The sequence below is a fragment of the Gymnoscopelus microlampas genome (assembly GCF_963454915.1).
Source record: "Gymnoscopelus microlampas genome assembly, chromosome: 10".
In the NCBI taxonomy this organism is placed as follows: domain Eukaryota; kingdom Metazoa; phylum Chordata; class Actinopteri; order Myctophiformes; family Myctophidae; genus Gymnoscopelus; species Gymnoscopelus microlampas.
Window position 1 is genome coordinate 2,986,091 of NC_139947.1, and position 286,094 is coordinate 3,272,184.

The window sequence follows — 286,094 nt, forward strand, 5'->3', positions numbered from 1 at the left end:
ACGGGATGAGCACGGGATTTTAAACAGCTATAACTCCAGTTTGCAGCATGCCACCAAGTCCACATTTGGTATGTGAACTTAGACCACCAATAGGCACGAGCATGAATTGTTGAAGTTATCAAAGAGGGGTCCAGGGACCCCCAGCGCCCGTATGAGCACGGGATTTTAAACAGCTATAACTCCAGTTTGCAGCATGCCACCAAGTCCACATTTGGTATGTGGACTTAGACCACCAATAGGGACCAGCATGAATTGCTGAAGCCCCGCCCCCTCTGTCTTCCCATTGGCTGGCCTTCAAACAGCCATAACTCAAGTTCGCAGCATGCTACACATTTTGTACATGGACTAAAGCCAGCAATAGGGACTAACTGTCATTACTTAAGCCCCGCCCCCTCTGTCTGCCCATTGGCTGGGCTTTAAACAGCCATCATTCCAGTTTGCAGCATGCTACCAAGTACAAATTTGGTAAGTGGACTCAGACCACCAATAGGGACGAACTGAAATGAGTTAAGGCCCGCCCCAAAGGCACCGCTTCCTTCACACAGGGTGTGATTTTTTCTTTGTTATTTAGTTAGCCTGTTTGGTTGTCTGTTTTGTCCATGCACTTTTACGTTTAGTCAGATGACTAAAATATGACCAAAACTAAATGGAATTTTATTCAAAAGGCTAACACTAAATCAAAATTGACTGTCAAAGTTAACACTGGATGAGAGAGACCCCCGCCCTCATACCTGTAACTGGGCTGTAGCCCTGGCCGTTGTTAGTGATGTTAGTGATCACTCCTTTGTAGATCAGCTGAGTTTCGGTGGCGAAGGGTCCGAGGCGACTGACACCTCTTTCTGGCTCATACAAACTTGCACAGAAAGCAACGTTTGGCTTCTCTGAAAGTACAGAATGAAAAGACAGTGACATTTAATTGTATACATTAATAACAATAGTAATTTTGAGATATCGTATATGCAAGTGAAAATGTGTAGCCTAAAGGGCTGTGTCCACAGAGAACGCCTTTTGAGCTGAGGAGTGCTTTGGATATCATGTCCATAGCGCTCACACACAGTGTGGATATCATGTCCATAGTGCTCACACACAGTGTGGATATCATGTCCATAGCGCTCACACACAGTGTGGATATCATGTCCATAGTGCTCACACACAGTGTGGATATCATTTTCTGGGCGGGGCTAAACCTGATGACATGCTAAGGTGAGTTTCAGTGATAATGAATTGCATGTTTCACTATACCAGTCTTCTGCCAAGGTACACCAGTCTTCTGATGCTATACCCTAGAGTGCATCACCATCTTTTGGATGAAATAATTATTTCACTGCCTTCAGTGGACACTCCCCACAGTCATTAGCAGAAAAAACTACAGCTTAATTTTCACGACTTTGAAACCATTTTTTTTTTACAAATACCTACTAATTTGCTGGGTGGTTTATATTATTCTGTGGTCTGACACAACATGAATACATAATACTGCTTATAGGCCTCCTCATACTGGGTCAGAGTCCTTCCTGTTTACATGGATATTAACCACTTAGACCCTCTACACTTAAGTCAACAGGACCTGAGTTGTCTCTGTACTTGGACAGCTTTTTTCTGTCTACGCCAAATCTCAAAAACATTTACAAGCTCACAATGCATCGCGTTGTGAGCTTGTAGATCGGCTATTTTTTGTCAAATGCCCCCTCCCTCCAGAATATGAATGCTGGGGTTTAAGTGGTTAAACATCAACAATCATCATGGTTTCATAGGCTCTATTCACAGCAGCCATATTATGAAGACATTCACAGGTGTTACCAATGATACTAATGAAGGCTCTGTTCCATTCTGGTCAAACAGAGTCAGGGTGCTGATGTTGTGCATGTTGGCTCACTGGAAACACTCTGCTACACCAGTGGGTCTAAAGTTGGGGTGCAGGGACCCTCATGGGCTTCCAAATGGCCCCTTATAGACCATATTCACACGGCGGCCATGTTTCTACGAAGTCAATGAAAGTAGCCACCCCGGGTGGCGGCACTTTCAATGTTAAATTCCAATATGGCCGCGTGTGAATACGGTCTATAGGTGTGTAACTCTCAGAGTTATGGGGGTTGTGAAAACCACTGTGCTACACTAAATGGAACAGAGCCTTCATTAGTATCATTGGTAACACCTGTGAAGGAAGTGATAATATGGCTGCTGTGCATAGAGCCTATTACAAGCTCTTCTATGAATTCACCTGCAATCATCTTCTCCATATCTGACAGTTTGGAAGCTAGTGGCATCATATCCTTCACCGTCCTCTGCATGGCTGCCAGTTTGGATGTTAGTGGCATCACATCGTCCACCGTCTTCTCCATGGCTGCCAGTTTGGCAGTTAGTGGCATCACAGTCCTCTCCACAGTCTTCTCCATGGCTGCCAGTTTGTGAGTTAGGACTGAAACCAGTAGGGATAAAGATCACTTTAATTTAGGACTGAAACCAGCAGGGATTGACAATGGTGAAAAATTAGGTCACTGAATAGGCTCTATGCACAGCAGCCATATTATCACTTCCTTCACAGGTGACAGGTGTTACCAATGATACTAATGAAGGCTCTGTTCCATTTAGTGTACAACAGTAGTTTCCACGACCCCCATAACTCTCAGAGTTACACACCCATAAGGGGCCATTTGGAAGCCCATGAGGGTCCCTGGACCCCAACTTTAGACCCACTGGTGTTGCAGAGTGTTTCCAGTGAGCCAACATGCACACAACATCAGCACCCTGACTCTGTTTGACCAGAATGGAACAGAGCCTTCATTAGTATCATTGATAACACCTGTGAATGTCTTCATAATATGGCTGCTGTGAATAGAGCCTATTCATTTGACTTTGGTTGAGGTAATCAGCATAGTATAGAAAATATACGTCATATAGCGTTAAGGAGAAGTCATAATGCTATGGACCAGAGCTAAGCATGATCCACATTTACTTTACCTGCATTATCTCTCTCCACTCCAGCCATTTTGTCACTGAGCTCCTTCAGTTCGGACCACATGATGTCCTTGGCTTGAGACAGAGCTGCAGACAGACAGAATATCAACACAGACTTCAGCCTTCATTCTGAGTTTCTGACCTTTTCAAATAAACTAAACAAAAGAGCCCAGCTGCTCCTTCTCACATTTTTTTGCCCCCCCCCCCCCCCCCCACAGAATATGAATGCTGGGGTTCAGGGGGTTAAACGTCTACAATACATCATCATGGTTTCATATCAAGCTCTTCTATGAATAGGCTCTATGCACAGCAGTCATATTGGGAATGAATTGGGCCCCTTCCTTACTTCCTTCACAGGTGTTACCAATGATACTAATTAAGGCTCTGTTCACAGGTGTTACCAATGATACTAGTTAAGGCTCTGTTCCGTTTAGTGTGGCATAGTGGTTGTCTTATTTTCAAGGACCCCCATAACTCTGAGAGTGTACAAATGGAAACAAATGGACCCTTACGGGTCCATTTGTTTCCATTTGTACACTCTCAGAGTTACACACCCACCATAAGGGGCCATTTGGGAACCAAAATGGAGTTTTTCTAGTGAGCCAACATGCACAATATCAGCACCCTGACCAGAATGGAACAGAGCCTTCATTAGTATCATTGGTAACACCTGTGAAGGAAGTAAGAAGAGGCCCAATTTCTTTCCAATATGGCTGCTGTGCATAGAGCCTATTCACCTGCAATCATCCTGCATGTCCTAACGCTATGGACCAGAGCTAAGCGTGATCTATATTCACTTTACCTGCATTATCTCTCTCCAAATCAGCCGTTTTGTCTTTCTGGAGCTGGAGTTCAGCGTTAGTGTTTCTCAACTCCACCCTCATCTCCACCACCATGTCTCTGAGCTCCATGATGTCCATGCCTTGAGACAGAGCAGCATACACACCAGAATATCAACACAGACTTCAGCCTTCATTCTGAGTTTCTGACCTTTTCAAAAAATCCCAGCTGCTTCTTCTCACAATGTACGTAAATACTAGCAACTTCTATATGTGTATCACATCCAGTTTTCTGTTAGCAGTAGAGTTAAACGGTGTCCCTCTCTCTCTGGTTGAATAGAGCTATCTTATCACTTGGAAAGTATACTGTGACCACACGAAAGGTTGTCTGCCAACTTCTGAGGCAACTCTGTAATGCAACGTTTTGAACAACTGTAGAAATGTTTGTTAGTAGACTAGTCAAGTGACTTATCACTCAGTCATCATGTTAACACACTCCTGAATGTCAACAAAGGCAGCAGTGAAACAAAGTCCAATGTTTTTAAATTAAATCTTAATGATTATCCACTCCCTTTCTTCTCCTTTAGTTTACTTTAGATCTTCCTCTTTTTGTGTCAGGGGCATGTACAAAATACATGATTCTTAAGCATGTCATCACCCACTACACAAATATGACACTGCATTTATGTAATTAGGGGCAGAAGAATAATGTTCATAAAACGGCAATATTCATTAGCTCATGGAGGCAAATATTGTACATTTACTCCACTATAATTATTTGAAATGTTTTAGTTACTAATTACATAATTATAATGTGCTTTAAGTGAAGTAATTCCTGAAGCTGCAGGCAGAAACCTTTGGTGCATAATATTATATTTTATGTTTCTTTACTTAACTTAAAACACCTAATGACCATTATAGTGACATATAATCACACTAAAAGGCATTATAACAATGAATGCATTGTGAAATTATTATAATGGATTACAGCTATGACAATTATAATACACTATCATCGTGTCCAAAAGAAACAAGTCTGTAAGTGACCAGTAATTATAAAGTATGATTAAGTCTACATGACATTTTTTTTATAATGTTTACTGCTAGAAAGCATTGAGTCCTCATGTAATGTTATAAGCAGATTATAATGTAGTGTGTGTGTGTGTGTGTGTGTGTGTGTGTGTGTGTGTGTGTGTGTGTGTGTGTGTGTGTGTGTGTGTGTGTGTGTGTGTGTGTGTGTGTGTGTGTCTGTGTGTGTGTGTGTGTGTGTGTGTGTGTGCGCGTGTGCGCGCGTGTGCGCACACACACACACACACACACACACACACAGACACACACACACACACACACACACACACACACACACACACACACACACACACACACACAGTAGATATAATTATTTTTTACTGTTTAAGGCATTATAGACATGGGCTTCATAGGAAGTGTCAAAGGTTAGGTCACACTTTCCCATCTACATGTCACTAAAAAACAAGAGGTCTCAGTATCTCACCTAGCCTGGTAAACCCTCCCTCCGGAAATCTCATTTTCATTCGATGTCAGGAAGGAGTCTGGCATGAACGCCCATTCTGCAATATTGGGGAGTTTCCAGCGAAATCAGGACCTAACCGCACCTATCAGCGTCGTCGCTCATCGTTCTGTGATTGACAGCTTACGTTGGCCAATCAGGTGGCGAGTTCGAGTGAGCCCGAATGAAGCCGAGTGCAGCCTGAGTGACGCCGAAAAAAGACGAACGGCAGCCATTGTTGTTCTGCGAGTGCCTTCACTTCTTACTTTTGTTTTTAAAACGGTCTCAAACTTCTTTTTTGAGGCACGGAATTTACTATTAAGATATCGTTTGGATAGAATTTAGTTGTTTAACTTCATATATGTGGTCAATTAATCATGACAGAGCCTATTTAAAAATATAAATTCAGAGAACCGGGAGGGGCGGGCTGTGACACGCATGTATCCGCATAAGGCAACCTATTTTGGGCTGGGCCGTCTCAAAAGTCCCGCTGCGTCATATTAGTGACGGAGGTCGTAAAAATCCACTGCAATTGGCTGAAGGGGAAAAACGATCATTGGCTGAAGGGGTTGTCAGTCAACGGTATTACTCCCGCCCAACTCCAGCCCGCAGCCAATATTGCAGAATGGGCGATCATGCCAGACTCCTTCCTGACATCGAATGAAAATGAGATTTCCGGAGGGAGGGTTTACCAGGCTATATCTCACCTGCTTCAATGTTGAAATCCTGATGGAGGTCTTGAGAGACAGAGGAAGTATAAAGACAGGCTATGAAGTTTCATCAACAAGGACCAGCTCACTGACACGACTCTGGTGTCTCCCTGTCATTTTATACATTTCAGCCTGAAATTCCTTCAATGGGGGGAGTCTGATCTATCTGTATTGTTTACATGAAGAGAGGCCATTCATTATAAGTGCTGTGAAGTGATCATGTGACCTGATAAAGCAAAGTTCAATCTGCACCACAGAGAGAAGGAAGATAACAGCAAAGGAGGAATAACACAATCAACGATTGACATAATCACGGTTCAGGATTTAACTACATTCTTCATATATTTTTTACATATCATTTTATGTTTCATGGTAAAATTCACTAGGAATAATACTAATATATAATATATCTTATTTTAATTGCACTTTTCATTCACAGGGAATCTCAGAGTGCTTCATAGATAAAACATACACTCAATCATAGAAGGTTAAAAGCAGGGTAAAAAAAATGGTGGTAGCTACACAACAATGTCACATGAAAAGGCCTGCCTAAATAAAAAGGTTTTAGGCCTGTTTTAAAAGAGTCCAGGGTCTGCGCTGCTCTTAGGTTAGGACTCTTACATGGGGCCAGTTTCGAATTGCAGGCACCTGTAGGTACTTTTTTTGGGGTCGTTTTTTGAAGGAGAGTAGGGTTTTACACTCCGTCATGACTTTTGGTAGGCCATTCCACATTTTTGTGGCAGGAGAACGAATTGAACCCTGTGTTTGTGCCAAATCTGGGTTGGATGTGTTCAGTGGAGCTATACCTCTGGTGTTGTGATTGTGGACTTCATTTAAGTTTTTGAAGTACTTTGACAGGTACATGGGTATCTTAACATTGTGGTGTATCTTGTAGACCAAGGCCCTATTTCACGAAAGGTGAATTAGAGCTAAAGCCTGGCTTTAACACCTATCCTGGCTTAATTTAGCCAGGATTAGGGATGAATCGGTTTCATGAATGCTGAATTATCTTGAAGATTAGCTTAGCCAGTTCACCCTGGCTAAATTTAGCCATTACTAGATTTCACGAAAGAGAATTGAAGCAAGCCTAACCTTGCCCACTAGTGGGGCGGCGTGGCACGATATATCAGCCTAATCGTTCAATTTTGTGATTAAAGCGCCAAATTTGGCAGAAGTGTTAATTGATATATTGGGAACAAAACTGGATATTGGGCCATCACAAATTCTCACCCTGGTGGGCGTGGCAGCCATTTTTCGAAATGGCCACCAGCACTTGATCAAATCTTCCTAGTTTTTGTCCTAGTAGGCCGAAATGTTGCTCAAGTATGTGAGTATGAAGGTGTGTGGGTGTGATCATGTTAATTACCTAAAAGGGGGCGTTGCAATGGGAGTGGCCTAGATAACAGCAACATTTGGGAGAATTGTTCAAATGGTGATACAAGCGGGACATTTGGTACAAATAATCTTTGGAGATCACGCTTCGATTTAGGAAACCGGGCCTTATACATCAAAGATGGCAGCCATTTTTTTTCAAGATGGCCACCAAAATACTGTATTTTCATTTCTGCATATCTTTACCTAAAAGTATTTGAGGTGAATTACCAAATCACCTAATAGCATGACCATAGTATGTTTTTGAACATTTTCAAACAGGAGTTACCATTTACAGTGACAGTGCCAGCGTATGAGTAGCACATGTAAATGACTGTAAAAATGTATGGACAAAATGACGCCATTGGTTTCTACAGACCAAATGAAGCCTATTGTTCAGGAATTTCAAATCCGCCATCTTTCTATATTGTGTCATATCGCACCATATCCTGCGCAACCGGAAAGAATGCTATTGGTTGGGTAGCTTGTCAATCAAATCACCCCGCCCCCCAGCATACCCTACTTTATCATCAATTTAAAAATAAATGGGACCATAATTTCCCAAAACGCATATCATGGTGGTTGAAAGAAGACACCAGGTAAGAAAATCAAGTCTAAAGTTTGTCAAAAACCCATCCACTTGAATGGAGAAAAAATCGTTCTGACATCAGCAGGGGTAAAACAGCGAACCTACTGGCCATTCATATGAACTTTTACTTCCTATATAGACTATTTCAAAGCAGGAATCTGGGCCCTTGGAGCCTGCAGGAGCTGGTGTTAGGTGTGAAGATGAAGATAGAACAATGCTGTGTGGAGCTCAGGGAGGAGATAAGAAAGGCAGCCAGAGAGAAAGTAGGGAGGAGTACAAAGAGATGAGGAGCAAGGCAGAGAGAAAGGTGGTGAGGGTTAAGAAAAAGAGTATGAGTAGTTGTATGGAAGGTTGGACACCAAGGAGGGAGAAAAGGACCTGCACCTTTTGGCACTGAGATGGGAAGGATGAGCAACAGGTTAAGGTGATAAAGGATGGATGGAAATGTTCTAGCAACCAAAGACAGTGTGTTGAGAAGATGGAAGGAGCACTTTGAGGAAACAGATGGAGGAAAGCGTCAGTAGTTATTTGTAACAGAAGTATACCAGTGAGAGGGAAGATGTATAAGACGGGAGGGGGACCAGCCATGATGCTGTTCGGCTTGGAAACGGTGGCACTGTCACACTGACGAAAAGACAGGAGGTGGAGGTGGCAGAATTGAGGATGAGGAAGGAAGGACATCATCAGAAATGATTAAATTAGAGGATCAGCCCAGGTTACAAGGTTTGGGGATAAAGCGAGAGAGGCAAGGTTGAGATGGTTTGGACATGTGAAAAGGAGGGATGAGGGGTACATTGGGAAAAGGATGCTGAAGATTTAGCTGCCAGATAAGAGGAGAAGAGGAAGGCCAAAGCGGAGGTTTAAGGATGCGGTGAGAGACGACATGTATGGCTGGATTCACTGAGGAAGACACAGAACCAGATGGGATTTTTTTTTTGTACAGGTTTATTCATGAGATTTTGTTTTGCTTCTGTGGTGTATTTCAAGGCTAATACAGTGGAATATGAAAATATGATCAATATATTATAACCCAGAAACCATCAAAATGTCTCATAACAGGCAGAGACCAAAACTAGCCAAGTTTGAGTCAGTCTGTGGCAAACAGCTGCAGTTGAGTTAATTACCTTCACCCATCCTGTCCTATTGTCTCAAAGTGTGATTTGATGACACCACGCCCGAGCCATTCTTTTGTTCCCACAGTGTAAGCATTCTAATTATATGCAGGAGAGCCTGCCAGTTGTCCCTCCTAAATCAGACTGACAAGAAGTAAATCCATCAGGATTTACTTATATCAATGTGTACTAGTTTGTTCTAATTATACAGATATATAGGACTTTAGTTTTAGTAAAATAAAGATCATTCTGGGTCTAAGCCAAGGTTAAAGACGACATCATTGTGTAAGGGATTTTGACTCTCTCTCCAGAGGAGCTGAGCTGGAGAAAAGCGTTTCTTTTAAGTCATTTTAATCATCTAAATAATTTATACAATGTCAGACATGTTACTGTTTAGACTTATTTCAAAGCTAATAAAATGTTGAATAATAATGTTATAATGTGAGCTTGTGTAAAGGTACAGTTTGATAGATAAATGTTATGTGCTACCTAATTTAGATCCAGTGTGTGTGACTTTTAGGCCCACCCCAAAAAGTCCATTGTCTTAGCAAACCTGTATTGTGAATGGTCAGGAAGAGGGCCGTTACTTGCATATAATGTGATGTGTTTGTGAGATTCGGGACTCTGTGTTTTTGGGTACACACAGACGTCACGTTCAATGGAGCCGATTTCTATGAACAAAGGGAGCTGTACGACGATTGACTTGTATGTATGGATTTGCCGAGAACTCTTGACAATAAAATGGAATTGTTGGAGAAAGAAAAACTCTGATGTCTGAACGCTGGTCTTATTCCCCGCCTCCCGGATATGAACTCGTATTTCCGCCGTTCCTTTATGGTCCAGAGACGACATTATTGGCGAGCCAGCTATCCTCTTTACCGTGGGGAGATCGGACGATTGCTGCGTTGGAGGTATGTGGTAATAGGCTTTTACCGTTGCTTAGTTTGGTTTCCTCTCGGCATGTGTAAAAGAACCGAGTTGTTTGGGCCACGTTGGGTTCCGGTGGTGATGCGTGTTTGTTTCCGGCGGGGTTATGGGGCTGCGTTCGGGGCCTCTTGTTTTTTACCGTCTTTGTTTTGAGACGCGCGCGGCGCCTTCTGCCGTGCTGGGTGGACGTCTGTGTAAACATTCCTTTGTGTTCTCTTTGGAGAGGCCTGATGTGAAATTCACATTTTGCATGGGATACTGATGTTCACTCATTAGGTTTAATTTCTTTATGGTGTAGTAACCATGAATTCATTAAATTGCAAGTCAGGTACTGTGTATGCATATTTGACTTGTTGTAACGTTTTGGTTATTTCATGGCTGTTTAAGATTTTTATCATCCCCGGGCGAACTAGCGTTCGTTCGGGAGACTGGATACGGCCCGGTCGACAGGATTTTATAGAATCTTTCTCAGGCCATAATCTAATTGGGACCTTTTAGTCATTCTGTGGGTGTTTAAGATGTTTTTCATCCCCGTTCGCTCGGGAGACTGAATACGGCTCAGTCGTCTGGATGTTGGAGTCTTGTTCACGCCATAAAACTGGTTAAATGTGTCTTAGATAGATTCTCGTTACTGGCACTTTGGCCTTGTCTAGTCGGGTGTACACGAGCGCCCCGGATATTCCCAGAGGTGGAAATCTGGTTCGGTAAAAATGTCTATTATGGTGAGTAAAGGTACCAGGCCGACGCTGGCTGGTGGCACTTGGGATCCCGCTGTTTGTTTGTTGTGTGTTGGACTGTGTTGTTACTTGTTCCAGGTGGAGCGGTAGTTTTTGTTGTTGTCTGTGACCAACTGTGTGTGTGTTGCTTTTTAATGCGTCTCGGATAATGGTGTTTGTTGTGTGTCTACAAGCTGTGTCATGTGATCTTATTTTCTCTCTTTATATGCGTGCCTGTGGGCACGGGGGGATTTGCGTTGGATAGTCTTGTATTGTTTGTATGTATGTATTGTTGCTGTTTTAGGCTGCTGAGGTACACGGTGGCCTAGGTTGTGCTTTTTACTTTTTACATGAGTTTGTTTATGGCTTAGATGTCTCGGTTGTTAAAACATTGTGGGCATAATGTTTTTAAGAGGGGAGTGGTATATATATAATCTTTGAGAACGTTTGTTTGGACTTTGTTTTAATTGCATTTTATCTTGGCCTATTGTGTCGAGCTGTTTATTTTAGAAGGGAAGGCATTTTCGCAAAGTCCCGTCTTTGTTTTATTGTCCGCGCGTATGTTGTAGTTTTTGGGCAGGAAATGTAGTTTTTTCTACACGTCTTGACTTCCGCGTTGCTACGTGATATCCGGCGAGACGCAGTTGTGGAGTTTTGGCTTTTATATCTATAAAGGCTACTTTTCTTATATACATTACACTTCGTAATATTCTCTTCTTTAAACGCCTTTTTGCTTGTATGAGATTCCTTTTGTCTGGATGGAATTAGATCCTTTTTAGGGAATAAAGTATTTATTCTTTATTTTTGCATTTAAAACGATTTCCCGTTTTACCCTGTAATTGTACAGAGGCACACGTTCTCTTGTGTGTGGGAAAGGCTTCTTTTGACTGTGTTTAAGCGCTGTTTTTGTTTTTGAGTGTTTTTGCTTGCTTTCTATTTTTTAGGAAGACTTGTCTTTATAAGAAACCATGGATCAGGTTTCTGTTGTTTTTGAAAGTTCTTTGGAACAGTGTTATTGTCTGTTTGGTACGGTAAGTGTAGAGCAGTGTTTTAATTTTGTTGATATGTTTTACCGTTGTTTTGCTCCTTTGTAGTCGTTAAGTGGTCATTGTGAGAAGATTTAAAACGTGGTTTGGGTTGTGCAGTAGCACAAGTAGTATGTTTATTTTCATGGTTTTAGGATATTTGTTGAATGGGCTGTTCCTTTGTTGAGATCCAGTAAGAAGAGCCGTGTTGAAGAGCCTTCTCCCTTTTGTCTTGTTGATGGCTATTGCTTGTCCTGTGTGGATGTTTGTTTCTTTGGTTTTGTTATTTTGTCTTGTTATTTTGAACAAACACAATGAGTTTTGACTATTGTAAAAGCTTTCGGTTGTAAAATGCAGGAATTATTTAATGTCCTGCTTTCAAGGGCTTTTTGCAGAGGGCCATGCTTATTTTGTGGGTTTCTGTGTGTGTGTGTGTGTGTGTGTGTGTGTGTGTGTGTGTGTGTGTGTGTGTGTGTGTGTGTGTGTGTGTGTGTGTGTGTGTGTGTGTGTGTGTGTGTGTGTGTGTGTGTGTGTGTGTGTGTGTGTGCGCGTGTGTGCGTGTGCCCTGTTGGTGAGGGAGGTTGGTTGTTTGTTTCAAGTGGATTGTATGGTATGAGTGCTTATAGAATGGATGTTTTTATGTATTTGAAAAAGGAGTGGGCTTTTATTGTGAGGGATAGGTTAAATTGGCTAGAATCACAGTTGATGCTCCAGTTAGGGTAGTTAAGGTATTGTGTCTAGGGAGGTTTGATGTTAGGTTACATAGAATTTGAATTTGGCCTGCTTGTGTGCTTTATACACGTCCGTATTTACAATGGATTGGTCGTTTACATGTGTGATATGGAGAACATTGTCTTTATGTTAAATTAGGGTCCTTTTCAGTGCACACGCAGAACCTTGGGGTACGCGGTCCCAAGGTCCCTCATTCTGGCTGGTTCCAGAGGAAAGGACTCTGCTGTGTGCCTCCAGAGGCATCCAGGGTTTGATCATGTTGGCTATGGTGCTCTGTAGTAACATGTTTAGGCTTATTCATGGTTGTTTTGTTAGGCTGGGCTAAGGTGTTTTTACATCTGTGTGGTTCAATTCACAGACGTATTGCATTTTGACTCACTGGCTGTGGGAAGAAGTGATATTATGCGTCAAATTTAAAACTAACTATTTTAGAATAGATGAGAATGATTGCCTGCTTAAGTACACAAATAAGATATTTCTCCCATAATGTCTGAATGGTGTACAAAAAGTGGTGCTAAAAGTGTTTAAGTATTTTAGAAGAAAAATTAGAAGTTCACTTCTGGCTGGACCCACGGAACACCACGTGATCAATACGTGGTGACGTGTTGCCGGCGGGAGTGATTTATTGGACGGCATGGTAGTATTTTACCTTTAGTGGGAGCGAAGTTTGATATTGTCAGACTGCCTCCCCCTGGCGGTCAAAATATGAAGTTCGTCCCATTACTAAATGACAGTTCATGATGATAGAGTGACTTTCTTTTAACAGTTTTAGTTTAATGAGGTTAGTATGTTAAGTATGTTTGACTAACATCGTTTGTCTGTTGTGTTAACAATTAATCTGTTTATTTAGCCTTCACAACCTGGAGACTAAAAGATTGTCAATATAGTAACCAGAGGGGCTTAGTGTAGTCCCAGACAAGTGTCTTAGTTCTAGAAAATTGATTCTCGATTTTAACTATTCATTGATTAGATTATATGTTTCTCAAATAGTGTGTTTTTAGGCTAAGGACTTAAGTGGAGCTTTAAAACCTCCTATCCTTGGCAATAGAGCTTAATACCGTTTGTTTACATTTGCTACAGCTTCTAACAGAGATCACAATTATACATTATTCGAGCATGTACATAGAGTGTACATGTGTTGACTAAATTTACACCCAGTTTTTAAAATTGACAATGCTTAAAAGTTTATATGAAATCCTGTTTGTAGAATATTGGGTGTTGTGTAAAATGACACATTTCTGATACAATATATTACACTAGTATCAGTTTCCTTTGAACGAACCGCTCTGACGTAACTGACACAATGGTATCCACAGTTTGTGTTTTATTTTTATGTGAAAAAGTACAGTGTAAAACATACTTTCAGTAGAAAGAATACTGAGAAATTCTACCATTTTAGTAAAGGCCTGGAGTAAAAGATGGAGTGACAATATTTGTGACTGGAACGATTTGAACAAAATACTAATTGATGTGGCCTAAGGGAAGCATATTTTATCCAAAAAGAATCGGGAAAAGCAGGAGAGGGTGTTTTGTCTTTCAAAGGAGGGAATGAAGTAATCAAAAAAGCTCACACAAAAATCCCACACTAAAACTGACGACCGCATGGTTGTCCAGTGAAAAAACAGTGGAGGAATCTCTTCATCTATGAATTCCCTATGTTTTGTGAGAAGTCCATGTGTCCCAGACAGTTTGATCCAGTTGCTACAGGAGACCGCAGTCACCACTGATGGCAGAGGGGCAAACAGGTGTTTGCCAGTGGACAAGCCTGTTGCCAGTGCATCGGCACCCGTTCTAACGTGCCTGCGTTGAATTCGAGAGGGGTCCGGGGGGTCATTGATCTCCAATTGAGGCCCATAAGTTCCAGCAGGTCGACAGGTTTTTGCCAACACACAGGTGCAGCTCGAAGGACGATGTCGAACTACAGTCTGACAGTTACATCATCTTGCATAATCCCGTCCGCGGCCTCTCAGAAAACCTTCGTCTCAACGTCCCATATCATGCTGTCCTTGAGGGGGCACAGCGGATACGCGAAGGTACCGGTGACCCAGTGAAAAAGGATCACCGGAGAGGGGAGGAGTCTAGGAGTCTAGTGGGCATGAGGTAAGCCTGAAGATATTTTGACTGCAAAGATTCAAAGCTATGGCAGAAAAAGACATTTGAAGGACACTTGAAGTGATGGGAAAACAAAAAGAGACATTCGAAATGTACAGAGACATTACATTAGGTGTTGGTGAATATTGGAGATACTGGAAATACCAGAGGAGTATCACGTACAAGGAAAAACAGTAGCCACCTTTTGAACTTGACACAAGGACATGATACATCACAGATTATAGTTTGGTGTGGGAGTAAAAAAAAAAAAAGAGCTAAAAACTTGCTTCTATGCCTATTTTGAAACTTGATAACAAACTCTTCCTTTAAAACTAATGTTAGATTTAGCAAATATGCTTTCAATAGTCTACTAAAGTATAACAAAATTGTAGAGTATGCAGATTGCAAATATTGTCAGTTTATTTTGGAAAATGTCTATTTTAAGAAAAATAGTTGTGTGGTTGTCTTTTAGACTTCACAGTTTTGGGATATTTTCATGATTATCAAATCATGGCAAAATACATTGGAACATGCTTAAACAAAAGAACAAGTTAATTAGAGCACTCTGAGGGAGTCACAGTAAATTAAGAGATGTGTCGTTAATAAATCACAAACGTTGGAAATTATGGTCAGATAAATCTGGAGCAAAGTAAGAGGTGATTGCAGTATGCAGTAAAGAACTTAAAATAGGAGATTTAGTACTAGGACAATATAGGAATGATATGGAAAAAGGTGAAAAGCTGTGGTAAGTGAGTAACAAAATGGAACGATTGATTGATGAAATACAAAAGGAATTAGAAGAGTAAAATATCAATAAAGTGGGAAAGATCACTTTAATATTAGATGGAGTTAGCACAAATTATGCAGGAACAACTGGACCAGAGTCCAGGAGAATGTACTGTCTGAAGAATCAGTGCATTCAACAATTTAATGATAGGTTCTCTAATCTTAACAGCATGAGTTAAACTGTGTGTTTATGAGTGATTAACCCTGTGTATGTATGAGTGTTAAGCAGTAAGGCATCTGGTTAGCTTCTGTAGAACAGGTGTAGGTAGGCTTTCGTTTCTGTACTAGGAGAAATTGGTGCTGAGATTGGAGAAGTCATCCCATTTGGACCAGGATGACGGCAGGCAGAGGGAAGCAGCGGACCCAAGGACAAGCAGAGGTCGTTCGGACTTCTACCCCCAGGGAACCACAGCGACACCCATCTTCACACCGTCACCTATCAGCGATCATCACAGACCATGGTCGAGAGGGGAGGCTTGAGGATACAGCCTGCATGAGATTCAACCCGCCACGCCGGAGCAGTTTCTGACAGCAGTTTCATCTCCGCATCACTACACCAGCAGGGAGTGGGGACCAGTAGCTACCGGTCAACTCAACAGTACCGGCTCTACAAAACATCTTTGCCAGGGCCAGGGTGTAACACCTCTGGCGACGGGAGGACGAGAGGTCTCAGATCTACATGGTTTTTGACAAGTAAGCGAGCGTTTGGAAGTCCCAGGTATCGGAGTTACCTGAGACACATCAAGTTGCATGCAAAATTGAAAGGCACGATACTTTCTTTTGCTCATATGAAGAAGAGGGGGCACCCCCCCTACGGATCAGGTATGGCGAAATGAAGCCTGATTGACCATGTCAGTCAAGTACTGAAATGGCTGTGATTCTGTTCAGAAGTAGCAAGCCTCAGGATGATAATTCCTGTGTGATCCACAAAATTCGGACAGAAAAAGCATCCCTTGGTAAATGTTGAAAGCTGAAGTTCAGAAACACTTTGGCCACATCCCTTGAAACATATCGTTGAGGTAATCACATTCTAAGCCCCCAGATGTGAACGAACAATACCTCGGAGAATATACATTCTAAGTGCCTGAAAGGAAGAAGCAGTGTTTTGTGTGTGGCGCATGGGCGGGTTCTGGCTATGGCGCGTGGGCAAAACTGCAGTTGTTCATTCGCCATGGACAGAATTTCAATCATGTACACATATTGAATGGTGCAAAATGGACAAACAAGAAGAAAGAATTGCGTTTGTTTGTTAGTATGAAAGAAAAAAAAAAAAGAAAGGAAAAAAAAAAGGAAACAGAACTGTGTCTGTGTTTGCGCGTTGTCTACACAATGTAACCAACAACTTGTAATATTGATGTTTTTATTAACTTGAGTTTTCCTTAGGTTGTGAAAGGAAGTCCAGCCTGGGAGTACAGTACAGTGTTTGTTTGATGTATAATGATTTGTTGATGATTCACTCCAAAATTCAATAGTCTAGAGGGAAACGTATTGACCATTTTAATAGAATGATTTGCCATTTTGGCTAAAACAGATTCTAGTTGACACCTACACTAGTGACATTAGTCCTTGAAATAATCCTTTTGTGGAGATTTATTAATATATCTCCAAGAGGGGATTATGTGGTGTATTTCAAGGCTAATACAGTGGAATATGAAAATATGATCAATATATTATAACCCAGAAACCATCAAAATGTCTCATAACAGGCAGAGACCAAAACTAGCCAAGTTTGAGTCAGTCTGTGGCAAACAGCTGCAGTTGAGTTAATTACCTTCACCCATCCTGTCCTATTGTCTCAAAGTGTGATTTGATGACACCACGCCCGAGCCATTCTTTTGTTCCCACAGTGTAAGCATTCTAATTATATGCAGGAGAGCCTGCCAGTTGTCCCTCCTAAATCAGACTGACAAGAAGTAAATCCATCAGGATTTACTTATATCAATGTGTACTAGTTTGTTCTAATTATACAGATATATAGGACTTTAGTTTTAGTAAAATAAAGATCATTCTGGGTCTAAGCCAAGGTTAAAGACGACATCATTGTGTAAGGGATTTTGACTCTCTCTCCAGAGGAGCTGAGCTGGAGAAAAGCGTTTCTTTTAAGTCATTTTAATCATCTAAATAATTTATACAATGTCAGACATGTTACTGTTTAGACTTATTTCAAAGCTAATAAAATGTTGAATAATAATGTTATAATGTGAGCTTGTGTAAAGGTACAGTTTGATAGATAAATGTTATGTGCTACCTAATTTAGATCCAGTGTGTGTGACTTTTAGGCCCACCCCAAAAAGTCCATTGTCTTAGCAAACCTGTATTGTGAATGGTCAGGAAGAGGGCCGTTACTTGCATATAATGTGATGTGTTTGTGAGATTCGGGACTCTGTGTTTTTGGGTACACACAGACGTCACGTTCAATGGAGCCGATTTCTATGAACAAAGGGAGCTGTACGACGATTGACTTGTATGTATGGATTTGCCGAGAACTCTTGACAATAAAATGGAATTGTTGGAGAAAGAAAAACTCTGATGTCTGAACGCTGGTCTTATTCCCCGCCTCCCGGATATGAACTCGTATTTCCGCCGTTCCTTTATGGTCCAGAGACGACACTTCAATCCTTAAGATTGACTGAGCACAGTTGTAGGGCGTGTTTCTGAAAAGTTTTAATTTAGATGGTTATAAATGGTAACTCCTGTTTGAAAATGCTCAAAAACATACTATGGGAGTGCTATTTGGTGATCTGGTGATTGACCTCAAATGATTATAGGCAAAGATATGCAAAAATGCAAAAACTAATTTTGGCGGCCATCTTGAAAAAAGGCTGCCATCTTTGATGTAAGAGTGGCTTGGTTTCTTAAATCGAAGCGTGATCTCCAAAGATGATTTGTACCAGATTTCCCGCTTGTATCACCATTTGAACAATTCTTCCATAATATTGCTGTTATCTAGGCCACTCCCATTGCAACGCCCCCTTTTAGGCAATTAGCATGAACACACCCACACACCTTCATACTCACATACTTGAGCAACATTTCGGCCTACTAGGACAAAAATTAGGAAGATTTGATCAACCGATGGTGGCCATTTTGAAAAATGGCCACCCACCACGCCCACTGGATATTGGGCCACGTGATGGCCCAATATCCAGTTTTGTTCCCAATATATCAATCAACACCTCTACCAAATTTGGCGCTTTAATCACAAAAGTGAACGATTGTCGTGCTACGCCACTACACATAACAAGCCTCTCCATCAGCCAGGGGCATGTCCCGCAAGATGTCAAACTACACTGCTCAAAAAAATAAAGGGAACACTTTGATGCCTTATTTCTTTTGAGTTTTTTCGTTAGCAGTATGTACACAGTTCATGAAAAAACAAACAACTCAAAAGAATTAAGGGATCAAAGTGTTCCCTTTATTTTTTTGAGATAACGAAAAAACATCACATGGATGCACCTGGGACGTATCATCAGTGTTGTAGCCTGGGGTCATAGGATGTTTCGGGTCTCGCAACATACACCCTCGCCCAGGTGACCCAGCCAGGGTTGATCAAGCCCTGACTTACGTCCCAGTAGCGTCCCAGTACCCTTTATTTTTTTGAGCAGTATATATACATGTAATTTAGATAGCATGTAATCAGTTATGTAGACATATGCCAGGTCATGTGTAGACCTAGCATGTGTGTATAGTTTCAATCTATAGATTTGATATTATACTGTTTAGACTGATGATGGGTTCCTAGTTTACCTATGATCCTAGTAGATAACTATTGCTATGCATTTCATGTATTACCTCGTGTTTTCCTTGCCTAGTACTGTAAGCCGCTCTGGATAGAGAGCATTTGCTATATGCCTAAATTGTAAAATCAAAGTGTGGTTCCTTAGTTAACGTTCCTGGACGTCCCTCAGTACTCCAACCGTCACAGGGTCAGGTTTAGCAGGTCTTCTCAATCTCATCCCACGTTGCCAGAGGAACTTTGAGTGAATCCCGGTTGCTCAAATCTTAGCATTAGCGTTAGTCCACCTTCATTCCGACATCTCACTACTCCGACTAGTGGCTTCCGCGTGCAGTTAGGGTTAGGTATAGGGTTAGTTAACGTCGGAAAGGCGACATGTCGGAAAGGCGACATGTAACCCCACAAAACAAACAGTCTTTGAACTTCGTGTGTAAATTCCTCCTTTTATCACAACTTTACACAGACTGTCGTACAAAGACAATCTCAGACACAAGTTACACAAAGGTTTGTTCACTGCAAACTTATAATATATATCACAAACTTTCTCTGCTGGTGGTGGATGTGTTTTCAACCCGGATGAGAGAGAGAGGTGGACACCGGAATCGTGTCCGTCCCCCTGTCTCATTCGTGTTGAAACACACACTACTCTTGAGTTCCCACAGATGGTTAACCCCACAAATGCTGGTTTACATAATAAACAGGACAATTGTTTTCAACAGAACCGTTTCCAGACAGTTCTGAGTTTGGTTATTGGGCATAGCAGTGACGGCCATTTTGTGGTGCCACATATCGAAAGCCCAACTACATTTTTCACATAGATATTTATGTTAATTATTTTAAGGCTCCTGGTGAATAATGACCATAAAATATTTGTTTCTGTGTCAACAAATATTTGAAAACCACAAAAAGGGGGTATTTATTAAATATAGTATATAATATAATTAAATATTCAAATATATTTTGACACAGAATCAAATATGTTATGGTCATGATTCACCAGGAGCCTGGATGGCTTGGAATGCAGGTAAAGGCATGACCTGTAATTGGTCTACACTGAAATACATACAGTGCATACTGTATGTACAGGTGAACCCTGTTCTATACGGCTTGACCTACAGCCTAATTTACACAAATCAGAGCTGTATGTGTGCGCGAGCACATACACACATTCGCTATAGTGCTTCACATAGGCTTTAATTTGCTATCACAACCTAATAATGTAATATGACTTAAATAATGATCATAGCCATTCCATTAAATGTAATAAACACTCGCAAAGTGAATTTAAAAAATGCATGCAAAGCAGTTTTCCCTCAGTTAGATATTTAATGCGTAAAATAATTCAAATAATACCCCATTAATTGGGCATGTAATAGAATATAGCAAAATTACATTAAATCAAATTATTAAAACTAAAATAACAGTTCTACCTAAAAAAACAGTTCTACCTTGTACAATTGATATAGTTAACATTGTCATTTATATAGCTTAAGGAACCATTGAATGGAGTTCAATGGACAGGTGGTGCCGTCTTGGGAGGTTTTAAAAAAAAAATCATCCTTGGTGTGAATGCACTCTTTTCAGAGCACTTAACTGACTGAAACTCACACTGTCACACTCACTGTTAACATTGTGAAAGGAGTGTAACTCTGTTCACAATGTTTTCAGTAATAATACTACTACTACTAATAATAATAATAATAATAACAATAACAATAACAATAATAATGATGATAATAATAATAATAATAATAATAATAAACTTTATTTGTATAACACCTTTCATGACGTCAAATGCAGCTCAAAGTGCTTTCCAGAGCAAGAATTTTGCATGGCTAAGCTGGTGCTTCTTCAGGTAATCTGACCGACTGAAACTCTTGTCACAACGTTTACAGTGGAAAGGTTTTTCTCCAGTGTGGATAAGCTGGTGCGTCTTCAGGTTACCTGACTTACTGAAACTCTTGCCACAATGTTTACAGTGGAAAGGTTTTTCTCCATCTGGTTGACGTCTGTAGTTTGGGAAGTCTATGTAAACCTTTAGTTCTTCTGGTTGAGTTAAAGCCTTGGTAAATTGTTGATGACTATAAGATCTTGGTTGATCAGCACCTCCTTGTTTCTGGCTGGTTGTAGAGCTGGTGATTGGAGTCTGCGAAGACGGGGACCTCACTTCTGAGAGAGAGAGAGAGAGAGAGAGAGAGAGAGAGAGCGAGAGAGAGAGAGAGAGAGGTTTGAAATGGTGAGTACAAATACATATAGCTTCCATCATCAAACAACTCAATTGTTTAGGAGCACTGCGGCATCCTAGTTAATATTTCTGATTTAATAGTTTTTTCATCTTTTATTCCCCAATTTAGTCGTCATACCAACTCCAAGTTTTCCCACACATGTAGTTCCTGTCCCTGTGTTTAACACTCACCTCCTGACTCACCTCCACTGGTCTCCTCCCAATCATCACTGTCTTCAGTGACTTCAGTGTCAGAATCAAGCTCAACATCAACTTCATAGCAGTGTGAAGAGATGTCTTCATCATCAACTTCACTTTTCACTGCTAGTAATGTCAGCATTGACCCATCAGGCTCCTCTGGTCTTTGAAGTAGCTCCTCCTGTTCCTCTTCAATGTGTGGAGGCTCTGGTTCCTCCTGGAGCAGACTGGGGCTCCTCTCCTGTTCAGGAGAAACCTTCTCTTTACACACAACCATGTGCAGGATGTCTAGGAGCAGAAAAATAACATGATAGTGAATACTGGATTCCTAAAATGTACATATATTTTTCTATCATCCATGTTCCCTCTACACATTGAGCTATCAGCTGATTTTATTGACCAAACATTTTCTAAATACAGGTTACTACAGGTGTTTCTGAAAACGGAAATTCAGAAAAATCATGTTTTAGGTTTTAGCAAAATGAATAATTTGAAATGTAATTTGAATTTAAATATTAGTTATTTTACCAAACAAGTGAATGTTGTTACAGCAAATCTGAATCATTAAATTATGAAACAATATTAAACCATAAAACGTCACACGTCAGCTCTGATTTGGGTAAAATAGGCTGTAGGTCAAGCCGTACTGTATGCATTTACCCTCAAAGGTGGACCAATCACAGCTCATGTCTTTACCTGCTTGACATCATGAAACAGAAACTTCTCCACCCATGAAGTTGGGTCATAGTTTAAAATCTAGAAATGGTTCTGTGAGTCTTTGAATGTGTTTGTCTGTGTGTTCGGGGCGAACTTGACAAACCGCTGTACCGATCAGCGCCAAATGTCTACACAATGCCAGTAGGCCAAAGAGGTATTTTTCACATCTGATAGAATTACTTAAACCCTCTATACTTAGTGAGCTAATCCACTATTGTTCCACCCAGAAAAGGGATGCTGGAGTTCAAGGTGTTGAACCTTAAATCAAGAAGCAGAGAAAGAGCCTGTCAAAGCTCTAAAAGCGATATGCTGCCTTTTTTTCTCTTTTTTTTTGGATGGAGGATGTGCTTCTGGATGTTAAAGTTAGACATTGTGGCAGCCCTACAACAGAACAAAAAAAAAGAAGAGAAAAAAACGAAAGAGAGAGAGCACATGAAACTTACTGAGGTGTGGGTGGTCTTCAGGTTCCTCCTGTTTAATAGAAATGTCCCTGGCTGAGTCTGGAGAGTTCATCTTCACCTGCAGTCTGGACTCCACACACTGGTCTGAAATGAAACAATAAGGACTTTAATAACTGGAGACCCAGTGGTGTCAAAAATAGCATTAATATTTGCAGAATGTAAAGGCAATATGGCCTAAGATCAACTCTCCAACATATGAATCTCTGGTGAAAAGACTATGAGGTTTATACAGTATATTAGTGATGAATAATAATAATAATATAAAGTAAAGATAATAAGTTGAAAGTAGCCCATCTGTTTTTAACATTTCTGCAGCCAAGCATCCTTATACGCCCACCTCATGTCACCAAGAATGATTACTATAGGACAGTAATATGGACCTTTGATGTGTCAGAGTAGTAGCAATGGTTTAAAGGAAAACTCTGAAAACAGGGTGCAAACAAAGTTGTAAGTTATAATTACTTCATCAGTACTGAGGACAATGTGTCCAACAATTATAAAAAAATCACACCCTGTGTGAAGGAAGCGGTGCCTTATATACTGTTTTCTGTTTGAGCTGTACATTCAATGTGTGTGTGTGTGTGTGTGTGTGTGTGTGTGTGTGTGTGTGTGTGTGGGGGGGGGGTCTGAGATCCTAACCCTAGATTAAGATAGGGAGAGGGAGAGGGGGAGTTGTTGACTTAAGCAAGTGGGGGGTGGGCGGGTGCAGGATTTTATTAGGCTCCCTGGCCTGTGTGTGTGTGTGTGTGTGTGTGTGTGTGTGTGTGTGTGTGTGTGTGTGTGTGTGTGTGTGTGTGTGTGTGTGTGTGTGTGTGTGTGTGTGTGTGTGTGTGTGTGTGTGTGTGTGTGTGTGTGCAGCTGGTGAGGTCATGAGGAGGTCGTGCTCACTTCTCGTGCTCGGATATAACACCCAGACACAGTCAAATGTAGAGCGGCTGGCACCGCTAAAAAATCACACCCTGTGTGAAGTGAGTGGTGCCTTTGATGAGCCCCGTATTGATTGATGTTGTCATCAATGTTTGTTTATTGGACAGACATACATACATACATACGGACACACGGACAAAGTCAGATATAGGAGTGGTTGGCACCACTCAAAAATCACACCCAGTGTGAAGTGAGCGGTGTTATTTAAGGTCATCACAATGATGGAAGCTCACAAGTGCGTGGTGATATTTATTGGTTATGAATTTCATCATGCGTCTTACTAGCCAATCACAAAGTGGTCTGAATACTTATCAGCCAATCACATTACAGCGAAAGACAAATTTTCACGACGGACGGGTCATGGGTCCCAACCCCACTTATAGGAGCGGATACACCGCTCAAAAATATTTAAACTAGAAAAAGTGCCTCCTCGGAGCACAGGTCTCTGCCAGGTCAGGTATGTTATTGTGGGCCAGCAATGTTCGTAATTTGCCAATCAGGATGGAATATGGTAGAGATGCACCGATTAATCGGCCACCGATTAAAAAAGCCGGTTTTAGGTCAAACCGGCTGGATCGGTGCTTGGCCGGTCACTGTCATAAATTTGTGTCGATTTTATGCCGGTCAAATTGATACTGCATGGGCACTGCGCAGCAACAGCATGATGATCAAATCGTGCGAGTGACAGCCTACAGATGGTGCTGATTAAAACAGTGACATATGGTAATATTTTGCCTTTGATATCATTGAAAGGCAAGATACTAGACTAGACTAGAGCAGGGGTCTTCAACATTTTCAGGCCAAGGACCCCCTAGCTGAGAGAGAGATTTGATTTGATTTTATTTTATTTGATAATTTCTGGTACAAATTACAGTACAGTATATATCAGGATATCACAAAAAGTCCAAGGACTTATTTCCGTTGAGGTCCCACATAAATGATTACATCATGGTTTCTAACTATCAACACATTTGTCATTTTACCTTAACTAAAATAAAATCATTGCAACAAGCACTCAACAACATAGACATTTTTTCAATAACCAATACAATAAATAAATAAAAAGAACATTACATTTATCACATCCAATACCAGTCATACAACAAACAACAAAAGACCAATGCTGACCAACAGGGGTGAAGATGAAGAAGGGACCCCCTCTATATTGTATAAAATTGTGCTGCAGATTAAACTTTTTTTTTTTTTAACTTGATCTGCTCTTTTTCCCCCTCTACACCTATATACCTCTTTGCCAAAAATCTACAGATCTACAAGCTCATGAGCTTGTAGATCTGCTATTTTTGGCTTAAGTCCTCCTCAAAAATGGGATGCTAGTGGTTAATGTAAAAACATATCATATCACACAAAGATTTGGCAGCCCCCCTGTAGTAACTCTGAGGACCCCCTAGGGGTCCCGGACCCCCTGTTGAAGACCCCACGACTAGTGACATAAGGTACATTTCTCACCTTGAGAACAATTAAATGCAGACATACATGCTATGTGTCTGAATGGGAAAACCTTATTTATTTATTTTTGCTTTTAGTCAAAATAAGAAAATCATTTTGCATTAAGATAAGATTTTTTGTTTTATTTCAATAACTGATCTCAATATGGACCCATAATTTGCAGGGCAGGGTGCAAAACCGGTCTCAAAAAAGAGTCTCGGCCATGTCTCCGGCCTGGCAGAGACAAAAATGAATAAATGAAAATATTGTGCTGCATTCCATTTCACAATGACATTTTAGTGTTGTCTTGTGTTTTGTTATAAGCACCCGCTAATTTATATATGTGTACTTTCACCACTCCCTGAAGCCCAAAGTCAAGTGCCAAAGTGTCAAGTCTGTTACAGCTGTAACAGCTCTACAACATAACAGAAAATGAAAGAAAGAGAGAGCACATGAAACTTACTGAGGTGTGGATGGTCTTCAGGTTCCTCCTGTTTAATAGAAATGTCCCTGGCTGAGTCTGGAGAGTCTGGACCTGCAGTCTGGACTCCACACACTGGTCTGAAATGAAGGAATTGAAAAGGACATTACTGAATACTGACTGGACACAGTAGTCTCCAGTTATTAAACTGGAGACTACTCAATTCAATTCAATTTCAATTCAAAGGGCTTTATTGGTATGAGAAAACATACGTTTACATTGCCAAAGCAGAAAGCACAATACAACAATACAGCAATACTACAACAATACAGGGAGACTACTCCCTCATCTAAAACAACTTTTGTGCCAGGGGCCCCCTTACCAGATTTGTGTTGTTGAAATGTTTCAAGATTCTTTTGAAAATAGCAGATCTACAAGCTCACAACGTGTTGTGTTGTGAGCTTGTAGATCGTCTATTTTCAAATATCTGATGCATAGGTTTAATGTGGCCTAAAGTCCCTTCTTTGACTTGTTGTCATAGACCTGGTTGCTTATTTCTCTTGCAAAATCTTGCAACACTGTACAGCATGACAAATGTTTAGACAAAATCTTTAACTTCACTTGACAATCACATTAACATTACTGTAAGAGCCATTTGAGCCATATATTCTATGATTGTTTGTTAATTGATGATATCACCGCAGGGCTTGGTCAGGCCAAGTTCCCTAGGTACTTAACAGGGCTGTAATCAGCCGCAGGTGTTGCCAGTGGCAGAGGCAAACAGTTTTCGACTGTGTTCAGAGGAGCAGGGGTCTATTTCACGAAACTTGGATTAGGTATAAACCGGGTTTAATCGGCTATCCTGGCTTAAATTATCCATGATCCGGTTTCACAAAAGAAAATTTAAGCAATCCTGCCTTAGTTACCATGGCAATTTAGCTGTGAAGTTAGCCTGGTCCGGACCAGGCTAACAGCCAAGCTTTATTCATCCAGTGCCTTGTTCTTCAAGTTTTGTGAAATAGCTGTTAGTCCAATGACTCTAATCGTAAACCAATGAGTTTTTCTACACTTATTCAGTTCTCATTCAATAATTCAATTCAAAAATCGAAGATCTACAAGCCCGATTTTTTTTTGTCTTAAGGCGGCCGGGGGTCCCCGGCCCCCCGTGGACCCCCGCCCCCGTGGACCCCCGGACCCCCGTGTACCCTGTTGACCCCCGGACCCCCGTGTACCCCGGACCTCTGTCGGGGGTCAACGAGGGTCCGGGAGTACACGGGGGGCGGGTACTCCCGGACCCCCGTTGACCCCCGGCCCCCCGGCCGCCAAAAGGCAAGCTTTTCACTTGTAGATCTTCGATTTTAGAAATTAGAAAATTATTCTAAGTGTTTATAATTATAATTCCAACATTCACTTAAACTCCTCATGTTTAAGCCTAACTGAATTATATATTTATGGACTTGTATATAAATTAATTGCATATTTTTGGACAACTTGTGCATTTAATTTGTCTGCAATACTTTGCGACGCTTTCTCCGGATAATTGAATTCCGCTTTTGTGAAATAGACCCCGTCTATTTCACGAAAGCGGAATTAAATTATCCTGGTTTAAAAGGCAAATCCAGGTTTGACAAGCCTGCGCTGTTCAGCCTGGTTTATTCAGTTCCACGAACGCCAAGCCGGGCTGAGAAGGAGCGGCTTTGTCGAGCCAGGATCGTTAAACCAGGCTGAATGTGAGTTCACATATTCCTATAAAAGACCATGAAAGTCGATAGCAGAATCCTTGAACTTGACCAATCATGGAGCCCAAAACCAGAGCGGCGTTCATCTCTGTGGCTGAAGAGCAGCACTGCAGCAGCTCATGGAATCATACAAGGAAGTAAAATATATAATAGGCTAAGCAAGAAAGGAAACACGGCCGCAATAAATAGATCCAGGGAGAAAGCGTGGCAAAGTATTGCCGACAAATTAAACGCACAAGTTGTCCAAAAATATGCAATTAATTTATATACAAGTCCATAAATATATAATTCAGTTAGGCTTAAACATGAGGAGTTTAAGTGAATGTTGGAATTATAATTATAAACACTTAGAATAATTTTCTAATTTCTTATTTCTAAAATCGAAGATCTACAAGTGAAAAGCTTGCCTTTTGGCGGCCGGGGGTCAACGGGGGACCGGGGGTCAACGGGGGTCCGGGAGTACCCGGCCCCCGTGTACTCCCGGACCCCCGTTGACCCCCGACAGAGGTCCGGGGTCCACGGGGGTCCGGAAATCCATGGGGGTCCGGGGGTCTACGGGGGTCCGGGGTACACGGGGGTCCGGGGGTCCACGGAGGCCGGCCGCCATAAGACAAAAAAAAATTGGGCTTGTAGATCTTCGATTTTCGAATTGAATAATTGAATGGGAAGTGTGGAAAAACTCATTGGTTTACGATTGGACTCATTGGACTAGCAGCTATTTCACAAAAATTGAAGAACAAGGCACTGGATTAATAAAGCTTGGCTGTCAGCCTGGTCCGGACCTGGCTAACTTCACAGCTAAATTGCCATGGTAACTAAGGAAGGATTGCTTCAATTTTCTTTGGTGAAACCGGATCATGGATAAACATATCCAAGGTTTACTGGCTAAATTAATCTGCCGAGCTAACTCAGCTTTTGTGAAACCGATTCCAGGATAATTAAAGCCAGGATAGCCGATTAAACCCGGTTTAAACCCGGTTTATGCCTAATCCAGGTTTCGTGAAATAGACCCCTGGTGGTCTGACTGTAATCCAGTGTTTGTTTATAATGTATTATTTATTGTATGCTAATTGAATTGCACTGAAAGCTACAGAGAATAAATCATTTGTTGATGAATTACACGTTTTGGACATCAATTATTTGAGCACAAGTATAGGACTTGGGCGCTACAATATATGGACACAGTAAAGATCCTACTCATGTACTAGCCTTGATACAAGACTGTCATATATTATCTGACAGTCTTGGAGTAGGTTCAAAATAGTGTTTGCACTTTCACACTTGGGGTCCGCAAATCTACATAAACGTTCAAAATTCAAATATAGAGTCCTTACCCCATGGCCACGGATGTCAAAATTATGTATGGGCCCTCAGAAGTACCCTTATCTACCGTATTGTTCAGTAAAAAGCATTTTAATCCTGATCGGTGGCCATTTTCCTCATAGAGTTATAATGTATCAGAGTGCAATACACCTCTCAACCGATAGGGTCACGCAGTTGAAAGCATACGGGGATCTGACACAGATCGGATTAAAATGATAAAAAACGTTAACAATACGGAATATAAGGGTACTTCTGAGGGCCCGAACATAACTGTAACATCCGTGGCCATGAGGTAAGCACTTTATATTTGAAACCTGAAAGTAGATGTACGGACCCAAAGTGCGAAAGTGCAAAGACTATTTAGAAATAACTCCAAGACATATCATTATGACCGTCTTGATCCAAGGCTACTCAAGCGACGTTTGCACCTCATTGCTTATATGGAGATTAACCATTACATTTAAAATAGTCACAATCACATGAATTATAATCTAGAAAGTAACAGCAACTACATTTATATTTGAGTCAATAATAATTACAAATGAAACCCAACATCAATGAGTTGATCTTTACCTGCTGTGTTTCAGTAGTTGAGCTGCTAACAAACGTTCTCCTGCTGCTTAACGACGACACTGTTTAGAAACGACACAAATCTATGGTATTTTAAAGTGTCTTTTATATAAATCTATGGTATTTTAAAGTCTCAACAACAGTCAGTCAACACACCATGTTGTTTTCACTACTGCATTGTGGGTATGTTCTTCTGACGATCACTTTGTCTAGACGCCAGTTGGTGTATTGATGCCCCCTACTGTTGGTCTCGGGTACTGTCCATAGTTTCTATACAGTAACAGTACTATGTGACCTTCCTGACCTGTAGACAAGAGAACATCCATCTAGGACAGGGCTCTTCAACGTTTTCAGCCCAAGGACCCCCTAGCTGAGAGAGAGATGACGCAGGGACCCCCTCTATATTGCATAAATTGTGTTTCGGATTAAACTTTTTTCCCTCTATACCTCTTTGCCAAAAATAGCAGATCTACAAGCTCACAACGCCTTGCAGCGCGAGGCGTTGTGAGCTTGTAGATCTGCTATTTTTGGCTAATGTTCCCCTCAGAATAGGGATGCTAGGGTTCAAGTGGTTAATGTAAAAACAAAAACAAAAAACCTATCACACAAAGATTTGGCGGACCCCCTATAGTAGCTCTGAGGACCCCCTGTTGAAGACCCCTGATCTAGGAGTAAAGCAGTTAATCCAACTAAATCAAATTAAATGATTATAAAATAATAATTGCTAATCATTAATTTAATAAATTAACCAATTAATAATCAATCCCTATTTTGGACATGTCATTCATTATAGGCAAAATCTTCCCACTAATGTAAAATCCCAAAATATGGAAAATAGCAGATCTACAAGCTCACAACACGTCAAGAGTTTTGAGCTTGTAGATCAGCTATTTTCACAAGTCTTACACGGCACTGTTGTGCAACATGACATACGGCTGATATGACATATAATATATGACATATTAAGAAACAAACTATTACAATTATTTGATTAATCAGAAAAGTAATCTATAGATGAATTGCTTTGAAAGTCATGGATAGTTGCAGCCCTACATCCATCACAGCTTTCATCAGTGCACATTGATGCTGCACAGGTCTGATCACGTCTCATATAGAAATGCAGGATACAACATTAACTAACATATAACATGTTACAGGATGCAACATACAGTATACCTCCTATTAAACATGTTATTACCCATATCATTTTCAAACTATGTAACTATATCAATATGTCTATGATAAATTCAGACTGTATGGTATAGTCAGACTGAGACACAGTAAGATTATCACAATTATTTCAAAGCAATGAGTTTGGCTATTGTACCATCATGTTCTGGGAAACAGGAAAAAGTTCAGTAAGATAGATTGATTGTAATGGATGAATTGCACTGGGTCAGGCTGACCTAAAATGGTGTAACGAATCATGAGATTTCATATTATTGTGTGCCAAGATCTAGGTCCACAAGAAGGTATAAAAACACACCCACAATCCTATTTCATCAGTCCTGTGTATGCAGGTATGGCTCTGTTGGTTTATTAACACATGTTATATAGGGTGGCAAAACATCTACTGAGGCACAAACTTGGACACATCATCAGTGTTGTTTCCTGGAGTCACTGGGTGTTTCGGGTCTTGCAACAGACACCCTCCTCCAGAAGTCCCAACCGAGGCTGATCAGACCCCAGCCTTGTCCAAGTGGCATGCCACTGCCCCCACTGTCTCTTGGGGGCTTAGGGTAGCAGGTGAGCTGTTGGCAGCGGGTGTTGGCGACACTAGGAGGCTCTGGGCACTGTGGGTTGCCTCCGGGCCTGGCTCCTCCTGCGTCTGACCAGAAGTGACTTCTGTGCGCTGTGTCGTCGTTACGCCTTTCAAACATCTCATTCTGCCTTGGTGGATCTTTAGATCCTCTTGATTCTTACAGGTTTTACTGCAGTATGTAAGCTTGCTTTGGGCTCTTCCCCTCAGAAGAAGTGGTTAGGGCTGCCTACCCTTTCCATCCTGGGTTGCCGTCTCTCCGGTCGTCCACTGTCTCTCCAGATGTCACCAGGCTCTTTGTGGTCGTCACCCACTGGTCACTGTTACTCCCAGAGTATTTCAGTTAACAAAACATCTACTGATGCACAAACTTGGACACATCATCAGTGTTGTTTCCTGGAGTCCCTGGTCAACAGTATACTTCTAGAGACGCATACAGTCGTTCCTTCCTGTTTAGTCTTTTATTTTTTTTACTTGTTTCTTTCTTCTATATTCTTTCTCTATTTTGACTCTTCCTGTAACTGTAGATGTTTTTACAACAGAGCTTTTACAAAAATAAATCTTTTACATCTGTAATCATGTGATGTGACACTTTAAGTTAATTCTGAATTGTGTCTAAATTCTTCTGAACTGTGTCTGCAAATTAAATTATTCCACACATCCAAAATGTAGTAATGTTAAGAGGTCATGTAATACGACTTAACAGTGATCATAGTCATTACATTAGGTGTAATTATTAGTCATAAATCATAAAAAAAAATACATCCCTCAGTTAACCAGCATATAATTAAAATAATTCAAATGGTTTGATTGATTGACATACTTGACAGACCTTAACGTCCACTCCATAGTATATCATGTACAGTAGGCCTATACATCTGCTGCTATGCTTTTCCTAGTTGTGTAACGCCCCCTAATCACTCCTATTCAAGACAGCTGAGACACCTGGCTGAATAAAAGGGAGCCACACCTGGCTGTGAGTAGTGTAGCTGGCTGGCTTATGTTTTCCTGGTGGTGTGTTGGGTTGTAGGTGTGGGAGATGGGAGAAGGTCATTGATGGTAGGCACTTAACCTGTTTCTTTTCTTTTAAATTATGGAGGAGATCTCTGATTGTTTATATCAAAGAATGGGACCCACACACCGTCTGGATCTTGCAAAAAATGTAGCTCTTTATTTAATCAACGTTTCAGTCATTAGACCTTCATCAAGACAGACTATACAGAACAACTCAACCACCAAACTTTTTAAAGGCTACACCTCCAAAGTGAAGGTCATTGGACATCCAGCCCATTGGCTGCACTTGCAATCTCAGACCTAAAGACACTCCCACCACCATCACATTAAAGCAACACCAATCCCATTCACAAAATACGTATTTTTCTGGGTCAAGGCAACACTAATTATGGCTCTAAATAGCAGGGGAAAAGGCCTGTACATGTCATCGGGCCAGGTCTTCAATATCTATAAAGAAAAAGATAATGTTAGTGGACCCAATAATAATAAAAAGACACAGTGAGAATCAAGGTAAAAATAAACGAATCAAGCACAAAACTCCAACAAATTAAGAGCACAGTCCTATTACATAGCTAGTCCATCCAAATAACGCATGAGTAATCACAGCATAACGTTAAGTGTAAATTCATCATTTAAGCCTTTTGGGGCCAATGTTTGGAGTGTGAATATCCAGTAGGCTTCTCTTCTCTTTAGAAGAAGGTCTATATCACCACCCCTAGGTGGCATCTTGATCTGTTCTATCCCCTGGAATCTAAAAGAGGATATGTCATGTTTAGCATCATTGAAATGAATAGCGACAGGATATTCGCGATCATTCCTGCGTATTGAGCTTTTGTGCTCACTGATGCGCTGTTTTAATTTACGGGTAGTTTTGCCCACATAAGCTAGGCCACAAGGGCACTGAATCATGTAGATTACATGGGTGCTATCACAGGTAATAATATTTCTAATAGGAAACTTTTTTCCGGTGTGTGGATGTCTAAAGTGCGTTAATTTGGTTGTGTTATTACACTGCGCACAATGATCACAACGATAATTTCCATTGGGTAAGGGGCAAAGGCATGTTTGGATGGACTGTGCTGGTTTATTTTGTGCAAAATAGGCATTGACTCGGAGATTGCGGTCACGTTTAAAAACAAATAGAGGAGGATCACGAAAGGCAGTGGTTAATTCAGGGACTGACTGTAAAATGTGCCAGTGTTTTTTAAAAACTGCTTTGATGGCTTGCGAGTGAGGGGAATAAGTTGTAATACAAGTGACTGAAAATTTCTTTTTGTTTTTGTTCGTGTTACTGGTAGTGAGCAGTTCAGAACGAGGTTTTTGGAGCGCTGTGTTGTAGGCTTGGTCCACCCAAGTGGTGGGGTAGCCTCGCTCCAAAAACCTATCTCGCATCTCTGAGGCTTTCTCGGTGAAATCTTCTGTAGAATGACACACTCGTCTTAGTCTATAAAATTGGCTCTTGGGAAGGCCCCTTTTTAGTGGTGTAGGGTGAAAACTCGTGGCCAAAAGGAGTGTATTTCTGTCAGTCTCCTTCCTGTATAGTGTAGTGAATAGATCTCCATTGCCTTTCATGACCCACATATCTAGAAAATGTACTTTCTCTGTGCTGTGGTCCATTGTAAATTGCAAATTACAGTCAAAACTATTCAACAGTCTCAAAAAAACATAGTTCATCCACATTACCCTGGTAAATACAAAAGACATCATCGATATACCGGTACCATTTTAAAATTCTATTAAAATGGCAAGTTTGTATACTAACATACCACATGATGGAGGCCTAGAGGCCTTAAAGTTTTTTCTATTGCATCGAGATGACTCGACAAACCCCCCAAATGATTTTATTATTGAATTGGCAAACCTCGTCATGAAACATAACTATTTCAAGTTTGACAATGAGTTTTATCTTCAAGTTTCAGGCACCAGCATGGGCTCCATTTGCGCCCCTAACTATGCTAATTTATACATGGGATATTTTGAGCATACTTTTGTTTGCAACCCGGACATCAACAGCCATTTTAATGGACATCTGCATGTCCAATGACCTTCACTTTGGAGGTGTAGCCTTTAAAAAGTTTGGTGGTTGAGTTGTTCTGTATAGTCTGTCTTGATGAAGGTCTAACGACCGAAACGTCGATTAAATAAAGAGCTACATTTTTTTGCAAGATCCAGACGGTGTGCGGGTCCCATTCTTTGATATAAACAATCAGAGATCTCCTCCATAAATTGCACATTTTTGACTTTTACGCACCTGTCGCTAACCCTTGGGGTGTGCATCGGCCTCCTTCACAAAAGTTTTCTTTTAAATTGAATTAAACAAAATCCTGAGCGTTCCTTGATCTTACAGGCATCTGACAGTGGGGTAGGTTGTCTCCCCCCCACCTGTTGTACAGCCTCGTATGCCAGTCTGCATGCGGAGCTGCTGATGACTGCATGGCGTCCTCCCCTATCTCTAACCTGTCGAATAGCCTCACATGCAAGTCTGCATGCGGAGCTACTGCTATGCTTTCCTGATGGTGGTTCAGTGGCGTGTTGCTTATGGACCTGCCGGGTAGCACTGATGACGACATGGCCTCTCAGTTCTTAGTGTGGCTTTCTTGATTCGAGGTAAAGGGCTGCCTATATTATATTTCTATCTGTCTTAAATCATGTTGATCAGTGTTTATTAATATTGTGTTTTGTCTTATTAGGAGGAGCTCTGTGCCCCTGCTATTTTTGTCTTATTATTTTGGTTATTTGATTTAGGTTTATTTTTGTTGTGCAAACCAACTGTTTCTCTGTTATCTGTTCCCTCTATTACTTAAGTAATATTGAAGGTAAACTGAGGTATATTTGGCTCCGGCCATACCAGTAATACGGGTGGTCATAGTTGTGGTCCTGACAGGCGGGCGGTCACTGGTGATAGGCTGTAGTATTGGAGTTTGGTTTTACCTTTAGTGCATGATATTCTGCTTGCATGCTCAGTATTTTGAATAACCTAGCGTTGCGTGTGTTTTAACATTTTTCTCTTGTGTCTTGCAGTGAGTGAAGTTTGTGTGCGCTTTTGGTGGCGGTGCTCTCTCCTCACTCCCTCACTCCCTGCCTCCCCCTGTGTGTTAAGGACACCTATACCTCCCTGCTACTGGTATCTTAGGCTCTGGCCACTTTTAACCTTATTTGATACTTTTGATATATTGTACTACATTTTAATTAGTTGTGAAATTGCTAAATACATATATTGCAGAAACTTCCTACCTTGACCTTCTAGTTTGAAGCCTTACTTCTAGTTTCTTATTCTGCTTTTAATTATAAATAAACAAATACTCTTTTCAACTGGAAACGCACGTCTCTGCTCCTCATTATTATAACAACCTGTGGTCTAGTATTCAAGGTGTATTGTGCTGTGCATTATTATAATATATTCTCTGGGTGAAACTCCCAGGGTGGCGTAGTCTGGTATCCTGTTTCCGGGCCTAAGTGCCTTGGTCACATTTATATCTTACCCCAGGTACTATGTGTAAATATGTAGATCATTTGTTTGTCTTTGATTGATCTCTCTCCCCCCTTCTTCTTCCCTTTAATCTTTTCTACGGAAATAAAAACGATAGAACTTGCACAATCAAACAATTTCACCCACTTTTTTTTTTCTACGTTTTTTTATCCCACGATTTTGTAACCCTTTTTTACACCCGTGTAAGGGACCAGAGTTGGTCGGCAAGAGAGACACCAGGACAAGTGTGTAGTTTCTTTAAAATATATATTTTTTAAAATCTTTTCCCCATAAATATAAGACAAGACATTCATTCTGGCCCAAAACAAATGAAAACAATACACAGAACTGAACTTGACATCAAGACTGAACTCACCAAATGAGACATGAGGGGAACATATATAGTGGGTGATCAGACCACTCTTGACACAAAGGGGAAGACAAAGAATAACATTTAAAACAGACTACAAATAGCGACAACATAATCCACTACAGCACTGATTAACTCATATTAACCCATTGATACCTGCTGCTACCTATAAGTTGTTATACCTTTCAAACCGGATGCCACCTCTGTGTCTCACTAGTAGTTGCTATAATATGGTAACATCATTTTTTATTTTTTATTTTTAGTAAGAATTTGAACGTTTTCAGAAAACTATGGTTAGGTTTTAGAAGGCGTTTTTAGAATCGGCCTCAGGTCTCAATGGGTTAAATAAAGAAATGACACACAACTGAAATGCCAATACATTTTCATACGTGTTAGTAATACATTCAAAGTTATAATAAATCCCTGCCCCTCCCCTTATGCACAGGGGACATGGTGCAGTCCAATTACTAAACAGCTCCTGTGAAGCAGCTAGGCCTTTCCGTGGCCAGCAATCTAAACTTCAACACTCCTCAGAACTGATAACTCAACAAAACAAAATAAACTTAAATACCAATTAAATAGGCTCTATGCACAGCAGCCATATTGGGAATGAATTGGGCCCCTTCCTTACTTCCTTCACAGGTGTTACCAATGATACTAATTAAGGTTCTGTTCCATTTAGTGTGGCATAGTGGTTGTCTTATTTTCAAGGACGCCCAATGTCGCCCATAACTCTCAGAGTTACACACCCACCAGAGTTAACTCAGAGTTACACACCCACCCACCCCAACCAAACCAAAATGGAGTGTTTCTAGTGAGCCAACATGCACGATCAGCAAATGGACAGCTGACGGGAGCGTTTTGACTGGAAACAAATCGACGGGGGGGGAAGAGATTTAACTGGCAATAAGCGGATCGGGTGGATTTTTATTGGCGACACGTGGACTCTGGGGAGCACCGCGATTGGCCCAAAAAGGACCGGACGAGGTAAACGGACAGATGCCTCTATGTGCCACCGTGCCACCGTCACTTTTTTTAAATTCTGTAGTGTAAACCTGTTGTGTGACAATAAAGCTGATTCTGGTTCAGATTCACATCACAATTTAATAATGTAATACAACTTAATAATGACCATAGCCATTTAATTAATTACTTAATAATCAATTAACAATTACGTAATTCCTAAAACATACATGCATAGAGGGGCACGGTGGCGCAGTCGGTAGCACTGTCGCCTCACAGCTAGAAGGTCCTGGGTTTGATTCCTGCAGGGGACGCTGTGGGTCAGTGCCCATACCCTAGGTGGGGTTGGCGAAAGGGCCTCTCTGTGTGGAGTTTGCATGTTCTCCCCGTGTCTCCTAGGGTAGATACCCTCACAAAAACATGCAGTAATCCTGGTCACTATACTGCCTCCCCCTGGTCAGCCGGGGCACCTGATGGAGGGGAAAGGAACTGGTTGGAATAACGTGTTCCTTCCACACGCTACGTCCAACCAGGGAAACTCTCCCCTGTCAGGTGATAAGAAGGTCAGTTGGCTCTCATGCATTGAAGGAGGCATGAGCTCGGCCCTGGCCTCCCTACGTTGGCAGAGGGAGTGTAGTGCCCAGGATTACATAGACAATTGGCACTGGGTGTAAAAAATGGGGTTACAAAATCGTGGGATAAAAATATGGGAATAAAAACAAAAACATACATGCATGCATGCAAAGTATTTTTAACTCAGTTAACTGATATGAAATAAGAAGGTAATTGAAATGGTGCCCCATTCATTGAGCATGTAATATCACACAGCACAATGACATCAAATCATGATATAAAAACTGGAAAAATTCTGGAGAAACAGTCCTACCTTATACAATCAATATGGTTTACATGGTAATTTAATAACATAAATAAATAACATCACAATCATTTGGAATACCTTTAAGTAAATAAATAAATAACAAACTAAACTGATTATAGTAATGTATTAAAATAAGAAAAACAAAAGAGATGGAGAACTCCACAAGATGAGTCCTAATGGAAACTTCTATTGACAGGGGCAACTCCCTGACAACAAGGCAAGCAACTGTTTAATGTGATCCTCCCAGTGAGCTGATTTATCACTGATATCTTTTCAGGGCACTTAACTGACTGAAACTCTTCTCACACTGTTACCACTGTGACAATAGTTTTCTCCAGCGTGGACACGCAGGTGTGTCTTCAGTTGGCGTGACTCACGGAAACTCTTGTCACAATGTTTACAGTGGAATTTTTTTCTCCAGAGTGGATGCGCTGATGTCTCTTCATGTCACTTAACGTTCTGAAACTCTTGTGACAATGTTTACAATGGAAAGGTTTTTCCCCAGTGTGGATACGCTGGTGTGTCTCAAGATAAGTTGACCGGCTGAATCTCTTGTTACAATGTTTACAGTGGAAAGGTTTTTCTCCAGTGTGAACATGCTGGTGTGTTTTCAAATTTGATGAATCAGTGAAACTCTTGTCACAATGTTTACACTGGAAAGTCTTTTCTCCAGTGTGGATACGCTGATGTCTCTTCATGTCACTTAACGTTCTGAAACCCTTGTGACAATGTTTACAATGGAAAGGTTTTTCCCCAGTGTGGATACGCTGGTGTGTCTCAAGATAAATTGACCGGCTGAATCTCTTGTTACAATGTTTACAGTGGAAAGGTTTTTCTCCAGTGTGAACATGCTGGTGTGTTTTCAAATTTGATGAATCAGTGAAACTCTTGTCACAATGTTTACAATCGAAAGGTTTTTCCCCAGTGTGGACATACTGGTGACTCCTCAAGCTACCTAACTGACTGAAACTCTTGTCACAATGTTTACAGTGGAAAGGTTTTTCTCCAGTGTGGATACGCTGGTGTGTCTTCAGATTACCTGAATCAGTGAAACTCTTGCCACAATGTTCACAGTGGAAGCGTTTTCCTCCAGTGTGGATACGCTCATGTCTTTTAAGGACATGTGACGCACTGAAACTCTTGTCACAATGTTTACAGTTAAAATCTTTTTCTCCAGTGTGGTTACGCTGGTGTGTCTCAAGATAAGTTGACCGGCTGAATCTCTTGTTACAATGTTTACAGTGGAAAGGTTTTTCTCCAGTGTGAACACGCTGGTGTGTTTTCAAATTCGATGAATCAGTGAAACTCTTGTCACAATGTTTACACTGGAAAGGCTTTTCTCCAGTATGGATACGCTCGTGTCTCTTCAGGTCAGATGACCAACTGCAACTCTTGTCACAATGTTTACAGTGGAAAGGTTTTTTTCCCCCTGTGCGAACACGCTGATGTCTCTTCAGGTAATACAACTTACTAAAACTCTTGTCGCAATGTTTACAGTGGAAAGGTTTACTAAAACTCTTGTTACACTGGGTACAGTGGAAAGGTTTCTCTCCATCTGGTTGATGTCTGTAGCTCAGGAAGTCTATGCAAGGCTTTAGTTCTTCTGGTTGAGTTAAAGACTTGGTAAATTGTTGATGACAATAAGATCTTGGTTGATCAGTGTCTTTCTGGCTGGTTGTAGAGCTGGTGATTGGAGTCTGCAAAGACTGCCCACATGGAAAGAACCTATATGCGTCATATATGTTTGTAATATAGGACCGCATACATAAAATTGGCACCTTTCCTATATGTATATGTACATATATGTGCATATATGTACATATATATGCGCATATATGTACATATATGCACATATACATATAGGAAAGGTGCCAATTTTATGTATGCAACATATAGGTACATATGACCTGTATGTAACATATAGGTACATATATGACCTGTATGTACCTATATCTACATATATGCAATGAAACATAATTATATGATACCTATATCACCTATAAAATAGGTGAAATAGGTGATAAGTTTGTTTTACATGTACACATTAATCAAATCCAATAGAAACCCAAATGTAGAACTTTAACACTTTATTTAAACAAGTTATAATATGCAAACATGAAACATTATGGCTTTTAAAGTGGCAAACAGCTGGATAAAAAAAAAGATATTAAATTAAATTAAATTAAGCTCCGGGACAGGTTAACTAACACTCCCTTTGCCCTGCCAGGCTTTTGGAAATGCCAAAACCCAGGAAGGACACAGACCCAAGAGAATAGACAGACAGAAGTTAGTTACTCATCATTGATGTTTTATTAATGAACAAACATAGCAGGCAGCTTTAACAGTATATAAAAAAACAAAAATGTATTGGCATCAAAATTTACATAAAAGTTGAAAGGACCACTTCACCACTTTTCATACAATTAGTACTCACTAATGTTCATGATAAAATACTACAATTTGTTTCTACTCTGTGTCTCATAGGAGGGCTGTGGGTAGTTCAGAAACCCATCCACCAGTGACATCATCGTTTGGACGTTTTTTTTTATTAAACAATATATTTTTAAAACACATTTAGATTTGTATTATCGTGAGAACGATGGCTTCCATTATCGCATTGGAACTTTTCACAAATATTATTATGAATAGTAAGATACAGTTTCTATTAGCTTGAATTCAACATTGATGATGTCACTGGTGGACAGGTTTCTGAACTGCCCACAGCCCTCCTATGAGACAGACCAAGTAGGAAAAAAAGGGTAGTATTTTATCATGAACATTAGTGAGGACCAATTTTATGAAAGCCGGTTGAAAAGTGGTCCTTTAAGTGCAAAGTGCATCATGTTTAACATTTTGCATGTGTAATAAACAAATGGCCACAACCAAAACAGTGCATTTTTTTTAATATAGTGTTGTTCGTCGACTAAAACTAAGACGAAAAATGTTCTACCTTTTTCCACTGACAAACTAAATAAAAGCTATGACGACTAAATGTACTGACAATTTCGTCAACAAATAACTAGACTAAAATGTTAGGAAGGGACTAGTGGACAAAAATCTGCTGCCAAAAACACTGTGGAGTACCTAGTCCTTTGCAGCACGGCTTCGGCACTTATTGGTCATGGCTTTCTTCAAGCCCTCTGCAGTGAAAACATTTGTCCATGATGCCAGAGAGGAACACCGCAAGACGTAGTCTGCAGACAGAGAAGATGACATGACACAAGTCAGTCAACATGGGTTTCCCCCGGTTAAATATATACATTTTAAAGACTATATGACTCTCTACAGACTGAGCACAGCATAGCCACAGATGAGGCCAACCTGGTTCAGAGTGTACTGTACGTCCCACCAGCGCAACATGTTGGAAGTGGAACCTGCATTTCTTTACTGCACAAAGGCAGCCAAATTGCCAAATGATAATGTATTGGTGAGATCATAAATTGAGAATATCATTTACAAAACCAAGATTTGTCAAGGATCAAGTATATTTATATGTCCCAAGCTGGGCCTTTTACAGCAGATAATAAAAGCCCTAAAAACACAATACAGTAAGACAGACATGTGTATACATTGTCACAAGATACCCCCCACAATCTTTCTAGCCCCCTTAAAGGAGAATTCCATGCTAGAATGCTTTCTTACCTTTCTTTGTAGTTGCTACGTCCCCACCAAAGAGGTCCAGGTTAGAGCCATATGAAATCCGTTTTATTTTTTTCCCAATTCCGTTTTATTTTTTCCCAAATTCTGTTTTTTCCATTTTAATATTTCTGAATTCTGTATTTTGCTTTTTATGCTCATTTTTACCATAAAAAAAAGTGTCTGGTAAGTGGAAATGAATAAATGTTCAAGATATAACAGTCCATACATGGCCCTTGTTGTGTTATACGCAAAAATGTTCCCAAAATAATTCGGTGACTTCGGTCTGAGCATGCGCAAAATGGCGTCGCGCATGTATTATTGTTTCTATCGTCTTTCTAAGACTATTTCTACGTGGATTTTACTGTTTATAAAGTAGGATGTGGCCATGCAAAATGGTGGTGTCCCGTGGATTTGTAAAAATTCGCGGTAAAAAAAAAATTTTTACCGCGATTTTTTTTTTTTTTCCAAATTCTGCAATATTCCGTGTTTTATTCCAATTCCATTTTTATTGGTCATTTCCGCGATTCCGTCCGCGATTCCGTTAACACGGATTTCATATGGCTCTAGTCCAGGTGTTTTTTTTGTGCAAAAACTCCTTATTGCCCATTTCCCCTACCATAGGCCCTCAATGAATTGCATTGAATTGAATGGGGCTATGGGGTGTTGTGCTAATTTGCTTATTTCCATCGAAATAAGTAGTAAAGTGTGCCGCTTGGGATATTATTTACATTATGAAAAGAGAATATATACAAAAATAATAATAATTTTGAGCAAAAGAAATAAGCGAATTAGCACAACACCCCATAGCCCCATTCAATGCAATTCATTTAGGGCTCATGGTAGGGGAAATAGCCAATAAGCTTTTGCACAAAATAACACCTGGACCTCTTTGGTGTGTACTTAACTACAAAGAAAGGTAAGAAAGCCTTTTAGTATGGAATTCTCCTTTAAGGGCATTTTTCTGTCTAATACCTAGATTACCATACCAGCAAATGGCAGCAAAGTAGATGACAGATTCAATGAAGGCTCTATATCATTGATTTGTTTACCTGAAACCTGGCTAACTTCCTTAAACAGAAAAGGCACTGCTGGCCTTTCTTGCAAACAATTTCAGTATTGGAATCGAATTTCAGACGATTGTCGATTATGGTCCCAAGATATCTATAAGTGGTTACCAACTCCACTGACTGGCCATCTATAACACTACTCTGAGGAACTAGTGGTGTGACAAATACTTACTGAACAGTGCATCCCTCTTCGCCTCATCCAGTTTGTTCTTCCCCTCTGGGATGACACCATGCTTTCCGTATACGACGGCATTGCGGCACTCCTCATGGGTGAAGAACACCTCGAACAACGCGTGGAATAGCCTCTTGCAGTCCTTCCTGGCACGCTGGTGTATGGCTGCCAGCTGCACAGAGGAAATCAACTGTCCACAGCCTGTGAATAGAGAGCGAGCAATTAACCAACTGCATTTTAAGACTTCAGTTTTGCACTTGTAAGGCTCAGCTACATTGACCCCTTTCTGCACTCAGTGCACCATGAAAACAGACAACTGTGACCTTCTGAAAACGTCACTATCTAGTTGCAGCTCACAACACGGATCACTCGCTACCAAGAACGTCAGGTTCAGTGTGAAATGTATGGCAAACGTATACATCCATACCTGGATATAGCTCCTGCTGCCCGAGACTGGACACTCCAGACTCTAGGTCACCGACCAGGGTGATAAAACCCTTCAGTGCGTCTAGTTGCTCAGAGCCTAGAACAAAGACAAAAAAATCTGAGTCTACTGAGTGTATTTGTAAAACAATAAGATTGAGTACTGTTCTATATAGCTCTACAGTATATTCTGATAGCAGTCATTGATGAGTATTTGTTCAGTAGCAGGGGTCGATTTCCCAGTAAATAGAAAACAGTTTTATTTTGGGATACCAAAGTTTTCCAGTCATGTCAGAGAACTCACAAAAGAGGTACAGGATAAAGTAAAGTTTCAAGTGAGACAAAGAAATTAGCAGACAACTGAAAACTGCAACATTACAGGCAATACAACTTACTGATACTGGAGAGCACAGTGGTTATCCTCCTCAACAGGAGCTGGAGCTTCTCCACCTCAGACCGACAAGAGTCGCAAGGCTGCCACCCTTGACCCTCTGGTATGCTCTGGTCAGATGGATTTGGTTGACCTAGAAACATTGAAAGCACGTCAAAAACTGTAAAGAAAAGTTTTAAAAAAAAAGTAGAAAAAAAACTCATCTATGAATCCTGAATTTGAAGGACAACAGTGCAAGTCTGACACTTAGCTGAGGAACCACACCTTCTACTGGAGCATCACTGGACGGAGATGGAGGTTGCAGTACACTGGGTGTTACTTTCTTGGTTCCACTGATCCAAGTCCATATATGTAGCTGCATACGGCTGTGCAGAAAAGAGAAAAGGCCCTTAATTGTACTTGGTCAAAAATCATCAAAACTATAGGCTACTATACAAGCTCATAGATAGCGCAGCACCGAGTGCTGTGCTACGAGCTTGTAGGTCTAAATGGGTTAAATCTAAAGAAAACATACCTCATCAACAGGTCAGCAGGCCTGTGTAGAAGAGGCTGGAGGGTATGGCTGTAGATCTGGGTAAAAGGTATCACAAGGTTGCAGAGACATAGAAAAGTAACCTTAGTTTGTAGTCTGTCAAAGATCTTTAAAAAATAGCTATGCCTTTATGCAATGCATTGTGGATTTTAGATAGAAAACCCCTTAAGAAAACCCCTTAAGACAGTGTTCTGACCACTTCTTTACTTCTGAACAACTCCTAAAATCAGAGCCTGAGATAGAGATCTAAAAAAAACGAAATAAGTAATAAAACTCTACTAAAATATGACCATGACAATGTCATTCATATATTGGGAAGAGAATGGTCCAAATGTTTTGCACATAACTTACACTCAAAGCCAATCGAAGTCCATCAATTGCTTCAGGAGGGAGGAGACAGGAGGACAAACCCACTTTTCTGGCTGAGCAGCTTTGTGGTTTGGTGCCACCGCCAATGGGTTGATCCCAACGAAACATCTGAAATCACAAAACACAAATGGAAAAAGCACTCACAGCCGTTCTACAAGAGAGCACATCATTCGAGTTACACATGATGGTTCTACTTAAAGCAGAAAGTTACCTTTGAATTAGCTGTAGTTTACAACCCTCGTAGACGTATTTACGATTCTGACGTCTTCAATCTACGAGAGTTGTAGAGTGCACCCCCCCATGGATTCGAGCACTTTCGGCACTTTACCCCGCTACACTCCAAACATGTACAAATTGAAAATAAAAGGTGCTTACCGCAAAGCCCCAAATGTTAACGACCTCGGCGGGGTAGTAGTGATCCCCGTCGAGGTATATCTTTCAATAAAGAAGTATTTTAATCCAGCTTGTGTCGGAATCTTCACTGTTCTTCTTTTGTTTTAAATGAGTTTGAACTGCGCATTAGCGATTTGGCGGTCGGGAGGTGTATTGCGCACTGCTTCTTCTTTTGTTTTAAATGAGTTTGAACTGTGCAACAGCGATTTGGCGGTCGGGAGGTGTATTGATACATTGTAAGTTCAATGCGCAATACACCTCCCGACCGCCAAATCGCTAATGCGCAGTTCAAACTCATTTAAAACAAAAGAAGAACAGTGAAGATTCCGACACAAGCTGGATTAAAAGACTTCTTTATTGAAAGATATACCTCGACGGGGATCACTACTACCCCGCCGAGGTCGTTAACATTTGGGGCTTTGCGGTAAGCACCTTTTATTTTCAATTTGTACATGTTTGGAGTGTAGCGGGGTAAAGTGCCGAAAGTGCTCGAATCCATGGGGGGGTGCACTCTACAACTCTCGTAGATTGAAGACGTCAGAATCGTAAATACGTCTACGAGGGTTGTAAACTACAGCTACCTTTGAATGAATTCCAGTGTGTAACAGGCGTGCTCCTCCTGGTACACCAAAGTTGTAATAACTGGAAAAGCTGCCATCCCAGCCAGGAAGTTGATCTGTGGAGCCACAACGACCGACCTCAATGCTCAGCATCCATTGTGTAGCTGTGAGAACTTCACCTAAAGATAATTTGACATATATGGTTTGCATGTTAACAGTGTTTGTCTGTTGCTTTCCACATAACAATAGACTGTTAAACTAAAACATGACCTCCATATAGTCTCCGTATTTGCAATGCTTTAAAACAGTAAAAAAAAACAGTAAAAAGTGTGCAGACTAAACTCTGTGTTAATTTAACTTAAGCAGGGGTCTTCAACAGGGGGTCCGGGACCCCTAGGGGGTCCTCAGAATTACTACAGGGGGTCCGCCAAATCTTTGTGTGATATGATTATTTATTTTACCTTAACCACTTGAACCTTAGCATCCCTTTTCTGAGGAGAACTTTAGCCAAAAATAGCAGATCTACAAGCTCACAACGCCTCACGCTGCAAGGCGTTGTGAGCTTGTAGATCAGCTATTTTTGGCAAAGAGGGAAAAAGAGCAGACCAAGTAAACAAAAAAAGTTGAATCTGAAACACAATTTTATACAATATAGAGGGGGTCCCTGCTTCATCTCTCTCTCAGCTAGGGGGTCCATGGCCTGAAAACGTTGGTCTTACCATTTGTACTCTCTTTCCCTAAATGAAATGATTTTACTTTGTACTGTAGGTTCAAAACAAAATTCATAGATATAATAATAATAATAATAATAATAATAATAATAATAATAATAATAATAATAATGAATTACAGTCAAAACAAATGAGGCCATTGTTAGCTCTCACTGATGTGGTCTGATTTATACCTGAAATAAACAATGACATCATGCACCACATGGAAATTAATATGCTAATGCGATGTCTAAGACTGTGTTGCACGCCCCAAAAACTGATCTAAAAGCTCACAATGCGTCGCTGTGAGCTTGTAGATCAGTGATGTTTGGCCATGCAACACAGCCTTACGAAGAAACATAGAGAAGCTTTAGAACCAGAGCGAGTCTGTATAACCCCCTGTATTATGACAGTCATGACAAAACTTCAACCTGGTGTTTGCACGTTCTCCATGTAAAGCCCTACATCTACATTAACGTTCAGATTTCAAATATAAAGTGCTTACCCCATGGCCACGGATGTTACAATTCACTTCGGGTTGGTGTAAGTACCCGTATATTCCGGATTGTTAAAAAAAAAGCATTTTAATCCGATCGGTGGCCATTTTGTCATAGAGTTATAATGTAACAGAGTGCAGTACTCCTCCCAACCGATAGGGTCAAGTAGTTGAAAGCGTACAGAAATACGGAGAAAATGGCCATCGATCGAATTAAAATGCTTTTTATTGAACAATACAGACGATACGGGTATTGCTGAGTGCCCGAGTAGACTTGTAACATCCGTGACCATAGAGTAAGCACTTTATATTTAAAATCTGAACGTTTATGCAGATGTACAGGTTGTAAATGGAGAAAGTGCAAAACACAGGTTGAAGTTCGGCCGTGACGCTCGTGACGGACGAGCGTCGTGTGATCCATAGCTAATACACGACAACTGCACACCGTTTACGATACTAACAAGTTGGATAACACTTTAATTCCATAAACTAATTAAACTTACCTGTTATCTGGTAGAGTAGCACGGAAGCAACTGGTTTGTAAATAAATGTTCGCTTAGCCGACGGTTAGCTAGTTTCGTTTCTCGCGCTCCCCGGTTCAAAACTGATAAGCTCCGCCTTGAGCAGCTGCGTGACGTAACTGTAGGTCTGGTCAGGTTCTCAACCTGTGGGTCGGGACCCCCAGGGGGATCCCCACATGATTGGGGGGATCTGTAGGTGGCAGTGGCAGTGAAGTGACAATTTAAGTAACCCTTTTAATACCTAAAAAAAAAAGAATTACTGCATCAAAAGTAATCAACAAACTATACTAAAAAAAATTGTCAAACATTGGCCAAATTGTCAAATAATATAAGAAAGAGGCAAAAATAGCCCATCGACTCAAGGCGTTGTGAGCTTGTAGATCGGCTATTTTCAAAATATTGATCTGTGGAACGGAGTCAAACTAAATGCCTCAACTCCTACATTACAAGTGCATATCAGGGTTGGGGGTCCCCAGTTCAAATATGATTATTTTGGGGGGTCGTGGCCTGAAAAGGTTGAGAACCAGTGAAGTAACAGTATAGGCGGGCACTCGGACATCTGCACACCTCAATGTAAAATTGGCAAATTTGTCCAAAATGTAAAAAGAAAATGAAATATTTGGAAAATGTTTTAAAACAAAGTATACATGATTAGAACATTCTTAAACATTTGACAATTAAGGTCTAATATTTCTATAATTGCTAGAAATTGCTAGAAAACCTGTATAGCAGTCATTTTGGGGCATAAACAATAAGTTGAAGGATAAAATTAATAACAATAAAAATAACTGATAATGATGATGATGTTCACATCATGTAAAACATTTGTTAAATTGTTGTGCCTTTTGTTTTTAAACCCTGTAGCACTTTGTTATTTCCAAAAATGTAAAGTGCATTATAAATAACATGTATTATTATTATTATTATCATTATTATGTATACTTTACATTACTGTAAAAGTAACTTCTATAGTTAGATTATAACCTGACTGTAATTTCTACACTATGTTACTGTGTAAAAATGCAGTAAGTTTCTGTAATGATTTGTTTTCCATGATGCATTGCAAAATACAGTTAAACATTGTAAAATGACAGAACAATAAGATACTGTACATTTTTACTGTAGAAATTACAGAAATTTGTTACAGTGTAGATAGATAGATAGATAGATAGATAGATAGATAGATAGATAGATAGATAGATAGATAGATAGTGTCTGTCTCTACAGGTTGGGGGCTTAGCCCCCCAGGCAACTGTGCTGACCTGCAACGGGACATGCACGAGATGAGAGCTCAAACTTGGATTATGCTTTCCTCTGGGTACATATTAAGAAGCTATATAGGAGACTTATATGTCCTGTATTATGAACATATAGAGCCTATATATGGATAAAGAAGCTATATAGGAGACCTATATGGCTTGTATTATCAACATATATGACCTATATGAGGGTATAAACAAGCTATATAGGAGACCTATATACCCTGTATATGCACATATATGCACCTGATTTTGACCTATATGTGAGATATATGCAGCCTATATGGAGCTTATACCAGGCATATATGTGGTATATATGCACATATATGCGCATATATGATCCTTATATGTAGCATATAGGTTACATATAGTTGCATATATGGAACATATAGATTCTTTCCATGTGGGTGGGTCCTCACTTCTGAGAGAGAGAGAGAGAGAGAGAGAGAGAGAGAGAGAGAGAGAGAGAGAGAGAGAGAGAGAGAGAGAGAGAGAGAGAGAGAGAAGCAGAAGAGAGAGGGGAAGAGGCAGGTTAGAAATGGTGAGTACAAATACAACTTGAAAGCATCAAACAAGTCAATTGTTTAGGAGCACTACGGCTCCTTTGTCAATATTTCTGATTTAAAAATGTTTTCATCTTCATCTTTTCTCACAGTTTTCTCACACATGCAGTTCGGGTCTCTGTGTTTAACACTGACTGACCTCCACTGGTCTCCTCCAAATCATCACTTTCTTCAGTGTCGGATTCAAGCTTGACTTCAACTTCATAGCAGTGTGAAGAGATGTCTTCATCATCAACTTCACTTTTCACTGCTAGTAATGTCAACATTGACCCATCAGGCTCCTCTGGTCTTTGAAGTATCTCCTCCTTTTCCTCTTTAATGTGTGGAGGCTCTGGTTCCTCCTGGAGACTGGGGCTCCTCTCCTGTTCAGGAGAAACCTTCTCTTTACACACAACCATGTGCAGGATGTCTAGGAGCAGAAAAATAACATGATAGTGAATACTGGATTCCTAAAATTCTGTTTTCTGTCCATGTTCCCTGTACAAATTGAGCCATCAGCTTTGATTGACCAAACATTTACTAACTACGGGTTACTAAAGGTGTTTCTGAAAACAGAACTTCCGAAAAATCATGTTTTAGCAAGAGTTTAGCAAAATAAATAATTTGAAATGTAATTTGAATATTAGTTACTTTACCAAACAAGTGAAGGCTGTTACTGCAATTTGAATCATTACATTATGAAAGAATATTAAACCATAAAACATCCCACGTCAGCTCTGATTTGGGTAAAATAGGCTGTAGGACAAGCCGTGTAAAACAGGGTTCACCTGTACGTTCAGTATGTACTGTATGCATTTCCCCTCAAAAGGTGGACCAATCGCAGCTCATGCCTTTACCTGCATGACATCATGAAACAGAAACTTCTCCACCCATTAAGTTGGGTCATAGTTTAAAATCTAGAAATGGTTCTGTGAGTCTTTGAATGTGTCTGTTTGTCTGTGTGTTCAGGGCAAACTTGACAAACCGCTGTACCGATCAGTGCCAAATGTCTGCACAATGCCAGTAGGCCAAAGAGGTATTTTTCACATCTGATAGAATTACTTAAACCCTCAATACTTAGTGAGCTAATCCACTATTGTTCCACCCAGAAAAGGGATGCTAGAGTTCAAGTGGTTGAACCGTAAATCAAGAAACTGAGAAAGAGCCTGTCAAAGCTCTAAAGTTATATGCTGCCTTTTTTCCCCTTGTATCTCGGGTCCTGTGCTTATAGAATATGGACTGAAACTACGATATTAATATATTTTAACCCAGGAACTGTTCAAATGTTTCATGTAATTAGGAGACCAAAAAGGTTGCTAGTTGGGGGATTTTAGCTGTGTTAACAGCTGCAATTGAGTTAATCAAGTTATACCCCGACAAGATCCTGTTTTTTGTTATAGTTCCCACGGAACACATTATAATATTATGCAAGAGTGCTTGTTGACACCAAGACAGTTGTCCCTTTCAGCCAAGCAAGCTGACAGGATTAGGCTAAAACAAGCAGAACTAATCTTAAAATGTCTCACTAGTCTTTTCTAAATTCACAGATAGATTTGAGCTTTAGTAAAATATAGCTGAAGGCCTTTAGTGGGATAATATGATCATTCTGTGTTTAAGTCCGTGTTTAATGGCAACATCATTGAGAAAAGGGATTCTGACGCTCCCTCCAGAGGAAGGGGCTGAGTTCTCCAAGAAGGGGGAACAGCTGGGGAACCCAGGCTGAGCGTGCGTTTCTTTTAAGTATTCTTAATTATCGAGATCATTCATATGACATCGGAAATGTTAATATTTAGACTTATTTCGAAGCTAATACAATGTTATTTAATAATGTCATAACCAGAATTTAGGCAGAGCTGTAGTTTAACAAATAAGGAGAATAATGTCATGTGCAGGGGTGAACATAACTTTTTAGGTCTAGTGCCTAAGCACCTGGAGATGTGACTTGGTGTGCACCAAATAAATGCAGCATACATCCCCTACCCCTGCGCCTAATGGCTGTACATGGGGCCGACGCGTGCTTTAGCGTGATTGTTTGAGTGTGGCTTCAGGAAGTCAATTCCTAGCCTCGATCTCCAGGCTTTTATTTTTTATTTTTGCTAAAAAATAAAAGCTTGGAAATTCCTGTCCCAGCTGTTGGTACGCAAAAGTGCCTCGCGTCGTCTGATGTGCCGCGCATTATTTATTTTGGGTGCGCATGTGTACCTGCGCACCAGTTGTGCACCCCTGGTCATGTGGTACAGTTCTTCAGTGAAGGAGACAGGTAGGCGTTTTCCAATGTATGTGAAAGGACTGGCCCACAATCCTTTGTTCTGAAAGAAGCTTGTTTGTGATTTGATTAACAGAGAAAGGAGGTAGTCCTGTTTGTACTAAATACATTGGTATATATTGTGGTATTATATTGTGTGATTTGGCTGCACGCAGATTGCCACGTTTACATGGAATGAAGTAGATTCTGTGAACAAAGAGTGCGCTATATATTGATTTGACCCAAATGTATGGATTGCTAAAGGACTCTGACAATAAAATCATTGTTTAAGAAAGACCCTCCCCGAAAATGGACCCTATTTTCTGCCGGTTGCTTATGGCTAGATACGACACCCTCTTTGCTTTTTTACATTGATTCACACATAAGAGGATGTGCTTTTGGATGTTGAAGATATTATACATTGTTTTAGAGGTATCATAATGATGGCTATACAAATTCAGATATTATCATTGTCAAGATGTTTTGTGTTATGATTATCATATGGTGAAATGAGAGTGTGAGATTGTGTTCAGATCTAGACAAGATGATGGAGAGAGAGCCTTTGGTCAACAAGAAAGGTAAAACCAATTAATTTGATTTGTTTTGAAAAACATATTTTTCAAGGAGTCTCAAGGAGAAACTACAACAAATACTGTTCAAGATTTATCACGTGATGTATGGACCACAAGACAATACGACCAATTTGTTTAATCATCTGAAATAATGAAGCAGGAAAAAAGAGAAATATATATTTTTATTTCATTGTATGTCTCCAAACAATGACTAATCATGTTAAATATTGATTATCTCTATATTGACCAAAATAATGTGGTTATTTTCGCCATAATCGAGCAGCACCAACCCTGTGTGAAAACTGAAAAGTCACTATTTTGCCAGATGGTGACACTAGAAGATCATTGGGTCAATCAAATGTTGGGGTTCATCTTTCAGGAAGCATAAAATGTTGGGGTTCATCTTTCAGGAAGCATAAAAGGTCGGGCGTGTGCGTAAGAGCACGGCTGCATGCACCCCACCCGCGATATAAAAAAAAACGCGGACTACCCTAGTCCCTAACAGACGTGTGAAAATACAATAATGCAGCAAGCAGCTTATAAAGCCTTCCTGATGTCAGATTCAAAACAGCAGTGCCAGCCCACTACCTCAGTTTGTTTATTGAAAGGTCAGAACGTAAACCCTTGACTTCCGGTCGTTGGACTTCAAAATAAGAACACAATGTCAAGTTAAGGGAACGTATGTGTCTTCTGGTCTGTGGAATGTAAAATAAGAGCACTGTCGGCCTATAATGTGCTGTTTTCACTATTTCTACACTTAATAAAACCTCACACCACACAGTGGGCAAAACCTGTGGACAAGTAGAACATGCTCTGAGACCTTAGTGTCAACGCCTGTGTGGGCTTTGAATTGGGGGTAAAGCTGTACAGCGTTTGTCCGTATGAAGGGTGTCCGCCAGACACATTTTGCCTTGGCGCATCACCAAAAGAGAATTTGCCAGCACCTAGACTAAACGTCAGAAACGTATAGGCTACCACAATGCATAATGTAGCTAGTTGTGCCACTGCTAGTAGGCCAATAAAGTATTTTTCATAACTGATATAATGTACCGTTTTTTCCAGATTATCAAAGTGCAGACTTTAAACTGTCAAATTCTGTTTCATGCAGTGAAATCTGAAAATAGTTGAAGATATACTTGTTGTCATGTTTAAACCCCTCTGTACATAGTACTATACTTAGTGAACTAATACTTAGTTGAATGGGGCACAGTTGGCTATGTACCCTCTACACCAAATCTCTTTACCTAAAATAGCTGATCCAAAAGCTAGAGATCTTGTCGATCAGTTCATTTCAGTGAATGTTTCCCCCAGAATAGGGATGCTAGGGTTCAAGTGGTTAAACCTCAAAGCTGAGGAAAAAGCCTATTGATGATCTGTGTTATTATTGTAACAGCTCTACAACAGAAGAAAGAGAGAGCACATGAAACTTACTGAGGTGTGGGTGGTATTCAGGTTCCTCCTGTTTAATAGAAATGTCCCTGGCTGAGTCTGGAGAGTTCATCTTCACCTGCAGTCTGGACTCCACACACTGGCCTGAAATGAAGCAATTGAAAAATGACATTAATGGCTGGAGTCAGGACACAGTCTCCAGTTGTTAAAGTCAAACAACATATGAACGTTGGGTGCAAGGAAAATGGTTTATATACAGTATTGTAGAAGGTGATGTCTTCTACAATACTGTATATAAACCATTATCCTTAATTTAAGATTACACAAGGGAAACATATCAAAAGAGTGATTCCAACGATGCAAATAATGGTGTAAAGTGAATAAGGTGAAAGTAGCCAATAAGTGCAGTTCAAACACTGGAACGTGACCCAAAATACATCCCCAAGCAACGACTTATGTTCACATGTAGGGATGGGGAATTATAAGCAGCCTTTATTTGACCTCGATTGAAGGCAGTGATCAAAGTTGGGCTGCTTAATGATTCACATTCTATTGTCAATTACAATTTTGGCTTCCAAACATTATGAAAACAAGATGAAACAATGATCGTGCCGCAATCCATTTCGCACAATGCTCGTTTTGTCTTGTTTTAGTCAAAAATCCGGTTCAACCCTTTCTTTACATCGGTGCACTTTCTCCCTACAAGCTCAAACTCAGTCCCAGTTAGACTGTGAGATGTGTGGTTAAGATCTAGTCAAGATGATGGAAAGATGATGATGGAGAGTCTTTTTCAAGGAATCTGATGAGGGGGTCAAATAATAGCCATAAAGCAGCCCATGAACAAGACAGGGAAACTATTTTCAATGCCATGCATTACCTGGATGGGTCATTCTAGGCCTGACACGCGACAGCATCAGTGTTGCCATGGCTGCTAATTATTATAAGCGACTTTGGCCTTGTTTTTCTGTAAAGTCGCTTGTAAATATTGGTAGTTGCAGGTTGTGGTTTTTGGCCCAAAAATGTTGGGGCCTGTTTCTAAAGTCCAGTTGCTTATTTGGGCTTGCTTCCCTGTTATTTAAACCAGTGGTTCTCAAACATTGTCATGTCAAAGCAAGGACCCCCACAATTCATATAAATGTATCCATGTCCCCCCCCCCTCTCACAAAGCAAGGACCCCCAAAATTAATATGATGTTATCCATGCCCCCCGCCCCCCCCCCCACCCCCCAAGCTGTGAGCTTGTAGATCGGCTATTTTCAAATATCCGATGCATAGGTTTAATGTGGCCAAGTCTCTTCCTCTAGGCTTGTTTTCATAGACCTGGTTCCTTATTTATCTCGCAAAATCTGGCAACACTGTACAGCATGACAGATGTTTAACTTCACTTGACAATCACATTAACATTACTGTGGACAGAGTAAAGATCCTACTCATGTACTAGCCTTGATACGAGACTGTCATATATTATCTGACAGTCTTGGAGTAGGTTCAAAATAGTGTTTGCACTTTCACACTTGGGGTCCGTACATCTACATAAACGTTCATATTCAAATATAAAGTGCTTACCCCATGGCCACGGATGTTTAAGTTATGTACGGGCCCCAGAAGTACCCGTATCTTCAGTATTGTTCAATAAAAAGCATTTTAATCCTGATCGGTGGCCATTTCACTCAGAGTTATAATGCATCAGAGTGCAATACACCTCTCAACCGATAGGGTCGCGCAGTTGAAAGCATAATGCAGAATATCTGACACAGATCGGGTTACAATGCTTTTTATTGAACAATACGGAAGATATGGGTACTTCTCATGGCCCGAACATAATTGTAACATCCGTGGCCATGGGATAAGCACTTTATATTTGAAACCTGAACGTTTAAGTAGATGTACGGACCCAAAGTGTGAAAGTGCAAACACTATTTAGAAATAACTCAAAGACATTCATTATGACCGTCTTGATCCGGTCACCAGACCTGTCGACCCAAGACAGGTCGACCCGGACCGGTCGACCCGCTGTCGACCCGCTTGGACCCGACAACTCGACCCAAATTCGACCCGGACCGAGAGAGAGAGAGAGAGAGACACAGACAGAGACAGACACACAGACAGACACAGACAGACAGACAGACAGACAGACAGACAGACAGACAGACAGACAGAGAGAGAGAGAGAGAGAGAGAGAGAGAGAGAGAGAGAGAGAGAGAGAGAGAGAGAGAGAGAGAGAGAGAGAGAGAGAGGAAAGAGACATAATAATAATAATATGTACATTGATTTACCAAAGAATTATTATTTGTCTGTCAAGGCTTTCAAGCAAGCACAGCCATTGAGATAGACACCTCCTTACCTCAAGCCCTATTGTCTTCTTGATGTGATAAGGCTTTCAAGCACAGCCATTAGACACCTCCTTACCTCAGCTCTAAATCCTTACAGTGTGTCTATTATCAATTGGTTCAGCCTGGCGATCCTCAATCTGTGTTGTCTGACAATTATCTGACAATTATTCTTGCACTCACTTTATTCTCCCCTTTTCAGGTAAAGTGCAAAGTTGCCATGTTATAATACGTTTCTATGAATGCTTTAGCTTCAAGACTGTATTGGTGTGGGACTGTTGGTGTTTTTGTTGCACTCGTTACAAAGCTAATGGAGGCTAATGGAAGCTAAAGGGAGCCACCCAGAGGCCGTTTACAGAACATCATAAAGTGACGTTCAGTCTACACATTAGCAGCAGCTCAGTCAGTGTTGTCGTATATGAGATGCAAATATTATAATTGGGATTTCATTTATATTGCATATTTCATCTTACTTACATTTTGTTTACAAGGTGAATATGTATGCTACACAGCATATGACCGTGTCCTTGTTTAAGGAAGGATAGGCTATCATAAATGTTTAGCTTCAGCCTATTTCCTTTTGATCACCTCAAACACTGATGGATGTAAGACTTGTATACATGTATGCTTGTACTGTCACAGCATAGCAGAGTAAGACCTGTCCTAGGGGTTTTGTGAATAATCACATGAAGTATAAAAGTCTGATATATAAGAAGTTATAGTTATAATGGTAATGCCTTTATTGATTGTATGCTGTGCTTTGAATACACTATATTATTTGTATGTGTTATGGAAATGATTATTTTGTCATTCAGTCATAAAGTGACGTTCAGTCTACACATTAGCAGCAGCTCTGTGTTGTCTGACAATTATTCTTGCACTCTATTTCCTTTTCATCACCTCAAACACTGATGGAAAGTAACTAGTAACTACAGTTACTATAGGCTTTTTTGGTTGGTTATATCATTTTAGTTGACCTTGTAACAGTAAACTCATGTACTGTACTGGTACCTTTTCCTGTGCAAACTTCAATCAATCTAAAGGATCTGGTATTTCTATTATTGGCATATCTTTCTTTAATGTTAATAATGAGAGCTATACATTTAAGGAAGGATTAAGTACAATATTGAGGAATTTGTTACTTTTAACTCTATTCTGTTTTAGGCTTGGTTAAAGTTTTAAATACTGTCTCTACAAAGCACCAATGTGATTAATCCACTGTTGGATAAATAGTAGTTATATACATAACTTTGGGACTGTGAAATGCATAGGAAAGTGTTGTTAATTGTAAACTGTAGACAATGAACATCTATTTTGATATAAAGTTATACCTAAATAATTAGATGTTATTTTACAAGGTGAGGCACATTTTATTTATTTTTTAAATAAAATGAGACATTTTGAAAGTAGCCGATCTACAAGCTCACTTTATAGGAAGATGAGCACTTACTCCTATTCAATGAAACATCCATTACAATGAGGTGTTGATTAATGGGTCATGTGCCTGCATTATGCAATGACCAGGTGATAGGCTATATATGCAGATAGGTGTTGATGTGAATGGGTCATTTGTATGAAGTCAATTAATTATTCCAAGAATAATGTAAATGGCATGAAATGGGGGAAAAACACACACACACACACACACACACACACACACACACACACACACACACACACACACACACACACACTATAATATTATAATTTATAGCTGCAAAGTAACTAGTAAAACAAATACATTTAGTGGAGTAAAAAAACAATATGTGGATCCAATATGTAGTGGAGTAGAGGTAAAACCATTGGAAGTTGGGAATACTCAAATAACGCACAAATACCCAACATTGTACATAAGTACAGTACTTAAGTTAATGTACTTAGTTACTTTACACCTCTGACACATTGAACCAATATTACACTGACTGGTGACATTGCATGGAGTGAGTTGGGTTTGGTCCTGGAGTGAGTTGGCTTTGGTCCTGGAGGGAGTTGGTCTTTGGTCCTGGAGGGAGTTGTCCCAGCCCTGGAGTGAGTTGGCCGAGCCCTGGAGTGAGTTGGGCGAATATTTCTTAAGTCTTCATGGAGTGAGTTGGATTTGGAGTGAGTTGGGTGGTATTCTCATCAGCACCATCATTCATCCCCATAGCTTGATGGATGTAAGACTTGTATACATGCTTAATGTCCCTTTAAAGTTAAAACTGTATATAGAATGCAGCTATATGCAGAGAAACACAGAGACACAGGCCATCAACAACATCAATCACATTCCTAAGGCTATCAGCCATCATCAGCACCATCATTCATCCCCATAGCTTGATGGATGTAAGACTTGTATACATGCTTAATGTCCCTTTAAAGTTCTTTTGACAAGATCATTTCAAGATTAGAATTGTTAACCACATTTTCACAACTGAGGGAAAAAGGTTTGATTGGCCCATACTCATTGTGCTTGAGAATGGAGGTTTCCCAGTGATGAACAATGGTCATCTGATGCTTTTTAGCCAGTGATTTTGTTATGTTTTTGAATTTTTTTAAATAATCTTTAAACATCTTGTGTTTAGCTTCAAACCTCATACACCACATATGTAGTAATGGGCCAATTTTCCTTATAGCAGATGGATAATGGATCATAAAGTGATGCTTCAGTATTACATTTCTGTGTGGATACAAATGCTTAAATAGTGTGTGGTGCTCCAAAATCAAATGCTTTAAATATGTTGTCATGCCTAGAGTGAGAGAAGGTGAAAACACTATGTTCATTATTTGAGGTAGCAACAGTAACAAATTCCAGTTTTTGTTCCCTGCAGGAGTAATGTCACCAAACAACAGTGGGATGTTTTTCACAAGACACAATGTCTGAATAGAATTCAAACCAATGCCATTGCCAGCACTCTCCAAAATAATCTTTGTGGGACGGTTCTTTCGTTCTAAAAATCCATAATCAAATGAATAAATCCTGCAAAGTAAATCCTGTTCTGAAATAGTGTTGTGTGAGATATCCAAAAAGCATCAAACATTTTTTTGTATATACTACTATTTTTGACCTTTTTTTTCAATCATTGAAATTGTTTCACACTGCCCTGTTTTGTCAAATAAAAGAACAGTTACTTTAATTCATTTCACCTCTTGTGTTGTGTTTAATGATGGCAACTAGTGTAGATCTGCTACTTTCAAATGATTTTAGAGGAGAGGAGGACAAAACAGGCTTACAATATTTACTCTTAAATATACTATAACACTTCTTAAAAAAAAGTATGCAACTGGGGGAGCATCATAGAGGTATAATATAACTAGAGGGAGGATTGCCCCGCCCCCAGCTATCATTTCAATGAATGTGCTCACTGGCGTTTTGAAGCACCCGGAAGCCTGCCGGAAGTAGAATTATTGAGACGGTTTTGGGTTGGCGTAAAGTTATGAGCATGCGCACTAGTGTCATTTTTGCGTTCTACGGCAGCCCGTGTGTCAAGGATTGAACGCGAGATATTTATGAAATTCACTGGAGATGCCTATGTATATGTAAATGCATATGTATTTATGTATAATATGTTTACATATTTATATCTCTATATATAAATATATATCAGTATGTTTTGCTCGCGCATGTATTTCTCCCCGCCTGCAGTTCCAGCTTTGGCCACTGGGGTGGCAGCTTCAAGATTTCTCAGCGGCTCTGGGGGCTTGGGGAGCATGCTTACAATATTTACTCTTAAATATACTATAAATATACTCAGGACCTCCCTCACCGTCACCTTGTACCTTGTACTCTACTACCCTCTAGGGGTTACACAGAGCTACTACTTCAGACAACCAGACCCGGTCGATCTGGGTCGAGCTGTCTCAAAATCGCGGCTGGTCGACCTGTCTTGGGTCGACAAGTCTGGTGACCCTTGATCCAAGGCTACTCAAGCGACGTTTGCACCTCATTGCTTATATGGAGATTAACCATTACATTGAAAATAGTCACAATCACATGAATTATAATCTAGCAAGTATAGCAGCAATTAGATTTATATTTGAGTCAATAAATACAAATGAAACCCAACATGAATGACTTGATCTTTACCTGCTGTGTTTCAGTGGTTGAGCTGCTAACAAACGTCCTTAAAGTGTCTTTTATATAAATCTATAGTATTTTAAAGTGTCAACAACAGTCAGTCAACACACCATGTTGTTTTCACTACTGCATTGTGGGTATGTTCTTCTTCTGACGACCGCATTGTCTAGGCACCAGTTGGTGTATTGATGCCCCCTACTGTTGGTCTCGGGTACTGTCCATAGTTTATATACAGTAACAGTACTATGTATGTGAGCTTCCTGACCTGTAGACAAGAGAACATCTAGGAGTAAAGCTAAAGTAAACTAAATTATGTATCAATTATTATTTTATTTTTTGTTGATGTAGTTAATTTAGTAAATGAATCGATTAATAATTGATCCCTGTTTTGGGAAGCACAAATCGTACAAATAATAGTGAAAAAGTACAAGCTCACAACAAATCAATATGTGATGCATTTTGAGCTTGTAGATCAGCCATTTTCACTAGTCTTGCACTACATATGATATATTGTTGTATATTATTGTACATGTTGATATATATATATATATATTATTGCATTCATCCCCTCCCCCCTCCCCCTTTGTTTTCTTCTCTTGTACATATTTTTCACTCTTCATACCAGTAACCTGTAAGCTGATTGTATGACGTTCTGTATACTGTAGTAGTGTGTATATCTGTCTGTCTCTTATATGTCATCATGATTTGTGTGCATGGGGATCTCATCTTAAACAAGCTCAGTGCTTAATGAGTCTTACAGTTTAGTAGACCTTGTATTGTGAATTTGTACTTCCATGTACTGTTGTTCTAATGTCTTACTAAATAAAGTACATCTATCAATCAATCAAAAGTAATAGATAGAATAATCACTTACAAAATCATGGATAGTTTCAGCACTGCATCTATCACAGCTTTGAGCATCCATCACTGCACATTGATGCTGCACAGGTCTGTTTTTATTGGTTCAATTAATTTAGTAAATTAATCGATTATTGATCCCGGTTTTGGACATGTAAGCAAAATAGGCAAACATCTTACAAATAATAGTTTACATATTAGCCTATACGTACATGCTCACAACGAATCAAGATTAAGATGCAATGTATTTTGAGCTTGTAGATCAGCTATTTTCACTAGTCTTGCACAATACAGTTAATCAATGTGTGGATATATATATATATATATATTATTTGATTAATCTGAAAAGGAATCTATAGAATTTTCACTCACAAAATCATGGATAGTTTCAGCACTGCATCTATCACAGCTTTGAGCTTCCATCATGCACATTGATGCTGCACAGGTCTGATCCTCGCGTCTCACAGAAATGCAGTAGACACATACCAATACCATGTTACAGGATACAACACATACCAATACCATGTGGATACAACACATACCAATACCATGTTACAGGATACAACACATACCAACATATACCATGTAAAATGTCTTTAGCTAGAGTTCACTGCATGGCTAAATTATACCCCGACACCAGTATGCCGATAAGAGCATTTGGACCAGACCAGGAATGAAGGTTGAAAGTGGTTTTATTGCCAGTTGGTACAACACGTGATGATGATGATGATATGGTGGTGATGATGATTTAACTAAATAGGAGTGAAAGACAGAAACAATCAGTAACTTAAACAAACAGAAAGCATAAACAGATCAGCGTAAGTGTCTATCAAACAAATTAAACCAAGGAACTAAGTCTAATAACAGAAAACAAACTTACTTATAATGCATCGGAAGTGCTCACATAGCTGTGATTTCTTGCAGTGAATCTCCAGACAGACAAAATGTTTGTCTGCTGGTTCAACCTGAGTTTATATAGGCCCACCCCAGCTGAACCAAACTAAGCTCAGATTGGGCCCCGCCCACCACTAAGTGACATGAACAGTTTGTGAACTCAAATCCACCCACTCTCAACTTGAGAGGGGGTGGATTTTGTACAGCCGCCCCATCAAATACAATTTATTTGATCATTACTAACTTCCGTAAAAGGAATGACAATAATAACAAATAAAAGAAACAAACAGTGTTCAAGAATGACTATTTTGCCTGCAAGGGGATTCAGGGTCGGCCATGGCCGGAAGGGCCACTAGTCTGGCCACAGGTCTAATGTAGGTCTTGCCCTTGATCTCCACTTCTGCTGTACGAACGCGCCCGTCGTCGCTTGGCATGAGGCGAGTCACCCTTCCAATTGGCCACAGTCCTCTGGGCAACTGTGGGTCCACCACCATAACGACTGTGAATGCCTCCAGGTTGGCTGTGTCTTTATGCCATTTCTGGCGGGTTTGAAGGTTTGGTAGGTAATCTCTGATAAAACGTGACCAGAAGTGGTCAGCTAAGATCTGGCTGTGCTTCCACTTGCGGCGGCCAATGAGCTCGGTGTCGTTGTACACTGCCTGAGGAAGGGAGGCGTCCCGCCGCCCCATGAGGAGAAGGTTTGGGGTCACGGGGTCAGGGTCAGCCAGATCCGATGAAGCGTAACCAAGGGGTTTTGAGTTGAGGATTCCTTCTATTTCTATTAAAACAGTGTTAAGCACCTCCTCTGTAACGGTTTGGGCTCCCAGTGTCGATCGCAGTGCTGTCTTGATTGACCTCACCTCTCTTTCCCACACACCTCCGAAGTGGGGGGCATTTGGGGGGTTGAACTTGAATAGAATTTTTCTCTTACCCAGTTGATCCTTCAATGCTGGGCTCATTGCAGCAAAGGCATTGCTAAGTTCCCTTGCTCCTCCTCTGAAGTTCGTTCCACAGTCGGACAGAATTTCGAAAGGTTGACCTCTGCGTGATGTGAAACGGCGCAGGGACATCAAGAAACTGTCAGTATCGAGGCTGGTTAGGATTTCGATGTGAAGGCAGTGAGTGGTAAGGCACTTGAATAGGATCCCCCATCTTTTATCAGTTTTGCGGCCAACCTTTATGACTAGTGGGCCAAAACAGTCCATCCCTGTGGACCAGAACGGGGGCTGTGTTAAACGGACCCTGGAAGAGGGTAGATCGGCCATCTTGGGTACAGTAGGTTTCGCCCTCCACTTCCTGCATTCCACACAGTTCCACTGATGCTGCTTAATGGCCTGACGTCCGCGGAGGATCCAGTATGAACGCCTAAGCTCAGCAAACACCCTCTCTGGGCCAGGATGTAAGAGGCGAGTGTCATAGTCCTTTATTATCAGCTGGGTGACTGCATGTTTAGGGTCAAGCACAATAGGATGCATTGCTCCTGGTTCTAGCTCTGCTGCCAACCGAAGTCTGCCTCCAACTCTGATAAGGTTAAGCTTGGGCTCAAACTGTGGAGAAAGGGAAATGAGGCGACTATGGGTTGGGGGGTCTTTACCCGACTTAAGTGCCTTGAGGTCATCTGGAAAGCTTACTGCTTGAGCTTGTGAAAGAATGAGAGCTTCAGCATCGACTCGATTGAATGCTAAGGAACCAGAGGGGGTATTTAGCGGCATCTTGCAAGTGTTGGTAGGTGGCCTCTACAAGCTCTGGCCAGGTGGTAAATTGACTAGGGTCAGGGAGGTCAGGTGGTATGTTACTCTGGGTGAGACCACAAAACAGAGGTTTGCGTAAATCAGGGATTGGATCGGGGGTGTGAGGTGGTAAGGCAGGCCATTGATCTGAAGATAAAGCTAGAAATGCTGGACCTCTGTTCCATCGGTTGGGTCCGGTCAGCTCATCGAGTCGTTTGCCCCGAGTAATATCGTCAGCAGGATTGTTACCTGAATCAACATAGTGCCACTGGTCGGGGGAGGTGAGCTCTAGGATCTCAGTGATGCGATTGGCAACAAAGACTTTGTATCTGCATGACACTGACTGTAGCCAGGTCAGGACTACAGTGGAATCTGACCAAAGCACTGTTTTGTCAATAGAGATTGTTAGCTCTCTCTGGAGGAGCTGAGCCATCTGAGCTCCAGTGAGGGCCGCGGACAGTTCAAGGCGAGGAATGGTGATCTGTTGTTTGGGAGCTACTCGAGATCTGGCCATAACGAATGAAACATGAACCCCCCCTTTCTCGTCCTCCATCCTCAGATAGGCTACAGAACCATACGCCCTTTCCGAGGCATCACAGAAGATATGCAGTTGTCTTGACTTCACAGGATAAGGGGCGTTAAATTCATACCATCTCGGGTAGTGTAGATTGGCCAGGTTATGGAGCTCGTTCTCCCACTCAACCCATGCTTGCTGAATTTCTCCAGGGGATATCGGGTCGTCCCATTCTCTCCTTTTCATCCAGAGCTGTTGGAGGAGGACTTTGGCTCGAGCGGTGAAAGGTGATATAAATCCAAGGGGATCGTACTGTGTGGCAAGTACTTTGTATACGTTCCTCATTGTCAAAGTGTCATACAGCACTGGTCTATGCTTGTAGCTTAAAGTGTCTGAGATAAAGTGCCAGCTTAAGCCGAGAGTGCCCTCTGTAGGGTCGGTTCGGTCCTGGCTCAGCCAACACTCGGTACTGTCGGCCCGAGCCTCTGGGGGTAGGTGGTCCACAACAGATTGAGTATTGCTGGCCCACTGCCTGAGGTCAAAGCCTCCAGTGCACAGCACCTCTCGCAGCTTCGTGATCAGTTCTTTGGCTTCTAGGGGGCAAGGGAGTGAATGTAGGCAATTGTCTACATAGAAAGATTCCAGGACGGTAGCTGCGATGTCATTGTTAGGCTCTTGGTGGGATTGAGCATGTCTCTGAACAGCGTGGATTGCGCAGCATGGGCTGCATGTTGTACCAAAAGGTAGGACTTGCCACTCGTATACGTCGGGGGGGCTCTCTCTTCTGAGGTCACGCCACAGGAATCTTAAAAGTGGTCTATCTTCAGGTAAAAGTCTAATCTGATGGAACATTGACTTAATATCACCGCTGATGGCCACTTTGTGCTGTCGGAAGCGGAGCAATACACCCAGCATTGAAGGACCCAACACTGGGCCGGGGAGGAGTTGTTCGTTCAGAACTTGGCCTTGATAGGGGAATGAGCAGTTAAAGACTATGCGGTGTTTACCGTTATGCTCCACAATGTGGTGGGGGATGTACCAGGATTCTAGGGATTTAGAGATTTGCTCAGTGGTCAGTTTCTTTACATAGCCCGCCTGTACCAGCTTATCTATTTCTTGACAGTAGATTTGGGCCAATTCTGGTTTTCGGGCAAGGCGACGTTCGGTCTGGCGCAGGAGGGGCATGACAGAGTCTGGGGGGGATTGCAGCTTCGGAGCATTGGGGATACGGATAAGGGGTGTTGCATAGCGTTTAAGCCCATCAACTTCCGCTCTGATGGTTTTGGTTTCCAGCAAATCCATGGCCTCTTTGTCCTGTTTTGATCTTGTAATTAGTTTCTCGTTCTTAAAGGGGAGAACATCCAACTGCCATAATTTTTCGACATGGCGACTGAGTTCTGCGTAGGGGGCCCCAGTTGAGGTAAAGAGGGCTTGGGCCGCATCTGAATGCTCCTGGAAGAAGGTTCGCCCTTGGAGGGTCCAGCCTAGCTGGGTATGGAGGGCTATGGGTGTCCCTGGTGGCCCTAGGCAGACTTTCTTGGTTGGGGTTATTAGGTGAGAATTGTCTGCTCCAATCAGGAGAAGGGGCTGCACATTGGAAAAGGGGTGGAGAGGAAGGCCCTGTAGATGGCGGTAGCGTGTTTTGAGTTTATCTACTGGGTAGCTCTGCTCCACCAGTGACAACTTGGCTGAGGTGAATGCGTTCGTAATTGGGAACGTCTTCTGGGGATTAAAGAAAGGTGAGATCTCAAAACTAACTGAAGCCCCATCCAATGCCTCAGTTTGTTGTCTGATGGTACGTACGAGCAGCCGTTCAAAGTCTCCTTGGAGCCTAAGTTGCTTACGTGCTGCTGGTAGGAGCATTGTGCGCTGGGAACCGTCGTCAAGGATAGCGTAAGTATCCAAGGTGTGATGTTGATTACGTAATGTCACCTTAACCACCTTTAGAAGGACTTGGGGGGAGCTGGGCTGAGGATTTACGTATAGGACCTTGGATTCTGTCCCCCTGTTATTAACATGGTGCAGGGTACCTAAATGTTTCCCGTTACACAGGGGGCATGGTGTTCTCAGGTTACAGCTCTTAGCCATGTGAGGTCCTGCACATCTCCAGCACCTCCTTTCCTGTTTTATCCATATGGTTGCGTCTTCCGTCTTCAGCTCCTTAAACTCTTTACAATTGATTATCGAATGGTCAGGGGAGTTGCAGTACTGGCATGCTCTAGGTTTTCTCTGTTTACTTGTAGAGGGTAATGGGGGGGTGTCAGGGCTGGTACCGTGCAATATGGTTGCTGTAAAAGGGGCAGGCCTCGGCGCTGATCTCCCGGGTGGCACAGGGGCATCAGTAGTCAGATTCTGGACTTGAACGGCTACTGACTGACATTCTGCCTCACATTGGAGCCACACGGCAAAGTCAACCAGTGTGTAATGGGCTCCTGGCCGAGTTGAACGGGTGTGGCGAATGAAGTTAGCTACAAAGTCGGCTGGGAGCTTACTCAGAAGGTGCTGCACGTGGGATGAACAGGCGAGCTCGGCGGCGCCCTCGCTCTGGCCCATGGCCTGCAGCATTCCTACCAAGGACTGGACCCTAACTGCAAAGGCGTGGAAGGCTTTGGAATCACCGGGTTGAACCTTTGGGAGACTAGTTATAGCTGTAATTTCTCTCAAGGCCAGGTGGTGAGGCTGGCCGTACTGTTGGTCGAGAGCGGCTAGGGCCTTGGTATAAGGCTGGGGGTCATGAGCATAGGCCAGCGCTATATGGAGTGCTGAGGGTAGTTTGAGGTGATCTAGCAGGATATGATACTTGTATGTTTCAGTTTCCCAGGGGGACAGTAGGTTTGACAGGGCCATCTTAAGCATTGTGTATTCGTGAGGGTCTTCTTTATTAAGGTTCGGGAATGTGGGTCCCTCGACCCTAGAGGACTTGTGCCCGAATTGTAGGCCTGCGTACATTTGTGGGTTAAGCATTGGAGTGGGGGTCCATTGCGTGGGGAGAGGTACTGAATAAGTCCACTGCTGTGGTGGAAAGGGAGTGGGGGGTACCTGGTAGGGAGTGCTCACTAGGGGCTGCTGGGGTGGTGCGGGGGGCCACGGCTGCGGCTGAGGAGGGGCGGGGTGGGCACAGGCAGGGGGCGCTGGAGGAGGTGCTGCAGGCCACGACTGTGGCTGAGGAGGGGCTGGGTGGGCCCAGGCAGGGTGCGCTGGAGTAGGTGCTGGAGGCCGCGGATGTGGTTGAAGAGGGGGTGGGTGGGTCCAGGGAGGGGGCGCTGGGTTAGATGCTGGGGGCCACGACTGTGGCTGAGGGTGGGCTGGGTGGGCCCAGGCGGGGGGCGCTGGAGTAGGTGCTGGGGGCCACGACTGTGGCTGAGGAGGGGCTGGGTGGGCCCAGGCGGGGGGCGCTGGAGTAGGTGCTGGGGGCCACGACTGTGGCTGAGGAGGGGCTGGGTGGGCCCAGGCGGGGGGCGCTGGAGTAGGTGCTGGGGGCCACGACTGTGGCTGAGGAGGGGCCGGGTGGGCCCAGGCGGGGGGCGCGGGGGTCGGTGCTGGGGGCCGCGGCTGTGACTGAGGAGGGGCTGGGTGGGCCCAGGCAGGGGGCGCTGGGTTAGGTGCTGGGGGCCACGGCTGTGGTGGGCCTGGGTAGGCCTGGACAGGGGGCTCTGGGGGAGGTGCTGTGGGCCACGGCTGTGGCTGAGGAGGGACTGGGTGGGCCCAGGCAGGGGGCGCTGGAGTAGGTGCTGGGGGCCACGGCTGTGGCGGGGCTGGGTGGGCCCAGGTAGGGGGCTCTGGGGGAGGTGCTGGGGGCCATGGCTGTGGCTGAGGGGCTGGGTGAGCACAGGCAGGGGGCGCTGGGGGGGGTGCTGGGGGCCACGGCTGTGGCTGAGGGGGAGCTGGGTGAGCACAGGCAGGGGGCGCTGGGGAGGGTGCTGGGGGCCACGGCTGTGGCTGAGGGGGAGCTGGGTGAGCACAGGCAGCGGGCGCTGGAGTAGGTGCTGGGGCCCATGGCTGCTGCTGAGGAGGGGGTGGGTGGGCCCGGGCATCCGACGCTTGGGGCAGCGCATAGTGCATCTGAGCGTGGGGCGTTGAGTCCGGTGCGAGGTGCATCTGAGCGTGGGGCGCTGGGGGTGGCGCAGGGTGTGCCTCAGTGTGCGGTGCAGGGTGCACTTGAGTGTACGGCACTGGGTGCATAGGGGGCTGCGGTGCTGGTGGTGGCGCCTGTTGGGGGGGGGGCCCAAGTGGTAGTATCGGCTGGAGAGGGGGTCCAGGTGGTGGCGCCGACTGAGGATGAGGCCCAGGTGGTGGTGTCGGCTGCGGGTGAGGGCCGGGTGATGGCGTCGGCTGCGGGTGAGGGCCGGGTGATGGCGTCGACTGGAGGGGAGGCCCGGGTGGTAGCGCCGGCTGGGAAGGAAGGCCAGGTGTTGACACCGACTGGGGAAGAGGGCCAGGTGATGGTGCCGGCTGGGGAGGAGGCCCAAGTGTTAACACCAACTGGGGAGGAGGGCCGGGTGGTAGCGCCTGCTGGCTCTGGGCAGGCGATGAGTGGGACGTGGGTTGGGACTGTAGAGGAGGCGCTGGGGACTGATGGATTGAGACTGACTCTAGTTCGAACACACCGCTCCCATATGCAGCGCTCGGGCTCATGGGTGAGATGGACTTGTCGTGTGTTGAGGTAGGAGGGCAGGCGGTGGCTTGGTAGTGTTCATAGTCCCCCAGGTATATTGGCGCTATCTTCTGCCTCCCTCCTTTGCGGGGAGCCTCATCGTTCTCCTTCTGGCAAGTCTGGTCCATATCTGGTGGCGGGGTGGCCGGTTCGTAGGACCATGTAAAATGTCTTTAGCTAGAGTTCACTGCATGGCTAAATTATACCCCGACACCAGTATGCCGATAAGAGCATTTGGACCAGACCAGGAATGAAGGTTGAAAGTGGTTTTATTGCCAGTTGGTACAACACGTGATGATGATGATGATATGGTGGTGATGATGATTTAACTAAATAGGAGTGAAAGACAGAAACAATCAGTAACTTAAACAAACAGAAAGCATAAACAGATCAGCGTAAGTGTCTATCAAACAAATTAAACCAAGGAACTAAGTCTAATAACAGAAAACAAACTTACTTATAATGCATCGGAAGTGCTCACATAGCTGTGATTTCTTGCAGTGAATCTCCAGACAGACAAAATGTTTGTCTGCTGGTTCAACCTGAGTTTATATAGGCCCACCCCAGCTGAACCAAACTAAGCTCAGATTGGGCCCCGCCCACCACTAAGTGACATGAACAGTTTGTGAACTCAAATCCACCCACTCTCAACTTGAGAGGGGGTGGATTTTGTACACCATGTGTTAACCATATCTTTTTCAATGTATGTGAATATATCAATATGTCTATGATAGGCTATATTCATAATGCTAAATGACTGTAATGTAATGTAATGTAAAGGTATCAGATAAATATAGGTCACTTTCGCTTGGGCGGCTGAAACGCTGATGTATAGGCCAACAGGTCAACGCATATTTTGTCGATTGCTGCTGTGGCATATTAACCACTTTGCTTTGTAACTTTGTTTGTGAGTGGGGAAGGGTTCCTTTGTTGTTCATGAAGTTTGCGGTATTATTAGTTGTATTATTAGCCCATTAAGACCTGAGGCGATTCTTAAAAATGTTTTCTAAATCCTACAGTTTTTTGAAAAAAAAACCAAAAAAGTTAAAAAAAAAAAAAAAAAAAAAAGATCTCATATCGCGGCACTCGGTGCCGCGCTATGAGCTTGTAGATCTGCTATTTTTTTAATAGCCAAAAAAATCTAAAGTGACAAAGTGTACTTTTTAACTTACTCAGTGATCAGGAGGCATCTTGCAAAAAATTAAGACTTTGCAATGCAACGTGGCAACTTTGTCATGCATCACTACATTAACAATAAAAGCTTTCTTCTCCTTATTTCAACTGTGTATGTTTTTTTAATGTAAATTAATGCTCTACTTCGTTGTACAAGGGTGTCACATAAGCGACACGCTTTTGTGAAAAGTGGTCAAGTTTGTCTGTGGGGTTTATAAATGAAAAAACAATTAAAAGTTGTATAACGTGACTAAATGTTACGTCCCCCAACCGGTGATAGCAGATCTTGCAAACATCCCATGTTCACTGTTTTTTTGTTTTGGCTTTTTGCCTTTATTACAGATTACAGTTAGGCTGATAGGAAATGGGGAGAGAGATGGGGTGACACACAAAGGTCGGTAGGGATTGGGAGTCGAACCCGCGACACGCTGTCAGGCTTGGCATTGCAGCCTAGGGTGCCTGGCCACACTGTGGCCCAGGCCCCATATGTTTAGCCTACTGTTAATGGATCTAGTGAGAGTATGTTGCTGGGACAGCGAAAGGTCAATAGGCTCTATGCACAGCACAGCAGCCATATTATCACTTCCTTCACAGGTGTTACCAATGATACTAATGAAGGCTCTGTTCCATTTAGTGTAGCACAGTGGTTTCCACGACCCCCATAACTCTGAGAGTGTACAAATGGCCTTACGGGTCCATTTGGTTCCATTTGTACCCTCTCAGAGTTACACACCCGTAAGGGGCCATTTCCAGTGAGCCAACATGCACAATATCAGCACCCTGACTCTGTTTGACCATGAATGGAACAGAGCCTTCATTAGTATCATTGGTAACACCTGTGAATGTCTTCATAATATGGCTCCTGTGAATAGAGCCTATTGTGTGGCTTGTTGCGACTGGGTCCAATATTTAGTTACAGTGACCATGGAGCTAAAGAATGGTTCAGAAGCCGTGTTCACGTTCACTCTCCCATTGGAATGAATAGACTCCAACCTGCTTCCGGTCTCCTAAAGAGGCGGCCACCTACGTCACACAGATACGGGAAGTAACCCGGAGACAGTGGGTCTTGGTTTCCTATTTGTCTTGGGCCTGGGATTGAGGAAAGAGGGAGAAAACAGTATAGGAAGGGAGGGAAAACAGACAACACAACACTAAATAATATGAAACTGGAACACAGGTTACAGTTTTGGTCTTACAAGGTTAACACCCAACAGCGATGATATCTTTACTATGAATGGGGATTTAAGGACTTTTTTTTCTTCCTTTCTGTAAAGTCTATAAACATTCTAAGGGCACGGTCACACCGCACTTTTATTTTACCTCTGGGGCGGAAATCGCGGAATCTGCCAATTCTTTGTCAAATCAAATGCGTGGATTCATGGTCAAAACATCGCAAGACCATGAATCCATGCATTTGCATTGACAAAGCGTGTGGTGTGACCGTGCCCTAAGGGCGCGGTCACACCGCACTTTTATTTTAGCTATGCGGGCAGAATCTGCCAAAGCTTTTCAATGGGAATGGAGCGGTTCCCATTAAAAAGCATTGGCAGAATCCGCCCGCATGTTTTGGGGCGCTGGAGTATTTCCTTAAACCAGGGGTCTTCAACAGGGGGTCCGGGACCCCTAAGGGGTCCTCAGAACAACTATAGGGGGGCCGCCAAATCTTTGTGTAATAGGATGTTTTTCCACTTGTTTTTTTCCACTTGAACCCATAATAGCATCCCTATTCTGAGGGGAACATTATCCAAAAATAGCAGATATACGAGCTCGCGCTGCGAGCAAATCCAGTACTAAGTATTGAAGGTTTAAGTGGTTAAATGTCTGGAATGAACAACATTTTCCGGAACACTGATGATAGTCAGTGAAGCTATCAATGAAATCTATGAAAAAGTGTAATCTGCAACACAATTGTAAACAATGCAGTGGGGGTCCCTGCTTCATCTCTCTCTCAGCAAAGGGGTCCTTGGCCTGAAAACGTTGAAGACCTCTACCTTAAGACATTATAGAGGGACCTTGGGGGCCAAAAGGTTGAGAAATCCTGCTTTGTGTATCATCAAGAAATACACTGTATTTCAATAACATTGTATCTGTATTTTCCCAACTAAACTAAACTACACTGAAGAACCATAACCTAACCAAACAGTGTCTTGTCAGGTTCGTTGCAGTGGTGAAACATAATAAAGTACTTAATACTACAATTTTGAGATACTTTTGCTTTACTTGAGTGTGTACATTTTTTCAGAACTTACTTCTACTCCACAACAAGTTACAACAAGTCTGCTTCCCGGGTGGCCATAGGAGTGAGCTGTGGCTGTGTATGGCAGTGGTTCTCAAACTTTTTCGTGCCAAGGACCCCCAAATTGACACTTATTAGCCCGCAGACCCCCATTTCAAAAGATATGCCAGGGACCCCCATAAGAGAAGATTTTTTACGGCTCTAGCAGTGATTCTCAACCATTTTAATTTCAAGGACCGCCAGTTTGACATGCATTAAGGCTACAGACCCCCATTTAATGGCATTTCTATCACTTGGACCGCAATTTAAATTGTAAAATCTATGTCAATTTAACTCTGAGAGTGTACAAATGGAACCAAATGGACCCTAACGGGTCAGACCCATAAGGGTTACAGACCCATAAGGGTCCATTTGGTGCCTAATCTATCATTTAGCTGGGGACCCCCTGGAACTCCCTCAAGTACCCCTGGGGGTCCTCGGACCCCACTTTGAGAACCAATGGTGTATGGAATACATTAAATGTAATATCACGGCCTCTCTAGGGCTAGTGTCTACCGAGATCACTGTTCAGCAATAATGTTTTACCTCCACTTACGCTGTGCCGACTGAAAAACGTCATGATATTTACAAACAGAAAAGTGGTCAATACATGAAAGATTTTGTCAGTTTTGAAAACAAATAAAAAAAATCTAATTTAAAAAGAAAAACCTGGTGAAATGGGACAGTTTGCATGCAAGACAGCTGAAATGTACTAATTTTACCCACTAGATGGCAGCATAGACCCATGCAGACTGCAGAGTACTGTCTAATAGGCACTTTCAAATAGAGACCTATGATAGAGACTCACTGGTCTCAAGTGTCGGTGGTGGAAGAAGAAGTAGGCTACTCAGTCAGATTCTTTACTTAAGGGCAAGACCACTTCGGTAGAGGTTTGGGTTGTGTAGAGTTACCATGGCATGATGTAACTCCAAAGGTAGACAAGAAAAAAAAAGCTCCATTTATTAGAAATTAATAATGGTACAGTTAGAGCTATAAATTAGAGCTTCCATTAGAGCTATAAATTATATTAGAGCTATTAATTTGATACAAAACAAACATGGGCTTTCCTACAAGGTGGAAAAGTCTGGTGACTGTGTCAACTTGGGGAGTAGTAAAAGTACTGAAAATTGGAAATACTCCAGTAGGCCTAAAGTAAAATACCTCAAAATTGTATAAAGTACAACACTTGAGTAAATGTACTTAGTTACACCACAGTAACGGACACTAAAAAGATCAGGGTTTTTTTTCTGTTTTTTTTAATCGTTTCCCCATGTGTTGCAACTTTCACTTTAGACCCCGGAAAAGGAGAAGCTACTACTTCTAAACGGCCATTAACTTGACTGCTATTTGTGTTTACTGGGCTGGCTGACTGTCCGTTATAATTATTATCCTATATTTATCTCTGACTGGACTATCGGCATGGCATCAGGTTCAGGTAGGTGACGACTTGAACAGGCTACATAAATGTTAGCCCTGAAACATGACTGACAGTCATGGCGCAACTTGTTCCTGGTTTTGGATTTGTCTCCATTTACAACCCGTACATCTACATAAACGTTCAGATTTCGAATATAAAGTGCTGACCCCACGGACATGGATGAAATAAGTTGAAACGCTTGGGTCTAAATACCAAAAAAATAATGGGCTCTGGTGGGCTGTGCTGGGCTCTGTTAGGTTGTACGGGGCAGTACTATACTATAGCCTGAACATTTTCATGTAAAACTATTGCCGGTGGACACAAACCCATGTAAAACTATTGCCCGTGGACACAGTGGTTAATCTCAAGTGCAAAGGGGCTACAGGGCTGACAAGAGCCTAGTACAGCCTAATAGAGCCTATTAGAGTCTAGTAAGGCCATTAAGTAAGTGGACATTAAAACATAGACTTAGATTCGAGAGCTAAACTTTTAGGACTAAAAGAGAAAAACAAATTGTAATGCCTTACCAAATTCTTGCATAATTTATGCTAATAAGGAAAGGTAGCATGATTGCACCATGGTAATAGATGGATTTCTGGACATCATAAACATGGACTTAAACTCTTAGATTACCTTTATAAGTTAATTAAAAGCTAAATTATAGCCTTTTCCCAGTTTTTGGTAATTAATTTGCTCATTATGCAAATTTCTCGATATTTATGCCTAAACCGAGACTTTTACAGCTTGGCATCCGGCAGAAATGGATTCAGCGCCTAAAAATCATATAGAAACAACTCACTTTTACTCAAAAATGCCTACCACATTGTTTTCCAGGGGGAATTTTCCATTTTCGGCCCTGTCTATAATGAGTCTTCCAGTTTAGTAGACCTTGTATTGTGAATTTGTAGCTACTTCCATGTACTGTTGTTCTCATGTCTTACGTGTGCGTGCGTGCGCGTGTGCGTTATTGTGTTTGCATTGGTTTGTCTGACAGGCTACTATGTCTTTGCACTCTGTGGTTAGTTAGCCTATATTTTGTCTGCTTTGGTTATTTGATGCTTTCATGCAGATATGAAGCTTTGAATGCAGTGTTTTCTGTTGTATAATGGAGACTGACTTTATGATCGGAGGAAAAGAAAGACAGACAGACAGACAGACAGACAGACAGACAGACACAGAGAGAGAGAGAGAGAGAGAGAGAGAGAGAGTCGGGCGCAAGAAAACAAATTGTGCCCGAGTCTGTGTTTTTGACAGCTTGATTGTAAAATGAATATGAAAAATAGAACATAGTTGCTCAATCTTTCTTTCGTTTAGGGTGTTTTTGTAACCCCAGGACACATATGGAAATTCGCCTATGATAAACGTCAGAAAATATCAGCATTCATTTTATGTTCTTTTTACTTTCTTCAGTATTTCAGTACTTTTACTTCTACTCCACTCCATCTCGGAGGCAAATATTGTAGTTTTATACCACTGCAATTATTTGACACCTTTAGTTAATAGTTACTTTGTACATTTTGATTATTATCACAAAAAATACATTAATCACTTCAGCCCAATATACATTTCGGCCATTTGAAAATAGCAGATCTACAAGCCGAAAATAGCTCACAATGCATTGCGATGCGACACATTGTGAGCTTGTAGATCTGCTATTTTCAAAAACATTCTGCATAATGAGTACTTCTACCTTTTGGTACTTTAAGTACATTTTGATGTCAATACGCTTGTACTTTTACTCAATACATTTTTTAATTGTACTTTAATTGTAACAGAGTATTTCAATTTATCAGTATTGATCCTTTTACTTAAGTAAAAAAAATGCGAGTACCTTTTCCACAACTGTCTAATATATAACTTCTACCGACGTTCATTGTTCAACATGACTGTATATTTTCTCCACACAGAAGATGTGAACTACATACATACCATACCTCTGGAAGGAGAACTCCAATTGGACCCAGCTGTTACTGAAGCCATAACTGGCGTCCTGTGGAAGTTTGGGCCGAATAAGGTGACAGAGTGGGATGAGGGCTTTGGTCCTGATGTTGACTACTACGGGCCATATAGAGAGCGCACAGAATTGAATAAAATAACCGGCATGTTGATCATCAAAAACATGACCAAAGAAGACAGTGGAACATATTCTGTGGAGGTGAACGGCCGACTCCAGAGCAGGACTCACAGGGTTGAAGTGACAAGTGGTAAGCATGCATAGTGTCCTGTGAAGGATAAATAGGCTCTATGCACAGCAGCCATATTGGAAAGAAATTGGGCCTCTTCTTACTTCCTTCACAGGTGTTACCAATGATACGGGTGATGGGATATGGGTGTGTAACTCTGTACACTCTCAGTCTTATGGGGCCCTTGAAAATAAGACAACCACTGTGCTACACTAAATGGAACGGAGCCTTAATTAGTATTATTGGTAACACCTGTGAAGGAAGTAAGGAAGGGGCCCAATTCATTCCCAATATGGCTGCTGTGCATAGAGCCTATTATGATGGGTGTGTGTGTGTGTGTGTGTGTGTGTGTGTGTGTGTGTGTGTGTGTGTGTGTGTGTGTGTGTGTGTGTGTGTGTGTGTGTGTGTGTGTGTGTGTGTGTGTTGTGTTTGTGTGTTGTTCTGCTATCATAATATCCACATTTTGTATAAGTCCTCAGAAGAGAAAAGGTTCATTTGAATGGCTAGTGTTATGTGCTAGCACATATTATGTGTTCACTAAATGCTTTTTTGTCCTGTGTTTAGTGTCTATCCCCCCCAGCTGGCTCTGCTGCCCCTGCTGCCCTGGTCTTTGCTAGACACCTGTCCCTGCACTGCAATGGAAATCTTCCAAGGCCCCATTCATCTCTACCTGGCTAAAGGATGTCATGTCTTTTCTCAAGCTGGAAAAAATATTTGTTTTTCTGTTAAGGGCACCCCCGCAAACTTTTTATGAACTATTTCAGGTCCTTACATTACCTTCTGACTGACCCCAAATGTACCTGTAACTATGTACTTTTCAAATCCTTTTGTACAATTGTTTATTGTAAATCGCTCTGGATTGAGAGCATCTGCTAAATGCTTAAATTATAAATTGTAGGTCTGTTTTGCATACAGTATGGTACCGCAGAAGCGGATAAAAAAAGCTTTTTTCACTTCATGGGAGAAAACTGAAGACCAAAGATAAAAAAGAGAAGTATGACTAAATTACAGAAGTGGTCAATTTTATCACCAACTATATGTCATCGGTGGACTGGAAACAAAAGTCAGCCTGGGAATATTAATTACAGCGGCCCTCATATTTGTAATTAAAGAAATAATAATAATGATAACAGTGAAAGCTCATCTGTCAATCAAATACATACAAATAAATACAATAAAATAAATACAAATTAAAGGGCCCCAACATAATAATCTATAGGGCAAGACCCCTACGGTCTTTTTTAAAAACCAGTATTGTACTGCACATGGCTTTTGAAACTATCTCATATTTTGACACTACTTGCCTTTGACGTTGTGGGAGGAAACGGATTACAAAAAGAGAAGTGAGCAGTTACAGAAGTGGTCAATTTCATCATCAACTTTATGTTGAAATGTGTGGACCAGTAGATCATATCTCACACTAGATATACTGTAAATGGTAGCAGTAAAAGTGGTTGTGTGTGTGTGTGTGTGTGTGTGTGTGTGTGTGTGTGTGCGTGTGCGTGTGCGTGCGTGCGTGCGTGCGTGCGTACGTGCGTGCGTGCGTGCGTGTGTGTGTGTACGTGTGTGTACGTGTGGTGTGTGTGTCCCGTAACATGGGGGTTACGGGACGTCAGAATAATGAGCTGTCTGAATAATGACATGGCACTGTCAGCACTCGCTATGCAACACTTTTAATAACACACAGCAGCAGAAGGAAATAGACACATGTATCAGACATGTGGGTGTGAACTGTGGTTTACAATATAGGACATTATTCGAGTCACGCTCAAAAGTGTGGACTTGGTACTGCAGTACGTTCTGCTGACAGGCTTTTTAATGGGTTAAACTGTAAAAATGCTTAGGGCTTCTCAATAAATTATCATTTATTTGTGTAACTTCTATAAGTATGTACTGGACCGGGTCTATATTGTTTAACTTCTCTGTTTTCAAAATGTTGTACTTTTTGTACATGACATTGCTACACCCTCTTTTAATCCTATCCTATTATATATTAAGGAAACCTCGGTCCGTCAATCAGTCAGTCTGTCTGTCTGTTCTGCATGTTTCTCCTCAGTGGGTTGAGCAATTGATCTGAACTTGCACACAGGCATTGACCATTAGCATATGCAGAGTAGACAGTGACCTGGCCCGTTTTTCCGTCAAACTTAAGCTGTTTATTAACGTTTTTGTGTAAACACCGGAGATTCAGAGTTTGGGATCTGTTGTCATGGTTACATGCTTTTACACCCATGACACCAGAAAACGCCAGGACAGACGCTGCCTGCAAACTTATAAAGGACTGTTTTATAAGCGGGACGGCGCTTTAGATATCATCTCCATAGCACTATCATGCAGACTGACACGTGCAATGTTCGAATGTTGTCACACACACACACACACACACACACACACACACACACACTACACTTCAACAGGATTAAATCACTGTCCAAAACTTAACTATACATACCGAGCGCATAACCCAAAAGTCTGCATATAGTTTGTCTGCACACATCGTGGTGTATGGACTAGTATGTGTGGATTTTTTGTGTAGAAATCTGTCTATAACTTTTTGAGTGAGAGTCTAAATCTTGCTAAGAGATATCTGATACCGACAGACATACAGACAGACAGACAGACAGGTTAATGAACAAACAAACAGGAGCAAAAACATCAGCTCATTTGTACTCATCTGAGGGAACATAGGGCTGTAGGGGACATAGGGTCTAATTTGGGATGGGGGGACAATCAAAGTACAAGTAAACGTAGAAGTACATTTCTTCATTTTTATATCAATGAATTTATAGGACCTTTTAACTCTTGTTTCAGAGAAGTAACTCTCTGAAACCACCTGCACTGCATGCACTGATGTGCTTTCTTGCAGAATCTTCGGGAAGGAGATACGGTGTTCCAACATACAATAAGGTATGTCCTTTGTCCATCAGACGACATTGAGGCTTAATCAGGAGTTTAGGCCAGGGGTAGGCTGAGTGGTGGACATTGCTCTTGTCTATGTCTTTATGTATGCATTTTTGTTTTTTGTGTCATGTCAAATGTGTACTGTTTATGTGTTGTATACTGTACATGGCTGCTGGGTCGCAAGACAAATTTCAAGTGTGAACTAATCGTATCGTATCGTTCATTACCACTCGCGGGTGTCTGTCCGGGAGCAGGCGCTAATTTCAGAGTGACTCCCGCAACTTCCAGGAGAGGTGGGATGTCTGTGGGTCCCTGAATGGTTTGGGTTGAGAGTAACATGAGCTGTCATTAGGCTTGGACAGAGCCCTCTGATTTAACTGTGAGTGAGTGTACGAAAGGGTGAAATGACATCAGTTGTCCTTGTCTCCTCGGTACAGATGAGCTGCTGCGGTCCAACAGGGTCTGAGAGAGACCTCAAAGCCATCTGCCCCTCCATAGGTTCTACCAAGGTGACACATATTACAGACATGTTGTTAGTCTGATGAAGTATGGATTGGAGAGAGTGAGAGTGTGTATGTGTGTGTGTGTGTGTGTGTGTGTGTGTGTGTGTGTGTGTGTGTGTGTGTGTGTGTGTGTGTGTGTGTGTGTGTGTGGGAGGGAGGGAGGGAGTGTTAACATACTGTATCTATGTCTTACAGAGCTGCACTGAAGCAGTTGAAGAATTCTCCAACAGCAAGCTGAATTGATTGATTAAATATTTTATTAGGCAAAATGTTTTATTTTATTGCAGTCTTGTTTCCAATGAGGGCCTTGGTATTCAATTCATAGACATATATATAGTGGCACCATTGAACATCATTGGAGGAGTGGGCATTGGTGTAGGCATCATGATGGTAGGTGGGCTCTGAAACTGGTTCTTCAGAGTGATGCCATAGAATACACATTTTTGGTTACAGTTCCAGAAAGAACCTTTCAGACCATTAATTTGGTTCTATAAAGAACCCATAACCACATAAACCCTATCGACTGGTGTCTGCCAGAGGTCTATACTTGGTCCACTCCCTTTTCCCCTCTACACCAAGTCTCTTCGTACGTCGGCTATTATCGCTAATTTGGCACGACACTCCTGTATGACAAAGTAGGGCCTTAATAAATAAATAACATAAAAAGTTGAAGTATGGAGATACAAGGCTTCTGCCCGACAGAATGACAAGGGTTTAGATATGTCAGCAAAACATATATGTTTTAGCAGCATTTATTTTCATTAATGCTACAATGCAACAATGCAATGCCTTCTATATTTCATATCAGGAAATATGGATGCAGCATACTGGGTGAAAAAGTGTTTGTTTCAGCGGTAAGACTTTTGTCCACCTTTCTTTGTTCTCTCTTTCCACAGATATTTGGAATGGTCTTCAGTATCTGCTTTGTGCTATCCAGGTCTCTATAAGCAGGGGCAGACTTAGGGATCTGGAGGCCCTAGGGCCTAGGCAAACCCTAGGATGAGGACCCTGACTGCGGCAAACACAGGGCATGAGGGGGAATGTTTTTTTGTTTTATTTTATCGCGATATTATAACCCCATTTTTTACACCCAGTGTCAATTTTCTATGTAATCCTGGGCACTACCTTCCCTCTGCCAACCTAGGGAGGCCAGGGCCGAGCTCATGCCTCCTTCAATGCATGAGAGCCAGCTGACCTTCTTGTCACCTGACAGGGGAGAGTTTCCCTGGTAGGACGTAGCGCGTGGAAGAAACACGTTATTCCAACCAGTTCCTTTCCCCTCCATCAGGCGCCCCGGCTGACCAGAGGGACGCAGTATAGTGACCAGGATTACTGCATGTTTTTGTGAGGGTACCTACCCTAGGAGACACGGGGAGAACATGCAAACTCCACACAGAGAGGCCCTTTCGCCAACCCCACCTAGGGTATGGGCAATGATGACGCGGAGGCGAGAACACGCCCCCAGCGCCCACAGCGTCCCCTGCGGGAATCGCGAACCAGTGGGAATGTTTTACAGTATGATATGGCTGTGACATTGCCAGAATGGATACAACGTTTTACCTGGGTTCCGTGCCAGAAATAGCTGATGTTGACTGTACTAAATTACTGTTTGCAAGTGGTCTAACAACAGTGTGCAACTGCAAGTGATATACTAAAAGGACAAAAGAAGGATACAGGTCAATAATGGAAGCAATGACAAAAAATATAATAAAACACTCCCTAGTCCCTACTGTATTGTACAGTATATTTTGTAACCTATTGTTTCTGTCTCCCTCACTCTGTTGAATGGTTGTCTGGACTGTCTTGTATTCTAAAAGGGAGAAAATAATAATGGTAGAGAAACACAACGTCATGAAAAAGTCAATCTATTTGTATTGCACAGTTTCGAACAATGAGACCTGAGACACGAGTACCCCCCGTGTTGTGCCACGGTGTAGGTGTGTCCATTTAGAGCTAGAGAGCAGTCACGTTTACTATGGGTTTTTGTTGTTTTGATCAAATGGATTTCCTAGTTAATGCTTTTGTTGATTGATAATTTGGTTGGGTTGGATTTGTCAAGAAATTATGTCAATGTCCTGATTATTAATAAGTCTAGTTCAGTGTTAGCCCTCCTAACAATGCTTCTAATGCTAGTCTGTTGAGCATCAGGACCAGTTAACTGAGGGGACCCTATTCTAACTTTTGAGGGAAGTCCCTCATTTTAGGGACTACTCTCCTTTTCACCCCCCCCCCCCCCCCCAACACACACACACACACACACACACACACACCCCACACACAGCATGTACGCACAATTCCTTACGATTTTTATCCTGATTATTATTGGCTGTCAGGTGAAATGAAATAGAGCACCGAAGTCAGACGTAATTTACACATCCTACTTGGGTCGCGCTTTTTTTCGCCCGTTCTGAATTCTCATAGACGTGTTTAATATCACGTCAAATAAGAACTGTGTTCCAAAAATTTGGTTTGACTCTTATGGATATGTAGGAAGCATCAACTGATGGTGAGAAAACGCTAATGTTACTTCCGCCGAATTAGTTAAATTTTCGCTAGAAACGGACTATCAAATATGATTGACTGACTATCAAACGATACAGAGCCACCTCCTTGACAATATCGCAGAGACAGTTTGTTTATTTTTGGACCACAATTCTTATATGAGATGATTCTAAGATGACTGAAATGTTATTCTCCATAGAGAAATTACTTCTACGACCAGGGGATGAACAAGTGACGTCAGGATTTCTGTACTTTATAAAACACTACTTAATTTGACCTCATTGACACTCATGCTTGATTTTCAGTGAGACTTACTCTACGCCTCTCGCGGAGAGTATGTTTTACCCTCCGTCCGTCCGTGTGTGTGTGTGTGTGTGTCCGTCCGTCTGTGAACACCTGTGATTGGCTAGCGAGACACATGATGAAATTAACTTCAAACTTCGCAGACGCGCTGTGATTGGCTAGCGAGACACATGATGAAATTAAAAAATCACACCCAGTGTGAAGTGAGCGGTGCTATTTAAAAACAACAGTGGTCATCACAGTGATGGAAGCTCACTTTTTAAAAAAAGTATTTTTTTTTAAGTGAGTGGTGCTATTCATGCGTCTCCCTAGCCAATCACAGTACTGAGCAAAGGGTCTGAATACCAATCAGCCAATCACAGTACAGCGAAAGACACATTTTCACGACGTAACTTTCGCTACGGATGGGTTCCAAACCCACTTCCTGACCTGGTGGAGACCTGTGCTCCGAGGAGCACATTTTCTAGTTTGTACTGTAGAAGCAACATTGTCTAGTGGTGTAACTGGATTGTGTCAATTGGTGTAAGCAGTATTTTATAATAATATACAGGAAAACTGTGGAATCATTTGTCTCAGCATTATGTCCTGTTCAATATAACAAAAAGACAAAGTGCATCTATTTGGTGGAAACATGTGTGGGCAACCAAGCTTAGTGAATCAGGATGTCTGCTGGAGTCACAAGCATTGATTAGTAATCAGCTGCAGGCACCGTGACTAGACAAGTGACCACAAAGAAAGAAAAAGTAAACCTGTTGTACGAGTATGTAGGAGAGCTGAGATGCAGGAAATGTGTGGGCACAATAGTCTTATATCCTGTAGCATTTGATGTGCAATTGTTTAATGTTGTTATTAAAGAGAAGATATTTTCATATGTGATGCAACCTGATGTGAAAATCTGTTGTGCTCACATCACACTTTCTGAAAATCTTAAAACTAATGGGTTCTCTAGACCAGTGATTCTCAAAGTGGGGTCAGGGACACTCAGGGGTCCTTGAAGGGGTTCCGATAGGAATCTAATGGATCGTAAAGATCTCTAACTCTAAGAGTGTACAAATGTAACCAAAAAGACCACATTTGGTGTCCTTGACACCATTACACCACTTATTACATCATTGGAGGGGTGACATTTACTGCATTTATTATATTGTTTTGTTTCATCATATTCTTATAGACATCTCTGAGCCTCTTGTTAGTTTCACACCTTGCTCCTCCCTGCCAGTAAGAACACTGTGTGAAGCTACAGGGAAAAACCATGTGTGAAAACATGCCAAAAGTACACATTTACCAGCGATGCATTCACCGAGGACACTTCTTACCTCAAACCAAGAACTAAACAGCATCTTTCTCCGTCTGCAGCGGCACGCACGCACGCGCACACACACACACACACACACACACACGCACACAGAAGTTTTATTGCGTTGGCGCGCAATAAAATATATATATAGTTGAAAAAAGTGTTTAAATAGCTTCTCTCCTCAGCCGGTTCCATAATATTATGTATTAGAAGATGCAATTCAACATTTGACCAGTAGGGGAATCAGTAATGTTATCTCTACGGGCGCAACTTCCGGGTATGTCTTAAAAACATTTAGGAGAGATGCTATTTAAATGCTTTTTTCAACTCGTAGCTTAGTGGAGGGAGAGGTTCTAAATGGGGCTAAAGATGCATATACTGTACCTGTTTAGTAAATGTAGTCATGTTAAAAGATCATAGCTTATGTTACACCTTCCTGATAACCTTCAAGTTAAATTCATTATTTCCGTGGACTTAAAAATCATATTTTTTTTTCCTTCCTGCCCTGGCATTTGGCATTTGTGCCCTCAACAAAATTACAACACCGAAGGCCAAGTGGCCTTGCCCCTAAAATGACGAAATTCCAGGCCTGCTATGAAAGCACTATAGTGCGCGCACACACAAGATGTTTAATTATCCTCCTATAATTCTAGTAACCTCACGGACGGTGGTGTCTTGGGTGGCTGGTGTCTTGATCAAACTGCGCATGCGTCGCGTCTGTGTGTGTCTGCAGCGAGAGAAACAAGCAGCAAGGTCTATGAAAACAAGGCCAAACGAAACGAAGCCTATAAGCAACAAGGTCTATGAAAAGAAGGCCAAACGAAGCGCCTTCACACATATACCTTGCCTCTTGGAAAACAGCCGATCTACAAGCTCACAACGCGTCCCCACACCCACCTGCACTTTCACAACCAACGCCAAAACACACTACCACCAATATTGCCCCTAAACCGCTTACAATAGGCCGACATGGCAACACCCACAATGCACCATAGACCCCGCCCACTCTTTGAGTGCATTCTTACGGCCGAATCTACACCAGACTTTTCAAAGCGAGCGTATGCGTTGTGCGTACAGCGCGTTTGTTTAGATCCAATTGATTATCAATGATAGCGGCTACACCAGGCGCGCGGATACGCAAGTCCCCCATACGCAGACTTATAAAATATGACTGGATCTAAAAGTGCGCGTGTGTGCGTCGTGTGTGCGAAAAAAGTCTGGTGTGTTTCCACAGTCACGGATCTCTGTGTGTGTGTGTGTGTGTGTGTGTGTGTGTTTGCGCCGGGACCCGGGGGGGGGGGGGGGAGGGGCGGGGGGACGAGTAGCATCGTGCCTCCGTGGTGTGTGTGTGTGTGGGTGGGGGGGAGATGATCGCCCCACAACTTGGGTCCGCGGCCGTGTATGCGTCGACACACACGTATGCATGCACGTTGGGGAGGCAGTGTCACAATGTACATTATTTGTGTTTGCGCGACACCCGTGTGTGTTCGCGACGGGCCACGGGCCGCATGGATGTACCGTGGTGTGTTTGTTTGTGCGCGCTCGCTACGGCTCGCGCGCGTGTGTGTGTTGGCGACGGGGGACGGCACCGCTGTATATGCGCGGGTGTTTGTGTGTTCTGTGCCTCCACGACGGGATGTGCGTGTGTGTACACACTACACCATTGGTTCTCAAAGTGGGGTCCGGGGACCCCCAGGGGTCCCTGAGGGAGTTCCAGGGGGTCCCCAGCTAAATGATATATTAGGCACCAAATGGACCCTTATGGGTCTGTAACTCTGAGAGTGTACAAATGGAACCAAATGGACTCTAACGGGTCCATTTGGTTCCATTTCTACACTCTCAGAGTTAAATTAACATAGATTTTACGATATAAACTGGGGTCCAAGACATAGAAATGCCATTAAATGGGGATCCGTAGCCCTAATGCATGTCGAACTGGGGGTCCTTCAAATTAAAATGGTTGAGATTCATTGCTAGAGCCGTAAAAAAAAGTCTTCTCTTATGGGGGTCCCTGGCATATCTTTTCAAATGGGGGTCCACGGGCTAACAAGTGTCAATTTGGGGGTCCTTGACATGAAAAAGTTTGAGAACCACTGCACTACACAGTACAAACTCACTTTCCATCCCTGATAAACTGTCTGTTCTCAGCGCATAAGCCAAACTGCACACTTTGGGTGCTCATATCCCCCTACGGGTATGGTCTAGTTATGCTATAATTGTAATTGATTATTAAGGATGATTTTATTTTAATATAGTACAATAATAGTATAACTCTCTGTGAAATATAATTATATACATATGATACATTTCACAAAATAATGTATTGGCAAATGACCAATATTTGTACAAAATTATATTGATCTCAATTATGTCACATTCAGCCCTGGACTTCACTGACTGAAGTAGGGGTCACATGAATCATATTAGATTCACAGATTAGAGATTTCATGTATTCTCCCCACAAGTTATTTTCATTCAAATGAAATGTGATTGAACTTACACTAATAATGACTTTAGTTGATGTTTCACCATTTAAAATATACTCTTTTTTAAACATTAATATAGCTTGTAGATTGGCAATTATCACCATTTTAAATTGTTTTTAAACCCTGCCGGGTTTCCACCCGGCAGGGACAATATATTAGCCTGGTAAACCCTCCCTCCGGAAATCTCATTTGTAATTTATTTCAGGAGTGAGTCTGGCATGATCGCCCATTCGGCAATTTGGCTGTGGGCTGGTGGGCGGGAGTAATACCGTTGACTGACAACCCCTTCAGCCATTCAGCAGTGTTCCCCTTCAGCCAGTGCATTTTTACCACCTCCAGACTAATGTGACGCAACGGGACTTTTGAGACGGCCATGCCCAAAATAGGTTGCCTTATTCGGATACATGCATGTTACTACCCGCCCCTGCCGGTTCTCTGAATTTAATTTTTTAAATAGGCTCTGTCATGATTAATTGACCACATATATGAAGTTAAACAACTAAATTCTATCCAAATGATATCTTAAAAGTAAATTACGTGCCTCAAAATAGTAAGTTTGAGAGCGTTTTGAAGTTTAAAAGAGAGTAGAAAACACTGCGGTCAAAAAAGATGGCTGCCGTTCGTTTTTGGTCGGCTGCACTCAGGCTGTACTCGGTTCCATTCGGGCTCACTCGAACTCGCCACCTGATTGGCCAACTTTCGCTGTCAATCACAGAACGATGAGCGACGACACTGATAGGCTCGTCCATTTGGTGAACGGGCTAGAAACGCCCAGACAAGCCTTCAGACCAGACTCCTTCCTGAAATCAAATGGAAATTAGATTTTCCAGAGGGAGGGGCTTTAACAGGCTATGACTGCCTATGAATTTCATGGGCCTGGGTAGGTCAACCTGACCTGGCGGAGATCTGCCCTATTGCGTGAAGCAGTACAACAATTGAAAGCAATTAACTTAAACGAGGACTGTGCTGCGCACCAAAAACGGGCTCAAACAAGGTCAAACTGTCACATTCTAGCTGCTGAAATAAACTTCCCATTTAGATCATTGTTGACAAACGAACAGAGCATGGATGTTGTTTGCAGAATGATTATTTATTTATTGTCCATCAGAGCGGTGAGGTTACAGCTTCTCTCTTCTTGTGTATGATATTCATAGCCTAAACTTTGAATTTGTTTGCAGTTATTCATTTATATTGCTTGATGGACATTAAGACTAGTGATTTGGGGATTTCGCTGTATTTTGTCATCCGGGGCATATCGGTCCGTACTATGGAATTATCTGTCTCTCTCTGTCAAAAGCATTGCTTGATCCACAGCATTTTAAACTGGAATATAGGCTATAAATCGAACTTACCATTGATTAGTTCAACAGGCTGCGTTAGATTTATCCCGTTTGGCCCGGTGATGCTTTTGTGTCGTATAACACTGTGTTGTGAATACAACGGTTCATACGAGGCTTGAAAAATTACACTGGTCATGTAAAGGATAATTCCTTTTAACAGGTTGTTCATGAAAGTCCTTGCGGTCTTGTTTCCAATGAGAACCTGTGAGCAATTAGGGGTTAAGAGTCTTGCTCAGGGACAAATTTCATTTCATCGACACATATGCTGGTCTGGCCTGGAATCGAACCTGGGGCAACCAGGGCCTCTGGCTCCCTAGGCGGGCTCACTAACCACTCAGCTATGGCCGCCCCCTATTGCGTGGCCGCCCCCTATGTGGTAGGAGCGCATGACCCAAACCCACTTATAGCACCGGCTTCGAATGCTATCAATGCATTGAATGGGAGATTATCACGTTTTATCAGACCATTGAATGGGGCGAGTAGGTGAGGAGTAGGCGATACACGGACCTACCTACTGACCTACTTTGGAGGCGGCGCAGTCCCCGCAACAATATTTACGATTCTGTGCCTATCGGTACATAACTCCAACGGCGCTGAGTAGGCTCAGGCGAGCGTCGCACCGCTCCGGACGGCAACTCGGTCGCTTTAGCTCCCTCGGTGGTCCTTCGCGGGGCTCCAGCTCGCCTGAGACTGCACGCCTCCGTCATGGTCCGAAACCAAAACAACCAAAACCAAAACCAAAATTGTCATCTCCGCTGGTAGGTCAGTATGTCTTGATAACACCCAATGAATGGTCTGATAAATCGCGGGTAGGTAAGTAGGTCGCCTACTTCGCCCATTCAATGGTCTGATAAAACGTGATAATCTCCCATTCAATGCATTGATAGCATCCGAATCAGGTGCTTATAGGAGCACCGGTCAAAAAACTATAACATTCTAGTGAAACAGGTCTACCTTATACAATTGATATGGTAATTTATAGTATAAATGAATGACAACAAAATAAGTTACATTGCCTCTAGGTAAAAAATAAAAAAGATAAAGAAAATTACCGTTAACAATTTAAAATGATTGCTATAAGGTTTGAAAAGAAGAAAACAAAATAGCGCATGGGAAATGTCTCCAAAAGACGAGTCCTGGACTGGTTGAAGCTTCTGTTAACAGAAGCAGTACAAATATCCATGATAATTTTGCTTGTATATCAACTCCCTAACAACATACAGCTGTTTAATTTGATCCTCCCAGTGAGGTAATTTATAGTGGAAAGTGTTTTACTTTTCCTTTGGTGTGAATGCGCTTATGTCTTTTCAGAGCACTTAACTGACTGAGACTCTTCTCACACTGTTAACATTGTGACAAGGTTTTTCTCCAGTGTGGACAAGCTGGTGTCTCTTCAGCTGACGTGAATCATTGAAACTCTTGTCAGAATTATTACAACGGTTGGTTATTCTCCAATGTGGGTAAGCTGATGTCTCTTCAGATCACCTGACCGAGTGAAACTCTTCTCGCAATGTTCATAGTGGAAAGGTTTTTCCCCAGTGTGGACACACTGGTGTGTCTTCAGCTGAACTGAACAACTGAAACTCTTGTTACAATGTTTACAATGGATAGGTTTTTCCCCAGTGTGGACATACCGGTGTCTCTTCAAGTGAGATGAAACACTGAAACTCTTGTCGCAATGTTCACAGTGTAAAGGTTTTTCTCCAGTGTGGACATACTGGTGAATCTTTAGCCAACGTGAATCATTGAAACTCTTGTCACAATGTTCACAGTGGAAAGGTTTGTCCTCAGTGTGGATACGCTGGTGGATACGCTGGTGTCTCTGCAGGTTAGACGACTGACTGAAACTCTTGTCACAATGTTTACAATGGAAAGGTTTTTCTCCAGTGTGGACATACTGGTGTCTCTTCAGGTCACCTGACAGAGTGAAACTCTTATCGCAATGTTCACAGTGGAAAGGTTTTTCTCCAGTGTGCATACGCTGGTGTAACTTGAGGTCACGCAACCTAACAAAACTATTATCACACTGTTTACAGTGGAAAGGTTTCTCCCCAGTGTGGACATACTGGTGACTCTTCAAGTGACATAACTGACTGAAACTCTTGTCACAATGTTCACAGTGGAAAGGTGTTACTCCAGTGTGGATACGCTGGTGTGTCTGCAGTTTAGACGACTGATTGAAACTCTTGCCACAATGTTTACAGTGGAAAGGTTTTTCTCCGGTGTGGATACGCTGGTGTTTCAGCAGGTTAGACAAGGAACTAAAACTCTTGTCACAATGTTTACAGTGGAAAGGTTTTTCTCCAGTGTGGATACGCTGGTATAACTTTAGGTGACACGACCCAACAAAACTATTATCACACTGTTTACAGTGGAAAGGTTTCTCCCCAGTGTGGACATACTGGTGACTCTTCAAGTGACATAACTGACTGAAACTCTTGTCACAATGTTCACAGTGGAAAGGTGTTACTCCAGTGTGGATACGCTGGTGTGTCTGCAGTTTAGACGACTGATTGAAACTCTTGCCACAATGTTTACAGTGGAAAGGTTTTTCTCCGGTGTGGATACGCTGGTGTTTCTGCAGGTTAGACAAGGAACTAAAACTCTTGTCACAATGTTTACAGTGGATAGGTTTTTCCCCAGTGTGGACATACCGGTGTCTCTTCAAGTGAGATGAAACACTGAAACTCTTGTCGCAATGTTCACAGTGTAAAGGTTTTTCTCCAGTGTGGACATACTGGTGAATCTTTAGCCAACGTGAATCATTGAAACTCTTGTCACAATGTTCACAGTGGAAAGGTTTGTCCTCAGTGTGGATACGCTGGTGGATACGCTGGTGTCTCTGCAGGTTAGACGACTGACTGAAACTCTTGTCACAATGTTTACAATGGAAAGGTTTTTCTCCAGTGTGGACATACTGGTGTCTCTTCAGGTCACCTGACAGAGTGAAACTCTTATCGCAATGTTCACAGTGGAAAGGTTTTTCTCCAGTGTGCATACGCTGGTGTAACTTGAGGTCACGCAACCTAACAAAACTATTATCACACTGTTTACAGTGGAAAGGTTTCTCCCCAGTGTGGACATACTGGTGACTCTTCAAGTGACATAACTGACTGAAACTCTTGTCACAATGTTCACAGTGGAAAGGTGTTACTCCAGTGTGGATACGCTGGTGTGTCTGCAGTTTAGACGACTGATTGAAACTCTTGCCACAATGTTTACAGTGGAAAGGTTTTTGGAAGGTGGAAGGTGGAAGGTTTTTTCTCCGGTGTGGATACGCTGGTGTTTCAGCAGGTTAGACAAGGAACTAAAACTCTTGTCACAATGTTTACAGTGGAAAGGTTTTTCTCCAGTGTGGATACGCTGGTATAACTTTAGGTGACACGACCCAACAAAACTATTATCACACTGTTTACAGTGGAAAGGTTTCTCCCCAGTGTGGACATACTGGTGACTCTTCAAGTGACATAACTGACTGAAACTCTTGTCACAATGTTCACAGTGGAAAGGTGTTACTCCAGTGTGGATACGCTGGTGTGTCTGCAGTTTAGACGACTGATTGAAACTCTTGCCACAATGTTTACAGTGGAAAGGTTTTTCTCCGGTGTGGATACGCTGGTGTTTCTGCAGGTTAGACAAGGAACTAAAACTCTTGTCACAATGTTTACAGTGGATAGGTTTTTCCCCAGTGTGGACATACCGGTGTCTCTTCAAGTGAGATGAAACACTGAAACTCTTGTCGCAATGTTCACAGTGTAAAGGTTTTTCTCCAGTGTGGACATACTGGTGAATCTTTAGCCAACGTGAATCATTGAAACTCTTGTCACAATGTTCACAGTGGAAAGGTTTGTCCTCAGTGTGGATACGCTGGTGGATACGCTGGTGTCTCTGCAGGTTAGACGACTGACTGAAACTCTTGTCACAATGTTTACAATGGAAAGGTTTTTCTCCAGTGTGGACATACTGGTGTCTCTTCAGGTCACCTGACAGAGTGAAACTCTTATCGCAATGTTCACAGTGGAAAGGTTTTTCTCCAGTGTGCATACGCTGGTGTAACTTGAGGTCACGCAACCTAACAAAACTATTATCACACTGTTTACAGTGGAAAGGTTTCTCCCCAGTGTGGACATACTGGTGACTCTTCAAGTGACATAACTGACTGAAACTCTTGTCACAATGTTCACAGTGGAAAGGTGTTACTCCAGTGTGGATACGCTGGTGTGTCTGCAGTTTAGACGACTGATTGAAACTCTTGCCACAATGTTTACAGTGGAAAGGTTTTTCTCCGGTGTGGATACGCTGGTGTTTCTGCAGGTTAGACAAGGAACTAAAACTCTTGTCACAATGTTTACAGTGGAAAGGTTTTTCTCCAGTGTGGATACGCTGGTATAACTTTAGGTGACACGACCCAACAAAACTCTTGTCACAATGTTTACAGTGGAAAGGTTTTTCTCCAGGGTGGACACGCTGGTGTCTGTTTGGGTTAGACGACTGATTGAAACTCTTGTTACAATGTTTACAGTGGAAAGGTTTTTCTCCATTATGGATCAACTGGTGTCTCTTGAAACGATATGAACGGCTGAAACTCTTACTACACAGTTTACACTGGAAAGGTTTTTCTCCAGTATGGACACCTCCACGTGTCTCCCCCCAATCATCACTGTCTTCATTGACTTCAGTATCAGATTCAAGTTCAACTTCAGAGCAGTGTGAAGAGATGTCTTCATTAACTTCACTTTTCACTGCTAGTAATGTCAACATTGACCCAACAGGGTCCTCTGGTCTTTGAAGTATCTCCTCCTGTTCCTTTTTAATGTGTGGAGGCTCTGGTTCCTCCTGGAGCAGACTGGGGCTCCTCTCCTGTTCATGAGAAACCTCTTCTTTACACACCACCATGTGCAAGATGTCTAGGAGCAGAAAGATAATATGATAGTGAATACTGGGTTCCTAAGATCTTAATCTATGTTTCCATCTTCCATGTACAGTACATACATAGCTATTACCTACTATAAGACTGACAAAACAGTTACTAAATAAGTACATGTTGTTACAGGTGGTTCTGGAAACTCTAAAGCAGGCTCGAAGGTTTTAGCAAGATTATAGCAAAATACATACTTTAAAAGTAACCTGAATCGATATCATTCGTTTTATTACCCAACAAATGAAATAGGGCGATAGAACAAACATTTTATTTGAATCATTAAAACATGTTTTTTGTGTTATCCTTTTAGCCTAAATGTTTTACTGTACCTCCATGCAGTTTACATTATTTGACTGATAAAGTATTCAATCAATCAATCAATATGTGAGCTCTGATTTGGGAGTAAGTTAGGCTGTAGGCCAAGCTATATACTTGTATACAGACAAATATATACAAATGTATATACAGACAAAGCCAGTTGTAACTGGATTTGTCTATATCTACAGTATGTATGTATGTCACCTCCAAAGTAGACCAATCATAGCTCATGCCACTAAGTGCATGGCATTATGACACAGAAGCACATCCAAACACAAAAGCTTGACATGTCTGGTTAAAGTTAATGGGCTTTTCTTCCACATCTAATAGGATGCATCATTATATCATTATTATTCAGTTTTGTACAGATTATTAAAGTGCAGACTGTAAGCTTTCAAGTGACGTGCCATTCACTGACATCTGGAAATAGTTGAAGATATACTTTGAATGTTGCTAACCACTTAAAGACCAGCTGAAATGGCTTTTTGCAACCATATCTTAACATAATTCCCAGTGAAACAGGGGCTGGGTGACTCTGAGCCAATCACAGCTGAGTTTTCAAGCTCAATGTTTACAACAGTCACACACCGTACATAATATGTGATTGAAAGTATGTGATCTAAACTCGTTGTGTTGCACACTGCAACAAGAAAGTGCTGAATCAAGTGTATGTTACCGCATTGTCTATTTCTCACTTCAAATGTTTTTGGAAACATTTAATGTACTCTTTATAGGGTATAGGTTATAGGAAGCAATGTCTTCCTGCTTGGCATTCAGAATCAAGGGTTGGGGTAAGTCCCTGTGCAGATCATGGCTGGGGGATATACTTGTACATCAGGCGCAGCCTTAGGGCGCAGCTCTTGCAGCGACCAGCAGCAGGTGGGCAGCAGGAGGAGGTAGCTATGAGTAGCTATTATTATCTGGATCTTGTGATTATGTCTATGTCTATGTGTGTCTTGTGTATGTATGTTTACTGTATGTTGGAGTTTCTGCTGTAACATACATTGTCCAGTTTGAGACATAATAAACTTGAACTTGATCAAGCCACCTCACACCACAGAAACAGGAGGTAAGCTCCTGTCCTATGGGCCATATGGCTCGAGAATAATTGGTTCTCAAGGCTACCTACTTACCCGCCGACGTAATCTCATGTTATGGTATTTATTTTGTTTGACAGGAAGTAATTAAGATTGGAAACATTTGAGTTCCGGTGATGACGTCACACTGAGAGGGTTGAAGTCACGAGCTCCCGAGACGAACCCCCCTTAAATGTTTTAATTTACTAACTTCTATCTGAACCAAAACAACCATGCTGTCTGTTAAATAGTCTCGGAGTATGCCGCTCAAGACGGGGACGGTAGACGCGGCTGATAAGCTTTCAAAGTCACAACGATCCACTCGACAAAAAAGTTTGGCTAGCGCTGCTAACTCGGCTAGTGGGGCTAGCATGGCGTCCACCACTACTAGCAGGGATGCTATGCTAGAAGAAGCTAACGCTGACTGGCCTAAAGATATGGCGTTACTGGCCACCGAAATCACCCAAAGAGTCGCAGAGATGATGAAAGAAAAGCTGGAGGTGCTCTCCAATAAGCTCGATGCTTTCGGGGCTAAATATGAGCAGGACGCCAAACGACTGGAGGAGGCTGAATCCCGCATTTCTTCGGCGGAAGATATCATCGCGGATTTAGAAACCAGGCTGTCTGATGCTGAATTCAACGTGTCTGTCCTTACTACCCGAATGGATTCACAAGACGCAAGGTCCCGCAGAGATAATTTGAGGATCTACAATGTCAAAGAAGGTGTTGAAGGTAAAGATGCTGTGTCTTTCTTCGAAACATGGCTGCCGAAAATACTCAACATCCAGGCTAAGAAGGATAGGATTCGCCTCGACAGATGTCATCGAGGACTCGGCCGTAAAAAGTCGAATTTCCCACGTGTGGTGGTTTTGAAGCTCCACAACTCAACCGACAAGATGAGGATCCTGGCGGCTTACAACGCGAAGCGAGGGCTCGACTACGAAGGATCCAAGATCGACATTCGTCAAGACCTACCACAAAACATACTGATTCAGCGGAGGAAATTCAACGCCGTGTGCGAGCATCTGATTGCAAAGAAAATTAGATTCAATATGCGGTTCCCTGCCACCTTGTGCTTCAAATATAACAACAAAGACTATGCTCTTGACGATGCTGAAGAGGCCAAGGAGGTGTTTGAATCAATTGATCTACCACATGAAGAGGAGGGCCCAGGGCCGGTTGAGGAAGACTAAAGCACCGCTGCTCGCGTTTGGCGAGCCGACGGAGACGCCTATGTAACAGGTTGGTTTAGATGGTTCGTTTTAGCCTCAGTGGCAGTGTATTTTAAGACACAAGCAGACATTATTTTTTGTTGTATTTTTTTTTTAGACACAGACTATGAAAGACTTTCTTTTTATTGCAGCAATTATTATTACTGTCTGTGTCTGTACCTGATAATATCAGAAGAATAGGAAATGTTGTGCTTGTGGCCTGGTTTTTTGTTTTTACTTTTTAGGACTACTGTACACTGATGGCTTACTTAAGGGGGGGGGGGGGGGGGGTTTGGGAGTGGGGGAGTTAGACTAGTTCAGCAGGAGTAGAGTAGCTGATAGTCTGCTCACCAGTATGGGTTCTGGCTCTCAGTTTCATGGGGCTCCTTTGGATTCTGCATCTTATTTTTTGCGAGATGTAGGCTTTTGTTTTGTGTCGCTGTTTTTGTTGTTCTGCAAGTTCAGACAGTCTGGTTGTCTTGCAACTTTTTGTGTTTTTCATGTTTTTTCTTTGATTTTAAATGTGGCTAAGGGCATTATTAGCATATTGTGGCAGAGACGCACAAATTCGGTTTTGCTGTTCTATTTTATAGGGATAATACTACACTCAATGAGCACGTTCTTGTTCTATCTATTGCTAATTATAGAACATGAGTACAACTAAGTATATTTCACTTAATGTGAAAGGGGCAAATCATGTGATAAAGCGTAAAAAACTTTTGACCTGGTTGAAGAGGGAGAGAGCTAACATAGCCCTGTTGCAGGAAACTCATCTGAATGATAAGGAGCATGAAAATCTTAAAAGAGAGTGGGTTGGCCAGGTATACTATTCCTCTTTTTCATCAAGCAAAAGAGGAGTGGCCATACTTATAAATAAGAATACCCCATTTACTTTAGATACTTGCATTAAAGACAAAAATGGTCGCTATGTTCTCATATCTGGTGTCTTATATGGAGAACACATTATGATTGGCTGCATTTATGCTCCGAATACATATGAAAGTGAATTCTACTCTGCCCTGCTGGCTGATGTTTCCTCTCTCTCTTCTTCATATACATTATTGGCTGGGGACTGGAATTCCATGGCCGATCCTGAGGCAGACCACAATCCACCGTCCAGAGCCAAACTTTCAAAAATGTCAAAAGCTATGAGAGAAGTATGCTCTGATTTAGATCTATTTGACACATGGAGAGTCCTACATCCTACAGAGAGGGACTTCACATTCTTTTCCAATCCCCATAAAAGTTTTAGCAGAATTGATTACATTTATACATCCAGGCAGCTGCTTGACAGGGTAGAAAAATGTACTATAGGTACTAGGCTACTGTCAGATCATGCTGATGTCTCTTTGTTGGTTACACCCCCATTTTGTCAGCCTCCTTCACGCCGCTGGCGGTTGAACCCTTCCATTTTGAACAGCCCTGGTTTTGTAGACTACATAGAAAAACAAATTGAACAATTTTTAGCAACCAATGATAATGATGACACCAACCCCTCAATTTTATGGGAATGTCTTAAGGCCTATGTCCGGGGGGCTGCCATATCGTACTGTTCAGCAAGGAAAAAAGAAGCCATGAAAAATCAGATTGATTTGGAAAAGGAACTATTGGAACTGGAAAAAAAATTGAAGGATAATCCTTCTAAGACTTTGCTTACTAGAACAGAAGCCACTCGGTCGGCCCTCAACCAGCTACTAACACAAAAAGCGGAGGCCAGTATTTTCTATGCGAGACATAGGCTGTTCGAAATGGGGGACAAACCTGGGCGGCTGCTTGCACGTTTAGCGGCAGGCAGACAGAACTATAATTCAATTGCATCACTCAAAGATGACGCGGGGAAGTCCCATCATGAGACTATAGCCCTTACTGAAATAATGTGGAACTTTTATAAGAAGCTTTACACTGCTGACACATCTTACAGTGAGGATATTATGCATAACTTTTTAGGCGAGCTACATCTCCCATCCCTATCCGACACAGACCAGAACGTTCTTGGGAGGTCTATTAAGTCAGGAGAGGTTTCGGAGGCGATATCACAGCTGCAGAGCGGAAAGGCTCCAGGGCCAGATGGATATGGCCCAGAATTCTATAAAAAGTTCCATAAAATACTGATAGGCCCCTTAACTAAAATGTATCTCCACTCTATAGAAATGGGACAGTTTCCCCCCACACTGTATGCTGCAAATATTTCTGTTATTCTCAAGAAAGGGAAGCCTCCGGATGAATGTGGTTCATATCGCCCTATTAGTTTAATTAATGTTGACAGCAAGATATTTTCTAAGCTTTTAGCAAAAAGACTGGAGAACTTTCTACCTCTCTTAATCAAAGAAGACCAAACTGGTTTTATTAAAAATAGGGTCTCTCAGTTGAATATGAGGAAATTGCTTAGTATTATTCAGCATACTAGGACTCACCAAATGGAGGGTCTCGTCATCTCCTGTGATGCACAGAAGGCTTTTGATTTGATTCAATTTCCTTATTTATTTAGTGCTCTGGAAAAGTTTGGCCTTGGCGGGGGTTTCATTAATATGTTAAAATTGATTTATCATTCACCAAGGGCGAATGTGCTGGTCAACGGCATGCTTTCCCCAGAGTTTAGTCTAGGAAGGTCGGTCAGACAGGGGGATCCGATTTCTCCTTTAATTTTCGATTTAGCCATCGAGCCCTTAGCCGAGGCTATTAGAAGCCATGTTAATATTTCAGGAATCCAATTAGGTGCAGTTATGCACAAGATAGTTTTGTATGCTGATGATGTATTATTATTTGTAACCAACCCTTCAGAGTCAATTCCAGCAATAATGTCAGTCATACAGACTTTTGGATCATTTTCTGGATACAGGGTCAATTTTGACAAATCTGTCGCTATGCCACTAGGGGGCAGTGTGGACTCACCATGCTTGCCCAATTTTCCATTTTCATGGTCTGTGTCTGGCTTTACCTATTTAGGCATCTCTATTACTCCAAATGTGAAGGACATACTACGGTTAAACTTCTCTAATGTGTTGCAGAATGTTAGGAGTGATCTCACAAGATGGTTTGACCTCCCGGTTTCCTGGATGGGTAGAATAAACCTAATTAAGATGAATGTGTTACCCCGGCTTCTTTACCCTATGCAAATGCTACCTCTATACATCACTAAGAAAGTAATTCGAGAAATAGAAAGGGACTTTTCTAAATTTATATGGCATGGTAAAAGATCTAGACTAAGTATGAGGATATTGCAACTGCCTAAGGACAGGGGGGGATTGGCATTCCCAAATATGTTATTTTACAACTGGGCCTGCCACTGTCGTACTATACATGAGTGGGTACATGAATATCTTATTGGCGGACCAGAACCCCTTGAGACATGGGAATGTTCTCCCTATGTGCTACTAGCAGAACTCACAAATATACAAAAAATACACTTTAAATCTTCTGATAGTCCAATACTCTCGAATTCGATAAAGATTTGGAAAAACATTATAACCTTTATGGGAAGGAAGAACATGTCCTCATACTTGACACCACTCATAGGCAATAGACAGTTTGCCCCTGGAGTTAGGAGTGCCGTTTTCCAGTCTTGGTATAATAGAGGTATTAGAGTTATAGGAGACCTGTTTGATACCAGTGGTGTTCTTATGTCATTCGATATGGTTAAGAACTCATTCGGGGTACCTCGGAATGACTTCTTTGCTTATTTACAGGTTCGCCACTTTATCAATAATGACACCAAGTTTCCTCGAGACAAGCCTCTTCTTGGGCCTTTAGAGGACTCTATTATGCATTTTACTAGGAAGAAAGGTTTGATTTCTTACTTCTATGATAATTTTCAGAGCTTCAACACACAAAATATAGATATTGTGGTGGGAAGATGGGAGAAGGACTTACAAACTGAGTATGACGAGAATTGTTGGGATGACTGCATTAAATCTTCTCAGACTACCTTTATCAGCAACCGATTCAAAGAGATGCAGTATAGAATTCTACATAGACAGCATAGGACACCTCAAATCCTAAACAAAATTGACCCTGGAAGGTCCCCTTTATGTATCAAATGCAAAACTGAGGTTGGTACTTATATACACTGTTTTTGGGAGTGTTCTAAGATTTCTAAATTTTGGTCGTGTGTAGCAAAAGAATTAAGTGCAATTTTTCAGTCTAAGATCTGTAAAGATCCTGGGCAATTTTTATTAGGGCTGCCATCTAAATTTGGGGTTCTAGATCCTAGAAGAGCTAAGCTTCTTGATAAGCTCCTCTGTGTGGCCCGAAAATGCATCTTATTCAATTGGATTCACGAAAAGCCTCCGTCAGTAACTCAGTGGTATAGAGAAGTATACAGAGTACTCCCTATGGAAAGACTAAGTGCCAAATTAAAAGAGAAGGAAGATAACTTCATAGACTTATGGCGGCCACTGATAGACTATTTGCCCAGGGATATTTCTGCCCTGATTTGTAAAGGAAGTGACTCAATAGATTGGAAAGCCCCAGCTGTACTTTTACAATTTAATTACTGATGTGCTCTTTTGTGTTTGTTTATCTGTATGTATGAATATGTAACTGTGTGTGTTATAATATTGCCACTGTAATATGCCGCTTGCCCTTCCTTATTTTGTTATTACTTTGTTTTTTGTTTTTTGTGTTTTTGTCTGTATTATTTGTCTTTTTATTTATTTTATTCCAGTTTGTTTGTTTACTTGCTTACATTCATGTTTCAATTTCCTATGTAAAAATGAAAAAGCAAATAAAAAGTTATTACGAAAAAAAAAAAGATTGGAAACATTCTCAACAATTATATATTTATTAGGGCTGGGACTCGATTAAAAAAAATAATCTAATTAATTAGAGGCTTTGTAATGAATTAATCGCAATTAATCGCATTTTAATCGCATATCAATATTTGACCTGAGAACAGTGAAAAGCATTTTTTTCAAATGGATTTTGACATACGTCTTTAAGTACATGTACTCAAGAACTGTACTTAAGTACAATTTTTAGGTATTTGCACTTGACTCTAGAGTATTTCCAATTTCTAATACTTTTACTTCTACTCCAGTAACTCCACTATATCCCAGAGGCAAATATTGTACTTTTACTCCACTACAATTATTTGAAAACTTGAAAAACTGTTACTAGTTACTTTGTGGATTATTCGTTCGATTATTATTATAAAACATTACAGCCATGTGAAAATAGCACATCTACAAGCGCAAGGCATTGTGAGCTTGTAGATCAGCAATTTTCCACCACTGGAGGCTGGTAGAGTGTTGTTACTGTTGTTTATAGTAGATTCATTAATTATTATGAATTAAAATCGCGCGCATGTGATCCGCACCGCATCGTGGAACCCCCCCCCCCCCCCCCCACAAACGCGTGTCGTAGGCGGGGGCTTCCATTACACATTCTGACTTGCCCACCCAACATTATCAAGCAGGCATCATGTTTTCATGCACTGTGCTGGCTGGCTGCAGTAGACTTTGTTGTTGTCTGTCATGCCTGAGAAGTGAGAATTACCGTCTGTTGGTGCGCTGCTATAAACGGTCCGTCTGAAACTCGTCCAGTGAGAAACGTTCCGCGGTGCAAAAATAGGTGCGATTAAAATGCGTTAATTTTTTAACGCGATAATTTTTCTGTAATTAATTGATCTAATTGAACGCGATAAAGTCCCGGCCCTAATATTTATTTATTTATTGGCACCTATTGTTAACTATGTCCCCATTACGACCACGGATATTCTCCATTACGACCACGGAAAGTGTGAAAAACATGCTTAGTTAACTCATTCTAATGTTGAGCAGGGTCAACTGTGTACTTGGTCCTTTCTCTTTTCCCTCTACACCAAATCTCTTAAGACGCGTTGGGTTTGTAGATCAGCATTTTTTTCAAATGAAGTGGTTACACCCTCAAATCAAGAAGCTTCGAAAAAGCTTGTCAAAGATCTGTGTTATCTCACACGGAGCAGACTAACAGACCCATTTCTAGACCTCTCACCCCCTACAGAGGCACGCCATAAAATCAGTTTTCATAGTTTTTACCTACTACCACACTTTTACCAGGCATTTCAGGCTTTCATGTCCTTCCGTTTCATGACTTCATGCACTTAGCAGCTTGAGCTGTGTGACAGAGAAACCCTGTTCTAGAAGCTTTGGTCTACGGCCACTCTGTAGAAAAATGTACAATTTCGGTGCAGTTTTTTCTTTTGTATTTCATTTGTGAAAAAGAGGACGTGCTTTTGGATATTCTAATGAAAATAAAACATGTTAAAAAGGAATATTGAGTGATATTTAATGATGGATATGAATATCCGGATATTATCATTATCATTATATTTTCTGCCAAGACTATCGTAGAGTGACAATACGTACTGAGGTGTGGGAGGTCTTCAGGTTCCTCCTGTTTAACAGAAATGTCCCTGGCTGAGTCTGGAGAGTTCATCTTCACCTGCAGTCTGGACTCCATACACTGGTCTGAAATGAAGCAAGTGAATAAGGTCTTTAATAACTGGAGACATAGGGGTGTCAAGAATAACGGCAAAATGGCCTAAGCCCAACTCTCCAAAATATGAATCTTGGGTGCAAAGATTATAGGATTCATATTAGCAGGGGTGCACATAACTGGTGCGCAGTGCGCATGCGTCGTCAAAATGCATGCTGCGCGGCACATCAGACGAAGGGAAACGCTTTTGCGCACCAACAGCTGGGACCGCTGGGACAGGAATTTACTTCCTGAAGCCACACTCACACAATCACACTTATAAAGCACTAGTCGGCCCCATACACAGCCATTAGGCGGAGGGGGAGGGGACGCATGCTGCACGCGATTGTGTGAGTGTGGCCTCGAATCCTGACACAGTCAGTCGCGCGACTCGCACGCAGCACGCTGCTGGCTGTGTTACAGGCACTCGTCACCGATGATGAACGCACCGTGATGGTGCAAAATATGCCGTGAACGTCCCAATCTGGCGGATAAAATCAGCGCAGCACAGGGCACCAACCTTTGGGGGGCACCAAACGGCGTGAAGAAAAAAAAAAAACAGCGACATTTTGAAGCAGGGTGGGGGGGGGGGCGGAACCAGGTCCGCGCTTTTTCAAAAGGTTTGAGCCTAAATCAAGCCTCAGATATACTCATTCCAACTAACTTCTCTCTGGCTTATAAAACACTTTTACCTGCAATACCACATTGTCCTGATTTGGCACGTGGCGCTATTGAGCCAGTTTGTATGCATGTTATCTCCCGGTTCTGTGTGGAAAAAGTAAAATAAAATGTATATATATATTTTTTTTATGTTGGAACTGAAAAAACGGGAGGGATTGTACCGCTAGTGACGTCACTTTGGGGGCAAATCAGTTTGGCCTGTTTTGAGACCAATTTACATAAAACCCCAGATATGCTGTGAATGCCTGAGTGCTCAAACTGGGGTATTTTTTGGGATAGAAGAGAGGTAGGGGAGACCAAAAACACACAAAAAAGAAGAAAAAGTTAAAATTCATGGTGTAGTCCCTTTAAGACTACACTTGGAAATGTGTCAAAAGATGGACTCCTGCAATGCAAATAATGGCCTTAAGTGAATAAGGTGAAAGTAGCCAATCTGTTATTCATGTTCCTTCAAACATGCACCATGCAGAGAGTAGTTATTATAGGGCCGTACAGACTTTGAGGTGTCAAGAGTTGTAGAAATGGTTTGGGTGCAAAGAAGTGTAGTTAAAACACTGCGTTGTGACCCAAAATGCAAGTTACAACTAATGTTCACAAGTAGGGATGGGAGAACATGTCACATACGCAGCCTTTATTTGACCTCTGTGGGGGGAGTGATCAAAGTAGGACAGCTCAATTAATCAATGTTCTTTTTTTCTACTTTGGCTTCTTACAATTCTGAAAAAAAGATTTTTAAAAAAGTATAATATTGTGCTACAGTCAATTTCAAATGATGCTCTCATTTTGTCAAACTCATTCTCAGTTACAGTTCGACTGAGATGTTTAGTTAGCCAAGATGATGGAAAGAGAGCCTTTGGGTCAACCAGAATGATAAAACCATTTAATCTGTAGGTTTTAACGAGTCGGATGAGGAACATTACAGACACTGTGCAAGATTTATTACGGTGGTGACTGTGTGCCACCGCAACACAACTAATTTGTTTAATCATCTTTAATCGTCGGGATATTATCATGATATATTTTGTGATGGTCAGGGGTGCAATGCTCAGTGGACGGGGTTGCACGCCGAGCAACCACTTATTTGGCCAGGGGGACGTGCAGGCACACGCATAGATTTAAAACTTTTAAAACTTTAAATTCACACTTCATCAAAGTTTACAAAGGCTCCCGACTCACGCCAGGTACATTAACATAGGAATTAGCCTATATGCATATCAATTGCCCATTGTGTGACCTGTACTGTAGGTGTTAAGCGACGTGCGCGTCACGTCATTAAAAAAGAGAGCAACCACTTCTCAAATGAGCATGAGCTGTAGGGGGTACGGGGGGGTACGGCGTACCCTTAGTTCTGACACTGTGGGAGCTGGGGGCGCGCGTGCACGCACCGTCAGCGGCGGTCTTTAACGCCTTAAAGTTTAAAAACAATAGCCTCTCAAGGTTCGCGCCGTCAGTGGCGAGCCGTTCTCAATAGCGTCTACCTGGCTGCTTTGCATAACATTAGGCTACTCGAGAAAAGACACGGACTTGAATTGAATGTGTTACATTCCTCTCACAATGACAGACAACATCTCTGCACTGCAAGGTGTGAAGGGGAGGATCGCTTAGCAGAGGACCCAGTTCTCTGAGACAAGACAAAGACAAGTTGTCTGATTATTTTAAGTAGGCCTACTTATGTGTGGGTGAGTCTATGTAAAGGGATTTTATATAAAATTAAAAGGAAAATACAATAATTAATTTGAAACAAAAATAAAAACAACAAATTAACAATGCAACAATACAACAAAATAATAAGACATATGATTACATTAATAATCACATGTTGAATACAGTATTTCAACTAGCACTGAGCTGAGTGGCTATGTGCGCGCACGTGCGCGCGCGTGACGCCATAAAATGCAGTACCCTTAGTTAAAAAATCCACAGCTCACCACTGCTGGTGATGGTTATTGCATAGTAAAAGTGTTATATATCGACAGCTCTACAATAGAACAGAACAAATGAAAGAAAGAGAGAGAGCATTAAACGTACTGCGGTGTGGGTGGTCTTCAGGTTCCTGTTTAATAGAAATGTCCCTGGGTGAGTCTGGAGAGTTCATCTTCACCTGCAGTCTGGACTCCACACACTGGTCTGAAATGAAGGAATTGAATGAGGACTTTAGGGTTCCATGGTTCTACTTCCCCTGTAACATGATAATTGGGTATTATTAATATATAAGGTGGAAGAATGTTTTTCCAAAAATTGTACAGTAAGTGTTAAAATGATATTTTTATGTGGACAAAACCCACCAGTTAATTATGTATACCTGGTTGCCACCTTAGCACCCCCCACCTGACCCAGTCCCTCCCCCTCCTCCTACATGACCACCGCGTGTATCGTTTTTTCAAACCTTTGTCACTTGTGCTGCGGTTCCCTAGTCCCTAACATACGTGTGAAAATACAAAAAAACAGCAAGCAGCTTATGTCAGATTCAAAACAGCAGTGCCAGCCCAGTCCCTCCGTTTGTTTATTGAAAGGTGCTTAGCATACGTGTCAAGTCAGACAAACGTAAACCCTTGACTTTCGGTCGTTGGACAAAATAAGAGCACATAGGCTCTATGCACAGCAGCCATATTGGAAAGAAATTGGGCCTCTACTTACTTCCTTCACAGGTGATACCAATGATACTAATGAAGGCTCTGTTCCATTCTGGTCAGGGTGCTGACATCGTGCATGTTGGCTCACTAGAAAAACTCCATTTGGTTCCCAAATGGTGGGTGTGTAACTCTGAGAGTGTACAAATGTAACCAAATGGACCCGTAAGGGTCCATTTGGTTCCATTTGTACACTCTAATGGGGGTCCTTGAAAATAAGACAACCACTATGTCAAACTAAATGGAACAGAGCCTTAATTAGTATCATTGGTAACACTTGTGAAGGAAGTAAGGAAGCGGCCCAATTCATTCCCAATATGGCTGCTGTGCATAGGGCCTATTGTCAAGTTATGGGAAAGTATGTGTCTTCTGGTCTATAGAATGTAAAATAAGAGCACTGTTGGCCTATAATGTGCTGTTTTCACTATTGCTACACTTAAGTATATAAAATATTAAGTATGACAAGTATAATAATACGCATAGTCAGATTCATAGCTATTTAGATATTTGGCATAAATATTGAGGTATGACATTTTTTATCGCACAGCCCCAGAACTCACAAGTAAGTAAAAAATAAGTGTTAAATTGAACTGTAATTCTCTAAGCACCTTAACCTTGTTTCGCTTTTTTGTTGTTCTCTTGTTTGATCTCCCTTCCCACTTACCCCCCCTCCTCCTCCCCCTCTTCTTTCTATGGAAATAACGTTGCCAAATTCCACCCACTTTTTTACCTTGTAAACCTTTGATGTGACAATAAACCTGATTCTGAACATGCTCTGAGACCTTAGCATCAACCCCTGTGTGGGCTTGGATTTGGCAGTAAAGCTGTCTACAGTAGGGTGTGTCTGTATGCAGGGACTCCGCCAGACACATTTTGCCTTGGCACATCACATCAAGACAGAATTTTCCAGCGCCTAGACTAAACGTCAGAAAAATATAGGCTAATGTAGCTAGTCGTGCCACTGCTAGTAGTAGGCCAATAAAGCATTTTTCATATCTGATGGAATGTACCGTTTTTTTCCAGATTATCAAAGTGCAGACTTTAATCTGTCAAATTCTGTTTCATGCACTGAAATCTGAAAATAGTTGAAGATATACTTACTTGTTGGCATGTTTAAATCAAGAAACCCTCTGTACATAGTAAACTAACCTTCTATACTTAGTGAACTAATACTTAGTTGAATGGGGTACAGTTTGTACCCTCTATACCAAATCTCTTTAACTGAAACAGCTGATCTACAAGCTAGAGATCTTGAAGATCAGTTAATTCCAGCGAATGTTTTCCCCAGAATAGGGATGCTAGGACAGCTCTACAACAGAACAGAAAAAATGAAAGAAAGAGAGAGCACGTGAAACGTACCGAGGTGTGGGTGGTCTTCAGGTTCCTGTTTAATAGAGAAAGCCCTGGCTGAGTCTGGAGAGTTCATCTTCACCTGCAGTCTGGACTCCACACACTGGTCTGAAATGAAGGAATTGAATAAGGACTTTAAAGATGGGGTTCCACGGTTATTTCCCCCCTAAAACAGAGTCATTGGGTATTATTATTATACTAGACATTTGGGCCACTTACACCTACGTCACACTGCCCATCCGACCAATATGTCTGAGTCATAGTGTTGGGGGTTTCTCAGAGCAACCGTTGTACCCGTCTGTCTGTGTCCCTTTTGTGCCCATATATGGAGATGTCTGTTTCTGTCGGTCTACCTGTGTCCCTTTTGTGCCGGGCACAAAAGAGGGCATGCCCATATATGGGTATATACTGCTGACATGCAGCCATCTTCACAGTATGGGCATACAAGGGACAAGAACTGACAGATACAGACACAGATCCGGCACTGTGCACATATATGGGCATTCCAAAATATGGGCATATACTGATGACATCAGGGATCTCCATATATGGGCATAAAATTGACACAGGTAGACAGACAGAAACAGACATCTCCATATGGGCACTGCATATATACGTAGGTAATCTGAAAACAGCAGATCTACAAGGTATTGAATAATGATGAATTGCGATAAGACACATTGTGAGCATGACAAATGTTAGTTGGTAAGGATGCAATGGCTGGTGCATGAAGACATGGATCTCTAACTTCACTTGACAATCACATTAACATTACTGTGGACAGAGTAAAGATCCTACTGGTTTACAAGATATGTTTACACTTCATTGCTTATTATGGAGATTAACCACTGTAACGTAATGCTATCAAACATTCATGTAACTATAGGGTTACAATGATAATAGTGACGTCAACAACAAATGCTACAAAACAATGTATATCAATGTCTTGCTGCTGCTGCTATGGAGCTATAGACTTAGATAAAGACTCTCGTAGATGTATTTTATAGATTTTGACATGTTTTATCTCTACGAGTCTTTGCTAGCCCCCCCCCCCCCCCAGATTGCCCTGGATGTTAACCTCCAAAGCCCGTACTTCTACAAACATGTACAAATGCAAAATATAGGTGCTTACCCGGTTGCCCCAAATGTTAACTCGGTGTTCTGCGTGTTTCTGCAATGTATTAGTCCATATTCTTTAACAAAGAAGTGTTTTAATCCCGTTTGTGGCCGAAAGCCATTTTCTCCCCCTTGTTTACTTTTTGTTTACATCAAGTGTAATTCCGTCCTTCACCAGATGCGCCCCCTCAATAAAGCCCATTGGTAATTTCCGACGGAACGGAATCGTCCACAAACGGGATTAAAACACTTCTTTGTAATCTTCCAGTAATCCTGGTCACTATACTGCCTCCCCCAGGCCAGCCGGGGCGCCTGATGGAGGGGAAGGGAACTGGTTGGAATAACGTGTTCCTTCCACGCGCTACATCCAACCAGGGAAACTCTCCCCTGTCAGGTGACAAGAAGGTCAGTTGGCTCTCATGCGTTGAAGGAGGCATGAGCTCAGCCCTGGCCTCCCTAGGTTGGCAGAGGGAAGGTAGTGCCCTGGATTACATAGACAATTGGCACTGGGTGTAAAAAATAGGGTTACAAAATCGTGGGATAAAAAAAGAAGAAAAAAAAAAACTTCTTTGTTAAAGAATATGGACTAATACATTGCACAAACATGGCGGACACCGAGTTAACATTTGGGGCAAGCGGGTAATCACGTTATATTTTGCATTTGTACATGAGAAATACGGCCTTTACTGGTGACATTTCAGGGCAATCTGGGGGGGTGGAGCTAAGACTCCCATAGAGATAAAAACATGTCAACATAGATAAAATACATGTATCTAAGGCTACTATAATGGAGCTTTTGTTTGTGTTTATGATCACTTTATAACAACCTAACAGCTAAGAGTAATTAGATTTATGTTCCAACTTAAATGATGTTAATAAAGACAAATAGATTAAAACAAGACACGATCCGTTCATCTTAAATGATAAATAGATTAAACATGAATGAGTTGATCTTTACCTGCTGTGTTTCAGTGGTTGAGCTGCTAACAAACGTCCTCCTGCTGCTTAACGACGACACTGTTTAGAAACGACACGTTTTAGTTGTCTTTGTATTTGACTTTAATATACATCTATGCTATTTTAAAGTGTCTTTAATATAAATCTATGGTATTTTAAAACAGTCAGTCAAAACACCATGTTGTTTTCACTGCTGCATTGTGGGTATGTTCTTCTGATGATGTTTGTCTAGACGCCAGTTGGTGTTGTGATGCCCCCTACTGTTGGTCTCGGGTAACTGTCCATAGTTTATGTACAGTAACAGTACTATGTGACCTTCCAGACCTGTAGACAAGAGAACATCCATCTAGGAGTAAACAGTTAATCCCACTAATACATTTAATGTATTTAAAACAAATTGATAATGAATAATTGAATACATTTATCCATCCCTATTTTGGGATGTCATTATTTGCAAACAAAAAACTTCCAGAGCTTAAAGAATAGTGAAAAGAGACTATCTACAAGCTCACGTGTCATGATGCGATGTATTCTTGATTTTTTTGATGATTCAGGAAAGTAATGTATAGAATGATCATGAATCATGAATTTGTACTTTCATGTACTGTTGTTCTCATGTCTTACTAAATAAAGTACATCAATCAATGAATGAAGAAAAGCATGGATAGTTGCAGCCCTACATCCATCACAGCTTTCGTAAGAGCACATTGATGCTGCACAGGTCTGATCACGTCTCATAGAAATGCAGGATAGAACATATACCAACATACTATGTTACATGATAAATATTTGTAAAGAAATATGTAAATATATCACTATTTATAGGATACATTCAAACTGCATGGTATATTCAGACTGTGACACAGTAAGAACATCACAAGTTATTTTGGAGCAGAAATAGTGTTTATATGAATCATTGCATGGAGAAAAGAAATATGGAATGCATGTTCCAGACAGTTCAGAGTTTTGTTATTGTACAATAATGTTCTGGGAAACAGGAAAACAGTTCTGTTGGATAGATTGATTGTAAAGGATGAATTGCACTGGGTCAGATTGACCTAGAATGGTTTAACTGATCATGTGATTTCATATTATGTGTCAAGAGGTAGGACCGCGAGAAAGTATAAAAATGGACATCCAGTTCTATTTTATCAGTCCCGGCTACAGACACTGCTGTTTATCTGTGGACTCCAGGATAGGGATCCTAAATAAACTCAAATTCAAATGTACAGCCTGTGCCTTCCTCTTTTGTTACTCGTTCTGCGTTACTTTCTTCTCTGTTCTGTAATTGTTCGAACTCTTCCTGTAACTGCAAACATTGAGAATCTCACCCACATTTGTAATCATGTGATGATGTGACTGACTACGGTGATTCTGATTCCTGCTTCCAGACAAATGGAGTAATGTTAAGACATCATAGCTCATGTTTAACCTAATAAATCATCAGACTTATAGCATAATTAATGCATTAAGTTAACGCATTAACATGTAATTTAATTCTCTAGCTAGAATAAATAACAGAGATATATATATATATATATGTGTGTGTGTGTGTGTGTGTGTGTGTGTGTGTGTGTGTGTGTGTGTGTGTGAACACTTAAAACTAATTGATTTAATTGTAGGGATTTACAAGAAGACAAAAGAGCTGGGAATATCTCTAAAGGACAAGTCCTCATAGAGGCCTCTGTTGACGTGAGCAGTACAAACATTCATACTATTTGTGCTTTCTATCCACCTAAAAGCCAACATACAGTTGTTAAATTTGATCCTCCCAGTAAGCTTATTTATAGTGGAACTTGTTTTCCCTTGGTCTGAATACGCTGGTGTCTTTTAAAGTAACCTGAGAGATTGAAACTCTTGTCACAATGTTTACAGTGGAAAGTTTTTTTTTCTGGTGTGGATATCAAGGTTCAAAGTTCAAGGTTGTACATTATTGTTACATCTTGTGTACAGGTCCAAAAGAGTAAAAAAAGTATTTTGGTTTGGCTTCCTACAGACAATACAGCAGCATAGGTAATAACAACAATAGAATAATGATAGAAAACGTAAAAAGATTTAAGGAGAAATAGTGCAAAAAGAGAATGAAAAGAGCATCTTCAAATAAAAATGTACATGTGCATAAAACAATAAAAACTTGGTTGTATACACTAACAGCATTTTTTCTTCAGTAGCTGCCACCTAACCTTTTGTAAACAACTTCACAGATTAGGTACAGCAGGCATAATAGTGAGGGTGGGGAGGCTTAGCATCTCCCTTTTCCCTGATTCGATTTGGTTCTTGACATATCGTTCATGTACCTAATTGTACGAGGAAAGAAGCTTTTTTTTTTGCAGTCTGTTGCTAGTACTGTAGCTTTGAGGCTGCATAGCCGTTTTCCATGCAGGAACATTTCAAACAGTCTGTGGTTGGGAATGGGATGGTTTCGATCTTTGATGATTCCTCATGCTTTGCTGAAACAGCGTTCGTCATACAGGGCTTGGATGGGGGGGGGGGGGGGGGGGGGGAGAGATCACATCCGCTGATGCGTTCGGCTGTCCGCACAACCCTCTGCATTGCCTTGCAGTTGAGCAAGGCAGTGAAGCAGCCAGTCAGGATGTTCTCTGTGGTGCCTCTGGATATGCTGATGTTCGTTTAACTGACTTGACTGGCTTAATCGCTTGTACGGTGTTAAGGTTTTTCTCCAGTGTGGAGACTAGGGCTGACCCAAATAATTAGAATATTCGAAGCTTCCTTCGATGGCACAAGATTCAAACATTTTTTTTTTTTAAATCGAGTGATCAGCCGTTTTTTGAATTTGATTAAAAACATGTACAAATGCAAAATATAAGGTGCTTACCCGCTTGCCCCAAATGTTAACTAGGTGTCCGGAGTATTTATGTATTAGTCCATATTTTTCAATAAAGAAGTGTTTTAATCCCGTGTGTGGACGAACACCATTTCCCCCCTCGTTTAATTCATTTACATTGAGTGTAATTCCGGCTTTCACCGGATGCACCCCGTCACTACTGCCCATTAGGATCTTCCAACAGAAACGGTCACAGACGGGATTTAAACACTTCTTAATTGAAAAATATGAACTAATATATTGCACAAATACTCCGGACACCTAGTTAACATTTGAGGCAAGCGGGTAAGCACCTTATATTTTGCATTTGTACATGATTGGAGAAATACAGGCTTTACTGGTGACATTCCAGGGCGAACTGGGGGGGTGGTCGCTAAGACTCTTGTAGATACGAAAATAAAAGTCACGACTCAATAAAATACATTTACTACGACTGGTCCTTCCATGTCAACAAATAATTAGAACCTACCTACAAGTAAGACGCGCGAACGCTGGAAGCGAACGCAGCTTGACTGTTGCTGCTATATTTCAGCCATACTGTAGTAGTGCACTCTGGCGCACTCTGGCCAGGTAGTGCAGCTGCTATATTTCAGTCACGGAGTTTCGAGTCACATGGGGGCGCGAGCCAATGAGAGCGTGAGTCACATGGGGGCGCGGCTGCACACATACTGCACACACACAGACAGAGTAACAAGCCGAGCCGAGTTACATAGTAGGCTCCACTTCCGCGTTCGCAATTACGTGGCGTAATCCACTTTCAATTTAAAACTCCAGTGTCTTCCATTATTCCTGGGATTTCATCTTTTGGAAAACTTCCACCTTCCATAACTTCACAGTGGTAAATCCGTGCCACTTTAAGTCATAAATTAATGAGAGGGGGAACGGAGCACAACATACTTAATTGCACACTGGTGTTGCATGCCGTAAATAGCAGATCTACAAGCTCACAAGGCGTCCTATTCGTGACGCGTTGTGAGCTTGTAGATCTGCTATTTACTGCGCATGACTCTGACACACACTTGGGTGTCGGGTTACATTCAGCGGGTCGTGGAGCAGCATTCTACAGCTGATCTTTATGATAGCTCACTATGGATGGATGCTTTGTAGTTTGGAGATCATTTTGACTAGAAAGAATATGTGGCTAATATTAAGCCACTTGTTTGGGTTTAATCCAACTAAGAACGCACGCATAGGGGGGGGGGGCCCATTACATATTCTGATTTGCCCAGCCAACATTATCAAACGGGCTATAGACCAATTATTTGTTTACCAACATTGAGACTGGATGCACAGTTGATTGTTTCACGCAATCAATTCTCAGCCTGTTGTTTCGGGGTGCACTAGTTTCAGCACGCCCCAACCCCCTCTTGTGTGTTGGCTAGTGCTGCGCGCCCTAGCGAGACCTGACAGAATAGGTTTGGCGCTTGCGTAGTATGACGCTTGCAACCAGCGTGAGGTCTTCTGTTAAGGGGTCTATGCGTGCCCATCTTCGTTCATGTTTTCATGCACCGTGCTGGCTGCAGTTTGTTGTTGTGTGAGAACCACTTATTTTTAACTCTATGGAGAACCACGCTGGGGTTGGTGCGCTGGTATGATCAATCTGTCTGAAACTCATCCAGTGAGAAACGTTCCCGCGGTGCAAAAATAGGTGCGATTAAAATGCATTTTTTTAACGAGATTTTTTTTCTCGAAATTAACGCGGTAAAGTCCCGGCCCTACAAAATTATAATCGAAGGTCAGCCCTAGTGGAGATGCGGATGTTTCTTCTGTGTATGTAAGTCACTGAAACTCTTGTCACAATGTTTGCACTGGACAGGTTATTCTCCAATGTGGGTAAGCTGGTGTCTCTTCAGGTCATCTGATCGAGTGTAACTCTTGTCACAATGTTCACAGTGGAAAGGTTTCTCCTTAGTGTGGACAAGCTGGTGCCTCTTCAGTTGTCCTGATTGTCTGAAACTCTTGTCACAATGTTTACAGTGAAAAGGTTTTTCTCCAGTGTGGATACGCTCGTGTTTTTTCAGGCCATTTGACTGACTAAAACTCTTGTCACAGTATTTACAATAGAAAGGTTTTTCTCCGGTGTGGACACGCAGATGTGTCTTCAGATTACCCGAATTATTGAACCTCTTGTCACAGTGTTTACAATAGAAAGGTTTTTCTCCGGTGTGGAGACGCTGGTGTCTCTTCAGGTCAGATGAGTTACTATAACTCTTGTCACAATGTGTACAAGGGAAAGGTTTTTCTCCATTGTGGATATGCTGGTGTGTCTTCAGGTGATCTTTCTGTCTGAATCTCTTGTCACAATGTTTACAGGGGAAAGGCCTTTCTCCAGTGTGAACACGCTGGTGGGTCTTCAGGTTATATGACTGACTGAAAGTCTTGTCACACTGTTTACAGTGGAATGGTGTCTCCTTAGTGTGGACAAGATAGTGCTTCTCCAACAGACATGACTTTCTGAAACTCTTGTCGCAATGTTCACAGTGGAAAGGTTTCTCCTTCGTGTGAACACGCTCGTGTTTTTTCAGGTCAGATGACTGAATGAAACTCTTGTTACACAGTTTACACTGGAAACGTTTTTCTCCAGTGTGGACACCTCCACTTGTCTCCTCCCAATCATCACTGTCTTCAGTGACTTCAGTGTCAGATTCAAGTTCAACTTCAGAGCAGTGTGAAGAGAGGTCTTCATCATCATCACTTTTCACTGCTAGTAATGTCAACATTGACCCAACAGGCTCCTCTGGTCTTTGAAGTGGCTCCTCCTGTTCCTCTTTAATGTGTGGAGGCTCTGGTTCCTCCTGGAGCAGACTGGGGCTCCTCTCCTGTTCAGCAGAAACCTCCTCTTTACACACAACCATGTGCAGGATGGCTGGGAGCAGGAAAAAAATAACATGATAGTCAACAATGGATTACGAAAATGTAAATATGTTTTTCTATCTTCCATGTACAAAGCTATTACCTACTAAGAATGACTAAACAGTTACTAAATAAGTACGGGTTGTTACAGGTGGTTCTGGAAACTCAAAACCAGACATTAAAGTTTTAGAAAGATTATAGCAAAAATACATATTTTAAAAAGTAACCTGAATCGATTTACCTGTATATATTTTGTAATTTTAACCAACAAATGAATTATGGTGTTAGAACAAATATTGAATTTGAATCATTAAAACATTCTTGGTGGCTAAATGTGTTACTGTACCTCCGTGCCGTTTAAGTCTTTTGATAACAAAGCATTTAATCAATCAATTCATATGTGAGCTCTGATTTGAGAGTAAGTTAGGCTGTAGTCCAAGCCATTTACAATTGGATGTGTCTTTAACTACAGTATATGTCACCTCCAAAGTAGACCAATCATAGCTCAACCTATATTCATATAATAGATCCTCACTAATGCTCCCGATAAAATGTAAAAAAAATGTGTGCAATTTTTTCCTACTCGGTCTGTGTCTCATAGGGGAGCTGTGGACACTCATCTACCAGTGACATCATCGTTTTTTTTCCAGGAATAGAAAGCCTGTAGCTTGGATTCCCCATTGATGATGAAACCGACTGGTTTCTGAACTGTCCACAGCCCTCCTCTGAGACACAGAGTAGACAAAAATGGTGCCATATTATCATGAACATTGGTGAGGACCAATTATATGAAGACAGGTTGAAAATGGGTGAAGTCGTCCTTTAATACTTAATTGGCATGTAACGTTGGTACAAAGATGCTCACATATCAGAGCACCCAGCACCACAAACGGCTGTGTGACCAAGTTTAACACCTTAATGAAGAGGCTAGAGTGCTTACTGTGAGATGAGATCTCTCTCTCTTTCTCTCTGCGCAGTGCACACGTTAAAGCATTTTAACCATCCGACCAGCGCATTCCCAGTGGGCGCTCGTCTCTCGTGGGTGCCCGAGCCCTGGGTAATCGGAGTCTGCTTATTTTGTTTGTTAAAGGCATCTTTTTAGTAGGACAGGACAGCATTATGGATAAAACGTAAATATCTCAATTAAAATATATATTTCATAGAATAACCTAATGTTATTTTGAAAATGGTTAATAGGGACAACCCTGTTTAACCGAATATCCCTATTTGAAAGACTGCTTGACAAGTTCTTAAAAAGTTCGAAAAGAGTGTTTTTCGACAATGATTACCCCCCGGAGATACAAAAGAAAAGAACGGCATATGCCCCGCTCCGTCTGATTCTAAATAAAAAATCACACCCAGTGTGAAGTGGGCGGTGTGTGGTCATCACAACATGACTCACTTAAAGAGAAGGATCAATGACTTTTTTTTAAGTCCATACTGCTATTCATAGGGCTGCACATGTGTCATGTGTTTCGCTAGCCAATCACAGTCCTGAATTTGCAAAGTCAGCCAATCACATTACAGTTAGTGGTGATGACACTAGCTGTAATGTGATTGGCTGACTTTGCAAAAGTATCGATTTGCATTAACAATGGAAGGGTTAGGGGTGTAGACTGCGTTGTAGACTATTGGCCAATCACGGTGCAGGATTGGTCAGTGTCCAAAACTCACTTATAAAAATCACACCCAGTGTGAAGTGGGCGGTGTGGTCACAGTGGTCATCACAGTGATGGAAGTGATTCACTTAAAAAAAAACATAAAAGTGTTTTTTTTAAGTCCATACTGCTATTCATAGGGCTGCACATGTGTCATGTGTTTCGCTAGCCAATCACAGTCCTGAATTTGCAAAGTCAGCCAATCACATTACAGCTAGTGGTGATGACACTAGCTGTAATGTGATTGGCTGACTTTGCAAAAGCATAGATTTGCATTGACTGTGGAAGGGTTAGGGTTGTAGACTGCGTTGTAGACTATTGGCCAATCACGGTGCAGGATTGGTCAGTGTCCAAACCTCACTTATAGGGGGCGGTTACACCACCCCAAAAATAAAGGAATCCACTTCCACACACCCCCACCGGCGAAACTACGAGTCTTCAACGATGGCACGGGGCTCCCCAGTGTAACATACAACAGCGCGGAGGCAGCGAGAGAGGATTTGAAGAAGGGGTTAATAAGTACAGAGGACGACAACGAGGAACAACAGCCGCAGCCACAACTACAACTACCACCGCAGACAGAGAAAACATCTTGGATAAAGGTGTGTCTAACGACGCCTCGTAAACAAGCAGCACAAAGGGAGAGAGTGGTAAGGAAGCTTCAGGAATTCTGCCGCGACACGACGACACCAACGGACAACGTCACAGAGTAAAATGTTGTTTTACTCTGCGAATAGATAATGCAAAAACTGAGAAATAATATTAGAGAAGGACAGTAGGAACTTGGAAAGTTTTTTTTTGTTTTATTACAGATTATTATTATTGTTTTATTTTTTTATATCTGATTAAATAACTGTCATTCTGAGATGTTCACTCTAACTCAGACAGTTGAGAAACATTACAGACCTTTTGTCTGGGAACCCAAGGGCTCCACCTAGTGTCATGTGGACTGAATTACTGCAGTACAGCAGCCAGTTAGCACAAGAAAGGCCCTCTGTAGTAGTATAGAAGCCAACCTTTCCACCTGAAGTATTGCTTATAGAAGAAACCTCATTTTTGGAAGTCATTTCTTTTGTGTGTTTTTTTGTATTTGCTTTACATTTAAGGGTAAAGTCTACTTGAGTTTACATTGAGAACATCTTTTACTACATTATATGGCACAACAAGGATATAGGATAATTACGCTCAATGTAAATGGGCCACAGAATCCAGTTAAAAGAAGCAAACTAATAACTAAGATGAGGGGGCACGGTGGCGTAGTCGGTAGCCTCACAGAAGGTCCTGGGTTCGATTCCCACCGGGGACGCTGTGGGCGCTTGGGGTGTGTCTTCTCCTCCGCGTCACCAGCACCCATACCCTAGGTGGGGTTGGCGAAAGGGCCTACTCTGTGTGGAGTTTGCATGTTCTCCCCGTGTCTCCTAGGGTAGTTAATACCCTCACAAAAACATTTAGTAATCCTGGTCACTATACTGCTGAAGGGAACTGGTTGGAATAACGTGTTCCTTCCACGCACTACGTCCAACCAGGGAAACTCCCCCCTGTCAGGTGACAAGGTGGTCAGTTGGCTCTCATGCATTGAAGGAGGCATGAGCTCGGCCCTGGGCTCCCTAGGCTGGTAGGGGGAGTGTAGTGCACAGGATCACTTAGAAAATTGGCACCGGGTGAAAAAAGGGTTACAAAATCGAGGGATAATAAGATGAAGAGAAACCAACAAATACTTTTTTGGCAAGAAACACATATGTTACGAAATGAACATGAAAAACTGAAAACAAATGGGATATAAAAATACATTCTATTCGTCTTATACTAAGGGAAATGCAAGAGGTGCTGCAATACTGATTTCAAATAAAGTGAAAAGAGGGACGCTATATTCTAGTGTAGGGGACCCTGGATTCTAAAGTAGTACAAACAGTCAAATACGTCAAACCGGATGTGACGTGTTCTCAAATTCTCCGATCGGCCAAAATTACGATGTGATACACGACGGCGATGACTGTTCGTCACCCAGACAATAGATTATAGAAGTCGACCTGTCCGTTCGTTTTTTATACTGTGTGAAAACCTGTGTGTTTCCCTATTCTGGCCGAAAATGACCGGGGGAAAAAAATGAAAACCGGAAACGGAATCTGCGTCATAAAACCGGATGCAGGTATGGGTGAAGTAAGTGGAACTCGAAACCTAGATTGAAAAATAAGCAGCATAGCGCGATCAGAGATTAAACAATGAACGCGCGTCCAACGCGTCGACGGCCAACTGGACAAACTAGCAATTGACGCGTTATCGAGTCAACCGCAGTCAAAGAGTTAAGGAGTCTTCAAATCCTCAGAAAAAATGTATCCTGAATCACTGTATGTAAAAAAGCTACTTAAAGAGACAGGCATGTTATATTTTGAGGCTTACAGAGCTGTTTTGCGGGCTGCGGCGGCACGACCCGGCCACCGCTCCCTCCGATGCCGTTCTCCGAGATCAGTTACTCATGGGGTTGTCTGAAGGCCCACTGGCCCCAAGCCTTAAAAGTTTATGCTCGACGACACCCCGATGAAGACTTTGCCACATTGCGAGAAGAGGCCCTTCTGTTAGACACGGAGCATGGAGGAATGGGAGCTGCTGAAATAATGTGCCACACTGTTAACCCCGTTTCTGTCCCCAAAACCTCACAGGAGCCTGCATGGAAGGAAAAACTGAAACAATAAATGATGGAAGATGTCGCAAATGCAGGGGTTCACACAGGAGCTGATGAAGGAGATCCTACCGCTCCTTCTATCTGGTACCGCCGATGCGCGACCTCGCACTCCGCCCCCACCTGAGCGACGCTATGCGCCCTTCCAACGCAACGAGTGGGATGAGGGAGGTAGGCCAATCGGTAGGGCATATAGCCCGATTCTGTAGATCCGATCGAGACCATTTAAACTAGAACGCCCTGTCGCCGAGGTCCGGGGGGCAGGGGTACAACACTCACTCACAGAATCAAGGGCTAATGAAGTGTTTATTGGGGAATGTCTGACAATTGGGATCACTATTGGGGCAGTCCAATTGCGGGGGTTATTGGATACAGGGTGTAAGATAGAGTTCTAATATTGGTTCACAGGATATTTGAACATCGCCATGGAACATCGGCAAGAATGTTTGACAACTGGGTTCCGTTTAAGCCATTTATTTCCGTTGCACACATGAGCATATTGTTATTGGGCAAGGAGTTGATGAGGCTTCACGGTTATGGTTTTTATTCAATGACGCATAACCAAGGCCCACTGAGACTCTAGGACAGAGGAGTTGCTGCTGCTGACAAACAATAACTGAAGTGACAGGCACTCAGGCAGTATATATAGCAGGCCTCTAATGAGGAGTGAGTGAGGACAGGTGAGGTGGGTGGAGCCAATCAATGGGAATAGGCCAGGGGGAGGGTTGCTGTTTCTGACTAGGTTGACTCTTTTCTACACAGGGTCCCAGGTTACGTTAATGCAGCAGAGCCTATTTGATGAAAAATTCTCCCAAACGGAGCTGGGTAATGGGCCCCTAGTTTTTAAATTACGAGCAGCTAATGGTCTTGACTTACCTTATTCTGGCTATGCCATACTAGACCTGGAATTGGAGGTAATGGAGATACCAGGGAGGGGAGTCGTAATAGTAAAAGATGAACATTGCACCCAACCACTGATTATCGGCATGAATGTTATAAACGCTGTGTGGCACACACTCTTTAAATGGCCTGGGAGGTCTGTGTATTCACGCCAACAGGGAAGAACGTTATGGAAAGACGCCATCGCCACATGCAGGAGGGTGGAGGCGGTGACCAATGAAGACGGATCCTTGGGCCATGTGTGGCCTGTCGGCCGACAGAGGATTCGAGTCCCCACCCAGAGCAAAGTGATGATATGGGGCTGCGCATGGAACAGAGCATGTGAGCAGAGCGGCGGGATTTAGACTTGAGCGTGGAGCTGGTTTTAAAATGGGTCAGAGCGACTTTCGGAGCGGTACCGTCCTCCGCTGCCGCTCAGTGCGCGCCAAATCGCCAATAAAGAATATGTTTGGGCACGCTCGGCCCAAACATGGGCTCGACCCCAGTACGCATCGTCTTAGCATCAGTACTAGATCCTCGTTTTAAAACAGAGTGGATACTCGGAGATGATTTGGTTTGCAACAAACTTGGAGACATTCGTGATCTCCTCATCAAAGATGAGGAGGAAATGAGAGCAGCAGGTCATCACGGCACTGCCGAATCAGCCAGTACTTCCACCACATCTCCTGATCCCGCACCTGATGTAATCAAGAGAGCTTGCATGTTTGGGTCGTATTTCTCAGAGAAGAACGCTGCAGGAGACGTGAAAAGTGAAGTTGAAAGCTACCTCTCCGCCCAAGATCTAACCCAGATGAAGATGTCCTTGCCTTTTGGAAAACAAACTCCACAGCCTTTCCACGCCTGACTAAAGTAGCCCGCAGAGTGTTCAGTATTCCCAGTGACTCTGCCAGCGCAGAAAGGGTGTTTTCAGCCGCTGGTCTGTTGTCTAGACTCTTGAGGTATTTTTTACTTTACTGGAATATTTCCAATTTTCGATACTTTCACTTCTACTCCACTACATCTACAGGCAAATATTGTACTTTTACTCCACTGCAATAATTTGAAAACGTTAGTTACTACTAGTTACTTTTAATATTTTGATTATTATTACAAAACATACACTAACCACTTCAACCCTAGGCTATATATATTTCGCCATTTGAAAATAGCCGATCTACAAGCTACAAAAGATTTGTATACATTTCAAAACTTGTGAAATGGGACATTTCATAGCCCTTGCAATGAGTACTTTCTGCTTTTGATACTTTAAGTACATTTTGATACCAATACTTTTGTACTTTTACTCAAGTAAATTCAAAATCCAAGACTTTTACTTGTAAGTTGCAAGTATATTGTGTTCACAGGTGAGGACCGACCTCAGAAAGGGGAACACCTTGCCACCTGTCTGCGCTTGAGCATTAATAGAGTTGAATTTTCAGAGAGCATTAGAGCTATCTTTTATAAAAGAAGAAAGATCAAATGCTCTCAGGCAGGATGCAATCTGTGCCATCACTAGTTGTTGATGTGTGACCGACTGATTTGTGACTGGTTATACTTTTGTCTATACTTTTGTCTAATAAAAGTATAATTTCCTAAATCTGGAGACAATTCATATGTAAACTATACAGATTATTACTGTGCACATGTACTACATAAGTCTTCGTATTTGAGCACAAAATGCATTTTGAGAACCCAAACATTACACCTCCCCCTACACCTTGCCCCTCTGGCTAGGGGAAACACTGAAATGGAGAGACTCACATACTCTCTAGACTCTGTATGGATACATTTTATAAATGTTGGTTAAAATGTATATTACATATGAAAATGGATATTCTGTGAACAATCTTTATATAGATGTGTGTTTGAATATATATATATATATTTATTATATCTGTATGTAGGTATGAGTATGTGAATCTGTGTTATGTGTGGAATGCATATTTTATATGCACATTTTTGTATGTCTTTTTTTTCTGGTACTTTATTTCTCTATTGTTTTTCTTTTTACATTTTTCTGCAAATATCTGGAGGCCTGTTCACCATGCTGTTAGAATTAGGAGTGAATCACTGAAATATCTGCTGGCAAACCACCATGGACTTTACCATCAAGGAGAAACAGACTGAGAACTTTCTAAAAATGACTGAAGTTGCTTTAGATTAGGATACCTCCTCTGGACTGAATAGCCCACAACATAATGAGTGTTAATGATACTTGAAATGTACTAATGTAATGTAACGGTGATGCCCAAAATGACCTGCCTGTTCTACAAACGAAAAAGAATAAAAAGAAAGTAAAAACAAAAAAAGAAAATGGTCAGAGAGTCCGCCCTGATATTGGGAGGTCCGGGTTCAATACCCTTGCCGAGTCATACCAAAGACTCAAGGGTTGGATTTGGGTAAGTCCCTGTGACATGCTGGAGTCATGTCCAGAGGTTGTACTTGTACATCATGGCTGGGGAGATACTCCTGCCCTATAGGTCACATGGCTCTGGAATAATTGGTTCACAAGGCTACCTGCATAACCGCCAATGTAATCTCATGTTATGTTTTAGTTTGACAGGAAGTAATTAAGATTGGACTTCTTTGGTCTACGGCCACTCTGTGGTATCACATATTTAATGATGGCTATGGATGTTTCTTGATTGATTGATTACTTCATTAGTCAAACAATGTAAAAAGCACGGCGGTACAGTAAAGCATTTAGGCTAAAAGGCACAAAAAGTCCTGGGGACTTGTTTCCATTGTGGTCCTATAATATCTGAATCTTATTATTGTCATGATATTTTCTGCCAAGATTATCGTAAAGTAAAGATACGCACTGAGGTGTGGGTCAGGTTCCTCCTGTTTAATAGAGATAGCCCTTGCTGAGTCTGGAGAGTTCATCTTCACCTGCAGTCTGGACTCCACACACTGGTCTGAAATGAAGCAAGTGAATAAGGACTTTAATAACTGGAGACATTACATTACAGTAATTTAGCAGACACTTTTATCCAAAGCGACTTACAATAAGTGCATTCAACATAGGTAGGCAAGAAAACTACTAACCAGAAGTCTTAAGTGCATTCTCTTCTAAAACAAGCAACTAAGAGTATACCTCGCGCTAAGGTAAAAGTGCAATATATCAGCTACCTACTTTCTTAAACAGATGAGACAAATAGGAAAATCAAATGAACAAGTAGGCAAGGCTAAGAGGAAAGGTCAGGATAGTGTTTCCTGAAGAGGTGGGTTTTCAGCCTGTGGTGAAAGATTGTCAGTGACTCTGCTGTCCTGACATCAGTGGGGAGTTCATTCCACCACTGTGGGGCCAGAACAGAAAAAAAGCTGTGACCATGTAGATCGGCCAGAATGGGCTTGAACTGGGCAAGCCCATGCCGGGCCCACATGGTCTGCATATGGGCTAACTGGGCGTGGGATGGAAGTGGGCAAGCCCATGTGGTTCCCGCATGGTCTGCATATGGGCTAACTGGGAGTGGGATGGAAGTGGGCAAGCCCATGTGGCTCCCACGTGGTCTGCATGTGGGCTAACTGGTGTGGGATGGAAGTGGGCAAGCCCATGTGGTTCCCACGTGGGCTGCATGTGGGCTAACTAGGCGTGGGATGGAAGTGGGCAAGCCCATGTGGTTCCCACGTGGTCTGCATGTGGGCTAATCGGCATGGGTTGGAAGTGGGCACGCCCATGAGGTTCCCATGTGGTCTGCATATGGGCTAACTGGCATGGGTTTGAAGTGGGCAAGCCCATGTGATTCCCACGTGGTATACATGTCGGCTAACTGGCATGTACATATGGGCTAACTGGGCATGGGTTGGAACACACACGCGCGCACCCACTCACTCACTATAAATCGAATAATGTGTAAACAGAGACATTTGTTTTTGTTTTTTGTTTTACCACGCTAAGGCCAAAAATAGCCAATCTACAAGCTCACAAAGACGGACAAAATATTCAACCCCATTTTAAGTTGTACTATATCTTCCTCTTCTACCCCAGATTTTAACACAGTTTCCTGCACAAGTGCTGACATATTTTCCCATTAAGATTAAGCCTGCCTGCTCAGGGGATGATTTCAATCTTGACCATCAGGTCAGAATTTGTGTCAGATCCTGTGTCTAGGTGAGACATGACCTTTGACACATTCGAAATGTCTCAATGGAAGAGTAGGGAGACAAAATGCAACCACCCCAATTATATATATATAGTATAAGTTATATTGTATGAACATACTCTACCATACAGATTGGACATTACATTGTATTTTAAAGTTTAAGTATTTGTTTTTATTTATTAGAGATGGCCATGGCAGGTTAACTGTTTAACTGTTAACCGTTTAACTGGTAACCATTAAAAGGATCCCTGACTAATAAACCGATCTACAAGCTCACATGGGCATCCCAGTTGGGACCCACCTCGGTCCCATATAGACTTGCCTAGTTGGGGCCCACGTGGGGCCCAGGTAGAACCCACCTAAAGCCCACATGGGCATCCCAGTTGGGACCCACCTCGGTCCCATATAGACTTGCCTAGTTGGGGCCCACGTGGGGCCCAGGTATAACACACCTAAAGCCCACATGGGCATCCCAGTTGGGACCCACCTCGGTCCCATATAGATTTGCCTAGTTGGGGCCCAGGTAGAACCTACCTAAAGCCCACATGGGCATCCCAGTTGGGACCCACCTCGGTCCCATATAGACTTGCCTAGTTGGGGCCCACGTGGGGCCCAGGTAGAACCCACCTAAAGCCCACATGGGCATCCCAGTTGGGACCCAAGTGGATCCCGCTAACATGCCGACATGGGGCCCATATGGTTTAGCCCACCTTGAACCCATATGGGACCCATATGGGCGTGCTGGCTGGGTATTGATTTTTTGTTTCTGTGAAATCTGCACTAAAAAGCTTTAAATTGGTGCACATTGAGAACAATTTTATTCATCTGTCTCTAAGCTAAGGAGTCCTGTAGATCTGCTATTTTCATAATATTTATCGGTTTACTTGTCAGTACTGCTTGACTACTTGACAGTCCTTCTGTGTGCCTTTCTGGCCAAAACTCAAAGACAAGGTGTTACGTTTGAATCAACTCAGCTTTATTGTATCAATATAAGAAAACTGTACAATCATAAAATGACAGTAACATTTAAAAGTCACCATTGTATTAAAATGCAAAAACATGTGTCTGTAAAAGGCATAGTCTCTGCCACTGAAAAAAATATAAACACTGAAACATAGGTCTTCGACAGGGGATCAGCAAGTGTATCACTCATCCAACCATTCTAGGTCCATCTCTTCTCCATTGTTGGATTTTCTGTTCACGCCATAATCGAACAATATTTCCTCATGGGCGTTTATGTCTCTGATGGCCTTGAACAGGATGACGTCTGTCACTTTATCAGTGTTCTCATCCAGTATCATCTGGCAAGCGACCGGCTTCACATTATAGCGTAACCTAGAATGGTTTATCTTTCTCCCAAATGTATTCATGTCTGGATGACACTTGCAGGCGTCAGCCGTGGCATCAATACACCTCTGTTTTCCATCAACAGAATTGAAAAATAAGACATAGCCCATGTCGCCTTGCACTGTCTCTGCCAACTTATGCTTGCCCTCATGGTTTGACCGATCCCCCCGTGAAAGTCACAGAGGATGTCGCCCTTGGAAAATGTTGTGGAAGCAGCAACACCTATAGAGAAAAATAAATGACATTAATAAGCTTGTCCTGGATTTTATCATCAGCATGTTATGAGTTTACTGTGCTCAGAAGACCTCTACATACCTTCGCCTTTTTCCCCTGTTCCTGGAATGATGACCACACCTGGCCAGTCCTGGGACTTAACCATGCCAATGATGTTTGGGTCTTTTTCTGCCTCTGGCCTGTTGGCTGGTTTCCACATTTCCACTATGATTTTTGCCTTGGGGTGATTGGTCTTCCAGTTCTCTTTTTGGATGCATTTGTTCACCCACTCAACAGTTGGCCGACGTCTGGTCAGTTGGCCTGTAAAAAATATAGTGTTTTAGTCAGTTGTTGTTTTGTTTCATGTTTCTGAGTTGAAAAAGTGTTTTTTTTTATTAGAAAGTGTTTACACTCACTCAAGATATATTTTTGCCGTAGGCATCGCTGTGTAAACCGCCAATGGTCATAACACTTTTTCGTCATCTCCTTGTCATGGAATCCAGCCTCAAATCTAATCTTTTTGGGTGGTGGCCCGCCATCCAGTGTTACTGGGAATTCCTTGACAAGGTCATCGTAGCTTTTTTGTTCCTTAGCTTGTTCTCTGACTTTCATTGGTTCGGAAGTGATAGTGTTGGCCTCATCATCTTCCTCATCATCTTGCTCATCATCTTCAAGTCCATAGACATCACTGCAAATTACAGAATGTTTCAAGGTTAAACACTGAGTGACAAATGCCTCCGTTACAGTAGTATAGTTGAAATGTATGTATTCCAGATGCAAAAAAATGTATACACTTACCCTGTGAACCTACTGATGAGTTTTGCAGTGTCTATAAGTTGTTTCCTCTCTTTCATTCTGTAGTGGTTTCTCGCCGTGTCTCCATTGTGTGACAAATAATGTTCTACACCAGCTTTCTGTGCATTGGTCAGACAACCATCATATTCGGTCTGAAAAGCCTGTCGGACCAACTGGCTGTTCACATTTACAGCACAGCTGTAACTGGCATGCAGTCTCTCCAGGTCATTTGTAGCTTTCACTTTTCCTCCAACCGAGTTCAAAAAGAATTTGCCTTTGTTTGAAGTGAGATGTTTGACGAGATGGGGGCGGACAGACTTGAGGTATTCTTGCAACAACTGCAGAGAAATAATGACAGAAGTTAATATATAGTTATGCAGTTATGACATATTAATGGAATTCACAGTGAACCATTTCAGTCAGTTTGATGACTTACAATTTTGTCCGGGTCAGTTAAGACAAATGGGGCAAGTTGTTTTGCTCCAGTCTTATGGTCCGTGCACGAAAAAAGCCATCTGCCAGAGGACATGCCGCTGGCCAGCCCCCTTTCCCACTCTGTTACCTGAAAAACAAGTATTATTATTATTATTATTATTATTATAGCTATTATTATTATTATTATGAGAAAAGTCAAGAAAAGGTGAACATTGTGAGTAATGTTACTCACTGTAAAACCCTCCACTACTGATGGTCGTTGCATGTGTTTGATCTGAAGGATGGCTTGACAGATTCGGCGGTACGTTGTCATCTCAGCTTCTTTAAGACGGTCTCCATTCTTCAGTTTCTTAAAAAGCTTCTGCATGTCTCCATGACTTTCATGAATCACTGCTTGGAGTTGGAGGACGGTTGCAATACCTGCTTCCAACAGGTCCTGTCTAAAAATATAATCAAGAAAACAATGAGGAGAATAATTACACGCACAATTGCAGACAATGAGCAGACAACATGGATGGAATTCTTAAAAATGAAAAATGTACCTTTTTTGGCAAAGTTGTTTGGCCATCGTTTTATACTCAGGCTTCTGGAGGTCTTTGATCAATGCACCATACAAATTCACCTTCGTATTGAAGATGTAAATTGCATGCGCAGTGTTCAGCAAAAAGACATCAATAGATCTCTGTATGTGCTTCAGGAATCTGCTCATGCTCTTCAGATAGTTGTTGACAGTGGTAGCTTTTAATCCCGCCTTGAAGAGATCATCAATAGGTTGATGTTTCTGTATGTTTGATCAGGAAGTCCATGTCAACCTCTTCTCCTTGAGGCTGAAGGTATCGCAGCATTCTTGCTACGTTGTCAACCTGTGGTGGAAAGATAAGATATTATTAGATAATATTGATTAACTAACACATTATTATGATCAGCACTCAGAGATTCTCACAAATGTAAAGTGCATTATACATACAATGCATTATTATGAATAGCTTACCTCATGCTGAAAGTTTGTGACCTTCAGTGTATCCCTCAAATAGATTGTGAATCCTGCAATCAGTTTGGCCTCTGGACTAAATCGGTTGTACAGTCCTGAGTCTCCCATAGTTGTCCTCAGAGTTGGCTGGACTGTCGGGTCACTTTAACAACAAATGTTTAAAAACAGTTTAGAACAAACAAAAAGATTTAAAGCAACAATAGCATATATACAAGCTCTCTACGTGCAATCTGGGAACCCATCGCCAAATGAAAAGGAAAAACAGTGCCCTCTGCTGTTTTTTTTACTATCTCAGTTGGCTCTGGGAGGAAGTTGACGTAGCACACGTACGCAAGGAAACCAGGGTTTTGGTCTGCCTTTAGCCTTTCACTTCCGGTGGTGCGACTATGTTTTCATTCCCACAAACAATATTTCTACACGGAACACTAACACCACTTCTCCCAGAGAACATGGATCGTTTTGGTTATAAGCCCACTTGTTTCTATGATGAAAGAGCAAGTTAAAATGTGAATATCTTTCCGTGGTTTTGTCTGCTCCGAGGACGCTATTGTTAAATGAGTTTAGGTTTGTTTCTAGTGGGGAAGGATCGGTACACACGTAAATCCCGCCCACTACATTTGATTGGGTAAAGCGCGGCCTGCTTCCTGATCTGAAGGCACGCCCACTTGTAGGCCAGTGCGTACGCGATATGACGAACCCCCTCGACAGATTCAAGCGGAGAGCAGAATCTGTTCTTGAGAGATTACTATGTGTGAGACATACTTAATTAACTTACTTTTGCAAAGTATCATCATCGTTGTCTGCTGCTTCTCCGGTGCAACTACTGGACACATTCTGGTCACTTTCTGAGCCGATTCCTGGCAATGCTGCAGCGGCCACTGAAGTTGATGGCACTATAGCTGCTATTTCAGTAATGATCTCTCCTGGTGCGGATGTGGTGGGTATTTCATGCAAAGAGGCTGTTTGCAAAGTAGGAGGTACGGTATCTTCACAGTATCCTTCCTTAACAAAAAAGCCCTTGCTTTTCAGGTGCTTTACCAAAGCATGTCTTGATGCTTCGTCTGTGATAAGTTTGCATATATCCCGGTAATCCCATGTTCGGGCCTCAAGGTTCCATTTCTTATTGGATGCTTTGGCCTTTGTTAGCTCTTCTTTCCTCTCTTGTTCTGTGTTTGTTTTCATACAAACACGTGCCAGGTGAGTAGGAAGCTTGTCCATTCCTCTTTTACAGCGTAGGCATTGAAGAATGCGTCTGTCAGGGTCACTGGCACGTTTCTGTACTTCAGCAGGCATCGTCACTGCAGCAAAAGAAAAAAAGTGATGTTATTTTTATTATTATTATATCATTGTCTCATCTTAACTGTTAAACAAACTAAACAAACTAACCCTAAAGATAAAAAGTCATGTCCTTGTTATTATTATAAACAATATAAGAATGAAAGAACAAAAAGAAAAAGGCAGTAAAACAGAACTATTTAGCACTTACCTTCAGGTTAAGGAAGAAGATTTATCAATAAACAGCAGCAGATCCGTCTTAAGGAGCTGACTTTTTCAAGTGATAAGAAATAGAAAATTCTTGCAGTATTTATGTGTCATTCAGGTTCACCCATTGGACGTCAGAGAACAATGGGTATTATATGTTTATGATGGCCCTCAATGGCCATCATACTGATGGCCGTCAATACCCTCAATCTGTTTTATTATTATTCTCCATTTATATAATATAATACAACATTTAATTGCATCTATTATATTCTTCACACACAAACACACATTGAACAACTGGTTAAAGTTAAAAGTAATTTTAAGTTTAATCCCCTATGTTCCCTTTACCATAACAGGAAATTACGTGAATTCCACAGTTTTTCCGGAATTGTTTTTTTTTGTCAAATCTTCATCTTTAATTTGGTGCACATTGTGCAACAATTGTATTCATCTGTCTCTCAGCGAAGGAGTCCTGTAGATTTGCTATTTTCACAATATTTATCTGTTGTCCAGTTCAAATGTGAAAAGCTGCGAATATGATTAATTTTCAGCAAATGCGTTGCACATTCCCTCAAAATCACAGTATTTAGATGGTAAGTAAAGTCATTTAATTGTTGTTATTATTATTGGGGGGTCCCCAGTTCAAATATGATTATTTTGTGGGGTCCCCAAGGGGAGAGGAGAAGAGAAGAGAGGAGAAGAGGTGGGGGGGAATGTCAAAAGCTGGTAATTTGATTCATTCAACTCCCAGCTTTTTAATGGGTCCCTGCATTTCACAGCTTTTAATTTCAACAAGCCAATTCAAATAGGAGATTAAGGGGTGCTCCAATTGGTATGAAGCTATTGATGCCCCCATCAATACTGTAGATATTGCACAGAGCAATTAACATTGCAACCATGATACTCAAAATGCAAGTGTGTGTGTGTGTGTGTGTGTGTTTTATCTCTGTCTCTCAGCTAATAGATAGATAGATAGATAGATAGATAGATAGATATTTTATGAATCCAGCAAATGCGCTGCACATTCCCTCAAAATCACAGTATTTCAATGGTGAGTAAAGTCATTTCATTGTTATTAGGGGTCCCTGCTTGTATAGAAAATAGCTTATCTACAAGCTCAGTCCCTTAGCCTAGAGAGAGCTGAAGCAATGACCCCTTAGTTGACAGACAGCTAAGGGTCAAACTACAGAACAGAGCAGAGAAAATAGCTAATCCACAAGGGCATTCCCCCCCCCCCCCTTTTTTTCAGCAAAGGGGTCCCCAAGGGGTCCCTGATTGAAACCCCATGCATCACTACAACATCCCCCAGGCTGGCCACTCTTATATGGGTCAACTACATTTAAATTCCCTTAATTCCACAGTAGCTTAGACCCGTAGCTGACAGACAGCTAAGGTCAGAACAGAGCAGAGAATATAGCTGACCCCCCCCCCCCCCCATTTTTTTTCCAGCAAAGGGGTCCCTGCTTGAACGACATGCATCACTATTTACAGTAAACACTTGAACCCTGGCATCAGTATATTTTGAGGGGAACAGTAGCCAAAAATAGCAGATCTACAATCTGAAAACACATCACAATGAGACATGTTGTGAGCTTGTAGATGTGCTATTTTCTGTAGAAGGAAAATGCTTTGTATAGACTGTGTTTGGGCCTGGTCCATCTCTCTCTCTCAAGGGGTCCCTGTCAAAACATTGTGTTTATACAACAGGTCTAGCTGAGAGAGAAAACCATACTACAGGTCTAGCTGAGAGAGAAAACCATACTACAGGCCTAGCTGAGAGAGAAAACAGAGCAGGCAACCCCCAACCCCCCCAGGGCTGGCTACTCCTTTGTTCAACTGCAGGGCACAGATTTGCATCTCATGTGAGGCAACAGGGGTCGCTGCTTATAGAGCGTCGCAGTTCCCGCCCACTTCCTGGTGCCGGAAGTAAATACTCAATGCATTTTTCCCATTGACTTTTACAAAAATATTTATATAAATTAATTTAAGCCTAGAATCAAGCTATCCAGGATAGCGCTGAATCATGACCATAAAACGTTTGATTCTGTGAAAAAAAAAAAATGGAAACGGCAAAACAAAGGGTATTTATTAAATATAGTATATCATATCATTAAATATAAAATAAAAAAAAATCACAGAAAAAAAGGTTTTATGGTCATGATTCACCGCTATCCTGGATAGCTTGATTCTAGGCTTAAATTGATTGATATAAATATTTTTGGAAAAGTCAATGGGAAAAATGCATCGAGTATTTACTTCCGGCACCAGGAAGTGGCGGAACTGCGATGCTCTATAGGGCATAGCAGTGGCAGTCATTTTCTGGTTCCGCTTCAAAATAGTCAATGCATTTTTCTCATTGACATTTCCAAAAATATTGATATCAATTATTTTAAGCCTAGAATCAAGCCATCCAGGGTCCTGGTGAATCATGACCATAAAACGTTTGATTCTGTGAAAAAACGTTTTTGAAAACGGCAAAACAAAGGGTATTTATTAAATTTAGTATATCATATAATTAAGTATAAAATAAATAAAAATCACAGAAAAAAATGTTTTATGGTCATGAATCACCAGGACCCTGGATGGCTTGATTCTAGGCTTAAATTAATTGATATAAATATTTTTGGAAATGCATTGACTATTTTGAAGTGGAACCAGAAAATGGCCGCCACTGCTATGCCCTATTCTCTCTCTCAGTCAAGGGGTCCCTCTTGTGGTGTGTCTGTGAACAGTAGCCTAAAATAGCAGATCTACAAGCTGAAAAACATCACAATGCGACAGGTTGTGGGCCTGCTGTAGAAGGAAGATGCATTGTATAAAATGTGTGTGATGAAAAAAGCCGATCCACAAGCTCTTTTTTTGGAAGCACAGGAGGTAATGGGTTAAGTTTCACTGTGATATGAGTCATATATAACCATCCAACAGGGGGCGCTCTGACATGGATGATTGTGGGGACGTGTGTGACGAAAATAGCCGATCTAAAAGCTCTTTTTTTGGAAGCAAAGGAGGTAATGGGTTAAGTTTCACCATGATATTAGTCATATCGATCGACGAAAAAAGCCGATCCACAAGCTCTTTTTTGGGAAGTACAGGAGCTAACGGGTTAAGTTTCACTGTGATATGAGTCATATATAACCATCCAACAGGTGGCGCTCTGACATGGATGATTGTGGGGACGTTTGTGACGAAAATAGCCGATCTACAAGCTCTTTTTTTTTGAAGTACAGGAGGCAATGGGTTAAGTTTCACTGTGATATCGGTCATATATAGTCAACCAACAGGGGGCGCTCTAACATGGATGACTGTGGAGGCCCTGGGAAGCTCCCCTCTCCCCCCTGTCCCTTTCTGCCGCATGGTGTGCCTGCACACATGCCCTGGGCCCTGCCGGGCTGATCTCCCTCTCCTAATCAAATGAAGCTATGAAAAACTGAACAGGAAACGGGGATGTCACCTTCTGGAAAAGAGAACTACTATTATTCGTTTATTATGCAAGCCTTATTAGTTCATTATGCAAGTCTTATTAAGCTTATTAATCAATCATAAAATAAAATACTCTATTGCAATCAAATAATCAATTTTAGGGCTGAAAAAAATGCCGATCTACAAGCTTGCAACTCGTTGGCCCCCCACCTTTTCCATTCAAATGCAATTTTTTCATAACTGAAACAGGAGGTTAAAAAAAACACTTCACCTCATTTTCAACTCATCTTCAATTGGTCCTCACTATACACATTTTAAGATGGCACCATTTATGTGTACTCACTCTGTGTTTCATTGATGGGTCGTGGACAGGGGTGCAATGCTCACAGGACGGCCTTGCACGCCGTGCATGAACCTATTCGACTAGGAGCATGCGCATGCACATGCATAGATTTATAACTACTTTAAATTCACACCTCAACAAAGTTTACAAAGGCTCCCGACTCACACCAGCATGAATTAACATAGGAATAAGTCTAGATGCATATCAATTGTCCATTGTGTGATCTGTAGCGTAGGTGTTAAGCGACGTGCGCTTCACGTCATTAAAATACAGTGCAACCACGTTCCAATTCAGCATTGCAACACTGGTCGTGGACAGTTTAGAAACCTGCCTACCTTTGACATCATTGGTAGGCAGGTTTGGTCATTTAGAACAAAATGTCAAACTTTATTTGTTAATTATTAATGCAAGAACAATGGCTTCTACTTCAGCATGCAAACTTTCCAGGTAGACAGACTGTAGTTTCTATTAGCTTGAAATCTCCATTGGTGATGTCACTGGTATAGGCAGGTTTCTGAACTGTCCACATTCCACCAATGAATGGCAGAACAAGTAGACAGCTACCAGCTTAAACAGCCTAGACCAGCAAATTCATCATAAATACCAGCTACCAGCTTAAACCAGCAAAACCTACCAGCATAAGCTGGTCAACCACCAAGACCAGCTAAAAAGTGGCGAAAACACACTCTAGACCAGCTACCAGCTAAAAATGTTTTCCTAGAAAATGCTAACTTGGCTATACATGTAATGGTCTGTACAATGAATTTCATGTTTTCAATTGCAACACTGTTTGACCCCAGTTTTGTTGCCTGCATTGATATGTCCACACCTCCCTGAGTAGTGATCCTAAGCACCTGAGCTGAGCTGATCTAGAGGCCTATATGAGCAATGTTTGTCTGTGATCCACCTAACACTGACGAAGGTCCCAGGACCGAAACGTTTGCTTTTTTAATTCACTATGAGCACAGAGCACTTGATGAGCATTTAAAATAAATAAATTATATTTTCTAATGAGTTTTCAGTGAGCGAGTCTTGTTCTGCCAGTTTTCCCCTATATTTTTGAGACCACCGCACCTGCAGTCAACCGTTACCAAAGGACAACAGTTTTCCCTGTTCTTTATCATTATATTATTCGCCAAGATTATTGTATAGTGACACTACGTACTGAGGTGTGGGGGGTCTTCAGGTTCCTCCTGTTGAATAGAAACGTCCCTGGCTGAGTCTGGAGAGTTCATCTTCACCTGCAGTCTGGACTCCACACACTGACCTGAAATGAAGCAATTGAACAATGACTTATCATAACTTCTGACTGAACTACATGTACTGTAGTAACAATCTTGTTAATAAAGTAATCAATCAATCAATAAAACTATTCATTATTTAGCTGTAACTTCACTTTCTTCATTCTAAAATAATAACAGAGGAAAAGAGACAGGTTATATCTTTGTTATAAGAAAGTTACTGTAAGTAACCTGTAAATACTGTAAGTAACCTGTAAATAAAACAGTACTGTTACGGCCAGCCGTATTTGTATTTATTATAATATATTTGTATTTGGTTTATTTTGGTATAATTATGATGTTTTGGAATATTGTGGTATTATTTGTGGCTTGTGTTATACTGTTGCTTTTCTGTATCCTTATAAGGTGGAGACTGGTGTGAATGCTGTGCGACTGGGTGTGGCGCTGATTGCTGGTGTGAGTGTGAAGTGGCTGATTGCATTCAGGTTGTCCAGATTGACAGGTCCAGCCTCTGGCCCTGTTCCCCTGCTCTTATTCGTCGCCCCTGTTGTCTCCGCCCTAGCCAGGGTTGGCTGTTCTCTGAAGCTCACCTACAAAAGCTCATTCTGCCCTGACTACCAGGGGGACTGGTCGCTCTCATTTGAGCAAGCAGAGATTCAATCCCTCTGTCTCCCCGAACCCATGTAGCCTGTTCTGTTGTGTTCTGTTTGTCCTTCAGTGACTTTTGATTCATTCAGTTATTTTGTTTGTCCTTCAGCTGCTTTGTTTGACCTTTAGTTACTTCGTTTGATCTTTAGTTATCCTTATAGTGAGACCTGTTGCTTTTTGCCCAGTATTATTTTGAGTTAAGAGTTATTCTGTATATATTTGCCTTTTTCATTCATTATTGTATTACTCTGTTCACTCGCCTTGTAGGGGTGTTTGGTCCTTTTATTTGGTTTAACCACTTCGTTATTTGTTTATGTTTATTCATTAGTTAGGTAAGAAAGTTTAGCAATTGTATATTTTTCTTTGGTTAGGTTTAGGTTAGGGGGTAATTTTCTTTATCAGTTAGCCTTTTTACAAATGTAAACCGGCACCCTGAAGTTCTTTGGCACTGGTGAAAAAAAGGACAAAAAGAAATCTCTGCATAAAAAAAGGAAAATAAAATCAATTCATTTTTGAAAGCGACTTTGTCCTCCATTATTATGTCACCTCCCCTACCCTAGACAGGGGGTCGTAACAAGTACATACCTATCCTGTACAACTTTACTACAGGTTGTTAATAAAACAGTACATACCCATCCTGTACAACTTTACTACAGGTTGCAGCATTGCATCTCTTGATAGCATAGATCTCTCCCTGTGGTGCTCTGTGGAAATCCCCAATAGAATAAATTGTTTACTTGCAGAGTGAAGAGATATGGTGTAAAAGCTTTACTCCACTATAATAGAGACATATAAAATGCCTCCGGTACATTACAAGCTCAGTTTTACAGTAAATGTGGTTTATTTATTTTCTTTTTTACACTACAAGACTTGAAGGTCAGAGACAAAAGTATTTTTGAGTTTCGCAAAAGCTGCGCTGAGAGTGATCAGTTCAACACTGAATACCTCATAAACCGTAATGAGCTAAAGAAAACGATACCGATTAATAATACATAAACCATGAAACGTCCGTATAGAACAGGGTTCACCTGTACGTACATTATGTACTAACTATGCATTTCCCCTCAAAGGTAGACCAATCACAGCTCATGCCTTTACCTTCATGACATCATGAAACAGAAACGTATCCACCAATGACGCTGGGTCATAGTTTAAAATATAGAAATGGTTCTATGAGTCTTTGAATATGTTTGTCTGTGTGTTCGGGACGAACTTACTTGACAAACCGCTGTACCGATCAGCGCCAAATGTCTGTACAATACCAGTAGGCCAAAGAAGTATTTTTCACATCTGATAAAATGACCCTCTATACTTACTAACCCACTATTGTTCCACCCAGAAAAGGGATGCTAGAGTTCAAGTGGTTGAACCTTAAATCAAGAAGCAGAGAAAAAGCCTGTCAAAGCTCTAAAGCTATATGCTTCCTTTTTTTCTCTTTTTTTACATTGATTCACACATAAGAGGATGTGCTTTTGAATGTTAAAACTATTATAATTGTTATTAGAGGTATCATAATGATGGTTATACATATTGGGATGTTATCTTTGTAAAGATGTTTGGTGCTATGATTATCGTATGGTGGAAATGAGACATTGTGGCTGAAATAAAAGAAGAAACAAGAAAACAAAACAAAGAGAGAGCACATGAAACTTACTGAGGAGTTGGTGGTCTTCAGGTTCCTTCTGTTTAATAGAAATGTCCATGGCTGAGACGGGAGAGTTCATCTTCACCTGCAGTCTGGACTCCACACACTGGTCTGAAATGAAGAAATTGAATAAGTTTATAACTGGAGACCCAGTGGTGTCAAAAATAGCAATACTATTTGCAGAATGTAAAGGCAATATGGCCTAAGACCAACTCCCCAACATATGAATCTCGGTTGCAAAGATTATGAGGTTTATACAGTATCATTAGTGATGAATAATAATAATGATTTAAAGTAAACATAATAAGTTGAAAGTAGCCCATCTGTTTTTAACATATCTGTAGCCAAGCATCCTTATATGCCCACCTCATCAGCAAGAATTATTACTATAGGACGGTAATATCAGAATCACTTTATTTGTCACTTTCTCCATGTACTAACATACATACAGAGAATGAAATATCGTTCCCCCTCAGTCACTAGCAGTGTAACATAAAACATCAAGCCTATCTAAATACATAAAAGACCCAGACTAAAAACAGCATAACAAACATAAAAACAGCATAAAAAAAACCAATATGTATGACGTGCAAATTCATCTAAAAAAAAAGCTACCAACACAGCACATATAGTAGGTAAAGTGCCATGGTGCAATCCTTTAAAAAAAAAGAGTTACCAGCACAGTCTTGGTAAAGTGCTGGTGTGCATTTCAAAAGTGCAAAACACACCATGTCCAGTCTAGCACATTCTGGTCAGTTTAGGTCAGTAGGCATGGGGGGGGTTGGCAGGGGGCGCTCATTGACAGTCCTTACTGCACTCGGGAAGAAGCTATTTTGCATCCTGCTTGTTCGAGCCTTAATGCTCCTGTACTGTACCTCTTCCCAGAGGGTAGGAGGGCAAACAGGCCATGGGAAGGGTGATGGAGGTCCCTTATGCTCGTGGCTCTTCGTGCATAGCGCTCTGTGTAGAGCTCCACCAAGGACGAAACAGAGGCACCAATGATCCTCCCAGCTGTCTTCACCACCCGGTTCAGCCGATGTTTCTCTTCTGCCTTGCAGCTGCCGAACCAGGAGGTGAAGCTTTGAAGTCAGGATGGACTCACTGGTGCCCCTATAGGTGGTGGTGAGGAGAGGAGTAGGAAGGCTTGCCTTTTTAAAGGAAAACACTGAAAACTATTCTGTGGCGCAAACAAAGTTGTAAGTTATAATTACTTCATCAGTACTGAGTACTTTTGTGAAAATCGTCCTCCTGGTGGCGCTATAACAGGCCCATGTGAAAAATGTGGGGCAGAGGTTCTGCTCTGGCATCCAGGGAGTCAGTTTCGCTGTGATCAAGGCAGCGGTGCCGAGATTAGCTGTTCACGGACGCAAAACATGCTGTATATTACTGGCCACAGTTTTAAATGTCGGTCACTGTCCCCCTCTAGTGGTTGAATCGGGAACTGTTCTTTTTGTGTTTGTTTTGCTGTTGAAAGGGTAGTTATTATTAGAACTGTTGATTGGGATCAGCTTTTAAACCACTTACATCATTTTGATATGGGTGAACAATAGACATGACCAAAACATGATATGTAATTTTTACTAATGTAATTCGACGCAGTAACATTTTTGTGTGTGTGCATGTGTGCTGAAGAGACTTTGGATGTGCAAAACATAGCCTCGGACATGCCTTTAGCCTGGCAGAGACAAAAATGAATAAATGAAAGTGTTTTGCTGCGCACTCTAGTTTTGTCTTGTGTTTTCTTGTAAGCACCCGCTAATTTACATGTGTGTACTTTCACCACTCCCTGAAGCCCAAAGTCAATCTCAAAGTGTGAGATTGAGTTCAGATCTAGCCAAGATGATGGAAAGAGAGCCTTTGGTCAACAAGAAAGGTTAAACCAAACAAAACCGGTTCAAGATTTATCACGGTGATGTGTGCACCACAAGACAATACGACCAATTTGTTTAATCATCTGAAATAATGAAGCAGGAAAAAAGAGAAATAAATATATACATACATACATACATACATACATACATACATACATACATACATATATACATACATACATACATACATACATACATACATACATACATACATACATACAATATTTTTATTTCATTGTATGTCTCCAAACAATGACTGTTAAATAATGATTATCTCTATATTGACCAAAATAATGTGGTTATTTTCGCCATAATCGAGCAGCACCAACCCTGTGTGAAAACTGAAAAGTCACTATTTTGCCAGATGGTGATGCTAGAAGATCATTGGGTCATTGGAACAATCAAATGTTGGGGTTCATCTTCCAGGAAGCATAAATGCGCGTATCAAGTTTCATGGCAATCGGCCTCACGGGTTAAGACTAACGGCTGCCCGTGGTAGGTAAATAAAACTTGCGGCCAGGTGGAGTTTGCTTTCGGGTTGCCTGACCGGGCAAGTGCGATTTTGAGCGAGGACTCACGCAACCATCTTTAGGTAACTATAAACACAACACGAGATATCGGTCTAAACACCTGAATGCGGCCAGAGTGCTCTGCCCCCCTCCCCCATTTAAATCACAAAAAAACCTCTATACATAGTACTACACTTAGTGAACTAATACTTAGTTGAATGGGGTACAGTTTGCTATGTACCCTCTACACCAAATCTCTTTACCTACAAGTAAGACGCGCAAACGCGGGAAGCGAATGCAAAAAAAGTATTAAAAAAAAAGTAACCAATAAAAAAATAATTAAAAAATATAGCTGCAAGCAGCGATAATATGGGGCCAGGAGAGAGAAAGAGAAATGATAATTCCTTTAACAGGTCAGTTCATGAAAGTCCTTGCGGTCTTGTTTCCCATGAGGGCCTGTGAGCAATTAGGGGTTAAGAGTCTTGCTCAGGGACAAATTTCATGTCATCGACACATTTGCTGACCTCGCCTGGAATCGTACCTGGGGCAACCAGAGCCTCTGGCTCCCTAGGCGGGCTCACTAACCACTCAGCTATGGCCGACCCTCAGAGAGAGAGAGAGAGAGAGAGAGAGAGAGAGAGAGAGAGAGAGAGAGAGAGAGAGAGAGAGAGAGAGAGAGAGAGAGAGAGAGAGAGATAGAGAGAGAGAGAGAGAGAGAGAGAGAAACGGAATAGATTGAAGATAGAAACGGAATAGATCGAAGAGACAGACATGGAAACGGAATAGATTGAGTCATGTTTTTTGCAATTCAACTTAAATGAGTGTGCATCAAGTGAGGCTTGAACCAGCAACCTTGTGGTCGTGAGGCACTCTTAGGTAGCTGCAACACTACCTATAGTGCTATAGCTTTGTCCAGGCTGATATTGTCTGTTGAGGATCACAAACTCTTGCCTTCTGTCATGACCCAAGCCCCTGTTTCACTAACACTAAGATCACTCGTTCACAAACCATTTACCAATTAAGAAATTGTACATCTCCTCAGAAGCAAAACTAGTGAAAGTAGCCGATCTACAAGCTCACAAACCATTAAAAGTTGTCAGATTGTACATCGGCTATTTTCACAATGAAGTATGTTATACATTGAAAAAACATACTCTCATTGCTATCTGAAAAGTTGTGAGATTGTAGATCAGCTGTATGTAAAAAACACTCAATTAAGTATTTCATGTTATCTTTAACAATTGCAGATGTATTCATTGATAGTCATGTTGTGTGAAATGCAACTTAGATAAAGTCTGCACCAAGTGAGGCTTGAACTGGTGACCTTCAGGTTGTGGGGCACACATTTAAGCGAGAAGCCACCAACAGACAAGAACCTGTGAAAAAGGAGATCACACAGATCATACAGTTTCACGCAAATAGCTGAAAAATCCTGGGTTTAAGTGTTTTTCAAACTGCTCAAGATTGCGGACAATCTAAGGGCGGTGCTTACTGGTCAACGTGATAGATGTGTTCCTCATTAGTCAAGGCACATGTGTAAGCAGGTCTAATGGCTGTCGGCCAAACGAGGCATGACTTTTGCCTGTTTAAAGTTTGCATTTAAAAAAAATTGCTATAGCGCCCCCGTTTGACCAATTGGAGTAAGATTGGTTTCAGTGATATTCGGAATGGCCCTTTACATTTCTGCGAAGTTTCAAAGAATGGTAAGTCTGCATGTATGTGTTAGGGGCAGATGAATAATTGTCATAAAACTGCAATATTCATTGGCTCATTAAAGCTTCATTTTTTCACTTATGGAACATATTTTGCAAACGTTTTTTGGTATAGGTCCAAAGTTCATGTGTAAAAAGTTTTGTGCAGATTACTCAAAAATCCCAGGAGGAGATAGGTTTTAACTGTTTTTCATATAATTCAAAATGGTGGGAGATCTAAAGGTCAGAGGTCAAAAGTCAGAGTGTGAAAGTTGTTCAGCATGAGGAGACGCATGTGTGCATCGAAGTTTCATGGCTGTAGGTGAAACAGGGCATGAGTTGTACCTGTTCAAAGTTGTCATTTTCAACTGAGTGCTATAGCGCCACCTTTTGACGAAAGATTGTGAGATTTATTTTTTGATCGTTTTTCATGACCATCTATCATATGGCCGAGTTTAATAAAAAGTGACTGCACGGTTCAGCCAGAACTGGCAAAAACGGCAGAAGAAGAAGAAGAAGAAGAAGAAATGGAATAATGCGAATAACAATATGGGTCCATGCTGGAAGCCTGGCCCCATAAAAACCCCCAAAAATCTGCGTTAAAAGGAGCATCTTAGAAAAATACAAATTCACAAAAATAAATCATTGAATGTTTTTGGACAATTCAACAAAGTGTTTGAAGTGCCTGTTTACTTCCGGGGGGCGGAGCCAAAATCCGAGCCCGAAGTGTTTGTTCGTAGACCCCCACTTAGGGGGGGGTAGAAAAAGTTTCGGAGCGATTCGGGCACTTTTCATTTAACATGGGGTTTCAATGGGGAGTTTATAGGAGCCTTCTCCGGGGCGTGGCTTCCGGGGGAAGGGGCGGGATTAAACGCAACCTTGACAGGTGTGTTCAGTTTTCAAAGACCTTTCATTTGATGTATGGTACGTCTATATTGGAAATGTACTTGGCTGCACACAGGCAGTGCACACAATACTGCACACAGACAGACAGACGGACACACACACACACACACACACAACGCGAGCACGGTTTCATAGTAAGCTCCACTTGCGCCTTCCGCTGCGTTCGCAAAAATAGCTGATCTACAAGCTAGAGATCTTGTAGATCCGTTAATTTCAGTGAATGTTTCCCCCAGAATAGGGATGCTAGGAATCAAGTGGTTAAACCTCAAAGCTGAGGAAAAAGCCCATTGAAGATCTGTGTTATTATTGTAACAGCTCTACAACAGAACAGAAAATATGAAAGAAAGAGAGCACATGAAACTTACTGAGGTGTGGATGGTCTTCAGGTTCCTCCTGTTTAATAGAAATGTCCCTGGAGTCTGGAGAGTTCATCTTCACCTGCAGTCTGGACTCCACACACTGGTCTGAAATGAAGCAAGTTAATAAGGACTTTAATAACTGGAGACCTAGTGGAGTATAACAATAATTTGCAGACACCTAAGCCCAACTATCTAACATATGAACCTTGAATGCAAAGATAACGACATTGATTTGTTAGGGTAGAAATCTCGCCAATTACATCCCCAAGCTACAACGTATGTTCATAAGTACGGATGAGCGATCCTTAAAACCCCAAACTCATGTTAGAGCGGTGCCAGTCTAAATGAGATTTGCCCAAGGTAAGATGTGTTCCTCAGTTCACTATATTTGGAGAGTATGCATGTTTACTGTGATACTGTGATGAATACTGGTTGTCCTAAACATGCTAAATGTACCTACATGACGTAGTGATGCTTTGTACATTTGAGTCATTTTGTTTTTGTTGTTTACAACAAACTACTTTTGGTCACATTGTTAATTCTGGTGTAGACATGCTGAGGCTTGGATGTTACACCAAAAGAAGTGACTGACCAGAGACTTTTGAGTATTCTCGCCAGAATAAACTATCAGCAAAGAGAGAAGTGGTCTGGAACTTCATTAATCCACAACGCAGATCAAACGTTACATGTGCGCCACAAGACAATATGACCAATTTGTTACTACTATTACCTTTAAGTCACATTTCATTTTGTCTGGTTCCACACTGTTGAAGCACAATCATTCCCCTGAGAATAGTACAGCTAGCAAATCTTGTATGTGACAATTAAACACCATGAAGCTGGAAAAGAGAGACTTACTGTGGTCTGGCTGGTCTTCAGGTTCCTCCTGTTTCATTGAAACGGGTCTGGCTGGATCTGGAGAGTTCATCTGCACCTGCTGTCTGGACTCCACAGAGTCTGGAATGACACAATTAAAATCCCAGAGGAGATTAGGATTCATTCAGAACAGAACGTCCTCTTTCAATCAACTTCAACAAATAACAGACATGAGAGAAGGAATAACTTATTGTGTTAATCACTTTAATTAATCAAGTTTCTTTTTCAGAGAGCACTTTGATTATGAATAATAATATTATGATATATTATGTTCCTGGACGCCACTCAGTACTCCGACCGCCACAGGGTCAGGTTTAGCAGCAGGTTAACGTGGTATTTCACTCACTGTCTTCTCAATCTCATCCCACGTTGCCAGAGGAACTTTGAGTGAAACCCTGGTTGCTTAAAGCTCTATCTGGGTTGTCCTCTTTGTGTCTTCAGGTTGAAAACGACAGACTGACCCTCAAAACGTCCAACTGGTTTAAGTTAACCTTTCACTAGAAAACGTCTGTTCACTTGTAATGGACGGACTCTAGACTGTACTTGAAATTCCTCCAGTTTTCACAACTTTACACTGACTGTCGTACAAAGACAATCTCAGACACAAGTTACACAAAGGTTTGTTCACTACAAACGTATAATATAACACAAACCTTCTCTGTATCACGTTCACTCTCTGCTGTTTGTTTGGCTCTCTCGTTCACAACAAGCTGTGTTCCGTGCAGTATTGCCAGATGGAAAATTTTAAATTATCGTACCAGAGCCTTAAAATTATCGTGTTTGAAAGAAAACTGTCGTACACAGCCAAAAAAGATAAATCACAGGTGTAAATATGTAATTTCACGAAAGAATTGCGTATTTATTCAAGAAACAACATTGTTTGAGACTCCTGTGAGATAAAAACGCATCACATTTGCAGCGTCGATGTAGGCAACTCCCTGGACCTTACAAATACAAGCCTGAAACTGGACTAGAAAGACACAACCGGTGTTTTTAATGCCTCTAAGTACAGATCTAGGGTCAGATTTACTGACTTATTTTGAAAAGCCAAACCAGATCCCAAATCAGCAGCCAGGGAATTTAGTAAATTCACAAAATGTTTGCAATATGGCGAACTTATCGTACATTTGGGCATTTTTTGAATTATTGATCGTACATCATACAGAGGGTAAAATTATTGTACAAATACGATAATTATCGCACATCTGGCAACACTGGTTCCGTGGGAGCAATAATTTAAGCAGCAATAACACTTCCGGTGGACGATCTCAGAATAAGAGTACACTCTAGAGTTAAAAAAAGCCATTGAAAAACTATTCAATTGCACATTTAAACTATAAATTATGCATTTAAAAGAAGCTAGACAAGTTAACACAAAGTATGTTTATGTGTAATACAAACTGTTTTTAACTGTTTATAATATTAATATTAAGAATGTATCTAAATGGATAAATGCTGTTAACTGGAGTGCATAGCCTTTACAAATTAGACGTTGGACACGAGACTGCTCTTTGCCGTGGCACTTGTGACATATCCACGCGTTCAGGGAGACCCCCTCTACAATGCCACACTCTCCTCTAAGCGGGAGAGGTGTATTTTGATAAGTGGTGGGCCGTCTAGTGAGGTCAGGGGTCAGAAAAGGACCATTTTCAGTGCATAGCCTTTACAAATTGTACACTGGACACGAGACGGCTCTTTGCCGTGGCACTTGTTGACATATGCACGCGTTCAGGGAGACACAATACACAATAAACAATTGTAAACATAAAGGTGACACAATAAACAATGTTAAAAAACACATGTTTAGAGATATTTGAATGACTATACATATCAGTATTTTATCATTGTCAGTCAATTCTATTTTGTTTGCCATGGTTATTGTATTGTATGAGATATTATGGCAGTTCTACAACAGAACAGGAAAAGAAAGAAAAAGAAACAGAGAACACATGAAACTTACTGAGGTGTGGGTGGTCTTCAGGTTCCTCCTGTTTAATAGAAATGTCCCTGGCCGAGTCTGTAGAGTTCATCTTCACCTGCAGTCTGGACTCCACACACTGGTCTGAAATGAAGCAATTGAAAAAGGACATTAATGAGTCTCCAGTTATTAAAGTTAATAAAGCAGCCCACGCTTTGAGAGACATTGAATAATAATAATGGTAACTACAGATTCCTACCCCTACCAACTTGCCCACTTTTTCTGTAAATATTTATTTTTCTGCTTCTGGAGCTTTTGCCTTTTACCGTTATGTAATGTATGTATGTTATTTCTTACTGATGAGTTGAGTACAATATACCACAATGGAAACAAGCCCCCCGGAGCTTTTTGTGTTATCCTTTTAGCAAACATGTACAGTTAACAATCTTTTTAATAAAGTAATCAATCAATCAATCAATCAATCAATCAATACAACTCTTCATTATTTAGCTGTAACTTCACTTTCTTTGTTCTAAAATAATAGCAGAGTAAAAGAGACAAGTTATATCTTTGTTATAAGACAGTTACTGTAAGTTTTACTACCTGTAATACATATCTATCCTGTACAACTTTACTACAGGTTGTAAATAAAACAGTACATAATATCTACATACCTATCCTGTACAACGTTACTACAGGTTGTAAATAAAACTGTACATAGTATCTACATAGGTCTATCCTGTACAACAGGTTGTAAATAAAACAGTACATAGTATCTACATACCTATCCTGTACAACTTTAATACAGGTTGCATCATTGCATCAAACAGTCCATGTCTCTGGTCCATCTCTCGCTGTTCCTCTGACCATGTTAATGATCTTTTGGAGGCCATCTCTCTTGATAGCGTAGATCTCTCCCTGTGGTGCTCTGTGGAAATCACCAATAGAATAAAACATTTAGTTATCATTCATCAACCTCATATTTAATCAAATTAAACTATTGCAAAGTGCTGACATATGGTGTAAAAGATTTAATCCACTATAATAGAGACATATATTGCCTCGATTACAATCTCAGTTTTAAATGTGGTTTAAAAATAGTTTTATAATGTATTTTCTTTTTTAACGCTACAATACTTTAAAAATGCTTTTAAAAGCTTAAAGTCTGACAGACTCTCACACTACAAGACTTGAAAGTCAGAGATGAAAGTATTTCTGATTTCGCAAATGCCGCGCTGAGAGTGATCAGTTCAACTCTGAATACCTCATAAACCGTACTGATGAGCTAAAAATAACGATACCGATTCATAATACATAATCCGCCTTTATTTGACCTCTGTGGTAGGAGTGATCAAAGTAGGGCTGCTCAATTAATAATAATAATGAATTGCATTTTTATGGTTCTTTTCTAAGTACTCAAACTTACTCAAAGTGCTTTACAATGGTTCATTCATTCATACATTGGGAGGTGCAGCGGCAAACAGTCAACGCTAGCATCCTCACTTCCCACATTCACACAATGGTGGCAAGCTAGTGCCGACCGACTCATTGGAGGCAATGTAGGGTTCAGTGTCTTGCCCACTGGACACTTTGACATGTGGACAGGGGGAGCCGGGATTCGAACCGCCGAACCACGGATCGTCACACGATAAGTGTGAGAAAACAACAAACACACACGCACACAGACACAACAAGACAGGTGGGCACTAGGGACATCTGGGCATCATATTTTTGGGATGACTGGGCACCTGGACTAACCCCTGCTCAATTTGCTAGGGTGGGATGGCTCAGGGTTGAGGACAGAGTACAGCAACTTGCAATGGGCCTGGTCTACAAGATACACCACACCATTGGGGTTACCCATGTACCTGTCATAGTATTTCAAAAACGTAAATGAAGTCCACAATCACAACACCAGTGGAGGCAGCTCCACTGATCATGTCCAACCCAGATTTGGCACAAACAATGGGTTGAGCCCATTCTCCTGCTATTCAACAAAAATGCCCTACCAAAAGTAGTGAAGGAGTGTAAAACCCTACTCACTTTCAAAACTGCCCTTAAAAAATACCTTCAGGAGGCTGCAATTCCAAACTGGCCCCTGTAAAAGTCTTAACCATTTATTTATTTTTGTTGACCTTGTATTGTAAACTGTACTTCCATGTGCTTTTTCTCTGCAACCTTCTAAATAAGTATTCAAGCAATCAATCAATGGAGAGGTGGGCACCAAGACAACTGGGCATCAAAACCATCTGGGCCCTAGGGACATGTGGTGGGCACCTGGATAAATGGGCACTAGGGACTAGCCTGGGACCAGACGAATCTGCGAGTGCAAAAAACAAATTGCACTCTGCGATTTTGGTCTGGCACCGTTCCATAGAGAATCCATTTCCTGCTCCAGAAGACGTGTGTGACCAATCAGGGCCCAGTATTCGAATATGGGAGATTGTAATTGGTAGTTGGTTGTAGGTCTTCTCAATCTCATCCCACGTTGCCAGAGGAACTTGGGTGAAGCCCTGGTTGCTCAAAGCTCTATCTGGGTTGTCCTCTTTGTGTCTTCAGGTTGAAAACGACAGACTGACCCTCAAAACGTCCAACTCTTACTAGAAAACGTCTGTTCACTTGTAATGGACGGACTCTAGACCGTACTTTAAGCTAGCTTAGCATTAGCGTTAGCCCACAAAACAAACAGTCTTTAAACTTCGTGTGTAAAGTTCCTCCGTTTTCACAACTTTACACAGACTGCGACTGTCGTACAAAGACAACCTCAGACAAAAGTTACACAAAGGTTTGCTCACTGCAAACTTGTAATATAACACAAACTTACTCTGAGCTATCACGTTCACTCTCTGCTGTTTGTTTGGCTCTCTAATTTACAGCTGAAGCTAACACGCATTTACTTCCGGGTCAACGCATGAGCAGCAAAAAGATCCAGGCACTGTTGCCTTTCGCCACCTGGAGGAGGAGGTGTGTAACTGAGTAAAGGACGGATGGATGGATGGATGGAGGGACTGCCTTCCACTTTCTTTTGAATAACATGAATGTTATATAAATAAAAAAAATCACATATCTCAAAAATATGTATGATTTATATAGACGCAAAGTGTGGTTATTATATTCTTAATTCAAATGTTGAACTTATCAAAAACAAGTACCAAACATATGTAATTGTCTACATATTTTGACAGCTTCAGTTGCTAGTTATTATAGAGGAAAAAACATTTCCTCTGTGAGAGAATGAATGAGTTCATACTAATATGCATTTTTAGGAGATTGTTTCAATACAAAAGATGACAATAATATGACAATACTTATGTAATATAATAATGGGAAATATTATAATGAGAAAATGAGAGTAAAGAATAGAGAGGGAAAAGTGAAGAAGAAAAGGTGGACAGGGTCCTGTTGCCTTGGAAGGCAAGGGGAGTCTGACATCGATCTGGATGTTGGGGTTGGGGCAGCTTAAATACAGATTCTACAGAATACATACACATTGTAATGATATGTATGATGATCTGGATGTTGGGGCAGCTTAAATACAGATTCTACAAGAATACATACACATTGTTATGATATTTATGATGATCTGGATGTTGGGGCAGCTTAAATACAGATTCCACACATTGTTATGATATTTCTGAGGACTGACATTCCTCTGTCTGACCAAAAGATGTGTCCTCAGCACTTCTCTTCTGCCTGAATATTGACATAAATAGTTGTGTAATGTTACACCATGTACAGGTGTCACCGATTAAATTAAATAAACATGCACAATAGCAGCACCCACTCTGTTTACTTTGACTTGAATGAAACACAGCCTTAATTTGCATAATTGGAAAGGTCTGTTCCAGTCTAAGAGTAAACTAGTATTATTACATTATGTCCAGTAATTTATCTTAAGGACATCCAGACAAACAGCGCCACCAGCTGGAGCTAGGTGGGGTGGCAGAAGTGAAACGTTAACTTATTGCTGCAGCCAATTGGTACTTTGTGGCAGCAAATCAATTAAGGAACCCTTAAATGCCCACAACTCCCCATTGGCAGTTCTCTTTGCTCAGAAGGACAACAGAGGCAACAACCTGTATGTGTTGTAGAGGCAAGGAACCATGGAACCATCTGGAAGATGAGCTTTCTATACAACATCACTTCCTTCAACGTAATGAAGCTGTTCTGTGTTCTCCATCCTTGGTCTCTCTGCTCACTAAAAGGCCCTGTTCAGACTGGCAGCCCAAATCACATTGTTGTCCTATACAGATTGGAACTAGATTTATTTGATCAGGTCTGAACAGCATAAAACCACATGGAAACTGATTCTTGTTTGAAATGTGATTCAAATCTGATTTCTAAAGATGTGTCTCAGTCTGGACATTCTGACGGATTTATACTTTGTTGTACAACGGTGTCCCGGGCCTTGCCTTGCCGAAAATAGCCGATATACAAGTTCACAATGTGACGCGTTGTGAACTTGTACATCGGTTGTTTTTGAATACACAAATCTGATCTGATTCACTTGCAAATAACAGTGTGAACAGTCAGTCCTAAAGATCAGATTTGAGAAACAAATCAACAAAGGCCTTACTTTATTGTCAGGCCTGCCTCCATTCCCCCTGAGCTGCCACAACAAATAGCATCTTTAACCCTTAACACACAGCCTGTTAAACACTTACTGATTTAACCACTTGAACCCCAGCTTCCATATTCTAGAGGGAAACATTAGCCAAAATAGCAGATCTACAAGTTAACAATGCGAGAGTAGACGCTAACTCAATCCAGTTCTCTAAGACTACAGGGGTTTAAGTGGTTAAAACAACAAACCTTGTATTGGCCCATCATCACCTTTGAGTGTAATTGATCATAGTATGTTTTATAGCCTACATGTAGGCAGTGATCATAGTATGTTGTATAGCCTACATGTACAGTAGGTAGTGATCATACTATGTTGTATAGCCTACATGTAGGTAGTGATCATAGTATGTTGTATAGCCTACATGTAACCGCAACGTGGTGTTGTTTCTGAAAAGCTGAAGTGCTTAGAGAATGTGTTATGAACAGGCCTGGAATTTCGTTCTAGGGGCAAGGCCACTTGGCCTTTGGTGTTTAAGTCCACGGAAATAATGAATTTAACTTGAAGGTTAAGGATGATTTTATTTTAATATAGTATAAGAATAGTATAACTATCTGTGAAATATAACCCATTTATTTAACAAATAAATAAATGTGTTGGCAAATGACCAATATTTAGTTACATAGGTCTCAATATGTCACATTCAGCCCTGGACTTCACTGACTGAAGTAGGGGTCACATTAATCACATTAGATTCACAGATTAGAGATTTTATGTATTTTCCCCACAAATTATTTTCATTCAAATGAAATGTGATTGAAGTTGCACTAATAATGACTTTAGTTGATTTGTCACTCTTTACAATATAGTAGTTCTTAATTATTAATAATTACAGCTTGTAGATTGGCCATTTTAAATTGTTTTAAATAAAATAAAATAAAAGGAACATACAAGGTTTCCACCCGACAGGGATAATATATAGCCACTATAGGGTTCTGTATCAGTATATGAGTCAGTTTTAGCAGATGTAATTCTAATTGGCTGCTATGCCTGCCTATGAATTTCATGGGCCTGGGTAGGTCACCCTGGCCTGGCGGAGATCTGCCCTGTTGCACACTCCGCACAGCAGTACAACAGGTGAAAGCAATTCCCTTAAACGAGGACTAAATGGACTAAAACTGTCACATTCTAGCTGCTGAAATAAACTTCCCATTTAGATCATTGTTGACAAACGAACAGAACATGGATGTGGTTTAAAAAAGGATTATTTATTTCTTGTCCATCAGAGCGGTGAGGTGAGGTTCTACTTTTGTATGATATTGATCGCCTAAACTTTTAATTTGTTTGCAGTTATTCTATTGCTTGCTTTATATTACGACTCATAATTTTGTGATTTCGCTGTATTTTATCAGATGTATTCTTCTATATTTTGCTGTTCAGGGCACATCGGTCTGTAGGACTACGGAATCCTCTCTCTCTCTCTCTCTCTCTCTCTCTCAGGCTGCGTTAGATTTATCTCCTGTTTGGCCCGGTGATGCTTTTGTGTCGTATTACACTGTGTTGCAGGATTCCGACAGTTCATACGAGGCTCAAAATCAAACCTACCTACCACTGGTCATGTTGTAGGTGCGCAGTTCAACCAAAGGGACTGGTGTCTAAAAAAAAACGTATTGACAGGAAAATCGCACAGAGGAACTGTGAAATCAGCTGCTAGCGCAGCTGGGGCACCACGGCCACTGTGGCTGTGAAGGCATGTCATTTTACGAGGGGCACACGGCCAATGAGAGGGGCAACGACGGCCATGGCCGTCGTGGCCGCCGTGAAATTCCTGCCCTGGTTATGAATGCAGAATGTTATTTAATTATCAAAACTGAACATGTGAATTACAACAGAGAGGTTGGTGATTCATAATAACGGTGCAGGACCAGTTAATGTCTGAGCTGACAGTGGCTGTGCTCAGCTGAAATGGTAGGCATGTTTGTCCCCATTAGGGTAACACTTTCTATGGATTCTTTGTCTATAATGCTTTATAAATATACTTATAATACATTATAATTTGCTTAAAAAACTGTAAACTTATAACTCATAAATACTCATTCTTAATAACAATTATCATAACATATTATAAAGCCATTTATAAGATCAAGTATCACACAGCTTCATAATTACAGGTCACTCAGACTTTTTATTTTACATTATAATAGTTATACAATGCATTATCACTGTTCATTAATCATAAATAATCGAGGCAAAAGCTATAAATATTGGTGTTTTTGATTTGAAGTCATAAGGCCTAGCCCTAGATCATACGTTTGTCTGATGTCATTTATCAACTCAGATTGATCCTTTGAAAAAAGCATTTCATTACGTTTAACTAACAGCTTCTCTGCGTATGAATTTATGTGCATTTGGACCAAAGTGTTTGTCACAAACTGCAGCTAAAGGTTTCCCCCCCTGTATGAGTCCTCATGTGTCTTTGTAGACCACCATTGACATGAAAGCCTTTGCTACAAATTGTACAAGTAAATGGCTTTTCCCCTGTATGAATCCTCATGTGTGTTTTAAGTTGATCACTTTGGCTAAAGCCTTTATTACAAAATGAACAAGTAAATGGCTTTTCCCCTGTATGAGTCCTCATATGTCTTTTTAGATCACCGTTGTGACGAAAACCTTTGTTACAAACTGTACAAGTGACTGGCTTTTCCCCTGTATGGGTCCTCATGTGTCTTTTTTGACTACTCAATTCACTAAATCCTTTGCTACAAACATTACAAGTGAACGGCTTTTCTCCTGTATGAGACCTCATGTGTATTTTTAGATAACTTTTACTAATACAGCCTTGGCCACAAACTGTACAAGTACAGGGCATTTGTCCTGTATGAGTCCTCATGTGCTTCTTCAGATTTCCCTTATAATTAAACAATTTGCAACACACTGTACAACTAAATCTTTTCTTCCCTGTGTGACTCTGCATGGAGTGAGTTTCTATCGATGATTTCAGGTCCTGGGACATCTTGTTGCTCAAAGACAATCTCTGTCCTTCCACATGTTGTGTCTTGAGTGACTTCAGTGTGTTTAAAGGTGATTGATCTACACTGGGCTCCCACTCATCACTGTCTTCAGTGATGTCAGATTCAGAACAGTGTGAAGAGAGGAGCTGGTCATCACTAGTTGGATGTGATGTTCCACAGTCCTCTACATCAGCTTGTGTTTTCATGTGTTGAGTTGAGGTGCTGGCTACAGGCTCTGTGTCTCTGTTTTCACCATCATCACCTTCACTTTTCACTGCTAGTAATGTCAGCTTTGGCCTATCAACCTCTTCTGGTCTTTGAAGTAGCTCCTCCTGCTCCTCTTTAATGTGTGGAGGCTCTGGTTCCTCCTGGACCAGACTGGGGCTCCTCTCCTCTTCAGGGGAAACCTCCTCTTTACACACAGGGAGGTGCAGGACGTCTGGGGAAAAGATACAATGAAAGCAAAGATTAAATATTTGTAACATATATATATATATTTTTTTCATGAAGTGTTTCATAGGTGTGATAGTTGGAGTAACTTCTGCTGTAAATAAATGCTCCTAAACCATAGATCTATCCTCATTTATCTAAGATATTTGTATATTGGCTGCAACTATTCCATTTCACCAATACACTTTGTGGTGGAAATTGAACAGTTTCGTACTGTAATCAAATGTTTGAATCTTTGTGTACACTGCAGCTGTCTGTTACGGTCAGTGGCCGTAATTATTGTAGTTGATAGACTATGTTATTATTTGTATTATTGTATTACGCTGTTGCCTTTGTATTTAATTCAGTTGGAGTGTTGGGCCATTCTATGAATGGGAGAGGAGAGTGGGGCGTAGGCTTGATTGCCTGATTGAAGTAATTCATTCATGATACGGCACGGGGGGCATTGATCGCCGACTGATCCACACATGTGGTTTGATCATCCACACGTGGGGATTGATCAACCCCAAGGATTGGTCGCTTCACACCGTCTCCATGGCGACAGGGGCAGACTGGCCGTTTGACAAATGGTAATGCCCGACCAGTAATTGTAAAAAAAAAAATGGACCCCTTTTTAAGATAATTACAGTAATATCTGGGCGCGCGGCTGGCGCTCGCCACTGGTTATTACGGTAATCATGGGCTGGGCGGCCCAGAAAGTTAAAGTATCTCATGTCATTGGCCCACTAGCTTGTCTCTCAACTGGATACCTGGCCCAGTGGTACAGGGCTAAAATGGCGTACCACTCCCACATGTTGCTACCACGCAGTGTTGCATTGCTGAATTGGAGCGTGGTTGCACTCTATTTTAATGAAGTGACGCGCACGTCGGTTAACACCTACTACACTACAGGTCACACCATGGACAATTGATATGCTTCTAGACTCATTCCATGTTAATCCACCTGGTGTGAGTCGGGAGCCTTTGTAAACTTTGTTGAGGTGTGAATTTAAAGTTGTTTTAAATCTATGCATGTGCCTGCGCGTGCTAGGTTCTAGCACGGCGTGCAAGGCCGTCCCATGAGCAATGCAACCCTGCTACCGCGACCGCCAAAAAAGTTAAATGGTTTCTATCAACACAATGGTTCGGAAATGGTTGCATAGCTCTATCTATGAACACAATTGACTCAATAAACACATAGACAACTGGAAACTCTGTTCTCTGCATGGTGTGGTGTATGTTGTTGCAACTATGAAGTTATCTAATGTATTGGAAAACAATAATCATATTCATATACTACTCTGACTCATTGATTTTAAACCCCAATTTATACTTTAATCATACAATGTCTCACAACTCGCATGTGTTGTGAACTTGTAGATTTACTACTTTCACTTTTTGTCACCGCCACCGCCAGGCCGAAAGGCATGGCGAGAGAGTATGTTTTACCACACACAAATCGGTGCAAAGTATCTCTATAGTCATGTGATCAAGAGAGATCTGTCCGATATTTCATATTCCATCCTGATTGGCTAAGGTTGGCTTCCAAAGGTTGCAGGATTGGTGCATTTTGAACAAAATGTCTCAAATCATGAACGCAGCTTGCGAATTCCGTGGAAATTTGCACACACATTCCCACTAGGCAGAGGAAGAAATGCCACCCTTTTCACATTGCCCTGTTTTAGCGCCACCAGCAGGTCTAATTTAGCAAAACACAATTTTGCAACAAAATGCCTCAAATCATAAATGTACGCACATTCCCACTAGGCCGAGGAAGAAATGCCACCCTTTTCACATTGGCCTATTAAAGCGCCACCAGGAGGCCACAATAGAGGGTATGCGTGTGACATCATCATCAAACCCGGAAGTTATGCAGGAATGCCTACTGAGTGTCAAAAAAATACTTTCTGGCCTTGACAGCCCATGCATCCAAACAGAAAGTCATATCTGATTGCATTAAACAACATTAAACAATGGGAAGCCGGCTTCCCATGAGGAGTCACACAGCTGTGCAGAGGTCAATAAATCTGAATACAATTTCAATGTTGATTCTGCTACAGGGGCCCTACAGCATATATAGTCAGCTGCCATTGTAGACGCCTCCTCTGGCTCTGAAGCGTGTGTATGGCGGACGCGCTTCCGCTTCTGGGGGGGCAGCTGGAAATTTCCGTGTGCGTCACAGAAGGGGGCGTTCAGTAGGCCAATCACAGGCAGGTGGGGGCGGGACAACTAGATTCTGACAAGTCCTGGAAAAGACGCGCTGTGATTGGCCAGTGCCCATTTCCGGGGGGAACGGGCACTGGCCAATCACAGCGCGTATGGCGGCCACCATACGAAACACGTCGCTCCAACGAACTGCAGAGGCCAATGAGGTATCTAGGTTTCTATATCTATGATTCACGAGTCCTTTGCATACTTGGAATTCCTTCCTGTTGGCCTAAAACGGAAGCGAATCTGACAGACAGTGGGACACGTCCAATCACTGCTAAGGGAACACCAGTACTTTCAACCCATTGGACGACAAAGTATTTTGGCTGAGTCATGTTTGGTTGTGATGGATCTATTCTATAGGCCCAGAGCTTGCAAAGGAGGGATCAAACGTCGTCATAGCCCAAACAATGGTCAAGTTAGCTTAGTGCGCACTGGTGAAAGCATGCTTCACTGAAAGCTCACAGCCACAAAGTCTTACGCATGTGACGCAGCAGGGTGTGTAGCAGATGCAGTACACACCCACTTCAGCGTTCTTTTCTGTGATGAAACTTGATATTCTATCTAATTATTTTATTTGGTGAGTCAGTTTTTCACAAACATGACAACCCCCCCCCCCCCCCCCCAAAGTTTTGGCAGAGTGTTTGAGAGATTCAGATGTTGACACCATTGATTCAGAGGACACATAAACATCTGAAGACGACGATGATTATTTTTTGGAAGGAATCGATCCAGTCTTTGAGTAAGTATTTCAATTCCTTTTGCATTGCATGCAATTATTTATCGTTTAGTTCATAATTATGTGTTTATTGGCACTGCAATGGCGTCTGTATGTTTTGACCCAGCATGTAGATAAATGCTTGGTGAATAAACAGAGCCAGTCATCTGACCTGGTCAGTAATTTGACAACTAATCTCATAATACTAATATCATTGACACATTTTCTAATTCATTACTATTTAGTGAATTGCTTGATTTGAGTGTAGCCTACTGTTACAGTACAGTTTGTGTACTGTTACAGTTCACTCAGTTACCTACAACAGTGTATGAAACCTTCTTGCAATAATGAATGGTGAACCCCCACCTCAAAATAATTATTGTGTGTTTCTTACAATGCATTGCAATAAATGTTATTATATTACAGCAAAGTGCAAACTAGGTTTGCAGGTTTTGTTTACCCCTAGCTAGTTTACCCCTCACCCCCATGTTTTCATGAGGTAGCATGAGGCATTCAATAAACGGATTGCTTGTTCATTCAATTAATACTCATATTGGTTTGTGGTTCAAGATGTTATTTGTTACAGCCCATATACACAAGAATAAAAAAATAGCCAAACACATTAGCGGTAATAGTAAATAGAAAGAATGTTTTTCACTGCTCATTGTTGTTGTTGTTTTTTTCTTAGTCTGCTAGAGGAGTTTGAGGACGAGGATGAGGAGAGAGAAACTCCTGCTCAGGAAACCGGGCAACCACCTTGCACAACCCTGTCAGCTGCTGGTACAGCTGTACCAAAGCGACCAGCAAACAGAAAGCATACCCACACAGAACCAGCTGCACGCACAAATAAGACTGCAACAGCCCATGGTGGTAAAAGGAGCAACCTTCTGAAGGCACCCCTTGATCCACCTCCAGTGACATCAATCTCCTCAAGGTATATAAGACCTGTGTGATGTTGTACCTGTAAGACGTTTTAGTAGGCAGGCATGTACATAGAAGTTTATTCTTCGGCCCCATTTTCTATAAAATATCTACAGGTGATTTATATGAAAATAACCAATGAGGCTTTTAGATAAGCTGTTTTCAGTGCACAACCATGTATAAATCATAACAGTGAGTTAAACAGCATCGTACGTATTGAAAATACGTACGATGGTTTGTTTTTGTCTCTCTCTTCATAGCGAGGATGAGTATGCGACCCCTGCCTGTGGTGCCTCTGCTGCTGCAGAAACAGCAACTCCAACCCCATCAATCCGAAGGCCTCCAGCCTCCAGACTCACAAATAATGCTGGACCAGCCCCATCAACCTCCAGTGGTGGGAGAAGATGCAGCAACAGGCTGAAATCACGCCCTGATATTGTTGCTCCACCTCCAGTGATGTCAAGCCCCTCAAGGTATGTATATACCTGTGTGATGTTGTACCTGTGAGCAATTTTAGTAGACATGTAAATAGAAGTGTATTCTTAGGCCCCATGTTCTCTAAAATGACTACAGGTTATTTATATGAAAATAGCTGACCTACAAGCTTGTAGATCAGCTGTTTTCAGCAAGTGCAACCAGCACACAACAAAGTATAAATTAGAGTGAGTTCAACAGAACCGTATTGATTTTTGTTTTTTGTTTTTGTCACTCTCTTCATAGCGATAATGAATATGCACCTTCTGCCCATGGTGACTCTGCTGCTGCAGTGATGTCAGGCTCCTCTTCAAGGTAAGATGAACTGTCATGTTCCTGTAAGCAATTTCTCTCACATGAATAAAGGATGATTTATATGAAAATAGCGGATCTACAAGCTTGTAGATCAACTGTTATCGGCATTTGCAACCAGCTCACAACCAATTTAGCTCAACACAACTGTATTGAAAATGTTTTGTTTTTGTAGTTCTATTCATAGCGAGGAGGATGATTATACACCCCCTGCAAGGAAGACACCCCCTGCCAGGAAGACAAGCAGGTCGGAAACCAATAGTCAGGGGATATTAAAAAAGTCTTGGAATAAATTCCTTACCAAAAGAAATCTTCACCAATGTGTTTGCAAAGGTGTCTAGTAACACATCTCACAAAGACTGAAATTCAGTATCCCTAGGAGAATTTTTGACAGCTCCTTAAAGTTGGGGTACCCACCATAACCTTGGTTAAAAAAACAAATTTTAATTCTGTTTTAAGTAGCATGTGAGGTGTCAAACTAGGGTGTTTTCATGATTCTGAATCCATTGCAATCATTTGTTTTGCACCAAAACCACTCCTTGGGCTAAAAACGGCCCAATCTCAATGGGCTTTTTACACAAAAAGTATACATGGCTATGGCCATTTTTAGCCCAAGGAGTGGTTTTGGTGCAAAACAAATGATTGCAATGGATTCAGAATCATAATAACACCCTAGTTTGACCTCTCACATGCTACTTAAAACAGAATTAAATTTGGAGTTTTTTTTTTTTTTTTAACTAAGGTTATGGTGGGTACCCCAACTTTAAGGAGCTGTCAAAAATTCTCCTAGGGATACTGAATTTCAGTCTTTGTGAGATGTGTTACTAGACACCTTTACAAACACATTGGTGAAGATTTTTTTTGGTAAGGAATTTATTCCAAGATTGGAAAATATTCTGCTAATATCCCCTGACTACAAGCCAAGCTACCCCGGAAAACGTGACTGTTTGTGATGGAGAGAGTGAGAGGTGGCACACAAAAGAGGAGAGGGACATACAACCCACAGCATTCAGGTTTGAGCCAGAAAACCCACCAGGGCCACGGATTGATACCTCAAAGTCCTGGTCCGCACTGGATTTATTCCAGCTGTTTTTTTCTGCATCAGTGATAAACAGACTTATCAACAACACAAACAGTAATTCAGACAAGAGAAAGGGAGCAGGTATGAAATATGCCTGGGACAAGCTTGGACGTCCAGAATTCTATATTTTCATGGCCATAATTATCTTCAGTGGGTTGTTGGGAGTCAAGGAGAGGAAAGACATGTGGAGGACTACTTTTCCCTACAATTTCAACTACCCACGCAGCTGTATGTCACGAAATAGGTTCGAGACCATCTTCTGGGCCCTCCACATGTCAGATCCTGAAGAAGATGAGGAGAACCAGAGGAAGAGAGGCACAGCTGAATTTGACAGCATCGATGAGAGGATGGTGGCTAGCAGGGCAAGGATTTCCTTCAGGCAGTACATGAAGGACAAGCCGAGCCCATATGGCTACAAACTATTTGTCCTGGCTGATGCTACGTTTTGACTACGAGGGGAAAAGTTCTTTGTCAACCGGAGAGGGCTTGAGTTACAGCTCAGTAATAAGAATGATGGACTTTAGATTGTTAGGTAGGGGATATCATCTCTATACTGACAATTTCTACACAAGCCCTCTCCTGTACAATAAGTTGGCAGAGCACAAAACCATGGCCTTTGGGACCATTCGGCAGATGAGGATTGGGTTCCCCAAAACCACAGAAAATGACCTCCCAAAGAAGGCAGACAGAGGAGATCTTAGGTGGCTGAGGAAGGACAGTCTCCTTTTTGTCAAGTGGAGGGAGACGAAAGAGATCACAATGTGCAGAAACATACAGTGGGGCAAAAAAGTATTTAGTCAGCCACCATTGTGCAAGTTCTCCCACTTAAAAAGATGAGAGAGGCCTGTAATTTTCATCATAGCTATACCTCAACTATGAGAGACAAAATGAGAAAAGAAAATCACATTGTCTGATTTTTAAAGAATTTATTTGCAAATTATGGTGGAAAATAAGTATTTGGTCACCTACAAACAAGCAAGATTTCTGGCTCTCACAGACCTGTAACTTATTCTTTAAGAGGCTCCTCTGTCCTCCACTCGTTACCTGTATTATTGGCACCTGTTTGAACTCATTATCAGTATAAAAGACACCTGTCCACAACCTCAAACAGTCACACTCCAAACTCCACTATGACCAAGACCAAAGAGCTGTCAAAGGACACCAGAAACAAAATTGTAGACCTGCACCAGGCTGGGAAGACTGAATCTGCAATAGGTAAGCAGCTTGGTGTGAAGAAATCAACTGTGGGAGCAATTATTAGAAAATGGAAGACATACAAGACCACTGGTAATCTCCCTCGATTCGGGGCTCCACGCAAGATCTCACCCCGTGGGGTCAAAATGATCACAAGAACGGTGAGAAAAAATCCCAGAACCACACGGGGGGACCTAGTGAATGACCTGCAGAGAGCTGGGACCAAAGTAACAAAGGCTACCATCAGTAACACACTACGCCGCCAGGGACTCAAATCCTGCAGTGCCAGACGTGTCCCCCTGCTTAAGCCAGTACATGTCCAGGCCCGTCTGAGGTTTGCTAGAGAGCATTTGGATGATCCAGAAGAGGATTGGGAGAATGTCATATGGTCAGATGAAACCAAAATAGAACTTTTTGGTAGAAACTCAACTTCTCGTGTTTGGAGGAGAAAGAATGCTGAGTTGCAACCAAAGAACACCATACCTACTGTGAAGCATGGGGGTGGAAACATAATGCTTTGGGGCTGTTTTTCTGCAAAGGGACCAGGACGACTGATCCGTGTAAAGGGAATAATGAATGGGGCCATGTATCGTGAGATTTTGAGTGAAAACCTCCTTCCATCAGCAAGGGCATTGAAGATGAAACGTGGCTGGGTCTTTCAGCATGACAATGATCCCAAACACACCGCCCGGGCAACGAAGGAGTGGCTTCGTAAGAAGCATTTCAAGGTCCTGGAGTGGCCTAGCCAGTCTCCAGATCTCAACCCCATAGAAAAAAGGCAAAAAGACAGGAACTGCTTCAGAGAGTACTATCAACAGCACCCCCACTCCCCAGTTCACCCAGCGGGGTGAATCCCCAATTCACCCTCACACATCAATTCAATCAATCAATCCAATCCAATCAATTCAATCCATTCAATCAATCAATCAATCATATACCTCGCTCACCTTGCCTCACCTCTCTACTTTTCCCATGCAGTTTTTTTGTTTATACTGCAGTGATGTGCAGTTTTTTTGTTTCATTGAGCAAATGTGTCGCTCCAAATTAGCTAGCGATTGGCACTATTTTTGCAAATATAGTACAATGTTGCACTGCTCCAACGCTGCCAGGAGCTTTTTTCAGAATCAACTTTATTGTCACATCAGGTTTACAGGTGTTTACAGGTTTATAATTCCTATGCAGTTTTTGTGATTGACACATTTTTTTGTTTTTATTGGGTAAATGTGTCGCTCCAACTTAGCTAGTTGTAAAGAAAACTATTGTTGTTCTAGTTATACCCTCTCAGAAACCATACAGTTTTAGAAAGTGTTTTATGGAATAGAAATGCTCCATTTGGGGATAGAATTATGATATTTTGTTGTTTCCTCTATTTATGCAGTGCACAATGGTAGACTAAGACTATACAAATGTATATACTATATATTATGGGGAAAGGCTTCAGAGTGTGTAATTGTCCTTCTGTAATAGAAATAAATTGGAATTTACATGAAAATCCCCTGTTTTGAGGCAAAAAAAACAATTTGGCACACTTTGGGCACATTTGCTATCCAAATGGCTAAACTTTAGAGTCCGTCTAGGACAACTCTGACTAAAATGGCTGTAAAATTGTTGTGCTTCAGTTCTATGATACCAAATTTGGAGGACCTGCAGTTCAGAAGTTGTAGAACACAACTGTGCATCCTTGGCCTGCTGGTAGTATAAGTATAGTGAAGTTATTATCATTCAAATTCAAGTTTTATGGTAAAAAAATATAATTTATGCTGTACTACCGTATTTTCCGCACTATAAGGCGCACCGTTAGTGCGCCTTATAGTGCGGATGCGCCTTATAATGCGGTGCGCCCTATATATGTAATAATACATGTATTGAAGGTGCGCCTTATAATCCGATGCACCTTATATATGTATCAATATTGGTTAATTATGGCTACCGTAGTCAAGGGGCGTCGCCGAAGTAACAGCAGGGAATCCCGCGAATTCCGCAAATTCCAGTCCCACACCACTTGTGTGTGACTGTGTGTATAAACATAAACACCCCAAAATGGCACCTATCAAGAAGAGACACGCTTACGACGCAGAGTTCAAACTCAAGGCTATCAGTCACGCATAAGAACATGGCAATAGAGCAGCAGCGAGAGAATTCAACGTTAACGAATCAATGGTACGAAAGTGGAGGAAGCAACAAGATGACCTGCGCCAAGTAAAGAAGACTAAAAAGAGTTTCCGCGGGAACAAAGCGAGATGGCCACAATTAGAGGACAAACTCGAACAGTGGGTTCTTGAACAGAGAGCAGCAAGTAGAAGCGTCTCTACCGTCACTGCGAATGAAGGCAACATCTCTAGCACATGACATGGACATCAATGAATTTAAAGGCGGCCCTTCTTGGTGCTTTCGTTTTATGAAAAGACGTAATCTCTCCATCCGCGCACAAACTACTGTCTCGCAGCAAGTGCCACAGGATTACCAAGAAAATCTGGCCACTTTCCGCACATACTGCAAAACCAAGATCACTGAAAAAAAGATCCGGCCAGAGCATATCATCAACATGGACAAGGTGCCACTCACCTTTGATATTCCTGTGAACCGCACTGTGGAGAGAACGGGGAACAGAACGGTGAATGTACGCACGACGGGGAATGAGAAGTCATCCTTCACTGTAGTTCTCGCCTGCCAGGCTAATGGCCAGAAACTTCCACCCATGGTTATTTTCAAGAGAAAGACCTTGCCAAAGGAAAACTTTCCAGCCGGCGTCGTCATCAAAGTTAACCCGAAGGAATGGATGGACGAAGAGAAGATGAGTGAGTGGCTGAGAGAAATTTACTTAAAGAGACCGGGTGTTTTTTTTCACACAGCGCCGTCCCTATTGATCTACGACTCCATGCGCGCCCATATCACCGATGGTGTCAAAAAACAAGTTAAAAACACGAATTCGGTGCTTGCTGTCATTCCGGGTGGATTGACTAAAGAACTCCAGCCGCTAGGTATTGGTGTCAACAGGGCGTTCAAAGCTAGACTGCGAACTGCGTGGGAGCAGTGGATGACAGAAGGCGAACATACGTTCACCAAGATGGGGAGACAGCGCCGGGCGACATACGCCACTATCTGCCAATGGATCGTGGATGCCTGGGCAGATATATCAGTCTCAACGGTGGTCTGAGCTTTCAGGAAGGCGGTAATTGACACTGTCTGTCCTGCCGGACAACAGCAGCGACACTGACTCGGATGACGACTCTGACGAGATGGAAACGGGCCCGTTGGATCCTGTACTCGCCCAGCTGTTCAATTCGGATACTGAAGAGGAAGAATTCGAGGGATTCGTTGACGACTCTGACGAGATGGAGCCGGGCACGTTGGATGCTGTACGCGCCCAGCTGTTCAATTCGGATACTGAAGAGGAAGAATTCGAGGGATTCGTTGATGGGGAATGAACTGAAAAAGTGAGCTTTACGCGTTTCTTTTACGTGTTTACGTCAGGGGTCTTCAACGTTTTCAGGCCAAGGACCCCCTAGCTGAGAGAGAGATGAAGCAGGGACCCCCTCTATATTGTATAAAATTGTGTTTCAGATAAACTTTTGCTGCTCTTTTTCCCCTCCACACCTATAACTCTTTGCCAAAAATAGCCAATCTACAAGCTCACATCCAAAAAATAATCATCCATGTTAATCCACCTGGACTCTTGCGATCTGTTATTTTTGGCTAAAGTTGTCCTCAGAAAAGGGATGCTAGGGTTCAAGTGGTTAATGTAAAAAAAAAAATCCAATCACACAGAGATTTGGCGGACCCCCTGTAGTAACTCTGAGGACCCCCTAGGGGTCCCGGACCCCCTGTTGAAGACTCCTGGTTTACGTGTTTCTTTTACGTGTTAACAACTGAACAGGGAGATATTGTGAATATGGACATTAACGTTTGAACAACGTTGAGTTATTGTTATATTGTTATTGCTTTGCACTATTTCCAGAGTTACTATATTCAAAGATTTTCAAACACTTTCAAGATTTTTCCAAAATGTAAAAAAAAATAGCAAAAATAGAAGCTGCTATTTTTAAACATATGTGCATGTATATTACTATTTTCAAATAGCTGATGTGTATGTTAAATTGCTCATGTGGCCCATAGTCGCTTCTTTTGGGCTGTTTTTCCTAGACCTGGTGCTTGTATCTGCTATTTTTGAATAGCCAACATATAAAATATGGACAAAGAGGAGTTAAAATGATTTTGATGCTAATATTAACCCTATTGTGATTGCACTAACGTTTGATTTACCGTAGCTAGCGGTATCGGACTGTTTCTTTTACGTGTTTACTGAATCAGGGAAAAGTTTCCCTCCATGTTTGTGAATGCACTAACTACGTGATAAAAAGTTGCACTACCTGTTTTACCTTGCTGTTGGTAAAAGATTAGTCTCGCGTAGCCAGACCCCACAGAAAATGAAAAACAGCGACCTCTGTTTTCTGATATTGTCTGTGGGGTCTGGCGGGAGGAAAATGGAAGATCAGTGCGCAGGGAAACTCCGGTTTCATGTCTGCCTTCAGCGCATCACTTCCGGTTGGTGCAACTACGTTTTCATTCCCACTAACAATATTTCTACACGGAACACTAACACCACTTCTCCCTGAGAACATGGATGGTTTTGGTTATAAGCCCACTTGTTTCTATGATGAAAGAGTAATTTAAAATGTGAATATCTTTCCGTGGTTTTGTCCGCTCCGAGGACGCTATTGTTAAATTAGTTTCGGCTAGTTTCGAGGGGGGGAGGGTGGACGGACACGTGAATCCCGCCCACTACATTTCATTGGGTAAAGCGCGGCCCACTTCCTGATCTGAAGGCACGCCCACTTGTAGCCAATGCGCACACGTTAGGACGAACCGCTCCGACAGATTCCACCGCAGGTCAGAATCTGTTCTTGAGAGATTAGTAAAAGATAAACTGTGTCGCGAAAATGTCACTGACGATACCTTGGGGGAAAATAAAACAGCCGTTTGATTGATTGAAGACTTTATTAGAAGTTTGCATTAGAAAAAAGAACAGTTTCATGACAGCACATATCACTGGTACAAGGTCTACCATCATGTCTAGGTTTATGTGTGCCAGAGGCGTGTTTTGGGAGTGAACGGAGTTGTCAGAACGCTGGTTTGTATTCATTCTGTTAATAAAGTTTGACTGACTGACTTATCTGACTGTTTTCTAAATCATACATTAACCACTTTAGCCCTATTTTATAACTATCTGAAAATAGCTGATCTACAAGCTCACAACAGGGCAGGCATTGCTACGTGTTGTGAGCTTGTAGATCTGCTATTTTCAAACATATTTGTACTTTTACTTTTGGTACTTTAAGTATATTTTGATGGCAATAATTTTGTACTTTTACTCAAGTAACATTTTGAACACAGGCCTAAAAAGTATTTCTACATTGTGGTATTGCTACTTTTACTTAAGTAAAATATCTGAGTACTTCTTCCACCACTTGTGCTCAAATGCGATCTGCTGCGATGGCACTTTGTAACGTTGTAGAACACTGTCTGAAGATCTAAATCCAGCGTTCTCCTAGCCTGGGATCCAGCCTGCTTCGCTACGTTCGGCGGATTTTTAAGAGAGAAAAAAAAATCCGCCTTAAAGGCTTGCATGTCAAAAGACTGCGCTCGTTATTTCTTGAGCGCGACCCGCGAGTTGAATTATGTGTGCGCGGAATGTACAGGAAAACAACAACGCATGGCTTTCCTTGGACCAGCGTTGCCAGATTTTGAGAGAGAAACAAGCAACCAGGTCTATGAAAAGAAGTCCAAAATAAGCGACTAGGGCAGTTCAGTTCAGTTATTGTTGAATGTTGTTTTAGAGCAGTGGTTCACAAACATTTTCATGTCAAGGACGAATATATTGGGGGTCCTTGAAGGACCCCCAATATATTCAAGCGAATTTACAGAAAAACAAGCCCAAAGTAGCTTATAATAAGCAGACTTGGCAACACTGCCTTAAACGCACCAGCCTAGTCTACACTACACAAATTCTGTGAATTGTCGATGTAGTCGGGGATCCACAGGCCCAAAAGCTCTTGAAAATGGGTTGAACCTGTGATGTCATGCTATACTTTTTTTTTGTGTTTTTTCTATTAATTTGGTCATTAAGGTCCACAGAATGAGAGGCCTGCTCTGCCGGAAACATCGCAAAAAAAAGTTATGGCCATTTTTGTATAATGAAGCCTTTAATTTTTTGCCCATTTTCGCCTATAGTAAAAAACTAGGATTCTTTTCTTAAAGTGCTCAGTAGGTTGTGTAGGCTGTCAATAAATGATTCCCAGATACACAGAACACATATGTGAACAACACCAAGTTCAAAAATACACTCACAAAGCCTTTCCAAATGATTTATAGACACTTTTGGTACCAAAAATGCACCGTTTTTTTGCATTTTCCCCAATACTTTCATCTTTACTTCAATAGTGATCAACTTTGCCATTAAAAAACACAAAAAAAAAGTATAGCATGACATCACAGGTCCTCTCAAATTTTTGGTGACTGGATCCCCGACTAATGGCTGCCCGTTTGCAACTGGGCCCACCCCGCGATCGACTTACAAGGCTTTGATGATCTACCAGTAGATCGTAATCGACTGGTTGGTTACCCCTGATCTAGTCACTAGCACTCACTCAACAAATAACTTTAAAAAAGAAAAAAAAAAAGAAAAAGGAAAGAGACAGTGTCTTTGTTTGAAACTTCAGTCCTTTTTTTAGAAAAATACTCAAAAAGATTTGTAAAAAGAAAAAAAAAATTAGGCCACCATACAACTCTACAAAAGTCTTAGTGTGAAACTTGAGCTTGTTTCGCTGAACGCAGAGTTTGTATCCTGGCTGAGAATGATGACAAGCACACACGAAGCTCCCAGTTGCGCGCTGCCGACTGATACCAAAACACTCGCCCCAAAACACAGTCACCCACCTGGTATTCCAAAACGTAACATCAGTAAACTATATCTAAACCTAACCTTATTCCTAAACGTAACATTAGTAAAACTATGCCTAATCCTACTTATTTCTAACCTTATCCTCAGTAAAACAAATACAAGAACCGCTGGTCCGTGAAAACAAATGGAGGTAGCGTGCATTGGGGCGAGACTTTCGCTTACCCCACTCAGTCAACGTCGCAGCAGCCGTGGAGTAATTAAACACAACAAACCACGGATTACGTTCACACTAACACCCTGGAGCCATTTAGAAACACGTTATAAGAAATCTAACACGTATGTTGATTTAACGTTAGTACATGTGTTTTATTGTTGGACGATTCACTGGATGTGTGTCCGCGACGGACGATGATGAGCCAATGGCTCAAGGCAGCAGCAGTCCACGACGCATCTATCGTTCTGGGTGGAGGGGGTTGATTTCTTTCTTTTTCATTCGAAATTTTACGCGTCCCCAAAAAGGTCCGGCTGCCAGGGTAGGGAAACGCCGATCTAGTGGATGCATAACGCAACCCCAGCCACTACAGTAGCTTCTATTCTATGCGCCTTATAATGCGGTGCGCCTTATAATGCAGTGCGCCTTATAATCCGATGCGCCCTATATATGAAAATAATACATTTATTGAAGGTGCGCCTTATACTCAGATGCGCCTTATAGTGCGGAAAATACGGTATATCTGCTGACACTCTGTCCTGGTGTAGGCTACAACTAAACTTCCACTTGATATACATTTTTCAGGGTGTCACCTATCCATAGACAACAAGATTGTGCATCTAGGCCCTGTAGTTGTTAAGTTATGACTGATTTATTTTGGGCATGTAATATCAGGCGAAAATTCTAAAAATTACCCTGGGGTTTAAGTGGTTAAACTCACTTTGCATGTTGCTTTGCCACTCGATGTGCCATTCACTTTAAGCATGCGCATACCCTCTATAACCTACCTGACCTGGCGGAGACCTGTGCTCCGAGGAGCACTTTTTCTAGTTTAATATATATTCTACCTATAATGACATCCTCAGAATCAGGATACCAGGGTTTAAGTGCCATCATGCACCTTTATTGGTGCCCACAGCCCATATGGGCTTGAAGGACATTGATCAAACAAAATAAATACTGTATGTACAGTACTAGGCTACACATATAGAGCACCGAAGTCTGACGTAATTTACACATCCTACCTGGGTCGCGTTTTTTCCCCCCGTTCTGAATTCCCATAGACGTGTTTAATATCGCGTCATATAAGAACTGTGTTCCAAAAATAAACAAATGACCCCGGTGGTTTGACTCTTATGGATATGAAGCAGAGTCCTGCACGGGTCCAATTTTGAGAACCCGTGCCCGCCCCGCCCGCCAATAATCAGACCCGTGTCCGCCCGTTTACCCGTGATCATTTCAAAATACGAACCAGACCCGCCCCGCCCGTTAAATAATAGACCCGTTGCCCGCCCGTTTACCCGTGAATACATGCAGTAAAATATAAATAGCCTACAGAGACTCTCACCCTCGACAAAGGGCAAAGAACCCAGTGGTGCAGAGAGCTTTCTCCTGCCATGAAGGCACCAATAGAAAGTGGCTAACATATGATGAAGAAAGTGATACAGTCTTTTGCTTAGCTTTTTTGGCCTTTGCAAAGCCCACTGACACCAGCGTGCAAGGGAGCATGAGCAGAGCCATGCACATAGGAGAATTTCTCTTGCAGAGTTTGTTAAGTGGGAACCAGATATCTACTCATAGAGACCAGGTAAGATAGAAACGACAGATTATGGAGTGTATATTGGATGTATTGAAGATTATAGGCAAGAGGGGGTTTAGCTACAGGGGGGGGGCAGAGAATGAGGCAGCATATGCCCCCATGGCACTTTTTTAGAGCTCATTCTTCTCCTGGGAAAGTATGATGTGATCCTGAAAGACCATCTCACTAATTGAATTGAGCATCAGTCAGTCTGGGGCAAAAGGCAGAGGTTCCCTTGTCACATTTAAAACAACAGTCAATTCTGTCATAAATACAGTTAAAGGGGCTACACCATGAATTTAAAAAATAATAATATTTAATATCATATTGTTTATGTCCCTCAAACGTTTTTCAAAAGGTTTGAGCCTAAATCAAGCCTCAGATATACTCATTCCAACTAACTTCTCTCTGGCTTATAAAGCACTTTCACCTGCAATACCACATTGTCCTGTTTGGCACGGGGCGCTATTGAGCCAGTTTGTATGCATGTTATGTCCTGGTTCTGTGTGGAAAAAAGAAAAAAAAAATCTTTTTGGTTAGAACTGAAAAACGGGAGGAATTGTTCCCAGACGTGACGTAGGCAGGGGGAACAAATCTGACGGACTGTTTTCAGACCAATTTACATAAAAAACACAGATAGAGATAGCCTATGAAAGCCTGCATGCTCGAAGTCGGGTATTTGTTGGAACAGAAGAGAGGTGGGGGAGACCAAAAACACACAAAAATGAAGAAAAAGTTAAAATTCATGGTGCCTTTAAGCAACTGATTCAAGAATCAATTTCCAGTGACATTCAGGATGCTGGGATGTTCTCAGTCCAAATTGACACAACACAGGACATCATCAAAGATCATTGAGGGAGACCCTCATTTACAATGATGCAAAGATGACACACATATAAATAACATAAGAACAAGAAAAACGATAATGTTGACAAAAAACTGTTAAAACAGTTGAATGTTGACAGCAATCAGCTAAAAGAGTTCCATACAGGTAATAATAATGCACGTGTAGCAGGATGGGCGTGGGTTCCCACGCTGCCCACGGCCCCATCCTCCGCCACTCATCAGTGGGCTAATTGGCAACAGTACTAAAGCAACGCACCCCCAAACTCAGTTAGCTGTCTGTCTGTCTCCACATACTGGTCCACTATCGGTTCAGGCAGGCCTGTTAGGCTCGTCTGTATTTGCATCGCGCATGAGCGCAGGTATGTCTCTCCGTCTTGCTGTTTATGCAATTGTCTTATGCTGCGTAGAGCATGGTCTTGAACTTGACCATGACCGTTTGTGTCCTTCGCAGCCCCGGTGTGTCTACCCCTCTTATTGGCGGTTTGCACCGAGCGTGCGTGTTGCTTCACGCTGCACAACGGGTACGTTGGTGGTCCTCCCTCTCCGCAGTATAACAAGTTAATTCTATGTCAGGCAGACACTATAATAACCATGGCCTTTATTATTACTACAGTTTATCTCCTACCGGTGTTCGCCACTGCAGGCAGGCCATTGTGGCTTCCGCCTTCGCTGCACCGTGGTACGTGACTGTTTGTCTCTCTGCTCCTGTCTTAATGAATAGTAGTATTATAAATTGGTAGAATGACACGGCCGTTTGTCGTTTCAGGCACTGTGATACCTGCTGCTGCTTTGCGGGTTTGAATTACCCACGCATGCATTACGAACCCTTTTGCATTGGCGCTCCACGCTGAGGTTCCCCTCCCCCCGTTCCTAAACGGCTGTGGAACAACTGGCTCAGCCGAGCTTACATCCTTATACGGGTTAACGTCCTCTTTTCTGACGCATCGGTCCACACTCAGGCTCACAGCCAGCCTCCTTGTTTATTTTGTTTATTGTTTATTATTTCGCATTATTGCTTATTTTTGTTATTTAGCTTATTATTGCTTATTTAGTGTTATTGCTTATTTTGTTTATTTAGTGCTGCTATTTTGTGATTATTGCTTAGTTAGTGTCATTGTTTATTTTGTTTGGTTCCTTTTGGTGAGGCTAGATCGGCCTACAGACGGCATACTATTATAAATAATCCAGTTACATCTATTTTCCCTGCACTGCCTAAACCGTATTTCCTGTCTTACAGGCCTGTGGCTGGGGACTCCTCGGTGTGAGAGGGAGCAGGTGACGGCTGCCCAGTTGGGTTGGTGGTAATTCTCCCCCCCCTTTTGCTGTGCTTGGTGTGAAATCATTTTAATTTTGTTTGTTGTTCCATATTGGGGTGCCCCTCCTCTGGGTCAGCCGGCCTGCTCGTCCTCCCCCTTAAACCCCCAGCACTGGCCCTATAGGCAAATAGGTTTTATTATTAAGTGCATTGGCCCCGATTCATAAAGGGATTTGCGACCATATTTTGTACGTACCGGCATTTAGGACAAGTCGTACATATCCACCTGATGCATAAAGATTTTTTGGTCTGTGTTTTGTGCGTCAGGTGCGCACGTTCTCAGGTCAGCCCCGAGGCTGGCGTACCAGGGCTGAAATGTGCGTATGTCTTTAGAATGCTTTATTCTTCATGTCAAAATCAATTACAACAGTGGCAAACCTCAAATAAAATATGTATGTGCCCAACATTTGTCAACACATATATATAAAAAAACAAAAAATAAATGTCAAACGATGTATTGCTTAGACATAGATTCCACCGCTTTTTTTTTCTATTCCCCATTCCGACGTAGGACAGTGATATATTAATCAAAAATATATATATACAAATAACTAATTTAATCAGTAAGTAATCAATAAGCTCTGGTCCATAATCGGATAGCAGCGTTCCAATTGTATGCCCTGTATTTATTCTCAACATCATCTTTTTACCTGGTAAACGTGAGCATGTTATATCCTTTCCAGGTTATTAGTCTATTATTTGATGGCGGGGTTAAACCTTGTAAACATTACACGTTCAGCTGATCCATCGTGCAATAGTGGGACTCGCTTCCAGACAGATCAGAATGATGTTCAAGTGCTCTGTCAGTGTCAAGGCATTGCGGCCGACAGCTGTAAGTTTGGACGAGAAGTTAAACTCCGGTGTTGCCAGATTTTGTGAGAGAAATAAGCAACCAGGTCTATGAAAATAAGCCCAAAAGAAGCAACTGACAGCCCATTATAAGCACTTTAATTAAACCGTAGTGAGCTTGTAGATCTGCTATATATATTTTTTTAAATCTTGTAATAAAATGTGGAATATTTGGAAGATTTTTAAAACATTTTTTTAACAACACAAATCTGCCTCCAGCGGGCACAAAACATGTTCAGATGGGGCTTATAGGGATAAATTAGCCTACATATTAACTTGGGGGTCCATGACATAAAAATATTTGACAACCAGCGGTTAAAATAATTGAACAATTGTTAAGCAAGCCCAAATAATGAACTACACTTTAGAAACAAGCCCAAAAAAACGCACCCACAGCTACCAATATTTACAAGCAACTTTACAGAAAAATAAGCTCAGATTCGCTTATAATAAGCGGACATGGCAACACTGTTCAGTAAAGTGACAGATTGGTATGAATTGATCAGAGCGAAACTGCTGAGTCACGGTTCACGCCTTTTATGGTGCAAAATGGGGCGTGGAGCAATGTAAATGAACCTCTCGGGATCATCACGCCCAGCTGGCTGTCATTATAATATAGAACTGGTCATACGCACGTCTCTGTCATATACGACACCCCTTTTGAATCGCACGTCCGTTAGTGAGTACCAGAAATACGACCTCCTTTAAGAACTTCATTTACACCATATTTACGACCCTCGTTATGAATCGGGGCCATTGTCCCATTGTTTTTAACTTGTTAAATGTGTTGCTACTTTTATTATTGATGAGTTTACCCTGTTAAATTATTACAATAAAGCTTTTTGTACATTTGTCTAAAACACTGTTTCTGCCTTTTCATCATTAATGTATAATGAACTTGTGTGAGGAGTAATAGATGTTCAGGTGGTTGGTTTACATTATAAATATTTCCTGGGGTGCAACTCCCCAGGTGGCGCAGTTGGCTATATTATATAATTATCGATGCCGCCCTGCTACACACGGTTATTATATGCCTAAAATGGCCAATAGATAATAGGGTATTCAGTTTAAGCTCTTAATTGCAAGAGGTTCCAACGATCAGGCTTTGCACCAAAGGTGAAAGCTCCGTCCTGGCAAAAGGAACCAGAAGGACTAGCCAATCGCTGGAGCGAGTTAGAATGGGACTAGGTTTCTGATGTGGCATGGATGAGATATAAGGTGGTTATTTTCCTACCAGCTGGGCTCTATAAATAAAGAGGTGTCAATGATTATTGCGCCTCCCAGTCAGAGAAGACCAGCCCATCTTATCATAAAGGGCACAGTGATGAGTGTTGTAGCTGTCACCAATAATAAACCTCAGAGCTGAGTGGTAGACTGAGTCCAAAGGCTTGAGTGTTGAGGCGGTTGGATGACACTTGTAGCTAAGCTCGTTTAGAACATATATGTGTTTGACATGAAGCATGAACCAACCTGCTCTGTGTAGTTTGATGTGTGGCTGTAGCATCACGTCCAGCAGTTTGTTTTGTGTCTCCAGCAGAGTTTCTAGTGTCTCTATCTCTCTCTGGAAGAGGTTGCACATGAACTCTGCAGCCGCACTGAGGCTCTCCAACACAAACACTCTGACATTAAGCTTCACACAACAAACATCAACACCACGCTGTTGTTCCAAAACACACAATATCTCCTCCCCCACCGACGTCATGTGTTCATTTATCGACAGCCGTACAGACTCCATTTGACTAATTTTACCTCCTTTATGAGACATTTTCACCAAACGCTCTGTTCTTAGTATAATATACTTATATAATGTGTAAAGCTCTCTGTTCCTACTGTAATATACTAATGTGTAAAGCTCCGAAATCCGGCATTACGCTGAATATAAACAACACGCATTTACTTCCGGGTCAACGTTTTACAAGCATGAGCAGCAAAGGAAGGATCCAGGCACTGTTGCCTTTCGCCACCTGGTGGAGGAGGTTTGTTACTGAGTAAAGGACGGATGGATGGATGGATGGAGGGACTGCCTTCCACTTTCTTTTGAATAACATGAATGTTATACAAAAATGAAATTAATTTCACATATCTCACAAAAAATATATAATATATATATAGATGCAAATTAAATCTTAATTAAAATGTTGATATTATCAAAAACAAGTACCAAACATTATGTAGGTCTACATATTTTGACAGCTTCAGTTACTAGTTATTATAGTGGAAATGTAACATTTCCTCTGTGAGAGAATGAATGAGTTTATACTAATATGCATTTTAGGAGATTGTTTCAATACAAGAGATGACAATAATATGACAATAATTATGTAATATATTATAATGAGAGAATGAGAGCAAAGAATAGAAATGGAAAAGGAAAAGTGCTGAAAGAAAATGGAAGAAGAAAAGGTGGACAGGGTCCTGTTCATAGATATATATAAAGGCTAGATGGCTCAAGGGGGCGACGCAAGCGTAGCTCAACCGCGGCCATCTTGCGACGGTCATTCATAACATTATGTCTATGGTGCTTATACTTTGAAATAACCATAGCGTGCTCAATTTTGATACTGCATACTTATAATTATAATCATGTTTTTTTTTAAATATATATAAAAATACAATAATATCATAACTACATCTTTGGTGTTTACAAAACACCAAACCGTTTGAAAATCGGATGAAAATTGAGCATGCTATGGTTATTTCAAAGTATATGCACCATAGAGATAATGTTATGAATGACCGTCCCAAGATGGCCGCCATGTGGCAACGTCGTACTCCATTGGCCAGCAGCGCGGGTGAGTCATCTAGCCTTTATATATGGTCCTGTTGCCTTGGAAGGCAATGGCCGTGCTCCCCCGCGTCCCACTTGCTGCCAATAAAATCGTCTCGCTCCTGTCCATTTCCCCCCGCCCCTCCCTCCCCGGTTCAAAACAAACCGTCCCATGCGGGATTTCTGACCAATCACAACGCTCCGTCTTTGCTGCTGATCCGGTCTGGGTGTAAAGCGGATACGGAAACGGTACTAGCATTAATGTATGGGTACACATGACCGGATACGGTAGGCGGGCTCTAGACAGGATCTGAGCCCAGAGCAGCAAATAGAAACCCCGCGGGGGTTTCTGGTGGTGTAAAACACCACCTTGACCTGAGAGTGAACCACCTCTGTATGGATGCAACTTTCCGACGTGGAAAACAAACCATCGCCACTTATTTTTAAAGATTTGATGAATGGACACTGGCTGACACGTGTTGTCATCATCCTCTAACTCAAGGTAAATATCATGACTTCTTCAAAGTAGCCTACTTTTGTAATTCAATTGGTAGTCTTTAGCCATGGTTCAACATGACGCTCGACCCGTCACAAACGTCATGGAACCACTTGTTCCTGGTTTTCGATTTTTTTACATTCACAACTGCTACATCTACATAAACGTTCAGATTTCAAAGTGCTGACCCTCATGCCACGGATGTAATAAGTTTAGCCGCAAAAGGTCTAAATATCTGTATGTTCCGTATTGTTCAATAAAAAGCTTTTTAATCCGATCGCCGGCCATTTTCTCCTATGCTTTTAACAATGCGACACTACTGGTTGGGAGATGTATTGACTCTGATACATCACAAAAAAAAAAGGGGGTAAGCACTTTATATTTGAAATCTGAACGTTTATGTACGTGTGAGAGTTGTAAATGTAAAACAATCTAAAACAAGTGGGTCCATGACTGTCATGGTATGACGCGCTAGGTAGTCTTCTGCATGCAATTCATTACCATACAGTTTGTTTTGTTTATTTGTTATGATCCCTATTAGCTGTGCTGTGCCCTAGTGCACTGCCAGTCTTCCTGGGGTCCACATATAAAAACAATATACATTAAAACACATTACAAAAAAGTACATTCAACTTTATAGTCCACACTTTGTAAGGACATTTTAATAGATCCTGTCCTGTGGATTAAATGGCGAAGTTACTGTCCTGTTATTGCAACATTAAGATAAGCTTTTAAGGATCACACAAATATAAACATAATTGACCATATAAAACATGAATATAGTATGTTAATGCACACAAGCAAGTGAGGTGGGGAAAAACACTTTGGCTCATCAACAAAGCATAACAAACAAATGGCTGACCAGCATTACATAACTGCATTAGGTATTGTAGTATCGTTTCAAACATGGCAACATGATATAACCACAATATTCTATCTAAATTGGTAAACACTGGAAGGTCTAATATTGTGCTAGGTGAGCCTAAGTTCTGAAGTTAGCAGCCCAGGTGAGGTGACAAATGGAATGCGTGGGGGTCTGGGAAAGTACAGAGACAACATCCCTTGATTTGATTAACCAAAGAAGCTTGTATTTACTGACAGAAGATGGGCTTTTGTTCTATTGTGTTCAGACCTTTTGAAGCTCACCCTCCTACCGTCCAGAGATGTAAATCACTAGAGCCCAGGTGTTGACACCCTCAGTTGAGAGTGGCCTTCTTTGCTTTTATGTAAGTTAATCAGAATTCCATTGTTCCCCTTGTGAGAGCAGAAGAACAGGATGTCTACCAAGGACCTTTTAAGAGTAACTGTAACTATGTAAAGCTGAGTAAGACCATGTACATTGTACAGAAGAAGAGTCTTGTAAGTGCATAGTTGAAATGAATAAAGTTTGATAACTATGACCTGTGCTGTTAACCAAGATAAATGTAATTAAGGAAAAGATTCGGTCTGGAGCTTGAGAGAGGCTGAATAAGAATTAGCAACCAGGTTATATTTTGAAATATTGATAACTTGTATTCGACTTACAGCTAATGTTTTAGGGGCGGGGACTCGGCCCACGACAACCCTGTCAGAATTCATGTAGGCTATGTGTGTTAGAACTGTAGAAATTGGGGGCTGGGCTTGAACCACCTGGCCCGCCTCTTGTTCTAGAAAGTGACCAGTATATATGCGTTGTTCTTATGTGATGGCTGTGCGCTGCTTATCAGACCCACCTGGCAGTTGCCATGTCAGGCTGAATAAAAAGATGCTTGACTTGAAACCCTTGGACTCTGGACTTCTCTTCCTTTTAAGCTTGCTTTTCCAGGAAACCGGTATTATAGCCCGCCCTTTGGATCGAAAATATACTACAGTATATACTGGCTAGCATTTAACAACCTGTTGTCAAGATGTTGCAGATGACTTCTAAAAAAAAACATAAGGCCATAGGAGCTGATGTGTGGATGTCAGGGGTTTGGCCCACTGATGCTGGTAACAAGGCCATCCTCAAAGCAACCCAAATGGCACAGTCTTTATACAAAGGTAAAGCGGTTTGTTTTCTTTTTGTTCATATTTTATCCACTCATCACTTTTTCATAGATTGCTTTAGCTCCATAGCCCAACGGGTCTCTGTCACAGTACATTACCCTTACATTTTAAATGTAAATGTAGGCCAATTTTGATTTCTTACAGATTGAGAAGTGTCCGGTTTTTAAGAGGGGACAGACAACTCTGTTTGGCGGGCCGCAGATATGTATTTGTGGGTTTCACTTGGCAAAGGTAATCTTAACCACATTTTCTGAAAATGATCTACAGTAAAACATGGTTAGATATTGCACATGATAAATAAGTATGAATAAGTAATTGATTATAATGATCATCTTTATTGAAAGTCTGTTTGGCATGTAGGTGTGTTTCAGATGTCGGGAAGGGGGAGAAGTGGCAACGCCACCTGTGAAAGATAAACAGCAGAGTTTAGAATGGTTATGCTATAGGTTTGTTTTGTGTCATTTTACTGACAGTCAGTGAAGTGACATAAAATAGACGCATGTAAATGTCATAGTTATGATAATGGTAACCTGAGTTCTAAGAATGTAAATTTCATGGCTATGTTTCTCAACACTTACCTGTCCTCTCCTGTCGCTCACTCCCAGGGTGCATGACAAAAAAAGTCCTCAGGGCATTAACAGCTGCTTTTATGGTTCCGGGAGGGTTCCATCCATCAGATAGGATTGTGCATGGGTGGGGCAAATGTTGTAGATTGAAGTTTGTTGGTTTTATTGTGGTGTTTGGGGATGATAGTTAATATAGATCAGTTAAGGGATGTCATTTTGGGGTTTTGATGGTATATTATTGGGTTTTGAATTGGGGGGGGGGGGGTATGTGAAATAGGGGATGATAGAGCACCCCTGTGGTTGGTAGCACCTGAGGGTGGGGAGTATAAAGCCGCTCTCTGAGCCAGACTGTAAGTAGGTCTGGTCAGGGTAACATGTGCCCGGAATACATGGTTTTATTGTTACGATGTATGTCATGGACACTGTGATATTTGGAATAAGGGCCCACCATTATGGTTTTATATATTTCCTGCCTCTGCCTCCTCGTGACCGCACAATCAATCCAATCTGCCCCTGAAGTTACCAGCAGCACTCAATCTGTCCCCCCTGGAGCTACCAGCAGCACTCAATCTGCCCCTGAAGCGACCAGCAGCACTCAATCTGCCCCCCCCCTGGAGCTACCAGCAGCACTCAATCTGCCCCTGAAGCTACCAGCAGCTACCAGTAGCTACCAGTAGCACTCAATCTGCCCCCCCTGGAGCTACCAGCAGCACTCAATCTGCCCCTGAAGCTACCAGCAGCACTCAATCTGCCCCCCCTGGAGCAACCAGCAGCACTCCATCTGCCCCTGGAGCAACCAGCAGCTCCCCAGTACCATCTGTCCATCTTGAATCAGGATCAACTACTGTCCTCTCTGTCCCACCTGCTGCCACATCTCATGCTCCCTCTCAACATTCAGCACGGCCTGTGTTCAGACTTGAAACGGTGACTATATACCATTGCATGTCCCTGTCATCTTTACATTTTACCATGATAAAGGATATGATTCGATTTTGTGTTGTCTGTAGCCTATAGCCTTTTTTGCTCATTCTGACATTATTTTAGAATGAGCAAATGAGCGTATATTCCCCAGCCCCAACGACTGTCAGCACAGAGGCAGCTACTCCCAAAGCCTCCAGTTGTCGTGTTTGTCCAAGCCCCTGTCACAGCCGCCCCTGCACCCTCACTCGTCCCTCATGTTCCTACCTCAGCACCCCACACTGTTTATGTGCCCTTTGCTGTCTCCCAGACCTCAGCTGTTCTCTCTGCTCCACCTGTACCAAATGTCCGAAGACGACGTGCCTCCAAGGCCAGATTCAACAAGCGGTCAGTGGAAGCAAATTCATGCTTAAAGTGTGGACAGTTCAGAACACTGGAAACAGGACACAGCCAATACAAGGGCACAATATACTGGCCAAATACAGAGACCGTATCGAAGGAGGAGTGGCTAGCAGACAAATAAAAAAAGAAATAAGCAGTGTTAAAGATGTTAACCTTTCCCTACTGTAACTTTGCACTTTGTATTTTTGTAATGTTGTTGTGACTTTTTGTAATGTTGTTGTGACTTTTTTAAATATACGTTTTATTATTATTGTGAGCCCTCTGCCACCTACAGAACTTTTTTGTAAACTTTTGTTTGACGTGCTGTCAGCTTGTAGATCGGCTATTTTCACTATTTTAGCAGATCTACAAGCCCACAACGCGTCGAGGTGTTGTCAGCTTGTAGATCGCTATTTTCACTATTTTAGATATTTTTAAATGGGCTTAGCAAAAAAAGAAAAAAAACTATTATGGACATGCAAGGTTTCCACCCAGGTTACTTCAATGTGTAACATACCAGGCATTCTTCTATTTCCCTGCTCCACTAGTAGGCCTACATTAGTCAATGAGTTATTTGCTGAAAATCATCCTCTGGAACAGTGTTCTGAGACTTGAGATACATTTTGTTTGATCCCATTGGATGGGAGATAAGTTCAGGTGTCATAAGATTAAATACAAATAAGTAGTAAAAAGTGTGTAGATTTATCATAATGGCAGCAGCATTAGTTAGAATAGATAGACTGATCTGCATTTGCAGTGGATCTCTGAATAAGTGAAAATAATTATGTACAGTTTAACGATAAAACATAAAATGTACAGTGAATATTATGATATTTATGATGATCTGATGTCGGGCAGCTTAAATACAGATTCTACAAGGATACATACACATTGTAATGATATTTATGATAATCTGGATGTTGGGGCAGCTTAAAGGAGCACTTCACCCCTGGAAGAAGTCCCAGTCACTCAATGTTAATAATATTTGTAGTAGATAACAGTAGCAAAATTTCAAATTTGCACCCTATGGCCAGAAAAATATAGAGGTCTGTGTGTTTGACTGGATGACTGGGGTTTGGCTGCATTACTACGATGACCACAATGCTTTGGGGCACTGCACTTCCTTGTGGGGAGGAGGCTGCGTGGGGGCGTGGTCTACTCTACATTGTAACTTTCCCCTCCCAGTTCTCACTATATCAACAACAACACATACAGCACATTGGCAAGTGTTGCCACGTCTGCTTATTATAAGCGTCTGGTTTCTAAAATGTAGTTGATATTTGGGCTTGTTTCCAAATGTTTTGATTGTTGTTTAAACCAGTGGTTCTCAAACATGTTCATGTACTTTTCCACGGATCCTCATCTGTGCACTGCGCGCCAACATATTTGCCAGGGAGACACTACCAAAATGTGTTGTTAAAATGTTTAAAAAATATTCCACATTTTGCACTTTTTCCCCCTCAAGATTTTTTGGAAAATAGCAGATCTGCAAGCTCACACTGCGTCACATCGTTACACTTTGTGAGTTTGTAGATCGGCATTTTTCAAATAGCCCATGTCTAGGTTTAAAGTGCTCTTGGCTTAGGTATTTTATTTTGGGCTTGTTTTCATATACCTGGTTGCTTATTTCTCTCACAAGATCTGGCAACACTGAATGCTTTAGAATGATGAATGTTACGTTCTGACTTTTTTGTCTACCTGGATCACAAAACACGACATCGAAGCCATGTTCTTTCTTGGACCACGTGAAATCTGCCTCTGTTGAACCAGTAGGCTACAGTTGGACCATAGGCTAACAGTCCCATCATCACCGTGTCTTTGTTGCGCCAGCAAGGTGAAACTAGTCTTGGCTGCTGTTGTATTGTGTTCTGTATTGATTTGGGAATTGATTGTATCTTATAGTAAACTAAATATATCATGTATAAATTAGCATAGTAACACTAAACGTGTGTGTCTGTGTGTGTGAGTGTGCGTGTGTGTGTGTGTGCGTGCGCGCGCGTGTGCATCATATTTTTTTCAACATTCCATCCCACCATCTACAGTCCGGTGCTGGTGACGTGACGTCCATCTTCTACTTGGGAGTCTGCCATCCATGGAGATGCGGCATAGTCAACAATATAATAATAAAACAAAACGTTTCATACTCATGTCATGTGTGACTCCGTATATCTGAGAGAGCATAATGTTTCACTGTCATTTCCAGTTATATTCTTTGGACTAAACTAAACCGTTTCATGCTTTGAATTGGTGTACGGATAATATTAGGTTTTACTATAGCCTATTGTATCTGAGACCAGTAAAGTTGAATCCAATGTGCTGGGGTCCCCAGAAAAATAATGATTACATGTAGGCCTAGAAGTAAATACTAACAGAATGAACAAGAGTTTTTCACTATTATATCTGTAATGCTTACAGTCGTGTAATGATGTACCATTCTGACAAATGAAAGACCATCTCCTATATCATGAAACAGTTCAAAAGAACCCTTATAGAATTGGGTGTTCATACATTTTGTCATTATAAATGCTTACACAATGTAGAATATACCATGATCAATGAGTAGAACAAGCAGTGTGTAAATGTAACCGTTTTATTTAGAAAAATAATATAAATGCTGTAGTCCCAGGTCTTCAACAGCAGTTCCATTCTTGCAGGCTGATGACAATTTCTGTCCTGTCATTGGAAAGAACACATTCGATTAGACTTGTAGTTTACATGGATATCATCCGACATCTGATACCTAATTTATTCTTAGTTGCATGCGCACCGAAAATAGCAGACCTACAAGCTCACAAAGTGTTGAGTCCGCGACACGTTGTGAGCTTGTAGATCTGCTATTTTTCGGGACCCGACGGCGTCATGTACTCAGTAGCTCTGAAACATGTCAGTCATGGCGGAGCTTCAACCTGGTATTTGCACTTTCTACATGTACAGACCTACATCTACATAAACGTTCAGATTTCAAATATAAAGTCCTGACCTCATGCCACGGATGTTACAATTTGAATCGGGTGGGTCTAAGTACCAGTATCTTCCGTATTGTTTAATAAAAAGCATTTTAATCCAATCGTTGGCCATTTTCTCCTTATGCTTTCAATTACGCGACCCTATCGGTTGGGATGTGTATTGCACTCTCATACATTATACATCTATGAGAAAATGGCCACCGTTCGGATTTAAATGTTTTTTATTGAACAATACGGAAGATATACGGGTACTTAGACCCACCCGATTGCAATTGTAACATCCGTGGCAACGGGTTTATATTTATATTTGAGATCTGACCGTTTATGTAGATGAAAGGGCTGTAAATTGAAAAAGTGACAAAACCAGGTTGAAGTTCCGCCATGACCGTCATGTTTCAGGGCTACAGTCAAAGTAAACAATAACACACTTTACATATGCACGCCACGGCTCCACAAATACGATAATAAAAGATAATACCAAGAATCATCCCAGACGCGTTGTTGCTGCTCTTCGTCTGCTGCAGCTGCTGCCATTGTCCCCGCGCTGTAGTTGTTCTTCGGTGTACTCGGGTTCAAATAAGTAACCCTGCTGTATTTCTGACTCCGAGATAACGTAAAAATAGTCATCTTCCTCCATGGATTGGTCGGACTTTCATATGTTTGGAGACGCCATGATTGTGCAATGTGCATGTGAGGTAGCTAATGGGAGTGTCCGAGTGGGGAAAGAAGGGTGGACGAAGTGTTTGGGAGACACCCTCAGGGGCCGGTCCTTTGAACCATGGGGGTTGGTTTGGGTTTGAACTACACCTGTAGTCACCTGCAGTATGTAGTGCGGACATAAGGTGAGACACGGCTGAAAACGTCATTTGACGCTTTCAGCCGTGTCTCACGGATCAAACATCTAAAAATACAAGATACACAGATACCACACAAAAAAAACACCAGGATCATGTTTATGGGGTCCTAGACTTCATAAAAATAGGATTTTTATCAAAATCGGTGAAGTGTCCCTTTAAATACAGATTCTACACATTGTTATATTTATGAGGACTGACATTCCTCTGTCTGACCAAAAGATGTGTCCTCAGCACTTCTCTTCTGCCTGAATATTGACATGAATAGTTTAATGTAATGTTACACCCTGTACAGGTGTCACCAATGATACTAATGAAATAAACATGCACAATAGCAGCACCCACTCTGTTTACTTTGACTTGAATGAAACACAACCTTAATTTGTTTAATTGAAAAGGTCTATTCCAGTCTAAGACTAAACTAGTATTATTACATTATTATGTCCAGTAATTTATCTTAAGGACAGCCAGACAAACAGCGCTAGGTGGGGTGGTAGAAGTGAAACGTTATCTTATTGCTGCAGCTAATTGGTACTTTGCACCAGGACTCACCTGTGGGAACAAATCAATTAAGGAACCCTTAAAACCCCCCAACTCCCCATTGTCAGTTCTCTTTGTTCAGAAGTACAACAGAGGCAACAACCTGTATGTGTTGTAGAGGCAAGGAACCATGGAACCATCTGGAAGATGAGCTTTCTACAACATCACTTCCTTCAACGTAATGAAGCTGTTCTGTTTTCTCCATCCTTGGTCTCTCTGCTCACTAAAAGGTCCTGTTCAGACTGGCAGCCCAAATCACACTATTGTCCTATCCAGATTGGAACTAGATTTATTTGATCAGGTCTGAACAGCATAAAACCACATGGAAACTGATTCTTGTTTGAAATCTGATTTTAAAATATGTGTCTCAGTCTGGACATTCTGACACTGAAGCAGGATTTATACTGTGTTGTACAACGGTGTCCCTTGCCGAAAATAGACGATATACAGGGTCACAATGCGACGCGTTGTGAACTTGTAGATTGGCTGTTTTTGAATACACAAATCTGATCTGATTCACTTGCAAATAACAGTGTGAACAGTCAGTCCTAAAGATCAGATTTGAGAAACAAATCAACAAAGGTCATACTTTGTCAGGCCTGCCTCCATTCTCCCTGAGCTGCCACAACAAATAGCATCTTTAACCCTTAACAATTACTGATCTAACCACTTGAACACCAGCATCCATATTCAAGGGGGAAACATTAGCCAAAATAGCAGATCTACAAGTTAACAATGCCTGTTTGCAACACATTGTGAACTTGTGTATCTGCTATTTGTGGCGAAGCGATTTGGAGTAGATGCTAACTCAATCCAGTTCTCTAACACTACAGGTGTTTAAGTGGTTAAAAACAACAAACCTTGTATTGGCCCATCATCACCTTTGAGTGTAATTAATCGTAGTATGTTGTATAGCCTACATGTAGGTAGTGATCATAGTATGTTGTATAGCCTACATGTAGGTAGTGATCATAGTATGTTGTATAGCCTACATGTAGGTAGCAACGGTGTTGTTTCTGAAAAGCTGAAGTGCTTAGAGAATTTGTTATGAAAGCAGAATGTCATTTAATTATCATAACTGAACATGTGAATTACAACAGAGATGCTGGTGCTTCATCATAACGGTGCCAGACCAGTGAATGGCTGAGCTGACAGCGGGCTGTGCTCAGCTGAAAAGTACACTTGCGATGCATTCTTTGTCTATGTTTTATAAATATACTTATAATACATTATAATCTGCTTATAACACTGTATAATTATACAAACCCGTAAATACTAATGCTTAATAAGAATAATCATAACATAGTATAAAGCCATTTATAATTTATAAGGTCAAGTATCACAGATTCATATTTACAGGTCACTCAGACTTTTTATTTGGTCCAGGATCTTGTTTCATAATAATTAGTTAATACACTATAATAGTTATACAATGCATTATCACTGGTCATTATTCATAAATAATCAAGGCAAAAGCTATAAATAATGGTGACATTGATTTGAAGTCATAAGGCCCACCCCTAGATCATACGTTTGTCTGATGTCATTTATCAACTCAGATTAATCCTTTGAAAAAAGCATTTCATTACGTTTAACTAACAGCTTCTCTGCGTATGAATTTATGTGCATTTGGACCAAAGTGTTTGTCACAAACTGCAGCTAAAGGTTTCCCCCCCTGTATGAGTCCTCATGTGTCTTTGTAGACCACCATTGACATGAAAGCCTTTGCTACAAATTGTACAAGTAAATGGCTTTTCCCCTGTATGAATCCTCATGTGTGTTTTAAGTTGACCACTTTGGCTAAAGCCTTTGCTACAAAATGCACAACTAAATGGCTTTTCCCCTGTATGAGTCCTCATATGTCTTTCTAGATCACCGTTGTGACGAAAACCTTTGTTACAAACTGTACAAGTGACTGGCTTTTCCCCTGTATGGGTCCTCATGTGTCTTTTTTGACTACTCAATTCACTAAATCCTTTGCTACAAACATTACAAGTAAACGGCTTTTCTCCTGTATGAGACCTCATGTGTATTTTTAGATAACTCTTACTAATACAGCCTTGGCCACAAACTGTACAAGTACAGGGCATTTCCCCTGTATGAGTCCTCATGTGCTTCTTCAGATTTCCCTTATAATTAAACAATTTGCAACACACTGTACAACTAAATCTTTTCTTCCCTGTGTGACTCTGCATGGAGTGAGTTTCTATCGATGATTTCAGGTCCTGGGACATCTCGTTGCTCAAAGACAATCTCTGTCCTTCCACATGTGTCTTGTGTGACTTCAGTGTGTTTAAAGGTGACTGATCTACACTGGGCTCCCACTCATCACTGTCTTCAGTGATGTCAGATTCAGAACAGTGTGAAGAGAGGAGCTGGTCATCACTAGTTGGTTGTAATGTTCCACAGTCCTCTACATCAGCTTGTGTTTTCATGTGTTCAGTTGAGGTGCTGGCTACAGGCTCTGTGTCTCTGTTTTCACCATCATCATCTTCACTTTTCACTGCTAGTAATGTCAGCATTGGCATATCCACCTCTTCTGGTCTTTGAAGTAGCTCCTCCTGCTCCTCTTTAATGTGTGGAGGCTCTGGTTCCTCCTGGACCAGACTGGGGCTCCTCTCCTCTTCAGGCGAAACCTCCTCTTTACACACAGGGAGGTGCAGGACGTCTGGGGAAAAGATACAATGAAAGCAAAGATGAAATATTTGTAATATATATATATATATATATATATATATATATATATATATATATATATATATATATATATATATATATATATACTTTTTTTTTCATGAAGTGTTACCTCTGTTTCATAGGTGTGATAGTTGGAGTAACTTCTGCTGTAAATAAATGCTCCTAAACCATAGATCTATCCTCATGTATCTAAGATATTTGTATATCGGCTGCAACCATTCCATTTCACCAATACACTTTGTGGTGGAAATTGAACAGTTTCGTACTGTAATCAAATGATTGAATCTTTGTGTACACTGCAGCTGTCTATCTGTTACGGCCAGTGGCCGTAATTATTGTAGTTGATAGACTTCACTATGTTATTATTTGTATTATTGTATTACGCTGTTGCTTTTGTATTTAATTCAGTTGGAGTGTTGGGCCATTCTATGAATGGGAGAGGAGAGTGGGGCGTAGGCTTGATTGCCTGATTGAAGTAATTCATTCATGATACGGCACGGGGGGGCGTTGATCGTCGACTGATCCACATGTGTGGTTTGATCATCCACACGTGGGGATTGATCAACCCCAAGGATTGGTCGCTTTACTCCGTCTCCATGACGACAGGGGTGGACTGGCCGTTTGACAAAGCTGGCATATGCCCGACCAGTAATGGTAAAAAAAAAGATAATTACAGTAATTTATGGCCGCGCAGCTGGCGCTCACCACTGGTTATTACGGTAATCATGGGCTGGGCGGCCCAGAAAGTTAAAGTATCTCATGTCATTGGCCCACTAGCTTGTCTCTCAACTGGATACCTGGCCCAGTGGTACAGGGCTAAAATGGCGTACCACTCCCACATGTTGCTACCACGCAGTGTTGCATTGCTGAATTGGAGCGTGGTTGCACTCTATTTTAATGAAGTGACGCGCACGTCGATTAACACCTACACTACAGGTCACACCATGGACAATTGATATGCATCTAGACTCATTCCTATGTTAATCCACCTGGTGTGAGTTGGGAGCCTTTGTAAACTTTGTTGAGGTGTGAATTTAAAGTTGTTTTAAATCTATGCATGTGCCTGCGCGTGCTCCTGTTCAAATTCAGGTTCTAGCACGGCGTACAAGGACGTCCCATGAGCAATGCAACCCTGCTACCACGACCGCCAAAAAAGTTAAATGGTTTCTATCAACACAATGGTTCCGAAATGGTTGCTTAGCTCTATCTATGAATACAATTGACTCAATAAACACATAGAACACTGGAAACTCTGTTCTCTGCATGGTGTGGTGTATGTTGTTGCAACTATGTAGATCTAATGTATTGGAAAACAATAATAATATTTATATACTACTCTGACTCATTGATTAGCTGCTTTTAAACCCCAATTTATACTTTAATCATACAATGTTTCACAACTCGCACGTGTTGTGAACTTGTAGATCTACTACTTTCACTTTTTGTCTCCGCCAGGCCGAAAGGCATGGCGAGAGAGTATGTTTTACCCCCTGTCCGTCCGTCCATCCGCGTGTCTGTCCATCTGTCTGCGAGCAGCTAATCTTCGGCACCGTTGGCCTGGTTGCTGCGAAACTGTGCACACACACTCCCTGGATGCCAATTCAGAACCTCTGCCCCAAATGTTTCACATGGGTCTGTTATAGCGCCACCAGGAGGCCGATTTGTGCAAAACCCATTTTTGGATATTAATCCTACAGATTTTATCCAAACATCACACAAATCGGTACAAAGTATCTCTATAGTCATGTGATCAAGAGGGATCTGTCCGATATTTCATATTCCATCCTGATTGGCTAAGGTTGGCTTCCAAAGGTTGCAGGATTGGTCCATTTTGAACAAAATGTCTCAAATCATGAACGCAGCTTGCGAATTCCGTGAAAATTTGCACACACATTCCCACTAGGCAGAGGAAGAAATGCCACCCTTTTCACATTGCCCTGTTTTAGCGCCACCAGCAGGGCTAATTTAGCAAAACACAATTTTGCAACAATATGCCTCAAATCATGAATGCACGCGCATTCCCACTAGGCAGAGGAAGAAATGCCACCCTTTTCACATTGGCCTATTATAGCGCCACCAGGAGGCCACAATAACCTACCTGACCTGGCGGAGACCTGTGCTCCGAGGAGCACTTTTTCTAGCTTAATATAGATTCTACCTATAATGACATCCTCAGAATCAGGATACCAGGGTTTAAGTGCCATCATGCACCTTTCTTGGTGCCCACAGCCCATATGGGCTTGAAGGACATTGATCAAACAAAATAAATACTGTATGTACAGTACTAGGCTACACACATAGAGCACCGAACTCTGACGTAATTTACACATCCTACCTGGGTCGCGTTTTTTCCCCCCGTTCTGAATTCCCATAGACCTGTTTAATATCGCGTCAAATAAGAACTGTGTTCCAAAAACAAACAAATGACCCCGGCGGTTTGACTCCTATGGATATGAAGCATCAACTGACGGTGAGAAAACACTAATGTTACTTCCGCCGAATTAGTTACATTTTCGCCAGAAACGGACTGTATCAAATATCAGTGACTGACTATCATAAACGATACAGAGCCTCCTCCCTGGCAATATCGCCGAGACAGTTTGTTTATTTTTGGACCCCAATTCTTATATGAGACGATTCTATGATGACCCAATGTTATTCTCAATAGAGAAATTACTTTACGACCCAGGGGATGAACGAGTGACGTCAAGACTTCTGTACTCTATTGTTTCAATCACAGGGTATTGTCTATTGGACTTTCAGTTTCAGCATTATCACAGGTTATACAGTTATTAAAACACTGAATTATTTTGCAATAAAATAGCACAAGCATTTCCTCTTATGTCATATGCTGCTATATAACCTACAACTGGACCCTTGAATTGTAAAGTGCGTCTCAACTTTAACCGTCTCCGCGCTGGCTAGCGACTTGAAAATAAAGGTAGGACAAGTCTCCATAACACATATACAGTATACTGCATATTGAGCTATCAAATACTTTCTAAAATACAACCCAAGTGTTTGTCCAATTCGCAGATCATTATGCTCTTGTTTTCCATTCATTAGCTAACTAGCCAAAGTCCTGATTGCATGCAGCCACATTTGTGCATGTAATCATGTTCATACTTCAGTCATTCATAACAGTCCTCTACTTCTCATGTCTAGGTTTGTGATAGACCCAGTACATCATCTCCAGTGGAGATGATCTCCTCAGAGTCCCCAACTAACATCATCATCTCAAGCAGCCCAGGGCCAGGCCCAGCACCCGTCCCAACCCAAACACCATTCAGCTGTTCTTTAACTCTCACCCTCGACAAAAGGCAAAGAACCCAGTGCTTTCTCCTGCCATGAAGGCACCAATAGAAAGTGGCTAACACATGATGAAGAAAGTGATACAGTCTTTTGCTTCGTTGTTTTGGCCTTTGCAAAGCCCACTGACCCCAGCATTTGTATTAGTGGTATGACAGATTGGAGGCGTCCACACCAGTGTGCAAGGGAGCATGAGCAGAGCCATGCACATAGGAGTTGTGCAGAAGCATATTTCTTGCAGACTTCCAAAGCCAACATAAAGAGAGTGTTAAGTGGGAACCAGATATCTGCTCATAGAGACCAGGTAAGATAGAAACGACGGAGCGTATATTGGATGTGGTGAAGGTTATAGGCAAGAGGGGGCTTAGCTACAGGGGGGGGGGGGGGGGGGCAGAGAATGAGGCAGCATATGCCCTAGGAGACAGCACTAAAGATCATGGGACTTTTTTAGAGCTCATTCTTCTCCTGGGATACTTTCCCAGGAGAAGAATGAGCTCTAAAAAAGTCCTGAAATGTGATCCTGAAAGACCATCTCACTAATTGAATTGAGCATCAGTCAGTCTGGGGCAAAAGGCAGAGGTTCCCTTGTCACATTTATTTCAAAAACAACAGTCAATTCTGTCATAGATACAGTCAAGCAACTGATTAAAGAATCAATTTCCAGTGACATTCAGGATGCTGGGATGTTCTCAGTCCAAATTGACACAACACCTCTCCTCTCAGGATCAATGCTCAGTTATTCTGAGATATGTAACTACTGTGTTTAATGAGAGGCTTATTGCAGTGGTCAAGTGCAAGGAGTCTACTGGACAGTACTTTGTCGATATGCTGACAGAGGTCATCGCCAAGCTGAAATTGTACATGAACAAGTGTATAGGAAGTGCGAAAAATGGAGCATCTAATATGCAAGGTCAATACAAAGGCTTCTCTACCCTGTTGTCCGCAGTCCCCAAATAAGGTACATGTATGGTGCTGTCCGACACAACCAAGACAGTCATTGACGGTGGCTCACTGTTTGCTCTCCTCAATGGCATTGCAGTTTTCATCAGAGTACTAAAGGATGACTGTGGAAGAATGAAAGCCAGGACAAGCAACACAGACAGCTTTCTCCAATTGGAGAGACACGGTGGTGGGCAAAGCACAAGACCCTGAAGAATGTTTTTGGTTTCTTTGCCAAACCTGAAAGTGGTCTCTTCATTGATGTGCTGCTCACATGGCTGCCATACAGGAACAGGCAACCATGAAGACGACAGTCCGGGTCAAAGCAAGGGGATACATAGAGGCCCTGCTCAGGTATGAGACCATACTGACAGCAGAGGTATTCCTGCATATATTTGAGGAAACGTCAAAGTATCTGCAAACAAAAGGGATGGATATCCTCTTGGCCGATAGAATGGTTCTGACAACACAGGACAAGTTGAAAGAGATGGCAAGAGACTACAAGACAGTCAAGGCAGATGCAGACACATTTGTGGGAAAGGCAAATAAGACATTGCGATGAAGAAAAATGAATTTGAAGTGGAGGCTGCACACAGGAGAAAAGGCAAAGAAAGAACAAAGTCTTAGCTGGAGAGATGGCTCATGATGAGACACTGTCTGATGCAGACCGAGCATATGAAGTCAATGTGCATAATATAATCAAGTGATGGACACAGCACTTGAGACCATCCACAGAAGGTTTCTGTCTCATGGTACCCTGTATGCTGACTTAGCAATTCTGGACCCCAGCAAATTCTCTAAGATCAAGACCAGTGCTCTTCCTCAGTCTGCCCTCCAAGAGCTCAGCAAATGTTTGCTTAAGTTTGACAGCAGGGCATTGAGGGCAACAGTGGAGAACTTACAGAGTGAGCTGAAAATGTTAGCTGGACAGTGGGATAGACTTAAAGCTTCTCCACTGGCTGAGTACATAATCAGAGCAGTGGAGGATGGATCTGGTGAAGAGGAAGAGGTTGAAATAGTCACCAAAAAATACACTTCCTGCTTAGACTGTCCACTGTGCTGCTACCAGCTCCTCAAGGAGTTCAACCTCCTATCGGATGCATACCGTATAATTGGTCTCACATACAAGTTCCACCTCGCTCTGTGAACGGTATTTTTCCACCCTGAAGTTGGTTAAAAGCAGACTCAGGAGATCACTCTCACAGGACCACTTGGAGGCGTTCATGTTGATGGCTACTGAGAAGGACGTCCTTATGAACCTGAACTAGGCATGCAACGGTATGACATTTTACAGTACGGTACGGTATCAAACTAAATACCGCGGTTTACGGTATTTCACGTATTAAAATATATTTCGATTTTATTTTATTTTATATATATATAAAAAAAGAAATTGGTACTAGGGCCCATCAAAAAACAATATATATCATTCTTTGAAGAAAAAGCATTTTATTAGCCTATCAAATGAATTAATTGAGTAAAAAGTAAATTATGATTTTAAACTTATTGTTATTCATATTTCAGTCACAAAAGACTGTATTGTTTAAAATATATATATATATATATATATATATATATATATATATATATATATATATATATATATATATATATATATGTATATATATATATATATATATATATATATATATATATACTAGAAGTGCGGCCCGAACGTCTAGCGTGACGCGGCGTCCACTTGGCAGTGCCACATTACCGGCACCTCACAGTGTGAGAGAGTGTTTTGTGCTCCCCTAAATCCACGCCAGGCTATGAAAATACCCACTTGACAAACAGGTGACGTGCATGACCTCTGCAATGACCAAAACCCACTTTGTGATTACTCACACCTGGCATGGCAGACCTGTGAGCAGTGTGCAGTGGTGTAGAATGTTAAAAGATAGACCAAATGGCAGGAGATGAAGTGAGCAGTTTATTTGTGTAAAAGGTGGATAAGAATGAGAAGGTGTGAAAGACAGTGGCGACGTCGTCATGTCCACAGGTTGTCATGGCAGAGCCTGCAGAACCCTCATTGTGGTGGAGTGGGTTCCTTCGTCGGGTGAAGTTGTCGTCATTGTGGGAGTGGGTTCCTTCGTCGGGTGAAGTTGTCGTCATTGTGGTGGAGTGGGTTCCTTCGTCGGGTGAAGTTGTGGGATGTGATGTCATGCTGACGTGAGATTACGATGTGATGTCATGCTGACGTGAGATTACGTCACACTGGCGTTGTGTTGTGATGTCATGCTGACGTGAGATTACGTCACACTGGCGTTGTGTCCATATTCGGGACAGTGTACATACATACATACATACAACGGACAACCGACGTGGCGCAGGTTCCAATTGTATAGATATAGATAGAAGATAGATAGATAGATAGATAGATATGTATTGTAGTAGCCTTAGATCAAGGCTACCTTATCTTTTTATATTTTATCGATTTAGACATTTTGATATCTAAGATATCTATGTCAAAATCGATAAAATAAATCTATGATGGTCTTGATCCAAGGCTAATATTGTAGAGACTGTACAGGTACCTCTAGAGGGCGCTGTGGACTGTGGGGGTTTGAAGAGTTGTAGGAGTTGTAGGAAGAGTTGTGTGCGCCAAAAAACAGATCTACAAGTGGACAACGCGTCGTGACGTGGCGATACCTTGGAGATCTGCACTTTTGCACAACACACCGTCGTACTACGGAGAATTATTGCGACGTGCAGATAGATAAACAGTACATCACTCTTTTGAATGAGACATGATTGTACGCTACTACAACGGAGGATTTATATGGATCTTTCCTGGGCTTTAATCAGCTGTTTATGTTCGGGTGGATGCCTAGAGGTCTACCCGGTGTCGACGGAACCAAATTAACGCGTAAGGGACTATTTGTTATATGGACATATATGGACCTATCCACTGGCCACTGTCCCAGGGACGCGGACATGTGTGGGCAGGGTTGGGAAGTAACGGATTACATGTAACGCCGTTACGTAACGGAGTACAAAAAAAACGTAACGGTAACGTCCTAGAGTACATTTTAAAATGTGTAATCTGGATTACATTAACGGGGGTGTTGTAACGGGCGTTACAGGAGGGTTACATTCTCCCCTTCCCCTCATTAATTTTACAAACAAGTTATAAATTATTATAACACCAAACAACCACCTGCAAGAGCGCACACTAGTCCGCACACAGACCGCAATGGATTGGAGTTGAGCAGCGCGTCTCTGTGTCAAAAATCCTCACAGTAGACTGGAGACTGCTAATGTTGCATCAACAGCGGTGTTGCCAGACTTTGCGAGAGAAATAAGCAAATAGGTCTATGAAAACAAGCACAAAAGAAGCGACTATAAAAGGCCACATAACGCACTTCATAGCTATATGTCGTCCATTAAACAATGTACATATTTATATATGTTGGCTATTTGAAAATAGACGATCTACAAGCTCACAACCGTTCTACCATTATTTACAAGCAACTTCAGAAAAATGAGCCCAAAGTGGCTTATAATAATCAGACTAGGCAACACTACAGACATCGTGGCTCTCTTTTTCGTCCTCTTTGCAGCGCTGTTCCTGCATAAAAGCCTTTACTCTTAACCGTAAACTGATCAGATGGTTTGGTTAAAGGGACTATAATCTATTAAAGTGTCTTTCTTTGGTTCTGATTGTTACTAGGTTCTGATAGTAACTTGGTATATTCTATTTATTTGATCTAGTCTATGTATAGCCTTCATCAGCCTGTCAGTGATGCGTTTTCAACAGAAATGCGCATATTGGCAGTCAGCTGTGTAACACTAACTGATTAACGATGGCTCGTTGAGCCTGTATGCGCATTTGACCACATAGCAATCAACAGCACTAATTAATGTCAGCTGTGTGTGTGTGTGTGTGTGTGTGTGTGTGTGTGTGTGTGTGTGTGTGTGTGTGTGTGTGTGTGTGTGTGTGTGTGTGTGTGTGTGTGTGTGTGTGTGTGTGTTTAATGTCCAACTGAATGTTTTCTGTAGTGTAGATATCAAGTCTGGGGGGTCTCCAAATATTTGCGTGATAGGACCTTTTTCTTGTATTTACATTAACCACATGAACCCTAATATCCCTATATTCTGAGGGGAACAAGAAGAGGTAGAGGGGAAAAGAGCAGACCAAGTACAGAGCCTAGGCTCAACTTTACTAAGTACTGAGAGTTTGACATGTCTGATAAATACACTGATGACAGTGCTGTTAAACAAGTCTATGAAGCTATCTATGAAATCTATGAAAAGGTTTAATCTGCAATACAAATTTTATACAATATGTAGTGGGGGTCCCTGCTTCATCTCTCCCTTAGCTAAAAAAAAACCTTGGGGACCCCTGCTGTAGTAATCAAAGTAGACCCTCTCCCTCACGCTAAACTTAAATGACTTCTAAGTTCCACTTCTCCCCAAAAGGACAACTTTATTTTCCATCCTGAATGACAAGCCTAATATTACTATTGTATTTTGGTTATGTGCGATAACTGCAAGCCAATGTTCAGAGATTCAGTATTTGTCTTAATTTCTTTAATTAACATTTATTTTGTTGGCAATAATTCAACTGTCAGCCAGTGTTTTGAGACATATTGTCTTTTATTGCTACAAAATAAATGATAAAAATAAATTCTACATGCATAAATTATAATTTAAAAATATTTTTTTAAATGAAAAGATCGGATCGGGAAAGATCAGGATCGGCAAATACTCAAAATCAAAAGATCGGGATCGGATCGGGAGCAAAAAAACGTGATCGGGACATCCCTACTTAAAAGTAATCCAAAAGTAACTGAAAGTAACTATAGTTACTTTTTAAATGGAGTAATCAGGATTACGTTACTGACTACATTTTTTAGCAAGTAACTTGTAACTGTAGGGGATTCCTTTTTAAAAGTAACCCTCCCAACCCTGTGTGTGGGTCATGGATTGTATGGGGGTGCTGCTAGTTGGACTAACCCAAGAAGACGGCAGCCAATGGAATACTATATGATCCGGATTTTTTTTCAGCCAACAGGTAGGAAAGTCCCATTCAATCTACTGCAGCTGATGCTTAAATCAAAACCAAACAGGGCTGTTACTGTGAAATTGGATTATGTGACTGAACGCTTGACTTAATGTGGACGTGAAGTAAAATGTTTTATGATACCACTCTCTCACGACTCGTGCGAGTGGGGTTGCGCATGATATGCATACACAATGATAAATACATAAATAAAACAAATGTGAGCTCGGGAATCTCACTGTGTCAATACCGTGGCTGTTTACACCACGGTAATACCGTAATACGGTATACCATTGCATGCCTAACCTGGACACAGACACTGCGATTGACAGAGTTACAGAGAAGAGTTCAACGATGACAAAAATGCTCATCTGATTGGTTAAGACATTTTTTGTGGTAGTAGAAATAATACATGATTATTATTATTATTAGTAGTAGTAGTAGTAGTAGTAGTAGTCTTCTTCTTATCGTGTCCACAAGACAGTCAGTTACAAGCTTTTGTCGTTTTGTAGCTTTGTATCTGCAGTTGAAGCTCAGCTCAACTTGGATTGTAGCTTTGTAGATTTTGTAGCAGCTACAAACGTCAGGTGTAGCTTTATAACTTCATGTCACTGGCTTCCATTGAAATGAATGGTGGACTGTAGCTTTGTATCTGCCAGCGTGAACAGCATAGATGTTGGTTTCGAACCTTCGATATATTTTCGCAGTTTTTCCAGTCCTAGTAGGCAGAGATCTCTGATCATATGTGAGACCAGCCACCACCTGTCTGTCTGTCTGTCTGTCTGTCTGACTGAATGAACAGAGCGCCACCAGGTGGCTGAACTTGGCTCGGCAATATAAGAAAATATGAGCACAACTCAAGTGTCAACAAGCAGTTTCTTTAAATGCACGGTTCAGAAGAGTTCATACAGACATTCATTAAAATGTCCTTAAATTAGGTACCTGTTATTTAAGGAGGCACAGGCATACGTATGCGTCCAATAACCATCTTGAAACTTTACTTTGTTTCTAAACCTACACCCATCTGATCTAGCAGCCTCTATGGGCTGATTGTAGGGCTTTTAGCCTTATTAGTTTAGCAATTATAAAGTATGTCTATTATATATTTGATATACCTGCGAGAGTGTTCCACCTGCTCTTCCTATGTAGTAATGTCCATGTTGACACATTAGCCTCTTCCTGTTTAATCAGTGGAGGTAGTGGTTCCTCCTGGACCAGACTGGGGCTCCTCTTCTCCTCATGTTCAGATGAAACCTCTTTACACACAGACAGAAGAGGTAGAATCAGCACCACAACTCAAAGTGGGTTAACTGGGTTCCATTTTAAAGGCAAATATTCCCAGTGATAAAATGGCAACTAAAGTAATAAAAAAGTCAACCAACAAGAACAGAACTTTTGTACAGGATCTCCTCTCAGGTCAGTAAGAATATATGGGAGGACTCCAACAAAAACAGGCCTTAAAAACAAGGCTCCAGACATCCCAAAACAAACTGTTAAGGCTACTTCTTGGCCTCACATCTACAACTCATTTAACCCCTGCTCATTTTGCTAGGGTGGGGTGGCTCAGGGTAGGGGACAGAGTACAGCAACTTGCAATGGGCCTGATCAACAAGATATGCTACACCACAAAGACACCCACCATGTACCTGTCAAACTACTTCACAAAGGTCAATGACGTCCACAATCACAACGCCAGAGTAGGGGTGTTCGATATTGAAAAAAATACTAACACGATATTTTTCAAGAAATATCACTATAGATTTTTATGCTGCTGATAGATAGATAGATATATAGATATAATATTAGTTTTTATGCTGCTGATAGATAGATAGATATATAGATATATAGATATAATATTAGTTTTTATGCTGCTGATAGATAGATATAGATATAATATTAGTTTTTATGCTACTGATAGATAGATAGATATATAGATATAATATTAGTTTTTATGCTGCTGATAGATAGATAGATATATATGTTTTTGTTTTATGCTGCTGATAGATAGATATATAGATATAATATTAGTTTTTATGCTGCTGATAGATAGATATATAGATATAATATTAGTTTTTATGCTGCTGATAGATAGATAGATAGATAGAAATAATATTAGTTTTTATGCTGCTGATAGATAGATAATCTATTCCTTTTTATCCAGCTGTTGCATCATGTGACATTCAGTGTAGGCTGCTTGATGGTGAGTTAGGGCAGGTACACAGGAGGACATTAGGTCCGATATTGCTGTCGCCGACCTTTTTTGGCGCTCACCGACAAAACCTCCCAATCTGACGCAGATCGGCCTTTGATCAGCGAGATAATGCTCGCTGTGTGTGAAAGGCTCCGCGACACGATGTGGGCGCGATTATCCGCTCTGCGACGGCTTTCCGACCATTTTCAGATAACTACCATGTTAGATATTCAGATGTGTCCCAGACAGGACAGCAGACAATTTTCAATTCAATGGGCTTTATTGGCATGAGAAAACATACGTTTACATTGCCAAAGCAAAAAGCACAATATAAAAATACAGCAATACAATCAAAACAAAAAATATGTACATTTGAAAGTCAGAATCTTCAATAGATCAATTTCTATGTACCAAGATCGCTGGGTGCAGGTATAGTGCAGGAATATACACAATGATTAGTCTTTAGGGTGGTTGTGTTCCGTTTGATATCCTTCTCCTATCACAGCAACTCACGGATCTTGCTGCTGTGTTTGCACATTGTTGTACTTCGCCCAGCAGATATGGGAGTTTTTTGTCATTGGTCATGTTTTCAAAATCTTTGTGTGTGGTTGTAATCTGTGGGAAGTATGTGTCTCTGATGTCTTGGTACAATGGACAGACGGTTAGGAAGTGTAGCTCGGTTTCCACTTCATTTTGTGTGCAGTGGGTGCATAGTCTGTCTTCTCTCGGGATACAGGTCTGCCTGTGACGACCTTTCTCGATCGCAAGACTGTGCTCACTGAGTCTGTACCTAGTTAAGATTTTTCTTTGTTTTGGGTCGGTCACAGTGCTCAGGTATTCTGCCACAGCGTATTCTCTGTTTAGGGCCAGATAGCATTCTAGTTTACTCTGCTTTTGTGTTGCTTCTTTCCAATGTGTCAGGTAGTTTTCCTTTTGCTGTTTTTTTCTGACAGCAGACAATATCATACAATATGAAAGGAGCTACAATCACCTTGCGAGGAGATGCACGCTACAGCCAATGAGAGCACATTACAGCCACCGTGGCTATGGAAGGTCTGTGGACCTGACCACAACAAACAGATCCTCATCATCCCCCGCATAGTTACCGCTCAGCAGTCCTGTATTAAGTTAAACATTATTATAAAACAGAAAGAGTGAGAGAGCGTGCTAGAAGAGGGGCTGTTTATTTGAGACTATTGCACAGAGATAGAGAGAGAGAAAGACACAGAGAGCGAGCGATCTGTATGTGTGTGTGTGTGTGTGTGTGTGTGTGTGTGTGTGTGTGTGTGTGTGTGTTAGGGCTGTCAGAACGAATTTCACTATTCGAAAATAATTCGAATGTTATTTTTTTTTATAATATTCGAATGTTAAAATTGATATTCGAATGTAGCTTTTATCATTTTTTTTTTTTTTTTAAATACATTTTGTTTTTTATAAAATTTTAAATAAAATGTGTTTTATTAAAGAATCTAACGATGCGAAACAAGGCCGCTTCTTGCCTGCAGGCATGTAAAGAATGTGCTCGTCAGGTCACGTGATATCAACAATACTGTTTGTGAGTCAGCACCGCGCGACAGTGAGTGAGTGCAGTAGATGTAAACATGGCAGAAGGCGGCGAGGTCGTGGATGCACCAGAGATCACCACTCCTGATCATTTAAGGAGTGATGTGTGGAAAGTTTTTGGATTTCCATCCAAAAACGGAAAAATAACAAGAAAAGACATAGCAATCTGTAGAGTATGCAAGATCGAAATGAAGTATCACACCACTACAAGCAACCTGAGGAATCATGTCGCAATGTTGCACCCTGCTACGTTTGCCGAGATGGCAGATCTGGATGAACCACAGTTAAAACAGGCTAGGATCACCTCGTTTCTGCCCCCCTCCTCCTCGTCGCGAGGTTTACCTGCTGCTCGCCAGAAGGCGATTACAAATAAATTGACCCAATTTATCTGCAAAGATATGAGACCGATTAACCTCTCGCAGGGGGCTGGGTTCCAAGAGTTCATACGGGAGCTTGAGCCAAGGTACATAATTCCCTGCAACACCACAATCACTGACAGAGTTGTGAAGCTATATGATGTCACTAAAAACAAAGTCAGAGAAATGGTTACTGGAGAAAAGATTGCCCTGACCACAGATGGGTGGACGTCACTAGCAACGGAAAGCTATGTGACACTCACTGCACATTTTATAAATGAGAAATGGGAGATGAAAGATGTCATTCTCAAAACCGCGGAAGCCCAGACAAGCCACACAGCTGAGAATGTCGCAGGCTACATAAAAGGCATACTCGATGAGTACAACGTTAGTAGTGAGTCCGTTCTCGCCATCACCACGGACAACGCAACTAATTATATTAATGCGGTGGAGCAGCACCTCCATGCCACCAGCGTCCCGTGTATGGCTCACACAATTAACCTGGCTGTGAGGAAAGGTCTAGCAGTTCGAGCCATTCAAACTCCGGTCAGCAGACTAAAGGCCACAGCACTGCATTTCAACAAGTCTCCAGCAGACATGTACCTCCTGGAGGCCAAGCAGACGGCACTTGAAGTCACACAAAATAAGCTAGTCAACGACTGCGCTACTCGGTGGAATAGCACCTACGACATGGTGTGTCGGGCAGCTGAGCAACAAGCCCCCGTTGCAGCGGTAATCATGGAAAAAAAACTCAGTCATCTGGAGTTGAGCACCAATGAGTGGAGGATTATGGAGAGGGTCAGAGAAGTGCTTAAGCCTTTCAAAGTGGCCACTGAGGGTTTATCAACCGACCGATTCCCAACAGCATCAGCCGTTCTTCCCCTTAAGTTTGTGCTTTTGTCGCAACTCCAGGCTTCCACCGACGACCCAGCAGCAGTCAATGAAATGAAAACAAAGATCTCAACTGACCTCAAGAAGAGATACAGCGAGGACAAATCTGCCTTCATGCTACTTAACGCCGCTAGCTACCTCGACCCGCGGTTCCTTCGGCTGGTTCATTTGGACGACGGACAAAAACATAAAGTACGTGAGAAAATTAAAAGTGAACTGCAGTTGCTGCCGGTTGAAGAGGGGCGAGATGTGATTGTGATTGCTGAGGGCCCGGGGCAAGACGAGGAAGGAGCAGCCATGGCTACAGCAGGGACATCGCGACAGGGCAAGACAGCCAAGAAAACAGCTCTTAGCGCCATGGGAGATCTGTTTGGGAATGTTTACAGTCAAGCACCAGATCCATCAGGTTTGTTTTTATTTTATTTTGGTACATTTTTTGGGTAAAATAAATAAAAGTAAGCACAATATAACTTAAACCCAGTGTAAAGTGTAACGAAACACTTATTTTCAATGTGGTCCTATAGGTGCCACCGTAGACCTACTACAACAAGAGATGGTGTCGTACGAGAGAGAGACCCCGCTACCGAGCAACGGCAACCCACTGGAGTGGTGGGGGGTGTCATGTTCCAAGTACCCCCACCTTGCCCAGCTGGCACGGCGCTATTTGTGCATCCCGGGTACTTCGGTTAGAGCAGAGAGGGTTTTCTCCACCGCCGGGATAATCGTAAATAAAAAACGCTCTGCATTAGATCCAGAAAACGTGGATCGCCTTGTGTTCTTGGCTAACAACCTTTAAGTCTCGCCAATGTTGTTGTTTTATTTTGTTTTTATTTGATGCTGCTGAACGCTGAGCACTTTATTATTTTCATATTATTTTACTCGTTTGGAACAGTGGTTTTGTTTGGTCAAAGTTGACAAGATAATTTAACAGATTAAGATTTACACAGTTGCAATGTCGCAATGTTCGCTTATTTCACTTTCATTGCTGGACTTATTGGGACTGTTCAGCGTACATGAACACAATGTGTTCATGTCATGATTGATAGCCTATTCATTGTTTTAAAAAAAAGGAGAGAGAAACTGGACTTGTCCTGCTGTTAAAGACTGTTCCTTCCTCGTTTCATATTGAGTCTACTGAGTGCAAGTGAAGTGCATTAGATAGCAATCTGTGCTGTACTCAATAAAATACAACGTATCCAACGTTATACATTTTGTGCCTGCCTACCATTATTACATGCAAGCGACATCAGCGTTGTTGCGTTGAAAAAGTAGCTTTGGATGGGGCGCCGTTTAGTGGACATAACGTGCATAATTAACCACCTCGATGTTCGTTGTACTGTGTAACCCGAACCTAACCCTAAAACCGAAATAACGTTTTTTTAAACGGGAAAAAAGTACCCGAACCCGCCCGAAAACCGAACATTTTAAAAAATAAAACCCCAAAGAAATCGCGCGTGCATATTCGAAAATATTCGAATATTACAAATAAAAAGGCTTTGAAATTCGAATGGCATTTTACAGTACAACTGACAGCCCTAGTGTGTGTGTGTGTGTGTGTGTGTGTGTGCGTGTGTGTGGTCTGTGAGTGAGTGTTGCCAGATTTTGCGAGAGAAATAAGCAACCAGGTTTGTGAAAACAAGCCCAACAAAAGCGACTATGGTGCTCATAGTCGCTTTTGTTGGGCTTGTTTTCACAATTAAGCCTATATACAAATACATTGGATAATTGAAAATAGACGTTATACAAGCTCACGTTGAAGATAGGCTATTTTTAAAGAAGTTTTTTTTTGGGGGGGGGGGGGGATATTTACAAAATCCACACAGATCTTGAATGGGGGTCTATGGCACAACATGTTTTCAGAAGGGGGAGGTCTGCGCCTCTGTGGACAATTAATTATTATTATTAATTTGGGGGTCCTTGCCATGAAAATGTTTGAGAACAACTGGTTCAAAAAACATTAAGAAACAAGGCCAAAAAAGCAACTACACTTTCAAGCAACTTTACAGAAAAACAACCCCAAAGTCGCTTATAATAAGCGGACATGGCAACTCTGTCACTGACCGCTTCTGCGCACTTTACGTGCGAGCGAGCGAGCGAGCGAGAGAGAGGGGCATATCACGGGATACGTCGATTAAAATTAATTGGAATAAACACAAATGTATGTATTGGGTCTGACTCTGGAGATAGCATCCTAGTGAACTATCCTGCAGTGTGTCAGCCCTTGTCGGAGATCAATCGTGTTGTGAAAACCACAACGATATTATGACAGCCGATTTCAAGAAAAAAACTCCTGAAATGTGTTATGCTTAACGATCAGATGACCCCCCCGAGCACTTTAAGGTCCTGCCGTGTGTACCTGCCTTAGTGTAACAGACTGCTTCAGACAGAACATCTGACAGTCAGTGGTGGAATGTAACTAAGTACTTAAGTACAAATTTGAGGGATTTTCACTTTACTGGATTATCTTACATTTTCAGTACTTTTACTTCTACTCCACTACATCTCAGAGGAAAATATTGTTCTTTTACTCCACTACAATTTAGTTACTTTGTAGATTTGTATTATTACAAAACACGCATTAACCACTTTATCCCTATATACGTCGGCTATTTGAAAATAGCCGATCCACAAGCTCACAACGCGTTGCTTTGCGACCCATTGTGAGCTTGTGAGTATTTCTGCATTGCAGTACTGATACTTTTACTTAAGTACTTTTTCCACCACTGGAAAAGTACAGGTCACATAATGGATCATTGATATGCATCCAGCCAGGTCGGTCATTCCTATGTTAATTCATGGTGTTGATAAGCTTTTGTAAGCGAGGTACGAATTGTTGTTTTTAATCGATGCGCGAGGTCCGTCGATCCATGTGCGTGCACTCTTTATGCGAGGACACATTCGCTGTTTCACCCGCGTTTGGTTAAAAGTTATATCGAGTGACGTTCGAACATTGCAAACTTTGCAATTAACTTTAGTTTGCACCGTGTCGGTTTTTTGAATATCCAAATGAGCCTGACTCTCCGTCCATTACTGCTGCTGTGCAGACTCAAGAGCGACGTCCTCCTCGCTGCCAAGAAGGGCGCGGGGACTTAGGGAGCCTGTCTGATGAACACAACAGATCTTCAAGCAATCAATGCGGTCTGGACGTGCGGTCGAGACGCGTTGTTAGCTTGTAGATCTGCTATTTTGGCGAACGAAACCGTAGTACTACAGAAGTATAAATTAAGGTATAGAACTGGAAATCATAGAATGTGAGTGCACGCTGCCACGCTCTATGACTGAGTGACTCACTTTATGACGATAGATACGATATCTCTAAAAAAGCATATCATGCTTTTATACATAGTATCGTCACGACGATATACTATCGCCATATCGAACACCCCTACGCCAGAGGGAGCTCCACTAATCACGTTGAACCCAGATTTGGCTCAAAACAAGCGGTTACATTTTTCTCCTACTATGCCACAAATGTGGAACGCCCTAACAACGTCGTAAAGGAGTGTAAATCCCTACTCTGTTTATATGATGTTTTGCATATTTGTGTCATTAAATGTTTTGATTAATTGAGTGCAAAGGACCCCACTGGAAACAAGCCATAGGCTTTCTTGGGTTTAAAATGCTCTTAGCAAACCTTATATAGAACTGTACTTTCCTGTGTTTTTATTTGCAAACTGCTAATAAAGTATTCAATCAATACATCAAGTGTAGTTAAGCTAGCAGCTTAGCTCATTCATTCATTTAACCTTTATTTAAGATTATCGGAAAGATCATTGAGGGAGACCCTCATTTACAATGATGCAAAGATTACACACATATAAATAACATAAGAACAACAAGAAAAACGATAATGTTGACAAAAAAAACTGTTAAAACAGTTGAATGTTGACAGCAATCAGCTAAAAGAGTTGCATACAGGTAATGCACGTAAAATGGCCAATAGATAATAGGGTATTCGGTTTAAGCTCTTGTTGCAAGAGGTTCCAACGATCAGGCTTTGCACCAAAGCTGAAAGCAGTCTTTCCCAGTTCCGACCTGGCAAAAGGAACCAGAAGGACTAGCCAATCGCTGGAGCGAGTTAGAATGTGACTAGGTTTCTGATTTGACATGGATGAGATATATGGTGGTATATGTTTTTGACATGAAGCATGAACCAACCTGCTCTGTGTAGTTTGATGTGTGGCTGTAGCATCACGTCCAGCAGTTTGTTTTGTGTCTCCAGCAGAGTTTCTAGTGTCTCTATCTCTCTCTGGAAGAGGTTGCACATGAACTCTGCAGCCGCACGGAGGCACTCCAACACAAACACTCTGACATTAAGCTTCACACTACAAACATCAACACCACGCTGTTGTTCCAAAACACACAATATCTCCTCTCCCACCGACGTCATGTGTTCATTTATCGACAGCCGTACAGACTCCATTTGACTAATTTTACCTCCTTTATGAGACATTTTCACCAAACGCTCTGTTCTTACTATAATATACTTATATAATGTGTAAAGCTCTCTGTTCCTACTGTAATATACGTATATAATGTGTAAAGCTCTCTGTTCCTACTGTATGTATACTAATGTGTAAAGCTCCGATTGTATACTAATGTGTAAAGCTCCGAAATCCGCCATTACGCTGAATATAAACAACACGCATTTACTTCCGGGTCAACGTTTCACAATGAGCAGCAAAGGATCCAGGCACTGTTGCCTTTCGCCACCTGGTGGAGGAGGTGTGTAACTGAGTAAAGGACGGATGGATGGATGGATGGATGGATGGAGGGACTGCCTTCCACTTTCTTTTGAATAACATTAATGTTATACAAAAATGAAATTAATTTCACATATCTCACAAAAAAAGATATAATATAGATGCAAATTAAATCTTAATTAAAATGTTGATAATATCAAAAACAAGTACCAAACATATGTACATGTCTACATATTTTGACAGCTTCAGTTACTAGTTATTATTGTGGAAATGTAACATTTCCTCTGTGAGAGAATGAATGAGTTTATACTAATATGCATTTTAGGAGATTGTTTCAATACAAGAGATCACAATAATATGACAATAATTATGTAGTATATTATAATGAGAGAATGAGAGCAAAGAATAGAAATGGAAAAGGAAAAGTGATGAAAGAAAATGGAAGAAGAAAAGGTGGACAGGGTCCTGTTGCCTTGGAAGGCAACGGCCGTGCTCCCCCGCGTCCACATGTCGCCAATAAAAATCCACCCGATCCACTTGTTTCCAATGAAATTGAAATCCCCCCCCCCCCCCCCCCCCCCCCCCCCCCCCCTCGATTTGTTTCCGATCAAAACGCTCCCGTCAGCTGTCCACTTGCTGACAATAAAATCGTCTCGCTCCTGTCCATTTCTCCCCGCCCCTCCCTCCCCCGTTCAAAACAAACCGTCCCATGTGGGATTTCTGACCAATCACAACGCTCCGTCTTTGCTGCTGATCCGGTCTGGGTGTAAAGCGGATACGGAAACGGACGGTACTTCTATTAATGTATGGGTACACATGACCGGATACGGTAGGCGGGCTCTAGACAGGATCTGAGCACAGAGCAGCAAATAGAAACCCCGCGGGGTGGTGGTGTAAAACTAGCCTGGTTCCAGACGAATCTGCCTTTGCAAAAGTGCATGCACTTTAGCCCTCGGCATATCCACGCAGTGTGTCGTGTGATATTGTCTGGCTACGCGAGGCTAGGTGTAAAACACCACGTTGACCTGAGAGTGAACCACCTCTGGATGGATGCAACTTTCCGACGTGGAAAACAAACCATCGCCACTTATTTTAAAGATTTGATGAATGGACACTGGCTGACACGGGTGTTGTCATCATCCTCTAACTCAAGGTAAATATCATGACTTATTCAAAGTAGCCTACTTTTGTAATTCAATTGGTAGTCTTTAGCCATGTTTCACATGACGCTCGACCGGTGTCGCGGTTCAAGTGGCCGTCGGCTTGACTGGCCTCCTGCGCGTCCCCGACGGCAGATGTTGTTTGAGGAAGTGGGTGGAGATCACTTCGTCAAAGCTTAACGTTGTTTATATCAATGAATAAAACATTACATCCATCCCATTGTTTGTGGAATCTTACTTGTATGAAACAGTAAAGACATGCAGCCATAAAAAACAGTTGGAATAATGAAGAAAAAGAAAATCTACAAAAACATCTGAAAGTGTCGAATGGGATTCGATCCCACCTCCACAGTTGACAAAAATCCGTAGTCCTGCGCCTAACCTGCCACGATATGAGACACTGGAAGGCAATGGAGGAAACAATGTATATAATTTATTGTGTGTCCAGATGTGAACCGACAACACCATATGAACTAGATGGAACTGAATCAACTGGTTTCTCATATAAGCAGATAATATTGACTAATGTAAGCGCTCCGTTCACATGATAATTTAATAGCTGTAGAAACAAGTCAATGATGTTGGTAGTCACACCATGAACCACAAACTATTGTGTGAAGTCTGACAAGTGCATAATAGCCTATCATATTAATAATCTTAGTCATCTTTGAATTACAAAGGCTGCTGTGCACTGCAGAGCGTAGAACAGCACCACCTGCTGTAGGTCCTATGTTAAGACAGCAGCACCATCAGTTCAAAGTAGCCTCATTATCACAATGCATTTATCTAATCAATATCAAGCCCATTAACCTGGACTCTACACACCTCTTCAGTTGTGCATTAATGCCATTTTCTAACCACTCTATTACATGGCCACAACTTTGTGTGCGAAAATGTCATATCCATGACCGTTTTATTTTATTTAACCAGTAAAATCACATTGAGACCATAGTCTCTTTTACGAGTGTGCACTGGCCAAGAAAAGAGGCAAATAAATGTTACACAGCTCTGCCAGTAACAACAAATACATGACATGACAAAGACAACAAATAACATTCGTAATACCAAGAAAAACCTACTACCAGGGAGGCTAAGAGAGAATCTAAATAGCTAACCATTAACAGACTAAAAAGAACAATATATCATAATGATAATTATGACCATAATGGCCACATGGATGGAAATAGGAAGTACAAGGAGGACAAATAAGCTCTGATAGTCATTTATTTATTAAGGGTTGTTACATCCTCAATACACTATGCTAAATAGCACAATCAAAAGCTATTCAACAAGCATGTACAGTGTACACATACAAGGAGACAGTCTTCAAACATTGTTCTCTTGCAGTAGGCTACACAACAATCAAATGGAAGAAACGAAAAAAGAAACCTGAGTGCCACACAGGCTGTATATGGGACAAGTGCATGGAAGCATATTGCACATAACTGAATATTGCACATTTCAGTAGACCATGCAGATTGTGCTAGCACCGTTACTACATGGCCATTTAACAAACAATTTATCAGCACTCAGCTTGTTTAGTGGCTGAATTAAGTAGTAGCCGTGGAAACCAACGGAGCAGGAGGCTCCTGTTGTTGTAGCGTGAGGCAGCTTGATGTACAAGTGGGATCAGCACAGCTGAATGGATAGAGAGGCTGCTTGCTTGGGTCGCAGTAGGTACTAGTTTCAATTCTTGCCTTTGGCTGTGTTCCATGAGCAAGACCTTAACACATCAACCCTTGATGTTTGGTGCCAAGCAGGGCACTGGGGGGTACCATTTTTATAGTCTTCGGCATGACTGATGATGGATTGAATCCTGACATGACCTCCCAATGTCAGGGCAGACACATAATAAGGGTATTATTATTACAAGGGTAAAATATAGCTGCAAGCAGCGATAATACGGGGCCAGGGATTGCAGAGAGAAGAAAGAAAGAAGCAATGATAAGTAATATGCACAATAAGCCATAGAAACATAGAAGACTGAACTTGAGAGAAAGAATACCATGCAATTAACAAATGAGCATTTTAAACCCATAACCCTAACCTCAGTAAAACTATGCCTTCCCCTAACCTCAAGAAATACTATGCGTACGCCTATGAATGCCAAATCATGATCACCTCAATACATCGTCTGGGAGGGGGATCGAACCGGTGACCTCCGGACAACAAGGCTGCCTTTTCTTCTCATTGAGCTAGAGATAAGATAGCCCTGGTAGTGTCTGTTGATATTTATAAGTCATTCCGTCACTGACGGACCAGGCCTCTGTTTTGCTAACTACTCTAGATCAATGGTTCCCTAACCATCTACCAATAGAGAAATTGTACGTCTCCTCGGAACAGAAACTAGTGAAAGTAGTCGATCTACAAGCTCACAAAACGTTGCTATCTGAAAAGTTGTGAGATTGTAGATCGGCTATTTTCAGAAAGAAGTATATCATACAATGAAAGCATTTCAGGTTATCTTTTAACAATTGCGTATGTGTAGCCCCCACAGTCAAATTAGCCAAGAACCGGCGTGCAACAGACCTGCCAATCGGGCTCAGCCCTATTGGCATGACTGGTAACACGTTGGACTGGCGAGTGGGAGCCTCGGGTTCAATCCCAGCTCACTGCGTTCCACTACAATCTGGCGTAGTCGGCAGGACGAGGAGCGTAATATCCTCGCGCGAGGGACATGAGGGACGTTGTGTACGGTGGTCCACGGCGTGAAGTGTGAAGCGCGAGGACGCGCTCCAAAGATCGGGGGGGTGATTGTAGCCCCCACAGTCAAATTAGCCAGAACCGGCGTGCAACAGACCGCCAGTCCGACGTGTTACCAGTCATGCCAATAGGGCTGAGCCCGATTGGCATGACTGGTAACACGTCGGACTGGCGAGTGGGAGCCTCGGGTTCAATCCCAGCTCACTGCGTTCCACTATTGTAGCCCCCACAGTCAAATTAGCCAAGAACCGGCGTGCAACAGACCTGCCAATCGGGCTCAGCCCTATTGGCATGACTGGTAACACGTCGGACTGGCGAGTGGGAGCCTCGGATTCAATCCCAGCTCACTGCGTTCCACTACAATCTGGCGTAGTCGGCAGGACGAGGAGCGTAATATCCTCGCGTGAGGGACATGAGGAACGTTGTGTACGGTGGCCCACGGCGTGAAGTGTGAAGCGCGAGGACGCGCTCCAAAGATCGGGGGGTGATTGTAGCCCCCACAGTCAAATTAGCCAAGAACCGGCGTGCAACAGACCTGCCAATCGGGCTCAGCCCTATTGGCATGACTGGTAACACGTTGGACTGGCGAGTGGGAGCCTCGGGTTCAATCCCAGCTCACTGCGTTCCACTACATATGCATTAATTGACACAATCATGTTGTGTGCAATGCAATTTGAATTTAAGTCTGCATTAAGTGAGTTTTGAACTGGCAGAGAGAGAGAGAGAGAGAGAGAGAGAGAGAGAGAGAGAGAGAGAGAGAGAGAGAGAGAGAGAGAGAGAGAGAGAGAGAGTGTGTGTGATTATGGATTGAGAGGGAATGACAGCAGGTGAGGTGGGTAGATCCAATCCATGGGAATAGGCCAGGTGGACTGTTGCTGTTGCTCACTTTCTAAAAGAACATAATTATGTTAGAAAATTGACAAACAAATACTGTTAAGCATTTCATATTATATTTAACAATTGCACATGTATTCACTGATATATCATGTTGTGTGCAATGCATCTTTACTGAAGCCTGCATCAGGTGAGGCTTGAACCGGCAACCTTGGTGTTGTGAGGCATTGGTTTAAGGGAGAAGCCATTGGACCAACAGAAAGAAACTGTGAAGAAGAGATCATACAGATGATACAGTTTCACGCAAGTAGCTGACAAATCCTGGGTTTAATGTTTTTCAAACTGCTCAAAATTGCGGACAATCTAAGGGCGGAGCTTACTGGTGAACGTGATAGATGTGTTCCTCATGAGTCAAGGCACAAGTGTCTGCATTTTCAAAAAATTGCTATAGCGCCCCCCTTTGGCCAATTGGAGTAAGATTGGTTTCAGTGATATTTGGAATGACCCTGTACATTTCTGGAAAGTTTCAAAGAAATGTGAGTCTGCATGTATGTTTTAGGCGCAGATGAATAATTTTCATAAAACTGCAATAGTTAAAATCTATGGAATCCTGGGATTTTGGAGCAATCTGCACGAAACGTTTAACACTTGAACTTTGGACCTCTGCCGACATAATGATGGGAGCGGATTTTCCGTAAGTGAAAAAATGCAGAAGTTAGGAGCCAATGACTGTTTTTCATATAATTCAAAATGGTGGGAGATCTAAAGGTCAGAGGTCAAAAGTTGTTCAGCATGAGGAGACGCATATGTGTATCCAAGTTTCATGGCTGTAGGTCAAACAGGGCATGAGTTGTACCTGTTCAAAGTTGGCACTTTCAATTGAGTGCTATAGCGCCACCTTTTGACGAAAGATTGTGAGAATTATTTTTTGATCGTTTTTCATGACCATCTACCATATGGCCGAGTTTCGTAAAAAGCGACAGCACGGTTCAGCCAGAACTGCGAAAAGTGGCAGAAGAAGAAGTGACAGAATACTGCCAATAACAAAACAGAGTGCAAAGAAAAACAACTGAGTGCTCCAAATGATCCAGGTAAACATCAAACCTGTAGCATCTGTATGCATGATGAGGTGGTGAGGCTAGCTGGTGGCTTCCTCCTCACTCCTCCTCCTCCACACTACTCCTCCTCCTCCTCCACTCCTCCTCACCATCATCTAGGACAGATGATGATGAGGTGAGGCCTGAGGCAAGCTGGTGGCCTCACCATCATCTGTCCTGCAAGCAGGACAGAAGAAATCCTCTGCAGTGGGAGGATTGGCTACACAGCCCATGTGGAACCAAAAAGCACATGTTGTGCATTCAATCTGAAAGAAATCATGAACTTCATTTAACAAAACATTATCACAACACAGTTAAAATGGAAAGACCTTTTCATAAAAGTACGTTTTTGAAATGTAACGCATGTTTCCATGAAAGATTATGTGCTCCCCATGTAAAACATTCAAAATCCTCATACCCAATCACTATGGTCTCCTTCCTCTCCTCCTCCTTCCTTCTCCCCACAGCCACGGCACAGCTCTGACATGTCATCTATTGAAGAAATGTCTATTTAATACAGTACATTTAATTGTTTGGTTAGGCTGATACAAAGTGGCATTGCAGCCTACCAGAGCTGTTTAAGAGAAATTCCCCTATTTCCCTTCTCATGCGGTTGACTCCCAGGCTGTCCGTTGGGAAGGCCAGTGTCTCTGTGTTCCCCTTCAATATTAGTTCTGCTGCCTTGAACAAAGAACTTACAGGTGAATCTATCCCAATAAGGTTACTTTTTGGTATTTAGATGTGTTGTTCTTGAGCACAAGTTCTAAGCATGTTTAGATAGTAGGTTGTGTAGACAGATAGGGTTGATGTTGATTACCAGCTACAGTTTCTATGAACTACATTGTTCTCTTTAATTACTACAGTATATTATATGTTTGTTGACTATAGGGTTCATGTACACAAGTTGCTCTGGGTGAGAGCATCTGCTAATGCCTAAATTGGAAATTGTAATCTTACTTTGCATACCAGTACCCCACAGGAGGATGTGTCACGCTGGGCAGGATGTTGGGGTGTTGTGCATGTCCAACGTGATATATTGCCCCTTTTCTGCCTCATGAAGGCTCTAAAGCATGAGGATAAATCAAAATCATCATGTGTTGATCTACTTTTCACTTTTGTTTTGCAACTAAATCCATATCACCGGAAAATACCTACATGAGCAAACCATTCCTAGCATTTAAAATCATTGCTTTAAATACACAAAGTGTTGGATTTGCTTACCTGGTGGAATCCTGGCACATTTTTATTTGTGTTGCAGATGCTCCAAAAGGGTCATAAAAAATGACCTTGTTGGCCTTTGGATACATCACCTTTAAGAACAAATAGGATTAAGGTTGTGTCATGTAGCCTACGCAAAGCTTAAGTAGTGGTAAATATAATGCTGTGTATTTGGACAAAATACATACAACTAGGGTCCAGTGACCATTTAAGCCAACGGCTCCCACAATGGTGTCAAAGGCCATCACCTCCACCTGCATATAATCATTCCATGTGTTAAGTTAAGCCTATCTATGGTGATCCTTACCTTTTTTAGAATATTCTTATTTTTTCCTAAATAAATTTCGGTCATGGTAAATGAATCCACCATGAGTGGCTGGCAGTGGTGAGACAGGCATTCAGGACCTGCACATATAAAAAATTACTTGGGCCAACTCCAATCATTCATTATACTGTATTTCATGAGGCAACAGCTGAGGTCCTTTAATGAAAATGAAGCAAGTTATACCTCACTCTCCAACCATTGGAGAGGTCGAAGCCTCTTTAGGTCCATAGTAAACAGCTTGTACGAGGCTATTTTCGGACCATACGTCATCAATGACTGGAAATACACAGAATTTCAGTCATTTGTACAGAGCAGAATCTGACAACAGAATATTTTATGTCACATACTGGAAGGTAAATACTGTTGGTCTGGATGGGGCTAGGCATGACTGGGGCGGACTCAGAGGGGTGGGTGGTCGGAAGGAGGTGGTGTGGTGAGGGGACTGGTGAGGGAGCAGGGGAAGGGGATTTGGCATGAAGGGAAGGTGAAGGTGAACGGGTAGAAGGGGAACATGGAGCCAGAGGAGAAGGGCAAACAAGCTTCTGTAGCTTGGCTGGAATCCTTTCCTCTGGCTCAATGTAGTGTATTAACTGGTCAAAGTTGGCAACTCTGGTGCCCAGTTTGTGGGCCAGGATAACACGCTTCCCTTCAATTGATTTTATTTCCATAGGACATGGCTGGCTGTCACCAATGCAGGTTCAGAATGAAGGCCAGACTGGAACTGGTTTGTGATGGAGGGCCAAATAAGGAGTGCAAAGGATCACAGCCAAACAGTTCATAAAAATGATTCTGCTCTTCTGTTCCATCATATTCATCTACAATCCTTTCATGAGCAATTTTGATAAGATCCATCGAGACGGATTCACATGCATCAACTCGATGCCTTAAATAAATATCTGGAGTGATGCACTCTTTGATTTCAGAATAGAGTTTGAAAATGTTCTTACTCTTAACCAATGACTATGAGAAGTCCCATGTCACTCTCAGCAGTATTGGACTTAATCTGTTTTCTAACTATACGTACAATAACCTTCCATTGTTCATACAGACAGAGAAGCCATTTAACCTTATTCTCTGTGTCTGCATTTCCATCTGGCTCCGTCGCCTCCATACTTGTGTCTGGCATTTTGCATTCAAATTACAATGATATTTTAAGGTTAAAGGTATAAATAAATAACCGTGAATAACCATAAACAAAGACAATAAAACCAATTTGCACTTTGAATAACTGTATTACAAACCACAACACTATAGAACATTAAAAGGAACCCTTGAAAGATGCAGGCCTTTAACCAATTGCATATAAACCAAATTCAGAAGCCCATTTGCGCTTACAGTATAGGCTACTCTGAAAATAAAATGTCCATAGAAGTCCTAATTTTTGTTTTGTTCCTGACCTTGTGAATGTTCAAATATCTGTTGTGTTTGTGTTCATGCAATTGTTCACCAGGTCCATGCGACTGTGATAGTGTAGTAGAGTTCAGTTGGTGCCTCAGAGAGAAGTCCATTTTATTGCAGGTGAGATGACAGCAGGCGTTGGGTGAAGTTTCTACTGTAGCGGACCCAGCTGGACAGTAAGAGGTTTGGAGACTTTACTGAAATAAAATTATGACACTCATCAGTCCTCAACGTAGAAACTGAGAAAATAAGCAAATAAAATACATAATCAATGATCACATTAATACACAATAAATCTAGAAACCAAATTGCACCATAACATTTCACATTTAAACAATAGAATCCAACAATAAGACCAATATCCCTCAACAGTGACAGAACAAGATCGACAAAAATAAGCACCTTTTTCCCCCTTCCAGCTAGGTGCTAAGTGGCATGTGCGTTGCTCAGTTTGTTCCAAGGTTTGGCCGTCCTTCCTTAAACCTTCCGTTCCTCAAGCCTTTCCATGTCAAACCATATCTGCTTCTCTACCACCAACACAGCTGTTTTATACCTAATGTTGTCAGCCCCACAGGTGAATGTGATTCCTTCTAATCAGAGCCAATTCTCTGTGGCTCAAGTCTGGGCAGGAAACCATCAAATTAAATGTCTCGGAGACCTGGCTTTGGGCAGGAAGCCCTTCAGAATAAAGGTTTCAGGGACAACACATTAATGAACATGGAAACCCCTCTGCGGGTCCGTTACAGTCCATGCCAACCAATTCAAATGGTTCTGCCACCTGAAACACATGTTTTCATGAATATGAGGTTATCCTTTTTGGGTGTTGACATGAGCACTTAGTATAACAAAATATAGCACCTTTATTGGGTTGTACTGGCTCTTTTCCTTTAAATTTGACCGTTTCGCCTGGCACTGTGGGCACTGCTTAATCTGAAGGAAGAGAGAGCACAGAATCAATGTATGCATGAAGGTCAGAAAGAAAACTATTCACTAAAGTGAAGCAGTGACTGTAGCAAATATGAGTTGACTTTAGTTCCCTACCCATTTTCCAATGTCGACTTCCATCCCAGGCCAGTAATAGCGAGCGATAATGGCATGGTGGGTTTTTTCAACACCACAGTGGGCCCCAATATCGCTGCCGTGAAACTCCTGGAACACTGCAGCTGCCTATTCTGCAATGGTGACCACCTTGGCCCAGTGCTGATTCAGGCCCTGGGCCTTCCTCCTGCACAAGTAGTACAACTCTCCATCTGGTCAGAGGGTAAAGCGCATGAGTTGAAGAGAACACATTGAATAAGGCTGGGGTTGATATTGTATATTGTACACAATTGCTTACCAGTAACTTTATAAGTCAAGGCTCTTCTTTTCAGAATGTCCCTCTGCTGTTTGTCAGCTCCCTCAGGATAGACATTGTGGACCAGAAAGTCCATTAGCTCCTTCACTTTGACTTGGTCAAAGGTACACATAGCTATTACTAGCTAAACTATACTAATTACTTGCTTGCTTACCTATTTGCTTGCTTAGCTACTTACCTACCTACTTACTTACCTACCTACCTACTTACTTACTTGCTTGCTTGCTTGCTTGCTTACCTATTTGCTTGCTTAGCTACTTACCTACCTACTTACCTACCTACCTACTTACTTAGGCCTACTTACTTGCTTGCTAACTTACTTACTTACTTACGTACTTGCTTCCTTACTTCAATCTCTCTCTTCAATCTCTCTGTAATCTAATGTGTTTTTTTTTTTACTACTCCTACTCTACACTTGTGTCCTCAGTTGACCTCCATTTATAAACTCACTAATACATTAGGCACACCTCTTCCAACCCAAATTAACATTGACCAATCATATGGCAACACATGTGGCCATTATGGTCATATGCTCATAATGGTCATGGACATGTTCACACACAAAGTTGTGACCATGTAATAGAGTGATTAGAAAATGGCATTAATGCACAACTGAAGAGGTGTGTAGAGTCCAGGTTAATGGGCTTAATATTGATGAGATAAATGCATTGTGATATAATATAATGAGGCTACTTTGAACTGATGCTGCTGCTGTCTGAACGTACTGTAGGACCTACAGCAGGTGGTGCTGTTCTACGCTCTGCAGTGCACAGCAGCCTTTGTAATTCAAAGATAACTAAGATTATTAAGATGATAGGCTATTATGCACTTGTCAGACTTCACACAAGAGTTTGTGGTTCATGGTGTGACTACCAACATCATTGACTTGTTTCTACAGCTATTAAACTATCATGTGAACGGAGCGCTTATATCATATTATCTGCTTATATGAGCAACCAGATGAATCAGTCAAGGCAGTTCAAATTGTATCTGATTGTTCATATCTGGACACACACTAGACTATATACATTGTTTCCTGGGATTCCTTCCAGTGTTTCATAGCGACAGGTTAGGCTCAGGATTATGTTTTTTTTCTCAACTGAGGAAGCGGGATCGAATCCCGCTTGATACTTTCAGATGTTTTTATAGATTTTTTTGCTTCATTATTCTAACTGTTTTTTATGGGCGCATGTCTTTACTGTTTCATACAAGTAAGATTCCACAAACAATGGGATGGATGTAATGCTTTATTCATTGATATAAACAACGTTAAGCTTTGACGAAGTGAGCTCCACCCACTTCCTCAAACAACATCTGCTGTCGGGAGCGAGCGAGATGCCAGTTGATATGGACGGCCACTTGAAATGGGACACCGTCACAAACGTCATGGAACCACTTGTTCCTGGTTTTCGATTTATTTACATTCACAACTGCTACATCTACATAAACATTCAGATTTCAAATATAAAGTGCTGACCCTCATGCCACGGATGTAATAAGTTTAGCCGCAAAAGGTCTAAATATCTGTATATTCCGTATTGTTCATTAAAAAGCTTTTTAATCCGATCGCCGGCCATTTTCTCCTATGCTTTTAACAATGCGACACTACTGGTTGGGAGATGTATTGACTCTGATACATCACAATTTTTGTTTTATAGAAAATGGCCGCCGATCGGATTAAAATGCTTTTTATTGAACAATACGGGAGATATGGGTACTTATCGCGGTCCGGCTCAACTTGTTACATCCTTGGCTTGGGGGTAAGCACTTTATATTTGAAATCTGAACGTTTATGTACATGTGAGAGTTGTAAATGTAAAACAATCTAAAACCAGGAACAAGTGGGTCCATGACTGTCATGGTATGACGCGCTAAGTAGTCTTCTGCATGCAATTCATTACCATACAGTTTGTTTTGTTTATTTGTTATGATCCCTATTAGCTGTGCTGTGCCCTAGTGCACTGCCAGTCTTCCTGGGGTCCAAATATAAAAACAATATCCATTAAAAAACATTACAAAAAAGTACATTCAACTTTATAGTCCACACTTTGTAAAGGAGATCCTGTCCTGTGGATTAAATGGCGAAGTTACTGTCCTGTTATTGCAACATTAAGATAAGCTTTTAAGGATCACACAAATATAAACATAATTGACCATATAAAACATGAATATAGTATGTTAATGCACACAAGCAAGTGAGGTGGGGAAAAACACTTTGGCTCATCAACAAAGCATAACAAACAAATGGCTGACCAGCATTACATAACTGCATTAGGTATATACAGGCTAGCATTTAACAACCTGTTGTCATGATGTTGCAGATGACTTCTAAAAAAAAACATAAGGCCATAGGAGCTGATGTGTGGATGTCAAGGCTGAGAACCTTTGCTGCCACAGGGGTTTGGCCCACTGATGCTGGTAACAGGCCATCCTCAAAGCAACCCAAATGGCACAGTCTTTATACAAAGGTAAAGCCGTTTGTTTTCTTTTTGTTCATATTTTATCCACTCATCACTTTTTCATAGATTGCTTTAGCTCCATAGACCAACGGGTCTCTGTCACAGTACATTACCCTTACATTTTAAATGTAAATGTAGGCCAATTTTGATTTCTTACAGATTGAGAAGTGTCCGGTTTTTAAGAGGGGACAGACGACTCTGTTTGGCGGGCCGCAGATATGTATTTGTGGGTTTCACTTGGCAAAGGTAATCTTAGCCACATTTTCTGAAAATTATCTACAGTAAAACATGGTTAGATATTGCACATGATAAATAAGTATGAATAAGTAATTGATTATAATGATCATCTTTATTGAAAGTCTGTTTGGCATGTAGGTGTGTTTCAGATGTCGGGGAAGGGGGATAAGTGGCAACGCCACCTGTGAAAGATAAACAGCAGAGTTTAGAATGGTTATGCTATAGGTTTGTTTTGTGTCATTTTACTGACAGTCAGTGAAGTGACATAAAATAGACGCATGCAAATGTCATAGTTATGATAATGGTAACCTGAGTTCTAAGAATGTAAATTTCATGGCTATGTTTCTCAACACTTACCTGTCCTCTCCTGTCGCTCACTCCCAGAGTGCATGACAAAAAAAAGTCCCCAGGGCATTAACAGCTGCTTTTATGGTTCCGGGAGGGTTCCATCCATCAGATAGGATTGTGCAGAGGTGGGGCAAATGTTGTAGATTGAAGTTTGTTGGTTTTATTGTGGTGTTTGGGGATGATAGTTAATATAGATCAGTTAAAGCTACCAGCAGCACTCAATCTGCCCCCCCTGGAGCAACCAGCAGCACTCCATCTTCCCCTGGAGCAACCAGCAGCTCCCCAGTACCATCTGTCCATCTTGAATCAGGATCAACTACTGTCCTCTCTGTCCCAACTGCTGCCACATCTCATGCTCCCTCTCAACATTCAGCACGGCCTGTGTTCAGACTTGAAACGGTGACTATATACCATGCATGTCCCTGTCATCTTTATGTGAACAGGGCCGAAATTGTATCACATTTGACTTGCAATTTGTTTGTACTATTGCACTCTTCTCCTTTAATAAATAATCCAGAATAAAACTCACAACAATAAAATATAAATGCACAATAAAGTGCTGGGTGCGTAATTACTGTGAGTCCTATCTGAACTAATTGTTTGTCGACTACGCCACTTTTGTTATAGAGGGAAGTCCCCTTTGAATACACTTTAACTTCTTCTTCAGGCTTTCACAGGTTCGAGGTTAACTGGTAAGTTTCAATACTTTTGGTTTTGAGAATACAACACTGGCATGAGAATATCCCTTTAAGAAACTGGACACGAATACAGTGTATCAAAAAAGGTAAGTCATATTTATTGGGTCCCTAATACATTGGCTTCTGTGCCTTAAAAACAATCAAATAAACACTATACTAATAAAACATATATAAACATACAAAACACAATTAATCTACACAACAACTATAAAATAAATTATAAAGTTGTGCAAATTACGCGGGGCTTAATCACAAGGGTTCCTTAGCATGGGGGGTTTCTGTGCAACAAATACTTTTCAAGTAAAGTGCTGTGCCAATAAAGTGCTTCAAGATACTCAACACGGTTTGTTCAGGGGTAATGCTGCATGTCCATATATGGGGGTAAGATGGGAAAGGGTTTGAGGCCAGTCGTCTTCGTCTTCTCTCTTCTTTCTCTCCGCCTGCAATTATAGAGATCTAGACCAGTTCACTGTGCATTTACACGATACATTTGCGTTGTCTCAGGCAGTGGTTATACAGGGATTCAACGTTGCTTGTTCGAATACTCACTCGCCAGCCAGGTTTTTACACCTGGCGCTGAGTTGGTTGCGTATGCAACGTTATCGCCACTTTCCAGTCTCAGCGCTCCTTATATGGTCTGGTCTCACTCGTCTCTCATATGGTCTGGTCTCACTCGCCTCTTCCTCCCCTTCGGTTCGATCGCTTTCTCCTCTTGGTTTCTCCTTTGAATGTAGGCACACCTCGGCTTCCAAACTCCTAGGTGGCTGGTATGTCTACTTCATCTATGCACTCCTCTACTCCGTGTCTCGGCACAACCTTCCCCTCTGCTGTCCTTCTCCTCACTGACGCCTCTGTCACTTGGGTGCTCTGTTCTCTCTTTCAAACGGTCCCGCCTCCGCTTTTGTACCTGCCAAACCACACCTCCCTCTTCTTTCATTTGTCCGTGGTGGCCATGACCGTGGCCTTGGGCGTGACCGCGTGACTGCCGCTCTGCCACTCAATGTCTCTCAATACATGTGACCAGGGGATCATGGGGAAAACAATTATAAACAATACAGTGCGTAATAATAATTGGTACAAAAATAATAAGATGGTGGGGTTAAATGAGGCAATTATACACATTAAGCACCAATAAAAACAAATTACAAAAGTTTTAAGAACCCCTCATTTCACCCTTGTCACATTCCCCCCTACTTTTTCGTTGGCAGTCCCTGGCAACTGGTTCTAAACGTCATGCCCGTACCTCTCAGGTGGCTGTCCTTGGTTCGCTCTTCCAGAGCGCCGCGGACCTTCAGGTTCCCTAGGACCGGGGAAAAACCCTACATAAGGCGGCCATATTGGTCCCACCGGTTCGGCTACTGGGGCAGGTTCGGGGCTCTCCATCGGTGACCTGGGGGCTATACACACTTTTAATGCATTCCTATGGATCGTTCTATCTCGCCCTCCTTTTTCAGGTCGGATCCTGTATACTAGGCCCGCATCCCCCACCCTCTCCAATACCACAAAAGGTTCTGGGTCCCACCATGGGCCCAGTTTACCTTGTCCCTGTCGGTTCCGGTTTCGTACCCACACCCTCTCTCCAGGTAACAATGGTGGCATACCGGCTCGGCGGTCATAGACCTGTTTACGCTGTCCTGCTATATGCACCATTTTTTTCTCGGCTGTCCTATACGCTGTGGCCATTCGTTTCTGGTGATCTTGCACCCAATCTCCCACTCCCATTCGATTTTGTGACAACGGTACTCCTAATGCTACATCTACCGGACGCCTCAGGTGGCGACCAAACATTAAGTACGCAGGCGCATAACCTGTCGCACCATGTTCAGTATTGTTATAAGCGTGTACTAACTCAGGTAAGTGTTCATTCCATCTGCCTTGGCGATCAGTATCTAGAGAGCGCAACATGTTTAACAGTGTTTGATTAAACCTCTCCACCCCCCCATTACCAGCTGGGTGGTAAGGGGTGGTGCGACTCTTAGTAATACCGTATGTATGACACAATTGCTGCATTAATTCGGATTCAAAATTCGGGCCTCGGTCCGAATGGAAACGAGCCGGGCAACCGAATGGCTGAATAATATGTGTCCAAAGCGCACGGACAGTCGTGGGCGCAGTTTGGTCACGCGTTGGAATAGCCCAACTGTACCTGGTGAATAAATCGGTTGCTACAAGAATATTCTGCCATGCGTCATTCGGCCTACCTAATGTGAGAAAATCAATAGCCACTACCTCCATAGGATACGATACTTCGAATGGCTGTAAGGGGGCCCTGGGCTCTATCCTGTCTTTCAGTAGGCTGCAGGCAACACAACCTCGCTGGAACTGTCGCACCGCCCCCTCCATGCCCGGCCAGTAGAACCGGCGCCGAAGCTGCGCCAAAGTCCGGTCCACTCCGGCGTGTGCCGAGGCCTCATGGAGTCCTTTCCACACCTCCTCTCGTCGCGCCCCTGGACAAACAAGCTGTAAGTAACATTCTTGTGTATGCTGATCAATCACTTGCCTATACAACACATTGTCTCTGATGCGCAACCGGTCCCACTGTCGTAACATTTGCCTGGCTTCCCGTGACCAACTCCTCTTCTCCATAAGGGTAGGCAGTTTCCTCCGCTCTACGCAACTCTTCACCATCTGGATGTCCGGATCTCGATCCTGTGTTCCCCGCCACTCAGCTCCAGCCCACCCGTCCTCTCTCTCCACCGGTGCCAACTCCACTACGGCCACTCCTACAGGTTGAACAGGGAACCTAGACAGGGCATCTGCGTTCGCATTGCTTTTTCCAGGTCGGTACTTTATATCATAGGTGAATGATGCTAGCTGGGCTGCCCAGCGCTGTTCCACCGCGCCTAGTCGAGCTGTTTGAAGATGCGCAACAGGATTGTTATCTGTATAAATCGTAAAATGAGCGCCAGTTAAGTAATCTTTAAATTTTTCGGTCACTGCCCATTTAAGTGCCAAGAGTTCTAATTTAAAGGAGCTATAATTTGCATCATTTTGTTCGGTAGGGTGTAGACTTCGGCTGGCGTAGGCGATTACTCGCTCCTGGCCATCTTGGACCTGTGCCAGAACGGCGCCGAGCCCGCGGCCACTCGCATCAGTATACACTACAAACGGTCGGTCATAATCTGCATAAGCCAGTATTGGAGCCTGCGTAAGGGCAGTTTTAAGAGCATCAAACGAGTTTTGGCATTCAGGGGACCACTCTATTTTACACTGATGGGACTTCACATCATTCGGGACTCCGATCAACAAACTATTTAACGGCCTAGCTATGGCAGCAAATGAGGACACGAAGCGGCGATAATAACCAGCCAGACCTAGAAAAGCGCGGACCTCGCGGACAGTCGAGGGTGGGGTCCAGTCTCTTACCGCAGCCAACTTTTCAGGGTCCGGGCGCACTCCCTCTTTGTCTACAACGTGGCCCAAGAACTTTACCTCCGGTTGGAGAAGCTTGCATTTATCGAGGCGCAGTTTCAATCCGTGTCTCCACAGCCGCTCGAAAACCTGGTCAAGGTGCTGCATGTGAGAGGAAAAGTCAGGTGAATATACAATAATGTCATCGAGGTACACTAATAATGACTCTGTCACCTGGCCACTCAAGCATCGCTGCATTAATCTTTGGAAGGTCGCGGGGGCGTTACATAAACCGAACGGCATACGTTGGAACTCGAACAGTCCTAAAGGGGTGGTAAACGCTGTCTTTTCTCGATCCCGAGGGTCCATACCCACCTGCCAATAACCGCTGGCCAGGTCGAGTGTGGAGAACCACTGAGCCTTGGTCAGGCTTGTTAAAGTCTCTTCAATCCGAGGTAAAGGGAAGGCATCTTTGTGCGTCACGGCATTCAGTTTACGGTAGTCGACACAGAAACGCCAGCTGCCATCTTTCTTCTTCACCAGGACAATGGGCGCTGCCCAGGGACTGCAACTCTCTTTTATCACTCCCTTGTCCAGCATGTCACTCAATAAGGTCTTCATTTCTCTATACATGGAGGGCGGCAGCGGTCGGTGCCTCTCGCGGATGGGTGCCGCGTCTCCAGTTGGTATTTGGTGTTGCACCACGTCCGTCTGCCCAAAATCTTCATTATGGACTGCAAACACCTTCTTCCATTTACACATCATCGCATGCAGCTCTTCTCTCTGCTGGTCAGGTAGGTCATCTCGCCGGGTCAACGCCTCCATCTCCTCAGGTAAGGTCTTCACGGGTCCCTCGTCTTCGATGCTCACCAGGGACACTTCCACGGCTCCGTCGGTTCCTAGGGACAGGTTCAGGTCTCGTCGTCCACGGACGTCGGCCTCCTCCACTGGATATAGCTTCCCTAACTTTTGATGTCTGCCCACGGTCACGCTATACGCGTGGGGGTTGCAGATGCGCACGGGGACTCGGCCATTACGCACGGTGACCAACGCTCGGGCCACTCCCAGATCAGTTCCTTCCGGCATGGCCTCCATCAGGGCCTCGTATTCGGCTCCATTTGGACCTTTCCAGGCACGGCCCCATACTACTAACTCACTGCGGGCGGGGACTCGGATTCTCCGTCGGCCGACAGGCCACACATAGCCCAATGCTCCGTCTTCGTGGGTCACTGCCTCCACTCTCCTACAGGCGGCGAATGCTTTTTTCCATGGTGTCCTCTCCTGTTGGCATGGAAACACAGACCTCCCAGAGAGTTTAAATAATGCATGCCACACTGCGTGGACTACGTTCATCCCAATGATCAGCGGCTCAATACAATGTTCATCTTTTACAATTACGATTCCTCTTCCCGGTATTTTCAGTCCTTCTAATTCTAAATCGAATATGGCATAGCCAGAATAGGGTAGATCAAGGCCGTTTGCTGCCCGTAGGCTAAACACCAGAGGCCTATTTTCCATTTTATCTTGCGAGAACTTTTCGTTAAACAAACTCTGCTGCATCAATGTGACTTGAGACCCCGTATCTAATAAACCCCTCATTTGGACTCCCCCCATTGTTATCCCAATTGTCGGACATTCCCCCACAAACACTTCATTGGCCCTTAACTTTTTTTGTGAACGTTGCACCTCTGCCCCCCGGACCTCGGCGACAGGGCGTACTAGTTTAACTGACTTCGGTCGGATCTACAGAATCTCGCTATATGACCCGCCTGTCTACACTGGCTACATATCGGCCTACCTCCTTCATCCCATTCGTAGCGCTGAGAGGCCGTATACCGTCGCTCAGGTGGCGGTGGAGTGCGCGCTCGTGCGTCATTGGTGCCAGTGCGGAGGAGCGGTCTGATTTCTTTCATGAGTTCCTGCGTGAATCCTTGTATTTGAGTTTTTACGTCGTCCATGATTTCCTGTTTTAATTTTTCTCTCCAAGCAGGGTCCTGAGAAGGGTAGGGGACAGAAATAGGATTAACAGCGTGGCACGTTATTTCAGTAGTTCCATGTTCAGCAGCTAACAGGTAGGCTTCTTCGCGTAAAGCAGCAAAATCTTCATCTGGGTGTCGTCGAGCATATATTTTTAAGGCTTGGCCCAGGGGGCCCTCAGCTAAACCCATAACAAACTGATCACGAAGAATGGCTTCGGAGGGAGCGGTGCTTGGGTCGTGCTGCCGCAGCCCACAAAACAGCTCTCTAAGTCTCAGGGTGTAAGTTTGTACATTCTCTCCTGCGCGCTGTGCGCACCGATAGAATAGTGAGCGCATTTCTGCGACAGAGACAGTTTCTTTATATAAAGCATCTAAGTATTTAAAAACTTTTGCCACTGTGTCGCGTTCGCCCTCCTCAACCACACTAATCTGCCGTTTAGCTTCGTTGGTTAGCGTTTTAATTATAATAGCAACTTTCCTGATTTCTGGTAGTTCCTGGGTACTTAATAATCCTCTAATCTGGTCTTTCCATTCCCTATATTTACTCTCGCCTTCTGTTCCACCAAAGGTGGGTAACCATGGGGCACCGGGATACACCGCCATCATCATCATTCTGAATCCGTAAAGCAAAAAACAAAAAGCAACAAAAACAACAAAACAGTACAGTTTCTCTTAAGGGTATTCTCATGTGTTTGTTCTCAACCAGTCCTGCCGACTACGCCAAATATGTGAACAGGGCCGAAATTGTATCACATTTGACTTGCAATTTGTTTGTACTATTGCACTCTTCTCCTTTAATAAATAATCCAGAATAAAACTCACAACAATAAAATATAAATGCACAATAAAGTGCTGGGTGCGTAATTACTGTGAGTCCTATCTGAACTAATTGTTTGTCGACTACGCCACTTTTGTTATAGAGGGAAGTCCCCTTTGAATACACTTTAACTTCTTCTTCAGGCTTTCACAGGTTCGAGGTTAACTGGTAAGTTTCAATACTTTTGGTTTTGAGAATACAACACTGGCATGAGAATATCCCTTTAAGAAACTGGACACGAATACAGTGTATCAAAAAAGGTAAGTCATATTTATTGGGTCCCTAATACATTGGCTTCTGTGCCTTAAAAACAATCAAATAAACACTATACTAATAAAACATATATAAACATACAAAACACAATTAATCTACACAACAACTATAAAATAAATTATAAAGTTGTGCAAATTACGCGGGGCTTAATCACAAGGGTTCCTTAGCATGGGGGGTTTCTGTGCAACAAATACTTTTCAAGTAAAGTGCTGTGCCAATAAAGTGCTTCAAGATACTCAACACGGTTTGTTCAGGGGTAATGCTGCATGTCCATATATGGGGGTAAGATGGGAAAGGGTTTGAGGCCAGTCGTCTTCGTCTTCTCTCTTCTTTCTCTCCGCCTGCAATTATAGAGATCTAGACCAGTTCACTGTGCATTTACACGATACATTTGCGTTGTCTCAGGCAGTGGTTATACAGGGATTCAACGTTGCTTGTTCGAATACTCACTCGCCAGCCAGGTTTTTACACCTGGCGCTGAGTTGGTTGCGTATGCAACGTTATCGCCACTTTCCAGTCTCAGCGCTCCTTATATGGTCTGGTCTCACTCGTCTCTCATATGGTCTGGTCTCACTCGCCTCTTCCTCCCCTTCGGTTCGATCGCTTTCTCCTCTTGGTTTCTCCTTTGAATGTAGGCACACCTCGGCTTCCAAACTCCTAGGTGGCTGGTATGTCTACTTCATCTATGCACTCCTCTACTCCGTGTCTCGGCACAACCTTCCCCTCTGCTGTCCTTCTCCTCACTGACGCCTCTGTCACTTGGGTGCTCTGTTCTCTCTTTCAAACGGTCCCGCCTCCGCTTTTGTACCTGCCAAACCACACCTCCCTCTTCTTTCATTTGTCCGTGGGGACAGTCTGTCTGGGGACATTGGCCATGACCGTGGCCTTGGGCGTGACCGCGTGACTGCCGCTCTGCCACTCAATGTCTCTCAATACATGTGACCAGGGGATCATGGGGAAAACAATTATAAACAATACAGTGCGTAATAATAATTGGTACAAAAATAATAAGATGGTGGGGTTAAATGAGGCAATTATACACATTAAGCACCAATAAAAACAAATTACAAAAGTTTTAAGAACCCCTCATTTCACCCTTGTCACATTTACATTTTAGCATGATAAAGGAGATGATTCGATTTTGTGTTGTCTGTAGCCTATAGCCTTTTTTGCTCATTCTGACATTATTTTAGAATTAGCAAATGAGCGTATATTCCCCAGCCCCAACGACTGTCAGCACAGAGGCAGCTACTCCCAAAGCCTCCAGTTGTCGTGTTTGTCCAAGCCCCTGTCACAGCCGCCCCTGCACCCTCACTCGTCCCTCATGTTCCTACCTCATCACCCCACCCCGTTTATGTGCCCTTTGCTGTCTCCCAGACCTCAGCTGTTCTCTCTGCTCCACCTGTACCAAATGTCCGAAGACGACATGCCTCCAAGGCCAGATTCAACAAGCGGTCAGTGGAAGCAAATTCATGCATAAAGTGTGGCCAGTTCAGAACACTGGAAACAGGACACAGCCAATACAAGGGCACAATATAGCCTACTGGCCAAATACAGAGACCATATCGAAGGAGGAGTGGCTAGCAGACAACAAAAAAAAAAGAAATAAGCAGTGTTAAAGATGTTAGCCTTTCCCTACTGTAACTTTGCACTTTGTATTTTTGTAATGTTGTTGTGACTTTTTGTAATGTTGTTGTGACTTTTGAGTGCCACAATCCGTCAAATCCGTCACGTGGCCTGACGCCCAGAGCGCCACAATCCGTCAAATCCGTCATAAAAAAAAATTCAAAAAAAAATAAAATAAAATAAAGTAAAAGTTTTTTTTTTTTTTTTGGGGGGGGGGGGGAAACATGTTCAGAACCCAAGATATGATGATTTGAAGATTTGCTGCTCCATCCACTCCTTGTTTAACCTATAACTTAAAAAGGCTGTATCTCGCTTCCTAAGCACTTTTTTTTTTACAATGAATTTTGGCTGTGGCACTCAGAGCCAAAATTCCATAAATAGCCATAAATAAGCTTGGCACTGAATGAGTAAATATACGTTTTATTATTATTGTGAGCCCTCTGCCACCTACAGAACTTTTTTGTAAACTTTTGTTTGACGTGCTGTCAGCTTGTAGATCGGCTATTTTCACTATTTTACCAGATATACAAGCCCACAACGCGTCGAGGTGTTGTCAGCTTGTAGATCGCTATTTTCACTATTTTAGATAAAAGTAAGTAGTAGTAAAACGTGTGTAGATTTATCATAATGGCAGCAGCATTAGTTAGAATAGATAGACTGATCTGCATTTGCAGTGGATCTCTGAATAAGTGAAAATAATTATGTACAGTTTAACGATAAAACATAAAATGTACAGTGAATATTATGATATTTATGATGATCTGATGTCGGGCAGCTTAAATACAGATTCTACAAGGATACATACACATTGTAATGATAATCTGGATGTTGGGGCAGCTTAAATACAGATTCTACACATTGTTATGATATTTATGAGGACTGACATTCCTCTGTCTGACCAAAAGATGTGTCCTCAGCACTTCTCTTCTGCCTGAATATTGACATAAATAGTTGTGTAATGTTACACCCTGTAGGTGTCACCAATGACACTAATGAAATAAACATGCACAATAGCAGCACCCACTCTGTTTACTTTGACTTGAATGAAACACAACCTTAATTTGTTTAATTGAAAAGGTCTATTCCAGTCTAAGACTAAACTAGTATTATTACATTATTATGTCCAGTAATTTATCTTAATGTAGCAGGATGGGCGTGGGTTCCCACGCTGCCCACGGTCCCATCCTCCGCCCACTCATCAGTGGGCTGATTGATAACAGTATTAAAGCAACGCACCCCCACACTCAGTTAGCTGTCTGTCTCCACACCTGGTCCACTATTCATTCAGACTGGCCTGTTGGGCTCGTCTGGTCGGTGCTTGCATCGCGCATCAGCGCAGGTATGTCTCTCCGTCTTGCTGTTTATGCTATTGTCTTATGCTGCGTAGAGCACGGTCTTGAACTTGACCATGACCGTTTGTGCCCTCTGTAGCCCTGTTGTGTCTACCCCTCCCGTTGGCGTTTGCGCCGAGCGTGTGTTGCTTCACACTGCACAACGGGTACGTTGGTGGTCCTTCCTCTCCACAGTATAACTAGTAATATATTTATATATATCATTTTATGTCAGGCAGACACTATAATAATCATGGCCTTTATTATTACTATAGTTATTCCTACCGGTGTCCGCCGCTGCAAGCGGGCCATTGTGGCTTCCGCCTTTGCTGCACCGCGGTACGTGACTGTTTGTCTCTCTCTGCTCCTGTCTTAATGAATATTAGTATTAAACTGTAAATGGTAGAATGACACGGCCGTTTGTCCTTTCAGGCACCGTGATACTCCACTGCTGCTTTGCAGGGGTTTGAATTACCCACGTTACCACGTATTACGAATCCTTTCACACTGACGCTCCACTCTCTGAGGTTCCCCTCTCCCCGTTCCTAAACGGCGTGGAACAACGTGGCTCAACCGAGCTCAGGCCCTTATATGGGTTAAAGTACTATTTCTGATGCATTGGTCCACCAACTCAGGCTCACTGCCAGCCTTTTGGTTTATTTTGTTTATTGTTTCGAATTATCGCTTCTGTTATTTGCTTATTTTGTTTATTTAGTGCTATTGCTTATTTTGTTTATCTGCTTATTTTTGTTTACTTAGTGTTGTTATTTTGTGCTTATTGCTTAGTTAGTGTCATTGCTTATTTGTTTGGTTTATTTTGGTGAGACTAGGCCACAGACGGCATTCGATTATACTATATATATATATATATATAATACCTAATACCAGTTAAATTAGTCTATTTTCTCGGCACTGCCTAAAAACCCTATTCCCTGTCTTACAGGCCTGTGACTGGGGACTCCTTGGTGCGAGAGAGAGCAGGTGGCGGCCGCCCAGTTTGGGTTGTGGTAATCCCCCCTTTTGCTGTGCTTTTTATTGTGATATTGTTTAATTTTGCTTGCTGTGCCATATTGGGGTGCCCCCTCCTCTGGGTCGGTCGGCCTGCTCATCCTCCCCCTTAAAACCCCCAGCACTGGCCCTAGGCAAATAGGTTTTTATCATTAAGTGCATTGCCTGATTGTTTTTTTAGCTTATTAAATGTTTCGCTATTTTTATTATTGATGAAATTACCCTGTTTACAATAAAGCTTTTTGTACATTTGTCTAAACACTGTTTCTGCCTTTTAATCATTAATGTATAACGAACTTGTGTGAGGAGTAATAGATGTTCAGGTGGTTGGTTTACATTATAATTATTTCCTGGGGTGCAACTCCCCAGGTGGCGTAGTTGGCTATATTATATAATTAAATACACCGCCCTGCTACATTAAGGACAGCCAGACAAACAGCGCCCCCAACTGGAGCTAGGTGGGGTGGTAGAAGTGAAACGTTATCTTATTGCTGCAGCTAATTGGTACTTTGCACCAGGACTCACCTGTGGGAACAAATCAATTAAGGAACCCTTAAAACCCCCCAACTCCCCATTGTCAGTTCTCTTTGTTCAGAAGGACAACAGAGACAACAACCTGTATGTGTTGTAGAGGCAAGGAACCATGGAACCATCTGGAAGATGAGCTTTCTACAACATCACTTCCTTCAACGTAATGAAGCTGTTCTGTTTTCTCCATCCTTGGTCTCTCTGCTCACTAAAAGGCCCTGTTCAGACTGTCAGATTTGAGAACCAAATCAACAAAGGCCTTACTTTATTGTCAGGCCTGCCTCCATTCCCCCTGAGCTGCCACAACAAATAGCATCTTTAAACCTTAACACACAGCCTGTTAAACACTTACTGATTAAACCACTTGAACCCCAGCGACCATATTCTAGGGGGAAACATTAGGAAAAATAGCAGATCTACAAGTTAACAATGCCTCACGTTTGTGACACATTGTGAACTTGTAGATCTGCTATTTGTGGCGAAGAGATTTGGAGTAGACGCTAACTCAATCCAGTTCTAAGTGGTTAAAATCAACAAACCTTGTATTGGTCCATCATCACCTTTGAGTGTAGTTGATCATAGTATGTTGTATAGCCTACATGTAGGTAGTGATCATAGTATGTTGTATAGCCTACATGTAGGTAGTGATCATAGTATGTTGTATAGCCTACATGTAGGTAGTGATCATAGTATGTTGTATAGCCTACATGTAGGTAGCAACGTGGTGTTTCTGAAAAGCTGAAGTGCTTATAGAATGTGTTATGAATGCAGAATGTTATTTAATTATCAAAACTGAACATGTGAATTACAACAGAGATGTTGGTGCTTCATAATAACGGTGCCAGACCAGTGAATGTCTGACAGCGGCTGCGCTAGGCTGAAATGTTAGGCATGTTTGTCCACATTAGGGTAACACTTGCTATGGATCCTTTGTCTATAATGCTTTATAAATATACTTATAATACATTATAATCTGCTTATAACACTGTATAATCATAAGAACCCATAAATACTAATGCTTAATAACAATAATCACAACACATTATAAAGCCATTTATAATTACAGGTCACTCAGACTTTTTATTTTGGCCAGGATCTTGTTCCACAATAATTCTCATAGTTGTAATACATTATAATAATTATACAATGCATTAACACCGTTAATTAAACGGAAATAATCAAGGCAAATAATGGTGATATTGATTTGAAGTCATAAGGCCCAGTACTAGATCATACGTTTGTCTGATGTCATTTATCAACTCAGATTGATCCTTTGAAAAAAACATTTGTTTTCGTTTAACTAACAGCTTCTCTGTGCATGAATCTATGTGCATTTGGACCAAAGCGTTCGTCATAAACTGCAACTAAAGATCTTTCCTCCCTGTATGAGTCCTCATGTGTACTTTTAGATTATTGATGAGACCAAAGCCTTTGTTACAAACTGTACAAGTGAATGGCTTTTCCCCTGTATGGATCATCATGTGTGTTTTTAGAGTAATCAATTGACTAAATCCTTTGCTACAAACATTACAAGTAAATGGCTTTTACCCTGTATGAGTCCTCATGTGTCTTTTTAGAGTAATCAATTGACTAAATCCTTTGCTACAAACATTACAAGCAAATGGCTTTTCCCCTGTATGAGTCCTCATGTGGCTTTTTAGATTACCGTTGAGACTAAAGCCTTTGTTACAAACTGTACAAGTGAATGACTTTACCCCTGTATGGATCATCGTGTGTGTTTTTAGAGTAATCAATTGACTAAATCCTTTGCTACAAACATTACAAGTAAATGGCTTTTCCCCTGTATGAGTCCTCATGTGTTTTTTTAGATTAATCAATTGACTAAATCCTTTGCTACAAACATTACAAGTAAATGGCTTTTCCCCTGTATGAGTCCTCATGTGTATTTTTAGATGACCCTTATGAATACAGCCTTTGCCACAAACTATACAAGTAAATGGCTTTTCCCCTGTATGAGTAATCATGTGCGTCTTTAGATTTCCTTTACTATTATACATTTTGCAACACACTGTACAACTAAATCTTTTCTTCCCTGTGTGACTCTGCATGGAGTGAGTTTCTTTCGATGATTTCAGGTCCTGGGACATCTTGTTGCTCAAAAACAATCTCTGTCCTTCCTCATGTTTCTTGTGTGACTTCAGTGTGTTTAAAGGTGACTGATCTACACTGGGCTCCCACTCATCACTGTCTTCAGTGATGTCAGATTCAGAACAGTGTGAAGAGAGGAGCTGGTCATCACTAGTTGGATGTGATGTTCCACAGTCCTCTACATCAGCTTGTGTTTTCATGTGTTCAGTTGAGGTGCTGGCTACAGGCTCTGTGTCTCTGTCTTCACCATCATCACCTTCACTTTTCACTGCTAGTAATGTCAGCATTGGCCTATCAACCTCTTCTGGTTTTCGAAGTAGCTCCTCCTGCTCCTCTTTAATGTGTGGAGGCTCTGGTTCCTCCTGGACCAGACTGGGGCTCCTCTGCAGGGCATCTGGGGAAAAGATACAATGAAAGCAAAGATGAAATATTTGTAACAATTTTTTTCTCTTCTTTTTTCATTAAGTTTTACCTCTGTTTCATAGGTGTGATAGTTGGAATAACTTCCGCTGTAAATAAATGCTCCTAAACCACCAGATCTATCCTCATTTATCTAAGATATTTGTATATTTATATCGGCTGCAACCATTCCATTCCACCAATACACTTTGTGGTGGAAATTGAACAGATTTGTAATGTAATCAAATGTTTGAATCTATGTGTACACTAACAGCTGTCTATCATAATAGATGATCAGTAGGACCTGGCCGATATTTCATAATCATGCGATTGACGGCCACCTATCTATATCGATCTTTGCAAAAATCACCATTAATTAATGTTTTCCTTGTTTTTGTCTGTTTGTGTGTTAAGCGATTATTAAAAAGCCTTAATAATTCTGTTTTTGCATTATTCAGACATGCAAACTTGTAGCTTTTCAGCTACAATAGCCGTTTTCAATCCAAACAGGGCAATAGTGTGACACCTGACCCGAAAAAAAAAAACATGTTGTCACCCTTTTCACCTCGGGGCTGTTTGCATGCCTGATTATAATGATTGTTAAAAAAAAAGTATTTTTTTTTTTTTAAAAACAATATTTTTTTTCCCCAAAACGATACATATCGTCACGAAAACGTATCGCGATATATCGTGGGACGATATATCGGCACACCCCTAATTCCAACCCTCAGCAACATTACATTACAATCATTTAGCAGACGCTTTTATCCAAAGTGACTTACAATAAGTGCATTCAACATAGCTATGCAAGGAAACTACTAATCACCAGAAGTCTTAAGTGCATTCTCTTCTAAAACAAGCAACTAAGAGTATACCTAGCACTAGGGTAAAAGTGCAATATATCAGCTACCTAAATCGAATAAGCAAGAGCTAAAACAAATTAGTATCGAATAAACAATAACCAATAAGACAAGAGCTTGTACAACTAATTGACAACAAGTAGGCAAGGCCCACTTGCCTACAAGTAGGCAAAACCCACCTCCTCAGGAAACACTACCCTTCCTCTTTGGTAGTGTTTCCTGAGGAGGTGGGTTTTCAGCCTGCGGCGAAAGATGGGCAGTGACTCTGCTGTCCTGACATCAGGGGGGAGTTCATTCCAACCACTGTGGGGCCAGAACAAAAAAAAGCTGTGACCGTGTAGAATCTACACGGTCTACACTGTAGATCGTGTAGATAGTAGCTGTGATCGGCCAGAAGAACCACTGAGCGATGAGGCAACCAGTCGCCTCGAGGCGGCAGACCGAAGTGGTCAGGCAGGGGTGTGAGCATTGACCATAGCCTGGAGGTAAGAAGGAGCTGTTCCTTTCACTGCCCTATAGGCTAGCACCAGGGTCTTAAACTGGATACGAGCCGCTACGGGGAGCCAGTGTAGAGAACGGAGAAGGATAGTTGTGTGGGAGAACTTGGGGCGGTTGAACACCAGACGAGCCGCAGCTTTCTGAACAAGCTCCAGTCTGCTGGCAGACGCCGAGGCATCAGCAAGGAGGGAGTTGCAGTAGTCCAGGCGGGAGATGACAAGAGCCTGGATGAGCACCTGCACTGCCTTCTCAGTGAGGAAGGGGCGAATCCTCCTGATGTTGTATAGGAGGAATCTGCAGGACCGTGTCACCGATGCGATGTTTGCCGAGAACGATTCCTCGCAGTCCGAGTTGACGTCACCACAGCATTATCAATGGTGATGGCCAGGTGTCGGTGCGGACAGCCCTTCCCCGGAAGGAAAATCAGCTCGGTCTTGTGTCGAAGTGTCCCTGATCAAGACACTTAACCCCTAACTGCTCCCCTCTGCCCTCCTCTGTGGGCAGCACTCAGATAAGTGAAGCTGAATTCCCCCATGGGATGAAAAAGGTCTCAAAAAAATTAAATAAAAAGGGATGCTAGGGTTCTAGTGGTTAAACATGTTTTGTGTTTACACATATATTTAGATTTCACCAGAGGCGAGGTGAGCTTGTAGATCAGCTATTTTCAATGTTTTTGCACGGCACCATTGTACAAGTTGTGAGCGAAGGTGAGTGGAAATGGTTACACAACATTTATGTAGCTTTTGACACTTTGTAGCTTTGTATCTGCAGTTGAAGCTCAGCTCAACTTGGGTTGTAGCTTTGTAGATTTTGTAGCAGCTAAAAACATCAGGTGTAGCTTTGTAACTTCATGTCACTGGCTTCCATTGAAATGAATGGTGGACTGTAGCTTTGTATTTGACAGAGTGAACACAGCATAAATGTTGGTTTAAATATATTTTTGGTTAATTGTCCAGTCCTAGTAGGCAGAGATCTCTGATCATATGTGAGACCAGCCACCACCTGTCTGTCTGTCTGACTGAATGAACAGAGCGCCACCAGGTGGCTGAACTTGCCTCGGTTTCTTTAAATGCACGGTTCAGAAGAGTTCATACAGACATTCATTAAATGTCCTTAAATTAGGGACCTGTTATTTAAGTAGGCACTAGCATATGTATGCGTTCAATAAACATCTTGAAATTCAAACATTACTTTCTTTCTGAATCTACACCCATCTGATCTAGCAGCCTCTATGGGCTGATTGTAGGGATTTTAGCCTTATTAGATTAGCACGTATACAGTTTTTGGGGCGGTGTAGCCGCCCCCTATAAGTGAGTTTTGGACACCGACCAAAAAATTTGTGTACCCCCTAACCCTTCCATTGTTAATGCAAATCGATACTTTTTTCATATCAGCCAATCACATTACAGCTAGTGTCATCACCACTAACTGTAATGTGATTGGCTGACTTTGCAAATTCAGGACTGTGATTGGCTAGCGAAACACATGACACATGTGCAGCCCTATGAATAGCAGTATGGACTTTAAAAAAAGTCATTTATCCTTTTTTTAAAGTGAGTCATGTTGTGATGACCACACACCGCCCACTTCACACTGGGTGTGATTTTTGGGGCGGTGTAGCCGCCCCCTATAAGTGGGTTTTGGACACCGACCAAAACATTTATGTACCCCCTAACCCTTCCATTGTTAATGCAAATCGATACTTTTTTCATATCAGCCAATCACATTACAGCTAGTGTCATCACCACTAAGTGTAATGTGATTGGCTGACTTTGCAAATTCAGGACTGTGATTGGCTAGCGAAACATATGACACATGTGCAGCCCTATGAATAGCAGTAAGGACTTTTAAAAAAGTCATTTATCCTTTTTTAAAGTGAGTCATGTCGTGATGACCACACACCACCTACTTGGGTGTCACAACAGTGACATAGTGCTCCAATTTCACATCCTGTGATTGGCTAATCTAAAACCATTTTGATGTGAGAGTAGTATATTTAACTGAGATGTTGTGTATTTCATGAGAAAAAGAATCGCAAAATCACTATGGTTAAAATGAGGAAAGTAAAAACCGAAACAAAGACAATGGCAAGTCTTCCTAGAACTGGCCTTGTGAGACCCAAGTGTATATCACAAGAGCTTAAACACAGAATTGTGACAAAGCACAGATCTGGTCAAGGTTCCAGAGAAATTTCAGCTGAATTTAAGATTTCTAAAAATACAGTGGCCTATATAATCCAACAATGGAAGAGACGAAGCTTCGTGGGAGACGTAAAGAAGAATCCAAAAATTGCTTTAGCTGAAATGTGAATAGCAGTATGGACTTAAAAAAAGTCATTTATACTTTTTTTTAATTGAGTCATGTTGTGATGACCACACACCGCCCACTTCACACTGGGTGTGATTTTTGGGGCGGTGTAGCCGCCCCCTATAAGTGGGTTTTGGACACCGACCAAAACATTTATGTACCCCCTAACCCTTCCATTGTTAATGCAAATCGATACTTTTTTCATATCAGCCAATCACATTACAGCTAGTGTCATCACCACTAAGTGTAATGTGATTGGCTGACTTTGCAAATTCAGGACTTTGATTGGCTAGCGAAACACATGACACATGTGCAGCCCTATGAATAGCAGTAAGGACTTTAAAAAAAGTCATTTATCCTTTTTTTAAAGTGAGTCATGTCGTGATGACCACACACCACCTACTAGGGTGTCACAACAGTGACATAGTGCTCCAATTTCACATCCTGTGATTGGCTAATCTAAAACCATTTTGATGTGAGAGTAGTATATTTAACTGAGATGTTGTGTATTTCATGAGATCAGTGAAAAAGAATCGCAAAATCACTATGGTTAAAATGAGGAAAGTAAAAACCGAAACAAAGACAATGGCAAGTCTTCCTAGAACTGGCCTTGTGAGACCCAAGTGTATATCACAAGAGCTTAAACACAGAATTGTGACAAAGCACAGATCTGGTCAAGGTTCCAGAGAAATTTCAGCTGAATTTAAGATTTCTAAAAATACAGTGGCCTATATAATCCAACAATGGAAGAGACGAAGCTTCGTGGGAGACGTAAAGAAGAATCCAAAAATTGCTTTAGCTGAAATGTGAATAGCAGTATGGACTTAAAAAAAAGTCATTTATACTTTTTTTTAATTGAGTCATGTTGTGATGACCACACACCGCCCACTTCACACTGGGTGTGATTTTTGGGGCGGTGTAGCCGCCCCCTATAAGTGGGTTTTGGACACCGACCAAAACATTTATGTACCCCCTAACCCTTCCATTGTTAATGCAAATCGATACTTTTTTCATATCAGCCAATCACATTACAGCTAGTGTCATCACCACTAAGTGTAATGTGATTGGCTGACTTTGCAAATTCAGGACTTTGATTGGCTAGCGAAACACATGACACATGTGCAGCCCTATGAATAGCAGTAAGGACTTTAAAAAAAGTCATTTATCCTTTTTTTAAAGTGAGTCATGTCGTGATGACCACACACCACCTACTAGGGTGTCACAACAGTGACATAGTGCTCCAATTTCACATCCTGTGATTGGCTAATCTAAAACCATTTTGATGTGAGAGTAGTATATTTAACTGAGATGTTGTGTATTTCATGAGATCAGTGAAAAAGAATCGCAAAATCACTATGGTTAAAATGAGGAAAGTAAAAACCGAAACAAAGACAATGGCAAGTCTTCCTAGAACTGGCCTTGTGAGACCCAAGTTTATATCACAAGAGCTTAAACACAGAATTGTGACAAAGCACAGATCTGGTCAAGGTTCCAGAGAAATTTCAGCTGAATTTAAGATTTCTAAAAATACAGTGGCCTATATAATCCAACAATGGAAGAGACGAAGCTTCGTGGGAGACGTAAAGAAGAATCCAAAAATTGCTTTAGCTGAAATGAGAATAGAAGAAAATGATACAATGAAAATCATGAGGTCAAAGGACAGAGAAGAAACACACATTGAAGATAAGAAGATGGAAGAAAATATTACTATGTTTGAAATGAGGAAAGAAAGAACCGATATGAAGAAGGCAAAGGAAAGTCTTCCTAGAACTGGTGCTGTGAAATCAAAGAATATATCATCTTTTTTTAAAGTGAGTCATGTTGTGATGACCACACACCGCCCACTTCACACTGGGTGTGATTTTTTAATATATACCTGAGAGAATGTTGCACCTGGTCTTCCTATGTAGTAATGTCCATGTTGACACATCAGCCTCTTCCTGTTCCTGTTTAATCTGTGGAGGTTGTGGTTCCTCCTGGACCAGACTGGGGCTCCTCTTCTCCTCATGTTCAGATGAAACCTCTTTACACACAGACATAAGGAGGACAGAAGAGGTAGAATCAGCACCACAACTCAAAGTGGGCTACCTGGGTTCCATTTTAGAGGCAAATCTTTCCAGTGATAAAATGGCAACTAACAACTGGTCAGTAAGAATACATGGAGGACTCTAACAGGAGCACTAATCCAAAGTCTCTTCGACTATGCATGCACTTCATGGTATCATAGCACCACAAATGCCTTTAAAACAAGGCTCCAGACATCCTAAAACAAACAAACAAATCATTTAACCCCTTCTCATTTTGCTAGGGTGGGATGGCTCAGGGTAGAGGACAGTAATTTGCAATGGTCCTGGTCTACAAGATGCGCTACACTACAAAGACACCCGAGTACCTGTCAAAATACTTCACAAACGTCAATGACGTCCACAATCACAACACCAGAGCAGAGGGAACTCCACTTATCACGTTCAACCCAGATTTGAAGCAAACAAGGGGTTACATTTGTTCTCCTGTTAGCCACAAAAAGTCGTAAAGGAGTTTGAATCCCTGCTCTCCTTCAAAACACTTACAGGTGGCTGCAATTCAAAACTGGCCCCTGTAAACAGTCAAAGACTAAGCTTGTGTTGAACGTATGTAAACATGTGTTTGACATGAATCATGAACCAACCTGCTCTGTGTAGTTTGATGTGTGGCTGTAGCATCACGCCCAGCAGTTTGTTTTGTGTCTCCAGCAGAGTTTCTAGTGTCTCTATCTCTCTCTGGAAGAGGTTGCACATGAACTCTGCAGCCGCACTGAGGCGCTCCAACACAAACACTCTGACATTAAGCTTCACACTACAAACATCAACACCACGCTGTTTTTCCAAAACACACAATATCTCCTCTCCCACTGACGTCATGTGTTCATTTATCTTCAGCCGTACAGACTCCATTTGACTCATTTTACCTCCTTTATCTTCATGAGACATTTTCACCAAGCGATAAGTCTATTCCTACGTTGAGGATCCCAAACAAATGAAACGATGACGATTGGTTCCTGAAAATAAACAACACGCATTTACTTCCGGGTCAATGTTTTACAAGCACGAGCAGCAAAGGATCCAGTGTAACTGAGTAAAGGCATAGGCGGAGTTTCACATTAGCGCTGGGGGGGGCACATGCACGCGCGCTGTCCTCCCTCCCACGCTCCCTCCCGCGCGGCGCGCGTGCATGTGTCCTCCCTCAGCGCGCGTGAGGGGGGACACATGCGCGTGCATGTGTCCTCCCTCCCGCCCTCCCTCCCGCGCGCGCGTTACTTTATTTCGGTTCTAGGGTTAGGGTTGTTAGGGTTGTTTAATTCTCCTGAAATGCATAGAAATCTATGAAATCCAAATAAAAAAATCTATGAAATTTGTATTAATTATATTGAATTATTATGTATAAATTATATTATTTATGTATTTATTAACTGTTAATCCATTATGAAGAATTCCGTTTTCCAGATGAGCATAACAACATAAGAGTTATTCTTTAAATGGGCACACTATTTAATTATATTGATTAATATATATAAGAGTTATTCTTTAAATGGGCACACTATTTAATGATATTGATTATCATTAAATAGTGGGCGGGTTGAGGGGGGGGGGGTTTGTGACTTCAATTCGGTTACTTTGGTTAATTAATTCAGTACAAAACATTTACTCCATAAAGTGTACAGTAGATCTGACTCCCAACTACTGCGCAACAGTGCGCGTCTTAATCATAGTGGCAAACACAAAGGGAATAGAAAAGAAGGACCACACAACATATTGCTGCTCCACCAGACCACGTTTACTGTACCAAATAAAACAATACAAATACAATGTATGGACTCTGCCATTATACCATATACAATACAGCGACTCAAAACAGTTACAGACCACCACCATCTGTCACACATACAGTATATAATCATACACATCAGCGCACAACTAAGCACAGCCTATGACCAAATGATCACGCGCAGCCGCGCGGCGGCGGCACGCGCACACACATACAGTATACAGTCAGTATCCTCTTCTTACCTAGTGTAGAAGTAAACGCCTTTTTTTGCGTCCATCATATATGTCCACGATCTTCTCAGGTGACAGTTTTGCTGTTAAGTCATCCTCAATGTTCAGAATAGCAAGTGAGGAAAACCTCGCATCTCCCATTGTTGACCGCAGCCAATTTTTAATTCTCCTCATGGCAGAGAAACTCCTCTCTGTAGTGGCAGATCCAATGGGCAGAGTCAGTGCCAACTGTAGCATCTTGTACAGATTCGGATAGTTTTCTTTTGTAACAGTCTTTTTAAGATGATCAAGTGAAACAGGAGTGTCACAAGAGGCTTTGACAAGATCCATCGCAGCTCCAACAAGGACAGGGTGAATTTTCAGTGGCTGTGCGTATTTTTCCAGGAGAGGTTCTATTCCATTTTTGTCACATTTAAACACTGCTCCACATGCCTGTGCAAGTTCTATTGACTCTCCCGTGAATCGCCTGTCCAGTTCGTTGATGAGGGTATCCAATACAGGGAAATATAAGTGTTGGCGAAGTCCATGTGTGTGTGTGTCACCCTCTGACACTGTCACAGTCACTTCAGTGGCACTTTCATCTGTTTCTCTTTGTCCCAAAGTAGATGTAATCAGGAAACTGTCGAGGGAGGTGGGGGGTCTTGTGGTCCGTTTTCGTTTGGCTGCAGTGGGTGTGGGGGCAGGAGTTTGAGTTGCATCATCCCCAGGTACAGACAGGTTGTTGTCCTGGCAGAACTTTTTCACTGATTCCCACACTTTGCTCCACGTATCGCCCTGCCTCTGAGATTTGAAGTGTGCTTTCAGATTGTTATTGAGCGCAGCAGCTTCGTAGAGTGTGGAGTTGGTGGACTGCAGGCCCTTGTGCGTAACATGGATCACACGCAGTATGTCCTCAAATACAATGAGACATGTAATGAATGACATTCTTGTCATGTGTTCATAAAGGCCACTGGCATCAACAGACCATCTTCCTCCCTCATCATTAATTTCTTTGAGGCACCCTGTAATAGCAGAGTAGTGGGTTTTAACTGAATGCACAGCTCTCCACTTGCATGCCCATCTTGTCTCACTAGGCTGTACAATTTCTGTTTCTTTCATGTTCAGCGATTTTTGGACTTCAATAAATCTGTGGTGATTTGTCGGTTGTGCAAATACATTGTACAGTTTATCAATAACGTTTAGGAATGTTTTCACACTGCGGTTGACAGTGCAACACTCCACAAGCACTAGATTTAGTTTGTGTGCCAAGCAGTGTATGTACGTTGCGTAAGGATACGTCTCTTTGATGCGCTGCTGCACGCCTGAAATGTGACCCGACATTACGGAGGCACCGTCGTAACTCTGAGCAACAATTGGGATGTTTTTGAGACCACCCATCTCCAGTCCTGTGTTCATAGCGTCCACAATCCCAGCTGCATCGCGAGATGCTGAACAGTCAATAAAACACAGAAAACGCTCCTTGATTTCAAGCTGCTCTGCCTATCTTAAACAAACTGACAATTGTTCAGTTTTAGAAGACCTGGCCTCATCTGCCATAATAGCAAAAAACCCAGTATCCTGCACTGTTTCTGCAATTTCTGCATAAACCAAGTTTGCACATATTCCAATTATTTCGTTCTGAAAATCTGGGCTTGTAGAATTAAAATAATTTGACTGCATGCTTGCAAAATCTTTATCATACTTAGAATAGAAGCTGCACACCTCAAGAAAGTTGCCCCTTGAGTCTGACTCCTTTCCCTCCCTGTGGCCACGGAAAGGCAATCCAAGTTTAGACAATAGCCTAGTAATATCAACAACTTTGCACAGATAAGATCTGTTCTTCTCAACTGTAGCTTTATGACTTTCTGATAGTTTAGCTGCAATAGAGCCTGAAGATGCACTCCTTTTAAAGTTCTCCCATTTAATCATGCAGCTCTTATGGGCCTTGCATATTGCATGTTTGTCCAGTTTAGTGGCCAGTTTTTTCCAGTCACTCACTCCCTTACAAAATGAATCCTCCACGCTGCTGTCATTCTGGAAATGCCGACATGCAAAACAAAAGACAGCATCCTTTCTCACCGAATACTCCATCCAGGCATGCTTCTTGTAATAATAAGTAGAAAATGATCGTTTGTTTTTTCCAATGATCTTTGAGGGGAATTCTGATAAAATCGGCTGCTTGGGACCGCATTGTTTTTCCCCAAGATCATCCACCGATGGCCCCGGACACGGTGCAGGTTGTTCTGCCGGTGGAGAGGCTGCTCTCTCCGGCTCTGCAGGGGGCCTCGACGCCGGCAACTCTGCTGCTGCGGTGGGGGGGCTTGTTGTTGTTTGTACCACTACCGGCTGCTGGTGGCTGGGGTCAGGCGGCCGCAGTTCTTGTGTTATTGTTGCGTTTTTGGACGCTTCATGAATCGACGGATATCCATGTTTATTTGCTGAGTTTAAATGAATGATCAATTACAGGTAACAGGGACACATGAGGTAGAAACCAGGAAGAGCCGGGTCACAGTCACAATAAGGTACCTGCTGGCTGCTGTAAGACCCACTGGCCACTTCCGTCTCAAGTCATCACGAAAATCATGTCACATGAGTCATGACTACTCTAAAATGTATTTATTACAAAACAAAACATTATAGAATTCAGATTTATGTCTCACAATTATTATTTTTTTATACAACAAAAAAAATAATAATAAAAAACAAAAAAAAGAATATTGAAAAAAAAAAAAAAAAAAAAACACCCCCGGCCGCCAGGGGGGCAATGCCCCCCATAAAATCCGCCTATGAGTAAAGGACAGATGGATGGATGGAGGGACTGCCTTCCACTTTCTTTTGAATAACATGAATGTTTTACAAAAATGACATTAATTTCACATATCTCACAAAAATAAATAAATGTATATATAGACGCAAAGTGTGGTTATTATATTCTTAATTAAAATGTTGATATTATCAAAAACAAGTACCAAACATATGTACGTGTCTACATATTTAGACAGCTTCAGCTGCTAGTTATTGTGGAAATGTAACATTTCCTCTGTGAGAGAATGAATGAGTTTATACTAATATGCATTTTAGGAGATTGTTTCAAAACAAAAGATGACAATAATATGACAATAATTATGTAATATAATAATGGGAAATATTATAATGTGAAAATGAGAGTGAAGAATAGAAAGGAAAAGGAAAAGTGATGGAAGAAAATGGAAGAAGAAAAGGTGGACAGGGTCCTGTTGCCTTGGAAGGCAACAGGAGTCTGACATCGATCTGGATGTTGGGGTTGGGGCAGCTTAAATACAGATTCTACAAGGATACATACACATTGTAACGATATATGATGATCTGGATGTTGGGGCAGCTTAGATTCTACACACTGTTATATTTCTGAGGACTGACATTCCTCTGTCTGACTAAAATATGTGTCCTCAGCACTTCTCTTCTGCCTGAATATTGACATAAATAGTTTTGTAATGTTACACCCTGTACAGATGTCACCAATGATACTAATTAAATAAACATGCACAATACCAGCACCCACTCTGTTTACTTTGACTTGAATGAAACACAGCCTTAATTTGTTTAATTTAAAAGGTCTATTCCAGTCTAAGATTAAACTATTATTACATTATTATGTCCAGTAATCTATCTTGAGGAAGCTGTTCTGTTTTCTCCATCCTTGGTCTCTCTGCTCACTAAAAGGCCCTGTTCAGACTGGCAGCCCAAATCACATTGTTGTCCTATCCAGATTGGAACTAGATTTATTTGATCAGGTCTGAACAGCATAAAACCACATGGAAACTGATTCTTGTTTGAAATGTGATTCAAATGTGATTTCTAAAGATGTGTCTCAGTCTGGACATTCTGACACTGAAGCAGGATTTATACTTTGTCGTACAACGGTGTCCCTTGCTGAAAATAGACGATATCCAAGTTCACAATGCGACGTGTTGTTAACTTGTAGATCGGCTATTTTGAATACACAAATCTGATCTGATTCACTTGCAAATAACAGTGTGAACAGTCAGTCCTAAAGGTCAGATTTGAGAAACAAATCAACAAAGGCCTTACTTTATTGTCAGGCCTGCCTCCATTCCCCCTGAGCTGCCACAACAAATAGCATCTTTAACCCTTAACACACAGCCTGTTAAACACTTACTGATTTAACCACTTGAACAGCAGCGTCCATATTCTAAGGGGAAACATCAGCCAAAATAGTAGATCTTCAAGCTCACAATGCGTCACGTTCACAACACATTGTGAACTTGTAGATCTGCTATTTGTGGCAAAGATATATGGAGTGGACGCTAACTCTATCCAGTTCTCTAACACTACAGGTGTTTAAGTGGTTAAAATCAACAAACCTTGTATTGGCCCATCATCACCTTTGAGTGTAATTGATCATAGTATGTTGTATAGCCTACATGTAGGTAGTGATCATAGTATATTGTATAGCCTACAAGTAGTGATCCTAGTATGTTGTATAGCCTACATGTAGGTAGTGATCATAGTATGTTGTATAGCCTACATGTAGGTAGTGATCCTAGTATGTTGTATAGCCTACATGTAGGTAGTGATCATAGTATGTTGTATAGCCTACATGTAGGTAGTGATCCTAGTATGTTGTATAGCCTACATGTTGGTAGTGATCATAGTATGTTGTATAGCCTACATGTAGGTAGTGATCCTAGTATGTTGTATAGCCTACATGTAGGTAGTGATCCTAGTATGTTGTATAGCCTACATGTAGGTAGTGATCATAGTATGTTGTATAGCCTACATGTAGGTAGTGATCATAGTATGTTGTATAGCCTACATGTAGGTAGGGATCATAGTATGGTGTATAGCCTACATGTAGGTAGCAACGTGGTGTTGTTTCTGAAAAGCTGAAGTGAGAGAATGTGTTATGAATGCAGAATGTTATTTAATTATCATAACTGAACATGTGAATTACAACAGAGATGTTGGTGCTTCATAATAACGGTGCCAGACCAGTGAATGTCAGCCGCTGCGCTAGGCTGAAATGTTAGGCAATTTGTCCCCATTAGGGTAACACTTGCTATGGATTCTTTGTCTATAATGCTTAATAAATATACTTATAATACTGTATAATTATAAGAACCCATAAATACTAATGCTTAAGAACAATAATCGTAACACATTATAAAGCCTTCAGACCACAAGGTCATGGGTTTGATCCCGGGCACCGCCAACTCAGTGCATGAGTAGCACGGCTTGGGTGCGGTAAGTCGTGCGGTAAGTACTGGGAGCTGAGGATAGGTGTGGCGCTGCACCTCAGCAATCCATCTCCCAGGGGTCTAGCTCATTGTAACGGGGACAGACTCACGCGTGTTACTCGGCTGATACCGACAATAAGCCACCTACCAACCTACTTATTTATAATTAATAAGGTCAAGTATCACACAGCTTCATAATTAAAGGTCACTCACAGACTTTTTATTTAGGCCAGGATCTTGATTCATAATAATTGTCATACATTATAATAAATATACAATGCATTATCACTGCTCATTAAACGCAAGTAATCGAAGCAAAAGCTATAAATAATCAACTCAGATTGATCCTTTGAAAAAAATAATTTGTTTCTGTTTAACTAACAGCTTCTCTGTGTATGAATATATGTGCATTTGGACCAAAGCGTTTGTCACAAACTGCAGCTAAAGATTTTTCCCCCTTTTATGAGTCCTCATGTGTCTTTTTAGATTACTGTTGTCACAAAAGCCTTTGCTACAAACTGTACAAGTGAATGTCTTTTGCCCTGTATGGATCATCATGTGTCTTTTTAGATCACCGCTGTCACAAAAGCCTTTGCTACAAACTGTACAAGTCTTTTCCCCTGTATGAGTCCTCATGTGTGTTTTTAGATGATCGTTGTGACGAAAGCCTTTGTTACAAACTGTACAAGTGAATGGCTTTTCCCCTGTATGAGTCCTCATGTGCATTGTTAGATTACTGTTGTGACGAAAGCCTTTGTTACAAACTGTACAAGTGAATGGCTTTTCCCCTGTATGAGTCCTCATGTGCATTGTTAGATTACTGTTGTCACAAAAGCCTTTGTTACAAACTGTACAAGTGAATGGCTTTTCCCCTGTATGGGTCCTCATGTGTACTTTTAGATGAGCCTTTTGAATACAGCCGTGGCCACAAACTGTACAAGTAAAAGTCTTTTCCCCTGTATGAGTCCTCATGTGTGTTTTTAGATGATCGTTGTGACGAAAGCCTTTGTTACAAACTGTACAAGTGAATGGCTTTTCCCCTGTATGAGTCCTCATGTGCATTGTTAGATTACTGTTGTGACGAAAGCCTTTGTTACAAACTGTACAAGTGAATGGCTTTTCCCCTGTATGAGTCCTCATGTGCATTGTTAGATTACTGTTGTCACAAAAGCCTTTGTTACAAACTGTACAAGTGAATGGCTTTTCCCCTGTATGGGTCCTCATGTGTACTTTTAGATGAGCCTTTTGAATACAGCCGTGGCCACAAACTGTACAAGTAAATGGCCGTTCCCCTGTATGAGTCCTCATGTGTAATTTTAGATTTTCCTTACGATTAAACGTTTTGCAACACACTGTACAACTAAAACGTTTCTTCCCTGTGTGACTCTGCATGGAGTGAGTTTCTTTCGATGGTTTCAGGTCCTGGGACATCTTGTTGCTCAAAGACAATCTCTGTCCTTCCACATGTTGTGTCTTGTGTGACTTCAGTGTGTTTAAAGGTGACTGATTTACACTGGGCTCCCACTCATCACTGTCTTCAGTGATGTCAGATTCAGAACAGTGTGAAGAGAGGAGCTGGTCATCACTAGTTGGATGTGATGTACCACAGTCCTCTACATCAGCTTGTGTTTTCATGTGTTCAGTTGAGGTGCTGGCTACAGGCTCTGTGTCTCTGTTTTCACCATCATCACCTTCACTTTTCACTGCTAGTAATGTCAGCATTGGTCTTTGAAGTAGCTCCTCCTGCTCCTCTTTAATGTGTGGAGGCTCTGGTTCCTCCTGGACCAGACTGGGGCTCCTCTCCTCTTCAGAGGAAACCTCCTCTTTACACACAGGGAGGTGCAGGACGTCTGGGGAAAGATACAATGAAAGCAAACATATTTTTAACACATTTTCTATTTTATTTTTTATCATTAAGTGTTTCCTCTGTTTCATAGGTGATAGTTTGAGTAACTTCCGCTGTAAATAAATGCTCCTAAACCATAGATCTATCCTCATTTATCAAAGATATTCGTATATTTATATCGGCTGCAACCATTCCATTCCACCAATACACTTTGTGGTGGAAATTGAACAGTTTTGTACTGTAATCAAATGTTTGAATCTTTGTGTACACTGCAGCTGTCTATCTGTTACGGCCAGTGGCCCTAATTATTGTTATTATTGTATTTGATAGGCTATGTTATTACTTGTATTATTGTATTACGCTGTTGCTTTTGTACTTAACCCATTAAGTACAAAAGGCCCATTCTAAAAACGCCTTCTAAAAACCTAACAATAGTTTTCTGAAAACATTCAAATTCTTACTAAAAATAAAAAATAAACTAGAAAATGTGCTCCCCGGAGCACAGGTCTCCGCCAGTAGTAAAAAGGGAAAGTAAAAAAAAATAGTGTTGGGCATGTGCTGGCCTGCCCATTGACCATCAGGTCTAGAGAGTTCATGGGAGCCGTAGTGTGGCAGTTAGCAGGTAATCAAGTCCTCCTGAGGTGTCAGGAGGACTTGAGTCAGCGGACCCGTCAGCGAACCCGTGCTATTTTAACCAAAGGAAATCACTCTCAGTTTGTACTGGAAAGTACTGATTGATCCTGTATAAGCTATTTATATTACATATTGTGATGTCACGTGAAACTTGACCAATTACCCGACCGTGCGTGTGTGTCCGTCTGAGAACACCTGTCTCAGACGGACACACACGCACGGTCGGGTAATTTGTACTGGAAAGTACTGTTCCTGATTGATCCTGTCTTACCTATTTATATAACATATTGTGATGTCACATGCAGCTTGACCAATGTTGGGTGTTCTCAGACGGACATATACAGAGACGGACGGAGAGGAAAATATACTCTCCATTAATCCTGTCAATATTACATATTGTCAATTCAATTCAATTAAATTTTATTAAATTGTCACGTGTCACTTGACCAATGTTAGCTTGGCTGATGGATAGGTGTGTCTTACCTCACTTCCAAAGACATAAATAGTCTTTGGAAGTCACACACCTATTTATAAGTCTCTATTTCATCATGCGTCTCGCTAGCCAATCAAAGCACACCCTTTCAACATATTGTCACGTGTCACGTGAAGCTTGACCAATGTTACCTTGGTGGACACACGGAAGGACGAGAACGAAAACAATAGTCTCCTGGCGGAGACAAAAATGATGTTACTATATTACAGCAACAACTAATGAGACACAGAGGTGGCATCCGGATATAACAACGTATAGGTAGCGACAGGTCTCAATGGGTTAATTCAGTTGGAGTGTTGGTCCATTCTATGAATGGGAGAGGAGAGTGGGGCGTAGGCTTGATTGCCTGATTGAAGTAATTCATTCATGATTCAACACGGGGGCGTTGACCATCGACTGATCCACACATGGGGATTGATCAACCCCACGGATTGGTTGCTTCACTCCGTCTCCATGGCGACAGGGGCGGACTGGCCGTTTGACACAACGGGTATATGCCCGGTGGGCCGATCAGTAATGGTAAAAAGAAATGTTAGGATAATTATTAATTACGGTAATTTACAAGTTACAAATTTACGAGTTACAAAAATGGAGAAGGAGACCAAAACACAAAGGAAGTGCACAGAAGGCAAGGGAAAAGAAAAGAAAAGCCCTAGAGGCAGAGGCTGCAACAAATAAAAAGATCACACAGATGTTTTCTGCATGGCCAGCAGCAGCAGGGGAAGCTGGTCAGAGCACCACGGCTGCAGGTCCATCGCAGCAACAGGTGGTGGTGTCGGGTTACAGCAGCCTGCCGACTCAGTGCGTGTCTGACTCAGAGAGCGAGGCTCCTACCGAGCCCCAGGCCCAGGGGCCCGTGGTGGTACATGATGAGGAGATTGTATTTGTAGTGGAGGAGGATCAGATGATGCTTGTTGAGGAAGGCTTGCCACCATCACGTGAAGGAGGAGATGGTGATGTGGTAAGCATGGAGGGGCCTGTTGTATGGCCCTCCATCAACATCAAGCATGGTGTAAATAATAAATAAATACATCTATGAATCAATAAATAGATAGAACACTAGAAACTCTGTTCTCTGCATGGTGTGGTGTGTGTTGTTGCAACTATGTAGTTATCTAATGTATTGGAAAACAATAATCATATTCATATACTATCCTGATTCATTGATTAGCTGCTTTTAAGCCCCATTTTATACTTTAATCATACAATGTCTCAAAACTCGCATGTGTTGTGAACTTGCAGATCTTCTACTTTCACTTTTTTAAATATATATTCTACCTATAATGACATCCTCAGAATCAGGATACCAGGGTTTAAGTGCCATCATGCACCTTTCTTGGTGCCCACAGCCCATATGGGCTTAAAGGACATTGATCAATTAAATGAAATACTGTATGTACAGTACTAGGCTACACATTTGTTTCAATCACAGTGTATTGTTTATTGGCCTTTCAGTTTCAGCATTATCACAGGTTATAAAACACTGAATTATTTTGCTGTTACAATAAAACAGCACAAGCATTTTTCTCCTATGTGATATATAACCCTGGTATCTATTCAACCTTTACAGTATACTGCAGTATGCTGCATATTAAGCAATCAAATACTTTTTAAAATATAACCCAAGTGTTTGTCCAATTCTCAGATCATTATGCTCTTGTTTTCCATTCTGTAGCTAACTAGCCAAAGTCCAGATTGCATGCAGACACACATGTGTGCATGTAATCATGTTCATACTTCACCCATTCATAACAGTCCTCTACTTCTCATGTCTAGGTTTGTGATAGACCCAGTACATCATCTCCAGTGGAGATGATCTCCTCAGAGTCCCCAACTAACATCATCATCTCAAGCAGCCCAGGGCCAGGCCCAGCACCCGTCCCAACCTAAACACTATTCAGCTGTTCTTTAACTCTCACCCTCGACAAAAGGCAAAGAACCCAGTGGTGCAGAGAGCTTTCTCCTGCCAAGATGGTACCAATAGAAAGTGGCTAACATATGATGAAGAAAGTGATACAGCCTTTTGCTTCGTTTGTTTGGCCTTTGCAAAGCCCACTGACCCCCAGCATTTGTATTAGTGGTATGACAGATTGGAGGAGTCCACACCAGCGTGTAATGGAGCATGAGCAGAGCCATGCACATAGGAGTTGTGCAGAAGCATATTTCTTGCAGGTTTCCAAAGCCAACATGAAGAGTTTGTTGAGTGGGAACCAGATGTCTGCTCACAGAGACCAGGTCAGAAAGAAACGACAGGTTATGGAGCGTATAGTAGATGTAGTGAAGGTTATAGGCAAGAGGGGGCTTAGCTACAGGGGGGCAGAGAATGAGGCAGCATATGCCCTAGAAGACAGCACTAAAGACCATGGCACTTTTTTAGAGCTCATTCTTCTGTATGTATGATGTGATCCTGAAATACCATCTCACTAATTGAATTGAGCATCAGATCAGTCAGTCTGGGGCAAAAGGCAGAGGTTCCCTTGTCACATTTATTTAAAAAACAATAGTCAATTCTGTCTTAGATACAGTTAAGCAACTGATTCAAGAATCAATTTCCAGTGACATTCAGGATGCTGGGATGTTCTCAGTCCAAATTGACACAAACACAGGACATCACGTCTCAGGATCAATGCTCAGTTATTCTGAGATATGTCAAGTGCAAGGATTCTACTGGACAGTACTTTGCCGACAGAGGTCATCGCCAAGCTGAAATTGGACATGAACAAGTGTATAGGAAGTGCGACAGATGGAGCATCTAATATGCAAGGTCAATACAAAGGCTTCTCTACCCTGTTGTCCGCACAGTCTCCAAATAAGGTACATGCATGGTGCTGGCCGACACAACCCAGACAGTCATTGAAGGTGTCTCACTGCTTGCTCTCCTCAATGACATTGCAGTTTTCATCAGAGTCATACAAAAGGATGACTATGTGGAAGAATGAAAGCCAGGACAAGCGACACAGACGACTTTCTCCAATTGGAGAGACACGGTGGTGGGCCAAGCACAAGGCCCTGAAGAAGGTTTTTGGTTTCTTTGCCAAACCTGAAAGTGGTCTCTTCATTGATGTGCTGCTCACATTGTCAGCCATACAGGAATAGGAAACCATGAAGACGACAGCCCGGGTCAAAGCAAGGGGATACATAGAGGCCCTGCTCAGGTATGAGACCATACTGACAGCACAGGTGTTCCTGCAAATATTTGAGGAAACGTCAGTGCTGTCAAAGTATCTGCAAACAAAAGGGATGGACATCCTCTTCGCCCATAGTTTTGACAACACAGGACAAGTTGAAAGAGATGGCAAGAGACTACCAGACAGTCAAGGCAGCTGGAGACACATTTGTGGGATGGGCAAATAAGACATTGCAGGAGCAGGATAGAGAACCTGAATTTGAAGTGGAAGCCGCACTGCTGGAGAAAAGGCAAAGAAAGAAAAAAGTCTTAGCTGGAGAGACGGCTCATGATGAGACACTGTCTGATGCAGACCGAGCATATGAAGTCAATGTGCATAATACAATCAAGTGATGGACACGGCACTTGAAACCATCCACAGAAGGTTTCTGTCTCATGCTACCCTGTATGCTGACTTAGCAATTCTGGACCCCAGCAAATTCTCTAAGCTCAAGACCAGTGCTCTTCCTCAGTCTGCCCTCCAAGAGCTCAGCAAATGTTTGCTGAAGTTTGACAGCAGGGCAACAGTGGAGAACTTACAGAGTGAGCTGAAAAGGTTTGCTGGACAGTGGGATAGACTTAAAAGCTTCTCCATTCTCTGAGTACATGTCCAGGGCAGTGGAGGATGGATCTGGTGGAGAGGAAGAGGTTGCTTCCTGCAAAGACTGTCCACTGTGCTGCTACCAGCTCCGGATGCATACCGTATACTTGGTCTCGCTTACAAGTTCCTACTCACTCTGTCCATCACCCAGGTGGCCTGTGGACGGTCATTTTCCACCCTGAAGTTTGTTAAAAGCAGACTCAGGAACTCACTCTCACAGGACCACTTGGAGACATTTATGTTGATGGCTACTGAGAAGGACGTTCTTATGAACCTGGACACAGGGTGATTGACAGAGACTCAGAGGTGATTGACAGAGTTGCAGAGAAGAGTTCAACGATGACAAAAATGCTCATCTGATTGGTTAAGACAATTTTTGTGGTAGTAGTGATAATAATACATGATTATTATTATTATTATTATTATTAATAGTAGCAGTAGTAGTAGTCTTCTTATCGTGTCCACAAGACAGTCAGTTACAAGCTTTTATCGTTTTGTAGCTTTGTATCTGCAGTTGAAGCTCAGCTCAGCTTGGATTGTAGCTTTGTAGATTTTTTAGCAGCTACAAACATCAGGCGTAGCTTTGTAACTTCATGACACTGGCTTCCATTGAAATGAATGGTGGACTGTAGCTTTGTATTTGACAGAGTGAACACAGCATAAATGAAACGTTGGTTTCGATATATTTTTGGTTAATTGTCCAGTCGTAGTAGGCAGAGATCTCTGATCATATGTGAGACCAGCCACCACCTGTCTGTCTGACTGAATGAACAGAGCGCCACCAGGTGGCTGAACTTGGCTCGGCAACATAAGAAAATATGAGCACAGCTCAAGTGTCAACAAGCAATTTCTTTAAATGCACGTTTCAGAAAAGTTCATACAGATATTCATTAAATGTCCTTAAATTAGATACCTGTTATTTAAGGAGGGACAGGCATACGTTTGCATCCAATAACCATCTTGAAACTTGACTTTGTTTGAACCTACACACATCTGACCTAGCAGTCTATATGGGCTGAATGTAGGGCTTTTAGCCTTATTAGTTTAGCACTTATAAGGCTTGTTTTCTTTATATACCTGAGAGAGTGTTGCACCTGGTCTTCCTATGTAGTAATGTCCATGTTGACACATCAGCCTCTTCCGGTTCCTGTTTAGTCTGTGGAGGTTGTGGTTCCTCCTGGACCAGACTGGGGTTCCTATTCTCCTCATGTTCAGATGAAACCTCTTTACACACAGACAGAAGGAGGACAAGAGAGGTAGACTCAGCACCACAACTCAAAGTGGGTTACCTGGGTTCCATTTTAGAGGCAATATTTCCAGTGATAAAATCGCAACTAAAGTAATTCAGAAAGTCAACCAAAGAACAAGACTTTTGTACAGGATCTCCTCACTGGTCAGTAAGAATACATGGAGGACTCTAACAGGAGCACTCATTCAAAGTCACTTCGACTATGCATGCACCTCATGGTACCAAAGCACCAAAAAGGCCTTAAAAACAAGGCTCCAGACATCCCAAAACAAACTGGTCAGGCTACTTCGTGGCCTCACATCTACAACTCATTTAACCCCTGCTCATTGTTCTAGGGTGGGATGGCTCAGGGTAGAGGACAGAGTACAGCAACTTGCAATGGGCCTGGTCTACAAAATACACTACACCACAAAGACACCCATGTACCTGTCAAACTACTTCACAAACGTCAATGACGTCCACAATCACAATACCAGAGGGAGCTCCACTAATCACGCTCAACCCAGATTAGCAGACCTTGTATAGAACTGTACTTTCCGGTACAGAGTGTTGTAGCTGTCACCAGTAATAAACCTCAGAGCTGAGTAAACTGAGTCCAGAGGCTTGAGTGTGGAGGCGGTTTCATGACAATAGATTATCATCGACATCGCTACTTGTAGCTAAACTTGTGTTGAACGTATGTAAACATGTGTTTGACATGAAGCATGAACCAACCTGTTCTGTGTAGTTTGATGTGTGGCTGTAGCATCACGTCCAGCAGTTTGTTTTGTGTCTCCAGCAGAGTTTCTAGTGTCTCTATCTCTCTCTGGAAGAGGTTGCACATGAACTCTGCAGCCGCACTGAGGCGCTCCAACACAAACACTCTGACATTAAGCTTCACACTACAAACATCAACACCACGCTGTTTTTCCAAAACACACAATATCTCCTCTCCCACCACTGACGTCATGTGTTCATTTATCTTCAGCCGTACAGACTCCATTTGACTCATTTTACCTCCTTTATCTTTATGAGACATTTTCACCAAGCTCTCTATAAGTCTATTCCTACGTTGAGGATCCCAAACAAATGAAACAATAACGATAACCGAGCTCCTGAAAATAAACAACACGCATTTACTTCCGGGTCAACGTTTTACAAGCATGAGCAACAAAGGATCCGGGCACTGTTGGCTTTCGCCACCTGGTGGAGGAGGTGTGTAACTGAGTAAAGGACGGATGGATGGTAGCCTGGGTGCCAGCCTGCTTCGCTGCGTTCGGCGGACTTTTTTTCTCTCTGCGCTTCTCAGTCTGGAATGCACCCGATTGACTCGTCTTTCAGAACTACACAGGAAGTACACAGGAACTACATATGTTACGTTCGGCAACGTCGTTGCTGATTGGATGTTGTTCAAACGAATGACGAATCAAAACGATCACACCGTTTTTTTTGTCCCGCCCCGCACCACAGACCAATCAGAAGCCACGGTAGGTTTGGAACCTTGGCTGCTGTGTCCCGCCTCCTGGAGATAGGAGGCATTCCAGACTGAGAAGCGCAGAGAGAGAAAAAAATCCGCCGAACGTAGCGAAGCAGGCTGGCACCCAGGCTAGATGGATGGAGGGACTGCCTTCCACGTTCCTTTGAATAACATATACAAAAATGAAATTAATTTCACATATCTCACAAAAAATATAGAATGTCTATATAGACTCAAAGTTTGGTTATTATTCTTAATTAAAATGTTGATATTATCAAAAACAAGTAAGTTGCTAGTTATTATTGTGGAAATGTAACATTTCCTCTGTGAGAGAATGAATGAGTTTATACCAATATACATTTTAGGAGATTGTTTCAATACAAGAGAAGAACAATAATATGTAATATAATAATGGGAAATATTATAATGAGAAAATGAGAAAAGAATAGAAAGGGAAAAGGAAAAGTGATGGAAGAAAATGGAAGAAGAAAAGGTGGACAGTAGTGATGCGCGGGTTGACCCGTAACCCGCGGGACCCGTGGGTGAAGTCAGAATTTCGGAGGCAATTATGCGGGCTGCGGGTGAGCGGGTCAGCCGCTCTCACACGCAAAAAAAATTAAAAAAATCACATGCTCTTGTTTTGTCTTTATTCCTAATAAGAAGAATAATAATAACAAATATAGCTGCAAGCAGCAATAAGCGGTTTCGAGAATAAGAGAGAGAGAGAGAGAGAGAGAGAGAGAGAGAGAGAGAGAGAGAGAGAGAGAGAGAGGCAGAGAGAGAGAGAGAGAGAGAGAGAGAGAGGCAGAGAGAGGCAGAGAGAGAGAGAGAGAGAGAGAGGCAGAGAGAGAGAGAGAGAGAGAGAGAGAGAGAGGCAGAGAGAGAGAGAGAGAGAGAGAGAGAGAGAGAGAGAGAGAGAGGCAGAGAGAGAGAGGCAGAGAGAGAGAGAGAGAGAGAGAGAGAGAGAGAGAGAGAGGCAGTGAGAGAGCGCGAGAGAAGAAGTGAACATGCATCAAATTGCACATGTCTGAATTAACAGGGTCATGTTTTGTACAATGCAATTTAAATGTAAACTGTGGAGTTCACACACATGACACACTTTCATGCAAATTGCTCAGAAATGCTGGATTTAAATGTTTTTCAAACTGCTCAAAATTGCAGACAATCTAAGGGCAGAGCTTACATGTGTTCCTCTGCCAGGCCGATGGTGTAGTGGACGGACCTGGCAACCCTGACGTAGCCCCGACGGTAAGCGTGTTACGTCACTTCCTATACTGTCTGCGACGCTAGCGAGACGTACATCGTTTAGCTGCGCAAGACGCTAACGTTGATATTATTGTATTGTTGTGATTTGAACACACACTATCACTGCTATCTACTACCCTATCTCTCTACTGTGTGGTGACTTTATCGCTGCTTGGGCTGACTGTCTAGCTAAAGGACTAACTTTGCCGTTGGCTGTTGGCTTCACAGTTAGCCTAGCTTTAGCTTTAGCTTAGCGGCTACTTTGGGCTGCTGGGCGATGGCTTCTCTCCCCTTCCCCCCCTCCTTCCCCCCCGGGTTCCCGTCTCGCTCTCATCCTCGCTCCTGTGCTGTATGTCTCATGCATAGTTACAGCTCCGACGCCTTTATTGGATGTGCGGATGTTTGTGTCAAATGCAGTGTATATGCAGCGCTGGAGGAGAGGCTCTGGCGGCTAGAGGAAACCATGTCTAGTGGTGCTCACTTTAGCCTAGCCTCTGCTCCCGTGCAACAGGGAACAGGGGGACATTACCAGTCACGGTCACCGATCGTGACTGATCATAGTCCCCACACGCACCCTACGACCCAAGACGGCTGGGTGACTGCTCCTGGTCGTAAGCGTAGAAATAAACAAAAGCACATGGGACACCAACCACTTCACGTTTCAAACAGATTTTCCCCACTCGCTGCTACACCCGTTGAGTTTAGCAGTGAGACGTCAGCCCCACTCTGTGACACGCCCCCTCCGCGTGTCACTGAGAAAACAATTCTGGTTATTGGTAGTTCTATAATGAGAAACGTGAAGTTAGTGACACCAGGGACCACAGTCAAATGCATCCCCGGGGCCAGAGCGGGCGACATCGAATCAGATTTAAAAATGCTGGCTAAAATTAAACATAAACGTTATGATACAATTGTAATCCACTGCGGTGGCAATGACACACGACGTAAGAGATCAGAGATCACAAAGATAAATATTGAGTCTGTATGCACATACGCAAAGACAATGTCGGACTCCGTAGTTTTCTCTGGTCCCCTGCCAAATATGATTGGTGATGAGATGTACAGCCGTATGTCTTCATTCAACCGCTGGTTATCAAGGTGGTGTCCAGATAATAACGTGGGCTTTATAAATCATTGGCAAACTTTCGAGGGGAAAACTGGTCTGATGGGGAGAGACTGCATACATCCAACTTGGGATGGTGCGGCGCTCATCTCTAGAAATATAGACGAGTTTATCAATAAACTATGACCACCCAGAGTTGGGACCAGGAAGCAGAGTTGCAGTCCTACACGCTCCTCTGTGCTTCCACCAGAGCAGCCACCTACCCTACAACACTACCATTATGAGTCTTAGACAAAAGTATCTGCCAAAGTACTATATAACTCGCCCATCTATGCAGAAATTAATTCTACTATTGCAATGTGATAAGCAAAGAGTTATTTATAAATTAGGTGCTTTTCTGAAAAATGTTCTACCTCTGTTTAAGTAAGGCTCGCCTTTTGCTCGCCTTTTTACTTGGGATGGTGCGGCGCTCATCTCTAGAAATATAGACGAGTTTATCAATAAACTATGACCACCCAGAGTTGGGACCAGGAAGCAGAGTTGCAGTCCTACACGCTCCTCTGTGCTTCCACCAGAGCAGCCACCTACCCTACAACACTACCATTATGAGTCTTAGACAAAAGTATCTGCCAAAGTACTATATAACTCGCCCATCTATGCAGAAATTAATTCTACTATTGCAATGTGATAAGCAAAGAGTTATTTATAAATTAGGTGCTTTTCTGAAAAATGTTATACCTCTGTTTAAGTAAGGCTCGCCTTTTGCTATGTATGTATGTATGAATATTATGAAATGAAAATGTATGATATCTGTGCTCCATACCATGTGAACATGGTCGTGAGTTAAATAAATGATGATGATGATGATGACAAATCAGAACAATTGAAACTACTCGACCCCCTAGGCATGTGAAACCAAGGGTTCGAGGAGCTGTGCATAAAAACCTGGCACAAATCAAAATTAATGCAGTAGTGCCACAAAACAAAATTATTAAATGTGGACTCCTGAACATTAGATCTCTACGCTATAAAGGTGTATTGGTAAATGAAATCATATCAGACAACCATCTTGATCTACTTTGTCTTACCGAAACATGGCTGGGTGAGCAAGAATATGTCCCTCTAAATACAGCCACCCCACCAAGTCACACAAATGCTCATATTCCCCGAGACACCGGCCAGATTGGAGGTGGAGTTGCAGCCATATTCAACTCAAGCCTAATAATCAGCCCCAGACCCAGGCTGACTTACAAAACGTTTGAAAGTCTGGTTCTCACTCTTTCGCACCCAAGCTGGAAATCACTACAGCCTCTATTATTTGTTACAGTGTATCGCCCTCCTGGGGCCTACACTGAATTTCTATCTGAATTCTCAGAGTTTCTATCACGCCTAGTCCTAGACTCTGATAGAATCATTTTGGCTGCCGACATGAATATTCACGTGGATGTAGTAACCGATAGCCTCAGTAAAGCGTTTATTACGTTAATTGAGTCTATCGGTTTCTCTCAGTGTGTAGATAAACCTACTCACAAGTTCAACCATACCCTCGACCTTGTTTTGGTCTGTGGTATTGAAATTGAACATCTCATAGTCTTCCCATATAATGAGAACCTCTCTGACCACTATTTAATAACTTTTGATTTTACATTAATTGATTACTCACCATTGGACAAAAATGTATTTGGTAGAAATCTATCCGATAGTGCTGTGGGCAAATTTAAGGAAGCAATACCATCAGCCATCAACTCAGTATATTCCAATACAATTGAAGATCTTTATACTTATAGCCCCTCTCAGGTCGATCACCTTGTTGATAATGTCACAGACAACGCTTGACTCTGTTGCTCCTTTAAGAAAGAGGGTAATAAAGCAACAGAGGCTAGCCCCATGGTATAACTCTGGAACTAAAAATCTCAAGCGAACGTCACGTAAGCTTGAAAGGATATGGCGTTCAACCAAACAGAAAGAATCCTGTATAGCCTGGCAAAACAGCCTTAAAATATATAGGAAGGCTCTCTGCAATGCCAGAGCCACCTATTATTCTTCTCTAATAGAGGAAAATAAAAACAACCATAGGTTCCTTTTTGACACTCTAGCCAAATTGACAAAAAGTCATGACTCTACTGACCCGCGTATTCCTATATCCCTTAACAGCAATGATTTCATGAATTTTTTCAATGGTAAAATCAATACTATCAGAGATAGTATCGATAACCTACTACTCTCAGCCCCTACCGGACCGCCCTCCGACGTAATATCCTCAGAAGTGACTGTACGACACAGTGTATATTTGGACAGTTTCTCCCCGGTCGAGCTCTCCGAATTCACTTTAATGATCACATCTTCCAAACCAACGACCTGTCTCTTGGATCCAGTCCCAACAAGATTGCTTAAAGAGGTCCTGACCCCGGTTGGTGCATCCCTACTCGATATGATCAATATGTCTCTGGTGACGGGCTACGTACCACAGTCCTTTAAAGTAGCTGTCATCAAACCCCTCCTCAAGAAGCCTACTCTCGACTCAGGCATTTTGGCTAACTATAGACCTATATCGAACCTCCCATTTCTCTCTAAAATCCTTGAGAAAGTAGTCGCCAAGCAGTTATGTGACTTTTTACATAACAACAAGCTATTTGAAGCTTTTCAGTCAGGATTCAGAGCACACCATAGCACTGAGACGGCATTGGTGAAGGTCACAAATGACCTCCTGATTGCATCCGATAATAACCTGCTCTCTGTACTGGTTTTGTTGGACCTCAGTGCTGCATTTGATACTATTGATCACCATATTTTGTTGCAGAGACTTGAGCATCTGGTTGGCATTAAGGGTGCTGCATTGAACTGGTTTGAGTCCTATCTGTCTGACAGATTTCAATTTGTAAACGTTAACGATACACCTTCACTACGCGAAAAGGTTAAATACGGAGTCCCACAAGGCTCTGTACTTGGACCAATACTATTTACTCTATATATGCTTCCTTTAGGTGAGATAATTAGGAAACACTCTATACATTTCCACTGTTATGCAGATGATACACAATTATATCTATCAATGAAGCCAGATGAAAAAGATCAACTGGCTAAACTTCAAGCATGTCTTGTAGACATCAAGAGTTGGATGACCCGTAATTACCTACTCCTCAACTGGGACAAAACTGAAGTTATTGTACTTGGCCCTAAGCACCTCAGAGATAAACTAGCCGATGAGAATTTTACCCTAGATGGTATTACCTTGACCTCCAGGGCCACTGTAAAGAATCTGGGAGTCACGTTTGACCAAGATATGTCCTTTCAGTCCCACATAAAACTAATTTCAAGAAATGCCTTTTTTCACCTGCATAATATTGCAAAAGTTAGGCACATTCTGTCCCAAAATGATGCAGAAAAACTTGTCCACGCATTTGTTACTTCAAGGCTGGACTATTGCAACGCTTTACTATCAGGCTGCCCAAGTAAGTCCCTAAATAGCCTGCAGCTTGTCCAGAATGCCGCTGCGCGCATACTGACAGGAACCAGAAGAAGAGATCATATCACTCCTTCATTGGCCTCTTTGCACTGGCTCCCGGTTAAATACAGAATCGAGTTTAAAGTTCTCCTCCTCACATACAAGGCTCTCAATGGACAGGCACCAGTATATCTCAAAGAACTCATCGAGCCCTATAAACCAGCCAAAACACCATTGCGCCCACAGTATGAAAAAATGCTTACGGCTCCAGAAAACCCCAAAAAAGTAAGAACAGGAGGCAGAGCATTTAAGTTTCAGGCACCTCAGCTGTGGAACCTTCTCCCAGTCTCAGTCCGCGAAGCAGACACACTCTGTATATTTAAGACTAGACTAAAAACCTTTCTCTATGATAAAGCCTATAGCCGAAGTGTATAGACTCAGTCTCCCTACAGTCATCCTCTCTCCCCCCCCCTCCCCACCTCCCCCTTTCTCCTCTCTCCCCTCGTCCTCTCTTCTCGTCCTCCCTTTGGTTGTGTGGGTTTGTGTCCCATTGGTACAATCGTAATTAACCCTGTACGGATTCACGCTCTAGTAAGGCCTGCCACTAATTCTACAACCGGGGACTCGTTCCCCGGAGTTTCTTCTACCTCCCACGTCGCAGGTCCATGGACTATTACTATGGACCCCCAGCTGCGGCTCAAGACTGTGACTGCGGACCGGGCCTGGGCCTCTCCATGGAGTCTATGGACTGTTTACGGACCCCCAGCTGCGGCTCAAGACTGTGACTGCGGACCGGACCGGGCCTCTCCATGGAGCACGACCCTGGACACGACCGTGGATTTCTACTACACTACACTATACCACTACACTATACTGTATATTATATATTATATTATCTTAAACATTTTTATATTATTCCATTATATACTGCATACACATTATTGCTGTACTATATTATACTATCATATGCTAGTATCTTACACTATTATATTTGCTATTATTGTTATTGTTACTACTTGCACTGTATCTCTTTCTGTCTCTCCTCTGTCTCTCCCTCTCTCTCTCTCTCTCTTCTTTCCCCCAACACGGTCGAGGCAGAAGGCCCCCACCCTAGAGCCTAGGGTCTGCCTGACGTTTCTTCCTGTTGAATTAAGAGGGAGTTTTTCGTTGCCACTGTCGCAAAATTGCTTGCTCAGGGTGGGATGTTGGGTCTCTTCTCTACATGTAAAGTGTCTTGAGACAACTTGGCACATGTGTAAGCAGGTTTAACGGCTGTCGGCCAAACGAGGCATGACTTTTGCCTGTTTAAAGTTTGCATTTTCAAAAAATTGCTATAGCGCCCCCCTTTGACCAATTGGAGTAAGATTGGTTTCAGTGATACTTGGAATGACCTTCTACAATATTGCAAAGTGTCAAACAAATGCGAGTCAGCATGTATGTTTTAGGGGCAGAGGAATAATTGTCATAAAACTGCAATTTTCATTGGCTTATAAAAGCTTAACGTTTTCACTTATGGAAAATCCGCTTGCTTAGTTCTGTCGGCATTGGTCCAAAGTTCATGTGTATACAGTTTCGTACAGATTGCTCAAACATCCCAGGAGGAGTTAGATTTTTACTGCTTTTCATAGAATTCGAAATGGTGGGAGATCTAAAGGTCAGAGGTCAAAAGTCAGAGTGTGAAAGTTGTTAGGCATGAGGAGATGCATGTGTGCATCGAAGTTTCATGGCTGTGGGTCAAACAGGGCATGAGTTGTACCTGTTCAAAGTTGGCATATTTCAATTGAGTGCTACAGCGCCACCCTTTGGCCAATGGTTGTGAGTTTCGGGTTTTCGCCGTTTGGCATAGCCCTCTACCATATTGCCGAATTTCATAAAAAGTGACCACGCGGTTAGGCCAGAACTGGCAAATACGGCGGAAGAATAATAATAAATATAGCTGCAAGCAGCAATGAGCGGTTTCGAGAATAATGGCAGACTGGCAGAGTGGCAGACTGTGACAGAGTGACAGACTGGCAGACTGTGACAGAGTGGCAGACTGGCAGACTGTGACAGAGTGGCAGACTGGCAGACTGTGACAGACTGTGGCACACTGGCAGACTGTGACAGAGTGGGGGACAGGGATCGAACCAGCGACCTATGGATTCACAGGCTGCCTCTCTTCTCATTGAGCTAAAGATATGGCCTCCCTGATGGTGTCTGTTGATATCTATAGGTTTTTCCGTCCTATAGGTTCTTCCGGTGTGAGATTGTAGATCAGCTATTTTCACAAGAAAGTATGTCATACATAAAAAACATCTACTCTCAAAAGCATTTCATGTTATTGTCTAAAAATTGCACATGTCTGAATTAACAGGGTCATGTTTTGTACAATGCAATTTAAATGTAAACTGTGACGAGTGGGGTTTGAACCATGGACCTCTGGCACATGAGACTAACAGTGTATTGATCAAGCTATTCAATGTACAGCCTTAGTCAGTGAAAAAGGAGAATCCAACAAAACAAAACAAAAGAGGGAATGAAGTACGTCATACATTGAAAATAACTACTCTCAATAAGCATTTCATTTATCAATTGCATGTTTATTCATTGATACAATCATGTTGTGTGCAATGCAATTGAGTTGAAGTCTGCATGACGTGGGATTTGAACCAGCGACTCTGCGGTATCAAGGCAGATGATTAAGCCATTGGGCCAACAGACCTGTATTAGTGAAAAGGGAGTTCACACACATGACACACTTTCACGCAAATTGCTCAGAAATCCTTGGTTTAAATGTTTTTCAAACTGCTCAATATATTTCGGAATGGAAACTAGTGGAAAATAGTCGATCTACAAGCTCACAACGCGTTGCTATCTAAAAAGGTGTGAGATTGTAGATCGGCTATTTTCACAAGAAAGTATGTCATACATAAAAAACAACTACTCTCAAAAGCATTTCGTGTTATTGTCTAAACATTGCACATGTCTGAATTAACAGGGTCATGTTTTGTACAATGCAATTTAAATGTGAACTGTAATAAGTGGGATTTGAACTAGGGACCTTCGGCGCATGAGACTCACACTCTACTGGTGGAGCTATCCAATACACAGCCTTAGACAACAAAAAAAAGGGCGAATGAAGTACGTCATACATTGAAAATAACTACTTTCAAGTATGCATTTCTCGTCATCTTTAACAATTGCACATGTATTCATTGATATACTCATGTTGTGTGCAATGCAATTATAATGAAGTCTACCTGAGGTGGGATTCCAAACGGCTACCCTATGGTTTCAAGGCAGATGATTAAGCGATCAAGCTATTGAACCAACACACCTGAACCTGTGAAAAAGGGCCTCAAACATGTATTTGACACAGTTTCACGCAAATTGCTCAGAAATCCTGGATTTAAATGTTTTTCAAACTGCTCAAAATTGCAGACAATCTAAGGGCAGAGCTTACTGGTCAAAGTGATACATGTGTTCCTCATGAGTCAAGGCACATGTGTAAGCAGGTTTAACGGCTGTCGGCCAAACGAGGCATGACTTTTGCCTGTTTAAAGTTTGCATTTTCAAAAAATTGCTATAGCGCCCCCCTTTGACCAATTGGAGTAAGATTGGTTTCAGTGATACTTGGAATGACCCTCTACAATATTGCAAAGTGTCAAACAAATGTGAGTCTGCATGTATGTGTTAGGGGCAGATGAATAATTGTCATAAAACTTGCAATTTTCATTGGCTTATAAAAGCTTAACGTTTTCACTTATGGAAAATCTGCTTGCTTAGTTCTGTCGGCATTGGTCCAAAGTTCATGTGTAGACAGTTTCGTACAGATTGCTCAAAAATTCCAGGAGGAGTTTGATTTTGACAGCTTTTTACTGCTTTTCATAGAATTTGAAATGGTGGGAGATCTAAAGGTCAGAGGTCAAAAGTCAAACAGTGAAAGTTGTTAGGCATGAGGAGACGCATGTGTGTATCGAAGTTTCATGGCTGTAGGGCAAACAGGGCATGAGTTGTACCTGTTCAAAGTTGGCATGTTCAATTGAGTGCTACAGCGCCACCCTTTGGCCAATGGTTGTGAGTTTCGGGTTTTCGCCGTTTGGCATAGCCCTCTACCATATTGCCGAATTTCATAAAAAGTGACCACGCGGTTAGGCCAGAACTGGCAAATACGGCGGAAGAATAATAATAATAGTGAAAGCCTAGTAACCCAAGAAAGGCTTTGAGCCTGATGGCCTCAAAACCTTAATAATAATAGTGAAAGTCAAGGAATGCAATAAGGCTTCGAAGCCTTATAGGCTCTCGAAACCTTAATAATAGTGAAAGCCAAGGAATGCAATAAGGCTTTGAAGCCTTATAGGCTCTCGAAACCTTAATAAAACAGTTTGAATACACTTGGGGATTATTTTCTAACCATGATTTTACAGAATAAAAAAAAAATCGCGGGTCCCGGGGCGGGTTGAGCCATAGATTTATATATGGGTTCGCGGGGCGGGCTGAGGCGGGTTGGGTTCCGTCGCGGGGCGGGGCGGGTCATGAAAAAACCCGACCCGCGCATCACTAGTGGACAGGGTCCTGTTGCCTTGGAAGGCAACGGGAGTCTGACATCGATCTGGATGTTAGGGTTGGGGCAGCTTAAATACAGATTCTACAAGGATACATGTATATGTTCGTCCTTCGCGTGCGAAGATGACCATTGACTTCACGATGTCTTGTGGGTGCGGAGATGGCTGATGAGGCCGATCCTCGCACGAAATGTCCGGTTGCAGTGCGGGCATGTGATGGCTGAAGGATGGTTGGGTGAGAGGGAGGAACTGGCTCTGGTTTTGCGGAGCTGTCGCTTCAGTTCAGCTTCATGGATGCGGCGCTTTTCAGACTCTGCTACACCATGCTTGACTGCAAAGCGCCAGTTGGAGCGGTGTTGGGCATCGGCCTCCCAGGTCTCTGGATCCAGACCACAGCTTTTGAGACTCGCCTTTAGGGTGTCCTTATAGCGTTTCCGCTGGCCGCCACGTGAGCGCTTGCCATGGTGTAGTTCGCCGTACAGCAGCCTTTTTGGTAGGCGTTCATCTGGCATGCGGCAGACATGGCCAGCCCATCTCAGCTGGGAGCACTTGAGCATGGCATAGATGCTCTCCATTTCAGCCCTGTGGAGGACATCAGTGTCTGGGACTTTGTCCTGCCATTTGATGCTGAGCAGCCTCCTGAGGCATCTCATATGGAAGGCATTGAGCTGCTTTGCATGCCGGCTATACACAGTCCATGTCTCACAGGCGTACAGCAGGGAGGGGAGGACAACAGCACGGTAGACTTTCAGTTTAGTATGTAGGCTGAGTCCTCTGCGCTCCCAGACAGAAGTGCGAAGTCTGCCGAAGGCGGCACTTCCATGGGCTACCCTGTGCATGACCTCCTCATCGATGTTGCCCACGCGAGATAGGGTGCTACCTAAGTAGACAAACTTTTCAGCAGCTTTAAGGTGTTCACCATTTACGCTGATGAGGGGCTCAGTGTACAGGGCTCCAGGAGCAGGTTGGTACATCACCTCTGTTTTCTTTGTGCTGATGATAAGGCCAAAGTCTGTGCATGCTGTAGCGAGGTTATTAATGCTCAGCTGCATTTCTAGCTGGTTGGAAGCATTTAATGCGCAGTCGTCTGCAAAGAGGAAGTCGCAAACAGTGGTCGTCTGCACTTTGGTCTTTGCCTGGAGTCTTTGCAGATTGAACAGCTTGCCATCAGTGCGGTAGCGCAGGTCGATCCCCATGTCCCTAGACAGGAAGGCATCTGTCAGCATGGCTGAGAACATCATGCTGAAGAGAGTGGGTGCCAGAACACAGCCTTGCTTGACTCCATTTCCCACTTGGAAGGGCTCAGAGGATGTGCCGTTGTCCTGGACTCGTGCCTGCATTCCATCGTGGAATTCACGGACCATGTTGATAAAGGTGTTAGAACAGCCGAACTTTGACACATCAACAAACAAGGTCCATCTACATTCTCTGGCTTGGCAGAGGCCCTCTTTAACTCATTGACTGCCATTGATACTCGTCAATTGGCCCGAGGCTCAGCCTGCCATTGGCGTTATATAGACTGAAAATCTTGTAAGATAAAATGTCTAAAGGTGCTTTCTTGACCCACACATGCCTTACACCTCAAGGGGGGGCGGTCAAAAGAAGAGGAGACAGTGTTGTTTTGGAACGGCCAAGTCAAAGTCCTGACCTTAACCCAACATAAATGTTGTGGAAGCACCTGAAGTGAGCAGCTCATGTGAGGAAAGCGACCAACATCCCAGAGTTGAAGATGTTCTGTATGGAGGAATGAGCTCCAATTCCTCCAAGCCCATTTGCACCACTGATCAACACTTAGTTGCACTTATTGATGCACAAGGGCTCACACCACATACTGAAAGCAAAGCTTCACATACTTTTGACACTCACAGTCACAGATATGTAATATTGGATACTTTCCCTCGATAAATAAACCACCAAGTATATGATATGTTTGTCTCATTCATTTATTTGATTCTCTTTATCTGATTTTAAGATTTGTATGAAATATCGGACACATCTGTCTTGATCACATGACTATAGAGATACTGTATACCGATTTGCGTGATTCTTGGACAGAATCTGTGGGAGTAATAAAAAAAAAACGTTTTGCACAAATCGGCCTCTGGTGGCGCTATAACAGGCCAATCTGAAAAGTTCAGGGCAGAGGTTTGGTTTTGGCATCCAGGGAGTGTGTGTGCAGTTCCGCAGCGACCGGGCCAACAGTGCCGGAGATTAGCTGCTCACAGAAGGACGGACGGACGGACAGGGTGCAAAACATAGTCTCGGCCATGCCTTTCGGCCTGGCGGAGACAAAAACATAACCAAAACACAGAAAAGTAAAAATAATAATAAAATCACGTCCTTCTCATACAGAGAACGACGTACATTGTCACTTGTCACAGAAATTGTCCATCTAGTGATTCACCATCCTATACCCAACCCTTTTTAGATTAAAATAATCTAAAAATTGCTGCCTAGAGGGGGAAAATATAAGCATTAGATCTCTGGGGGACCCTGGTTATTGAAGAATATAAAGGTTTTAAGTGGTTAATTATAGTTTGTATCAGGTTTGAGTTATTTCAGCTAATTCAGAGGGGAATATTATTTGTAAGATCATTGCTTTCATTCAAATAATGTGGTGCTTGTCATTATGTTTGTCTGGTGTCCAGACACAGATTGAAAGCAAACCCAATAGTGAGTTTTCACAAGAGCACCTCTGAACCAGTCACACCACTGGACAGCTGGTCAAGTCAACCAATCACACATCAACTAACCGTTGGTTGACTCACAGAAAAATATACCTTTAGTATTTAGAACTTGTCACTGTCATGCTAGATTACACTGAATGATAATATTGTCACTGTCGGACATAAAACATCTATGCCTATATTGAACCTTTTAATGGTTTTGTTTTGTTAGATGAATTTATACTTGGTTCTATGTCAGTGTCATGCTCACACAATACAACAGTGCTGAATATAGCAGATCTACATGCTCACAAGGCATTGCAATGTAACATGTTGTGGGCTGCTATTTTTTGAAAAACATAATCTCACCCCCGCCCCCTTAAAGATTCACATATGTCATTCCCAAAAGAAGGACACCCTGTTGACAGTGGTTAGTTAGTAAGTCTGTCTGCAAGTAAGAGAGTAGCCTTGCCATGTGGCCCATAGGTTAGGAGCATATCTCCTGTTTCTGTAGTGTGAGGCAGCTTGATGTATATACAGTACATGTTCCCCAGCCATGATGTACAAATACATCCACTGAACATGAGTCTAGTATGTCACAGGGACTTACCCCTAATCCAACCCTTGATGCTGAGTGCCAAGCAGGGAAGCATTTGATACCATTTGTTATGTGGGTTTTATACATAATGATTAATGAACAATGAAAAGTATTGTCAAGAGCTTGTGACCAAATAACAACATGTTTTTTTTTTTCATTTCTTGAAAAGTGACCGTTTTGGACATACACGTTTTCTGCCTGACAGTGACGATGTACCGCTTCCTGTCTTTATATACAGGAAATATGCCCATATTCATTTATATATATATGTAATTCAGAGAACTATTCTTATAGTAGTGTTTTGGATGTATACCTAGCGGCAAAGTATTCTGTGTGACAGTTAAATGATCATCACACCATGTATACTTAACTTGTTTCTGTAGGTTCACTGACTATACAGTATATGCTTAGAAATGACAATAAAAATGCAGAAAATGCTTTATTGGCATAGACACTGTATTAGCTCTGGTGGTACAGCAATGTAACTTATATCCAGAACCTCAAAGTAAACGATAGCAACTCAAAAATGCCATTACATTATAATGCAAGGGGAAGAAAGGAAATTGTAATCTTTACACATGCTGGTAAACAGTATAAGATGGAATTAAATTCCAAATGAGTCCATTTATAGATACTCATTATAAACAGTAGTTTCACTATTATACAACTCTTAGGGTTCTGGTCAGTTTATGACAATGTGTCAAAATGACTGCATTTTCCATATGTTCAATAGCTTTCTTTTGAGAACTACATTTAGTGCATCATTACATTACATTACAGTCATTTAGCAGACGCTATCTACAGACGCTTTTATCCAAAGCGACTTACAAAAAGTGTATTCAACATAGGTAGGGAACGAAAACTACTAATCACCAGAAGTCTCAAGTGCATTTTCTGCAAAAACAAGCAACCAAGAGTATACCTAGCGCTAAGGTAAAAGTGCAATATATCAGCTACCTATTTCCCTAAACAGATGAGACAAAATAGCAAAATCAAATGAGCATGAGCTAAAACAAATAAGTGTACCGACTAAACAAGATCCAATAAACAATACAACAATAGAAAACAAGCGTTCATACAACTAGTTAACAACAAGTAGGCCAGGCAGAGAGGAAGGGTAGTGTTTCCACTTTCCACTGCATGGAAACCATTATTGATGAACAGAACGATTATTTATTGACACTTCCCCAGTGTAAAGGTCTAGAAAGAGTCCTTGTAGTGATACATGACTGGAGGCACTGTCTTCATGTGAATCTGAATGTGTATGAGAGAGAGAGAGAGAGAGAGAGAGAGAGAGAGAGAGAGAGAGAGAGAGAGAGAGAGAGAGAGAGACACACACACAGAGAGAGACACAGAGAGAGACACAGAGAGAGAGAGAGACAGACAGAATAAATCACAATAAATTAGCATATTACCCAGTGGGAATTATCAATATTATATTGCGATATCGGCACTATGTAACCGTTGCCCAATATGGTAGAGTATGTTAATAATACATTATAACTAATACAACTGTAATACAATATAACTTATACAACGGGGTGGTTGTATTGTCTCCCTGCTCTTCTATTGAGACAGTTTGTGTCAAATGTCTCATCTAGACACAGGATCTGACACAAATTTTGACCTGATGCCTGATGGTCAAATATTCTACGATTCGTTTTATATATAAAGAGTCCTTTAATGCAAACATAGAAGGCTACAGCAGCAAGCATTTCAGTTCTGATTTAGTGCACAATCAGAATCAGCAACAAAAAGTAATCTTTAGCATTTTGACTAAAGCTTTTGCCACAAAGAGTACAATTAAAAGCCCTTTCTCCTGTGTGTATCAACATGTGTTTCTTAAGATTAGCATTTTGACTAAAGCTTTTGTCACAAACTGTACGTACACCTGAAGGGTCTTTTTTTTCGCTGGTATGATTCCTCATAAGTACAAGTCATTTTTCCTGGTATAATAATCCACAGGTGTGTTCAGGAAGAGCCAGAAAAGTCTGCAACAAGCTGGGCAGTACCGCCTGTTGTCAGGCTGCTGAAAAAAAGGGCTCATGCTCCATTCAGCATTCTGACAGCAGCCGGGTTAAAACTATTCCAGAACCTGGTGGTGGAACTCTTGATACTGCGGTAGGTCCCCTTGCCCGGTCGCGGTCGTTGTAGGGTTCTGAACAGTCTGTGACTTGGGTGGTACTTGTCCTTGATGATGCGCTTGGCTTTGACCACGCACCGCTTCTTGTACAGATCCTGAAGCGCTGGGAGCTCGCTTCCCATTATTCGCTCTGCCGATCGCACTACTCGCTGTAGGTTGGTCTTCTCTCGGGCAGTGCAGTTCCCGTACCAGGCCGTGATGCAGCCTGTTAGGACGCCTTCAACCGAACTGTTGTAGTACAGCTTGAGGATGCGCTGTCCTACTCCAAGCTTATTCAGGCGGCGGAGCCAGTACAGTCTCTGCTGAGCCTTTTTCTTCACGTGTGTGGTGTGCGTCTCCCATTTAAGGTCCTCCTCGATGTGTACTCCGAGGAACTTGAACTCGCTGACCCTTTCCACTGCAGCACCGTTGATGAGGATGGGCGCATGGTCTCTCCGCGGCCTCCTGAAGTCCACGATCAGTTCTTTGGTCTTGTCGACGTTGAGAGCGAGGTGGTTCTCCCGGCACCAGAGCGCCAGTGAGTTGATCTCATCTCTGTAGTCAGACTCGTCGTTGTTTACGATTCGGCCTATCACTGTCGTGTCGTCCGCGTACTTTATGATGGTGTTGGAGACATGTGTGGCTATGCAGTCATACGTGTACAGGGTGACATCAGAAAAGCGATTGCACATAGAATTTCGGACTTTTTTACCGAAAAACCTCCACCCGGCTGGGTGGGGGGAGGGGATCCCTTTGTCCCTGGAACAGCTGGAACAACAACAACAACGAAGCGACGCAAACGCAAACGACGACCCGGCCGTCGCGGACGGAGAGCAGGCGTCCTCGTTAAAACAACAAAACGTGGATATAAACCTGCACTGCCTTCAATCCTGCTAGCGAACGTTAGATCTCTGTGTGAATCTAGAACAGTGACCACGATGGACGACCTACTGGCGCGCGTTAAGTATAACACCGAGACGAGGAATACGTGCATTATCGCGCTAACGGAGACATGGCTAACAGAGCTAGCATCTGATTCTTCCATCACTCCTCCTGGCTTCACCACGTATAGGAAAGACAGAGACGCTGTACTCAGCGGTAAGCAACGTGGAGGGGGAGTTTGTGCCCTTATCAACAACAACTGGTGCAAAGATGTTAAAATCCTAGATAGCCATTGTTCTCCAGACCTAGAACATTTAATCTTAGCCTGTCGTCCTTTCTACCTACCACGTGACTTCAGCATTGTGATTGTAGCAGTTGTTTACATTCATCCTGGAGCTAACAAGGACACAGCCATGAGGGAATTACACCAGGCTATCAGTGCACAAGAAAATCGTCACCCGGACTGCGCAGCCATCTGCCTAGGCGACTTTAACAGGACAGACCTAAAAAAGGTATTTCCCAAATTCCACCAGCACGTCACCTGCAGTACCCGTGGTGACAATATTCTTGACCACTGCTACACGCCCTTCAAGGATGGATACAAAGCCCTCCGCCGCCCACCGCTAGGAAGCTCTGACCACCACGCCATCCAGCTGCTACCTGCCTACAAACAGAGGCTAAAAAGGGAGCCGGTCGCTGAGAAGGAAATCCGAATCTGGTCCGAGGACACAGACGCTATGCTACAATCCTGTTTCTACCAGACTGACTGGGGGATGTTTAAGAACGCCGCTGGGAATAACATCAACGAACTCTCAGACTCAGTCACTGGCTTTATCAGTAAGTGCATAGACGACATAGTCCCAAAAAAGACAGGTCGGATCTATCCCAATCAGAAACCATGGATGAACAGCGAAGTACGTGTACACATGCACGCACGGGATGCTGGTTTCAAATCTGGCGACGTGGAAACGCGTAACACGACGCGCGCGGCCCTAAACAGCGCCATCAGGAAAGCGAAAAAGGCCTACACTGAAAAGACGCAAGACCAACTCAGCAATGGCAACATCAGGAGCACGTGGCAGGCGGTACACACCTTGACAGACTGCAAAACAAGAACCAGAAGCGAGGTGAACCCGCCTGCCTCCCTCCCCAACGAACTGAACACTTTCTATGGCCGGTTTGAGATCAGTCTGTGTGGATTGGGAGGGAATGTTATTATTTGTATTTACAACCACGAACAGCAGCTAAAGTTGTCGTTCTTCTTAGTGTCTGTCTATTGAGACGAGGAATACGTGCATTATCGCGCTAACGGAGACATGGCTAACAGAGCTAGCATCTGATTCTTCCATCACTCCTCCTGGCTTCACCACGTATAGGAAAGACAGAGACGCTGTACTCAGCGGTAAGCAACGTGGAGGGGGAGTTTGTGCCCTTATCAACAACAACTGGTGCAAAGATGTTAAAATCCTAGATAGCCATTGTTCTCCAGACCTAGAACATTTAATCTTAGCCTGTCGTCCTTTCTACCTACCACGTGACTTCAGCATTGTGATTGTAGCAGTTGTTTACATTCATCCTGGAGCTAACAAGGACACAGCCATGAGGGAATTACACCAGGCTATCAGTGCACAAGAAAATCGTCACCCGGACTGCGCAGCCATCTGCCTAGGCGACTTTAACAGGACAGACCTAAAAAAGGTATTTCCCAAATTCCACCAGCACGTCACCTGCAGTACCCGTGGTGACAATATTCTTGACCACTGCTACACGCCCTTCAAGGATGGATACAAAGCCCTCCGCCGCCCACCGCTAGGAAGCTCTGACCACCACGCCATCCAGCTGCTACCTGCCTACAAACAGAGGCTAAAAAGGGAGCCGGTCGCTGAGAAGGAAATCCGAATCTGGTCCGAGGACACAGACGCTATGCTACAATCCTGTTTCTACCAGACTGACTGGGGGATGTTTAAGAACGCCGCTGGGAATAACATCAACGAACTCTCAGACTCAGTCACTGGCTTTATCAGTAAGTGCATAGACGACATAGTCCCAAAAAAGACAGGTCGGATCTATCCCAATCAGAAACCATGGATGAACAGCGAAGTACGTGTACACATGCACGCACGGGATGCTGGTTTCAAATCTGGCGACGTGGAAACGCGTAACACGACGCGCGCGGCCCTAAACAGCGCCATCAGGAAAGCGAAAAAGGCCTACACTGAAAAGACGCAAGACCAACTCAGCAATGGCAACATCAGGAGCACGTGGCAGGCGGTACACACCTTGACAGACTGCAAAACAAGAACCAGAAGCGAGGTGAACCCGCCTGCCTCCCTCCCCAACGAACTGAACACTTTCTATGGCCGGTTTGAGATCAGTCTGTGTGGATTGGGAGGGAATGTTATTATTTGTATTTACAACCACGAACAGCAGCTAAAGTTGTCGTTCTTCTTAGTGTCTGTCTATTGATCTGTTCCTTCAGTGTTCCGCGGCCGTGCGCGGCAACACACAACACCACACTGACTGCTTTCTTTTTCACACAGCCTGTGTGTAGTAAAGTTGCTACAGTTCGGAGCGCAACGCCACTGTAAAGAGCTTGTGCATATCCAGTAGTTACTGGAGAAAAAGACAAAATGTTAATGTGTACCTTTTTCTGCCACTTTTCGCAGTTCTGGCTGAACCGCGCTGTCGCTTTTTACGAAACTCGGCCATATGGTAGATGGTCATGAAAAACGATCAAAAAATAATTCTCACAATCTTTCGTCCAAAGGTGGCGCTATAGCACTCAATTGAAAATGCCAACTTTGACCAGGTACAACTCATGCCCTGTTTGACCTACAGCCATGAAACTTGGATACACATATGCGTCTCCTCATACTGAACAACTTTCACCCTCTGACTTTTGACCTTTGACCTTTAGATCTCCCACCATTTTGAATTATATGAAAAACAGTCATTGGCTCCTAACTTCTGCATTTTTTCACTTATGGAAAATCCGTTGGAATTTTTTGTAGGCAGAGGTCCAAAGTTCAACTGTTAAACGTTTCGTGCAGATTGCTCAAAAATCCCAGGAGGAGATAGATTTTAACTATTACAGTTTTATGAAAATTATTCATCTGTGCCTAAAACATACATGCAGACTCACATTTCTTTGAAACTTTGCAGAAATGTACAGGGTCATTCCAAATATCACTGAAACCAATCTTACTCCAATTGGCCAAAAGGGGGCGCTATAGCAATTTTTTGAAAAGGCAGACTTTAAACAGGCATAAGTCATGCCTCGTTTGGCCGAAAGTCGTGAAACTGCTTACACATGTGCCTTGACTCATGAGGAACACACGTATCGATTTGACCATTAAGCTCCGCCCTTAGATTTTCCGCAATTTTGAGCAGTTTGAAAAATACTTGTTTATGCCTGTTCTGGCTTAACCGTGCATACGCTTTTTACGAAACTCGGCCATATGGTAGATGCTCATGAAAAACTACCAAGAAATAATTCTCACACTCATTCGTCAAAGGGTGGCGCTATAGCACTCAATTGAAAGTGCCAACTTTGAACAGGTACAACTCATGCCCTGTTTGACCTACAACCATGAAACTTCAATACACACATGCGTCTCTTCATGCCCGACAACTTTCGTGGTCTGACTTTTGACCTCTGACCTTTAGATCGCCCACCATTTTGAATTATATGAAAAACAGTCATTGGCTCCTAACTTCTGCATTTTTTCACTTATGGAAAATCCGTTGGAAATGTTTGTAGGCAGAGGTCCAAAGTTCAAGTGTTAAACGTTTCGTGCAGATTGCTCAAAAATCCCAGGAGGAGATAGATTTTAACTATTACAGTTTTATGAAAATTATTCATCTGTGCCTAAAACATACATGCAGACTCACATTTCTTTGAAACTTTGCAGAAATGTACAGGGTCATTCCAAATATCACTGAAACCAATCTTACTCCAATTGGCCAAAAGGGGGCGCTATAGCAATTTTTTGAAAAGGCAGACTTTAAACAGGCATAAGTCATGCCTCGTTTGGCCGAAAGTCGTGAAACTTGCTTACACATGTGCCTTGACTCATGAGGAACACACGTATCGATTTGACCATTAAGCTCCGCCCTTAGATTTTCCGCAATTTTGAGCAGTTTGAAAAATACTTGTTTTTGCCAGTTCTGGCTTAACCGTGCATACGCTTTTTACGAAACTCGGCCATATGGTAGATGCTCATGAAAAACTACCAAGAAATAATTCTCACACTCATTCGTCAAAGGGTGGCGCTATAGCACTCAATTGAAAGTGCCAACTTTGAACAGGTACAACTCATGCCCTGTTTGACCTACAACCATGAAACTTCGATACACACATGCGTCTCTTCATGCCCGACAACTTTCGTGGTCTGACTTTTGACCTCTGACCTTTAGATCGCCTACCATTTTGAATTATATGAAAAACAGCCATTGGCTCATAACTTCTGCATTTTTTCACTTATGGAAAATCAGCCGCTTTTGTTTTGTCGGCAAAGGTCCTAAGTTCATGTGTAAAATGTTTTGTGCAGATTACTCAAAAATCCCAGGAGGAAATAGATTTTAACTATTGCAGTTTTATGAAAATTATTCATCTGCCCCTAACACATACATGCAAGACTCACATTTCTTTGAAACGTTGCAGTAATGTAGAGAGTCATTCCAAATATCACTGAAATCAATCTCACTCCAATTGGCCAAAGGGGGGCGCTATAGCAATTTTTTGAAAATGCAAACTTTAAACAGGCAAAAGTCATGCCTCGTTTGGCCGAAAGTCGTGAAACTTGCTTACACTTGTGCCTTGACTCATGAGGAACACATCTATCGCTTTGACCATTAAGCTCCGCCCTTAGATTGTTTGCAATTTTGAGCAGTTTGAAAAACACTTAAACCCAGGATTTCTCAGCTATTTGCGTGAAACTGTATCATCTGTGTGATCTCCTTTTTCACAGTTACTTGTCTGTTGGGCCAATGGCGTCTCCCTTAAATGAATGCCTCACAATCTCAAGGGCGCCAGTTCAAGCCTCACTTGATGCAGACTTAATTTAAGTTGAATTGCAAACAACATGACTGTATCAATGAATACATGTGCAAATGGTAAAGATAACCTGAAATGCTTATTTGAGAGTACGTTTTTTCAACGTATGACATACTTCATTCTGAAAATAGCTAACTTTTCATGGTTTGTGAGCTTGTAGATCGGCTACTTTCACTAGTTTTGGTTCTGAGGAGATGTACAATTTCTTCATTGGTAAATGGTTTGTGAACGAGTGATCTTAGTGTTAGTGAAACAGGGGCTTGGTTCATGAAAGAAGGCAAGAGTTTATGATCTTCAACAGACAATATCAGCCTGGACAAAGCTATAGCACTATAGGTAGTGTTGCAGCCTATTAGTCTGAAGGTTGAGAGTTCGAATCCTGTTAATGGCAGTAGGTTGAGATGTCCAATCAAACCATTATGTTTCCATCTCTCTCTCTCATAAATCTATTGTTTCCATGTCACTCTCTCTCTCTTCAATCTATTCCGTTTCCATGTCTCTCTCTCTCTCTATTCACTGGCCCCGTATTATCGCTGCTTGCAGCTATATTCTTTAATTATTTTTGGTATTTTATCATTTTCCTAATTTGTTCCAAACAATTTGAGAAAACAAACACACTGTGTGTGTGTGTGTGTGTGTGTGTGTGTGTGTGTGTGTGTGTGTGTGTGTGTGTGTGTGTGTGTGTGAGAATAACGTGGTATTTCACAGCTCCATTCCGTCAGCAACGATAGGACATCCGGTTTTTGAGCTAGCAACAATAAGGTTTCCGGTTGCCTTCAAAATAAGATCGAGAATTTGTAATGTTTTTTAAAAGACACAAATCTATTTTAAAAATACATTTACGATGTATGTCTTTTAAATGGCGCATACTAGAACACTTCTAATTGCCAGTTTTTTTGTATCCCCTTTTGATCCTCCTATTTGTGTGTTCAGGTTGAAAATGACAGACTGACCCTCAAAACGTCCAACTGGTTTAAGTTAAACATTCACTAGAAAACACTGTACTTAAAGCTAGCTTAAGCTTAGCATTGGCGTTAGTCCACTAAACAGTCTTTGAACTTTGTATATAAATTCCTCGAATTTTCACAACTTTACACAGACTGACTTACAAAGACAATCTCAGACAAAAGTTACACAAAGGTTTGTTCACCTCACCTCTAATCTGAGTTCCCAGAAGTTTTCGCCGGCTCGGCGAGGAACTTCTGGGCCAGAGCCCTGGGATTTGTGGGCGGGATGTTATTTACGCTCTGAATCTGAGCGGACACGCCTCTTACCGGTCTGAGAGCTGTGCAACTCGTCTAAAAAGTCCGACGAGAGGCAAACAGCAGTACACAACAATGGCGGCCGAAATTTCTCAAGGGGAAATTGCTTCCCGTCGATCCTATTTAGATGCAACACCCACTGCATGTGGATCCCGCCCCCTTTTCTTCATTGGCTGTTGATTTGAATCACAACGCAGTGGCCGCGCCCCCGCCGTCCAAACTCCGAGGCAATGCCTCCCAGACTACCTCACCTCTAACTTATAATATAACACAAACATTCTCTGTATCACGTTCACTCTCCTGTTTGTTTGGCTCTCTCGTTCACAACGGACGTGGTGGATGTCAATGTTGCCAGATGGGAAATGTTGAATTATCGTACCGGAGACTTACTTATCGTATTTGAAAGAATACTATCGTACACGGCCAAAATAGAGAAATAACACGTGTAAATAAGTAATTTCACCCAACAAATGCGTATTTAGTGTAGGAAACAACCTGGTTTGAGACGACTACGACTACGAGACAAAAATGTATCACATATGCTGCATGGAAGCAGGCAACTTCCTGGACCTTACACAAATAAAAGCCTAAAACTAGACTGGAAAGACGCGACCGGGGTTTTTAATGCCTCCAAGTACAGATCTAGGGTCAGATTTACTGATTTCCTGACTTATTTTGAAAAACCAAATCGGATCGCGAAATCAACAGCCAGGGAATTTAGTAAATTCACACACTTTTTTTGTGATATGGCGAAATTATCGTACATTTGTGCATTTTTGGAATTATTGATCGCACATCGTACAGAGGGTAAAATAATCGTAGGCCTACAAATCTGGCAACACTGGTGGATATGTTTCAACCCGGAAGAGAGAGGGACGGACATTGGATACGATTGACCTTGTATTGTGAATTTGTACTTCCATGTACTGTTGTTCTCATGTCTTACTAAATAAAGTACATCAATCAATCAATCAAACGTGTCCGTCCCTCTCTCTCATCCGTGTTGCAACAAACACTACTCTTGATTTCTTGCATATTACTAAAATGGTGTAACTAATCATTAGATTTTATAATTGTGTGCACCAAGACACAAAAACAGACGCAAAATCTTATTGTGTCAGTTCTGTCTGCAAGAGAGAGGGACGGACATTGGATACGATTGACCTTGTATTGTGAATTTGTACTTCCATGTACTGTTGTTCTCATGTCTTACTAAATAAAGTACATCAATCAATCAATCAAACGTGTCCGTCCCTCTCTCTCATCCGTGTTGCAACAAACACTACTCTTGATTTCTTGCATATTACTAAAATGGTGTAACTAATTGTGACGGTGGCCAGGTTGTCACATGTAACTTGCCACTTCTTTTTAGAATGCTGACACTCTTTACTTTGTCTCAATAATAAATAAATAACAATACACATTAAACTCACAACAATAAAATATCAGTTGCACGGTAAAGTGCGGGGTGCGTAATTACTGTGAGAATAATACTGTTTGTTAGGTACTGCAAGACTACGCCACCTTTTTATTTAAGAGGTAGGGTCCTCTGTAACACTCTTTCTTAGGCTATTCACAGGTTCGAGTTTACCCAGGTAAGTACAATACTTTTAAATGAGAACAACACTTCAACACATATCCCTTGGAGAAAGCTGGACGGAAACAGGTTTGTATAAAAAGGTAATCTATTTTATTAAGCTAATACAGTGGCGTCTATAAGCCATAAAATATTGAAAAGCATAAACAAAATATAACACTAATTCTAAAACCTCAACCTCCTAATGCGCCCACTAACTAACTAAAATACAGGAATACAGACAATCACCAAACACTAAAAACAGACAGGGCTTGTGCAAACTATAGCAAATAAATAATGAATTTAGCGTTAAAGTGCCAACTATTACTGAAGCAGTAAAGTGCCAAGTGCCAATTCAATTGCTATATGTCATATACTCATCACGGTTCAATGCAAAAGGTGGGAATGTCCTTATATGGGGTTTAACTGGAGCGGGGGTTTAGGCCAGGAATCACTGTCTCTTCTTGTCTTCGTGCGTATTGCCTGCAATCATAGAAACTAGAACCAGTTCATCTGTTCAGGTATATTTCACATATGAGGTTTAGGACCGTGGGTTTATAAAGGTAACGTTGCATAGAAGGACACTTACTCGCCCGCCAGACTGTACGTCTGGCTTTGAGGGTGTGAAGCGCGCAACGTTATCGCCACTGGACCTCTCCTCCGTTCCTTGGTTCGTCTGTCTGTCCTCCCCGTCTCTGCTGCTACTGCGCCGTCTGCTCACCGTCCGCTGCTGGTGGCTTGGTACGTGCCGCGATCACTGTATTCCCCACCTCTGCTCCGTGGTATGTCTGCTCCTCCTGTGCACAACCGTCCCTTCTGGCTGTCACTTCCACACTGCCCTGTATGCCTGTCTCTCTGCTGTCCAAGTGGCTCGCGCTCACTTTTGAATAAGGTGGGCCACACCCTACTCCGCCCTCATTCGCTCTGCCACCAGCGTGACCTGGGGACATTGGCCGTCCGCTGTCACAAGGCCAATGTCACACAGCCTATAGGGGAGTCCAATGTCAAGTGGCTCGGGGACCGGGGGGAAATACATTGTCAACCATAAAACATGCAGTGCAGAAATATAGTTAAGAGAATGATGTTTTTAAGTGCGTAATACAGGTTTTTCATCATCAATAAAAAATGTTACAATTTGGTTTCACCCCCCTGCTTTGACCCTGTCACATCCCCCCCCACTTTTCCGTTGCCAGTCCCTGCAACTGTCCCTAATCATGTCCATACCTCTGGGGTGGCTGGCCTATATTTGCTCTTCCCGAGCGCCGTGGCTCATCTGGTGCTCTCGGGACGGAGAGAAACCCATAATACTGCGGCGTTGTTGCTTCTACCTGCTCGGGCTGCACTACAGCTGGGGGGTCCTCGTGGGGCGACCTGGGGGCTACACACACTTTCAACGCATTTCTATGTATGGTCTTTTCTCGCCCCCCCTTCTCGGGTCTGACTCGGTACACCAACCCCGTAGCTCCCACCTGTTCCATCACTGCGTAAGGCTCGGGGTCCCACCACGTACTCAATTTCCCCTGGCCATCTCTCTTCCTATTTCGAATCCACACTCTCTCTCCTGGTAATAGGGGTGTAATACCGGCCCTACGGTCATAAACCTGCTTTCTCCTCTTGGCCGTTTCTCCCATCCTCTCCCCTGCGGTCCTATAAGCTGTCGCCATTCTCTGTTGGTGGTCCTGTACCCAGCCACCCACTCCCATGCGCTCTTGCGCTGACTGCACTCCTAACTGGACATCTATAGGGCGCCTCAAATGTCGGCCAAACATTAAGTAGGCGGGGGCATAACCCGTAGCACTATGGATCGTGTTGTTATAAGCATGAACTAACTCGGGTAAGTGCTCATTCCATCTTCCTTGTTTATCAGTGTCTAGTGATCGCAACATGTTCAGTAATGTCTGATTAAATCGTTCCACTCCACCGTTCCCAGCCGGGTGGTACGGAGTGGTGCGACTTTTTGCAATACCATAAGTCTGACATAAATGGTGCATTAACTCGGACTCGAAGTTGGGGCCTCGATCTGAGTGGAACCGGGCCGGACAGCCGAACGGCTGGATAATATGCGTCCATAACGCACGGACAGTGGTGTGCGCAGTCTGGTCTCGGGTGGCAATAGCCCAACTATAACGGGTGAATAAGTCAGTAGCTACCAGAATGTTTTGCCACGCATCAGCAGGCCTACCTAATGTGAGGAAATCAATGGCTATTACTTCTAGTGGATATGAGACTTCAAAGGGTTGTAAGGGGGCCCGAGGCTCTGACCTGTTCCTCTGCAGGCTGCAGGCGACACAACCCTGTTGTAACTGACGCACCGCTCCCTCCATGCCTGGCCAATAGAACCGACGTCGCAGCTGGGCCAAGGTCCTCTCCAACCCAGCATGCGCCGCGGCCGTGTGGATTCCTCTCCATACCTCCTCTCTGCGTGAACCTGGACAAATGACCTGTGAGTATTGTTCTTTGGTATAAGGATCGGTCACCTTCCTATATAACACATGATTTCGTATAATCAGTTTGTTCCACTGGCGTAACAGTTGCCGCGCTCCCCGAGTCCAATTCTTCCTCTCCACCATATTAGGGGCTCTCCCCCGTTCCACGCACCTCTTCACCACCTGCACATCTGGATCCCGATCCTGCGTCTCTCTCCACTCATCCTCCCGGGCTGCTGGCGTCGATTGTACAGCCGCCACATCTACAGGCTGCACTGGGAACCGCGATAGGGCATCAGCGTTGGCGTTGTTTTTGCCCGGTCGATACTTGATGTCGAAAGTAAACGACGCAAGTTGAGCAGCCCACCGTTGTTCCACAGCTCCCAATCTAGCCGTTTGGAGATGCGCAACAGGGTTATTGTCCGTGAATATTGTGAATCGAGCGCCAGTGAGATAATCTTTAAACTTCTCGGTCACGGCCCATTTAAGGGCCAAAAGCTCCAATTTGAACGAGCTATAATTTGCGTCATTCTGCTCGGTCGGGTGGAGACTGCGGCTTGCATAAGCTATTACACGTTCGTGACCGTCTTGGACCTGGGCTAGAACCGCTCCCAACCCACGGCCACTCGCATCAGTGTAAACCACAAAAGGCTGTGTATAATCCGCATACGCTAACACCGGGGCTTGTGTGAGGGCACTCTTTAACGCATCAAACGCCCGCTGGCACTCCGAAGTCCACTCGACTTTACACTGGTGGGATTTTACGTCATTTGGGATTCCTATCAATAAGTTGTTTAAGGGTCGTGCTATAGCAGCAAAAGAGGACACGAAACGCCTATAGTAACCCGCTAGACCTAGAAACGCGCGGACCTCGCGGACCGTTGAGGGTGGTGTCCAGTCCCGCACTGCCACCACTTTCTCCGGATCGGGCCGCACTCCCTCTTTGTCCACGACATGGCCCAGAAATTGCACTTCCCTCCGCAGAAGTTTGCATTTGTCTAACCGCAGCTTCAGTCCATGTCTCCACAGGCGTTGGAAGACGAGCTCGAGGTGCTGTAGATGAGAGGAGAAGTCAGGTGAATATACTATAATGTCATCAAGATATACCAGCAAGGATTCTGTCACCTGACCACTCAGACACTGCTGCATCAGCCTCTGGAACGTCGCGGGCGCATTACAAAGCCCGAACGGCATGCGTTGAAACTCGAACAGGCCCAGCGGGGTCGTAAAGGCGGTCTTCTCCCGGTCCCGGGGATCCATTCCTACTTGCCAATACCCGCTGGCCAGGTCTAACGTGGAGAACCATTGCGCCTTCGTCAGGCTGGTGAGCGTCTCTTCTATCCTGGGTAGGGGGAAGGCGTCCTTGTGCGTCACGGCGTTAAGTTTCCTGTAGTCGACGCAGAACCTCCAGCTGCCATCTTTCTTCTTGACCAGTACGATAGGTGCCGCCCACGGACTGCAACTCTCCTTGATGACTCCCTTCTCCAGCATCTCATTCAGGAGGGTCTTCATCTCCCGGTACATGGAGGGCGGCAACGGCCGGTGTCGCTCTCGTATGGGTGCCGCGTCTCCGGTCGGTATCTGGTGTTGCACGACGTCCGTCCGTCCGAAATCCTCGTCATGGATGGCGAACACCTTCTTCCACCGACACAACATCTCGTGTAACTCTCTCTTCTGCGCCTCCGGCAGGTCATCACGCTCCGTCAACACTTCCATCTCTTCGGGCAGGGTCTTCAGTGGTCCATCATCTTCCACACTGATTACGGCCACTTCCACCTCTCCGTCGGTCCCCAGGGACAGGCTCAGGTCCCTGCCGCCTCGGACATCCGCTTCTTCCACCGGGTACAGCCTCCCCAGCTTCTGGTGGCGGTCCAGGACCAGACTATATGCGTGTGGGTTGCACACTCGTATGGGAACACGTCCGTGGCGCACCGTGACGAGGGCACGGGCCACTCCCAAATCTTTTCCATCCGGCAAGGCTTCCATCAAGGCCTCGTAGTCCGCTCCATTTGGTCCTCTCCAAGCGCGGCCCCAGATCATCACTTCACTCTGCGCGGGGATTCGAATCTTTCGCCGGCCGACCGGCCACACATAACCGATGGACCCATCTTCGTTCGTCACTGCCTCCACCCTCCTACAGGTGGCGAATGCGTCCTTCCACAGCGTCCTTCCCTGCTGACATGGAAACACAGGCCTCCCAGGCCATTTAAAGAGGGCATGCCATACAGCGTTCACGACATTCATCCCAATAATCAGCGGTTGAGTACAATGTTCATCTTTCACGATTACAACTCCTCTCCCTGGGATCTTCATTCCCTCCAGCTCTAGGTCCAATATGGCATAGCCAGTGTACGGTAAGTCAAGACCATTAGCGGCGCGTAATTTAAAAACAAGGGGCCCATTTCCCAACGTTAGGTGTGAGAATTTTTCCTCAAATAAGCTTTGCTGCATTAATGTGACTTGTGACCCAGTATCCAGTAACCCCCTTAAGTGGACTCCTCCCATAGTGATCCCAATAGTCGGACAGTCCCCAATAAACACTTCATTAGCCCTTGATCTGGCGAGTGCGCGCTGCACCCGTCTCCCGGACCTCGGCGACAGGGCGTACTAGTTTAAATGATTGGGGTCAGATTTACAAAAGCGAGCAATGTGCCCAGACTGCCTACAGCTCCTACAGATCGGCCTACCTCCCTCATCCCACTCGTTGCGTTGGTACGGCTCCCGGCGTCGTTCAGATGGAGGCGAACCGCGAGGTCGTGTATCGGTGGTGTTGGGTCGAAGGAGCGGTCTGATCTCTTTCATGAGCTCCTGCGTAAACCCCTGCATTTGCGATTTGACGTCTTCCATAATCTCCTGTTTCAGTTTCTCTCTCCATTCAGATTCCTGTGAGGGTGTTGGGATAGAGACAGGTTTAACAGCATGGCACAAGATTTCAGCAGTCCCTTCTCTTCTATGTTCAGTGTCTAGTAGGAAGGCCTCATTTTTTAGGGCGGCGAAGTCTTCTGTGGGGTTTCGACGGGCATATATTCTTAAGGCTTGACCCAGAGGGCCTTCAGACAGTCCTACAAGTAACTGCTCTCGCAGAATGGCATCGGAGGGAGCGGTGTCTGGGTCGAGCCGCCGCAGCCTGCAGAACAACTCTCTAAGCCTCAAAATATAAGCCTGCACACTTTCGCCTGCGCGTTGCGCACAGCCATAGAACAAGGCACGAGCTTGGGAAGCAGAAACAGATGTTTTATACAACGTGTCTAAACATTTAAAGACTTTGGCCACTGTATTGCGATCTTCCTTGTCAATTACACTAATTTGTCGCTTAGCTTCCTCAGTAAGGGTCTGTACTACAAAAGCAACTTTTTTCTCCTCTGTTAAATCCTGAGTGCCCAATAATCCTTTAATCTGTTCTCTCCATTCCCTGTATTTCTCCTCACCTTCTATGCCCGAAACTTAGGTAGCCACGGTGCCCCTGGATACACTGGCATCATCATCATTACTTTCTTGATTCAACCAAACAAAACAAAACAAAAAGCAGCAAAACAGCAAAATTTCAATACAGTTTCTCTTAGGGATTTTGTGTTGTTCTCTACCCAGTCCTGCCGCGCTACGCCAAATATGTGACGGTGGCCAGGTTGTCACATGTAACTTGCCACTTCTTTTTAGAATGCTGACACTCTTTACTTTGTCTCAATAATAAATAAATAACAATACACATTAAACTCACAACAATAAAATATCAGTTGCACGGTAAAGTGCGGGGTGCGTAATTACTGTGAGAATAATACTGTTTGTTAGGTACTGCAAGACTACGCCACCTTTTTATTTAAGAGGTAGGGTCCTCTGTAACACTCTTTCTTAGGCTATTCACAGGTTCGAGTTTACCCAGGTAAGTACAATACTTTTAAATGAGAACAACACTTCAACACATATCCCTTGGAGAAAGCTGGACGGAAACAGGTTTGTATAAAAAGGTAATCTATTTTATTAAGCTAATACAGTGGCGTCTATAAGCCATAAAATATTGAAAAGCATAAACAAAATATAACACTAATTCTAAAACCTCAACCTCCTAATGCGCCCACTAACTAACTAAAATACAGGAATACAGACAATCACCAAACACTAAAAACAGACAGGGCTTGTGCAAACTATAGCAAATAAATAATGAATTTAGCGTTAAAGTGCCAACTATTACTGAAGCAGTAAAGTGCCAAGTGCCAATTCAATTGCTATATGTCATATACTCATCACGGTTCAATGCAAAAGGTGGGAATGTCCTTATATGGGGTTTAACTGGAGCGGGGGTTTAGGCCAGGAATCACTGTCTCTTCTTGTCTTCGTGCGTATTGCCTGCAATCATAGAAACTAGAACCAGTTCATCTGTTCAGGTATATTTCACATATGAGGTTTAGGACCGTGGGTTTATAAAGGTAACGTTGCATAGAAGGACACTTACTCGCCCGCCAGACTGTACGTCTGGCTTTGAGGGTGTGAAGCGCGCAACGTTATCGCCACTGGACCTCTCCTCCGTTCCTTGGTTCGTCTGTCTGTCCTCCCCGTCTCTGCTGCTACTGCGCCGTCTGCTCACCGTCCGCTGCTGGTGGCTTGGTACGTGCCGCGATCACTGTATTCCCCACCTCTGCTCCGTGGTATGTCTGCTCCTCCTGTGCACAACCGTCCCTTCTGGCTGTCACTTCCACACTGCCCTGTATGCCTGTCTCTCTGCTGTCCAAGTGGCTCGCGCTCACTTTTGAATAAGGTGGGCCACACCCTACTCCGCCCTCATTCGCTCTGCCACCAGCGTGACCTGGGGACATTGGCCGTCCGCTGTCACAAGGCCAATGTCACACAGCCTATAGGGGAGTCCAATGTCAAGTGGCTCGGGGACCGGGGGGAAATACATTGTCAACCATAAAACATGCAGTGCAGAAATATAGTTAAGAGAATGATGTTTTTAAGTGCGTAATACAGGTTTTTCATCATCAATAAAAAATGTTACAATTTGGTTTCACCCCCCTGCTTTGACCCTGTCACATAATCATTAGATTTTATAATTGTGTGCACCAAGACACAAAAACAGACGCAAAATCTTATTGTGTCAGTTCTGTCTGCAAAAATGGCTCTGGTTGTATATTAAAACATTTACTCAGTGGTGTGTTCTACCGTCAGATGCTGTGTACGGCGTATACCTTGAGATTTTTTTCCGTCGCTACCGTATACCTTCAAAAACTGATTCATCCATTGAAAACGCGAGAGCGTATACCCACGACCACGTGCATCGTATCGTAGCGTATACTTTCCGAAAAAAACTAGAACACAACACTGCATTTACTGTATATAGCCTATATCATTTATATACATCTGAAGATGCATAATATACCGTACCTGTTTAGTTTTAGTTTTTCCTTGTTGTCCCTTTTGTCTGTATTCTTTCTCTATTTTAAGTATTCGTGTAACTGCAGATAGCTGTAACTGTAATCATGTTATGCAACTCTAGAGTTGAGTCTTCTAATTCCTGCCTCCAGGCTGAATTCTTCCACACTTCATTAGTCATGTTAAAAGATCATAATTATGTTACACCTTCCTGATAATAATCAATTACAAATATAGCATAATAATTAAACACCTTGTGTGTGCGCGCAATATTGTGCTTTCATATGGAATTTCGTCATTTTAGGGGCAAGGCCACTTGGCCTTTGGGTTTTTCATTTGTTTGAGGGCACAAAGGCCAAATGCCAGGGCAGTAAGGAACAAAAAGTCCACGGAAATAATGATTTTAACTTGAAGATTAAGGATGATTTTATTTGAATATAGTACAACTTTCTGTGAAATATAATTATATACATACAATACATTTCACAAAATAAATGACCAATATTTGTACAAAGTTATATTGGTCTCAATATATGTCACATTCAGCCCTGGACTTCACTGACTGTATAGGTAGGGGTCACATGAATCACATTTGATTCACAGATTAGAGATTTAATGTACTTCCCACAAGTTATGGTGATTGAACTTACACTAATAATGACTTTAGTTGATTTTTCACTAATTCAAATATAGTATTTCTTAATTATTAATATAGCTTGTAGATTGGCAATTATCACCATTTTAAATTGTTTTAAAATAATATATATTTTTTAAACATAAGGGTTTTCACCCGGCAGGGACAATATACAGCCTATATATAGCCTATATATGGTTCTGTATCAGTATGAGTTAGTATGAGTTTTTCATTCTAATTGGTGACTATGACTGCCTTTGAATTTCATGGGCCTGGGTTGGCCAACCTGGCCGGGATCTGCCTTGTTGCGCGAAGCAGTACAAAAGGTGAAACCAATTAACTTAAACGAGGACTGTGCTGCGCACCAAAAACGGGCTCAAACAATGTAAAACTGTCACATTGTAGCTGCTGAAATAAACTTCCCATTTAGATCATAGTTGACAAACGACCAGAACATGAATGTTGTTGCAAAATGATTATTTATTTATTGTCCATCAGAGCGGTGGGTGAGCTTGTCTCTTCTTGTGTATGATATTCATAGCCTAAACTTTGAATGTGTTTGCAGTTATTCATTTCTATTGCTTGATGGATATTATGACTAGTGATTAGGGGATTTCGCTGTATTCTGTCAACGGGGGGATATCAGTCCGTACTATGGAATTCTCTCTCTCTGTAAAAAGCATTACTTGATCCACAGCATTTTAAACTGGAATATAGGCTAGAAATCGAACTTACCATTGATTAGTTCAACAGGCTGCGTTAGATTTATCTCCTGTTTGGCCCGGTGATGCTTTTGTGTCATACAACACTGTGTTGTGAATACAACGGTTCATACAAGGCTCGAAAACCTAACTGCCACTGGTCATGTGGTAGGTGCGCAGCTCAACAAATTGCTTGCTCAGGGTGGGACTGTCGGGTCTCTTCTCTAACTAATTCAATAACATTGAATTAAATTGAAAAACCAAAGGCACTGGTGTCTAAAAAAAACATATTGACAGGAAAATCGCAGAGAGGAAAAACTGTGAAATCAGCTGCGGCCACGGTGGGGCCGTAATTTTTCGAGGGACACATGGCCAAAGAGAGGCCCAACAACGTGGCCGCCATGAAATTCCTGCCCTGTTTCATAGGCTTTGCTATCAAATCACAGTTTAATAATGTA

At 42.2% G+C, this 286,094-nt stretch overlaps 4 protein-coding genes across 4 annotated transcripts; 2 read left to right on the top strand and 2 right to left on the bottom strand.

Moving 5' to 3' along the window:
* Nucleotides 1-20,803: 20,803 nt before the first annotated feature.
* LOC311054410 (uncharacterized protein) lies at nucleotides 20,804-141,441 on the bottom strand. The gene is made up of 5 exons (XM_084070364.1): nucleotides 141,397-141,441; nucleotides 140,726-140,824; nucleotides 22,643-22,744; nucleotides 21,489-21,770; nucleotides 20,804-21,229 (listed from the first exon to the last, which is right to left on the bottom strand). Exons 2-5 carry the CDS (start codon nucleotides 140,793-140,795, stop codon nucleotides 20,862-20,864), a joined length of 822 nt encoding a protein of 273 aa, XP_083926490.1. The 5' UTR covers nucleotides 140,796-140,824; nucleotides 141,397-141,441; the 3' UTR covers nucleotides 20,804-20,861.
* On the bottom strand, nucleotides 39,814-46,890 carry LOC311054006 (uncharacterized protein). Its single transcript, XM_084069853.1, has 10 exons — nucleotides 46,797-46,890; nucleotides 45,109-45,266; nucleotides 44,117-44,242; nucleotides 43,748-43,795; nucleotides 43,498-43,598; nucleotides 43,238-43,366; nucleotides 42,847-42,942; nucleotides 42,420-42,620; nucleotides 40,626-40,735; nucleotides 39,814-40,270 (listed from the first exon to the last, which is right to left on the bottom strand). Exons 4-9 carry the CDS (start codon nucleotides 43,750-43,752, stop codon nucleotides 40,626-40,628), a joined length of 642 nt encoding a protein of 213 aa, XP_083925979.1. The 5' UTR covers nucleotides 43,753-43,795; nucleotides 44,117-44,242; nucleotides 45,109-45,266; nucleotides 46,797-46,890; the 3' UTR covers nucleotides 39,814-40,270.
* LOC311053747 (uncharacterized protein) lies at nucleotides 72,600-75,617 on the top strand. The gene is made up of 3 exons (XM_084069426.1): nucleotides 72,600-72,737; nucleotides 74,627-74,923; nucleotides 75,467-75,617. The coding sequence occupies exons 1-3, from the start codon at nucleotides 72,722-72,724 to the stop codon at nucleotides 75,517-75,519; spliced, it is 366 nt and encodes a 121-aa protein (XP_083925552.1). The 5' UTR covers nucleotides 72,600-72,721; the 3' UTR covers nucleotides 75,520-75,617.
* Nucleotides 141,442-196,526: 55,085 nt separating the features above from the next.
* Nucleotides 196,527-209,306, top strand: LOC311053215 (E3 SUMO-protein ligase ZBED1-like; the record flags this gene model as incomplete). Its single annotated transcript, XM_084068673.1, has 5 exons — nucleotides 196,527-198,141; nucleotides 198,260-198,344; nucleotides 208,246-208,368; nucleotides 208,857-208,933; nucleotides 209,293-209,306. The coding sequence occupies 5 exons, from the start codon at nucleotides 196,527-196,529 to the stop codon at nucleotides 209,304-209,306; spliced, it is 1,914 nt and encodes a 637-aa protein (XP_083924799.1).
* Nucleotides 209,307-286,094: the final 76,788 nt, after the last annotated feature.

Bases quoted from the DNA above. Each gene is read 5' to 3' on its own strand.
- LOC311054410 (XM_084070364.1), bottom strand. From the start codon at position 140,795: ATGAACTCTCCAGATCCAGCCAGACCCGTTTCAATGAAACAGGAGGAA. The intron at 22,745-140,725 runs GTAAGTCTCTCT...GTTTCATTTCAG, and splicing joins TGAAGACCAGCCAGACCACA to ACCAGTGTGTGGAGTCCAGA. The intron at 21,230-21,488 runs GTGAGTCAGGAG...TCTCTCTCTCAG, and splicing joins TTGGGAGGAGACCAGTGGAG to AAGTGAGGTCCCCGTCTTCG.
- LOC311054006 (XM_084069853.1), bottom strand. The intron at 43,367-43,497 runs GTGTGGTTCCTC...CAATGTTTCTAG, and splicing joins CAGTGATGCTCCAGTAGAAG to GTCAACCAAATCCATCTGAC. The intron at 42,621-42,846 runs GTATGGATGTAT...CTCTATTCACAG, and splicing joins GCAGCAGGAGCTATATCCAG to GCTGTGGACAGTTGATTTCC.
- LOC311053747 (XM_084069426.1), top strand. The intron at 74,924-75,466 runs GTAAGCATGCAT...TCCTGTGTTTAG, and splicing joins CAGGGTTGAAGTGACAAGTG to TGTCTATCCCCCCCAGCTGG.